Source organism: Bos grunniens, chromosome 29 (assembly GCF_055505025.1).
Source record: "Bos grunniens cultivar Pamir isolate PY7600 chromosome 29, Bosgru_T2T1.0, whole genome shotgun sequence".
NCBI lineage: Eukaryota > Metazoa > Chordata > Mammalia > Artiodactyla > Bovidae > Bos > Bos grunniens.
The window spans coordinates 32,799,367-33,054,293 of NC_141193.1; the positions used below are offsets into that span (position 1 = coordinate 32,799,367).

Genomic DNA, 254,927 nt, shown 5'->3' on the forward strand with positions numbered 1-254,927 from the left:
CAGAATGCAAAGTACTTTCAATCCTTTCATTTTACAGTAAATAAATTAAGGTTCAGAGGAAAAGAAATGGGTACAAGGTTACAAAAACCAGGGCAAAGTGGGATAAAACCCAAAACTTTGGGTTGTCTGTCACAAGGGTTTGCTTATCCCATTAGCCACTAATTGGTACAGAATATAAAGCACTAAAAAAATAGGAAACATGACCAAAACTTAGCACAAAGGATTGAGTTTGGGTTATACCACAGCAAAGTGTTTAAGGGTCCAAGCTGAAAACACACTTCCATCACACAGCAGTTAAGTCATTCTGAGTTAGTCACTTACTTTCCCAAAACCTATTTAATTCGTCTGAGTTTGCAAAATGGGGATAATACTCTTTTCCCTACCAATCTCTCAAGGCCATCATGAGAATAAATTAGATAATTTATGTACCAGTTCAGTTCAGTCGCTCAATCATGTCCAACTCCTTGTGACCCCATGAATCACAGCACACCAGGCCTCCCTGTCCATCACCAACCCCCGGAGTTCACTCAGACTCACGTCCATCGAGTCAGTGATGACATCCAGCCATCTCATCCTCTGTCGTCCCCTTCTCCTCTTGCCCCAAATCCCTCCCAGCATCAAGGTCTTTTCCAATGAGTCAACTATTCGCAGGAGGTGGCCAAAGTATTGGAGTTCAGCTTCAGCATCAGTCCTTCCAATGAACACCCAGGACTGATCTCCTTTAGGATGGACTGGTTGGATCTCCTTGCAGTCCAAGGGACTCTCAAGAGTCTTCTCCAACACTACAGTTCAAAAGCATCAATTCTTTGGCGCTCAGCTTCCTTCACAGTCCAACTCTCACATCCATACATAACCACTGGAAAAACCATAGCCTTGACTAAACGGACCTTTGGTGGCAAAGTAATATCTCTGCTTTTCAATATGCTATCTAGGTTGGTCATAACTTTCCTTCCAAGGAGTAAGTGTCTTTTAATCTCATGGCTGCAATCACCATCTGCAGTGATTTTGGAGCCCAGAAAAATAAAGTCTGACACTGTTTCCACTGTTTCCCCATCTATTTCCCATGAAGTGATGGGACCAGATGCCATGATCTTCGTTTTCTGAATGTTGAGCTTTAAGCCAACTTTTTCACTCTCATCTTTCACTTTCATCAAGAGGCTTTGTAGTTCCTCTTCACTTTCTGCCATAAGGGTGGTGTCATCTGCATATCTGAGGTTATTGATATTTCTCCTGGCAATCTGGATTCCAGCTTGTGCTTCTTCCAGCCCAGCATTTCTCATGATGTACTCTGCATGTAAGTTAAACAAGCAGGGTGACAATATAGAACCTTGACGTACTCCTTTTCCTATTTGGAACCAGTCTATTGTTCCATGTCCAGTTACAACTGTTGCTTCCTGACCTGTATATAGGTTTCTCAAGAGGCAGATCAGGTGGTCTGGTATCCCCATCTCTTTCAGAATTTTCCACAGTTTATTGTGATCCACACAGTCAAAGGCTTAGGCAGAGTCAATAAAGCAGAAATAGATGTTTTTCTGGAACTCTCTTGCTTTTTCCATGATCCAGCAGATGTTGGCAATTTGATCTCTGGTTCCTCTGCCTTTTCTAAAACCGGCTTGAACATCTGGAAGTTTGTGGTTCATGTATTGCTGAAGCCTGGCTTGGAGAATAAGCATATACAAATTGAAGTAGTTTTATCATAATTAGTAGTATGAGAAAAAGGGACAGTTAGCCCTAGTCTTAAATTTCTAGAAAATTAAAAATCCCTCACATGTATGTACACACACATATATACAAGTTTGCACAAATTTATACACAGAGAAATATCTGTATGGGTATGTATCTATACATACCTCCTCAGTGTTATTCATTCATGTATGCAGAGAGGAACATACACAAAATTACCTGCATCTGTATATCTATACCCATATTCAGTCATAAACACTGAATTGGACTTTAATTTCAAACATATGCAAACCCACAGTGCTATGCTTCCATATACATAAATGGCATTTGTACACGTCTACACACATACACATAAAAATAGATTCTTCCAAAGACTTTGCTGCTGAGATTTTCAAAGCCAGCTTCTAATCTGATGTCTCCACAACAAACTCTATATAACACAAGCCCTGATATCCTAACTAGAAAACTTGCCTACCCAGCATCTTTCAATCCCAGTGGCTCCTTGGAATGATCCAGGCCTCCGGTGAAAGATGTGAGACAGGCCCAGCAGGCCAGATGTCAGGAAGGAAATATGCTAAGGGAGACCCTCTCCAGGGCACAACCATGAAGCATGAGCAAAGTTGCAGTCTGTCATCCTCACCATCTGTGCCCTTTGCTGCAAGTCAGATACTTGCTGGGAAAAGAATCCTTCAAAATTAGCTTGTTCATCCTGGTTCTCACCTTCCCCAATAATACTGCCCTTTTAAAGAGATAGCATGAACACCAGAAAGCTCTCTGGACTCACAGTTAATACCAATGGTTAAGAGAGCACTAATTTCACCACATGAGAAAGGCATGTGGGGTTCTAATGTCTGCAAAACAAAGGAGAACTGGAAATGGTATATACTAAGGATACTTCTTCCCCTAAATTCTAAGCTGCCATATAAAAGGCAAGTTTCCAAAAATATAGGCCTTCTTATGAGTTGCCTAAGAAAAGAAAATATCTCTCTGCTATGGAAGGAGGTTCTCCAAATACAGTTACTAGAAGCAAGTGGTAAACTGTCAGGAGACCTGAATTCTAATCCCAATTTTGTGATGAAAAACATTCTGAAAAACACAGTCCTTCATATATATATATATATATATATATATATATATATATATATATATATATATAAACATAGTCCTATTTATATATATAAAGAGTACACATAAAGACCATTTATTATTACTGGCCCGTTTTTCATTTGAATGATAAAGTCAGTTCCTTGAGCAAAAAACTGGGCTTGCCTACCTAAAAGATACACAGTAAACACACTATCATATAACGCTGTGCTGTGTGCTTAGCCACTCGGTTGTGTCTGACTCTTTGTGACCCCATGGACTGTAGCCTGCCACCCTGCTCCATCCATAGGGATTCTCCAGGCAAGTGTACTGAAGATCCCTGGAGGGGATCTTCCCAACTCAGGGATCGAACCCAGGTCTCTTGCATTGCCAGCAGATTCTTTACCATCTGAGCTACCAGAGAAGCCCATGAACAATGAAGTGGGTAGCCTATCCCTTCTCCAGGGGATCTTCCCAACCTAGGAATCAAACCAGGGTCTCCTGCATTGTAGGCAGATTCTTTACAAGCTGGGCTACCATGGAAGCCTGTCACATAATAATTGTTATCAATTAAAAACAAATATGATAATGATGGTGTTATTTCCTATGGTGCTGTTTTATAAACTATAAAAAACTTCTACATCAGGGAGTTATCTACTTCTGTTAGAAATTTTGAGAGTTATAAAATTTCCATACATTCAGAACAGCCTGTGGGTTTTTCTTCTGCTCCAACTCAGTGATATTTGATGTCTGAAGTGAGTGGGCTCACTGCTCTGACATTCCCTATAAGACAGACATGCAAGGCTGTTAGCAAGGCACAGTCCCAGGGACACTGAAGCAAATTCAGAACTAACTGTGATAACTGACAGCAGCTAAAGATGACTTCAGTCATTTCTTCCTCTCTCTTCCATAAGAGCTCCTCACAAGCCTCTCTTATAACACATCTCACTATATCAATCATTTCTTGAGATGTTTGCTCCTCCTTTAGAGCATGAATCATGTCTGATTTGTCTCTGGATCATCAGTGCCCAGCACAGAGCCACTACCAAGAGAACAATTAACCCAGGTCTATTTAAGGAATGGCAATTCAAAGGATTCTCTAGTACAATTCTGGAGGGGAGGAAAGTATCCCTCTCAAGAATATAAGAAGAGGACTTCCTTGGTAGCAGAGTGGAAAAGAATCCATCTGCCAATGCAAGGAATATGGGTTCAATCCCTGGTCTGGGAAGATTCCACACATCCAGGAGCAACTCAGACCTTGTGCCACAACTATGGAGCCTGTGCTTTAGAGCCTGAGAGCGGCAACTACTGAGCCCATGTGCTGCAGCTACTGAAGACCAAGTGCTCAGAGCCTGTGCTCCGCAACAAGCGAAGTCACTGTGATGAGAATCCCGCTCACTGCAACAGAGTCGTTCCCACTCACCGCAACTAGAGAAAGCCTGAGGGCAGCAGCAAAGACCCAGGGAACCAAAAATAAGTTACTCAATTAACTTTAAACGTTTTTTTTTTTTTTTTTTTTAAGACTGTAAGAAGATAGTAATGAGGGTCTCAGGCAAAGAGAGAGACATCAGAAAGTCTGGAAAGAACTGAATCTAACAGTGTATAATATAACCAGAACTCTGAAAGACCAAAGGTCTTTCTGTGACCCAGGACTTACTCTAAACTCACCTGGGACAGCATCAAAACCAATCTGGATCATGTGCTCAAAATCTGAACGAAGAGAAACCTCTGAGTCGCTTGTATGGTTTTGATACTAAAATATTTTTGTTAATTTATTGCAGATGTAAAAGATTTTTATATACTGATTTTTTCCTAGAAACTTTTTAAGCTCATTTATTAATTTTAAGAAATAATAGGGTTTTTTTGTATTTTCTATATATACAATCATATAATTAGCAAATAATGATTTTTTTTTCACTTCAATTCTTATATCATTTACATTTTTCCTTATCTCAAGTAAGAGTGACTAAAGCAGGGGTTCTTCATGCCTTCTTTAACTAATTCACTAAAAATGAATGAATATTGAATTTTAATCAAATCTTTCTTCTGCATCTGTTGAGAAGATATGTGTTTTCTTTTTCAATCTATTAATATGATTGATTTCTTAGTGTTAAATGAAACTGATGTTCCTTGGATAAACTTAATCATGTGTTATTTTATTTACTGATGAACTTAGTTTTCTAATACATGCATTTAATTCTGTCACTTTCCCTCTAAGTACTACTTTAACTACATTCCACAAGTTTTAATACGAAATATTAACTTTTGTATTGTTTCTGATTTCAATTGTCATATAGTTTTACCCATGAATTATTTTAAATTGTGCCTCCAATTTTTCAAACATAGGGGAATTTTCCAGCTATCTTTTTATTTTTGCTTTCCAACTTGATTTCCCTGCAGTGGGAGAACATATTCTATATGATTTAAATCCTTCAAAATTTGAGATTTGCTTTATGTCTCATTACATGTTCAATTTTTATATGTTTCATGTGTACTTTAAAGAATATGTATTCTGTACTCGTTCAGTGCTTTTTTCATCTAAAGACAATAAACTTTTTTTCTAATTCTTTTCGTTCAAAAAAAAAAAAAAATCTGAATGAAGAAAAATCTCTGGCCGTTCCTTCTTTTGCCTTTTTTCTTCCTTGCAAGAGCAACAGGGAAAAGTACATAAATCAAGGACATTATTATACTAATAGGCTTATTTAGCTATCAATTGAGCTCTAAACTCCTATAAGGGCTTCCCTGGTGGCTTAGACAGTAAAGAATCTGCCTCCAATGTGGGATACTTGGGTCCAACCCCTGGGTCAGGAAGATTCCCTGAAGCAGAGAATGGTTACAGTCTCCAGTATTCCTGCTTGGAGAATTCCATGGACACAGGGGCCTGGCAGGCTCCTACAGAGGCCAAAGACTCTCCACTTCACAAGTGTATTTACAGAGCCCAGTGTGGGACATGGATGCTCAATCCATGATTACAGGCTTAATTTTTCATTGATTCCAAAACAGGCAGTCTGGCCCAGAGCCTAAGCTCTAAACCACTGTGCTATGCTGAATCCCTAGGCTAGGACCTTAAAGAATCATTAATTCCAGGGACTTCCCTGGTGGTCCAGTGGCTAAGACTCCACATTCCCAATGCAGGGGGCCTGGGTTTGATCCCTGATCAGGTAACTAGATCCCACATGCTACAACTAAAGATCCTGTATGCGGCAACTAAGAAATGTTGCCGTCAAATAAAATAACTATATATTAAAAAAAAAGAAAAATCATTAACTCCAAATAATTGTAGTCATCCCTCTCTCAGCAAGGGTCTTGTATAAAGCAGATATTCACTAAGGTCCTGACGACCTGGCAGGAAAAAATAAAATAACTATGTATTTTTTAAAAAATAAAATAAAATAAACTCAAAATGGATTAAAGATCTAAACGTAAGACTAGAAAGTATAAAACTTCTAGAGGAGAACATAGGCAAAACACTCTTCGACATAAATCACAGCAGGATCCTCTATGACCCACCTCCCAGAATATTGGAAATAAAAGCAAAAATAAACAAATGGGACCCAATTAAAATTAAAAGCTTCTGCACAACAAAGGAAACTATTAGCAAGGTGAAAAGACAGCCTTCAGAATGGGAGAAAATAATAGCAAATGAAGCAACTGACAAACAACTAATCTCAAAAATATACAAGCAACTTCTGCAGCTCAATTCCAGAAAAATAAATGACCCAATCAAAAAATGGGCCAAAGAACTAAATAGACATTTCTCCAAAGAAGACATACAGATGGTGAACAAACACATGAAAAGATGTTCAACATCACTCATTATCAGAGAAATGCAAATCAAAACCACAATGAGGTTTCATTTTACACCAGTCAGAATGGCTGCAATCCAAAGGTCTACAAGCAATAAGTGCTGGAGAGGGTGTGGAGAAAAGGGAACCCTCTTACACTGTTGGTGGGAATGCAAACTAGTACAGCCACTATGGAGAATAGTGTGGAGATTCCTTAAAAAACTGGAAATAGAACTGCCTTATGACCCAGCAATCCCACTGCTGGACATACACACTGAGGAAACCAGAATTGAAAGAGACACGTGTACCCCAATGTTCATTGCAGCACTGTTGACAATAGCCAGGACATGGAAGCAACCTAGATGTCCATCAGCAGATGAATGGATAAAAAAGCTGAGGTAGATATACACAATGGAGTATTAGGCAGCCATTAAAAAATAATGCATTTGAATCAGTTCTAATGAGGTGGATGAAACTGGAGCCTATTATACAGAGTGAAGTAAGCCAGAAAGAAAAACACCAACACAGTATACTAACGCATATATGTGGAATTTAGAAAGACGGTGATGATAACCCTGTATGTGAGGCAGCAAAAGAAACACAGATGTATAGAACAGTCTTTTGGACTCTGCGGGAGAGGGAGAGGGTGGGATGATTTGGGAGAATGGCATTGAAACTTGTATAATATCATATATGAAACAAATTGCCAGTCCAGGTTCGATGCATGATACAGGATGCTTGGGGCTGGTGCACTGAAACGACCCAGAGGGATGGTACAGAGAGGGAGGAGGGAGGGGGTTCAGGATGGGGAGCATGTGTACACCATGGCGGATTCATGTTGATGTATGGCAAAACCAATACAATATTGTAAAGTAATTAGCCTCCAATTAAAATAAATAAATTTATATTTTAAAAAAAAAAGAAAAATCATTAACTCCAAATACTTGTAGTCATCCCTCTCTCAACAAGGGTCTTGCATAAAGCAGATATTCACTAAGGTCCTGATGACCTGGCAGGAAAAATGTGCCTATTTTAAGGAGCTGTAACCTTTGTTAGGGGATGAGTTGTTTTTTCCCAGATTTCTATGTCCTAACTCCCAGTACCTCAGAATGTGATCTTATTTAGAAATAGGGCCTTTGCAGGTATAATTAGTGAAGTTTTGGCCCACACTAGAGTAGAATGGGCCCCTAGTCCAAAGAGTCTGGTCAGTTCAGTTGCTCAGTCGTGTCCGACTTCTTGTGACACCATGGACTGCACACACCAGGCTTCCCTTCACCAACTTCCGGAGCTTAATCAAACTCATGTCCATCAAATCGGCGATGCCATCCAACCATCTCATCCTCTGTCATCCCCTTCTCCTCCCACCTTCAATCTTTCCCAGCATCAGGGTCTTTTAAAATGAGTCAGTTCTTCACATCAGGTGTCCAAAGTATTGTAGTTTCAGCTTCATCATCAGTCCTTCCAATGAATATCAGGACTGATTTCCTTTAGGATGGACTGGTTGGATCTCCTTGCAGTCCATGGGACTCTCAAGAGTCTTCTCCACACCACAGTTCAAAAGCATCAATATTTTGGTGTTCAGCTTTCATTATGGCCCAACTCTCACACTCATAGATGATTACCGGAAAAACCATAGCCTTAACCTTTGTTGTCTGGTATACTTATTAGAGAAAAAAAAAATGGGACAGAGGCACACAATAGAACATCTTAAGATAAAGGCAGAGATCAGAGTGAAGTTTCTTCAAGCCAAGAATCACCAAAGATTGCCAGCAAGTTACCAGAAGTGAGAGGCATGGAACAGATTTTTCCTCACAGCTCTCAGAAGGAACCAACCCTATAAACACCTTCATCTTGGACTTCTAGCCTCCATAAATGAAACAATAAATTTCTGTTGTTTAAAACCCTTCAGATCAGATCAGTCGCTCAGTTGTGTCCGACTGTTTGCAACCCCATGAATTGCAGCACGCCAGGCCTCCCTGTCCATCACCAACTCCCGGAGTTCACTCAGACTCACGTCCATCGAGTCAGTGATGCCATCCAGCCATCTCATCCTCTGTCATCCCCTTCTCCTCTTGCCCCCAATCCCTCCCAGCATCAGTCTTTTCCAATGAGTGAACTCTTCACATGAGGTGGCCACAGTACTGGAGTTTCAGCTCTAGCATCATTCCTTCCAAAGAAATCCCAGGGCTGATCTCCTTCAGAATGGACTGGTTGGATCTCCTTGCAGTCCAAGGGACTCTCAAGAGTCTTCTCCAACACCACAGTTCAAAAGCATCAATTCTTCGGCACTCAGCCTTCTTCACAGTCCAACTCTCACATCCATACGTGACCACAGGAAAAACCGTAGCCTTGACTAGATGGACCTTTGTTGGCAAAGTAATGCCTCTGCTTTTGAGTATGCTATCTAGGTTGGTCATAACTTTCCTTCCAAGGAGTAAGCGTCTTTTCATTTCATGGCTACAGTCACCATCTGCAGTGATTTTGGAGCCCCCCAAAAATAAAGTCTGACACTGTTTCCACTGTTTCCCCATCTACTTCCCATCAAGTGATGGGACTGGATGCCATGATCTTCGTTTTCTGAACGTTGAGCTTTAAGCCAACTTTTTCACTCTCCACTTTCACTTTCATCAAGAGGCTTTTTAGTTCCTCTTTACTTTCTGCCATAAAGGTGGTGTCATCTACATATCTGAGGTTATTGATATTTCTCCTGGCAATCTGGATTCCAGCTTGTGTTTCTTCCAGTCCAGCGTTTCTCATACTGTACTCTGCATATAAGTTAAATAAACAGGGTGACAATATACAGTCTTGATGTACTCTTTTTCCTATTTGGAACCAGTCTGTTGTTCCATGTCCAGTTCTAACTGTTGCTTCCTGACCTGCATACAAATTTCTCAAGAGGCAGATCAGTATTCCCATCTCTTTCAGAATTTTCCACAGTTTATTGTGATCCACACAGTCAAAGGCTTTGGCATAGTCAATAAAGCAGAAATAGACGTTTTTCTGGAACTCTCTTGCTTTTTCCATGATCCAGCGGATGTTGGCAATTTGATCTCTGGTTCCTCTGCCTTTTCTAAAACCAGCTTGAACATCAGGAAGTTCATGGTTCACATATTGCTGAAGCCTGGCTTGGAGAATTTTGAGCATTACTTTACTAGCGTGTGAGATGAGTGCAATTGTGCGGTAGTTTGAGCATTCTTTGGCATTGCCCTTCTTTGGGATTGGAAGGAAAACTGACTTTTTCCAGTCCTGTGGCCACTGCTGAGTTTTCCCAATTTGCTGGCATATTGAGTGCAGCACTTTCACAGCATCATCTTTCAGGATTTGAAAGAGCTCAACCGGAATTCCATCACCTCCCTAGCTTTGTTCGTAGTGATGCTTTCTAAGGCCCACTTGACTTCACATTCCAGGATGTCTGGCTCTAGGTCAGTGATCACACCATCTTGATTATCTGGGCCATGAAGCTCTTTTTTGTACAGTTCTTCTGTGTATTCTTGCCCCTTAGTTTGTGATAATTTGTTGCAACAGCTCTAGCAAACTAATATAACCCTCTTCCAAATGAGTTTCAGGTTCTTCCAATTAGGTAGACCTCAGCAGGCACCTGCAAATACAACCCAGCTGAAACAGGCTTAAATATTTACCTTCCTAGGCTCAGCCTAATGATCTTTCTTCCTAGATGGGAACCTACAGAACCAAGATTTTAAACATCTGCAGAAACCCTCTGTTTCCTCCAGCCAGGGATCCTCCTCCTTCAATGTCCTAGGAAGGAAGTAGAGCACGGGGCTGTGTGGTCTAAACTCCCAGAGAACTCCCTACAGATCACCTGGCAGTACTGGTTTCAGGGGATAACTGCAAAAGCTACCATTAATGGTAGCCAGGCACGCACTAAGAATTTTGTATGCATTATTTCACCAAATACTCATGAAATGCTACAAAACAAATATTAATATCTCCATCTTATAGATAAGAAAACAATTATTTCTTTTTAATAATTTGCTTGACCTTGCCTGAGTATCAGTGACATGTATAACATACAACTATCAAACTTGACATCTAGGCAAAGCAGAAACACTTTGCAAGCCTGTGAAGCAAGGCCAAAACATCCTTTCTTTAAGGTTAGTGAGGAAAGGCCAGGAGCCCTGAGTCTCTGACTCTTCCCACTACCAATCTCCCAGGAAAACCACCAAAGTTTCTCCTTGGAGGAAAAGTTATTCTCCACACTATCACAATCATGGCACAAAATCCTTGGTTCCATGTCAAGCTAGACATTTTTCCACCTAGAAATACCCAGGATCAAACACCAGCAAGGCTCAGCACTAAAGAATGGAAGCCCCAAATTCACCTCTAAAAGAATTCACTGAGCAGTACCTTGGCTGGGCTTAGACAGGGCCTGAACGCCAGGCTTGCCTGGGCCTCTCCTTGGAGTTCATATTAAAAGTATAGGCTGCAGCCCATTAGCTAAAATAAGGCCCACACTTAAGAGCTGGGCTGCATTTACATGATCCACTTACTCTAAAACTTGTTCTATTGCCTTCCCAGGTTGACAGGTCTGAGCTGCACTACCAGACTGAATAGTCCCAGTGCCAAAGAAACTGTGTTACCAACAAAGCACATTTTAATAATTCCCAGGAAATAAACATAGAATCTGGTGATAAAATAGTCTAATCTTTTTTTTTCCTTTGTGCTGCTTAGCTTCACTTGCTCAAATGTAGCTGTGCTGAGGCCCCTTACCGGGGTCTTCAGACCAGAGTCCCTATTGAGAAATCAGATCAGATCAGATCAGTCGCTCAGTCGTGTCCGACTCTTTGCTACCCCATGAATCGCAGCACGCCAGGCCTCCCTGTCCATCACCAACTCCCGGAGTTCACTCAGACTCACGTCCATTGAGTCAGTGATGCCATCCAGCCATCTCATCCTCTGTCGTCCCATTCTCCTCTTGCCCCCAATCCCTCCCAGCATCAGAGTCTTTTCCAATGAGTCAACTCTTCACATGAGGTGGCCAAAGTATTGGGGTTTCAGCTTTAGCATCAATCCTTCCAAAGAAATCCCAGGGCTGATCTCCTTCAGAATGGACTGGTTGGATCTCCTTGCAGTCCAAGCGACTCTCAAGAGTCTTCTCCAACACCACAGTTCAAAAGCATCAATTCTTTGGCGTTCAGCCTTCTTCACAGTCCAACTCTCACATCCATACATGACCACAGGAAAAACCATAGCCTTGACTAGATGAACCTTTGTTGGCAAAGTAATGTCTCTGCTTTTGAATATGCTATCTAGGTTGGTCATAACTTTCCTTCCAAGGAGTAAGCGTCTTTTAATTTCATGGCTGCAGTCACCATCTACAGTGATTTTGGAGTCCAGAAAAATAAAGTCTGACACTGTTTCCACTGTTTCCCCATCTATTTCCCATGAAGTGATGGGACCGGATGCCATGATCTTAGCCTTCTGAACGTTGAGCTTTAAGCCAACTTTTTCACTCTCCACTTTCACTTTCATCAAGAGGCTTTTTAGTTCCTCTTTACTTTCTGCCATAAGGGTGGTGTCATCTGCGTATCTGAGGTTATTGATATTTCTCCCGGCAATCTTGATTCCAGCTTGTGTTTCTTCCAGTCCAGCGTTTCTCATGAGAAATGGATGATATCAAAACTGAAGCTCCACAGGCTGTGGGCAGAAGCTCAGGCAAGACCACATCTGAGATGGCGGCGGCAGGGGCCGTGTGCAGAGGCGCTGCACCTGGCACTGATCAGCAGCACAGAAAGCCTGCGAGAACTCCACCCCCTCCCCACTGAGAACTCAATAAAGCAGCCCCACCCACGGCCTTTTAGGGAGAACTGGAAGACTGTTCTTTCAGAGCACAGTTTCACACCTTTGAGTTCTTTTCCAAAGAATAAAACTTTCCTTGGCTTCTGAACCAGTCAATCTCACTCCATTGGCTCAAACAGACACCAGGCGGGAGGACCCCTGCTGGAGCCTGACTCATAAGAGTCAATAACAAGAATACCCATAGCACTTTATAATAGGTTAACGTTTCATAATAACTACAATAATCACCTCCATTTGCGTCATGCTCTAGCATTGACAAAGCACTTTCACATATGGTTGTTCATTACAGCAGGGGTCCTCAGCCCTTGGGCCTCTGACTAGTACTGGCTGGAAGCACAACAGGAGGTGCATGAAGGGCGAGCAGAGCTTCATCTGTTGCTCCGCATCACTTACATCACTGCCTGAACCATGCCCCTCCACCGCCACGCCTGTCTGTGGAAAAACCGTATTCCTCAAAACTGGTCCCCAGTGCCAAAAACCGGGGACCACTGCATTAGACCCTCAAGTCAACCGTGTGACAGCAGGACAAGGATTATGGTACTCATTTGACAGAAGAAACAGAGGTCTCAAGAAATTAAATAGCCTGCCCAAGGTTACAGAGCAAGCTAGCAGTGGATCTGGGGCCAGGATTGAGGTCTTCACTCTCCCAGCCCCAAGGCCTTTGTATTCTGTCACTCTGCCTCCTCTGGACAGCGCCACCCATGACGGTGTTCTCTCACCTCTCTCCCAATGCAGTCCCCACATTATTAATGATTTTATCTTCTATACAGTATCAAATTTATTCACTGTTATCCATCACTACCCTATTTCAGACATTCTTTTCTGTGGCCTGAATCATTCTAACAGTAACTTGTCACCTGCATTCTGCTCCCCTCCAATGCAAACAGTGGCCAGGGTGAGCCATGGCCTTGCTCTTCAGCATCAGCATCCAGAAAACTTCTAGAAATGTGGAATACCAAGCTCCACCCTGAACTACTGAATCAGAATCTAAATTTTAATAAGATCCCAAATGATTCATATAAATTTTACATATACACATAAGATTTGAGAATCAAGAGTATGAGAAGGGAAACCAGAGACAGGAAGAAAATATTTGCAAAAGATGTACAGTTGGCCTTCTGTATCCATGGGCTCTTGATTCATGGATTCAACCAATTGTAGATCAAACATATTTGGAAAAAATTTCAGTTTGGAAAATCCAAACTTGAAGTGCTTCACTGCAAACTGTTTACATAGTATTTACATTGTAGTTGCAGCAATTTACATAATATTTGTAATGTATCCGGTGTTACAAGTAATCTAGAAATCATTTAAAATATATGCAAAAATGCGTATAGGTTATACACAACTATGCCATTTTATATAATGACCTAATGTCTATGGACTGTGGTACCTGCAGGGGTCCTGAAACAAATTCCGCATGAATACTAAGGAAGGACTACATCTGATAAAGGATTATTATATAAACTGTACCAAGAACTCTTAAAGCAAGAAGAAAACAAAAAACTTGATTAATAAAATGGGCAAAAGATCTGAACAGACACTTCACCAAGAAGATACACAGTCAGAAAAGATGCTCAATATCATGTCGTTCAGATCAGATCAGATCAGTCGCTCAGTTGTGTCCGACTGTTTGCGACCCCATGAATTGCAGCACGCCAGGCCTCCCTGTCCATCACCAACTCCAGGAGTTCACTCAGACTCACGTCCATCGAGTCAGTGATGCCATCCAGCCATCTCATCCTCTGTCGTCCCCTTCTCCTCTTGCCCCCAATCCCTCCCAGCATCAGAGTCTTTTCCAATGAGTCAACTCTTCACATGAGGTGGCCAAAGTATTGGGGTTTCAGCTTTAGCATCAATCCTTCCAAAGAAATCCCAGGGCTGATCTCCTTCAGAATGGACTGGTTGGATCTCCTTGCAGTCCAAGGGACTCTCAAGAGTCTTCTCCAACACCACAGTTCAAAAGCATCAATTCTTTGGCGTTCAGCTTTCTTCACAGTCCAACTCTCACATCCATACATGACCACAGGAAAAACCATAGCCTTGACTAGACGAACCTTTGTTGGCAAAGTAATGTCTCTGCTTTTGAATATACTATCTAGGTTGGTCATAACTTTCCTTCCAAGGAGTAAGTGTCTTTTAATTTCATGTCGTTAAGGAACTACAAATTGTAACAATGGTGAAATATCACTTCACACCTATTAGAATCGCCAACATCCAAAACTGACAACACCAAATGCTCATGAGGATGTGGTGCAATAAGAAATTTCATTCATTGCTGATGGGAATGCAAAATGAAAGACAAGTTGGCAGTTTCTAAGAAAATTAAACATACATTTACTATACAATCCAGCAATCATGCTTCTTGGTATTTACCCAAGTGAGCTGAAAACTATGTTCATAGAAAGCTTGCAGATGGATGTTTATAGCAACTAAACTGTCAAAACTTGGAATCAGGATGTCCTTCAGTAGATTCATGAATAAGTACACTGTGGTACATCCAGAAAATGAAATATTACTCAGCACTAAAAAGACAGGAACTATCAGGCTATTAAAAAGATGAGAACCCTTAATTAAAAATTATTAGGTGAAAGAAACCAATTTGAAAAATCTACATACTCTAGGATTCCAACTAGATGACATTCTGGGAAAGCCGAAAACTGTGGAGACCGCATAAAGATCAGTGGTTTTCATGTGTTAGTGGGGAAAGAGGGATAAACTGGGGGAGCACAGAGAAATTTTAGGGCAGTTAAAACTATTCTGTATGATACTATAATGGTGGAGGGTTTTCAAAATACATTTGTCCAAACCCATAGAATGAACGACATCAAGCATTAACCCCAATGTAAAATATGGACCTAAATGAAAATGATGTGTTGGTGTAGGTTCGATTATAACAAATGTTCTACCCGAATACAGGATGTTGGTTGTGGGAAAGATTGTGCACATGTAGGGACAGGAGGCATTCCACTTAATTTTACTGTGAGCCTAAAACTGCTCTAAAAGAATACTCCATTTAAAAATAAATAAATTGGGGAAGTTCTGCTCTGCAGACTTGTATCCCCTCCTTCATCTCCCCCAACTTACGCTTCATGCACTCTACACTCAATACACTGAACCGGCGATGGTTCACCAAACAATAATGGGCTCTTCCACACCTCTTCGTCTCAAACTGCTCCTTTTGCCTGTGAATCCTGCCTTTCCCTTTCCATCCCACCTAACCACACAAACCCTTTTATTTATCCTTGTTAGATCTCAACTTAATGGTCATCCCTTCTGTGAAGCTCTCCCTGATCTCTAGTTTTGGCAGTTTTTCACCCTCACCTCTATCCCCAGAGCACTATTACAATAACTGTCTATTTTCTGGGTCAATCTTCCCAACCAGACTGAGTTCAAAGTGCCAGGGCCGTGTCTAATTTACCATGAATCCATGTGCTGAGCAAATGCTGGGCATAAAACATTTGTTCAGATAATGAGTGAAGACTAGACTAAATGACCAAGCCCCAAACTCAACCTGACAAGGAGTCTAAGGAATCTGCCTAAGATATGCAAATTCTCTCCAGGGCAAGGAATAAATGTTTTCATTTTTACCATCTCTGACCTGACCTACACAATCCTGTTTTAAAACCTGTTCTGTGGGAGCTCAGAACACTGGCCAAAAGATATTCTTAAGTCCTCATGTCTCCACAGACCTAGCACAGCCCTAACAAAAAGCAACAAAATGAGGAGAGAAACAAGATCTAGAATTCAAGCCGGTTTTGCCTCTAACACACCATGTAGTCCAGGTTCTTAATTCTCTCACCTGAACCGTGGAAAGAACGGACTAGATGGTTTTTATTATTATTATTATTGAAGTAAACTGACTTACAAACTATATTAGTTCCAGGCCTACAGCAAATTGATTCCATATTTTTACACATTACAAAATGAACACAATAATGAGTCTGGTTACCATCTGTCACCATTACAATATTATTGACTATATTTTCTAGTCTGTACATTACATCTCCAGGATTTACTTATTTTATATCTGGAAATCCATCTGGTCTATTGTGTCATTTAATGCCAGTGTTTATTGACTTTTATGACTAAATGATCTAACCACTGAGGTAAGTGGGATGTTAAAGTCCTTTACTATTACTGTGTTACTGTCAATTTGTCTGTTTATATTTGTTAATATTTGCAACAAAGAAGGCTGAGCACCGAAGAATTGATGCTTTCGAACTGTGGTGTTGGAGAAGACTCTTGAGAGTCCCTTGGACAGCAAGGAGATCACACCAGTCAATCCTAAAGAAAATCAACCCTGAAATTCATTAGAAGGACTAATGCTAAAGCTGAAGATCCAGTACTATGGCCACCTGATGTGAAGAGCCAACTCAATGGAAAAGACCCTGATGCTGGGAAAGACTGAGGTCAGGAGAAGAGAGCAACAGAGGATGAGATGGTTGGATGGCATCACTGACTCAGTGAACATGAGGTTGAGCTAACTCCGAGAGAAAGTGAAGGACAGTGAAGCCTGGCCTGCTGCAATCCATGGGGTTGCAAAAAGTCAGACACAACTTAGCAACTAAACAACAACAGTAACACCAACAACATCTGCTTTATGTATTTAGATGCTCCTATGTCAGGGCCATATATATTCAGAATTGTTATATCTTATTCGATTGATTATTTTATCATTATGTAATGTCCATCTTTGTCTCTACTTACAATCTTTGTTTTAAAGTCAATTTTGTATTATATGTATTGTTATCCCTGCATTTTTTGTTTATATTTGCACATAAAAACTTTTTTCCATTACTTCACTTTAGCCTGCATTTGTTTTTTTAATCCATTCAGCCATTCTGTCTTTTCACTGGAGCATTTGGTCCATTTACATTTGAAGTAATTATCGATAAGTATGTCTTTACTGACATTTCGGTGGGGGGGGGGGGGGGGGTTCACTACTTTTTTATTCCTCTCTTCTTTTGCTCACTTTCCCTGTGACTTGATGATGGTGTTTAGTGTTACGTGTGGATTCCTTTCTCTTTTTTTCTGTGTATCCATTATAGACTTTAGGATTGGGGTTACTTTGAGGTTCTTATATAACAACATATTTTGTGTGTGTGTGTGTGTGTGTGTGTGTGTGTGTGTGGTGACGATCTTAAGATGATGATCTCTTCAAGTTCGAATGCATTCTAACAAGCCTGCAAATTTACCCTGCCCACTTTAACTTTTCTTACATCATATTTTACTTTTACTTCTTTGGTTTTATGGATTCTTTAACCTCTCGTTATAGATATAGTTGAGTTCACAACTTTTGTCTTTTAATCTTCTTACTGGCTTTATGAGGGGTTGATCTATCACCTTTCCTGTATGTCTGTCTTTGCAAATGAGATTTTTTTCCTTTTTAATTTTCGTATTTTTAGTTGTGGTCTTTTTTCCACTTAGATAATTCCTTTTAATATTTGTTACAAAGCTGGTTTAGTGGTGCTTAACTCTTTTAGCTTTTCTAAAGAGTAAAACTCTTTGCCTCTCCTTCAAGTTGGAATGAAAGCCTTGCCAGGCAGAGTATTCTTGGTTGTAGGTTTTTTCATCATTTTGAATATATAGTGCCACTCCCTTCTGGCCTACAGTTTCTACTGAAATTCAGCTTGTAGTCTTTAGGAGTTCCCTTGTACATAGCTGGTAGATATTCTCCTGCTCTTTTTAAAAATATCTGTATTTATTTTGGCCATTTTAATTACAATATGTCTTGGTGTGACTCTCTCTGGATTCATCTCATCTGGGACTCTGTGTCTTCCTGGGCCTGGATGTCTGTCCCCTTCCCCAGGTTAGGGAAGTTTTCAGCCATTGTTTATTCATAAAAGTTCTTTGCCCCTTTTATCTCTTTTCTTTTCCTGAGACCCTTATAATTAACTGTTAGCAGGCTTGATTTTTTTCCCAGAGGCCTCAAGCTATTTATATTATTTCTTAAAACTCTTTTTTATATTTTCTATTTAGCTTGATTTCCACTCTCCTGTCTTCCAGTTCACTGATCCGTTCCTCTGTATCATCTATTCTACTGTTGCTTCCTTCTGGTATATTTTTTTATTTCAGTGATTGCGCTCTTCATCTCTTTTGGTTCTTCTTCAAATTTTCTAAGCTTTTGTTAAATTTTCACTATGTTCATACATTCTTTTCCCCAAATTTGTTATGCATCTTTATGATCTTTTCCTTGAACCCTTTATGCAACAGACTGTTTATCTCCACTTCACTTGGTTTTTTTCTAGGATTTATCTTGTTTCTTCATTTAGAATATATTCCTCTGTCTACTCATTTGGCTTACTTCTCTGTTATTTTCTATGTATTACATAGGTCCATCAGTTCAGTTCAGTCGCTCAGTCATGTCTGACTCTTTGCAACTCCATGAATCGCAGCACGCCAGGCCTCCCTGTCCATCACCAACTCCCGGAGTTCACTGAGACTCACGTCCATTGAGTCAGTGATGCCGTCCAGCCATCTCATCCTCTGTCGTCCCCTTCTCCTCCTGCCTCCAATCCCTCCCAGCATCAGAGTCTCTTCCAATGAGTCAACTCTTCGCATGAGGTGGCCGAAGTACTGGAGTTTCAGCTTTACCATCATTCCTTCCAAAGAAATCCCAGGGCTGATCTCCTTCAGAATGGACTGGTTGGATCTCCTCCATCATACTTCCTAATTTTGGAGAACTGATCTTATGGAGACATCCTCTGGAGCTCCCCTCTGGTCATCAGAGCTAAATGCTCTGCGAGTGCTCCACTGTTGGTTTTTCAGGTCCTACTTTCATGACAACACTAACTACTGTGGGCGCCCTTGTACCTGGGGCTGGTCTCTGGCCTGGTTTGCTGTAAGGACATGCTTTCTTCAGTGGCAATCAGTCCACAGGAGGCAGGGCCTTGTCCTAGCCTGGCTGGCTTGCAGACCAGGAGTTTCTGGGGCTTGTTCCAGCCTAAAGCTGGGCAAGGCCAGGTCCAATTGTGGCTGACTGCATGGCCATGTGGTCCCAGGGACCATGTCTGCCTGCTGGTTGGTGAAGCTGGGTCCTGGGGTGGATGGCTATGGGACTCTGGAGGTCCTGCAGTTGTCAGCCAGTGGTAGGCCAGGCTAGGTTTTGGTACAGCTAGCTGCCAGCCCAGGAGGGCCCTCAGGCTGGCGCCAGCACACAAATGAGTAAGGTCAGGTTACTACTCAGCTTTCTCTTTGGTCTTGGGGGGCCACGGGACTGGTGCTGGTATACTTGTTGTAGGCAAACTCCTGGCACTAACGGGCTAGAGAGAGGTTTCTCAAATGATGCTTGCCAGTACCAGTGTCCTTGTGGTATGATGAGCTCTCCCAAATGGCTGTCACCAGAGTCTATGTTCTCAAGAGGTGTCTCTGTTGCTTTCTGCTTCTCCAGGAGGCTCTCCAAGTATTAGCAAGTGGGTCTGAACCAGGCTCCTTTAAAATTACTGCCTCTGCACTGGACATGAACCTTGTGAGATTGTGTGTGTGCCCTTTAACAGCACAGTCTGTTACCTACAACGCTCCAGTCCTCCCATAGAAACGCTCTGTCGACTTTCAAAAGCTGGGATGCATTTTATTTATTTGTTTTATTTTTTGGCTGAGCTGGGTCTTTATTGTCACGTGGTCTCTCTCTAGTTGTGGCTAGTGGGGACTACTCTAGATACAGCGCATGGGCTTCTCATTGCAGTGGCTCCTCCTGCTGCAGAGCACGGGCTCCAGGTGCATGGGCTTCAGTAGTTGCAGCATGTTGGCTTTGGCAGTTGTGGCACAGGGGCTTAGTTGCCCCACAGCAAGTGGAATCTTCCCAGACCAGGGATCGAAACCATGTCCCCTGCATTGGCAGGGCGAGTCTTTACCACTGGACCACTGGAGAAGCTTTCCATTGGCTTTCGCATCCAGGTATTTTGGGGGCTCACCTTCCTGGTGCAGGATTCCTGGGCTAGGGGAGCCTGCTATGGGACTAAGACCCCTCACTCCTTGGGGAACACCTCTGCAACTATGATTACGCTCCTGTTTATGGGTGGCCTACCCAGCGGTATGTATCTGGCTACACTCATCTCTGTCTCTCTTACCTGTCTCACTGTATCCTTCTTTATCTTTTCAGTTCTGGGAAATCTTTTCTGTGAGTCTTAGACTGTTCTCATCTATGGCTGCTCTATAAATAGTTGTAATTTTGGTGTGCGCATGAAAGAAGGTGAGCTCAGGGTCTTTCTCCATCTGCTTGGCTCACCTAGATGGATGATCTTAAGTGTTCTTCCAGCTCCTATATTCCAAATGTCTCTGAAAACAGAAAGATAAGCACTCTCAAAGCTCTGTTACTATGTTTCTTCCTGACACGGCATCCGACCGTTTTTAAGAGGTACTTCACACACATAATCTCATATAATCACTACAATCCTGATGGTCAATTTTGACTAGGAGATTAGGAAACTGAAGTATAGAACAGCCTACGAGTAATTGAAATTCAAAGTATCTGGTATCAGAGCCAAGGCCCATTACCTTAGCTCTCTTAAAAAATTTTCATGTTGAGTCAAGAAAACATACTTTTTGGTATAATGAGGAGAAACAACATTAAATAAGAATTTACCATGTATAAGATACTATAACACAATTATTTTCCTTAATTCTTACAATCCTATGGGATATATTATTACTACTGTCATTTTAGAGATGAGAAAACAAAAAAACAGTAAATAATTTGCTCAAGCTCATACAGCTAGTAAGAGCTGGGATTTGAACTCAGGTCTCATTTCTATGGATTTTTCTTCAGTATCTTTTTTTTATTCTGTCTTAACCTGAAATAATTTTTCTGATATTTAAATTGCTTTCAGTAGGACATTTGCTTTAAACCATAAGGTATCTCCATCTGGGTTATCAGGGTACAAAATCCCTTCTCTCCCCCAATTCCCAACCAAAACAAACAAACAAACAAAACCCCAAACCCACAACACAGCTTCAAATAAGTTTTGAAGAAATGTGACTCTAAACACTTACATGCAGGTCAAGAAATAAATAGCAAACTATTTACAAAAATACACAAACTTACATGCATCATTAGATTTATGCCAGTTCACAAAAAATATCAGAACATAAAAAAACACTATATAAATTAGTTAAGAACTCAGACGTATGATTTAAGACTTTGAAGGATGCTTCTCTCATGCAGGTCATGGTTGAAAAGTCAGATTTTCCTACCTTGTAATCTAAACCATAAAACAACCATTTTTATTCTTTGAACACTAACAGCACTAATCAAAAAAGGAAAAAAGACCTTCCATGCACAGACATCATCTCACACACAGTTAAAATATACCATTCTTGACATTTCTGTAACACACAGTACTAAAAATCACATGCCTCAAACCATTTGGAAGTAACTTTTTGACATATTTTTGCTTTCATTATTACTCCTTACACACACTGCTCAGACAACACTTTGCTAACATATTGAATGGGTGACTAGGAAGATGTAGGGCTGGGAACAGATATATGGATTTTGCTCCTTTTTTCACTAACCAAGAATTTAATTCTGTTGGGATTTTCATAGCCATGTCTCCCAATTTTATCTTTTGGGGCAAAATTCTGATATCACAGCTTAGTTTGACTGGAAAAAATATTCCTTGGATGTCTGGCCAGAGACTTTGCTAACAACCCCAGAAACGCCATCTTCTTTCAGTAGATTTCATCTGAGCCTTACTGCTCACTGTATCCATTTTCCTGCTAAATATGCAAGTCCCTGGGATGGTTCCAAGGAGAGTGCCTGAACATTTTTATACTGGCAACGCATTTTTTAAAAGGGTCAGGTTGAACTATCCTAGGACTAATCCTGTAAAGAAGAGGGACCATTAGTGCTAGTAGGGAGTAGAAGAATAGGTTGTTACCACATTTGAAGCAGTTATAGATATAGCCAGTGTAATATCTCCCAATATCTTGATGAGAACTATTTGCTTAGATGCCAGCTGCTAGGGTTTAAGTTATTTACATATATAGCCATTTTCCCTCCAGAAACAGCTGAGTTGAGATGAGAAAGGGAAAGCTAAGAGTGTATCAGGGCCAAATTAAGCAGTCATTTATGACATAAATGCATCTATCTTACTCATAGTCAGAATGCATGAGACATGCTGCACGGCTTTGGAATTGCCTTCTCTTCCTAAATTTCCTCTCATCTAGTTACTTAAAAGATTTTAGGCAAAAAACAGTTACATTATGCTTGTGTCTTAATAGATTTTTGTTTTGTATTTATATGCCTTCTATTTTAATATTTTATTTATGTTATTAATATACTGTGTAATATATCATCATAGGCATGAAATGTCAAATACAAAAAAAGGACAAAGAACTTTGGTAATAAGATATGAAAAAGAGTGGCTCAGAGGATGAAGTAAGTGTACAGAAAAGAACCCCAGGGAAATGAAACCATTTAACTCACGAGGAAATATATAGGGCAATGTTGAAGTTGGCTCTGCTTCCACAGGTCACTTTTCACCCCCACAACCTTTGTGTATACCTCCCAGATTCCCACCTTCAAGTTTTTGCTTACTTTTTCTTCTCCTGGCTTAGAATGTTCTTCTTCTCATTCTCCCCATCAAACCCTCAACCATTATTTAAAGACTAGTCCTAGCCCCACTTCTCCCTGGAAGGATTTCCTGACCTCTCCTCTCTCTGAGAAGTCCCAAGACACTAAGTCTGCCAAGCCACCATGCATTTAGTCATTTCCCAATTTGTATGACTGATGTTTTTAAGACTTAACCTCCTTACCTAAAATGTAAGCTTCTTGAGGACTAAAATCATGGCTTTTTTTTTTCTTTTTAAAGTCTTTATTGGATTTGTTACAATATTGCTTCTGTTTTGTGTTTTGGTTTTTTTTGGCCAGGAGGTATGTAGGATCTTAGCTCTCCCAACCAGGGATCAAACCCAAACCCCTGCATTGGTGGGTGAAGTGCTAACCCTGGACTGTCAGGGAAGTCCCTTGTGGCTTCTAATCATGATCATTATATTTCCACATCCAAAGTAGGACCCAACACCAAGATTACTTAGATTATGAACACCCTAGAAAATATTAGGAAATGATCTTAGAGATTATGTTACTTTACTCCTTGAGGAAAGAGGGCTGCATCATGGCAGTAATACTCAGTTTACCTGATCAAGTCCTTCATCCTTTGTCATGTCTGCTGACCCCCACTGACTGACCTGACTGAAAGCAACTGCTGGCTGAAATAGTTTAATATAGACCAGGCCTTAGAAATCATAAGAGGAAGAGCTTAGCTTCTTCCTCTAAAGTGGGAAAGGAGGAGAATGTGGGAGGGAAACGAAACCTAGCTGACAGGACTTATCATGAGTGCTGCAATTTAGGCTAAGTAGTTACTGGCTAGGGGTCACAGCAAAAAAGAGTACCTGAGGAAGGAAAGCAGAAGAGAACTGGAGAAGCCATACAATTGCAGAGCTATCTGGCACTCGGTAAATATCTTCTAGGAAGTAACAATCACCGCCCTTTCATGCGTACAGCCCTTCCCAAAGTCCAGTAACAATCACTGTCTAACTGGTTCCTCACAAATATTCCAGAAACCAAACAGTATGTGGACTTCCCCCATTTTACAGCTAAGCTTACTGAGGTCAGTATATATTCTTTTATATATTAAAAGACATATACCTTGCCCAGATCTCTCATCTGTAACATTGCTATCACTCATTGTTTGTTTATAATCCTGAAAATCAAAGGAAACTGATGATAATACAAATGCTTCTTGTCCATAAAGAAAGAAAGAAATATATCCTTGAAAAGGAATCAAAGGAAGATAGAGCCAGTATATCCTTGCTGTTAATTCAATTTATAAATCTAGGAAAGTATCTTTATTTCCCTTAGTTCAAATTCTCAGTCTATAAAACCAGTCAACGATCCATGCTCAGGCTAGAGATAAAGGCCAGTAATAAACCATCTTTCTGGAGAAGATACTACCTCAAAGAACCCATAAAGGATAAATAAGAGTTGGTCAGGCAGAAATGGGGAAGGGCATTCCAGAAAGACACAGAATAAACAAAAACCCAGAGAAGTAGATGGTAATCTTTGTTGCAGCTTCCTGCCTGCCCAGCAAGCCAACAAAATTTTATAAACTGTTACAAAGGATATACTCTGAACTTGAGATGGAGGGAAAATTAAAAAAAAAAAAAAAGAAGAAGAAGAAAGAAAGAAAATAAGGCAAACTCGGGATCCTGTTAGTCCCATATCCCCAACCACAAGTATCAGGATCCCTGGGACTATTGCTACTTCAAGGTAATGTTTTCATTTAGTTTGATTTGTTTTATGGTAACTAAAAGTATATGTCTAGAAGCATCTGATGAAAGCTTGTGCCTACACAAAAACATGTAAATAAATATTCAGAGCAACATTATTCAAGAGTCAAAAAGCAGAAACCCAAATGTACCTCAACTGATGAATGGATAAATCAAAAGTGATACAGACATATACTGGAATGTTATTCAGTCCAGAAAAAGAAAGAAAGGAAGAAAGAAATCCAGATCCTTGTTATTAATATATCATGTGAAGTCACTCAGTCGTGTCCAACTCTTTGTGACTCCATGGACTGTAGCCTGACAGGTTCCTCTGTCCAAGGGATTTTCCAAGCAAGAATACTGAAGTGGGTTGCCATTTCCTTCTCCAGGGGATTTTCATGACCCAGGGATTGAACCTGGGTCTCCCACACTGAAGGTAGACTCTTTATTGTCTGAGCTAGCAGGGAAGCCCATCATGAAAGAACCTTAAAAACATTGTGTTAAGTGAAAGAAGCCAGTCACAAAAGGCCATATATTCTATTTAATTTATATAAAACACCCAGAAAAGGAAAATCCATAGACGGAAAGTAGATTAGTGGTTGGCAAGGGCTGGAGTAAGGGAGAAATGACATGTGGATACTAATGGTTATAGGGTTTCTTTTTAGGGTGATGAAAATGTACTATAATTAGATAATGTATTATAATTAGATAGTTGTGATGTTCATACAATCTTGTAATACACCAAAAACCACTGAATTTTATACTGTGAGATGGTGAACTATGTGGTATGTGAATTGCATCTCAATATTTTCTTTAAAAAATATAACTGGGGGGGGGAGGAGCTGAGATGGAGGAGGAGTAGGATGGGAAGAACACTTTCTCCCCCACAAATTCATCAAAAGAACATTTAAACGCCGAGTAAATTCCACAAAACAACTTCTGAATGCCAGCAGAGGACATCAGGCACCCAGAAAAGCAACCCAAGTCTTCGAAAGGAGGTAGGAAAAAATATAAAAGACAAAAAAAGAGACAAAAGAGGGAGGGACAGAGTTCCATCCCGGGAAGGGAGTCTTAAAAAGAGAGAAGTTTCCAAACACCAGGAAACCTCACTGCCAAATCTGTGCCGAGCCTTGGAAGCACAGAGGGCAACATAACAGGGAGGAAAAATAAATAAACAATTAAAACCTGCAGATCGCGAGCCCTACAGTAACTCCCCCAGCGGAGAAGCAGCGCAGATGCCTGCGCACACCACTAGCAAGCGGGGGCTGGGCAGGGAGGCGCAGCGCGGGTTGCATCGCTTAGAGTAAGGATCTGACCTGAATAACCCGAGCGCTATCTGAACGAACTAATTTGGGCTAGCAAACCAGACTGTGGGATATCTACCACGCGAAAAGCCAGCCTTAACCTAAGGTACCGCCAGGCCCGTGCACGGAACAAAGGACTGAACAGAGATAGCCGGCTGCAGACCATCCCCCTCCGGTGACAGGCAGCCAGAGCCAGAAGGGGGCAATCGCAGCCCCAGAGAGACATTATCTATAAAACCGTAAGCAGGCTTTTTTGCTAACTAAAACTTCTTGGGGGTCTGGACGGTCAACATCCGCCTGAGAAGGTATGCCAGTTGTACACCTAGATAACCGAGCGGCGGGGAGGCGATAAGTCGCAGCAATCACACTCGCCAAACACCTCATCACCTGAGCTGCTCGGACCTGGGAAGGGCACAAAACTCAGGCCCAACCGAGTCTGCACCTCTGAGGAATACCCGAGTGCCTGAACCTGAGCGGCTTGGACCTGGGAGGTGCAAGCAGCCCAGGGCTGGCCTCGGATGGTTCCCAGTGGAGCAACCTAGAGCCTGAGCAGTGTGGGCAGGGAGGCTACACGCGCTGTGAGCAGGGGCAGACCCAGTGTGGCTGAGGCACTGGGAGCACATGCCAGTGTTATTTGTTTGCAGCGTCCCTCCCTCCCCACAGTGCGACTGAACAAGTGAGCCTAAAAAAAAAAAAAAGTGTACACCACCGTCTCCTTTGTGTCAGGGCGGAAACCAGACACTGAAGAGACCAGCAAACAGAAGAAGCAATAACAGAGGGAACCGCCTTGGAAGCCACAGGCAATACATAAAACCCTGTGGTTAGTACCAACTACATAGGAAGGGACCTATAGATCTTGAGAAATATAAGTCGGAACAAAGAACTAGCCGAAAATGAACTGACCCCACAGTACTCACAACAAAACCAGAGAAAGTCCTAGATATATTTTTACTATTTTTACAATCATTCTTTCATTCTTTTTTAATTTTAAAAAAATTTTTAAGTCCTCTGTTATTCCTTTAATTTTCACTTTTATAACCTACTATTACTTTGCAAAAAAAAAAAGACCCTATTTTTTTTAAAGCAAACTACATATACATATTTTTTTTTTAATAATTTTTGTGACCTTGTTTTTTGTTTTTTTGGTTTTTTTTTCCTTCTTTTTCTTTTCTTTAACATTGTATTTTTGAAATTCCAATCTCTACTCTAGATTTTCAATTTTAGCTTTTTGGTATTTGTTATCAATTTTGTACCTATTTTTTTTTATAATTTTTGTGACTTTTTTTTTCTCTCTTTCTTTCTCTTCTTCTTTTATATAACTTTGTATATCTGAAATTCCAAACTCTACTCTAGATGTTTAATTTTTACTTTTTGGTATTTGTTATCAATTTTGTACCTATATTTTCTTTATAATTTTTGCGACTTTGTTTGTTTTTGTTTGTTTGTTTTTTCTCTCTTTCTTCTCCTTCTTCTTTTCTTTAACATTGTATTTTTGAAATTCCAAACTCTACTCTAGATTTTTAGTTTTTGCTTTTTTGTATTTGTTACCAATTTTGTACCTTTAAGAACCCAATCTTCAGGACCCATTTTTCACTAGGGAGTGAGATTACTGGCTTGACTGCTCTCTCTCCCTTTGGACTCTCCTTTTTCTCCACCGGGACGCCTGTGTCTCCTCCCTAACCCCTCTCTACTCTACCCAACTCTGTGAATTTCTGTGTGTTCCAGACGGTGGAGAACACTTAGGGAACTGATTACTGGCTGGATCTGTCTCCCTCCTTTTCATTCCCCCTTTTATCCTCCTGGCCACCTCTGTCTCCTTCCTCCTTCATCTATCTCTTCTCTGTATAACTCCATGAACATCTCTGAGCGGTCCAGTTGTGGAGTGCACATAAGGAAGTGACTACTGGCTACCTCACTCTCTCCTCTATTGATTCCACCTCATCTCATTCGGGTCACTTCTAACTCCCTCCTCCCTCTTCTCTTTTCCATGTAATGCTATGAACCTCTCTGGGTGACCCTCACGGTAGAGAAACTTTTCATCTTTAACGTAGATGTTTTATCAGTGGTGCTGTATAGAAGGAGAAGTTGTGAAACTACTGTAAAAATAAGACCGAAAACTGGAAGCAGGAGGCTTAAGTCCAAATCCTGACTCCAGGGAACTCCTGACTCCAGGGATCATTAATTGACAGGAGCTCATCAAACGCCTCCATACATACACTGAAACCAAGTGCCACACAAGAGGGAACAAGTTCCAGAGCAAGACATACCAAGCAAATTCTCCAGCAACACAGGAACACAGCCCTGAGCTCCAAGATACAGGCTGCCCAAAGTCACCCCAAAACCATAGACATCTCATAACTCATTACTGGACACTTCATTGCACTCCAGAGAGAAGAAATCCAGCTCCACCCACCAGAACACCGACACAAGCTTCCCTAACCAAGAATCCTTGACAAGCCACCTCTACAAACCCACACACAGCGAGGAAATGCCACAATAAAGAGAACTCTACAAACTGCCAGAATACAGAAAGGACACCCCAAACTCAGCAATTTAAACAAGATGAAGAGACAGAGGAATACCCAGCAGATAAAGGAACAGGGTAAATGCCCACCGAACGAAACAAAAGAGGAAGAGATAGGGAATCCACCTGATAAAGAATTCCGAATAATGATAGTGAAATTGATCCAAAATCTTGAAATCAAAATGGAATCACAGATTAATAGCCTGGAGACAAGGATTAAGAAGATGCAAGAAAGGTTTAACAAGGATCTAGAAGAAATAAAAAAGAGTCAATATATAATGAATAATGCAATAAATGAAATCAAAAACACTCTGGAGGCAACAAATAGTACAATAACAAAGGCAGAAGATAGGATTAGTGAATTAGAAGATAGAATAGTAGAAATAAATGAATCAGAGAGGATAAAAGAAAAACGAATTAAAAGAAATGAGGACAATCTCAGAGACCTCCAGGACAATATTAAACGCTACAACATTCGAATCATAGGGGTCCCAGAAGAAGACAAAAAGAAAGACCATGAGAAAATACTTGAGGAGATAATAGTTGAAAACTCCCCTAAAATGGGGAAGGAAATAACCACTCAAGTCCAAGAAACTCGGAGAGTCCCAAACAGGATAAACCCAAGGCGAAACACCCCAAGACACATATTAATCAAATTAACAAAGATCAAACACAAAGAACAAATATTAAAAGCAGCAAGGGAAAAACAACAAATAACACACAAGGAAATTCCCATAAGGATAACAGCTGATCTTTCAATAGAAACTCTTCAGGCCAGGAGGGAATGGCAAGACATACTTAAAGTGATGAAAGAAAATAACCTACAGCCCAGATTATTGTACCCAGCAAGGATCTCATGCAAATATGAAGGAGAAATCAAAAGCTTCTCAGACAAGCAAAAGCTGAGAGAATTCAGCACCACCAAACCAGCTCTCCAACAAATACTAAAGGATATTCTCTAGACAGGAAACACAAAAATGGTGTATAAATTCGAACCCAAAACAATAAAGTAAATGGCAACGGGATCATACGTATCAATAACTACCTTAAATGTAAATGGGTTGAATGCCCCAACCAAAAGACAAAGACTGGCTGAATGGATACAAAAACAAGACCCCTACATATGCTGTCTACAAGAGACCCACCTCAAAACAGGGGACACATACAGACTGAAAGTGAAGGGCTGGAAAAAGATTTTCCATGCAAATAGGGACCAAAAGAAAGCAGGAGTAGCAATACTCATATCAGATAAAATAGACTTTAAAACAAAGGCTGTGAAAAGAGACAAAGATGGTCATTACATAAGGATCAAAGGATCAATCCAAGAAGAAGATATAACAATTATAAATATATATGCACCCAACATGGGAGCACCACAATATGTAAGACAAATGCTAAGAAGTATGAAAGGAGAAATTAACGATAACACAATAATAGTGGGAGACTTTAATACCCCACTCACACCTATGGATAGATCAACTAAATAGAAAATTAACAAGGAAACACAAACTTTAAATGATACAATAGACCAGTTAGACCTAACTGATATCTATAGGACATTTCTCTCCAAAACAATGAATTTCGCCTTTTTCTCAAGCGCACATGGAACCTTCTCCAGGATAGATCACATCCTGGGCCATAAATCTAGCCTTGGTAAATTCAAAAAAATAGAAATCATTCCAAGCATCTTTTCTGACCACAATGCAGTAAGATTAGATCTCAATTACAGGAGAAAAACTATTAAAAATTCCAACATATGGAGGCTGAACAACACCCTGCTGAATAACCAACAGAAGAAATATAAAAAGAAATCAAAATTTGCATAGAAACTAATGAAAATGAAAACACAACAACCCAAAACTTATGGGACACGGTAAAAGCAGTCCTTAGGGGAAAGTTCATAGCAATACAGGCACACCTCAAGAAACAAGAAAAAAGTCAAATAAATAACCTAACTCTACTCCTGAAGCAAATAGAAAAGGAAGAAATGAAGAAGCCCAGGGTTAGTAGAAGAAAGAAATCTTAAAAATTAGGGCAGAAATAAATGCAAAAGAAACAAAAGAGACCATAGCAAAAATCAACAAAGCCAAAAGCTGGTTCTTTGAAAGGATAAATAAAATTGACAAACCATTAGCCAGACTCATCAAGAAACAGAGAGAGAAAAATCAAACCAATAAAATTAGAAATGAAAATGGAGAGATCACAACAGACAACACAGAAATACAAAGGATCATAAGAGACTACTATCAACAATTATATGCCAATAAAATGGACAACGTTGAAAAAATGGACAAATTCTTAGAAAAATACAACTTTCCAAAACTCGACCAGGAAGAAATAGAAAATCTTAACAGACCCATCACAAGCATGGAAATTGAAACTGTATCAAAAATCTTCCAGCAAACAAAAGCCCAGGTCCAGACGGCTTCACAGCTGAATTCTACCAAAAATTTAGAGAAGAGCTAACACCTATCCTACTCAAACTCTTCCAGAAAATTGCAGAGGAAGGTAAACTTCCAAACTCATTCTATGAGGCCACCATCACCCTAATACCAAAACCTGACAAAGATCCCACAAAAAAAGAAAACTAGAGGCCAATATCACTGATGAACATAGATGCAAAAATCCATAACAAAATTCAAGCAATCAGAATCCAACAACACATTAAAAAGATCATACACCATGACCAAGTGAGCTTTATCCCAGGGATGCAAGGATTCTTCAGTATCCACAAATCAATCAATGTAATACACCACATTAACAAATTGAAAGATAAAAACCATATGATTATCTCAATAGATGCAGAGAAACCCTTTGACAAAATTCAACATCCATTTATGATAAAAAACTCTCCAGAAAGCAGGAATAGAAGGAACATACCTCAACATAATAAAAGCTATATATGACAAACCCACAGCAAACATTATCCTCAATGGTGAAAAATTGAAAGCATTTCCTCTAAAGTCAGGAACAAGACAAGGGTGCCCACTTTCACCATTACTATTCAACACAGTTTTGGAAGTTCTGGCCACAGCAATCAGAGCAGAAAAAGAAATAAAAGGAATCCAAATTGGAAAAGAAGAAGTAAAACTCTCACTGTTTGCAAATGACATAATCCTCTACATAGAAAACCCTGAAGACTCCACCAGAAAATTACTAGAACTAATCAATGATATAGTTGCAGGATATAAAATCAAAACACAGAAATCCCTTGCATTCCTATACACTAATAATGAGAAAACAGAAAGAGAAATTAAGGAAACAATTCCATTCACCATTGCAACGGAAAGAATAAAATACTTAGGAATATATCTACCTAAAGAAACTAAAGACCTATATATAGAAAACTATAAAACACTGGTGAAAGAAATCAAAGAAGACACTAATAGATGGAGAAATATACCATGTTCATGGATTGGAAGAATGAATATAGTGAAAATGAGTATACTACCCAAAGCAATCTATAGATACAGTGCAATCCCTATCAAGCTACCAACAGTATTCTTCACAGAGCTAGAACAAACAATTTCACAATTTGTATGGAAATACATAAAACCTCGAATAGCCAAAGCTATCTTGAGAAAGAAGAATGGAACTGGAGGAATCAACCTACCTGACTTCAAGCTCTACTACAAAGCCACAGTCATCAAGACAGTATGGTACTGGCACAAAGACAGAAATATAGATCAATGGAACAAAATAGAAAGCCCAGAGATAAATCCACGCACATATGGACACCTTATCTTTGACAAAGGAGACAAGAATATACAATGGATTAAAGACAATCTCTTGAACAAGTGGTGCTGGGAAAACTGGTCAACCACTTGTAAAAGAATGAAACTAGAACACTTTCTAACACCATACACAAAAATAAACTCAAAATGGATTAAAGATCTAAACATAAGACCAGAAACTATAAAACTCCTAGAGGAGAACATAGGCAAAACACTCTCCGACATATATCACAGCAGGATCCTCTATGATCCTCCCAGAATATTGGAAATAAAAGCAAAAATAAACAAATGGGACCTAATTAAACTTAAAAGCTTCTGCACAACAGAAGAAACTATAAGCAAGGTGAAAAGACAGCCTTCAGAATGGGAGAAAATAATAGCAAATGAAGCAACTGACAAACAACTAGTCTCAAAAATATATAAGCAACATCTATAGCTCAATTCCAGAAAAATAAATGACCCAATCAAAAAATGGGCCAAAGAACTAAATAGACATTTCTCCAAAGAAGACATACAGATGGCTAACAAATACATGAAAAGATGCTCAACACCACTCATTATCAGAGAAATGCAAATCCAAACCACAATGAGGTACCATTTCATGCCAGTCAGAATGGCTGCGATCCAAAAGTCTACAAGCAATAAATGCTGGAGAGGGTGTGGAGAAAAGGGAACCCTCTTACACTGTTGGTGCGAATGCAAACTCGTACAGCCACTATGGAGAACAGTGTGGAGATTCCTTAAAAAACTGGAAATAGAGCTGCCTTATGATCCAGCAATCCCACTGCTGGGCATACATACTGAGGAAACCAGAGTTGAAAGAGACACGTGTACCCCAATGTTCATCGCAGCACTGTTTCTAATAGCCAGGACATGGAAGCAACCTTGATGCCCATCAACAGATAAATGGATAAGAAAGCTGTGGTACATATACACAACGGAGTATTACTCAGCCATTAAAAAGAATACATTTGAATCAGTTCTAATGAGGTGGATGAAACTGGAGCCGATTATACAGAATGAAGCAAGCCAGAAAGAAAAACACCAATACAGTATACTAACACATATATATGGAATTTAAAAAGATGGTAACAATAACCCTGTGTACGAGACAGCAAATGAGACACTGATATATAGAACAGTATTTTGGATTCTGTGGGAGAGGGAGAGGGTGGGATGATTTGGGAGAATGGCATTGAAATACATATAATATCATATATGGAATGAGTCGCCAGTCCAGGTTCGATGCACAATACTGGATGCTTGGGGCTGGTGCGCTGGGATGACCCAGAGGGATGGTATCGGGAGGGAGGAGGGAGTAGGGTTCAGGATGGGGAACACATGTATACCTGTGGCGGATTCATTTCGATATTTGGCAAAACCAATACAATATTGTAAAGTTTAAAAATAAAATAAAAATTAAAAAAATAAAAAATATAATTGACCATATTTACAAAATAAAGAAGAAAATGTATGTAAATCAATTAATGCCACAAAGGATTTACTAAAATTTGACATCCAACTGTGATTAAAACTTCTTAGTAAACTGAGATTACAGGGGAATTTACTTCATCTAATAAAAGCTAATTACTACAAACCCTAGGCCATACACCATACTAAATGGTGATATGTTCATAGTTTTCCCTCTGAGAATAGAAATAAGATAAGGATGTGCTACCACCACTTGTATTCATCATAATACTGAAGGTATTAGCCAGTACAATTAGGAAAGTAAAAGAAGAAGGATTAGAAAGGAAGAAACAGAACTATGACAGCTTATGGATAATACGATCAAGTATACAACCACATAAAATTCTAACAGAATAAAAATTTTCATACCTTAGAGTAGGTGAAGATTTCAAAAAGAGAATACAAAGCATTTTTAATAGAAAGGAAATAGTTAACAAATTTGACTATATTATAATTCTATCAAAGACACCATATCATGCATCTATCAAGTATACCATTAAGAGCATAAAAGAGTATCCTGAGCATAAATCCAGAAAAGATTAAAACTCTAATTTTAAACGATACATCCACCCCAATGCTCACAGTAGCACTATTAACAGTAGCAAAGACATGGAGGCAACCTAAATGTCCACTGACAGATGAACGGACAGAGATGTGGCACGTACACACAGTGGAATATTTTAAGCCATATAGAAGAATGAAACACTGTAAAACATTTGCAGCAACATGGCTGGACCCAGAGACTATCATACAACGTGAAGTAAGTCAGACAGAGAAAGATAAATATCATATGATATCACTTATATGTGGAATATATAAAAATGACACAAATGAACTTATTTAGAGCACAAAGATAGACTCACAAACACAGAAAACAAATTTATGGTTACCAATTGGGAAAGGAAGGGGGAGGGATAAATCAGGAGTTTAGGGTTAACAGATATATACTACGGTATACAAAAAAGATAAACAACAAGGACTTACAGTACAGGGAATTATATTCAATGCCTTATAGTAAGCTATAAAGGAAAAGAATCTGAAAAAGAATATATATATACATATATGAAAGTATACCTGAAACTAATATAACACTGTAAATCAACTATACATCAATAAAAATTTAATTAATTTTTATTTTTAAAAGAGTTTATCACTTAAATCAACTTTATATCCATCAATTATACAATGGATAATAATCCTATAAGAGAATATTATACAGCAATGAAAAAATTGACCAATATATAGAAAAAGAGAAAAAAAAAACAGAAGTATCTTACAATCTATGCTAAATTTAATGAAGGCAAAGAAAAGAATATACACCGTATGATCCTATGTATAAACAGTTCAAAAACTCATTCATGTTGTTTATCTTCCAAAGGAGAGAGATGCTAGTGTCTGAAAAGGAAAACACAGGGAGCTTAGGAGGGGCTGGTTATATCATATTTGTTGGTCAAGATAGTGGCCACACAGGGCACGGTCAATGTGACAGTTCACTGAACTGTACACCGCTGAAGGGTGCATTTTTCTGTATAAAGATTTAACAGTATAGTGAAAGAAACCCCAACAATCATGGTTCATGAGCTACATATGACCTTACAAATCATTTAATCCAACTTATTTATTTTACAGATGAGAAAGAAATTGAAGCCAAGAGAAGGTCATAAGGTTGTCAAACAACAAGTGGAAACATTGCAAAAGGAACAAACCCCAAACAGGATATTTTAAAGTGTTGTTACTTAGAGAATCTTGAACATATAGTTGGTTGATATGCCTAATATTAATCAAGGAGATAAATATTATTACCTATCCATACTACAGGTAAGATAACTGAGATAAAGAAAGGTAGAGAAACTTACCGAAGGTCACAAAGTCAGGGGTGGTCAATGGTAATAACCTTAAGTGTTTGAACTCCAACATAGCTTCTTCTACATGCACCGGGTCTTCTTCATATTGCAGACTAAGTGAATATGAATGGATGTCATTAAATTCAAATTTGTTTCAAAATAAGTTAAAAGAACTAACCAAATCAGTTCTACTGAAGGCATTAGTCTGAACATCTCTAGGATGGGAGCCTTCAAACAGTATATGGTGTCTGAGGACTCAGAAGAATTAAAGAGCTAGTCCAGAGGTCAAAACACAAAAGTCCAAGTGCAGATTCCATTCACTGCAACTATGTAACACGTGACATTGGGCAACTCCTTGACTCTCTGACCACAAGAGTATCAGGGTTGTACAGTGGAGAGGTCTCTGGAATAATAGAGAAGAGCTATAATCCCAGATCAGTCATATTAACTATAAGACCCTGGGCAAGTTACTCAAACTGAGTTAGCTCAGTTTGTTGTCTACAAAGTGAAATATTCATCTCCTTGAAAAACTGATATATTTCACAAACCTCAAAGATCCTAATGTAATATGTGGTAACTAACAGGCACTAAATAAATCATAGCACAGTTATTGCTATTTTATAGTTATTACTATTTTATGATTATTACTATTGTTAGTACTATTTGCATTATTTTTATTGCTATTGTTCTTATTATTTTAAGAATCAACTAAGATTTTTTAAAAAGTATGTGCTTTGTAGAAGTTAAAGAGCTTTACAAACATGAGTTATCATTAATGAAGGAAAGTGTCAGAGTAAGATTTCCCAACCCACTCATTACGACAAAGAAACCACGACTGAGGAAAAAGAAACAAATCATATGACTTCATGAAACCAGAGCTAACAGGCTGGAGGAAATAAAAATGGAAACAGAAGCCTGAAACCCTACCCATCCTTTCTTTGGTCAAGTCTATTAGCTTCTGGTAGTATGGGAAACGAGGCTGACACTACAAAATCCCCCCAGATCGTTGACCTTGTTCATCTTTTTTTTTAAGATTTATTTTCAAGAAGCCCCTCCCATAGGTTCCTCTTAGCTAACCTGAGCCCAAGGCAGTAAAAAAGCTCCAAACAAGAGGGATAAACACTAACTTAGTCCAGGTTTTAAATCAACTTTGTTAAACTCTTCCCAAGCTTAGAGAATTCCACCTTGGTTGTGAAAATGGAGCCAGAAAATAATTCTAAACTACATACTACAGAACTTCATAGAATAAACCAAAGGCTCCAGATCCTAACCATAAGACCCAGGCCTTCCCACATGGAATTCTGCAACTCAGCACCAACGATGAGAGGCCCTCAATTACAGCTTCTTGCAATCATTTACGCATCCCCCCCAGGCACACACCGAAGCCACATAAGAGGTCAGCATTAGATAATGGCCACAGACATTCTAACCATTGCCAGCTCAAATCTCAACCACTAACACAGCCCACAGAGTACTCTTCTTTCTCATCTTCCAAATCCCCTTACAGACCCAAAACTACCCCTCTGGAAATTCTGACTCCAAAAGTTTGGTTGGGAGCCAGGCATCTGTGTTTTAGAAAAGCATCGTGAATAAGTCAGATGTGTAAGCTGGTTTGGAAACAACAGAGTATATTATGATGTGGTACATATTTAAGGAAGACAGTTTCATACTCATCCCTGCCACTTTCCAGCTATGAGACCTTAATCAGTTTACTTTTCTCTAAGCCTCAGCCTCCTCAAGTGAAATATGAGTTGCTGTGGATATCAAAGAAAACAAAGATACAAGGTTTCTTTTAGAAATAGAATAGTTCAGGGTTAGAGGTGGCCAAGATAGTGGAGTCGGAAGACACTGAACTCACCTTCTTCCACAAACACAGCAAAATCAAAACAATTTACAGAGCTATTATCTATGAAAATGACCTGAAGACTGGCAGGAAAGACTAACCACACCTAAAGATACAGAGAAGGAACCACAACAAGATGGGTAGAAAGGGCAGAGATGCAGTAAAGTCAGGACCCACTCCCCTGGGCTAGTAACCCACAAACAGGAGAAATATCATAAATGCGTAAGTTCTCCCTAAGGAGCGAGGGGTTAAAGCTTCACATTGGGCTACCCATCCTGAGGGTCCTGAACCATAAAGATGAGCCTCCAGAAAGTCTGGCTTTGAAAACCATTGGATCTTCTACAGGAGAGCTGGAGGAAACAGTGACTTCACTCTAATTAGAGGGACACACTCAAAAGCTCACACACTCCAAGTTCCAGTGCAGAGGCAGCAGTTTGAAAAGAGGCTGAGTCAGACACATTTGCTGATGTTGAAGAGCCTCCCAGAGATGCAGGAGGCAATTGGGACTCTCCTAAGGGAAAGCACTGCAGGTGGAAGCCATTTGGGGAGCTTTTCTACTGAAATAACAATGGCACTGGCAAGATCCATTTTCAAGTCCTCCTTGTATGTCACCAATTAGCACCAGAGGCTTTCTAATACAACAATGGGCCAGCAACAGCTCATATCCCCCAGCCAGGCCATGTAGCCAACCATACAGGAAGCATCCTCCACTCTCTAGTGGGCAGGTAGCTACCAGGCCTGCTGGAAGGCAGGGTAGCCAACCAGGCTGAAGGCCAGTCCTATCTATCAACACACCCTCAACAGTCATCTGTGCCACAACAGTGGCCCACATAGGGGGCAGACTAGAGCATCTAACTATGGTAAAGACAGGGGAGCATGCAGCTGGATGCCAGAGTGTTGGCTACATAAGGTTACTTCTCCAAGATCAGAAGTGTAAGCAACACAATGAACATGCAGGAAGAAAACACAGAGAAGTGAGCAAAATGAGGATCAGGGAATATGGTCCAAACAAAGGAATAAGACAACACCTCAGAAAAAGAACTAATAAAGTGTAGATAAGAATCCACCCCATAAAGAGTTAAAAATAATCATCATAAAGATGTTAAATGAACTCAGGAGAATGAATGAACAGAGTGAGAAGTTGAACAAAGACTTGGAAAATATAAAGAAACAGATCAGAAGAATATGATAACTGAAGAAAAACATACACTAGAGGAAACAACAGTAGATGAGATGATACAGAGGCACGGATCACTGAACTGGAAGGCAAAACAAAGAAAATCACCTAACCTAAAAAGGAAAAAGAAAAAAAAAAAAGAATTTTAAAAAATGAGAGCAGTTTTAAGAGGTTTCTGGGACAACATCAAGTATACTAACATTCACATTATAGGGGTCCCAGAAGAAGAAGAGAGAGGGAAAGTGGCAGAGAATTTATTTGAAGAAATAGTAGCTAAAACCTTCCTTAACCTGGGGAAGGAAACTGACACCCCAGCTCAAGAAGGATAAAAAGTCCCAAACAAGATGAACCTAAAGAGATCCACACAAAGATACATTATACTTAAAATGGCCAGAATTGAAGATAAAAAGAGAACCTTAAGAGCAGCAAGAGAAAAGCAATGAGCTATATATAAGGGAACTCCCATAAGACAGTCATGACTTTTCAGCAGAAACTCTGCAGGCCAGGGGCAGTGGCACAATATATTCAAAGTGGTGAAATGAAAAAACCCACAACCAAGAATACTCTACCTAGCAAATTTATCATTCATATACGAATGAGAGATAAACAGTTTTACAGACAAGGAGTAGCAAAAAGAGTTCAGTAGCACTAAACCAACTTTATAAGAAACATTAAAGGGACTTCTCAAGAGGGAAAAAAAAAAGACTACAACTAGATACATGAAAATATGAAAGGAAAAATCTTACTGGAAAAGGCAAGCACCCAGTAAAATGAGTAGATCAACAACTTATATACCTAGTAGGAAAGTAAAAAGACAAAAGCAGTAAAATCATCTACATTCACAAGTAATTAAGGGGTATACCAACAAAAGAAAAACTGTAAAATATATCAAAAACATTAAAGTAGGGGAGTGGGAGTACATACACAGGGTGATTGAAATGTGTTCAAACTTAAGGGCTTATCAAGTTAAAATGATTATATTAATATGTATGTATGTATGTGTATATTACCTCACATTTACCAGAATGGCTATTACAAAAAAAAAAAACAAATAACAAGTGCTGGCAAAGATGTAGAGAAAATGCAACTCTCATGCCCTGCTGACAACAATATAAATTCATACAGCCATTACTACAAATGGTATGAAGTGAAGTGAAATGAAGTTGCTCAGTAGCGTCTGGCTCTTTGCGACCCCATGGACTGTAGCCTACCAGGCTCCTGGGTCCATGGGATTTTCCAGGCAAGAGTACTGGAGTGGGTTGCCATTTCCAAGTTTCCTCTAAAAATCAAACTACCACACGACCCAGCAAATTCACTCCTGATTATTTACCTGAAGAAAATTGAAACACTAATTGGAAGAGATACGTGCACCCCGATGCTCACTGCAGCCTTATTTACAATAACCAATTTTTGGAAGCAAGCTGAGTGTTCACCAACAGATGAATGGATAACAAAGATGTGGTATAAATACACAATGGGATATTTAAGAATGAAATCCTGCCATTTGCAACAACTGCTAAATGAAATGTCAGACAAAGACAAATACCATGTGATCTCATTTATTTGTAGAAACTGAAAAACAAAGCTAACAAAAAAATAAAACAAAAAGGACTCACAGACACAGAGAATAAACTGGCCGTTGCCAGAGTGGAGGTGGGTGGGACGGTGAAGGAAATAGGTAAAGGGGAATAAGAGGTCCATTTATAAAGTGTACAAGCCAGGGGGATAAAGAATATGGTCAATAATACTGTATGAGGACAGATGGTTACTAGACTTATCATGGTATAATTTCATAATGTATGAAAATGTCAAATAACTATGCAGTATGCCTAAAACTAACATAATATTCTATGTCAACTGTGTTTCAGCTTGAAAAAAAAAAAAGGAAGGCAGCTTTAAAACTGGTCTATCCTTATCATTCAGAGGGCAGACAGAATGAAAACCACAGTCACAGATAACTAACCAATCAGATCACATGGACCACAGCCTTGTCTAGCTCAATGAAACTATGAGCCATGCCATGTAGGGCCACCCAAGACAGGCGGGTCATGGCAGACAGTTCTGACAAAATGTGGTCCACTGGAGAAGGAATGGCAAACCATTTCATTATTCTTGCCTTGAGACCCCTATGAACAGTATGAAAAGGCAAAATGGCATGACACTGAAAAATGAACTCCCCAGGTCAGTAAGTGCCCCATATGCTACTGGAGAAGAGTGGAGAAATAACTCCAGAAAGAATGAAAAGATGGAGCCAAAGCAAAAACAACACCCAGTTGTGGATGTGATGGGTGATGGAAGTAAAGTCTGATGCTGTAATGAGTAATACTGCATAAGAACCTGGAATGTTAGGTACATGAATCAAGGCAAATTGGAAGTGGTCAAACAGGAGATGGCAAGAGTGAACATCGACATTTTAGGAATCGGTGAACTAAAATGGACTGGAATGGGTGAATTTAACTCAGATGACCATTATATCTACACTGTGGGCAAGAATTCCTTAGAAGAAATGGAATAGCCATCATAGTCAACAAGAGTCCAAAATGCAGTACTTGGATGCAATCTCATCAACAACCGAATGATCTCTGTTCATTTCCAAGGTAAACCATTCAATATCACAGTAATCCAAGTCTATGCCCTGACCAGTAATGCTGAAGAAGCTGAATGTTTCTATGAAGACCTACAAGGCTTTCTGGAACTAACACCCCAAAAAGATGTCCTTTTCATTATAGTGGACTGGCATGCAAAAGTAGGACGTCAAGAGCTACCTGGAGTAACAGGTAAATTTGGCCTTGGACTACAAAACAAAGCAAGTCAAAGGCTAACAGAGTTTTGCCAAGAGAACATGCTGGTCATAGTAAACACCCTCTTCCAACAACACAAGAGAAGATTCTACACATGGACATCACCAGATGGCCAACACTGAAATCAGACTGATTATATTCTTTGCAGCCAAAAATGAAGAAGCTCTATACAGTTCACAAAAACAAGACCGGGAGCTGACTGTGGCTCAGATCATGAACTCCTTATTGCCAAATTCAGACCTAAATTGAAGAAAGTAGGGAAAACGACAAGACTATGCAGGTAGGACCTAAATCAAATCCCTCACGATTACACAGTGGAAGTGACAAATAGAATCAAGGGATTAGATGTGATAGAGTGCCTGAAGAACTATGGAGAAGGTTTGTGGCATTGAACAGGAGGCAGTGATCAAGACCATCACCAAGAAAAAGAAATGCAAAAAGGCAAATGGTTATCTGGTGAGACCTTAAAAATAGCTGATAAAAGAAGAGAAGCTAAAGGCAAAGGAGAAAAGGAAATATACCCATTTGAATGCAGAGTTCCAAACAATAGCAAGGAGAGATAGAAAGCCTTCCTCAGTGATCAATGCAAAGAAACAGAGGAAAACAATAGAATGGGAAAGACTAGAGATCTCTTCAAGAAAATCAGAGATACCAAGGGAATATTTCATGCAAAGATGAGCACAATAAAGGACAAAAATTGTATGGACCTAGCAGAAGCAGAAGATATTAAGAAGAGGTGGCAAGAATACACAGAAGAACTATACAAAAAATATCTTCATGACCGAGATAACCACAAGAGTGTGATCACTCACCTAGAGCCAGACATCCTGGAATGAAAAGTCAAGTGGGCCTTAGGAATCATCACTATGAACAAAGCTAGTGGAGGTAATGGAATTCCAGTTGAGCTACTTCAAATCCTGAAAGATGATGCTGTGAAAGTGCTGCACTCAATATGCCAGCAAACCTGGAAAACTCAGCAGTGGCCACAGGACTGGAAAAGGTCAGTTTTCATTCCAATCTCTAAGAAAGGCAATGCCAAGAATGCTCAAACTACCGCACAATTGCACTCATCTCACATGATAGTAAAGTAATGCTCAAAATTCTCTAAGCCAGGCTTCAACAGCGGGTGAACGGTGAACTTTCAGATGTTCAAGCTGGATTTAGAAAAGGCAGAGGAACCAGAGATCAAATTGTCAACATCCACTGGATCATTGAAAAAGCAAGAGAGTTCCAGAAAAACATCTACTTTTGCTTTACTGACTTTGCCAAAGGCTTTGACTGTGTGGATCACCACAAACTGTGGAAAATTCTGAAAAGATTGGAATACCAGACCACCTAAACTGGCTTCTGAGAAATCTGTATGCAAGTCAGGAAGCAACAGATAGAATTGGACATGGAACAACAGACTGGTTCCAAATCAGGAAAAGAGCATGTCAAAGGCTGTGTATTGTCACTCTGCTTTTTAACTTATATGCAGAGTACATCATGAGCAATGCTGGACTTGATGAGGCACAAGTTGGAATCACGACTGCCAGGAGAAATATCAATAACCTCAGATACGCAGATGACACCACCCTTATGGCAGAAGGCAAAGAACTAAAGAGCCTCTTAATGAAAGGGAAAGAGGAGAGTAAAAAAGTTGGTTTACAACTCAACATTCAGAAAACTAAGATATTGGCATCCGGTCCCATTCACTTCATGGCAAATATTGAGGAATCAGTGGAAACAGTGAGAGACTTTATTTTGGGGGGCTCCAAAATCACTACAGATGGTGACTGCAGCCATGAATTTAAAAGACGCTTGCTCCTTGGAAGAAAAGCTATGACCAACCTAGACAGCACATTAAAAAGCAGAGGCATTACTTTACCAATAAAGGTCAGTTTACTCAAAGCTATGGTTTTCCCAGTAGTCATGCATGGGTGTGAGAGTTGGACCATAAAGAAAGCTGAGCACTGAAGAATTGATGCTTTTGAACTGTGGTGTTGGAGAAGACTCTTGAGAGTCCCTTGGACTGCAAGGAGATCCAACCAGTTCATCCTAAAGGAAATCAGTCCTGAATATTCATTGGAAGGACTGATGCTGAAGCTGAAACTCTGATACTTTGGCTACCTGATGCAAAGAACTGAATCATTGGAAAAGACCCTGATGCAGGGAAAGATTGAAGGCAGGAGGAGAAGGGGACGACAGAGGATTAGATATTTGAATGGCATCACTGACACACTGGACATGAGTTTGAGTAGGCTCTGGGAGTTGGTGATGGACAGGGAAACCTGGCATGCTTCAGTCCATGAGGTCACATGGACACGACTGAGCAACTGAACTGAACTGAGAGATTCAGAAATACCACTGTAAGATTACAATCACAAGGACAGAAAAACATCCTAAAATCCTTCCTGTGGAAGGTTACATGGAACACCCTCCTCACCTTCCAAACTCCACTCATCCCTCATCTAAATTCTCCCAGACTCTCCTCTTAAAACCATGGACAAGTCACTGTGTCCTTGTCCTTTTTTTTTTTAGTCTCCCACAGGCTTCCCCTGAGTCTCAAAAGGCTGGCTCAAGTGTTAATGATTAGGAAATGTCAGATACTAAAATAAAGAATAGCTGATGCAAGGCCCAAACAGATTGTGAAGGCTGAGGCTTCCAGGAGAGGGAACACCTGAGCTTTCCAGGGAGACCCTGGAGGGGGGGGGGGGGGGGAGGGCGGTGTTCCTGGCAGACAGCTTGGCCTGAGCAAAGACCCAGAAATGTGAGCTCAGGCCTGGGCAGGATGTACAAGTGGTTGAGTGTGGACGGGCATGAGGTGTGAAGCGAGCAGACTGGTGAGAGGCAGGTTGGTGAGCAGGTGAGACTGGTAGGTTTCTTCCTGCAGGCAAAGCCCAGCATTGGAGGATTCTGAACAGGGATGATGGGGCCTGAGCCCACTCTGACAGGATCTGAGGGGCAGGAGAATGGAGAAGAGACTGGCATAGGGGCTGGAGGTCAGGATGGAGAGGATGGGTGGCCTTGTTACACACCTAGGACAGGGGCCCTTTGAGAAGCCTGGCTGCGCATGAGAGAGAGGTAGGCAAGTACACCTGGAGGCAGGTATAGGGCTCAAGGAGGCCTTTTAAAGGTGAGAGACTTCTAAAGGACAGAAGGAATGAAATTGATTTCAGGTTTGTTGGGGACCCATGAAGGGGTCTGGCGTAGTTCTGAGGACCCAGCAGAGGCAGAAACCATGAGGTTGTGGCAGGAAAAGCAAACAAGCCCAGCTGGGGGCAGCTTCATTCCTGCCCCAAACGTACAGAACATTTGCTGCCCTGGGTTCCCCATCTAACGGTTCTGGATTTTTTTTTTTTTTCTTTTTTTACTAGCAAACTACAGACCCAAACTTCTGTGCATGGATGCTAAGTTGCTCAGTCGTGTCCAACTCTTTGCAATCCTATGGACCATAGCCCACCAGGCTCTGCCATCCATGGGATTCTCCAGACAAGAATACTAGAATGGGTTGCCATGATCTCCTCCAGGGGATCTTTCCAACCCAGGGGTCGAACCCGCATCTGTCTCCTGCATTGGCAGGCAGGTTCTTTATCACTAGCACCACCTGGGAAGATCCTCTTAATTGCCATCAACAAGTAGGCCATCAGCCTCATCAATCCCAGAACCATGGTGAGCAGTGACAGGGAAGAACAGGCCAGGGTAGGCTTTTCTGTCTATACTTCTAACAGGCCCCCAAACCCAGGCTCCACGAGACCCTGTCAGCCACCACCATCCTCATTTCATCCACCCTGCTGGCCACACGTCTTGAGAGGTTGTCAATGTTTGCTGTGTCTACTTCCTTACCTCTCATCTCTTCATCAAAACTGCTCTCTGAGTTACAAAGTCCTTACTTTAGTTACCAAGTCCTAAATCCATTCAACTCTTTAGTGCTTGGTCTTTCAGCATCATCAGATGCTACCACCCCCTTCCTCCCTCCAAAATGCTCTTTGTTCACTTTAGTCAGGGTGGCAGTCTGTGCTGGGGTAACTGATGCTCAGATGTGCGGGCCTGAGCAGTTCCTACCAAAGGGCCCAGGAGGCAGAGTCCTACCACTGACACAGGAGGGCACAACTGGGGCTGCTGGTAAAGAGGGCATGACCTCCAACTTCCCCTTCGCTCCATGGGCCCACTTACCTGGTTTTCCTCACATCTTCCTTGGTCTTCCTCTCAGGCACTTCCCTGGGCTGCTTCTCTACCCAGCCCAGACTCTGTTCCCCAAGACTATGTCTTCTTGTATCCCTCTTCCAATTCCACTGAATCATCTTATTTGGGACAACAGTTTCCATTTCCTGAGGCTCTTAAAATTCCAATTCCAGCCCCATACACCTGATGGCCTCCTGGGCTTCCTTGGCTATCCCACTAGCTGGTCCCAACCACAGCCTGCCTCACACAGCAGTTCCGTGGCACACCTGGACTCTACCCTCTGGCTCCTTTCCCCATCTGAGGGCCCAAGTCTTTCATGCGGGTAGTGTCTCTGGGCTGGAGCTGAGGACAGTGAGGCCAGACAGTCCAGATGTTCGGCTTCAGACTCCTACTGCTCCCACAGGACATCCTGACCACTCACCCCTTCACCAAGATCTCCAACTAGAACAGAGGCAACACCCTGCACATCAGCATATACATGGGAATATGAGGTCCAGAGAAGGAGGGGGAGTAGGTGATGGTCACACAGTGGGATGCAACTCACTGCTTCTAACACTGGGTTCTCAGTTCTAGTTTCCCTTGATGGTCAAAGGTCACTGGGTGGACATGGGATTGAGCGCATCATCCCCTTGGGGAATCAGCCAGCGACAAACTATAAGGAAGCAGCCCATGCGCACTGTACAACAGGATGTGTGAGTGGGGTGAGATCTTTGCCCTGCTCATGCCCATGCCACCTCTCCTTCTCTGACTCTGGACGGCATCACTCTGGCACTCCTCCCTTGTCTTTGTCAGCCTGAGTGACCACAGAGAGCCCCAAAGATTGTATCAATTACCTTCTGAGTTCCTGAGAGGCTGCCTTTATTTACATGCTGATGTTCACCACAGCCACTCCTTAGTGGGGAATACTATGAAGGGTTAGAATGAGACAAATCCTGTGATACCCGGAGAGAAACCAGCTCCAGCTCCAGGATAACAAGTATTTTCCATTTGCTCATCCCCTTGAAATGCATTCTTTATAGAAAGGCTAGACCAGAATGGTTTTTTGAGAATCTCCCTAGCTCTCCTGAACTCCTTTCTTGACCTTTCTCTACTATCAGGTCACCCTGAGGTACAGAGAGGAAGGAGAAAGTGACTGTGGCTAAATTTCCTCCAAGAACATCCTGTACGAGAATGATGACACACTAGTAGAGGAGGAATGTACTATATAAAAGGATTCCTCAGAGGAGGATTCAACAACAGGGGTCTCAGGGTTGAATTTCAGGGCTGGGGTGTCTTTGGTGGGTTCTGTGGATCTAGACTCTTTGTGGTAGGGGGGTCATTATGTTTCACTTGTGGGGGAGGTGTCTGTCTGATGATCACTTAGCTACAAACTTGGTTTGATGGTCTTCTTGGGGGATGCTGGTGCTATGACCTCCCCCTTGTGGGCCTCTGGCGATTAAACCTGCCCTCTGGAGAGGGCACTGCCTTGAGGGGCACTGGTGCTCTGACCTCTCTCTTAGGGGATGCTAGGGGTCTGGCTTCCATCTTGGGGGGTGCTGGTGGTTTAATCACCCCCTTGGGGTGCACTGGTGGTTTGACCTCCCCCTTGAGTGGTGCTGGTGGTTTGATGTCCCCCTTGGTGGACACTGGTGGCTTGATTTTCTCCTTGGGAGACACAGGTGGTTTGACATTCCCCTTGGGGGACACTTGTGATCTGATGTTCTTGGCAACCCCTGGTAGCATGTTTCTCTTAGGAGGATCCTGATGGTGTGACAGCTTCCTCCCCGGGGGCTGCTGTGATACAGAAGGAGCTTGGGTAGCTGAGGGTTCTTTTGATCTAGGCTGGCTGGAAGATGGCAAGAGTCCAAGGGTTTCCAATGACCCTTTTTCCATGTTAGAGGCTGTTTCCTGAATGTCTGTAGAAGACAGAAAAGACATAAGCACATATTCCTCAATGTCACAATACCACAATCTATGTTTTTTATGTGGTGAACTCATAGTTACCTATTAAATATTACAATCATTCCCATCTCCCCAGGCTCATTCTTCTGAGCTTCCTCCCCTAAGATTTTGGGCAAGCTTATATCAAGCCCTTCAATTCTGCCTGGCACAAAAAAGTCCATTATATGAGTGTGAGGCTTACCAAGGAAGCTCTCAGAAAGAAGGGACTAACATTAGCTTAAAGATTATATATATGTGTGTGTGTGTGTGTGTGTGTGGTATGTGTGTTTTATTATAATTGCTTCCAAATCAGCTCATATAGAAAAAATGAACACATTTTGCCACTAGACTGTTAGATTCTTGAGGGAAAGGACTTTGATTTCCTTGCCACTATACTTCCATTACCAGAAAAATATTTGTCACACACTAGGTGCTTGTTAATTTTTTTTAAACTAATTTACTGATAAAAAAAAAAAAAAAAAACTGGTAATAGAGAGCTAGAGAATTCAGACCTACTTCATACTCAAGACAATTTTTTAAATGGATAAACACAAAAAAACACATTTAAATTAAGAGTTCATAATAATAGTTTTTTTTTTCTTTAAATTTTATTTTATTTTTAAACTTTACAATATTGTATTAGTTTTATTAGTTTTGGCTAATATTGTATTAGCCAAATATCGAAATGAATCCGCCACAGGTAAACATGATAACCTAAAGAGGTAAGCCCACAATACTGTCTATAGGATACTGACTTTAGATATAAAAATACATATAGATTAAAAGTAAAAAGATAGAAAAAGATATACCATATTAACTCTACTGAAAAGAAAGATGAAGTTGCTGTTAATACTACACCAAGTAATTCAGAGCAAAGAATACTACCAGGAATAAAGGAAGTAATTTCATAATCAAATAGAGAGATTATCTTATCAAGAAGATATACAATTCTAAATATTTATGCAACTATGAGTTTCAAAACACTTAAAGCAGACAAAAATAGGACAGCAAAGAGAAATAAACAAAACTACAATTACACTTAAAGATTTAAATACTTCATTCTCAATAACTGAACCAAAATCAGTACGATATAGAAGACTTGAAAAACACCATTAACCAACTTTATCTAATTGACATTTATAGAACAGTCTACCCAATAATAAGAGAATACATATTCTTTTCATATGCACATGGAAAACTTACCAAGATAGAACATACCCTGGGCCTCAAATTGTGATAATGAATTTAAAAGGATTAAGTCATACAAAGTATGTTCTCTGACCATACAGAATTAAAGTAGAAGGTAATACAGACACCTGGAAAAATCCTCAATATTTGGAAACTAACATACTTCTAAATAATCCCCAGGACAAAGAAGGACAAACATTACCTGATTTTAAGACTTGCTATAAAGCTACAGTAATCTAAGTAATATGATATTGGCATAAATATAAACAGATGAATAAAACAGAAATCGAGAGTCTAGAAGCAGACCCACAAATAAATAAAGAAATCATTTTTCATAAACATACAAAGGTAATTCAGTGGAGAAATGATAGCTTTCTACTGAAGTACAGCTGATTTACAATGTTGCATTAGTCTCAGGCGTACAGCGTACTGATTCAGTGTTTTTGCAGATTATATTTCATTAAGTGTTATTATAAGATTTGGGGTATAATTCATCTGTGCTAAACAGTAAATCCTTGTTGCTGGCAAACAGGTAATGTTTGTCCTTCTTTGTCCTGTGGGTTATTTAGGAGTATGTTAGTTTCCAAATATTGAGGATTTTCCATATATCTTTATTAGTTTCTACTTTAATTCCATATGGTCAGAGAACATACTTTGTAGGACTTGTTTGTACCTGTTAATCCCACACCTCTAATTTGCCCCTCCCCGCTTCCTGTCCCTTCTGTAATCATAAGCTTGTTTTCTATGTCTGTGAGTCTGTTTCTGTTTTGTATACAGATTCATTTGTACTTTTTTTAGATTCCATGTATAAGTTATTCAATATTTATCTTCTCTGTCTGACATTTCACTAAGCATAATATCCTCTAGGTGTATCCACATTGCCAGAAATGGCAATAATTCATTCTCATTTATGGCTTAGTAATACACACATACATACACATACATCCCACATCTTCTTAACCATTTGTTGATGGGCACTGGGTTGCTTCCATGCTTTGGCTATTATAAATAGTGCTATTATGAACACTGGGGTTGCATATATCTTTTTTAACTAATTTTTTTTTCCAGATATACACCCAGGAGTGGACCTGCTGATCATATGGTATCTCTATCTCTCCAACATTTGTTATTTGTAGACTTTTTGATGACAGCCACTCTGACCAGTGTGAGGTGATTTCTCATTGTGGTTTTGATTTGCATTTTCTTAACAATTAGTGATGTTGAGCATCTTTTCATGTGCCTGTTGGCCTTCTGTATGTCCTTTTTGGAAAAATGTCTACTTAGATCTTCTGCCCATTTTTTAACTGGATTTTTTATACTGAGTTGTATGAGCTGTCTGTATTCTTTGGATATTAATCCCTTGTCAGTCGCATCATTTGCATGTATTTTCTCCCATTCTTTAGGTTGTATTTTTGTTACTGATGTTTTCCTTTGCTGTGCAAGAGCTTTTAAGTTTGACTAGGTCCCATTTCTTTGTTTTTATTTCTTTTGTCTGGGGAGACTGATCAAAGAAAATATCGCTATGATTTATGTCAGGTTCTCTTCTAGGAGCTTTATGGTGTCACATCCTACACTTAGGTCTTTAAAATATGTTGAGTTTATTTTTGTACATGGTGTGAGGGAATGTTCTAATTTCACTATTTACATGTGACTGCCCAGTTTTCCCAGCACCACATATTGAATGGACTATCTTCTCACCATTATGTACATTCTTGCCTCCTCTGTTGTAGATTAATTGACCATAAATGCATGAGCTCTTCTTGAAGAGACTATTAAAGGATGAACTACAGCCAAAAAGATGCAGCCAAAGATGGAGAAGCGCTATACAGTCAGCAAAAACAAGACCAGGAGCTGACTGTGGCTCAGATCATGAACTCCTTATTGCCAAATTCAGACTTAAATTGAAGAAAGTAGGGAAAACCACTAGACCATTCAGGTATGACCTAAATCAAATCCCTTATGATTATACAGTGGAAGTGAGAAATAGATTTAAGGGACTAGATCTGATAGAGTGCCTGTAGAACTATGGAATGAGGTTCGTGACATTGTACAAGAGACAGGGATCAAGACCATCCCCATGGAAAAGAAATGCAAAAAATCAAAATGGCTATCTGGGGAGGCCTTACAAATAGCTGTGAAAAGAAGAGAAGTGAAAAGCAAAGGAGAAAAGGAAAGATATAAGCATCTGAATGCAGAGTTCCAAAGAATAGCAAGAAGAGATAAGAAAGCCTTCTTCAGCGATCAATGCAAAGAAATAGAGGAAAACAACAGGATGGGAAAGACTAGAGATCTCTTCAAGAAAATTAGAGATACCAAGGGAACATTCCATGCAAAGATGAGCTCGATAAAGGACAGAAATGGTATGGACCTAACAGAAGCAGAACATATTAAGAAGAGATGGCAAGAATACAGAAGAACTGTACAAAAAGATCTTCACAACCCAGATAATCACAATGGTGTGATCACTGACCTAGAGCCAGACATCCTGGAATGTGAAGTCAAGTGGGCCTTAGAAAGCATCACTACGAACACAGCTAGTGGAGGTGATGGAATTCCAGTTGAGCTATTTCAAATCCTGAAAGATGATGCTGTGAAAGTGCTGCACTCAATTTGCCAGCAAATTGGGAAAACTCAGCAGTGGCCACAGGACTGGAAAACGTCAGTTTTCATTCCTATCCCAAAAAAAGGCAATGCCAAAGGATGTTTAAACTACTGCACAATTGCACTCATCTCACACACTAGTAAAGTAATGCTCAAAATTCTCCAAGCCAGGCTTCAGCAATATGTGAACCATGAACTTCCTGATGTTCAAGCTGGTTTTAGAAAAGGCAGAGGAACCAAAGATCAAATTGCCAACATTTGCTGAGTCATGGAAAAAGCAAGAGAGTTCCAGAAAAACATCTATTTCTGCTTTATTGACTATGCTATGCCAAAGCCTTTGACTGTGTGGATCACAATAAACTGTGGGAAATTCTAAAAGAGATGGGAATACCAGACCACCTGACTTGCCTCTTGAGAAAACTATATGCAGGTCAGGAAGCAACAGTTATAACTGGACATGGAACAACAGACTGGTTCCAAATAGGAAAAGGAGTACATCAAGACTGTATATTGTCACCCTGTTTATTTAACTTATATGCAGAGTACATCATGAGAAACGCTGGGCTGGAAGAAGCACCAGCTGGAATCAAGATTGCCAGGAAAAATATCAATAACCTCAGATATGCAGATGACACCACCCTTATGGCAGAACGTGAAGAGGAACTAAAAAGCCTCTTGATGAAAGTGAAAAAGGAGAGTGAAAAAGTTGGCTTAAAGCTCAACATTCAGAAAATGAAGATCATGGCATCCGGTTGCATCACTTCATGGGAAGATCATGGCATCTGGTCCCATCACTTCATGGCAAATAGTTGGGGAAACAGTGGAAACAGTGTCAGACTTTATTTTTTGGGGCTCCAAAATCACTGCCGATGGTGATTGCAGCCATGAAATTAAAAGACGCTTACTCCTTGGAAGGAAAGTTATGACCAATCTAGATAGCATATTGAAAAGCAGAGACATTACTTTGCCAACAAGTTCCATCTAGTCAAGGCTATAGTTTTTCCAGTGGTCATGTATGGATGCGAGAGTTGGACTGTGAAGAAAGCTGAGTGCCGAAGAATTGATGCTTTTGAACTGTGGTGTTGGAGAACACTCTTGAGAGTTCCTTGGACTGCAAGGAGGTCCAACCAGTCCATTCTAAAGGAGATCAGCCCTGGGTGTTCTTTGGAAGGAATGATGCTAAAGCGGAAACTCCAGTACTTTGGCCACCTCATGCAAAGAGTTGACTCATTGGAAAAGACTCTGATGCTGGGAGGGATTGGGGAAAGTAGGAAAAGGGGATGACAGAGGATGAGATGGCTGGATGGCATCACTGACTCGATGGACGTGAGTTTGAGTGAACTCCGGGAGATGGTGATTGACAGAGAGGCCTGGTGAGCTGTGATTCATGGGGTTGCAAAGAGTTGGACACGACTGAGACACTGAACAGAACTGAAAATCACTGCAGATGGTGACTGTAGCCAAGAAATGAAAAGACACTTGCTCCTTGGAAGAAAAGTTATGACCAACTTAGACAGCATATTAAAAAGCAGAGACATCACTTTGCCAACAAAGGTCCACCTAGTCAAAGCTATGGTTTTTCCTGTAGTCATGTATGGATGTGAGAGCTGGACTATAAAGAAATCTGAGTGCTGGAGAATTGATTCTTTTGAACTGTGGTGTTGGAGAAGACTCTTCAGAGTCCGTTGGACTGCCAGAAGATCCAACCAGTCCAACCTAAAGGATATCAGTCCTGATTATTCATTGGAAGGGCTGATGCTGAAGCTGAAACTCCAAAACTCTGGCCACCTGATGTGAAGAGCTGACTCACTGGAAAAGACCCTGATACTGGGAAAGATTGAAGCTGGGAGAAGGGGACAATAGAGGATGAGATGGTTGTATGACATCACCAACTCTGTGGACATGAGTTTGAGTAAACTCCGGGAGTTGGTGATGGACAGGGAGGCCAGGCATGCTGCAGACCATGGGGTTGCAAAGAGTCAGACACAACTGAATGACTGAACTGAACTGAGTCCTACAGCCACTGCTGAGTTTTCCCAACTTGCTGACATATTGACAGTTGCACTTTAATAACATCATCTTTGAGGATTTTAAATAGATCAACTAGAATTCTGGCACCTACACTAGCTTTGTTTGCAGTAATGCTTCCGAAGGCCTACTTGATTTCACACTGTAGGATGTGTTGCTCTAGATGAGTGACCACACTATCATGGATATCCGGAGTCATTAGGACTTTTCTTGTCGAGTTCTGTGTACTCCTGCCACTTCTTAATCTCTTCTTTCTGAATGTTGAGCTTTAAGCCAACTTTTTCACTCTCCTCTTTCACTTTCATCAAGAGGCTTTTGAATTCCTCTTCACTTTCTGCCATAAGGATGGTGTCATCTGCATATCTGAGGTTATTGATATTTCTCCCGGCAATCTGGATTCCAGCTTGTGCTTCTTCCAGTCCAGCGTTTCTCATGATGTACTCTGCATATAAGTTAAATAAGCAGGGTGACAATATACAGCCTTAACGTACTCCTTTTTTGAGCATTACTTTACTAGCGTGTGAGATGAGTGCAATTGTGCGGTAGTTTGAGCATTCTTTGGCATTGCCTTTCTTTGGGATTGGAATGAAAACTGACCTTTTCCAGTCCTGTGGCCACTGCTGAGTTTTCCAAATTTGCTGGCAAATTGAGTGCAGCACTTTCACAGCATCATCTTGAAACAGCTCAACTGGAATTCCATCACCTCCACTAGCTTTGTTCGTAGTGATGCTTTTTAAGGCCCACTTGACTTCACATTCCAGGATGTCTGGCTCTAGGTCAGTGATCACACCTAGATCACCCCTAGAGGGGCCTGTAATCCTCTCCAGATAACAGGGAGATCAGTGATTGCCATCATTACTCTTTCCCTCTACACTGCCCCACATCACAGGTTTCTCCAAGAAAAGAGCTTGTGCATACATAAAGTGCCCAGCCTTTCATGGCTGCCATCCAGAGGATATATCCCACAGCCTTGCTCTGGTGGCCAGTAGGGCTTGTGTTCATAGGTTCATTGGGATGGTAGCTAAGAAAGAAATAGTTCACAACAATCAGTCCCTCTAGGGCTCAGTGCAAAGGGAAAAGACAGAAACATGCATCTCCCAGTCTGCCCCTGAAAGTGGTATATTTGCATAGTTTTAAAAGTTGTTACCTGAGGGTCTGGCTTCTAATCAGCCTGTATCAAAGTGCTGACTAAGATCCTCCCCTTTGGAACACTGAGAGTACTTGGAACTCTCTCATCTTCTGGGGCCACTATGAACCAAGCAGACATCTCTGCCAACTACAAATGTGTAAGCTAGGGCCGGGTTGATAGATAAGGTTCAGTTCCTACACCATACCACTCCTTCAAGACTGGGAGAGGTAGCTGTTTTATCTAATGCGTAGAAACCAACACAGAGCCAAGGGAAAAGAATAAATGGAGGAATATCTTCCAAATGAAAGAATATGACCTTAATGAAAAGGAGATAAGTGATTTATCTGATAAAGAGTTCAAAATAATGGGCCTAAAGATGATCACCAGGAGAACAAGGCATAAATAAAATGAGAATTTTAACAAAGAAATACAAAATATAAGAAAGCACCAAACAAATCACAGAGTAGAGAAATACAGTAACTAAACTAAAAAATTCAATAGAGAGGTTCAACAACAGACTTGATGAGCCAGAAGAAATGATCAATGAACTTGAAGATGGAACAGTGGAATTTACCCAACCAGAGACACAAAAAGAATCAAAAATAGTGAAAATAGTTTAATGGATTTATTTGCCCATATCAAGAGGAACAATATGCACATTGTAGAGATTCCAGCGGAGAAGGCAATGGCAACCCACTCCAGTCCTCTTGCCTGGAAAATCCCATGGATGGAGGAGCCTGGTAGGTTGCAGTCCATGGGGTCGCTAAGAGTCGGACACGACTGGGCGACTTCACTTTCACTTTTCACTTTCATGCATTGGAGGAGGAAATGGCAACCTACTCCAGTGTTCTTGCCTGGAGAATCCCAGGGACGGGGGAGCCTGGTGGGCTTCTGTCTATGGGGTGGCACAGAGTTGGACACGACTGAAGCGACTTAGCAGCAGCAGCAGCAGAGATTCCAGAAGTAAAAGAGAGAGTGAAAGAAACAAAACTTCTTTGAAAAAAGGATAGCTGAAAACATCCCTAACCTGGAGAAGGAAACAGACATTTAGATCTAGGAAGTCCAGAGAGGTCCAAATAAGATAATGTAAAGAGACACCAAGCAAGATGTACTATAATTAATTATCAAGCATTAAAGACAAGAAGAGAATCTTACAATCAGAGAGAAAATAACTTGTTATGTAAAAGGGAATCCCCAAAAGGCAATCTGCAGATTTCTCACCAGAAACTTTGTAGGCTAAAAGGGAGTGGCACAATATATTCAAAGTGCTGGGGGAAAAAACTACTGACAAAGAAGACTCTGCCCATCAGAGGAATCCTTCATTATTGAAGGAGAGTTAAAGGGTTTTCAGACAAGCAAGAGCTGAAAGACGAAAGAATTCACCACCACCTGACTGGCCTTACAAGAGCTGTTAAGGGGACTTCCTTAGACTGAAGCAAAGGGGGCACGAACTAGTAACAGGAAAATATGTAAAATATTTAATTTAAAATATTTTACATTATTTTAAATGTTGAAAATATAGAAAATATAAAATGTAAATCTCACTAGTAAAGGTAAGTACATGGTTAAATCTGAAAATAATCTAATGTTGTAATGGTGATATGTTAATCACTTATATCTCTAGTATGAAAGATAAAAGACAAAAGTAGTAAAAAATAACTACAATATTTGTTAATGGATACACAATAGGTAAATTGTGACATCAAAAACATAGATCACTGTGGGTACAGTAAAAACAGAGCTTTAGCTTTAAAGTGTTCAATTTTAAATTACTATCAACTTAAAATAGACTGTTAAAAATACGTTTTATTTAACCTCATGGTAATCGTAAGGCAAAAACCTGTACTAGACACAAAAGATAAAGAGATAGGGATCTAAACATGCCACTACAGAAAATCGTCAAACCACAAAGACAGAGAAGAAAGGAAGAAAAGAAAGAATTACAAAACAGGCAGAAAACAACTAGCATAAATTATAAAAGCACATACCTATCAAAAATTGCTTTAAATGTAACTGAACTAAATTTTCTAAAAAGACACAGAGTGGCTGAATGAATAAAAAAAACAAGACCTAACTATATGCTGCCTATAAGAGATATTCACTTCAACTTTAAGGACATTCACAGCCTGAAAGTGAAGAGATGGAAAAAGATATTCTGTGCAAATGGAAACCAAAAGAAAGCTAAAATAAAAAGTTCCATGGTTTCCATTCCAACACAACAATGTGAACATACTTAATGCCACTGAGTCATATACTTAAAAATGGTAATTAATTTTGTTATGTAAATATATTTTATCACGTTTCTTAAAAGCCAACAAAAATATTGTTATTAAAATTTTATTTGACTAATGTCTAGTCTACTTAATGTGCACTCTCTGTTCCTCTCCTTTTCCAAATCATACCAATCTTCAAATTCCAGTTCTAATTCTTCCCAGGCTTTTTCCAATCCCAAAACATGTCACTTTTTTTTTTCTGGATTCCAAGAACTATTATTGTTGGAATGAGTTCATTTGACAATTAATTATTCCTGTCTGGTGATAGATCTTCCACTTTATCTTAAATAATTATTCAATTATTTATATATATATAAATAACTGGGCTTCCCTGGTGGCTCAGAGGTTAAGGCATCTGCCTGCAACGCACGAGACCTGGGTTCGATCCCTGGGTCAGGAAGATCCCCTGGAGAAGGAAATGGCAACCCACTCCAGTATTCTTGCCTGGAGAATCCCATGGACGGAGGAGCCTAGTGGGCTACAGTCCATGGGGTCACAAAGAGTCCAACACGACTGAGCAACTTCACTTTCACTTTCATATAAATAACTAGATTTATCCTGACTTGATAATAACATGATAATCTTGATGTAATAATCTTGACTAGATTATGTATACTAGATTAAATCTTATCTGAGAGAGTGGCAATATCCTACTCTTAGAGTCAGTCAAGAAGACAAGTTCTTGAGCTTATGCCTGTGTTTGATTAGTAATGTATTTTAAAATACTCCATTTTTTCTCACTGCACTACTTCTTTCACTTGGTATACCCCAGGCATTTCTGTTTTCAGATTCTTCAGGTTGATAAAGCTTTAGACAATTGCTGTGGCTCTGATGACTCAAGAACTAGAGTTACTGTGTTGGTATGGGATTATGCCCATCACCCCACTGGGGAATCAGTGAACAAGGTATTATAAAGCACCCCACTTCACGCCAGATGACAGAAGGCATGTGTGGGATGAGATCTTTGCCCCTGACTCACACGTATGCCACCTCTCATTCTCAGGATGGCATCACTTTGGCACTTATCCTCTAGTCTTTGTCAGCCTGAATGATCACAGTGGGGTCCAAAGAATACACCATTTACCTTCTGAGTTCCTGAGAGTTGCCTTTATTTACATGCTGATGTTCATTACAGATGAGATTAAAACCTAATACCCAGAGAACAACCAGCTCCAGCTCCAAGATTACAACTGTTTTCCCCTTGTTTGTCCCCTTGATATGCACTCTTTAGACAAAGGTTAGACCAGAATGGTTTTCCTGAGAGCCTCAGCAGCTCTTCTGCACTCACTACCTGACCCCTCTTCACTGTCACCATCCTCAGGCACAGAGAAGAAGAGGAAGAAGGGAGCAAGTTGTGGTTAATTCTTTGCAGACAGGCTTAGGAGGAGGAGGATGGGCTGGATGTGGTGAAAACAGGAAGGGATTCCTCGGAAGATTTAGTATTGGGGGGCCTTTCAGTTTGTTTCTGAGGATGAGAGACATCTATGGAGGAAAATGTTCCATTCGCCTTCATGGCTGATGAAGATTGGAAGGTGGCCTCTCTGGCAGACTCCCGGACGGGTGCTTGGATGGATTCAGAGGCCTTCAAAGTGGGGACCAGGTGTCTAATGTCATCCTCGCCAGGCACTGGTGTCTTGATGGTTTTGCTGACTGGCTCTGATTTGCTGGCTTTCTTCATGGGGACTACTGAAACACGGTTAGAGTTTGGGTATTTCCTCACATTCTTGGTTAAAGCTGGGGAGAGGGCTGCATGAGTCCAGGGAATTTCCGTAACTCGGGAGACAGGATCTATGGATATACATGAAGGTCCTTGATTCTTACTTTCTCTTGTTCGGAGGCTTGTACTCAGAGATTCTATGGGATAGAAAAGACAAAAACACAGATTCTGCAAATGTCACTTCTCCAATATTTGCCAGTCACGTGGTAAGATTCTAGTCATCTTTAAAATGTCAGCCCCTCAATTACCATCTCAGATTTTTTTCCACTACTTCTCTCCCTACCCAGACTTTCCTATGGTCTTCAATTCATCAAGGTGCTGGAGTTTGAGACATTGCTTAATTCACTTTTTAGTTCTAGTAGGTTTTTCAGTTGACTCCTTAAAATTTTTCATATAATAATAAATGCAAATTAAGGAGTTTTATTTCTTCCTTTATGCCTATTATTATTTTACTGAACTGGCTAGGATATCCAGTACAACGTCAAATAGAAGAAAGCGGTAAGAGCTGGTATTATTGACTTATTATTTTTTAAAATTGAGGTAAAGTGATTCACAATGTTGTATTAGTCTCTGATATACAGCAAAGTGATTCAGTTATGCATATATACATATATATTTATTCTTTTCAAATTATTTTCCATGACAGTTTATCAAAGGAAATAACAGTTCCCTGTGCTATACAGTAGGATCTTGTTGTAGTAGTTTGTATCTGCTAATCTAAAATTTCTAATTTATCTTTCCCCGACCCCTTCCTTTCCCTTTCGGTAACCATAATTTTGTTTTCTATGTCTCTGAGTCTGTTTCTGTTTCATATAGAAGTTCATTTGTTTCACATTTTAGATTCCATATATAAGTGGTATCTTATGGTCTTTTCCTTTGTCTTTTTCTTTCTGACTTAGTATGATCATCTCTAGGTCCATCCATTTTGTTGCAAATATCATTATTTCATTCTTTTTCATGGCTGAGTAGTAGTCCATTATAAACCACATTTTTATCCATTCACCTATCAATGGACATTTAAGTTGCTTCTACATCTTGGCTATTGTAAATAGTGCTGCCATAAATACTGGGGTGCATGTATCTTTTCAATTTAGAATGTTGTCCATATTCCCAGGGGTGGGATTACTAAATCACATGGCAACTCATATTTTTCTGAGGAACCTCCATACTGTTTTCCATACTGGGTGCATCAATTTACTTTCCTACCACCCATGTAGAAGGGTTTCCTTTTCTTGACACCCTCTCCAGCATCTGTTATTTTTACTTTTTAATAATGGCCATTCTGATGGGTTTGAAGTGATACCTCATTGTATCTTTGATTTCCATTTCTCCAATAATTAAGTGATACTGAGCATCTTTTCATGAGTCTGTTGGCCATCTGTATGTCTTCTTTGTAAAAAATGTCTATTTAGGTCTTCTGTCTCTTTTTCACTTGAGTTGTTTTTTTGTTATTGAGTTGTATGTGCTATTTGTATATTTTGAAAATTAAGCCCTTTTTGGTTGCATATTTTGCAGTCTGTAGGTTGTCTCTTCACTTTGTTTATGGTTTCCTTTGCTATAGAAAAGCTCATGAGTTTGATTAGGTCCCATTTGTTTATTTTTACTTTTATGTCTTTCCCTTGAAAGATGAACGTAAGAAAATATTGGTATGATTTATGTCAGAGAATGTTTTGCCTATATTCTCTTCTAAGATTTTATGGTGTTCTGTCTTAAAATGTTTAAATCTTTAAGCCATTTTGGGTTTATTTTTGTGTATGGTGAAAGGGTGTGTTCTAACCTTATTGATTTACATGTGGCTGTCCAGCTTTTCCAACACCACTTACTGGAAAGATAAATTAGAAATTTTAGATTAGCAGATACAAACTACTTACTGAAGAGACTGTCTTTCTCCATTGTATATTGTTGCCTCCTTTGTCAATGATTAACTGCCTATAGGTGTATGGGTTTATTTCTGAGCTCTCTATTCTGTGCCATTGATCCATATGTTTGTTTTTATACCATTACCATGATCTGATTACTACAGATGTGTAGTGCTGTACAACATCTGGGAGGGTTATGTCTTCCCAGGGACTGTTCTTTTTCCTCAGGATTGCTTTGGTGATTTTGAGTCTTTTATAGATCCATTCAAATTTTAGAATTATTTTAGTTCTGTAAAAAACTTCATGGGTAATTTGATAAAAATCACATTAAAATTGTAAACTGCTTTGGGGAGTATTGCTATTTGAACAATATTAACTTTTCCAATCCAAGAGCATAGGATATCTTGCCATTTTTTCAATCACTTTCAATTTCCTTTATCAACTTCTTATAGTTGTCAGCATATAAGCCTTTCACCTCCTCAGTCAGGTTTATTCCTAAGTATTTTTTATACAATTTTAAAAGAAATTATTTTTTTACTTTCCTTTTGTCATATTTCATTGGTAAGTTTAAATAAATGCAACAGATTACTGTATGTTAATCCTATATTCTGCCACCTTGTTGGATTCATTTATCAGTTCTAGTAGTTTTTGTATGGAGTCTTTAGGATTTTCTATATATAGTATCATATCATAGTAAAATGACTATTTTACCTCTTCCAATTTAGAAACTTATTTTTCTCTTTCTTATCTAATTGCTGTGGCTAGGACTTTCAACAGTATATTGAATAGAAGTGACAGTGGACATCCTTGTCTTGTTTTAGATTTTAGAAGGAAGGCTTTAAGCTTTCATCACTGAGTATTGTGTTGGCTACAGGTTTGTCATAAATGGCTTTTATTATCTTGAGATATATTTCCTCTATACCTACTTTGGTAAGAGTTTTTATCATGAGTGGATGTTGAATTTTGTCAGATGTTTTTTCTCCATCATATGTCATATTGGCAATCTCTCTCTCATCTTGCTACAAGTTCATAAATTTTATTAATCTTCTCAAGAACCAACTTTTTATTTTCTCTGTTTGTGTCTTTTCTATGTCTTTGATTCCTGCTGTCTTTATTATCTCCTTCTTTTACTTAGAAAATATTTACTTAATTTTTTCCTAGATTTTTAAGGTAGAAACAATGAATACTAAACCAATCTTTCTTCTAAGATTTAAACTTAGAACTCTCCCTGTAAGTCCTGCTTTAGCTATACCACAAAACTTTAGCTACTGTACATGCATTATCCTTTAAAATATTTTCCAACCTCCTTTTTTTTTTAATTTATTTTAATTGGAGGCTACTTACTTTACAATATTGAGGTGGTTTTGCCATACATTGACATGAATCCGCCACGGGTGTATGTGTGTTCCCCATCCTGAACCCCCCTCCCACTTCCCTCCCCATTCCATCCCTCTGGGTCATCCAAGTACACCAGCCTCGAGCACCCTGCCCCATGCAATGAACCTGGACTGGTGGTCTGTTTCACATATGATAATATACATGTTTCAATGTTATTCTCTCAAATCATCCCACCCTCATCTTCTCCCTCAGAGTCCAAAAGACTGGTCTATACATCTGTGTTTCTTTTGCTGTCTCCCATATAGGGTTATTGTTACCATCTTTCTAAATTCCATATATATGTATTAGTATACCATATTGGTGTTTTTCTTTCTGGCTTACTTCACTCTGTATAATAGGCTCCAGTTTCATCTAACTCATTAGAACTGATTCAAATGTATTCTTTTTAATGGCTGAGTAATATTCCATTGTGTATACGTACAACAGCTTTCTTATCCATTCGTCTGCTGATGGACATCTAGGTTCCATGTCCTGGCTATTATAAACAGTGCTGCGATGAACATTGGGGTACATGTGTCTCTTTCAAATCTGGTTTCCTCGGTGTGTATGCCCAGCAGTGGGATTGCTGGGTCCTAAGGCAGTTCTATTTCCAGTTTTTTAAGGAATCTTCACACTGTTCTCCATAGTGGCTGTACTAGTTTGCGTTCCCACCAACCATTCCCTTTTCTCCACACCCTTTCCGGCATTTATTGTTTGTAGACTTTTGGATAGCAGCCATTCTGACTGGCGTGAAATGGTACCTCATTGTGGTTTTGATTTGGATTTCTCTGATAATGAGTGATGTTGAGCACCTTTTCATATGTTTGTTAGCCATCTGTATGTCTTCCTTGGAGAAATGTCTGTTTAGTTCTTTGGCCCATTTTTTGATTGGGTCATTTATTTTCTGGAATTGAGCTGCAGGAATTGCTTGTATATTTTTGAGATTAATTCTTTGTCTGTTGCTTCATTTGCTATTATTTTCTCCCATTCTGAAGGCTATCTTTTCACCTTGCTATAGTTTCCTTTGTTGTGCAAAACCTTTTAAGTTTAATTAGGTCCCATTTGTTTATTTTTGCTTTTATTTCCATTAATCTGGGAGATGGGTCATAGAGGATCCTGCTGTGGCTTATGTCGGAGAATGTTTTGCCTGTTTTCCTCTAGGAATTTTATACTTTCTGGTCTTACATTTAGATCTTTAATCCATTTTGAGTTTATTTTTGTGTATGGTGTTAGAAAGTGTTCTAGTTTCATTCTTTTACAAGTGGTTGACCAGTTTTCCCAGCACCACTTGTTAAAGACATTGTCTTTTCTCCACTGTATATTCTTGCCTTCTTTGCCAAAGATAAACTGTCCATGCTGCTGCTACTGCTAAGTCACTTCAGTCGTGTCTGACTCTGTGCGACCCCATAGACGGCAGCCCACCAGGCTCCCCCATCCCTGGGATTCTCCAGGCAAGAACACAGGAGTGGGTTGCCATTTCCCTCTTCAATGCATGAAAGTGAAAAGTGAAAGTGAAATTGCTCAGTCGTGTCCGACTCCTAGCGAACCCATGGACTGAAGCCCACCAGGCTCCTCCATCCATGGGATTTTCCAGGCAAGAGTACTGGATGGGGTGCCATTGCCTCTCTGGGCTTTCTATTTTGTTCCATTGATCTATATTTCTGTCTTTGTGCCAGTACCATGACTGTATGACTGTAGCTTTGTAGTATAGCCTGAAGTCAGGCAGGTTGACTCTTCCAGCTCCATTCTTCTTCTCCAGATTGCTTTGGCTATTCGAGGTTTTTTGTATTTCCATACAAATTGTGAAATTATTTGTTCTATTTCTCTGAAAAATACCGTTGGTAGCTTTATAGGGATTGCATTGAATCTATAGATTGCTTGGGTAATATACTCATTTTCACTATGTTGATTCTTCCAGTGCATGAACATGGTATATTTCTCTATCCATTTGTGTCCTCTTTGATTTCCTTCATCAGTGTTTTATAGTTTTCTATATATAGGTCTTTTGTTTCTTTAGGTAGATATATTCCTAAATATTTTATTCTTTTCGTTGCAATGGTGAATGGAACTGTTTCCTTAATTTCTCTTCCTGTTTTCTCATTGTTAGTGTATAGGATGGAGAAGGCAATGGCACCCCACTCCAGTACTCTTGCCTGGAAAATCCCATGGATGGAGGAGCCTGGTAGGCTGCACTCCATGGGGTCGCTAAGAGTCGGGCAGGACTGAGCAACTTCACTTTCACTTTTCGCTTTCATGCATTGGTGAAGGAAATGGCAACCCACTTCAGTGTTATTGCCTGGAGAATCCCAGGGACGGGGGAGCCTAGTGGGCTTCCGTCTATGGGGTCACACAGAGTCGGACACGACTGAAGCGGCTCAGCAGCAGCAGTGTATAGGAATGCAAGGGGTTTGTGTGTGTTAAGTTTATATCCTGCAACTTTACTATATTCACTGATTGGCTCTAGTAATTTTCTGGTGGAGTCTTTAGGGTTTTCTATGTAGAGGATCATGTCATCTGCAAACAGAGTTTTACTTCTTCTTTTCCAATCAACCTCCTTTATGATTTATTTTTTTAACACTCAGTGTTAAGAAATACACTAATTTCTGGAATCTAGAGGTATTTATGGATATCATATTAATGTTTGTCTCTAATTTAATTTTTCTGTGGTCATGGAATATATTTTGTAAGATTTTAGTCTTCTGAAATTCATCTATTGATGACACTTTCTACATCTTTTTATTTTACGCATTTTTAATTACTGAAATTTTACATCATTTTTACTACTTTTGTCTTTTAATCTTAATGCTTGCTTTATAAGTGATTGAACCCCTGCCTTTATTATATATGTATATTTTCCAGTGAGATTTTAATTACTGCATGTTTTCTCTTTAACATTTAGTGTCATTTCTTTTCAGTTTAGAGAAGTCCCTTTAATATTTCATGCAGAACAAGTATACTTGTAATAAATTTCTTTAGCTTTTGTTTATCCTAAAAATTCTTAATCTCTCCTTAATTCTGAATGTTAAACTAGCTGTGCACAGTCTGCGATGTCAAGTTTTTTCCTTTCAGCACTTTGAATATATCATGACACTCCTTTATTACCCCGAGTTACTTTTCTCTTGCTGCTTTAAGGATTCTCTTTATTCTTAACTTCTACCATTTTAGTTGCAATGTGTCTTATCTGTGTGTCTCTTTGGGTTCATCTTATTTGGAGCTCTTTCTGCTTTCTGGACCCAAAGATCTGTTTGCTTCCCCAGATTAGGAAATTTTTTAGTCACTATTTCTTAAAATAATTTTTCTGGTCCTTTCTTTCTTCCCCTTCTGTGACCCATATAATGCAAATGTTATTCCACACAATGTTGTCCTAAAGGCAACATATGATATCTTCACTTTTTAAAATTCTTCATTTTGCTGCCCTGTCTGAGGGAGTCCCACCATTTTATCTTTTAGCTTGCTCATTCATTTTTCCACCTCATCACTCTGCTGTTGAGCACCTCTAGTGTATTTTTTAGTTTAGTCATAACTTCTCTTTGGTACTATATTTTCTATCTCACTGTTAAAGTTCTCACTATGTTTATCCTTTCCTGAGTTTGATGAGCATATTTATGATCATTATACTGAAGTCCATCAGGTGGACTGCTTATCTCAGTTTGATTTAGTTGTTTTTCTGAGTTTTCTGTCTTGTTCATTTGATTGGACTATATTCCTCTGTCTCCTCATTTTTCTTAATTTTCTGTTTCTTTCTATGATTTAGGTAAATCACTCTCTCTCCCAGGCTGTTGAAAGGATTGTTGTGTACTCTATTTGAAGAAACTTGCCAGATACACTTGAAAATACTGTATATTCTGTAGTTCTTGGGTAAAATGTTATATGCCAGTTAGGTCAAAGTGGCTGAAAGTGTTCAGACTTCTATATTCATTCTTGTTTTATTTTTTGTGTTTAATTGGTATTTTAAGTACTAAGTGACAAACATTAAAATCTCCAACTATGATCTCTCTTTCAGTTGTTGACTAACATGTTCTGAAACTCTTTTACTAATTAGAACAGTTATAACTACAATGTCTTCCCTGATATACTGACATTTTCATCATGAAATCTTTGTTTCCAGTAATTTCCCATGTTTCACAGTTTATTTTTTCAGAAAATATTTTTTATATTTATTGTTTGCATGGCGTATCACTGACCCATCCTTTCACTCTGTAATCTATTTGAACCTTTGTATTTCAAACATTTGTTTTGTAGACAGCATATGGCTGGGTCTTGCTTTTTTCCTATCTTGCATGAAGTCTCTACTTTTGAGTATTTGTTTTATTGATATTTAATGATTAACAAAGAAGTTGAATTAATGATGATCACGTTTCAACTCCTCTCGGCCGCAGCTCCTGAACTTGGACGTAGGTTAGCTCCTCTCGGTTGTCGACCCTGAACTCGGACGCAGGGTAGCTCCTCCTGGCCGCCGCCCCTGACCTCAGACATGGGATAGCTCCTCTCGGCCGCACTTTAGTGCACTAGTCGCAGCCGCCCGCGCTTTACCCTGCATCCTAAGTCAGGGGCAGCAGCCGAGAGGAGCTACACCGCATCGGAGGTCAGGGGCGGCAGCTGGGAGGAGCTACCCCAAGCCCCCACGCCACAGGCCAGGGGCGGTGGATAGGAGGAACTACCCCATGCTCCCACGCCCGAGGCCAAGGGCAGCGGCCAAAAGGAGCTACCCCACACCTGAAACTAGGGGCGGCGGCCAGGACGACCAATCTCACATCCAAGGAGCAGTGGCTGTGCGGGTGTGGGAGGGCCTAGAGGAGCTATCCCACGTTGAAGGTCAGGAAGGGCGGTGGTGAGGAGATACCCCTCGGCCAAGGTAAGGAGCAACGGCTGCGCTTTGCTGGAGCAGCCATGAAAAGATACCCCACGCCCAAGGTAAGAGAAACCCAAGTAAGACAGTAGGTGTTGCAAGAGAGCATCAGAGGGCAGACACACTGAAATCATACTCACAGAAAACTAGTCAATCTAATCACACTAGGACCACAGCCTTGTCTAACTCAATGAAACTAAGCCATGACCCTGGGGGAACCCAAGACGGGTGGGTCATGGTGGAGAGATCTGACAGAATGTGGTCCACTGGAGAAGGGAATGGCAAGCCACTTCAGTACTCTTGCCTTGGGAACCCCATGAACAGTATGAAAAGGCAAAATGATACGATACTGAAAGAGGAACTCCCCAGGTCAGTAGGTGCCGAATATGCTACTGGAGATCAGTGGAGAAATAACTCCAGAAAGAATGAAGGGATGGAGCCAAAGCAAAAACAATACCCAGCTGTGGATGTGACTGGTGATAGAAGCAAGGTCCGATGCTGTAAAGAGCAGTATTGCATAGGAACCTGGAATGTCAGGTCCATGAATCAAGGCAAATTGGAAGTGGTCAAACAAGAGATGGCAAGAGTGAATGTCAACATTCTAGGAATCAGCGAGCTAAAATGCACTGGAATGGGTGAATTTAACTCAGATGACCATTATATCTACTACTGTGGGCAGGAATCCCTCAGAAGAAATGGAGTAGCCATCATGGTCAACAAGAGAGTCCGAAATGCAGTACTTGGATGCAATCTCAAAAACGACAGAATGATCTCTGTTCATTCCCAAGGCAAACCATTCATATCACAGTAATCCTAGTCTATGCCCCAACCAGTAATGCTAAAGAAGCTGAAGCTGAATGGCTCTATGAAGACCTACAAGACCTTTTAAAACTAACACCCAAAAAAGATGTCCTTTTCATTATAGGGGACTGGAATGCAAAAGTAGGAAGTCAAGAAACTCCTGGAGTAACAGGCAAATTTGGCCTTGGAATACAGAATGAAGCAGGGCAAAGGCTAATAGAGTTTTGCCAATAAAATGCACTGGTCATAGCAAACACCTCTTCCAACAACACAAGAGAAAACTCTCTACATGGACATCATCAGATGGTCAACACCGAAATCAGATTGATGATATTCTTTGCAGCCAAAGATGGAGAAGCTCTATACAGTCAGCAAAAACAAGACTGGGAGCTGACTGTGGCTCAGATCATGAACTCCTTATTGCCAAATTCAGACTTATTGAAGAAAGTAGGGAAAACTACTAGACCATTCAGGTATGACCTAAATCAAGTCCCTTATGATTATACAGTGGAAGTGAGAAATAGATTTAAGGGCCTAGATCTGATAGACAGAGTGCCTGATGAACTATGGAATGAGGTTCGTGACATTGTACAGGAGACAGGGATCAAGACCATCACCAAGAAAAAGAAATGCAAACAAGCAAAATGGCTGTCTGAGGAGGCCTTACAAACAGCTCTGAAAAGAAGGAAAGAGAAAAGCAAAAGAGAAAAGGAAAGATATAAGCATCTGAATGCAGAGTTCCAAAGAATAGCAAGAAGAGATAAGAAAGGCCTCCTCAGCGATCAATGAAAAGAAATAGAGGAAAACAAAAGAATGGGAAAGACTAGAGATCTCTTCAAGAAGATTAGAGATACCAAGGGAACATTTCATGCAAAGATGGGCTTTATAAAGGACAGAAATGGTATGGACCTGACAGAAGCAGAAGAGATTAAGAAGAGGTGGCAAGAATACACAGAAGAACTGTACAAAAAAGAGCTTCACAACCCAGATAATCACGATGGTGTGATCACTGACCTAGAGCCAGACATCCTGGAATGTGAAGTCAAGTGGGCCTTAGAAAGCATCACTACGAACAAAGCTAGTGGAGGTGATGGAATTCCAGTTGAGCTATTTCAAATCCTGAAAGATGATGCTGTGAAAGTGCTGCTCTCAATATGCCAGCAACTGGAAAAGGTCAGTTTTCATTTCAATCCCAAAGAAAGGCAATGCCAAAGAATGGTCAAACTACCGCACATTGCACTCATCTCACATGCTAGTAGGTAATGCTCAAAATTCTCCAAGCCAGGCTTCAGCAATATGTGAACCGTGAACTTCCTGATGTTCAAGCTGGTTTTAGAAAAGGCAGAGGAACCGGAGATCAAATTGCCAACATCCGCTGGATCATCAAAAAAGCAAGAGAGTTCCAGAAAAACATCTATTTCTGCTTTATTGACTATGCCAAAGCCTTTGACTGTGTAGATCACAATAAACTATGGGAAATTCTGAAAGAGATGGAAATACCAGACCACCTGACCTGCCTCTTGAGAAATCTGTATGCAGGTCAGGAAGCAACAGTTAGAACTGGACATGGAACAACAGACTGGTTCCAAATAGGAAAAGGAGTATGTCAAGGCTGTATATTGTCACCCTGCTTATTTAACTTCTATGCAGAGTACATCATGAGAAACGCTGGACTGGAAGAAGCACAAGCTGGAATTAAGATTGCCAGGAGAATATCAATCACCTCAGATATGCAGATGACTCCACCCTTATGGCAGAAAGTAAAGAGTAACTAAAAAGCCTCTTGATCAAAGTGAAAGAGGAGAGTGAAAGGTTGGCTTAAAGCTCAACATTCAGAAAATGAAGATCATAGCATCCGGTCCCATCACTTTATGAGAAATAGATGGGGAAACAGTGGAAACAGTGTCAGACTTTATTTTTTGGGCTCCAAAATCACTGCAGATGGTGACTGCAGCCATGAAATTAAAAGACACTTACTCCTTGGAAGGAAAGTTATAATCAACCTAGATAGCATATTCAAAAGCAGAGACATTACTTTGCCAACAAAGGTCCATCTAGTCAAGGTATGGTTTTTCCTGTGGTCATGTATGGATGTGAGAGTTGGACTGTGAAGAAGGCTGAGCACCGAAGAATTGATGCTTTTGAACTGTGGTGTTGGAGAACACTCTTGAGAGTCCCTTGGACTGCAAGGAGATCCAACAGTCCATTCTGAAGGAGATCAGCCCTGGGATTTCTTTGGAAGGAATGATGCTGAAGCTGAAGCTCCAGTACTTTGGCCACCTCATGCGAAGAGTTGACTCATTGGAAAAGACTCTGATGCTGGGAGGGATTGGGGGCAGGAGTAGAAGGGGATGACAGAGGATGAGATGGCTGGATGGCATCACTGACTCGATGGACGTGAGTCTGAGTGAAGTCCGGGATTTGGTGATGGACAGGGAGGCCTGGCGTGCTGCAATTCATGGGGTCGCAAAGAGTCGGACATGACTGAGCGACTGAACTAACTGATGTTTCAACTTGTCTCCTATTTGTTTCATATGTTATTTTTCCTTCCTTTGTCCTTTTTTCTCTGAATTCACCTACTCTAAAGAGATATTCTCCTGCCTGCATTGAAGAAAAATCTGCCACATTTTGAGAGGACAAAATGATGAGGACTGGATACGTTTTCTAAACTCAAATCAAAACCCAGTCAACAGTAATTATGAAAACAGGAGCACTTTAGTCCCACAACTTTAAGGAACTAATATCAGTCAATAACCAGTGATCTTGGAAGCAGAATCTAAATCTCAAATAAGACTGCTGCCGAGGTGAACACCTCAATGTTAGCCTTGTGAGACTCTATGAAGAAGATCAGACAAACACATGCTTAGACTCCTGACCCACACAAACTCTGAGATGATAAATTTGTGTTGTACTGAGCTACCAAATTTGTGGTAATTTGTTCTGTATCAATAAAAACCTAATATATACAGAAATATAATCTATCCAAATGAAGCACGACATTAAACAGGCTAAAAATAAAAATGAACAGAGTTTCTAATTTATAGGAAACTAAGAAAGAAGGTAGAGGCAAAAAAATTCTGAAAATCAAAGACTGAAAAAAATTATATTCTGATCTAAGGATCTCAGAAAACTCTAAGCAGGATGAACACACACACACACACTCACTCATATACACACTTAAACACAACAAAATAAACTATAATAAAATTACTGAAAACCAATAATAAAAGAAGCAACCTTAAAAAGCAGCCAGTGAAAAAGGACATATTACCAGTAGATGAACAATCATTTTTTAAATGGAAGATGTTTTTATAAGACTTTTCATAAGAAACTATGAGACAGAAGACAAAGGATGAACTTCTTTAAAGGGCTGACAAGTGTATCCTAAAGCTAGGGAGGTGATGAAAGCCGACTGGAGGCAGCATTAGGTGCAGCAGTATATGCCCATCTCGGAGGTGGTCATGGTACAAGATGTGAATTATGCTTAGTGTTCAAAGCTCTGTTCTCCTCAACCTAAATGAATCTGGGCTGTGGTTTTGGCTTCTTTTCGGTCATCTTTGTACCTTTTCTGATTCTGAACTTGGCCCCACCCCTTCTAGGAGTTGGGCTGAGCCCCTAGAAGTGTCTCTTAGAGGTACTCAAACAGCTTTCAACACATTTACTTAGATCAAAAAAAAAAAAAAAAAATTGGTTTCTCTAAATGGGCAACTGGAAACACTATAAAAAACAGGAAAATTTTCAATTTATTTCTTATTCACCTTATTTCCATATCATCATTTTAACATGGTGTGAAGCTGAGGTCAAGTTAACTGTACTTTTCTAAGGCATTTTAGACATGTATTTCATCACAATTTAAACAGATCTTAGAGTTTTGCTTCAAAACTTCTCTCATTCATGCATTACTCAGCTATTCCATATTCTGTTCATTTCTTCACTGGATTATTGTTACAGGCTGAATTTTGTGCCCCACATTGATATGTTGAAGCCATAATCTCCAGTACCTGAAAATCTAACTATATATGGAAACTGGGTCTTTGAAGAGGTAGCTAAAACAAGGCCAATGGGGTTGGCCCTGATTCAATCTGACTAGAGTAGAAAAAATTTGAACACACACAGAGACACTGGGCAGTGGTGGGTAGAAGTGTGTGCACAGAAGAAAGGCTGTGTGAGGACACAGCAAGAAAGTGGCTATCTGCAACCAAAGAAAGAGGCTTCAGAAGAAACCAAACCTGCTGACACATTGATCTTTTACCTCTAGCCTCCAGAACTATGAGAAGAATCAACTTCTGTTATTTAAGCCCCCTAGTCTGTGGTATTTTGTTTCCATAGCCCTTGTGTACTAATATAACTACTAAAAATCATAAAGGAACTGGAACATGGCCTTCAGACTTCTTACCAGCTAGGAGAGTGATCTAAAGATCCACAGAACTCAGAGTTACTTGAGATCTCTCAGTCCCTTAAGGGATTTGAGTGAATTTGGCTTAAACCTTCAGTTTCATAGAATGAAATCCATTTCTTTTCATTTATTTCATTTAATTTCCTTTCATTTAATGAGTTGTTCTGCTGAATAATAAGTTATTCTGCTATTCTATCCTTTTACAGTGAAGTCTAAGCATATTGCTGCATTGTTTGGAACTCATTTGCCATCTCCTGATTGCTTATATGCAGAGCCTATGTTCTTTTCAGCATGCCCCCTCCACAATTTTCTCCCTCCACCATTCAACATACATATCACAACTAAAGTCGCCTACAGCACACAGCCCTGATGAGCGTGGCAGACTCACTGTCTTATACCTAGGCATTTGGCCCAAAGGTATGAATTGCTATGCCTTTGCCAACTTCTTCACCACTCTCTGTGGGTCAGTCCTCTCGTCTCTTGATCCACCCTTCATAGACAACTTTCAGTTTCTTCAGTCTCTCTCACAGTGTTTGGCACAAAGTAGATACTCAGTAACTATGTGATAAATAAATATATGAACCAGTGAACAAAAAATATCCATTTCAAAACCTTCCAAGGAATGTCAACACTTAGAAGATAAAAGTCCACAATAATCCTGATGCCAGGGGCCCCCAGAATCTGTGCCCAACCTATTTATCCCAACTTCTCGGTGGTCCCCGCTCCCCAATTTCAGACATCCTCAACTCTTGTCAGAAACATTAAGGCAGGCCCAGAATCCTGGAGGCAATAGGTAAGGATGATGAGAGTGGGCTAGGCCTCTAACTTTACCTGTGTGAATGCTGGTGCTCTTGAGTAATTTTTCTTTTTTGCTCTCTTTCCACCTGGAAGGAAGCAGAGTATCCATGAGCCTCACGGATATACTCCAAAATAGGCAACAATTCAAGGCAGTGGCCAGAAAAGAACATTATCCAGTTAAATTCTATGTTAAACAGAGGGTTTGTAATTTCCTCCTTTTTAAAGGATAACTCAAATGAGGAAAAAATGGGCATGATGAGATCTAAGGACCATGGTCTCTTCTAGCTAAAAATTCTTCTACCAGATGTTCCATCTCCCACCCTGAACTTTGGAATCTTGTAGCATTTTCCCTTCAAGAATTCTCGAATGTCATTTTCTCAGACAAATACAAAAACTATGGCCTGGAAAGGGGCAGTGATTTCCCCGGGATCACCCAGCAACTACAGGAAAAAACAGAACTAAAACCCAGGTTTCCTGGAGGGTGAGCTTGCTCTTTACACAGCAACCCCATCGTGTGGAAGGTGGGAAGGGGGAGGCACTTGTTCTGAACAGCCTTCAACTCCAGTCCTCTCCCAACTGATCCACAGGGGATCTGCAGTAACAGGCTTTGATTAAGCTTTAGCTATGTCAGTCACTCAGTGGTGTCTGACTCTTTGTGACACCATGAACTGTAGCCTCCCAGGCTTCTCTGTTCATGGAATTCTCCAAGCAAGAATAATGGAGGGGATTGTCATTCCCTTCAGAGGATCTTCCTGACACAGGGGTCAAATCAGGTCTACTGTATTATAGACAGATTGTTTACTATCTGAGCCACCAGGGAAGCCTGTGAGAGCCCTTATTCTTAGAATATGGTCTCAGGTAGACACAGGAGAAGGGGTGTGAAGGCAGCATGAGAAGAAATCAGAGGTTCCGATGAGAAAACCCTGTCTTCCTGAGGACTTGCCACATGGGATTATGGGACAAATGTAACTGTTTTCCTTCAAATTTCCATAAAATGATTTATTTATATTTTTATTTTGGGGAAAAATCATATAAAATTAAAAACATATGCTTACCAATGAAAATAAAATATGGCAACAATGAAAATTGCAGAAAGAATATCCATGAGAATCCACACAAACAAATAGTACTTTGGTGTCTGCAAAGCAGAGAACACAGTTAAGGACTGACAGCTGGAAGGGAATGTAGATCATGTGGGTCAAGTCCCTTGCTTGGCTGTCAGGGATGGAGCAGGGGCAGAGCAGGGAGAGGAACCTTAATCCTGAGGTTGGGTCGAACACAGAGAATACCTGCTGCTCACCTAACATGTAATCTCCCCTTACATGTGCCAAGGGCTCTACAAGGACTAAAATACTTCACATGTTTCATTTCCCCGGACCCTCAACACAAGTCTGAGGGAGTCACAGAGATGTCACAGAACAAGTCTTCTCTAGACCCAGGACTACAGCCCAAGTTCCTTGGCTTCCAGTGCTCTATGTGTTCATGGCACACCCTCCCAAACCTGGCCGTGCATTCAAATCTACCTGAGCAGCAGCCTTTCATAATACAGCTTCCTGGGCCTCACTACAGACTCAGAAATTAGAACGTTGGCATTTTTTACAAGCTTCGCAGGAACAAGCAAACAGTCTGTGAGCCAGCATTTAAGAATCCTTCTTCTAAATTGTCATGCTTCAAATCAGTTCAATTCAGTCGTTCAGTCATGTCCAACTCATTGCGACCCCATGAATCACACCACGCCAGGCCTCCCTGTCCATCACCAACACCTGGAGTCTACCCAAACCCATGTCCATTGAGTGATGCCATCCAGCCATCTCATCTGTCGTCCCCTCCTCCTCCTGCCCCCAATCCCACCAAGCATCAGGGTCTTTTCCAATGACTCAACTCTTCTCATGAGGTGGCAAAAGTATTGGATTTCAGCCTTAACATCAGTCCTTTCAATGAACATCCAGGACTGATCACCTTTAGGATGAACTGGCTGGATCTTCTTGCAGTCCAAGGGACTCTCAAGAGTCTCCTCCAACACCACAGTTCAAAAGCATCAATTCTTCAGCGCTCAGCTTTCTTCACAGTCCAACTCTCACATCCATATGTGACTACTGGAAAAACCATAGCCTTGACTAGATGGCCCTTTGCTGGCAAAGTAGTGTCTCTGCTTTTGAATATGCTATCTATGTTGGTCATAACTTTCCTTCCAAGGAATAAGTGTCTTTTAATTTCATGGCTGCAATCACCATCTGCGGTGATTTTGGAGCCCAGAAAAATACGGACTCTCACTGTTTCCACTGTTTCCCCATCTATTTCCCATGAAGTGATGGGACCAGATGCCATAATCTTACTTTTCTGAATGTTGAGCTTTAAGCCAACTTTTTCACTCTCCTCCTTCACTTTCATCAAGAGGCTTTTTAGTTCCTCTTCACTTTCTGCCATAAGGGTGGTGTCGTCTGCATATCTGAGGTCATTGATATTTCTCCTGGAAATCTTGATTCCATCTTCTGCTTCTTCTGGCCCAGGGTTTCTCTGATATACTCTGTATATAGGTTAAATAAGCAGGGTGACAATCTACAGCCTTGACATACTCCTTTTCCTATTTGGAACCAGTCTGCTGTCCCAAGTCCAGTTCTAACTGTTGCTTCCTGACCTGCATACAAATTTCTCAAGAGGTAGGTCAGATGGTCTGGGATTCCCATCTCTTCCAGAATTTTCCACAGTTTATTGTAATCCACACAGTCAAAGGCTTTGACATAGTCAATAAAGCAGAAATAGATGTTTTTCTGGAACTCTCTTGCTTTTTCCATGATCCAGGGGATGTTGGCCATTCTGGTTCCTCTGCCTTTTCTAAATACAGCTTGAACATCTGGAAGTTCACAGATCACATATTGCTGAAGCCTGGCTTGGAGAATTTTGAGCATTACTTTACTAGCGAGTGAGATGAGTACAATTGTGTGGTAGTTTGAGCATTCTTTGGCATTGCCTTTCTTTGGGATTGGAATGAAAACTGACCTTTTCCAGTCCTCTGGCCACTGCTGACGTTTCCAAATGTGCTGACATATTGAGTGCAGCACTTTCACAGCATCATCTTTCAGGATTTGAAATAGCTCAACTGGAATTCCATCACCTCCACTAGCTTTGTTCTTAGTGATGCTTTCTAAGGCCCACTTGACTTCACATTCCAGGTTGTCTGGCTCTAGATGAGTGATAACACCATCATGATTATCTGGGTCGTGAAGCTCTTTTTTGTATAGTTCTTCTGTGTATTCTTGCCACCTCTCCTTAATATCTTCTGCTTCTGTCAGGTCCATACCATTTCTGTCCTTTATCGAGCCCATCTTTGCATGAAATGCTCCCTTGGTATCTCTAATTTTCTTGAGGAGATCTCTAGTCTTTCCCATTCTGTTGTTTTCCTCTATTTCTTTGCATTGATCACTGAGGAAGGCTTTCTTATCTCTCCTTGCTATTCTTTGTAACTCTGCATTCAGATGCTTATATCTTTCCTTTTCTCCTTTGCTTTTCTCTTCTTTTCTTTTCACAGCTATTTGTAAGGCCTCCCAGACAGCCATTTTGCTTTTTTGCATTTCTTTTCCATGGGGACGGTCTGGATCCCTGTCTCCTGTACAATGTCACGAACCTCATTCCATAGTTCATCAGGCACTCTATCTATCACATCTAGTCCCTTAAATCTATTTCTCACTCCCACTGTATAACCACAAGGGATTTGATTTAGGTCATACCTGAATGGTCTCGTGGTTTTCCCTACTTTCTTCAATTTAAGTCTGAATTTGGCAATAAGGAGTTCATGATCTGAGTCACAGTCAGCTCCTGGTCTTGTTTTTGTTGACTGTATAGAGCGTCTCCATCTTTGGCTGCAAAGAATATAATCAATCTGATTTCAGTGTTGACCATCTGGTGATGTCCATGTAGAGAGTCTTCTCTTGTGTTGTTGGAAGAGGGTATTTGCTATGACCAATGCGTTTTCTTGGCAATACTCTATTAGCCTTTGCCCTGCTTCATTCCGTATTCCAAGGCCAAATTTGCCTGTTACTCCAGGTGTTTCCTGACTACCTACTTTTGCATTCCAGTCCCCTATAATGAAAAGGACATCTTTTTTGGGTGTTAGTTCTAAAGGTCTTGTAAGTCTTCATAGAACCATTCAACTTCAGCTTCTTCAGCATTACTGGTAGGGGCATACGCTTGAATTACCGTGATATTGAATGGTTTGCCTTGGAAATGAACAGAAATCATTCCATCATTTTTGTCATATTGCTTCAGATAAACATACTGAAATTACAATTCTTAATTAATACGTCCATTTCTCTGGGCTCCTTGCCTGAATCACTGATTTCACAGAGCTCCATTGTCTAGGTTATCTTGCATGAGTTTTCTATCTCTACAGCTTTCTGTTTTTTGTTTTTGGCTGCACTGGATCTTCGTTGCTGCGCTCAGACTTTCTCTAGTTGCAGTGAGTGTGGTACTCGGGCTTCTATGTGGAGCTTCTCTTGTTGTAGAGCACAGGCTCTAGGTGTAGGGGCTTCAGTAGCTGCAGCACATGGGCTCAGTAGTTGTGGCATACACACAGGCTTAGTGGTTCTGTGCAGCCTGTGGAATCTTCCCATTCCACAAATCAAACCTGTGTCCTCTGCATTGGCAGGCAGATTCTTACCCACTGCACCATCAGGGAAGCCCTTAACTCCCTAGTTTGATTATCCCTTTCCACCTTCATCGCCTCTCCTCTAGTATTACCTGATGGTACTGGGACTACCATTTTTATTCTTTCGTATGCCATTTCCACCTTATCCCAAGGTCTTTCCTTGGACTTAACAACAGTGATAATAATAACAGCAACATGAGCAATCATGATAATGATGAGAACAACTAACATTAATGAGAACTTAAAGGAGCTAAGGAAGTGTCTCAAGCACTTTAAGGGTATTTTCAAAGCTTATCCTCACAACAGCTCTACTAGACAGGTACATGAAAGTGAAAGTGAAAGTCACTCAGTCATGTCCGACTCTTTGCAACCCCTTGGAATTCTCCAGGCCAGAATAGTGGAGAGGGTAGCCTTTCCCTTCTCCAGGGGATCTTTCCAACCAAGGGATCGAACCCAGGTCTCCAGCACTGCAGGCGGATTCTTTACCAGCTGAGCCACAAGGGAAGCCCAGACAAATACACTAGAAGCTCTTAAACCACTTCCGCTAAACTGAGGTTCTTCATCCCCTCTGGGAACCTGACTGATACATGTTTTGGCCTGCTCCAGGATGCCCATAAGGTGAACTGTAGAGTCACCAAGAATCAGTTATCCTTACTACCCAAATGGCTTAGAACAGTTGTACCAGTTGTTAACAACTGTGCAGTATAATTCAGTGTTACTAAAATCATTTTCAAGGAAACACATAAATCAGTGTTTTGAAAATCTTGTTGAAGACAGAAAAGGTCATTAAAATAATGAGCTCCAATTGACTTAAGTGTGAGAGAAACACTATGAAATGGGGTGGAGGAGGATTCTAAAAATCTGTATGGCTTCCTCATTCCAGTCATTTCTCCAAATGACTTCAAGTTCTTGTGTTCTAAGGAAACAAAACTTAGAAATCATAGCTGGTTCATTAGGTAGTATACACAAGCAAGAGAATACAGAATTCAATCAACTGAAACATACTCAAAGCAAATACCTGAATCTATGTCAAAAGTTGAATGAATATTTTAAATTAAAATGTGTGAGGTATGTGTGTGGTAGATTATTTATAAAAATGATCACAATATTCCTCCCCAAATGCAGGTCTTATGCAGTGTGACTCTGCTGTTCCTCTCTAATAAGAGGTAAAGTTTGTTTCTGTCCTGCCCCGCCATGAATCTGGACTTGACCATGTGATTATCTTTGGCCAATGGAACATTAGCAAACATCACAATGGGAGATCCTTCAAAAAAACATGCACTGGGGCTTGCCTTTCTCGCTGCTGAGAACCCAATGCAACCAGGTGAACATGCGCAAAAAAGCTGGGATATATGTATACCTATGCCTGACGCATGTTGAGGTTTGACAGAAAACAGCAAAATTCTGTAAAGCAACTATGCTTCAATAAAAAATAAATAAAATTTTTTAAAAAATGCTGGCTTCCTTGATGATGAGTAACCAAATGAAGAAAGACTGCAGTCATCCCAGGTAAGATTCAAGAAATACGGATGAGGCCATCCTTGATCACCCAGTCCAAACAAACTGGCTGAGACCAGAGAAATCACTCAATCGTCATACAGAATATGACAAATATTTGTCAGTTTTAAGTCATTAAGTATTAGATAGGTTTTTTAAACATAGTAAAATACTAATAGACTGTATATCATTTATCTCACAATTTCCCAGTTAAAATATTTGAATTAACAGACTGATAAGCAAAGAGGATTATGTTGGATAAAATTGCTTCTTTGTGGTATTTTTATCCCCAATTTACAAATAAACAAACTAAAGCCCAGACAGGTTAACTAACATTTCCAAGTTCACACAACAATCTTGGTAGGTAGAGCCAAGATTTGAACCTACATATTCTAATCCAGAGTACGGGCTGCTTAGGAAGGTCCCTGGGATACTGGCCCCATCTCCCTAAACAAATTGACCTTGGGTTCTTTAAAAAATCGCAAGCCAGGTGTAGAAAGAAGTTTTTTACTTACAACTTTTACACTCTTTGAATTTTGAATCATATGAATTTATTATCAATTCAAGTATTAAAATGAAAAGTTTTACTTTGTAAAGTTTTATTTAATATATCCAAAAAGACAACTTCGAAAAACAACTGATTTAGGGAGACAAGATTATGGAGGGGTGTACTGCTTTCTAATTTATGTATTTTTATAATGATTAAATTTTATATAACAAACAAGTTTACTTTGCAATCAATTTTTAAAAACAAAAATGTTAGAGAAGTTTATAGTACATACATGAAGCAGGATAGTATAAAAGTGAAGTGAAGTCGCTCAGTCGTGTCTGACTCTTAGCGACCCCATGGACTGCAGCCCACCAGGCTCCTCTGTCCATGGGATTTTCCAGGCAAGAGTACTGGAGTGGGGTGCCACTGCCTTCTCCGGGGCAGGATAGTCAGGGGACAGACAAATGGAGAGGCTTCACCTATACCAAGGGACCTGCCTTTTCGGTAGGAGACCCTACCAAAAGCTGCCCAAGACACCAAGGAAGAAAGGGTAAGCAGTTTTACACTGACACAATACGGCCTCAATACAGTTCTGGCCCTATGAGACTGTGCCCTTGGCCCTGATCACCTCGCACCTGCTCCTGACCCTGACCAAGTCAGAAACAAGGGCTAGGGAGGCTGGAGGGATGGAGAAAGCAACCTAAAATATTTAGGTTTCTGTGCCTAAAGTTTTAACATTCAGTGTAGTTAAGAGTTTGAGTTATTTTTGACTAGACACTTTGATCCTGAATTGAGACTTTTTGGTCACAAACTGGTACTTTAAAAAACTTTTGCAGGGAAGACACAGAGTCTGTGTCTCTCCATGCCTAAGATACTCACCAGACACTGGTGGAGACTCCCCACAGTGAAGCAGACAGGAGAAGACCCAGGGGTGATCAGGTACTAGGTAGGGAAGAGTGGGGGAGGTCTAGGCCAGGGGACTGTCAAGGCTGATGGGCTGCTGGGGGACAACGAGACCTGGGTGGTGGGGGCACAGTTCAGGCACTGGAAGAGGAAGGCTTGCTTGGTGGGGAGGAGGAGGGATCCTTAGGGGTTCAGACACCATTAGCAGAAGTACCTGAGGTTCCCCTTATACTTGTCCCCAGGGAGATCCCTGGGACCCCAGGCCTGGTCCCTTGCCCTCAGGGGCTTCCTCCAACCTCTGGAGCCCTCTCCACCTTCTCAGACAAACCCTCTCCACTGTGGGGCATCATCCACCTCCAGGGAATCCTCCACACTTCAAGGCCCCCTCCACCCAGGGAGGTCCTTTAAGCATGAGACAGAGTGGGGAGAAGAAAAGGGCAGGCAGGCTGGAAGCAGCTCCCATGGGGTTTGAGGACCAGGAAACTGCCTGGTGTTCCCCTACCCACTCAGCCCCAGGAACCTCCTGAGGCACCATGCCCAGCCTTCTGCCCTCCAGGGCCTGGTTTCCTAGTCCCTCTGGGCAGTCCTGTGAGGTCCCCCTCATCCCTCCAGGGGCCCAATCAACCCTCTGGACCAGGCTTTCCACCCTCTAAGACCCCTACCCCTGCCCTCCAGGGCCCTCTCTTCCCTCTGGGCCCTTTCCTTCCTCCAGGTTAAGCCGTCCGCCCTCTGGAGCCCTCTGGGTATCCTCAGCCCACATAGGTCTGCCAGGCACAAGAAGGAGGGAAGAGGAGAGGGAGCAATTCCTGAAGGGGGAGTGTCCCTCAGGATGTGGAGGAGCAAGAACCTGTCTAGTGTTCCCCTACCTCCTCAGCCCAGGGAGTCTCCTGGGGACCCAGGCCTGATCCTCCACACCCCCAAACTGGAGGCACAGAATAGGCTCCCTTAGCTGGGTGGAGCGGGGGACACTCCCCATCCCTACCCAGCACCTTTTTTGGAGGCAAGGGTCCTGAATAAGGATGTTCACTCAGTTCAGTTCAGTTCAGTTCAGTCGCTCAGTCGTGTCCAACTCTTTGCAACCCCATGAATTGCAGCACGCCAGGCCTCCCTGTCCATCACCAACTCCTGGAGTTCACTCAAACTCATGTCCATTGAGTCGGTGATGCCATCCAGCCATCTCATCCTCTGTCGTTCCCTTCTCCTCCTGCCCCCAATCCCTCCCAGCGTCAGGGTCTTTTCCAATGACTCAACTCTTCTCATGAGGTGGCAAAAGTATTAGAGTTTCAGCTTTAGCATCAGTCCTTCCAATGAACACCAGGACTGATCACCTTTAGGATGAACTGGCTGGATCTTCTTGCAGTCCAAGGGACTCTCAAGAGTCTTCTCCAACACCACAGTTCAAAAGCATCAATTCTTCAGCGCTCAGCTTTCTTCACAGTCCAACTCTCACATCCACACATGACCACAGGAAAAACCATAGCCTTGACTAGATGGACTTTTGTTGGCAAAGTAATGTCTCTGCTTTTGAATATGCTATCTAGGTTGGTCATAACTTTCCTTCCAAGGAGTAAGTGTCTTTTAATTTCATGGCTGCAATTTCCATCTGCAGTGACTTGGGAGCCCAAAAAAATAAAGTCTGACACTGTTTCCAATGTTTCCCCATCTATTTGCCATGAAGTGATGGGACCAGATGCCATGATCTTCGTTTTCTGAATGTTGAGCTTATTTAAGCCAACTTTTTCACTCTCCTCTTTCACTTTCATCAAGAGGCTTTTTAGTTCTTCTTCACTTTCTGCCATAAGGGTGGTGTCATCTGCATATCTGACATAATTAATATTTCTCCTGGAAATCTTGATTCCAGCTTGTGCTTCAGCCCAGTGTTTCTCATGATGTACTCTGCATATAAGTTAAATAAGCAGGGTGACAATATACAGCCTTGACATACTCCTTTTCCTATTTGGGACCAGTCTGTTGTTCCATGTCCAGTTCTAACTGTTGCTTCCTGACCTGCTTATAGGTTTCTCAAGAGGCAGGTCAGGAGGTCTGGTATTCCCATCTCTTTCACAATCTTCCACAGCTTATTGTGATCCACACAGTCAAAGGCTTTTGGCATAGTCAATAAAGCAGAAATAGATGTTTTTCTGGAACTCTCTTGCTTTTTCCATGATCCAGCAGATGTTGGCAATTCGATCTCAGGTTCCTCTGCCTTTTCTAAAACCAGCTTGATCATCTGGAAACTAATGGTTCATGTATTGCTGAAGCCTGGCTTGGAGAATTTTGAGCATTACTTTACTAGCGTGTGAGATGAGTGCAATTGTGCAGTAGTTTGAGCATTCTTTGGCATTGCCTTTCTTTGGGATTGGAATGAAAACTGACCTTTTCCAGTCCTCTGGCCATTGCTGAGTTTTCCCAATTTACTGGCATATTGAGTGCACCACTTTAACAGCATCATCTTTCAGGATTTGAAAGAGCTCAACTGGAATTCCATCACCTCCACTAGCTTTGTTCATAGTGATATTTTCTAAGGCCCACTTGATTTCACATTCCAGGATGTCTGGTTCTAGGTCAGTGATCACACCATCGTGATTATCTGGGTCATGCAGCTCTTTTTTGTACAGTTTTCCTGTGTATTCCTGCCACCTCTTCTTAATATCTTCTGCTTCTGGTAGGTCCATACCATTTCTGGTAGGTCCTTTATTGTGCCCATCTTTGTATGAAATGTTCCCTTGGTATCTCTAATTTTCTTGAAGAGATCTCTAGTCTTTCCCATTCTGTTGTTTTCCTCTATTTCTTTGCATTGATCACTGAAGAAGGCTTTCGTATCTCTCCTTGCTATTCTTTGTAACTCTGCATTCAGATGCTTATATCTTTCCTTTCCTCCTTTGCTTTGTACTTCTCTTCTTTTCACAGCTATTTGTAAGGCCTCCTCCGACAGCCATTTTGCTTTTTTGCATTTATTTTCCACGGGGATAGTCTGGATCCCTGTCTCCTGTACAATGTCACGAACCTCATTCCATAGTTCATCAGGCACTCTGTCTATCAGATCTAGGCCCTTAAATATACTTCTCACTTCCACTGTATAATCATAAGGGATTTGATTTAGGTCATACCTGAATGGTCTAGTGGTTTTCCCCCACTTTCTTCAATCTACCTAAATCTCACTCCAGCTGTTGTGCCACTGCTTAAACCCTTCCCAACCTAAGCCCAGGATTTTTCTGCCTTTTTTTTTCCTATTGTTGTTATTTGGGGGTTTTTTGAAGAAAAACAAATAAAAGGCATCCAGATTGGAAAAGAGGAAGTAAAACTCTCTTTCTTTGCAGATGATATGATACTATACATAGAAAATCCTAAAGATGCCCCCAGAAAAGTACTAGAGCTAATCAATGGACACAGTAAAATGGCAGGATATAAAATTTATACATAGAAATTCCTTGCATTAATATACACTAAAAAAGAAAAATCAAAAAAAGAAATTAAGGAAATAAGCCCATTCACCATTGTAACAAAAATAATCAAATACCTAGGAATAAACCTAACTAAAGACACAAGAGATTTGTATGCAGAAAACTATGAGACACTGATGAAAGAACTTGAAGATGGCACAGATGAAAAGATATACCATGCTCCTGGATTAGAAGAATTAATATTGTGTAAATGACAAAAGCAATCTACAGAGTCAAACAATCCCTTTCAAACTACCAATGTATTCCTCACAGAACTAGAGCAAAAAAATTCATAATTTGTATGGAAACACAAAAGATCCCAAACAGTGAAAATAATCTTCAGAAAGAAAAATGGAGCTGGAAGAATCTATCTTTCTGACTTCAGACTATACTACAAACCTACAGTCATCCAGACAAAGATGGTACTGGCACAAAAACAGAAATACAGATGAATGGAACAAGATTAAAAGGCCAGAGATAAACTCATGCATCTGTGGTCACCTTATCTTTGACATAAAAGGCAAGAATATACAATGAAGAAAACACAATCTCTTCAGTAAGTGGTACTGGGAAAGCTGGACAGCTACATGTAAAAGAAAGAAACTGGAACACCACCTACCTAACCCTATACACAAAAAATAAACTCCAAATGGATTAAAGATTTAAATATAAGGCCAGAAACTGTAAAGCTCCTAGAGAATAACATACACAGCACACTCCTGGACATAAATCACAGCAAGATCCTCTGTGAACCACCTCCTAGAATAATGGAAATAAAAACAAAAATAAACAAATGGGGTCTAATTAAACTTAAAAGATTTTTTTAAAGCAAAGGAAACTAAATAAAAAGACAACCCTCAGAATGGGAGAAAATAATAGAAAATGAATCAACTGACATAAATCTCCAAAATATACAAGCAGCTTATACAGATCAATACCAGAGAAACAAACAACCCAACTAAAAAATAAGCAGAAGACATAAACAGACATTTCTCCAAAGAAGACATACAGATGGTTATTAAACACATAAAAAGATGTTCAACAATGCTCATTATTAGAGAAATGCAAATCAATACTACAATGGGGTATCACCTCAAACCAGTCAGAAAGGCTATCATCGAACTATAAATGTTGGAGAGGGTGTGAAGCAAAGAAAACCCTCTTGCACTGTTGGTAGGAATGCAAATTGGTACAGGCACTATGGAGAATAGCATGTAGATTCCTTAAAAAACTAGGAATAAAACTACCACATGACCCAATAATCTCACTACTGGGCATACAGCCTGAGAAAAACCACAATTGAAAAAGATACAGGTACCCCAATGTTCATCACAGCACTATTTACAATGATAGGACAGGGAACCAACCTAGATGTCCATCAATAGATGAATGGATAAAGAAGTTGTGGTACATACATACAATGGAATATTACTCAGCCATAAAAAGGAATGGATTTGAGTCAATTCTAATGAGGTGAATGAACCAAGGGTCTATTATACAGAGTGAAGTAAGTCAGAAGGAGAAAAACAAATACCATATATTAATGCATATATATATATGGAATCTAGAAAGATGGTACTGATAAACCTATTTGCAGAGCAGCAATGGAGACACAGACATACATAACAGATTTATGGACACAGTGGGGGAAGGGGAGGAAGGGACAAATTGAAAGAGTTGAAACATTACCATACGTAAAATAGACAGCCAGTGGAATTTGCTATATGACACAGGGAGCTCAAATCCGGTGCTCTGTGATAATCTAGAGGGCTGGGATGGGGTGAGAGGTGGGAAGGAGGTTCCAGAGGGAGGGGACATATGCATACCTATGGCTGATTCATGCTGATGTATGGCAGAAACTAACACAATATTGTAAAGCAATTATCATCCATTTAAAAATAAATTTAAGTAAAAAAATAAAATATATCAGTCAGGATAGTTTAAACTACATCTCAGTAATAAACCAAGACAAAAATTTCAATGAAAAAAGTCTACAACAAATTCTGGAGAGGATGTGGAGAAAAGGCAACCTTCTTGCACTGTTGGTGGGAATGTAAATTGACACAGCCACTGTGGAGAACAATACGGAGATTCCTTAAAAAACTAGGATAAGACTACCATATGATCCAGCAATTGCACTACAAGGCATAGACCAAATCCAAAACCTGACAAAATCATAATTCAAAAAGACACACGTACCCCAATGTTCACTGTAGCACCATTTGTAATAGCTGGGACATGGAAGCAATCTAGATGTCCATCAACAAATGAATGGATGAAGAAGTTGTGTTACATACAAAACAATGGAACATTACTCAGCCATAAAATGGAATACATTTGAGTCAGTTGTAGTGAGGCGGATGAACCTAGAGCCTATTATTATTATACAGAGTGAAGTAAGTCAGATAGAAAAAAACAAATATCGTATATTAATGCATACACATGGAATCTAGAAAAATGGTACTGATGAATCTATCTGCAGGGCAGGAATAGAGGTGCAGAAATAGAGAACACATTTGTGGACACAGTAGGGGAAGGGGAGGGTGGGATGAATAAGAAAGCAGCACTTAAACATATATATTACCATATGTAAAAACAGATAACTAATGATGGGAAGTTGCTGTAAAACAGAGTGTTCTCAATCCAGTGCTCTGTGACAACCTAGAGGGATGGGGTGGAGTGGGGTGGTAGGTGAGAGGGATGTTCAAGAGGGAGGGGACATATGCATATTTATGGCTTGATTCACACTGTTGTATAAAAGAAGCCACCACAACACTGCAAAGCAATTATCCTCCAATTAAAAAAAAATAACCTATCTAAGAGTGACTAAAAAAGCTATGGGATCTGAGTGAGATCTCATTCAGGGGAAGGGAAAGACCTAGCTCAGAGCAATTTAAACAGTCAGTGGAGAGAAACTGTTTTCTGATGCTGACTGTCCCACTCAGTCTACATAGTCTATACCAATTAGAAAAACAGGCTCTTCAGTCGTTAAGTGGTTAGGTAAGGTTCTCTCCATAAAAATAATAAGTGAAGGGATTTAGCTGGGATTACAACTCAAGACTTCAGGTCCTCAATTCTCTGGCCATAAGCAATAGCAGGACAGAAGAGAAAATCAAACTAGGTGGCTGGACACTTGCTCATCTTTTCTAAAGCATTTTGCTTAGGACACACAGTGCTTACTTTGGAGTCAAGTACACTGGGTTTGCTCCCCACACCTCATGCCACTGTCATTGTTGCTGTGCCTTCAGGAAAGTGAGGCTGCAGTAACACACCTCTGGAGTCAGACCTCATTCTGAATCTTGCATCATGTGACGCTTCATATTCTCCACACGGATACTCCCAGTGGCTAACTCAGAGGTTCAAAAACTACATAATGCATGAAAGGCACATTTTGAGGATTCAATAAACAGCAATTATTACACCAATAGTAATTTCCCCCTGAAAATCACAGAAGGATCTAGGTGAGAGAAGGGAGAATGGCACATCTCCAATCTCAGATGAGCCTCTGTCTTAAGTAGCTACCCTGGGGAGTGTATAATGGACAATGTCAGGGTTGGTGGGGGACAGAGACTTCTATTGTACCAGACTTGGAAGGACAATCTAGACAACCAGCTCACCATGAAGTAGGAAGGTTGAGTCATCTCATTCAGGACCTGAATGTTGTCTGTGGTCACGGAGGGAATCCTGGAGCACCAGGCCAGTGAGAAGAGCCAAGGTTCATTGACAAGGTATAAGTTGATACTTATGTTAGCTGCTCTATATTCTCTAGGAAAAATAAAAAGAACCCACAGGAGATTCAGAGTTAATCTCACTCTCATCACCTAAGAGGGAAACAGTCACTATAGTTGCCTACATCACCAGAAGTAGGTGAGAGTAGGACAACCTATGATATGACAGGCAGAATTAACTCATATTGCGATGAGATAAAGGACTGCATTTAATACCTTTGCTACTATGCCAGCAGTAGTATTTTAGTAAATTGGTTTCCTCAAGGAAAGAAAAATGAAGGAGGGAAGAAAGGAGGGGAGGGAGGGAGGAAGGAAAGTGGGGGGGAGGGAAAAAATGGAAAGCCCTAACAAATTCCTAATGGAACTTGTCAATTTCCATGGTATAAATACTCACAATTTGCTCCCATAAGCTGATATGCACCAGCTCCAGTACACTATTGGGCAGCAAACGTACTTACTTCCATCAGAGCACTTACCATCCTCTACTCTATGTGCCTTCCTATCAACCTTCTCAACTTAACTGTAAGCAAATTAAAAGCAAAGACCATGTCTTATTCAACTTTGAATATTCAGTGCATGCATGCTAAGTCACTTCAGTCCTGTCCGACTGTTTGTGACCCTTTGGACTATAGCCCATTAAGCTCCTTTGTCCATGGGATTCCCCAGACAAGAATATTGGAGTGGGTTGCCATGCCCTCCTCCAGGGTATGTTCTCGACCCAGGGATAGAAAACGCATCTCTTAAGTCCCCTGCATTGGCAGGTGAGTTCTTTACCACTAATGCCACCTGGGAACCCTCTGTATATCCAGTGGTGGTGGTGGTGGTGGTTTATGTACCATAATACCTGCCTGCAGAAATACTTAAATGAAGGAATGAATAAATGAATACTAATAAATTAATACAAAATAATTTGAATATTTAAATTTCAAATTTAAAAAAACTTTACAAGCATGAGTAGGGGAGATGGAACACAGTACTTCCCAATGGCAGAATGAAATGTCAGTAAATATTTGTGCACTATCTGTAGAAACAGAAGGACATCTAGTCAAGTTGTCATCAGAGATTAAATTTCTCAGAAAATGCATCATGTAAGCGCCTTCAAAAGACTTTTTAACCCTGAGATGTTATAACATATTGAAAACAGCTCTGCACAAGCCTGGGGTTGAATTCCAGCTCTGTCACATACTAGCTTGGCAATTTCTTAGGCTCAGTGTATAAACCGTAAATAAAAATAACCATACAGCCTTTACAGGAATGCTTGCAATTAGTTACCCAAAATGTTAGATTGTGTCTAAGACAATTCTACAGATCATTTAAAAATAAATTTAAAACCTAAAAATAAGTAAATGTTTTTTAAAGCTAAAAGTTTTTCTTAAACTTTTTTAAATTAACACACAAAAACCAATCACATGTCTGTATGTTAATAAGCATACAGAAATTGAAATGTAAAACAATACTATTTAAATCACACCAAAGAAAATTAAATAATTAGTCATAAACTTTAACAAAATAAATGAGGATCTGAAAATCTGTAAAATCTACAAGTCGCTCAATTGTGTCCAATACTTTGCAACCCAACGGACTACAGCTAGCCAGGCTTCTCTGTTCAAGGAATTCTCCAGGCAAGAAAACTGGAGTTGGTAGCCATTTCCTTCTCCAGGGGATCTTCCTGACTGAGAAATCGAACAAACATCTCTTACATTGCAGGTGGATTCTTTACCATCTGAGCCACCAGGGAAAAAAGAATATGTTTAAAACATGTGCCACAACTACTGAAGCTCAAACACCCTAGAGCCTGTGCTCCACAACAACAGAAGCCATAGTAATGAGAAGCCTGCACACAGCAACTAGAGAACAGCCCCCACTCACAGCAAGTAGAGACAAGCTAGTGCAACAACAAGACCCAGCACAGTCACAAATAAATAAATAAAATTATATAAAAAAATAAGAGAAATCTTTGAGATCTAAGAGCAAGACAAAGAACTTTTAGACTTGACATTAAAAGCATGATTCATAAAGGGTAAAACTGACAAATTAGACTCCATCTAAATTTTAAAATTCTGCTCTGTAGGAGACTCTGTTAAGAGGATGTTACAGTCTAGCCATACTGGGACAGAACATTTATAAATAACATATCCGACAAAGGACTAATACCTATATTATAGAGAGACCTCTCAAAACTCAATTAAAAAAAAAACAAACAAGCGATCCAGTTAGAAAGGACATGAAAAAACATTTCACTGAAGAGGATATACCATTGAGGAATAAGCACATAATTATATGTGCTACATCATTAGCCATCAGAGAATGAAAACTAAAACCACAATGAGATGTCATTACACACTTAAAATGGCTACCAAAAAGTAATGACAATGCCAAAAATTGCTAAGGATATAGAGACTCTGGGTCATTATATACTGCTGACAGGAACATAAAAGTTTCCCCCCAAAAGTCTGGCAGTTTCTCATAAAATTAGACAAGTAATTACCATAACCTAGCAACTATATTTGGAGAAGGCAATGGCACCCCATTCCAGCACTCTTGCCTGGAAAATCCCATGGACGGAGGAGCCTGGTAGGCTGCAGTTCATGGGGTCGCTGAGGGTCAGACACAACTGAGCGACTTCACTTTCACTTTTCACTGTCATGCATTGGAGAAGGAAATGGCAACCCACTCCAGTGTTCTTGCCTGGAGAATCCCATGCACGGGGGAGCCTGGTGGGCTGCTGTCTATGGGGTCACACAGAGTTGGACACGACTGAAGTGACTTAGCAGCAGCAGCAGCAGCAGCAACTATATTCTCAGGTCTTTATTTCATAAAAACAAAAACTTATGCTTACGAGAGAGAATTATTGGAAGACGATTGAAAAGGAAACATTAGGAATCTCTCTCCCCACCTAGACAACAACTTCACTCAAAGAACCTGCCTAATGTAACTCTTTTGGAACTATGGAATCTGTTGAAGGCTTTCAACTTCCAGGGGAGTTTTGGATGGTAAGTTATAGTTAACTTTGGTCGCTTTCATCACCTGGCACAGTAGCAGTTGCAGTACACGAGTCCCTAGTGCACGGCAGCCAGTTGGCCCCATAGTCCTGAGGCAGACTGGACAGTTTGTAGGAACCAAGGTGGGCCAAAAGTATCTTATCCTTCAGATAATAGGAATCTATGGTTTTATGGCTGACTGATGCTTCTACTCACACAGGTGTAGACAGAGTGGGGATGTCATGATTGTTGTACCTCTCCCTATTGTTACAAACCTCTCCCACTGAAGTGACTACCAGGGATTAAAAGGGTCAATACTCTTCCCTCTCCATCGTTCACTTTTTTCCCCTTTTGGAGATGAATGAGAATAAAAACACAATGTACTAAAACTTGGCATGCAGCAAAAGTGGTGATGGTGGGTAAATTCACAGTTTTACACACTTACATTTAAAAGATAATAAAGATCTCAACATCCAAATTTTGCAAATTAAGGAACTAGCAAAAGAAGAATAAATTGATCCAACATAGTGAAAAGAAGAAAATGATAAAGATTAGAGCAGAAATAAATGAATCGTAGAACAGAAAACCAACAGAGAAATTCAATGAATGAACCTGAAGATCAACAAAATTGATAAACCTTTACCTAGATGTACTACTAATAAAAAAAGAGACTTAAATTACTGAAATCAGAAATAAAAATGGGGACATTACTATTTTATAGAAATAAAAAGGATTATAAGAGAGTACTAAGAACAGCTGTATCCCAACAAATTGGATAACCTACATGGACAAATTCCTAGAAACACAAAACCTATTTTGTAATCATGAAGAATTAGATAATGCAAACAAACCTACAATGAATAAGGAGACTGAATCATTAACCAAAAATCTTCCAACAAAGAAAAGTCCTAGACCCATTGCTTTCACTGCTGAATTCCACCAAACATTTCAAGAACTAATACCAACTCATTAGGATGGCTATGTAAAGAAAAAGAAAAAACAAAACCAGAAATCAACAAGAATGTGGAGGATGTAAAGAAATTAAAACTCCTGTGTACTATTGGTTGTTGTGGAGAACAGTATGGCTGTTTCTCAAAAAGTTAAAAATAGAATTACCATAAGATCCAGCAAGTCTGCTTAATAGATATACTGCAAAAATAACTGAAAGAAGGGTCTTGAAAGTGAAAGTGAAGTTGCTCAGTCATGTCCGACTCTTTGTGACCCCGTGGACTTTAGCCCACCAGGCTCCTCCATCCATGGGATTCTCCAGGCAAGAATACTGGAGTGAGTTGCCATTTCCTTCTCCAGGGGATCTTTCCAACCCAAGGATCAAACCCAGGTCTCCTGCATTGCAGGCAGACGCTTTAACCTTTGAGCCACCAGGAAAGCATGACCATATATATTTGTAATATTCATATTCATAGCAGCATTATTCACTCTAACTAGGGCTTCCCTGGTGGCTCAGATGGTAAAGAATCTGCCTGTAATGAGGGAGACCTGGGTTTGATCCCTGGGTTGGGAAGATCCCCTGGAGAAGTGCATGGCAACCCACTCCAGTATTACGGCCTGGAGAACCCCCATGGAGAGAGATGCCTGGCAGGCTACAGTCCATGGGGTTGCAATGAATCAGACATGACTAAGTGACTAAGCTCAACTCAGCACTGCACATAATATGGAAGCAATTCAAGTGTTCATCAACTGATGAATAAATAAGCAAATTGTGGTATATACATGCAATGAAATATTATTTAGCCTTCAAATAGAAGGAAATTCTGCAAAGGACGGATTTAACATGGATGAACCTTGAGCACTTTATTCAAAGCAAAATAAGCCACTTATAAAAAGACAAATATCTGTATGATTCAACTTATATAAGTCAAAACAAGAGAGAGAGATAGCAGGTTTCCAGGATCTGGGGTGGAGGAGTTGGTAGGGATATTATTGTTTAATGAGTATAGAATTTTGAGTATACAAGATGAAAAGGTAGATTGATGGCAGGAATGGTTGTACAATGTAATCAATGTATATTAAAATGATTAATTAAGATAGCACATTTTACATTATGTGTATTTTTACCATGGTTAAAACATTTTTAAATGACTAAAATCTGTTACATTCACATGAAAACCTGTACACAAATATCAAAACAGATTTATTTATAGTAACTCATAAACAACCAGACAGCCTTATGTTGATGAATGATTAAACAAATTTCAGTACATCCATACAATGGAATACTACTCAGCAATGAAAAACAATAAACTATTGATACATGCAATAACCTGGATAACTCTCAAAGGGAACTACATTGAATGAAAAAAAGCCAATAACAACTGTTTACATATTTTATGATTCTATTTATATTATATTCTCAAAAGGACAAAATAATAAAAGTGGAGACTAAATTAGTGATTGCAAAGAGTTAGGGTTTGAGGTGAGGGGAAGCAGAAGGAAGTAAGAGGAGTGTGGTTATAAGAGAGAAACAATAGGAATACTTCTGGTGATGAAACCAGTGTGTCTTGGTTGTGGCATGTAACCCTACACGTGTAATAAAACCCTACACATGTAATAAAACTGCACAGCACTATATATACAAAACACATACAAAAGGATATAAGCAAAGCTGGGGAAATCTGAATAATACTGGTGGCTTGCATTGACTCCAATACCTTGGTTTTGGTATTGTACTAAAATTTTTACCATTGGAGTAAACAGGATAAAAGGTATACAGCATCATTTTGTATTATTTCTTATAAGTTAGCATGCAATTATCTCAAAAGTTTAATTTAAACTTTAAATCTAAACTTAATTTAATCTTAAATGTTTAATTTTAAAAATATTACTGATAATTTTAAAAATATAATAAAAATGTACTCTGGGGTTTATAACTAAAGTATTATTCATCACAACAACAGCACAAAGGACAGCAGATAGTCAATGGAATTAAGATTATAATGTTCTATACTCTATGTTGTAGAAAAATTATCCAAAGGTGAATTTTAATAAGGTAAGGATACTTCTTATAATTTCTAGAGCAACTAGTAAAAAAATAATTCAAAAATGTAAAAAGTCAATAGAGAAGATAGGAAATAATCAATGAACTTAAAAAATTCAAAGTCAGGAAAAGAATGACCAAATAACCAATCTAGAATAAAGAGGACAAATAGGGGAAATGGCAAGATGTAATATAAACCTAAGTATATTCATTTGTAAACTAAATATTAATGGGTCAGATATTCCCACTGAAAAGCAGAGATTGTCCCACTAAATATAAAAGCAAGAACCAATAATATTCTATTTATAATAGATATGGGCTTCCCTTGTGGCTCAGCTGGTAAAGAATCCACCTGCAATGTGGGAGACCTGGCTTTGATCCCTGGGTTGGGAAGATCCCCTAGAGAAGGGGAAGGCTACCCACCCCAGGATTCTGGCCTGGAGAATCCCATGGACTGTATAGTCCATGGGGTCGCAAAGAGTCGGACACAACTGAGGGACTTTCACTTTCACTTTATCAGAGATATACCTTATTTTTAAAAACCTTTTTATTTTGTATTCAGGTATGGCTGATTAACAATGTTGTGATAGTTTCAGGTAAACAGCAAAGGGACTCAGTCATACATACACATGCATCCATTCTCCCCCAAACTCCCATCCTGACTGGAAGGTTCAAGATGCCATATAACACTGAGCAGAGTTCTGTGTGCTCTACAGTAAGTCCTTGTTGCTTATGCATTTTAAATACAGCAGTATGTACATGTTCATCCTAAATTCCCTAACTACCCCTTCCCCCTATTTTTCCCCCGGCAACCATAAGTTTGTTCTCTAAGTCTTTGAGAAAGAGATGTACTTTAAATATAAAGACACAAAGCAGTTCAAAGACAAAGAACAAAAAAAATAAATGCCACAGAAACACTAATTATAAGAAAGCCAGTGTGGCAATATTAATAAAAGCAATCTTTAGGCAAGAATTATAACCAGCAAGAAGGGACATTTCATAATGAAAGGATGGTAATAAACCCATGAAAAAAATCTAACAATTCTAAATGCAAATACACATTAAAAAAAGAGTTTAAAATATGAGAAGCCAAACAACCACAATAATCACAATAACAACAAACACAGCCAAAGGGAGAAATACAGAAACCAACAGTCAGCTGGAAATATTACATCCCCTTTTCTATAACTTACAGATGAGGCACAGGAAGCCCTTAATTTCTCTCTGACTGAACAGGTTGCTCCCAGAAGGAAGAAGGCAGAAGTCATAGTCTAATCTCCTTGTCAACATGATATCTACATCTTCTCTAAATAGAACAATAATATTTGCTAGAAAGAGAGGTCTTTATATACAGAATATGTTCTTTAATGGATGTTCCTGGTTGATTACTTTTTATTATATATTTTGTAAATAAATACAGAATGTGGATTTATGAGGTATGGATCCCTGGACAAGGTGACAAAAGCTATGCAAGTCTCTGGGAGTATTAAATGCAAATGTTTTATAACTCAAATGTTCTCCTTCAAAGTGAAATAACCCCATAAAAACACATTTGGAGCCTGTATCTATTACTGTGAGCCATAGGGTATGTGTCCAATAAAGGAAGAAACCTACAAAGTTGAAATCAATGTCTCTGACCTCTCCTTTCTTTGTCTGAGCCTCCTGACTGCCTTCTGTACCTTTGAAATTAATAATAAAACTTAATAGTAAGTTCTCTGATGTGTATGAGTTTGATTTGCAATCTAATGCTTTGTGTTAACTCCACAGAAAAAGCAGGAGGAAAATACAGTATAAAATACTTAAAAAGACTATTAACCAATTTAAATTGTATATTTTGGAAATTAAGCCCACCCCTGTTGGAATCATTTGTGTTTATTTTTTCCCAGTCTGTAGGTTGTCATTTTGTTTTCTTTATGGTTTCCTTTGCTGTGCAAAAGCTTTTAAGTTTGATTAGACCACTTGATTTTCTAATAGGACTCAGGATATGACTGATCCCTCTTAAAGTCTGATGTCAGCTGATACTATTCCCATATAACTATGGCCAAGGAATAACTTATAAAAATTACTAGTAAAAGAATTAACACTGGGGAATCTGTCAAACCTATATTTAAACCTCAGTGTGGTCCCCCACTGACCAACTATATGGACTTTGGGGAAATATTAACCCTAACCTTCCTGACCTTTTCCTCCTTAGAGACAAGATTCCTCAGTTGAAACATGGCGGGTGATGCTAATTTATAGGGCACAGCATGTAACGATGTTGATGATAAAACAACAGGTAACATTTACTGTGTTCATATATTTGCCCATCACTTTGTTCTGTGCATATATGTAGTATGTCACTTAATCTTTTAACCATTCCATCAGGTTATTGTTATCCTTAATTTACAAATGAGAAAACTGATTATTAAAACTTTTCCAAAGTCAAAGTGTAGCTGATGGGTAAGCTACAGAATTTTAAAAAGAGCCTGTGGTTAACCAATGGAACTTGACACATAATAAAGGCTCAGTAAGTGAAAGTTATTATAATTATTTTTCAACTACTAGATTCATCTAAATTATGATTAGCAGAGAAAGAAATCACCTTGGAGTCATTTTTTCTTTGATAAAAAGTTGAAAGGAATAGACATACACTCAAAATAAGAGAAATAGTTGGGCAAAGAGAAATCTTCTAAATAGGAAAGAGAGGTAAAACATGTATAATTTTCTAATGCTGAAAGAAAAAGATATACATATTTTATGATCAACTCCCCCATAGCCAAAGAGGCTGGAAAAGCCAGAACATGAAAAGAGGTAAATCCAATAGCCTAGCTCATGACCTGAGATACAAAAATGAATCTAAAGGAATTTCTGTAGCTCAAAGAGATTTTGGAGATATGGAGATACATATGTATATCTGGACAAAACACATATATATGTTCAGTCTCTGAAGCATTTAGAATCATCTGAAAAGAACTTTCAGATATACAAGCTGGATTTAGAAAAGGCAGAGGAACCACAGATCAAATTGCCAACATCCACTGGATCACAGAAAAAGCAAGCGAATTCCAGAAAAACATCTACTTCTGCTTTATTGATTATGTTAAAGCCTTTGACTGTGTGGATCACAAAAAAAATGTGGAAAATTCTTCAAGACATGGGGAATACCAGACCATCTAACCTGCCTCCTGAGAAACTTGTATGTGGGTCAAGAAGCAACAGTTAGAACCAGACATGGAACAATGGACTGGTTCCAAATTGGGAAAGGAGTACGTCAAGACTGTATACTGTCACCCTGCTTATTTAACTTATATGCAGAGTACATCATGCAAAATGCCGGACTGGATGAAGCACAAGCAGGACCAAGATTGTCGAGAAAAATATCAACAACCTCAGATATTCAGATGACACGATTCCAATGGCAGAAAATAAAGAGGAACTAACAGCCTCTTGATGAGTGTCAAAGAGGAAAGTGAAAAAGCTACATTAAAACTCAACATTCAAAATACTAAGATTATGGTATCCCATCCCATCACTTAATGACAAATAGATGGGGAAAAAGTGGAAACAGGCTGATTTTATTTTATTGGGCTCCAAAAGCATCGCAGATGGTGACTGTGGTCATGAAATTAAAAGACACTTGCTCCTTGGAAGAGAAGATATGACAAACCTAGACAGTGCATTAAAAAGCAGAGACATCATTTTGCCAAGAAAGGTCTGTATAGTTAAAGCTATGGTTTTTCCAGTAGTCACATATGAATGTGAGAGTTGGACCATAAAGAAGGCTGAATGCCAAAGACCTGATGCTTTCAAACTGTGATGCTGGAGAAGGCTCTTGAGAGTCCCTTGAACAACAAGGAGATCAAACCAGTCAATCCTAAAGGAAAGTGAAAGTCACTCAGTCATGTCCGACTCTTTGTGACCCCATGACTACACAGTCCATGGAATTCTCCAGGCCAGATCCCTGGAGTGGGTAGCCTTTCCCTTCTCCAGGGGATCTTCTCAATCCAGGGATCAAACCCAGGTCTCCCACGTTGCAGGCGGATTCTTTACCAGCTGAGCCACAAGGGAAGCCCAAGAATACTGGAGTGGGTAGCCTATCCCTTCTCTAGTGCATCTTCCCTACTCAGAAACTGCACTGGGGTCTCCTGCATTGCAGGCGGATTCTTTACCAACTGAGCTATGAGGGAATCCCCTATCCTAAAGGAAATCAACCTGAATATTCACTGGAAGAATTGATGCTGAAGTTAAAGTTTCAATACTTTGACCACCTGATGCAAAGAGCCAACACAATGGAAAAGATGCTGATGCTAGGAAAGACTGAAGGCAGTAGAAGAGGGTAACAGAGGATGAGATGGCTGGATGGCATCACTGACTTAATGGACACAAGTCTGCGCAAACACCAGGAGACAGTGAAGGACAGGAAAGTCTGGCGTGCTGCAGTCTATGGGGTCACAGAGAGTAAGACATGACTTAGTGACTGAACAACAACGACACAGGGACTAATGTAAGCAGTGACTATCAATAATTAAATCTGAAAAAGTCACCATTTTATTCTCAGGTGCTTTTAATTCTGAAAACTCTGTCTCTGACTATGTAATTATAAATGTGGTGATGGAGAATTTCAGTTTCTTCTCATGCTTGGCTGTTTTAAGGGTTTTTCTAATAATGATTTAATTATGTTTCAAATTATATCTATGAGAAATCTGGCTATCTGGATTACAAAGTTATTTATTAGGTACTTCAATCCATCTGGTAATGGCAGAAGGAAATCAACCACTTTTTGAGTTCTTACTTTTCAGTGATCACTTTATATAACAACAAAAACACCAAGCACACAAAAGGGTGTGCTGAATGAGAGACTGAAGCATAAAGGAGAAGGGGCTGAAGAGCACGTTCCAGGAACAGAGTGTAACTTTGATAAATGTTTGTTGGCACAGAGTGAGGGAAGGATAAGAAGATGAAGACAGGGGATTCCAGAAAGATAACTACACACGGAAATCCTGAGATGGGAGGAGGAACCTACGTAGCTTGGCTGGGATGCAGATTTCCTGCAAGTAAGGCAATACGTGCTGAGGAAAGTGTGGTCAAACGCTTACCTCATCCCATTGTAGAACAAGTTCTTGTAGTCAACATTTATTCTAGTGATATTTTCTTTTGTGAGGCGTTCAACAGAGTGTAACCGGCTCACTTGCTGAAAACCAGGAGCTTTTTTCTTGACATACTCCCTTTCAAAACCTGGCAACCAAAAAATCTGTAAGGAGAAACAGGAAGTCTTTCAGAGGATAATCAGCTGTCTAGGTACAAACAGACCCTACGTAGAATGGAAGGAGCCCCATTCCAGCATAGGTAACAGTTTATAAGGAGCAGACAGATTCTAGACCTTAGTGAAAGAGTCAACCTCACTAATACTGTCTAATGAATTCTTATAAAGGGGCTTTCACCAGGGTTGCTCTGGAGCTGAGTTTTCCCAGTTAACATCATGGAACCAAGGGTCCTCCGTGTCACCACACTAGCTAAAGTAGGTATGGAAGAAAGGTTAGAATCATAAACTCCTCCTCTGACTGATACTAAAAATCATCTTTGTGAGAGGTCATTTCCTGCCAACAGGGAAGGCTATTATGACTCATCTGTGGAAATAGTTCTATTTGCAAAAAAAACCCACATATGTGATTCTTTCATAGCATTCTTCCATATTCTGAGAATTTGACATTTGGAATGACTGCCCAAATGCAGAGTAGCTTCTGAAAAACATGATGAACAAATCTCTGCTCAAATAAGAACCAGATGTCCTTTCTATATTATTAATGAAAGCCAAGTCCTCAAAGTCTTAAGTGTTCCATACCCAGGCCTTCTAATGTATGTTGGTGATGGTGCAGGTCACATCATACAGCCATTAAACACATATTCCCTTTTAACAGAAGGGTGACATTTCATTTGGCTTTGAATAACAAACAGACTCAATGTTTTCCCCTACTGATACAAATTTAACGGGGTCATTCTTTAGATTGCCAAATATAGCTGCATAAAATAGTCATCTTCATTTTTATAGGGAGCAAAATTATTTAAGGATCCCAAGGAAGCGCTACAAGGTAGGTTAGATTCAACTGCTATTGTCGTGGGACACGCGACCCACCCACCAACCTCTACCATAAATACTGAGATAAACATACCAGACGTTGCTCAATCTGAGAGTCAAGGATTGTGCTTACTACATGGTGGACATACAAAGCTCTGAGAGAATGATTTGGTGCAGGGCCATAAAGATCAAAGATCACAAACTTTTTTTCCTTCTGTGCAAGTTCCAATAATTCAGTTAGCTTTGGAATCTTCTGATTTCCTGCTCTTTCCCTGTCAGCCTCTGATAAGGGTTTCATACCAAAAAATGGTTTGATCTAAAAACACATAAGAGAAAACATTGGCTCCCATCAAAAGCATTTTCCAATTCTCCTGCTTTTAGCCCCACACCAATTACCATTTTAACCTACCCATCAGGCCCTTTGTAATATTGGTCCTGAGATAAGAGTTGCCAAGAAGAGAAATTAAATGTAATCTCCATAGGTAATCATGGTATTTGGAATGCTTTATTCTATATTGTAGAACCTATATTGTTGATTTATTCTATATTGTTGTATTTGCACTGAAGGTCTCCTCATGTTCTTGTCTTAAACTTCCTTTTCAATCTTTTTTCTGTAACTCTCCTCAAAGTATTACAATTCCTTTTTAGTCACATGCTTCCCACACATTCTCTCACTGTTCTGGTTTTGTGTAATGGAAAGAAAGCAGGCTTTGTCTTCAGACTGAACTGGACTCAATTCAGTCCATTTATCCACCTGTTAAAAACCCTACCCTCAAATTGCAAAACCCAGTTCAAATGCTACCAACTTCATGAAGTGCCCACTTAAATATTCCTAAACTAAAGAGACTTCAATGCTGTTAAACCACAGTGAACAATTTTTATGCCTTTGTAATTGCATGTCTCATCCTGTCTTCTACTCATTTGTATATATCCTAGATCAGATTCAAATCCCAGCTTCATGTACTTCTTGCTGTGCAACACTGGTAAAACTATTTAAAATTTCTAAGTTTTCATTATCCTGATATAAGATGGAGAAGGGGAGAGTAATATGTGTATTTCTAGGATTATTTTGAAGATCAACAATAATAAAATATTTACCAGGCCTAGCAGCATGTCCAGTACACAGAGAAGCACACAGTTCATAATAGTTTCTCACTCTCTACTGCTTCTACTGGAGGGCAACTCCCTAATGGTAGGCACTGTCATAATTTCTTCACCATACACAGCATTTTATTTTATTCCTCAGTCCATACATGTATTAGCTATATTAATATAGCTACTTTTATTGTCATTTGCCAACTTTAGATCATTTGTGTGTAAAGTCAGTGATTAAACACTGTCTCTCAGGAGAAAGACACAGTAGCTACACCCCACATATTCCCAAGACTAAAACAATATTTTTCTCTATACAACTTTATCTTCTCTCTCCTTCCCACCATATTTCTTTTACTTCCTTTACTTCCTAAGCAACCTGTCCTTTCTCACCTTTTTCTCAAGAAAGAATCAATCACACTGAACATTGTTCCCATGCTATACCTGAAAGCAGATTATAAGTGTAGAATTAAACCCTTCTACATCTGAGTTGAGGTCTATAATTAAAGGTTTTCTTAATCCTCAGGAAAAACAAAAATTTGCTTTGAAATACAACATTTTGTTAGATTCTATCAGATCTAGACCAACTGATTCACTTAATTGTTAGAACTTTGTGTGGGGAAAAAAAATTGTTAAAAGAACAGGATGGGAAAGATCAAGAAAGGATTTAAATAGCCCAGCTGTGCATAATTTGTTCAAAGTCCTGGAATGACTTAAAAAAAAAATAAGAAATGCACTATCAGTTCAGCCCAGTTCAGTCACTCAGTCGTGCCCGACTCTTTGCGACCCCGGCAATCTGGATTCCAGCTTGTGCTTCTTCCAGCCCAGCGTTTCTCATGATGTACTCTGCATATAAGTTAAATAAGCAGGGTGACAATATACAGCCTTGACGTACTCATTTTCCTATTTGGAACCAGTCTGTTGTTCCATGTCCAGTTTTAACTGTTGCTTCCTGACCTGCATATAGTTTTCTCAAGAGGCGGGTCAGGTGGTCTGGTATTCCCATCTCTTGAAGAATTTTTCACAGTTTATTGTGATCCACACAGTCAAAGGCTTTGACATAGTCAATAAAGCAGAAATAGATTTTTTTCTGGAACTCTCTTGCTTTTTCCATGATCCAGCAGATGTTGGCAATTTGATCTCTGGTTCCTCTGCCTTTTCTAAAGCACTTGAACATCTGGAAGTTCACAGTTCACATATTGCTGAAGCCTGGCTTGGAGAATTTTGAGCATTACTTTACTAGCGTGTGAGATGAGTGCAATTGTGCGGTAGTTTGAGCATTCTTTGGCATTGACTTTCTTTGGGATTGGAATGAAAACTGACCTTTTCCAGTCCTGTGGCCACTGTTGAGTTTTCCAAATTTGCTGGCATATTGAGTGCAGCACTTTCACAGCATCATCTTTCAGGATTTGAAACAGCTCAACTGGAATTCCATCACCTCCACTAGCTGTGTTCGTAGTGATGCTTTCTAAGGCCCATTTGAATTCACATTCCAGGATGTCTGGCTCTAGGTCAGTGATCATACCATCGTGACTATCTGGGTCATGAAGATCTTTTTTGTATAGTTCTTCTGTGTATTCTTGCCACCTCTTCTTAATATCTTCTGCTTCTGGTAGGCCCATACCATTTCTGTCCTTTATCGAGCCCATCTTTGCATGAAATGTTCCCTTGGTATCTCTAATTTTCTTGAACAGATCTCTAGTCTTTCCCATTCTGTTGTTTTCCTCTATTTCTTTGCATTGATTGCTAAGGAAGGCTTTCTTATCTCTTCTTGCTATTCTTTGGACCTCTGCATTCAGATGCTTCTATCTTTCCTTTTCTCCTTTGCTTTTCACTTCTCTTCTTTTCACAGCTATTTGTAAGGCCTCCCAGACAGCCATTTTGCTTTTTTGCATTTCTTTTCCATGGGAATGGTCTTGATCCCTGTCTCCTGTACAATGTCACGAACCTCATTCCGTAGTTCATCATGCACTCTATCTATCAGATCTAGTCCCTTAAATCTATTTCTCACTTCCACTGAATAATCATAAGGGACTTGATTTAGGTCATACCTGTATGGTCTAGTGGTTTTCCCTACTTTTTTCAATTTAAGTCTGAATTTGGCAATAAGAAGTTCATGATCTGAGCCACAGTCAGCTCCCAGTCTTGTTTTTGCTGACTGTATAGAGTGTCTCCATCTTTGGCTGCAAAGAATATAATCAATCTGATTTCAGTGTTAACCATCTGGTGATGTCCATGTGTAGAGTCTTCTTTTGTGTTGTTGGAAGAGGGTGTTTGCTATGACCAGTGCGTTCTCATGGCAAAACTCTATTAGCCTTTGCCCTGCTTCATTCCATATTCCAAGGCCAAATTTGCCTGTTACTCCTGGTGTTTCTTGACTTCCTACTTTTGCATTCCAGTCCCCTATAATGAAAAGGACATCTTTTTGGGGTGTTAGTTTTAAAAGGTCTTGTAGGTCATCTTAGAACCGTTCAGCTTCTTCAGCATTACTGGTTGGGGCATAGACTTGGATTACTGTATATTATTGAATGGTTTGCCTTGGAAACAAACAGAGATCATTCTGTCATTTTTGAGATTGCATCCAAGTACTGCATTTTGGACTCTTTTGTCGACCATGATGGCTACTCCATTTCTTCTGAGGGATTCCTGCCCACAGTAGTAGATATAATGGTCATCTGAGTTAAATTCACCCATTCCAGTCCATTTTAGTTCGCTGGTTCCTAGAATGTCGATGTTCACTCTTGCCATCTCCTGTTTGACCATTTCCAATTTGCCTTGATTCATGGACCTAACATTCCAGGTCCTGTGCAATATTGCTTTTTACAGCATCAGACCTTGCTTCTTTACAAGGACATTTATTTCTGAAGCCTTTAATGATAAAGTGGATGAAAAATACAAAATAGCAAAACTATAAAGATTAATCAATAGAAGAGTTTAAAACTATATTTCAGTAATCTCTAAACACCATTATGAGGTAGATCTAATATCTGAAGTAAATTGAGCCTCTTTTTTTATATTGGGTTGGCCAAAAAGTTCATTCCAGGTTTTCCATATCAAAGAAATATTTTGGCCAACCCAATATATAAAACAGGTGGACTTATTCAGAAAAATTAACTGGAATAGGAAAATACCAGTTTAGATTATCTCCAATATAAAGTTGAACATTTTCAAAATAATACTAAAAGACCCTTGGTTCTCTATGCCTATGCTTAGAAAAATTACAAGTAGAAGGGCCATCGAATGATCCAGTGTATTATACTGGTTTAGAAGTCTGAAAATTTATAAATTTGGCCCAATGGTGCCACTTAGAGGGAAACAATACAACTCAACAGACAATTATGAGAACTACATGTAAGTATGAAGGAACAATACAGTTTTCTTGTTGATATAGGTACCTTTATTATTAATCTCACTACCATAAAAAATCAGATTGCTCAGAGTACTAAAACCAAGAAGTGGTATTTTCTAACAATCCTAGGTCCTTTTCCATGTCCTTTTCTATAAATGACATAGGAACACTCCTTTTTTATCTATGGCATATTCTTATTGTTAGGAATCTACTTTGCAAAAAGAACCAGCAAAAGAAATGTACCACAGACAAATAACTATCAGGAGTCACAGAAAATTCTATATACATTATCAAATTATATCTGTGGACATTAGTATACTGATTTTAAAAAACAATCAGATAATTATCCATGGTACTTAGCAACTGAACCACAACAACCAGAATCCCTGAGGGGAAAAGAGGCAGAATAATTAGAGTCAAACTCCTTAGAGTTCATATTGACTCTATTGACACTGTTGCCTAAAATCCTGTTACTGCTGAAGTTGGAGCAGATTTAAGTCAACTTTGCTGTTGTTGTTCAGTTGCTAAGTCATGTCTGACTCTTTTGTGACTCCACAGACTGTAGCCCTCCAGGCTCCTCTGTCCATGGGTTTTCCCAGGCAAGAATACTGGAATGGGTTGCCATTTCCTTCTCCCAGGGAATCTTCCCAGCCCAGGGATCGAACCAGTGCCTCCAGCATTCCTATACTGGCAGGCAGACTGTTTACCACTGAGCCACCAAGGAAGCCAATATAACAAGGATTAAATATCTCTTGTATTAGTCCAAGCAATATGTCTAGTTTACATGTTTTTTAAAAACACCAAAACTGAGGTGGTGGTCCTCCAGCAATATCTGTCAGCTATTAACCAAAGAGTTATACCTCATTTTCTAGCACTGCTTAACCTGTATGTACTCTCTTTGGTTCTATCTTTACTTCTTTCCATGTTCCAGCTAATAAAGATAGCCACTATTTATTGCTTTCACCAGAGCAAAATCAACAATTTACCTGAAAAGTTATATTTCTATCATTTACAGAAGGCCCACTCTACTTTCTCAAGTCTTAAACAAAAGATCTTAAGGATATGCAGTAATCTCGTAACCTAAACTTGAAATTCTAAGACTGACTCTGTAGTTCCATTCTCACAGTTTCTAAGGAGAAATTTTAACTCCACAAAATAACAGTTCATCATACAGAATTCATCAAACTTACTCTGTGAAGGGCCATACACTAAAGATTTTTGGTTTTGTTAGTCTCTGTCACAACCATTCAACTCTATTATAAGACAAAAGCAGCCATAAACAATTCGTAAGTGAATAAGCATGGCTATGTTCCAATCAAACTTTATTTATGGAAATCAAAATTTCAGTTTTATATAATTTTAACATGTCAGGAAACATTATTCTTTTGATTCTCCTTCAACCGTTCAAAAATACAAGAACCATTCTGAGCTCACAAGCTGTACAAAAATAGTCAGTGGGCTGCATCTGAACAGCAGGCCATAGTTTGTAAAGCCCTGGATCCAGGTCATGACATATTAGCTAAGGACAGAAATAATTTAATGAGAGATTATAAATTAACCAAATTATCCATGGTCAAATACTAAAGACAATTAAGATGATTTCTGGGATTAACTGGATATTACAGAGTATAGGTAGCAAGCTTTTTTGAAATACACAGGTGTGTTGACTTACACAAACATCTTAGAACCATTCTCCCAAAACACAGGAAACAAAAAGACCTTTAGCAATCTCAAAATATTTCTTCCAGATCATCAAAATCTTTGTTTTTGAAAGTAAAATGGAAGGCCATAGTCCAAGGGTATTAATTTAACAACCTGACATATATCAAAAATTCTGCCTAATGAATCCAAGGCTTTTTATCTTTGGCTTAGAAAAACATGCAGTTTTAGCAAAACTAGTCTAATAATCTTTAGACCTCACACTAGGTTCATCTTTCTATTATATGGTACCATATTCAATGTAATCCCTCTTGCTAACTTAAAATATCCAGTATTTTTAAGTTAGTTGATTAATTACCAAATACTAATTTTCTCTTTTTCATATTACCATTCACTAATATCACACTCTTAATACAGCAACTGCATCATCCTAATCAACAAAGAAGAATCTCATCATTTCTATAATTTGAGAACTGTCCATACATGGAACATATCTTTTGGATGCCCCTAAATCAAATCTTGGTTTAATGTTATTTACTGTTGGTTAAACTTAAAAATGAAAAAAGGTAATAACAGGTCAATTATGCAATTTTTCTAGACTCTCTTATAGAATCCCAAGTCCATTACCAAACAACAAATTGGCTCAATTGGCCAAAATTACGGCTCTCTCTAGGACATGTGGGATTGATTATTAAAAATAACTGTTTTTTGCTTTTCAAGTGGCTCACAACTATAGAATGCTACAGGGAAAAAGATTCTTAATCTCTTCATGCTAAGTTGTTTCAGTTGAGTCTGACTCTTTGGATCCTATGGACTGTAACCAGCCAGGCTCCTCTGTCCCTGGGATTCTCCAGGCAAAAATACTGGAATGAGTTGCCATGCCCTCCTCCAGGGGATCTTCCTGACCCAGGGATCAAACCCACAGCCCTTGTGTCTCCTGCACTGGCAGGTAGGTTCTTTACCACTAGCGCCACCTGGGAAGCCCAACCTCTTCAGTCATATCAAAAATGAATAATAAACACACGTATTACTAGATGTTTTGCAGCTCCCCAAATAAACTGCTGTGCTAAAACTAGAGCTCCACTTAGAGGAAATGTTTTGGCAGATCATACGAAACAGAATGCTCTGACTAATGCCCTTAGACAAGGGCCTCTTATAGAGAAGACAGACCAATGTATTGAACTCAAGAATTCCATCATTAATGGAAACATGGTAATCTTAGAAAAATGTATTCTTTCACAGTTTGGAAGCCGGAAGTCTAAAATCAAGGTGTTGGCAGGCCCATGCTCACCCTGTTGGCTCTGGGGGGAAATCTGTTTTTTGTCTCTGCAAGCTTCAGGTGACTGCTAGCATTCCTTGGCCTTCTTTGGCTAATAGCCACATCACTCCAATTCTTACCTCCGTGATTACATCACTTCCCCTCTCTGTTTGGTCGCCCTTATGTGTACATCTATTCTCCCCTTGTCTCTTCATTACAACAATACGTGATTATATTTAGGGTCCACCCAGACAATCCAGGATAAGCTCCTACTTTCCAGATCCTTAACTTAATCACATTGTTTGCCTTTATGGTAACAGTCACAGGTTCTAGGGAGTATGGTGTGACTGTATCTTTTTTGGTGTCACCAATCAACCTACTATACCAATTTTATCAGTAATGACTATTTGTGTAAGTAATACCTAAATGAAGTGAAATAGCCTTGATCTAGCAGTAGAAGATTTTAAAAAATGCTTGGGGTGTAATAATGAATGTTTGTCATGACAATTCTTTAAAAAAAAAAAAAAGTACATAAAACTTCAGTAAATTTAGCTGTGCCTCTTGTATAACTCCTATAGTTTTCTAATATGTGGGAATCAGGCTTTTTGACATTAACCCAAAACAAGATTAAATGTTCTATAGGGCTGTTGCATCCTTTCCAATTGCAGGACTCCCCAAACTCTCAGAAAACAATATCTGCTTATAAAGAGACTGAAAAAAATAGCATATTTCCTAGGAAACAGCCTTCTAAGGATAGTGAGCCCATTATCAGGAACTGAATAATTCAAAGTAATTATCAAAAATTTGTCTTTTACTTTGGCTGACATAATAAATATATAATTTATTATGGTATAATAAATAACATAGCCCAAGTTATTGGAAGACAATAAAACAATTTAAATTCTTTAGCCTGAGAAGTAATGGAAAATTTAAAAAGCCCTATATTCACTTTTGACCAACTAGCAACACTGTTAACAGCACCATTTCTGCTGTAGCTCCATTGGGTGGATGGTGTCCATTGAAGCAATTACAATTACTTGCATTGGACTTGATTTTGCAGCAGTGGATGCTACTTGAAGTGCTTTGGTAAAATTACTAGTGCCATTAACTGTACATTTTCAACAACACTGAGAGAGAAAAAATAGGTATAACAAACGTATTTGCCTACTAAGCCCCATATACAAGACAATCATTCCTTCAGCAACTTACACCATGTGCTCATAAAACACAAATCATGCTCTCAAGACATTCACAGTTTAGTAAGGGAGATAAGACAGACAAATAAAACACGACATAAGTTCCCATCCGAAGCTCTCACTACCTACACATTTTCTTGTCTTTTTCACAAAATAAAGTTATTACACTTAAGAAAAAAAAATGATAAAAGTTCCACGACAGCAGTCACTGAAAAGTGACCTTCTTATAGTTGGACTACAGTAACAATAAGACAAAATTTGCAGAAAACTTCAAATGCATTATTTAATTTGACCTCAAAACTTTATATTAAACATGATAAGTGACATGCCTAATGATTCACCAAACAGGGAAATGATAAGTGACACCCAACTGTTCATGACAAATTCCAGGCAAAAATTCAGTCCTCATGCTAAGATTCCTTTCTTGGGTGTATTATTTCCCACTATAGGTATCATGCTAGAATGAGGGTATTCATTATCAGTAAAGAATGAGATGGCAAGATTGTTCTGGAATGTATGTTAACAAACTACCTTCTTCACCAAGAAATCTTTTTATGCAAAGAAAAAACTGAACTAAATAGTGTGTTTAGTGATACAGCTGATACAAAGTATTCGGTTGTTCTGAATAACAACAACTAAAGACAAATAGGTGGGTACAGTAAGTTATAGAAAATATGAGAGAAAGTGAACTATGTTTACTTTCAGTACAGTTCAGTCACTCACTCGTGTACAACTATTTGTGACCTCATGGACTGCAGCACACCAGGCTTCCCTGTCCTTCACCAACTCCCAGAGCTTGCTCAAACTGATGTTCATCAAGTAGGCAATGCCATCCAACCATCTCATCCTCTGTCATCCGCTTCTCCTCCTGCCTTCAATCTTTTCCAGCATCGGGGTCTTTTCAAATGAGTCAGTTCTTCGCATCATGTGCCAAAGTATTGGGAGTTTCAGCTTCAGCATCAGTCCTTCCAATGAATATTCAGGACTGATTTCCTTTAGGATGGACTGGTTGGATCTCCTTGCAGTCCAGGGGACTCTCAAGAGTCTTCTCCAACACCACAGTTCAAAAGCATCAATTCCTTGGCACTCAGCTTTCTTTCTACTCCAACTCTCACATCCATACTGGAAAATCCATAGCTTTGACTAGATGGACTGTTGTTGGCAAAGTAATGCCTCTGCTTTTTAATATGCTGCCTAGGCTGATCATAGTTTTCTTCCAAGGAGCAAGCGTCTTTTAATTTCATGGCTGCAGTCACCATCTGCAGTGATTTTGGAGCCCCCAAAAATAAAGTTTGTCTCTCTTTCCATTGTTTCCCCATCTATTTCCCATGAAGTGATGGGACTAGATGCCATGATCTTACTTTTCGTTGAGCTTTAAGCTAACTTTTTCACTCTCCTCTTTCATTTTCATCAAGAGGCTCTTTAGTTCTTCTTCGCTTTCTACAATAATGGTGTCATCTGCATATCTGAGGTTATTGATATTTTTCCTGGCAGTCTTGATTACAGCTTGTAATTCATCCAGCCCAGCATGTTGCATGATGTACTCGGTATATAAGTTAAATAAGGAGGGTGATGATATACAGCCTTGACATACTCCTTTCCCAATTTGGAACCAGTCTGTTGTTCCATGACCAGTTCTAACTGTTGCTTCTTGACCTGCATACAGATTTTTCAGGAGACAGGTCAGGTGGTCTGGTATTCCCATCTCTTTCAGAATTTTCCACAGTTTGTTGTGATCCACATGGTCAAAGGCTTTGGTGTAGTCAATAAAGCAGAAGTAGATGTTTTTTCTGGAACTCTCTTCCTTTTTCGATGATCCAGTGGAGGTTGGTCTGGTTCCTCTGGCTTTTTTCTAAATCTAGCTTGATCATCTGGAAATTCTTGGTTCACATACTGCTGAAGCCTCGCTTGGAGAATGTTGAGCATTACTTTGCTAGTATGTGAGATGAGTGCAACTGTGAGTTAATTTGAGCATTCTTTGGCATTGCCTTTCTTTGGGATTGGAATGAAAACTGACCTTTTCCAGTCCTCTGGCCACTGCTGACGTTTCCAAATGTGCTGACATATTGAGTGCAGCACTTTCACAGCATCATCTTTCAGGATTTGGAATAGCTCAACTGGAATTCCATCACCTCCACTAGCTTTGTTCTTAGTGATGCTTTCTAAGGCCCACTTGACTTCACATTCCAGGTTGTCTGGCTCTAGATGAGTGATAATACCATCATGATTATCTGGGTCGTGAAGCTCTTTTTTGTACAGTTCTTCTGTGTATTCTTGCCACCTCTCCTTAATATCTTCTGCTTCTGTCAGGTCCATACCATTTCTGTCCTTTATCGAGCCCATCTTTGCATGAAATGTTCCCTTGGTATCTCTAATTTTCTTGAGGAGATCTCTAGTCTTTCCCATTCTGTTGTTTTCCTCTATTTCTTTGCATTGATCACTGAGGAAGGCTTTCTTATCTCTCCTTGCTATTCTTTGTAACTCTGCATTCAGATGCTTATATCTTTCCTTTTCTCCTTTGCTTTTCTCTTCTTTTCTTTTCACAGCTATTTGTAAGGCCTCCCAGACAGCCATTTTGCTTTTTTGCATTTCTTTTCCATGGGGACGGTCTGGATCCCTGTCTCCTGTACAATGTCACGAACCTCATTCCATAGTTCATCAGGCACTCTATCTATCACATCTAGTCCCTTAAATCTATTTCTCACTTCCACTGTATAATCACAAAGGATTTGATTTAGGCCATACCTGAATGATCTACTGGTTTTCCCTACTTCCTTCAACTTAAGTCTGAATTCTGCAACAAGGACCTCATGATCTGAACCACAGTCAGCTCCCAGTCTTGTTTTTGCTGACTGTATTCAGCTTTTCCGTCTTTGGCTGCAAAGTTAATCAACAATCTCATTTCAGTTTGACCATCTGGTGATGGTTAATAGAGTCTTCTCTTGTGTTGTTGGAAGGTGTTTGCTATGACCAGCACATTCTCTTGGCAAAACTCTGTTAGCCTTTGCCCTGCTTCATTTTGTATTCCAAGGCTAAATTTGCCTGTTAAACTCCAGGTAGCTCTTGATTTTCTACTTTTGTATTCCAGCCTCCTATAATGAAGAGGACATCTTTTGGGGGTATTAGTTCTGGAAGGTCTTGTAGGTCTTCATGGAACTGGTCAACTTAGCTTCTTCAGCATTACTGGTCAGGGCATAGACTTGGATTACTGTGATATTGAATGGTTTACCTTGGAAACGAACAGAGAGCATTCTGTCGTTTTTGAGATTGCATCCAAGTACTGCATTTTGGACTCTTTTGTTGACTACGATGGCTACTCCACTTCTTCTGAGGGATTCTTGCCCGCAGCAGTAGATATAATGGGCATCTGAGTTAAATTCACCCATTCCAGGCCATTTTAGTTCACTGATTCCTAAAATGTCGATGTTCACTCTTGCCATCTCCTGTTTGACGACTTTCAATTTACCTTGATTCATGAACCTAACATTCCAGGTTCCTATGCAATATTGCTCTTTACAGCATCAGACTTTACTTCCATCTCCCATCACATCCACAGATGGGTGTTGTTTTCACTTTGGCTCTGTCTCTTCATTCTTTCTGAAATTATTTCTCCACTCTTCCCCAGTAGCATATTGGGCACCCACCAACCTGGAGAAGTCATTTTTCATGTACTAATTTTTTGCCTTTTCATGCTGTTCATGGGACTCTCAGGGCAAGAACACTGAGGTGGTTTGCCATTCACTTCTCCCGTGGACCACGTTTTGTCAGAACTCTCCACCATGACCCATCCATCTTGGGTGACACTATAAAGCATGGCTCATAGTTTCATTGAGCTAAACAAGGCTGTGGCCATGTGATCAGATTGGTTAGTTTTCTGTTACTGTGGTTTTCATTCTGTCTCCCCTCTAAGGGATAAGGATAAGAGGCTTATGGAAGCTTCCTGATTGGAGAGACTGTGGCAGAAACTAGGTCTTGTTCTGATGGGTGGGCCATGCTCAATTCAGTTCAGATGTTCAGTCGTGTCCAACTCTTTGCGACCCCCATGGACTGCAGCACGCCAGGCCTCCTTTTCCATCACCAACTCCCAGAGCTTACTCATACTCATGTCTACTGAGTCGGTGATGCCATCCAACCACCTCATCCTCTGTCATCCCCCTCCTCTCCTGCCTTCAATCTTTCCCAGCATCAGAGTCTTTTCAAATGAGTCAGTTCTTTGCATCATGTGGCCAAAGTATTGGAGTTTCAGCTTCAACATCATTTCTTCCAATGAATATTCAGGACTGATTTCTTTAGGGTGGACTGGTTAGACACCCTGTAGTCCAAGGGACTCTCATGAGTCTTCTCCAACATCACAGTTCAAAAGCATCAATTCTTTGATGCCCAGCTTTCTTCACAGTCCAACTCTCACATCCATACATGACCACTGGGAAAATCATAGCCTTGACTAGACAGATCTTTGTTGGCAAAGTAATGTCTCTGTTTTTTAATAAGCTGTCTAGGTTAATAGCTAGGTTAATAGCTTTTCTTCCAAGGAGTAAGCGTCTTTTAATTTCATGGCTACAGTCACCATGTGCAGTGATTTTGGATCCTGAAAAATAAAGTCTGCTACTGTTTCCACTGTTTCCCCATCTATTTTCCATGAAGTGATGGGACTAGATGCCATGATCTTAGTTTTCTAAATGTTGAGCTTTAAGCCAACTTTTTCACTATCATTTACTTTCATCAAGAAGCTCTTCAGTTCTTCTTAGTTTTCTACCATAAGTGTGGTATCATCTGCATATCTGAGGTTATTGATATTTCTCCCAGAAATCTTCATTCCAGCTTGTGTTTCATCCAGCCCAGCATTTCTCATGATGTACTCTGCATATAAGTTAAATAATGAGGGTGACAATATACAGCCTTGATGTACTCCTTTTCCTATTTGGAACCAGACTCCATGTCCAGTTCTAACTGTTGCTTCCTGACCTGCATACAGATTTCTCAAGAGGCAGGTTAGGTGGTCTGGTATTCCCACCTCTTTCAGAATTTTCCACAGTTTGTGGTGATCCATGTGGTCAAAGACTTTGGCATAGTCAATAAAGCCAAAGTAGATGTTTTTCTGGAACTCTTGTTTTTTCGATGATCCAGCATATGTTGAAACAGTACGAAAAGGGGCCATGCTAAGTAAATCTTTAATTCAATTTTCTGTTGATGGGCAAGGCTGTGTTCCCTCCCTATTATGTAATCTGAGACCAAGCTATGGTGGAAGTAATGAAGACTAAGGCAACCTCCTTCAAAAGTTCCTCTGCACACACTGCCACAGTGAGTGCCCCAGACCCTGCAGCAGGCCACCGCAGACCCACAACACCTCTGGTGACTTCTGGACACTCACAGGCAAGTCTGGGTCTGTCTCTTGTAGGATCACTGCTCCTTTCTCTTGGGTCCTGTTGTGCACAAGGTTTTGTTTGTGTCCTCCAAGAGTCTGTTTCCCCAGTCCTGTGTAAGTTCTGGTGGCTCTATGGTGGGGTTAATGGCAACCTCCTCCAACAGGCCTTATGCCACACCCAGGTCTGCTGCACCCAGAGCCCCTGACCCTGCAGCAGGCCACTTCAGACCCGTACCTCCACAGGAGACACTCAAACATTCAAAGGCAGTTCTATCTCAGTCTCTGTGGGGTCTCCTGGTGTGCACAAGGTTATATTTGAGCCCTCTGAGTGTCTCTGGCAGGTATGGGGTTTGATTCTAAATGCAATTTTGCCCCTCCTACAGTCTTTGCTTTAGTTTATGATAAGTAAAAATATGAACAAAGCTAGTGGAGGTGATGGAATTCCAGTTGAGCTATTTCAAATCCTGAAAGATGACACTTTGAAAGTGCTGCACTCAATATGCCAGCAAATTGGGAAAACTCAGCAGCGGCCACAGGACTGGAAAAGGTCAGTTTTCATTCCAATCCCAAAGAAAGGCAATGCCAAAGAATGCTCAAACTACCGCACAATTGCACTCATCTCACACGCTAGTAATGCTCAAACTTCTCCAAGCCAGGCTTCAGCAGTATGTGAACTGTGAACTTCCAGATGTACACGTTGGTTTTAGAAAAGGCAGAGGAACCAGAGATCAAATTGGCAACATCTGCTGGATCATCAAAAAAGCAAGAGAGTTCCAGAAAAACATCTATTTCTGCTTTATTGACTATGCCAAAGCCTTTGACTATGTGGATCACGATAAACTGTGGAAAATTCTGAAAGAGATGGGAATACCAGACCACCTGACCTGCCTCTTGAGAAACCTATATGCAGGTCAGGAAGCAACAGTTAATAACTGGACATGGAACAACAGACTTGTTCCAAATAGGAAAAGGAGTATGTCAAGACTATATATTGTCACCCTGCTTATTTTTTGTTGTTGTTGGATAATATTACTATTTATTTATTTATTCATTTAGCAGTTCAACTTGCTTTTTTTTTTTACAGAATAGAATTTTTATTTTTTTTTACTTTACAATATTGTATTGGTTTTGCCATACATCAATATGAATCCACCATGGGTGTACACACTTATATGCAGAGTACATCATGAAAAACGCTGAGCTGGAAGAAGCACAAGCTGGAATCAAGATTGCCAGGAGAAATATCAATAACTCCAGATATGCAGATGACACTACCCTTATGGCAGAAAGTGAGGAGGAACTAAAAAGCCTCTTGATGAAAGTGAAAGAGGAAAGTGAAAAGGTTGGCTTAAAGCTCAACATTCAGAAAACAAAGATCATGGCATCCGGTCTCATCACTTCATGGGAAATAGATGAGGAAACAGTGGAGACAGTGTCAGACTTTATTTTGGGGGGCTCCAAAGTCACTGCAGATGGTGACTGCAGCCATGAAATTAAAAGACGCTTACTCCTTGGAAGGTAAGTTATGACCAACCTAGATAGCATATTCAAAAGCAGAGATATTACTTCCAACAAAGACCCATAGTCTAGGCTATGGTTTTTCCAGTGGTCACGTACGGATGTGAGAGTTGGGCTGTGAAGAAAGCTGAGCATTGAAGAATTGATGCTTTTGAACTGTGGTGTTGGAGAAGACTCTTGAGAGTCCCTTGGACTGCAAGGAGGTCCAACCAGTCCATCCCAAAGGAGATCAGTCCTGGGTGTTCATTGGAAGGACTGGTGCTGAAGCTGAAACCCCAATACTTTGGCCACCTCATGCAAAGAGTTGATTCATTGTAAAAGACGCTGATGCTGGGAGCGATTGGGGGCAGGAGGAGAAGAGGACAACACAGGATGAGATGGATGGATGGTATCACCGACTCAATGGACATGAGTTTGTGTGAACTCTGGAAGTTGGTGATGCACAGGGAGGCCTGGCGTGCTGCAATTCGTGGGGTCGCAAAGAGTCGGACACGACTGAGTGACAGAACTGAACTGAACTGAGGTGAAAATAATGAATGTGGTATCACTTAAATGCATTAAAGTTTTGCCAAAGTTGGTTCAGAAATAAACTCATTTAAGATGTTTTAAAGTCTTCTGAATCCTTTACCAACAAATATTACTGCAAGATTATAATTCAATTTTCTCTTTGTTAAAATGACAAACTGATCATTCAGTATTCACTCTTCTCCTTAAAATATGGACTAAATCTTTATTTACATGTGGGTCATCTCTCCAAATTATAGAGGTCCTATATTTTTCCCAAAATAACTATGTGCTTTGGGTTGACTTTAGCATGCCTGGTATTGTTCTTAAATACAAACAAAAACTCCTCATTTCTGAAGTAATTCAAGTCCTTAAAATTATGTTACTTTCTGCTATTTTTGTCTTAGAAACATTGTATTTGGCTTAATAGAGAGTAAAACTACAAACATTTGTTGTTCTCAAATACTTAATATTCTTACATGACAAACACACTGCAATTAATATTTTTTTATATCAACTTCCAAACAGGACTCTAATTTCAGAAATATAGAACTCCTTGAACACAGGAGTTAGAGGTGCTGATCCCCACACAGTTAAAAATCTGACTATAACTTTATAGTCAGTCCTTTTCATCCAGTTCTGCATCTGCAGATTCAATGAACCACAGATGGTGTAGTACTTAGCATGCATTTTTTTTAATCTGCATAAAAGTAGACATATGCAGTTCAAGCCCATGTTGTTCAAATGTCAACTGTAAAACTACTAAATACTTCTGCAACCCAAATTATGTGTCATCTCTTGGATTCCAAAGTATCAAAGGTTGACTTCTTCATGCTATACAAATTATAGTACTTACAAGCAAGAAGGATGCCAGAAACAATTAGATATGTTTGCTGTGCTCCATATTACTTTTAATCTTGGCACTATTCCTTGTTTTAAAGTCTTTGTTAAGTGTATGTTTATCATTACAAACAACAGTCAAATGGTTTTCCAGAGTTGGCTGTCTGATTTTGCATTCCCACTAGCAATGCATGGGAGTCCAATTGATCCATATTCTCTAAGGTTTTTTAAAGTCATTCTATAGGTTTTACAGTAATATCTCATTGTGGCTTAAACTTACATTTCCTTAATGATTAATTGAGCATCTTTTCATGTGCTTATTTGTCATCCATGTGCCATCCATTCATCTTTGGTGAAGTAGTTAATCAAATATTTGGCCATTTTTAGGCTTAATTTCTTATTTTCAAATTTGAGTTTTTAATATATTCTAGACAGAAGTCCTTTGTCAGATATGTGATTTGAAAATACTTTCTGACATTTTGTGGCTGTGAGAAAACAATGTATTTCAGAGGCCAAAAGTTTTTCATTTCGATGAGGATCAACTTATCATTTTTTTTTCTTTTAAGGATCATGCTTTTGTTGTTCTAAGAACTCTACCTAATCCAGAGTCACTGCAATTGTCATCTACATTTTCTACCAGAAGTTTATGCTGAACAAGAAAAATAAAATATTTTACTTTTTAGTGTCATTTATTCATTCTCTGATGCCCTTTTTTTCATGTAGATCCAAGTTTCTGACCTACATCATTTTCCTTCTCTCTTTAGAACTTCTTTTGATGTTTCTTGCAAGGTAATTCTCTTGGTGATAAATTATGTTTTTGTTTGAGAAAGTCTTCAGTTCTTTAATTTTGAAGAATAATTTTTCTCGATATATAATTTTAGGTTAGTGGGTTTCTTTCTTTTAACTTTATAAATAGTATATTTTTTTCTTATTTGCATGGTTTCTGATGAGAAGTCTGGTATAATTCTTATCTTTGATCCTCTGTAGGTAGGGATTTTTATCCCTCTCTCTGGATCCTTTTGTCTTTGGTTTTCTGCAATTTAAATATAACATGGTTAGATACAGATCTTTTTGGTATTTATCTTGCTTGATGTTGTCCGAAGCTCCTGGATGTGTGGTTTTCAATTCACTTACTTTTTTTTGTTTGTTTGTTTTTTTAAGGGGAAGAGTGACAGCTTCCAAGCTCTTTGCATATCAAAGTTGAAACTGGAAGTCCCCTCTGTTAGATTAAGGAGGTTGGGGGGGGGGTGTTTCTTTAAATAATGACTTTGTATTCTGTGTTCACCCTAAACTCACCTATTAATTTTTGGGTATTTTTGTAGATTCCTCAGTATTTTATACATAAACAATTAGGTTCTCTGCAAATAGAAATAGTTCTATTTCTTCCTTTGCAATCAGTATGCTTTTTTCCTCACTTATTGCACAGACTAGGACTAACAACATGATGTTGAGTAGAGTGATAAGGCATGCTCCCTTTTTCCAGGTCTTATGGAAATGAGTTCAGTCTTTCACCATTTAGTATAATGGTAGCTGTTAAGAAAGTTTCTATTTTCAGTTTTCTGAGATAATTTATCAAGACTAGATGTTTAACTTTATCAAATGATTTTTCTGCATATATGAAGATGATTATATTATTTCCTTCTTTGTATATGTTAATATTGTAAAATTTACTGATGTTCAATTGTGAACCAGATTTGCATTCTCAGGATAAAACCCTTTTGGTCATGACATATTATTCTTCTTATATATTACTATATTCAGTTTGTTAATATTTTGTTGAGTACTTTTACATTTTATCCACAAGGGATACCATTCTCAAAATTTCTTCAAATGACTGGAACTTCCCTGGTGGTACAGTGGCTAGGACTTCATGCTCCCAATGCAGGGAACACAGGTTCAAGCCCTAGTCAGGGAACTAAGATCCAACATGTCCCATGGCACAGCCTAAAAAATATTTCTTCAAATGCCTTTTTAGAGATCTGTTATCACAGAAATGCTGATATCATAAAAATGTATTAGAGATTATTCTTTCCTCTTCTATTTTGTGGAAAATATCTGTAGAATAAGAAACAGTCTAATTTCTTGTGTATTTTGTAGAATTCGCCAGTGAATACATCACCAAATGGAATTTTCTATTGGAAGTATTTCCACTACAAATTCAGTTTATTTAATAGATTTAATACTATTTAGGTTATGTACTTCTTCTTGAGTGACTTTAGGTAGTTTGCATCTTTAAAGAATTGTTCCATTTCATTTAAATTATCACCTTTATTTGCACAGAGTTGTTCATAGAAAATTCTATGTTGTGCTTAGTCACTCACCTGTGTCCAACTCTTTGCAATCCCATGGACTGTAGCCCACCAGGCTCCTCTGTCCATAAGGATTCTCCAGGTAAGAATATTGGAGTGGGTTGCATGCCCTCCTCCAGGGGATCCTTCCAATCCAGGGATTGAACCCACGTCTCTGGTATTTCAGGCAAATTCTTTACCAGCTGAGCCACCATGGAGGCCAAAATCCCAGTTGACTATAGAGATTTATCAATCCTGTTGATCTCTTAAAAGAACACATTTTTGTTTCACTGATGCGTTGTGCTTCTCTGTTTCTATTTCATTGATTTCTGTTGTTTATTATGTCTTTTCTTCTGTTTATTTTTTGCTTGATTTGCTTTTCTTTTTCTAATTTCTTAAAGAGAAAGCTTAAATTATTTACTGGAGACTCTTAAAATAAGCAGATAATCCAAGACTTTTTCCTCTAAGCATTGTTTAGTTGTAGGCCACCAATTTTAATATGCTGTATTTTTATTTTCTTTCAGTGGAAAGTATTTTCTAACTTCCCTTGACAATTATCTTTTACCTATGGGTTATTTAGAGGGTTTCTTCTTTTTTAACATTTGAGAAGTTTCCAATTTTAAAAAAGAACCAAACACAAATTCTAGAGTCAAAGACCTCAACAAATGCAGTAGAATTCACTGAAAATAGAGTAGGTCAGATGGAAGAGAGAGTAAGTGAGCTAAGACAGGAATCAAAAAATAATTTCAGCAGAAGATGAGAAAGAACCAAGGATTTTGAAAGTAAAAAAAAAAAAAAAATCCCTGCAAGAGCTATCAGACTCCATTATGAGAGCCAACATAAGAATAATAAATACACCAGAAAGAGAAAAAGAAAGGGAGCAAAGGAAATAATAGCTGAGGAATTCCAATCCTGGGCAAAGACCAAGACTTACAAATCCATGAATTTAATTGAACATCTTATTATCTCAGTGCAAAACGACATTCTCCAAGACTCATTATAAGGAAGCTATCAAAAGTCAATGATACAGAAAAAAATCTTAAGGACTGCTATGAGGATGTGGAGGGGGAGTAACCTAAGAACCACAACAACAAAAACCACTAGACAATCATCTAATTTCTCAACAGAAACTCTACAGGCAAGGAGGGAGTAGAATGACACACAGAAAATATTGAAAGCTAAAAATGACAGAATACTCTATCAAGCAAAGTTATCCTTCAGATATGTAGAAGAAATCAAGGCTTTCCTAGATAAACAAAAGCTGAGGAAGTTCACCTCCATTAAACCTGCCCTACAAGAACTGTTGAAAGGAACTCTTCTATCTGAAAAGACAAAAGTTCACAAAACTCTGAGTAAAGTGATAAACAGGATTAGGAAAATGTAACTCTATTTTAGAAAAGGTTTAAACATTTAATTATAGCATAAAAGTTACAGGAAAAAAATCACTAATACAAACTAAAGCTACTGTATTTCAGTAATGAACTCACAGCATAAAAAGATAATTTTTGGCAGCAAAATTATAAAAGGGGAAGAACAAAAGGATAGGACCCGTATGAGTAAATGAAGATAAATTGCTATCAGTAAAAAAGGACTTTAATTTATTAGATATTTTATGCAACTTCACAATAACCACGGGGCCTCCCCAGTGGCTCAGTAGTAAAAAATCCTCCTGCAATGCAGGAGAAGCAGGAGACACAGATTCAGTCCCTGAGTGAGGAAGATCCCCTAGCGGAGGAAATAGCAACCCATTCCAATATTCTTGCCAGAAAAATCCCATAGACAGAGGAGACTGGAAGTTTACACTCCACAGGGTTGCAAAGAGTCAGACATGACTGAGCAACTGAGCACTCCCAAATGCATGGTAACCACAAAATAAAAACATTTAAAAAGGGGGAAATTGAGTACACTATCATGGAAAACCACCAATTTAAAAAGCTATAAAAAAAGAAAACTATACACAATGGTACTGAGGAACTTATTTGTAGGACAGGAATACAGACACAGATGTAGAGTATGGGCTTGGGTGGGAAGGAGTGAGTGGGACGAATTTAGAGAGTAACACTGAAGTATATATACACTGCTTTTGAACTGTGGTGTTGGAGAAGACTCTTGAGAGTCCCTTGGACTGCAAGGAGATCCAACCAGTCCATTCTGAAGGAGATCAGCCCTGGGATTTCTTTGGAAGGAATGATGCTAAAGCTGAAATTCCAGTACTTTAGCCACCTCATGCGAAGAGTTGACTCACTGGAAAAGATTCTGATGCTGGGAGGGATTCGGGGCAAGAGGAGAAGAGGACGACAGAGGATGAGATGGCTGGATGGCATCACTGACTCGATGGATGTGAGTCTGGGTGAACTCCGGGAGTTGGTGATGGACAGGGAGGCCTGGCGTGCTGCGATTCATGGGGTCACAAAGAGTCGGACACGACTGAGCAATTGATCTGATCTGATCTGATGTATAAAATAGATCGCTAGTGGGAAGCTGCTACATAACACAGGGAGCCCAACTCAGTGCTCTGTGAAGACCTATAGGGGTGGGATGGTTGGGGGGTAGCTCAAGTGGGAAGGGATATAAATAAATACTTATGGCTGATCTGTGTGTGGTACAGCACAAACCAACACAATGTTGTAAAGAAATTATCCTCCAACTTAAAATAAAATTTAAAAGTTGTTTTTTAATTTTTAGAAAAAGCTTTACAGAGAGATTGGCCAAGATAACAGAGTAGGAAGACCTTCAGTTCACTTCCTCTCCTGGGTTCACCAAAATTACAACTATTTACAGAGCAACTATTGATGAGAAAGAGCAGAATTGAGCAGGAAAAAAAAAAATCTACAAGTAATATATAAAGAAGAAATCATGAGACATATAGGAGGGGTGAGGTCAAAGTTCCCTGCTGGGCAATCCACAAATGAGAGGTTAACTGCAATTGTAGAAGTTTTTCCCAAGAAGCAATGGTTCTGAGTCCTACACTGGGCTCCCCAGCCAAGGGGTCCTGTACCAGTAAGAGTAACGCCCCAGAACATTTGTTGATGAAGGCCAGTAGGCTTACTTTTGGGAGATCCAGAGGGCGGTGGAAAATAGAGACTCCATTCTTAAAGGGCAAACACAAAATCTCCCACGATCCAAGGCAGAAGCAGAAATTTGAAAGAAGCTTGGTTCAGACCCATTGGCTGATGTTAAACAGTCTCCCAGAGAGGCAAGAGGTAACTAGAGCTTATATTGGAGACAAAGACACTGTAGCAGCCATCTTCAGGAGCTCATTCTACCACATGGACATTGGTGCTGTCAAGCACCATTTTTCAACCTTCCCTCCAGTTTATTAGCACTGGGACCCAGCCCAACCTACCAGTCTGTCAGCACCAGTATTGAAACACCTCATTTCAGTTCAGTTCAGTCGCTCAGTCATGTCTGACTCTTTGCGACCCCATGAATAGCAGCATGCCAGGCATTCCTGTCCATCACCAACTCCCGGATTTATCCAAACCCATGTCCATCAAGTCGGTGATACCATCCAGCCATCTCATCCTCTGTTGTCCCCTTCTCCTCCTGCCCCGAATCCCTCCCAGCATCAGAGTCTTTTCCAATGAGTCAACTCTTCGCAAGAGGTGGCCAAAATACTGGAGTTTCAGCTTTAGCATCATTCCTTCCAAAGAAATCCCAGGGCTGATCTCCTTCAGAATGGACTGGCTGGATCTCCTTGCAGTCCAAGGGACTCTCAAGAGTCTTCTCCAACACCACAGTTCAAAACCATCAATTCTTCGGTGCTCAGCTTTCTTCACAGTCCAACTTTCACATCCATACATGACCACTGGAAAAACCATAGTCTTGGCTAGATGGACCTTTGTTGGCAAAGTAATATCTCTGCTTTTGAATATGCTATCTAGGTTGGTCATAACTTTCCTTCCAAGGAGTAAGCGTCTTTTAATTTCATGGCTGCAGTCACCACCTGCAGTGATTTTGGGCCCCCCCAAAATACAGTATGACACTGTCCACTGTTTCCCCATCTACTTCCCATGAAGTGATGGGACCAGATGCCATGATCTTCGTTTTCTGAATGTGGAGCTTTAAGCCAACCTTTTCACTCTCCTCTTTCACTTTCATCAAGAGGCTCTTTTGCTCATCTTCACTTTCTGCCATAAGGGTGGTGTCATCTGCATATTTGAGGTTATTGATATTTCTCCTGGCAATCTTGATTCCAGCTCGTGGCCAAGCCAACTACCAAGGTGGGGACATAGCCCCACTCACCAGCAATCAGGCTGCCTTATGACACCCTGAGCCTATAGGTGACCATGACACAGCCCATACACTAGACAGGCACTAGCCCCAGGACTTCCAAGGTCCTGCAGCCAGAGATCCTAGAACCCAGCTCTGCCAGCAAGTGGACTGGCACTAGCTCTAAGACTCAGCTTCAACCACTGGTGGGTGGGAACCAGCAACAGGATCTCTTGGGCACAGAGCCTACTGACCAGCAGGTGAACACCAGCCCCAGTACCAGTGCAGCACCAGAACATGCCATCGCAGGGCCTAAACCACACATCAGCAGGGCCTAAAGCACACATCAGCAGGCTGTTACCACCGTAGGACTCCCTAGGTCACAGTCCTACCCACCAGAAAGCCAACACCAATTCTGAGACACACTGGGCCCCTCACCCAGCTGTCCCAGGATACAGCCCCACCCACTAGTGGGCTCACAAAAGCTTTTGGACACCTTGAACTTCACAGTCAGTTGTGTAAGAAACCAGCTCCACACAACAGCAGGCCACACCAGCTCTAGGACCCACAGGACCCTGCAGCCAGAGATCTCAACACCTGACTCTACCCACCAGTGAACTAGCACTAGCCCATGATGGCCCAGGCCTTGGCCACACTAGCAAGTCACATTAGCACCAAGATACCTTAGATTTCTCAGTCAGTCAATTTGGGATCAAGCCCTGCTGCTGCTGCTGCTGCTGCTAAGTCGCTTCAGTCGTGTCCGACTCTGTGCGACCCCATAGACAGCAGCCCACCAGGCTCCCCCGTCCCTGGGCTTCTCCAGGCAAAAGAACACTGGAGTGGAGTTGCTATTATAAATCTCACAGTAACCAGAAGCCACAAATCTACAACAGATACACACACAAAAAAAGAGAAAGGAATCCAAACATAATACTAAATGCAGTCATTAAATCACAAGGAAAAAGGACAACAGAAGATGAAAGGAACAAAAAAGAACTATAAAAATAATTAGTATATTGTTATTTAGTAGCTAAGTTATATCCAACTCTTTTGTGACCCCATGGACTGTAGTCCACCAGGCTTCTCTGTCCATGGGATTTCCCAGGCAAGAATACTGGAGTTGCCATTTCCTTCTCCAGGAGGTCTTCCTAACTCAGAGATCAAATCCATTATTTCCTGCATTGGCAGGCAGATTCTTTACTGCTGAGCCACAAAGGGAGCCTGGTAATTAGTATATACCCACCAGTAATTACTTTAAATATAAATGGACTAAATGCTCCAACCAAAAGACAAAGAGTGGCTGAATGAATAAAAAAAACAAGACCTGTATATATGGTACTTACAAGAGATTCACTCCGGATCTAAAGACACACATATAGAAAAAGAAGGAGGTGGAAAAAGACACTGCATGCAAATGGAAACAAAAAGCCAGGAAGAAATAGAAAATATCAACAGACAAATTATCAGTACTGAAACTGAATCAGTATTTAAAAAAAAATCCCAACAAAATCCAGGATCACAGGGTTTCAATGCTGAATTATATCAAACATTTAGAAAACAGTTAACATATATCCTCCCCAAAACATTCCCAAAAACTGCAGAGGAAGGAATGCTTCTAACTCATTCTATGAGGCCAGTATCACCCTAATACCAAAACCAAAGATAGGACACACACAGAAAAAATTACAGGTACAAAAATTCTCAACAAAATATTAAAAACTGAATTCAACAATACATTAAAAGATCCATACACTATGATCAAGTGGGATTCGTCCCAGGGACATAAGAATGCTTCAGTATCCACAAACCAAACAATATGATACACCACAATGACAAGCCGAAAAACAGAGATGATATGATCATCTCAACAGATGCAGAAAAGCTTGTGACAAAATTCAACATCTATAACAAAAAGACTCTCAACAAAGTGGGTATTAAAGGAACATATGCAAACATAAGAAAGACCATGTATAAGTCCATAGCTAACATCATACCCAAAGGTGAAAAGCTGAAAGCATTTCCTCCAATATCAAGATCAAAACAAGGATGCCCACTCTCACTGTTTTTATTCAACATGGTATTGGAAGTACCAGCCATAGCAATGAGAGAAGAAAAAGAATCTAAATTAGAAAGGAAGAACTAAAACTGTTTGAAAATGATAAGATACTATACAAACAAAATCCTAAAGCCACCAAAAAACTACTAGAATTCATAAATAAGTTTAAATAATTATAAATAAATAATTTATAAAATTTATAAATAAATAATTTTTAAATAAATTTATAAATAAATCTGGTAAAGCTGCAGGATACAAATGAACTATCAGAAAGAGAATTAAGAAAATTCTTAATTTCTTAAGAATAAAACAAAAAGAATAAAACACCTAGGAATAACTAAGGAAGTAAAGAAGTGAACTCAGAAAAGTACAAGATGTTGATGAAATAAATGAAGACAATACAAACAGATGGAAGGATACACAGTGTTCATGGACTGGAACATTAAAATATTGCTAAGATGACAATATTACATAGGCCATCTATAAATTCAATGCAATTCCTATCAAAATATCAATGGCATTTTTCATATATCTAGAACAAATAACTTAAAATTTTTCATGGAAACACAAAAGAGACTGAAGAGCCAAAACAATCTTGAGAAAGAAGAAAAGAGCAGGAGGAATAAAGTTTCCTGATTTCAGACTATACTACAAAGGAACAGTAATCAAAACAATATGGTACTTGGACAGAAACAAATATATAGATCAATGGATCAGAATAGAGAGCCAAGAAATAATCCCACACATATATATCCAAAGAAAAGGAAAACACTCTTTTGAAAAGATACATGCACCCCAATGTTCATAATGGCATTATTTATAATAGCCAAGATATGGAAGCAACCTAAGTATCCATCAACATATGAATGGATAAAGAAGATATGCTATACACACACACACACACACAAAATGGTATAACTCTTCTATGTAGTATATATATATATACATACAATGGTATACTCTTCAGCCACAAAAAAGAAGGAAATCTTGCCATTTGCAACAAAGAACTTGAAGGGTATTATGTACGTGACATAAGTCATATAGAGAAAGACAAATACTGTGTATTTTCACTTACATATGGACTCTACAAAGCAAAACAAACAAATTAACATAACACAACAGAAACAGACTAATCCTAAATGCAAACAAATTGAACTCATCAATAAAAAGTCACAGAGTGGCTGGATGAATTAAAAAAACAAGACCCAACAATGATGCTGACTCAAGACACTCATTTCAGCTATAAAGACATACACAGGATCCAAGTGAATGAGGTACAAGATGATACTCCAAGCACATGATAACCAAAAGAAAATGGGTGTAGCCATACTTAGGACAGACTGATCTCAATCCAAAAATGATAGCAAGAGATAAAAATAAACATATATGATGATATAATGATAAAGCTGTCACTGTATCAAGAAGATATAGCAATCATATATTTACAACACCAAGGATTTAGGGAAGAAACAGAGAATAGGGTACCCTAACAAAATTAGGGTACTTCAGTTCAGTTCAGTTGCTCAGTCATGTCTGACTCTCCACGACCCCATGAATTGCTGCATGCCAGGCATCCCTGTCTACAGCCAACTCCCGGAGTTTACCCAAACTCATGTCCATCGAGTTGGTGATACCATCCAGCCATCTCATCCTCTGGCGTCCCCTTCTCCTCTTGCCCCCAATCCCACCCAGCATCAGACTCTTTTCCAATGAGTCAACTCTTCGCATGAGGTGGCCAAAGTACTGGAGTTTCAGCTTTAGCATCATTCCCTCCAAAGAAATCCCAGGGCTGATCTCCTTCAGAATGGACTGGTTGGATCTCCTTGCAGTCCAAGGGACTCTCAAGAGTCTTCTCCAACACCACAGTTCAAAAGCATCAATTCTTCAGCACTCAGCCTTCTCCACAGTCCAACTCTCACATCCATACATGACCACAGGAAAAACCATAGCCTTGACTAGACAAACCTTTGTTGGCAAAGTAATGTCTCTGCTTTTGAATATGCTATCTAGGTTGGTCATAACTTTCCTTCCAAGGAGTAAGAGTCTTTTAATTTCATGGCTGCAGTCACCATCTGTAGTGACTTTGGAGCCCAAAAAAATAAAGTCTGACACTGTTTCCACTGTTTCCCCATCTATTTCCCATGAAGTGATGGGACCAGATGCCATGATCTTCGTTTTCTGAATGTGGAGCTTTAAGCCAACTTTTTCACTCTCCTCTTTCACTTTCATCAAGAGGCTTTTGAGTTCCTCTTCACTTTCTGCCATAAGGGTGGTGTCATCTGCATATCTGAGGTTATTGATATTTCTCCCAGCAATCTTGATTCCAGCTTGTGCTTCTTCCAGCCCAGCGTTTCTCATGATGTACTCTGCATAGAAGTTAAATAAGCAGGGTGACAATATACAGCCTTGACATACTCCTTTTCCTATTTGGAACCAGTCTGTTGTTCCATGTCCAGTAATATCATGGTAACACACTGTTTAACAAGCTCACGTAAGGGTCATCTGACTCTTAAGGAAATGTACCTTTCTTTGAATTACCATGTTCTACTGATTAGGGTGCAACTATGTAAAGTTAGATGGTGACTTGTAGACAACTAATAAAAGTGGAAATGATTTTCGTCCAATAGAGATGTACATGATTTTTTATAAAAAAGATAACTCCAAAAGGATATCTTCATTGCCATATAGTATATTAACACGGTAACATACTAGGTTTGTATCCAACTTAACAATGTGATTTCAGCATTTCTTTGTTGCTCTGACTATAAGCATGTTGAGTTCTTACTTCTTTTAAGTGTCGTTCTGCTTATTTCATTAATGTGCTAAATAAGATTATAATCTGCTCACTATATGCATAAGAATTTCATTTTCATACTTTTGAGATTTTTTAAGATTGAAGCTTTTGAACAGTGGTGCTGGAGAAGACTCCTGAAAGTCCCTTGGACTGCAAGGAGATCAAATCAGTCAATCTTAAAGGAAATCAACCCTTAATGTTCATTGGAAGGACTGATACTGAAGCTGAAGCTCCAATACTTTGGACACCTGATGCAAAGAGATGACTCACTGGAAAAGACCCTGGTGGTGGGAAAGACTGAGGGCAGGAGAAGGGGGCAACAGAGGATGAGATGGTTGGATGGCATCACCGACTCAATGGACATGAGTTTGAGCAACCTCTAGGAGGTGTTGAAGGACACAAAGCCTGGTGTGCTGCAGTCCATGGGGTCAAAAAAAGTTGGATGTGACTTAGTGACTGAACAACTTTTGAGATTTATACTTTCCAAAAGGATATAAAAATGCTCCACAGAAATTTTGGCTTTACTAGTAAAATAAGAACTCAGCTGATCTTCCAGGGACAATTTGCAGAACTTCGTATCTCTTTTTATTTCATTATTCAGTTTAGTTTAGTCACTCAGTCATGTCCGACTCTTTGTGACCCCATGGACTGCAGCACGCCAGGCTTCCCTGTCCATCACCAACTTCCACAGCTTGCTCAAACTCATGTCCATTGAGTCGGTGATGCCATCCAATCATTTCATCCTCTGTCACCCCTTTCTCCTCCTGCCTTCAATCTTTCCCAGCATCTGGGTCTTTTCCAATGAGTCAGTTCTTTGTACCAGATGGCCAAAGTATTGGAGTTTCAACTTCATCATCAGTCCTTGCAATGAATATTCATGACTACTGGAAAAACCACACATGACTACTAGAAAAACCATTATAGATCACACTAATTTTCACAAGCAATCTCAAGAATAATAACTATACCAACAAATTTAAGTTGTTCCCAACTCCTTGCCACCCCATGGACTGTAGCCTGCCAGGCTCCTCTGTCCATGGGATTTTCCAGGAGAAAATACTGGAGTGGGTTGCCATTTCCTTCTTGAGGGGATCTTCCTGACCCAGGGATTGAACTTGAGTCTCCTGCACTGCAGGCAGACTCTTTACCAGTGAATCACCAAGCAAGCCCCCAAATAGATCAGCTGATCTTCCAGGGACAATTCCCAGAACTTCTGTATCTATTTTTATTTCACTATACTATTTCACAAACTATTTAATTTTCATAAGTAATCTCAAGAATAATAACTTTACTGTCAAATAATAATCAACTCACCACCACCATCAATTCATAACTATACCCAACCAATAAAGAGCACCCAGAAAAACCTTTGCAAATTAAAGAATTTCTTTGCTCTGAAAAATTATCCAATTTACAAACGTTTTAAATAATGTGCCAACACCACTTTGACTACTTCTGACTGCATAGCATGCAAGCAAAGAAAGCTCTACAAACAAACCAAAAAATAAAGCCCCCTAGATAATCATATTTGAAGTCAAGGTTTCAGAATACTCTTCAGTAACCAGACTAAAGGTATAACTAAACACTGCAAACAGATAAAACAAAACTATTAATCCTAAAACATACAGATAACATTACTAAAATAATATATCCAATCCCATCACTTATGGTAAGTAAGACTTTTACAAACCATACATTACACAACAAATATTGTAATAGCCTTCTCATTTGGAATACATATTTGTCAAAACATTACCTATGGCTATCAGGGCTTCTATGAGCGGCACTAGTGGTAAAGAATCCATCTGCTGAAACAGGAGATTTAAGAGATGTGGGTTTGAACCCTGGGTCGGGAAGATCCCCTGAGGAGGAAATGGCAACCCACTCCAGTATTGCCTGTGGGACTTTCATGGAGGTCCAGGTGTTGAATCTGCCTTCCAATGCATAATATTCTTGACTGGAAAATCCCATTGTCAGAGGAGCCTGGAGGGCTACAGTCCAGAGGGTCACAAAGAGTTGGATACAAATGAAGCGACTTAGCATGTGGCTAATTAAACCAATATATATTGTACATACTAATGGAGCCTCTCTAGTCTGTATATTTCTATTTATTCATATATGATGAGACATATACAGAGCCTACATACACACAGAAACCTGGAATATCAGATGTATCCCTTTATTTCTCACATGGAAACAACATTTATAGGCTATGTACTCATATGAGAATAAGTATTCTGAGGTGATACAATCATTACAAATCAATGTTCAGCTATCCCTTACAGTAACACTTCTTAAAAGAAAGAATTTCAAGTGGATAAGTGTCTCTTTATGTAAGTCTTTACTTTTCACTTTTAACATGAAAAAGGATCAAATCAGTCTTCAGGATTAACATCAAATGTAAATAAATCCATTCCACCTAGTACATAATCAAAAGTCCCTGAAGATTTATTTTCCTAATTATACAACTACCTGATAGGACAGCCATTACCACAGCTGACATCTAACTACTGTAGCTCTGCTGCCATAGGTGCTAGCAATATGAGTGTCTGCTGTCTGTCCTGCTCAGATGTTTGTTGTCAAAATCAGACTGAAAATGAGTGTATCTGATTGGTGAAACCTAGGTCACATGGATTCCCTGTAGATATGATAACCTGGAAAATGTAAGTTGCTTTTTCTTTAACTATTTTCAGAAGGCAGGCTTGACTTTTATCACATGTAAATCTGACTTTCTATTCAGGATAATTCTAAATTCTCTAACTTGTTATTGAAACACTGCCAGGAATCAAACTCCAGTCTCCCACATTGCAGGCAGATTCTTTACCATCTGAGCCACCAGGGAAGCCCCAAGTTCAAGAAATTCTTGGATTAAAAGGAAGTAAATGACCAAGAATAAGTTTAAAGCTTGTTTTCAGAATTTCCAGCAGCAATTAGACTGACTACATTACTGGAATAACATTCCTGTGAATTCTAACTATAATCATGCTACCAAACTGGGATGAAATTGTGTGCACACTTGCCTATCCTCATCTAAAGGCTTTATCTCCAGGAGCAGCACATGACCTCATACAGAAGAGGGAGTTCAAGGCAGGTTTCTTGAAGTGGAGAACGTGTCTTACCGGAGCATGTGAAAACCATTTGCCTGCATTCAGAGTCGACAGGAAATCCCAATCAAATAAGGAAGGGTGTGTCAAAGAGGCATTTGGCAGGACCTCCTTGATATTGGTTGTTCTTCTCAGGTCAGAGTCATGCATGAGAAAAGGCACATGATCATAACTGCAGGCAGAGAGGGAGAAGAGCAGAAAAGGTAGATAGGCTGAATTCAGCCACCCTGGCAGACTGGGTTCTCAAAAAGCCTATCAAGTTCACAAGTCTTACTAGGTTCCTTACTCCCTCCCTTATCTTAGCAAAGGATTAAGTACAGGAATTTATACTTTTATATTAATATTTTTCTGCCCAAGGAAGCAATCTTTTGTAATGTACAATAAGCCTACTGTGCTGTGCTTAGTTGCTCAGTCATGTCTGACTCTTTGTGAACCCATGGACTGGATCCTGCCAGGCTCCTCTGTCTAGGGGGATTCTCCAAGCAAGAATATTGGAGTGACTTGCCATGCCCTCCTCCAGGGGATTTTCCTGACCCAGGGATTGAACCCGGGTTTCCTGCACTGCAGGCTGACTACCGTCTGAGCTACCAGGAAAGCTCCGTTAAGTCTATTAGCTATGGTGAAACAGTAGCCTTCCTATCAAGGGAATTTATGGATCTAGAAAACAATAGGTAGAGTAGTCATCTGAGAGTAAAGTAAGTGAGAAGTGAATGTGGCAAGGTCCTAAAGTCCCTAGAACCATACTAAACAGGCACCTACACAAACTTCCTATGTTTTTCTGACTCATTTCCCAACTGGCAACTGTCCTGAGTATTTCTGGTCCTAGATTCTCATATCAGGTGGCATCATTAGAAAAGTTTATTATCTGAAAACTTCTGTTATCAGCTATTTGCCTTGAGGAATCTGTCTTTATGAAAATCTCTCTTTCTTTATGATTAAAATATACATGATGAGAACTCTGTAATGATCACTAAGGAGTAACAGGATTGAGACCTAGTCCCTTGCCCATGAACAATTAGAAAACTGGACAAGAGAATTAACTTTTGTAGGAAGTGGACAATGGGGAGCACAGTATAATTATTTCTGAGAAAAGGCAAACAAATGAAATAGGCTTTACCATTACCCAAGCTTCCTTCTTGCAGGTGAATACTGGAATTTGGCATGGGACAAGATGGGCATGCATGATAAGTCGACTCAAGTTGGGTCTCACTCTCTGCAACCCTATGAACTATAGCCCAGCAGGCTCCTCTGTCCAGGGGATTCTCCAGACAAGAATACTAAAATGGGTCGCCATGCCCTCCTCCAGGGATCTTCCTGATTCAGGGATCAAACCTGAGCTCGTACATCTCCTGCATTGGCAGGCGGGTTCTTTACCACTAGTACCACCAGGGAAGCCCATGGAGCAAGGAGTGGAGCATCTAGAAAGTACCCAGCCACTTACTGAAATGAGAAGAAGAAGATGAGATTAAGGAGAGGTCAAGAAAGCTAGAATTTATTGGCTAGAGTCTCGTAGGTATGCATATGGAGGTATGCAAAAAGAAAGCATTCTGGAGAACTATGTACAAGGATCCCTTGAAGTATGCCTAAATATCAATTTGTAAATGTACAGAGTAAAACTCTTATGAAGTTTGTCAAGAATAACTTCCAAGAAAAGGAAAATAACCAGAAAGTTCCAAGACAATTTACAGAGCTCACAAAGGGATGTAACTCATTCAAGTTCTATTAGTGGCATGACCTCAATAATAACAAGGATATGTCTTTGAGATGGGAATAATTTAGAACTAGAATTACTTTAGAATCTCCATAAAAGACCTTAAAAACAATCCTCCAAAGGATCAAACTAATATTCAAGTAACTTAATTGCCTGCTAGAATAAGCACAAAATTCTTTAATGGAATACAAAAAAATATACCACCCAGAATGGTAAAGTCACAATGTCTGGCTTATAACCAAAATTTACCAGATGTGTAACGAAGTATAAAAATGTAACCATAACCTAGAGAAATTACTCAGTAAAGACAAACTTGGAAATGACAGAGGTGACAGAATTCGTAAACAAGAATATTAAATCATGATAAAAAATATAGATGATGTATGTAATAGATTCAAAGGAACACATGAACATATGAAGACAAAACTCTAAGAGCCAAAAAAAAAATAAATGGAAATTCTAGAGATAAAAAAATTTAACTGAAATGAAAAGTTCATTAAATGAATTTAACAGCATATTTGATATTACAGATGATATAAAGATCAGTGAATTTGAAGGTGCAGCAGTAGAATCTATCCAAATGAACTGTAAGACAATATCAAGCAGTAATTATATACATGCAGTTGCAGACCTAAAAAGAGGGGAGGAACAGAAAAAATATCTGAGGAAGTAAAAGTAAAAATTTCAAAAATTTATAAAAGTTAGGCATCAATAGATCCAACAACACTGATGAATACCAAGAAAAGTAAATACAGGAGTGCACATACACAGGCACATATCCCACACTATGTGCATGTGTATGGTGAAAAATTGATGAGGAAAAGAAAATTGTGAAAGTAGCCACAGGGAAAGAAAATACATATTTAGATAGAAATAAAGATAAGTTTATAGCACACTTTTCAACAAAAAATATGAGATACAGAAAATAATGAAACAACATATTTTAAATGGTGAAGGAAGAAAACAACTATCAACTTAAAATTCATCAAAAATGAAAGGAAGAAGAGATGGTGCTGGGAAGATGACAGAGTACAAAGCACCAGGAATCTGTCTCCCCACCTAGACAACAACTGCATCCGAAGACTGTCTGATGTAATTCTCTTGGAAGTTTGGAGTACATGAAAGGCGTTCAACTTCCATGGGAAAACTCAGATGTAAACTGGGGTTAATTTCAGTCAATTTCAACTCTTAGCACAACAGCAGCTACTCATTACCCACCACTATTCACATGGCAAACAACTGTGGACAGGTTCCTGGAGTAACTTGCACAGCAGCTGGTGAGTGCCAGGGTGGCAAAAAAACATCCTCTATTCCAAATATAGGGTTTCTCTGCTCTGGTCACTGGTTACTTCTTGTCACAAAACAGCAGAGAGATAAGACTGTTGTTGCACCTTCTTCAGCTGTTGCAAATCCCTAGCCCTCTAACAGAAGTGACTTTCACAAGATTTAAAGGGCAGCACCCTTTTCAACGCTCATTTATGTTTCTCCTTTTCTCCTATTGTAAATCTGCCATTAAACAGTAGCTTTATATTAAAGTGATCTATATTAAAAACTTAAAATATTAAAAATATCTGTACATACAAATGGAGAAGGCAATCGCACCCCACTCCAGTACTCTTGCCTGGAAAATCCCATGGACGGAGGAGCCTGCTAGGCTGCAGTCCATGGGGTCATGAAGAGTTGGACACGACTGAGTGACTTCACTTTCACTTTTCACTTTCATGCATTGGAGAAGGAAATGGCAACCCACTCCAGTGTTCTTGCCTGGAGAATCCCAGGGATGGCGGAGCCTGGTGGGCTGCCATCTATGGGGTCGCACAGAGTTGGACATGACTGAAGCGACTTATAGCAGGAGCAGCAGCAGTACATACAAAGAGAAATTAGAAAGTGACCATACATAGCCAAGGGAAGATCAGAAAAACCTGAAAAAAACTCAAGTTTACACCTAAGGCTGATCCATGGCACAGAGACATCTAATAAAAATTGAAACAACAACAACAAAACCCAGCAAACCCAAAAGGAAGAGGGAGAATCTAATTTCCAGTATTACCATACTACTCATCTCAAATGCTCAATTTTTAACCAAAAAAAAAAATCACAAGACTGACAAAAACAAAGTATGGCCCATTCAAAGGAAACAAATCAACAAGAACTGTCCCTGAAAAAAGCTAATGGTGGATATACTAGATAAAAACCTTAAAACAATCATATTAAAGACACTAAGAACTAAATAAAGATGTCGATAAACTCAACAAAATAATGTATGAACAAAATGGAAATATTAATAGATTTATTAAACCCAAAAAATAAACCAAAAAATTATAGAGCTAAAAAGTACAACAACTGAAATGAAAAACTGACTACAGGGATTCAAAGGCAGATTTAAACAGGCAAAAGGAAAACTCACTAAACTAAAAGATAAGACAATACAACTTATTGAATATGAGAATAAAAAAGATGGTGTAAGAGCTAACAGACTCTAAAGGATACCCCAACATCAAAGCCAGACAAACATACTACAAGAAAATAAAATTATAGAACAATATCCCTTATGAACACTGATGTAAAAAAAACCTCAATAAAATAGCAAATAGAACTCAGCACTGTATTAAAAAAGATTATATGTGAGATTTAGTCCCAAAATTCAAGAATGTTATTGAAATCCATCAATGTAATAAACCCACATTAAAAGAATGAAAGAGAAAAAAACACAATTATTTCAAGTGATACAGAAAAGGAATTTGACAACATTCAACACCCTTTAATGATAAACATTCTCATCAAGCTAAAAATAGAAACTACACCAAAGTAATAAAAGACACATATGGGAGGTGGGAGAGGGGTTCAGGATGGGGAACATGTGTACGCCCGTGATGGATTCATGTTGACGTGTGGCAGAACCAATACAATACTATAAAGTAATTAGCCTCCAATTAAAATAAATAAATTTAAATTAAAAAAAAAAGACATATGAAAAAGCCATGGCAAACACCACATTCAATGGTGAATGACAAAAAGCTTTTCCTCTAAAATTAGGATCTTAGAAGGTAAGGAAATGTGCTTTTGGCACTTGTACTCAAAGTGACGCTAGAAGTTCTAGCCAGAGCAATTGAGAAACACAGAGAAATAAAATGGATCCAGGCTGGAATGGAAGAAGCTAAAATTACTTCTGTTTTCATATGGTATTATCTTATATGCCACCTTCATGGATCATGGTCTTGTCATTGGTGAAGGGGCCTACATAACTTCAATGAAGCTATGAGCCATGCCATGCCATGCCACACAAGACAAATGAATCACTGTAGACAGTTCTGACAAAATGCAGTCCACTGAGAAGGGAATGGCAAACCACATCAGTATTCTTGCCTCAAGAACCCCATGAACATTAAGAGTATGAAAAGGCAAAATGATACGACACTGCAGATGAGCCCCCCAGGTCAGAAGGTGTTCAATATACTACAGGAGAAGAGCAGAGGGCAGTTAATAGCTCCAGAAAGAATGAAGCTGCTGGGTTAAAGCAAAAAGGATGCTCAGTTGTGGATATGTCTGGAGGTGAAAATAAAGTCTGATGCTGCAAAGAATAATACAGCATAGGAACCTGGAATATTAGGTCCATGAATCAAGGTAAATTGGACGTGGTCAAACAGGAGATGGCAAGAGTGAACACTGACAATTTTAGGAATCAGTGAACTAAAATGGACAGGAATGGGCAATTTAATTCAGACAACCATTATATTTACTACGCTGGGCAAGAATACCTTAGAAGAAATGGAGTAGCCCTCACAGTCAACAAAAGAGTCCAAAATGCAGTACTTGGGGGTAATCTCAAAAACGACAGAATGAACTCAGTTCATTTCCAAGGCAAACCATTCAATATCACAGTAATCCAAGTCTACGACCCAACCACTAATGCCAAAAGAGCTGAAGTTGACCAGTTCTATGAAGACCTACAAGACCTTCTAAAACTAACATCAAAAAAGATGTTCTTTTCATCACAGGGGATTGGAATGCAAAAATAGGAAGTCAAGAGATACCTGGAGTAACAGGCAAGTTTTGCCTTGGAATACAAATTGAAGTAGGACAACGGTTAACAGAGTTTTGCCAAGAGAACACGCTGGTCATAGTAAAACCCTCTTCCAACAACACAAAAGATGACTACACATAGACATCACCTACAGGTCAATACTAAAATCAGACTGCTTATATTCTTTGCACACAAAGATGGAGAAGCTCTATACACTCAGCACAAACAAGACCTGGAGCTGACTGTGGATCAGATTATCAGCTCCTTATTGAAAACTTCAGACTTAAATTGAAGAAAGAAGGGCAAACCTCTAGGCCATTCAGATATGACCTAAATCAAATCCCTTATTATTGACTATACAGTGGAGGTGACAAACAGATTCAAGGGATTAGATCTGGTAGACAGAGTGCCTGAAGAACTATGGACAGAGGTTTGTAACACTGTACAGGAGGCAGAGACTAAAACCATACCAAAGAAAAAGAAGTGCAAGAAGGCAAAGTGGTTGTCTGAGGAGGCTTTACAAACAGCTGAGAAAATAAGAGAAGTGAAAAGCAAGGTAGGAAGGGAAAGATAAACCCATCTGAATGCAGAGTTCAAGAAAATAGCAAAGAGATAAGAAGGTCTTCTTTATGAACAAGGAGAAGAACTGTAGAGAAATACAACAGAATGGGAAAGATTAGAGATCTCGTCAAGAAAAGTGGAGATACCAAGGGAACATTTCATGCAAGGATGGGCACAATAAAGGACAGAAATGTAACCTAACGGAAGCAGAAGAGAGTAAGAAGAGGTGGCGACAATACACAGAAGAACTATACAAAAAAAGATCTTTATGACCGGGATAACTATGATGGTTTGCCTAGAGCCAGACATTCTGTAGTGTGAAGTCAAGTGGGCCTTAGGAAGCATCACTACAAACAAAGCTAGTGGAGATGATGAAATTCCAGTTGAGCTATTTCAAATCCTAAAAGATGATGCTGTGAAAGTGCTGCACTCAATATGCCAGCAAATTTGGAAAACTCAACAGTGGCCACAGGACTAGAAAAGGTCAGTTTTCATTCCAATCTCAAAGAAGAGCAGTGTCAAAGAATGTTCAAACTACCCGAAATATTGCACTCATTTCGCATGCTAGTAAGGGCATGCTCAAAATCCTTCAAACTAAGCTTCAGTAGTACATGAACCAAGAACTTCCAGATGTATAAGGTGGGTTTATAAAAGGCAGAGGAACCAGAGATCAAATTGCCAACATTTATTGGATCATAAAGAAAGCAAGGCAATTCCAGAAAAACATCTGCTTCATTGACTACGCTAAAGCCTTTGACTGTGTGGATCACACCAAACTGTGGAAAATTCTTAAGAGATGGGAATACCAGACCATCTTACCTGTGGCCTGAGAAACTTGTATGTGGGTCAAGAAGCAACAGTTTGAAACTTACATAGAACAAATGACTGGTTCAAAATTGGGAAAAGAATAAGACAAGGCTATATACTGGCACCCTGTTTCACTTATATGCAGAGCATATCATGCAAAATGCAGAGCTGGATGAATCACAAGCTGGAATCAAGACTGCTGCAAAAAATATCAACAACCTCAGATGTGAAGATGATATCACCCTTATGGCAGAAAGCAAAGAGGAACTAAAGAGCCTCTTGATGAAGATGAAAGAGGAGAGTGAAAAAGCTGGCTTAAAACTCAACACTCAAAAACTAAGATCATGGCATCTGGGTCCATCACTTCATGGCAAATAGAAGGGGAAAAAGTGCAAACAGTAGCAGATTTTATTTTCTTGGCCTCCAAAATCACTGTGGACAGTGACTTCAGCCAAGAAATTAAAAAATGCTTGCCCCTGGAAGGAAATGTATAACAGACCTAGACAGTGTATTAAAAAGCAGAGACATTACTTTGCTGACAAAGGTCTGTATAGTCAAAGCTATGGTTTTCCCAGTAGTCACATACAGATGTGAGAGCTGAACCATAAAGAAGTTTGAGTGCCAAAGAATTGATGCTTTCAAACTACAGGGCTAGAGAAGACTCTTGAAAGTCCCTTTGATTGTAAGAAAATCAAACCAGTCAATCCTAAAAGAAATCAACCCTGAATATTGATTGGAAGGACTAATGCTGAAGCTGAAACTCCAATACTTTGGCGACTTGATACGAAGAGCCGACTCACTGGAAAAGACCCTGATGACGGGAAAGACTGAAGGCAAAAAGAGAAAAGGGCAGCAGAGATGAGACGATTAGATACCATCACCGACTCAATGCACATGAATTTGAGCAAACTTTGGGAGATAGTGAAGGATAGGGAAGCCTGGCGAGCTGCTGTCCACAGGGTCACAAAGAATCAGACATGACAATCACTGAACAACAAAAATTCTTACATGCAGAAAAGCCTAAAATTTCTATAACAAAAAACAGAATAAATAAATTTCACAAAACAGCAATACCAAGGAAATATCCAAAAATCAGCTGCATTTCTATACACAAGAATGAAGAACCTGTGTACAGGTTCATGAAGTAACTTGCAAAGCATGGTAAGACTCAGGGTGTCAGAAAGAGATCCTATACTCCAAATATAAGAAATCTCCACTCTGGTCACTAATTACAGAAATTACAAAAACAATTTCAATTAAAATGGCATCAAAAAGAATAAAGTACTTAAAAGAATGAACTTAAACAAAGGAGGTGAAAGATTTATGCAATGAAAACAAGAAAATATTTCTGAAAGAAGCGGAGGAAGACACAGATAAATGTAAACACATCCCATGTTTATGGATTGAAAAAATTAACATTGTTAATATATTACTATTAACCAGAGCAAAGAGAAGATTCATGCAATTCCTATCAAAATCTCAGTGATTCCCCCCTAGTTTTATTGAAATACACTTTACATACAGCACTGTACAAGATTAAGGCATACAACATAATTATTTGACTTACATCTATCACAGTATGATTATACTACGTTTAGTGAACATCCATCATCTCATTCAGGTACAATATTGATGATGTTGTTATTTAGTCACTAAATCATGTTCAACTCTTTTGCAACCTCATGTACTATAGCCCGCCAGGCTCCTCTCAGTCCATAGAATTTCCAAGGCAAGAATACTGGAGTGGGTGGTCATTTCCTTCTCCAGGGGATCTTCCCAACCCAAGGATCAAACCCATGTCTCCTGCATTGGCAGGTGGCTTCTTTATCACTGAGCCATCGAAGAAGGACTAGATACAACATTAAGAAAATTAAAAAATATTTTTCCTTAATTATCTTTAGTGTGTTACATATTACATCCCTTTATTTATTTGTCTTGTAACTGAAAGACTGCTTCATCTCATTTCACCAATTTCACCCACTCCTGTCTCTGAGTCACAAATCTAGTCACTGTCTCTAGTAACAAATCTGACCTCTTTTTCTATGAGTTTGTTTAGTTTTTGTTTGCTTGCTTGTTTTTGTTTGCTTGCTTGTTTTTGAAATATAATTAAAGAATAACTGAACTACAACTATATTAATTCTCGGTAGACTACACAGTAATTTGATATTTCTGTACATTTAACAATGATCACCATTAAGCCTAGTTGTCATCTGTCACCAAAGATATTACATGACTATATTCACCACACTTTGCATTTCATATCTGTGATTTACTTATTTTTTAACTTAAAGCTTGTACCTCTTAAGGTCCTTCACCTATTTCTCTCCTCTCCACAAATCTCGTCTCTTCTGGCAACTATCTGTTTGTTCTCTGCATCTATAACTAACTCTGTTTCTATTTGGTTATGTTTGTTCCATTTCACTTGGCATAATTATCTCTAGGTACAAACGTATGTCACCAATGGCTAGTTTCATTCTGTTTATGGCTGAGAAATACTGCATATTTATACACATCATTTCTTCTTTATCCAATCACCTATTGATGGGTACTTAGGTTGCTTCCTTATCTTGAATGTTGTACATAAAGCTACTACAGTGAACACAGTGGGGCATATATCTTTTCAAACTGGTGTTTTCATTTTCTTCATATATACAACTAGAAGTGGAATTGCTAGAATATATGGTATTTATGTTTAATTTCTTTAGGAACTTCCATATTGTTCTCCACAGTGCCTGCACTAGTTTACATTCTCATCAACAGTACACAAGAGCTCCTTTCTCTCCACATCCTTGCCAATATTTATAATTTGTTATCTTTTTGTTAATAGCCATTCTGACATGTGTGAGGGGATATCTCATTGTGGTTTTGATTTGCATTTCCCTGTTGATTAGTGATATAGAGCATCTTTTCATATGTCTGTTGGCCACATGAATGTCTCCTTTAAAAAAATGTCTATTCAGGTCCTTTGTCCATTTTTTAGTTGGTTGTTTCTTTCATGCTGACTTGTATGAGTTCTTTATATACTTTAAGATATTAACCACTTGTCAGATATGCCATTTGCAAATATCTTCTCCCATTCAGTACACAGCTTTTTCAATTGAGTTTCCTTCACTGAGAAAAAGCTTGTTTCATTTGATGTTGTCTCATTTATTTTTGCTTCTGTTTCCTTAGCCTAACGAAACAGACCTCCCTTCAAAATTCTAAGACTTAAGTCAAAGAGTACACTACCAATGTTTTCTTCTACAAGTTTATGTTTTATGATCTTACACGTAAGACTTTAATTCATTTTGAGTTTATTTTGTATATGGTGTGAGAAAGTGGTACAGTTTTCCCAACACCATTTTTTGAAGAGTCTTTCCTTTCCCCATTGCATATTTTAGTCTCCATGGATATATATTAACTATGGACTCATTTCTGGGATCTCTATTCTGTTCCACCGATTTATGTGTGTTTTTGTGCCTACATCATCCTGTTTTGATTACTGTAGCTCTACAGTATACTTTGGAGGGAGTCTTCTATCTTTAGACTGTTTTGGGTACTCAGAGGTTTTCTGTGTTCCCATAAAAATTTTGGAATTATTTGTTCTAGATCTGTGAAAAATTCCACTGACATTTTAATAGAGATTGCATTGAATCTGTAGATTTCATCGGGTTGGTATGGTCATTTTAACAATATTAATTCTTCCAGTCCATGAGCATGGTGTATCTTTCTATACTTCTCTGTCATCTGCAATTTCATTTATTATGTCTTGCAATTTTCAAAGTGCACATGTTTTAGCTCCTTAGTAAGATTTGTTTGCAGGTATTCTATTCTCTTTGATGTCATTGTGAATGGGATTATTTTAATTTCTTTGATAGTTCTTTTAGTATATAGAAATGCAATATATTTCTGTGCATTAATTCCATAGCCTGAGACTTTACCAAATTCATTAATGAGTCATTGATATGTCCATAGCAATCTCTTATGCTCCTTTCTATTTTTGTGCTGTTTGTTATTAAGTTTCCCTTATTCATTTTTGACTTTATTGATTTAGGTCTCTTTTTTTTTTTTTTCTTGAAGAGTTAGGCTAAAGATTTAACAATCTAGCATCTCTTTTCAAAGAACCAGTTCATACTTTCAATGATCATTTCTGTTGCTTTACTTTTTTCTGTCTCTTTTACTTATTTCTGCTCTCAGCTTTATGATTTTTCTTAACTTTTGAGTTGTGTTTGATCTTCTTTTTCTAATCATTTTAGGTGTAAGGTTATGTTATTTTTGTTTCCTAAGGTTGGCTTGTAGTACTACAAACTTCTGTCTTAAAACTGCTTTTGCTGTATTCCATAAATTTTGGATCACTGTTTTTTCATTTTGCTTCCAGATATTATTTTTTTCTTCTTTAATTTCTTCAGTGAATCATTGGTTGTTTAGTATCATTCTTTAGCCTCCACATGTTTGTATGTTTTCCAGGTTTTTTCCTTCTATTTGATTTATAAGCTTATAGCACTGTGGTTGAGAGAGAGGTCTGATATAATTCCAGTGTTCTTAAACTTACTGAGGCTTGTTTTATGGCCTAGCATGTAATCTGTCCTGAAGAATGTTTGATTTGCATTTGAAAAGAATAGGTATGCTGCTGTTTTTAATGAAATCTGATGGAATGTGATGCTGCTTATATATTTCATTTCAGTTCAGTTCAGTTCAGTTCAATCGCCAAGTCGTGCCCGACTCTTTGCGATTCCATGAATCACAGCACGCCAGGCCTCCCTGTCCATCACCAACTCCCGGAGTTCACTCAGACTTACGTCCATCGAGTTGGTGATGCCATCCAGCCATCTCATCCTCTGGCGTCCCCTTCTCCTCCTGCCCCCAATCCCTCCCAGCATCAGACTCTTTTCCAATGAGTCAACTCTTCGCATGAGGTGGCCAAAGTACTGGAGTTTCAGCTTTAGCATTATTCCTTCCAAAGAAATCCCAGGGCTGATCTCCTTCAGAATGGACTGGTTGGATCTCCTTGCAGTCCAAGGGACTCTCGAGAGTCTTCTCCAACACCACAGTTCAAAAGTATCAATTCTTCGGTGCTCAGCCTTCTTCACAGTCCAACTCTCACATCCAAACATGACCACAGGAAAAACCATAGCCTTGACTAGACGAACCTTTGTTGGCAAAGTAATGTCTCTGCTTTTGAATATGCTATCTAGGTTGGTCATAACTTTTCTTCCAAGGAGTAAGCGTCTTTTAATTTCATGGCTGCAGTCACCATCTGCGGTGATTTTGGAGCCCAAAAAAATAAAGTCTGACACTGTTTCCACTGTTTCTCCATCTATTTCCCATGAAGTGATGGGACCAGATGCCATGATCTTAGTTTTCTGAATGTTGAGCTTTAACTAACTTTTTCACTCTCCTCTTTCACTTTCATCAAGAGACTTTTTAGTTCCTCTTCACTTTCTGCCATAAGGGTAGTGTCATCTGTATATCTGAGGTTATTGATATTTCTCCCGGCCATCTTGATTCCAGCTTGTGCTTCTTCCAGCCCAGGGTTTCTCATGATGTACTCTGCACAGAAGTTAAATAAGCAGGGTGACACTATACAGTCTTGACATACTCCTTTTCCTATTTGGAACCAGTCTGTTGTTCCATGTCCAGTTCTAACTGTTGCTTCCTGATCTGCATACAGATTTCTCAAGAGGCAGGTCAGGTGGTCTGGTATTCCCATCTCTTTCAGAATTTTCCACAGTTTGTGGTGATCCATACAGTCAAAGGCTTTGGAATAGTCAATAAAGCAGAAATAGATGTTTTTCTGGAACTCTCTTGCTTTTTCCATGATCCAGTGGATGCTGGCAATTTGATCTCTGGTTCCTCTGCCTTTTCTAAAACCAGCTTGAACATTATATATATAGCTAAAGTGGGAGACTACTGTGATCTTAGGAGACAAATGCTACCATTACTTTTAATATTTGGATGATAAGTTCCTGTTGTAAATGCAATGGTAAGTGGTTTGAAGGGGCAGTCTGTAGGAAAATCAATTGTTAAAAAGAATATGCCACCTTCATACATGCTGTCATTAGGTGCCATAATTGCAGCTTGCCAATGAAATGTATCTGCACCAAATGGACCTGAAAAAACACTGCTGAAGGCTTATGGGCTAAATCATTAAGTTCCTTATTAATCTGTTTCAACACCACAGTCTGAGCTTTTCATCTGGCTTTTCAATATCTTGGTGTTTACTCAAAGGTGTGGCCAATCAGCTGATTATCCTAGCGACTGGGAAGGACTGCCTCACTGTTCCAAATCAGCTCTGCCAGACGTAAGTGCAGAAGGGCTAGGACCTTCCTCAAGCCACTGTTGGCCTTCTCCCCATGCAGTAATCAGTCCTCCCTGGCCCTACAGGGCTCACAAGCACAACACAGCCACAAGATGTCTGGTCTGACATCATATTTTACATCTTCTTATTTTGTGCATCCCTTAACTACTTATTGTGGATATTGATGACTTTCTTACTTTTACCTTGCGACCTTCCTACTAGCTTTATAAGTGAATGATCTTCTACCTTTACTGTGTATTTGCCTTTACCAATGAACTTTTTCCTTTCAAATTTTTCATATTTCTAGTTGTGGCCTTTTCCATTTAGAGCAGTCCCTTTAACATTTCTGGTAAAGCTAGTTTCATGGAGCTGAATTCTTTTAGCCTTCAGTTCAATTCAGTCACTCAGTTGTGTCCGACTCTTTGTGACCCCATGGACTGCAGCACGCCAGGCTTCCCTGTCCAACACCACCTCCAGGAGCTTACTCATACTCATCTCCACTGAGTTGGTGATGCCATCCAACCATCTCATCCTCTGTTGTCCCCTTCTCCTCCCGTCTTCAATCTTTCCCAGCATCAGGGTCTTTTCCAATGAGTCAGTTCTTCACATCAGGTGGCCAAAGAATTGGAGTTTCAGCTTTCAGTAAATATTCAGGACTGATTTCCTTTAGGACTGACTGGTTGGATAAAACTTTATTTCACCTTCAAATGTGAGTGAGAAGTTTGTAGAGCATTCCTGGTTATGTATTTTTCCTGCTTATTATTTTAGTTAATTGACCTTCATGGCCCGCATAGTTTCTGCCGAAAACTCAGCTCAGAATCTTATAGAAATTCCTTTGTACATAACTTTTTGCTTTTCCCTTGCTGCTTTTAAGATTTTCTCTTTAACTTTTGCCATTTCAATTACAATTTGTCTTGGTGTGAACTTCTTTGGGTTTGATCTGTTCAGTATTCTCTGTCCTTCTTTGACTTGGATGTCTGTTTCCTTTGCTATTATGTCTTCAAATATATTCTCTGCACACCTTCTCTCTCCTCTTTCTGCTGCTGCTACTTGCTGTTTAGTCACTAAACCATGTCTGACTCTTTGCTACCCTAGGAACTATAGCTTGTCAGTCTCCTCTATCCATGGGATTTTCCAGGCAAGAATACTGGAGTAGGTTGCCATTTCCTTCTTAAGGGCTTCTCATTATGAGACCCCCACCCCCGCTCCCAAATGTGAATGTTAGTATGCTTAAGGTTGTATCAGAAGTGTCTGATTGTTGTTGTTCAGTCACCAAGTCATGGCCAACTCGTCATGACTCCATGGACTGCAACATGCCAGGCTTCCCTGTACCTCATCATCTCCTGGAGTTTGCCCAAGTTCATGTAAATTGCATCAGTGATGCCATCCAACCCTCTCATCCTCTGTCACTCTCTTCTCCTCCTGCTTTCAATCTTCCCCAGCATCAGGGTCTTTTCCAGTGAGTCGGCTCTTTGCATCAGGTGGCCAAAGTACTGGAGCTTCCGCTTCAGCATCAATCCTTCCAATGAATATTCAGGGTTGATTTTCTTTAGGATTACTGGTTTTATCTCCTGGCCAGTCTAAGGAACTCTCAAGAGTCTTCTCTAGCACCACTGCTGCCAGTGTCTATGTTTCCATGATGAGTTTCAACTAACTCCTGTCTCTCCAAAAGGTTCTCAAAGATAATCAAGTGAGTCTGACAAAAGATTCTTTCAAATCACTGTTTCTGCCCTGAATCTCATGAGTGTGTGGGGGTTTGTGTTTTCTATTTAAGTATGGAGTCTCTATTTCCCACAGTCCTCTGGCTCTCCCAAAAGTAAACCCTACTCACCCAAAGTGAAATGCTCTTGGGGGCTCATCTTCTCAGTGCAAGACCTCTGAGGTGGGAATCCCAAAATAAGGCTCAAACTCCTCACTCCTTGGGAAGAACTTCTGTGATAATACTTATATTTGCATTTGTGGCTCACCTACCCTGGGGTATAAAGTCTTAACTATACCAAATCACTGCCCCTCCTACCTGTCTCACTGTGGTTCCTTCCTTATATCTTTATTTGCAGAAGCTCTTTTCTGCTAGTCTTCAGGTCATTCTCATGGATAGTTTCTCTGTAAGTAGTTGCAGTTCTGGTGTGCCCATGGAAGCAGACAAGGTCATGGTTATCCTACTCTCTTATTATCTTGTCCTCCAATGACATTTTTTGAAGAAAGAAAAAGTCACCCTAAAATTCATATGGAATCACGAGGGATCCCAAACAACCAAAACAATCTTAAAAAAGAAAAACAAAACTAGAGTATTAACACTTCTTGATTAAGAACTTACTACAAACCTACAGTAATCAAAACAGTAGGGTACTGGAATAAAGACAGACAAGGAACAGAACACAGTCCAGATATAAACCCTTGCATATATGGTCAAATGACTTTTGGCAAGGGTGGCAAGACCATTCAACAGAAAGAAAAATAACAATCTTTTCAACAAATGGTGCTGGATATTCACATGAAAAGAATAAAACTGGATCACTGCCTAACATCATATACAAAAACTCAAAACAGATCAAAGAACTAAATGTAAAAACTAAAACAATGTATCTCTTAGTAGAAAATATAGGGGAAAATATATTTGGCAATGATTTCTTAGATATGAAAATATACAGGCAACAACAATGTAAATAAACTAACTGGCCTTCATGAATATTTAACATTTTGTTCATCAAAAGACAATATCAATAGAGTAAAACAGCAACCTACAGAATGGGAAAATATTTGCAAGTTAAATATCTGATAAGTGATTAATATCCAATAGATAGAGAGAACTTCTAAAACTCAACAGCAAAAAAATACAACCCTAGAAAAGAATCTGAAAAAGGACAGAGAGAGAGAGAGAGATCTGAATCACTTTGCTGTACACCTGAAACTAACACAACAATATAAATCAACAGTATTTCAATTTTTAAAAAATAAAGTTCAGTAAACTAAAAAACAAACAAAATTCAAAAATGGGCAAAGGACTTGAATAGAAATTTCTCCAAAGAAGATTATAAATAGATAGTGAGTACAGGAAAATATGGTCAACTTCACTTATCACTAGGGAAATGCAAATCAAAATTATAATGAGATATCATACTTCATACCCATTAGATGGCTCCGACCAAAAGAACAGAAAACAACAACGTTGGCAAAGATGTGGAGAAATTAGAAGACTTCTACACTGTAAGTGGGAACATAAGATGATGCAACTACGGTGGAAAACTCTAGGACAGTTCTTCAAAAAATTAAAAAGAGAATTATCATTGTAACCCAGCAATTCCCTTTCTGGACATATACCCCGAAGAACTGAAAGCAGTCTCAAATAGATATTTATACACCCATGTTCAAAGCAGCATCATTAACTATAACTAAAATGTAAAACCAACCCAAGTGTCAAAACTGATGAAAGCAAAATGCAAGTGTATATATATACGGTGGAATATTATTCATCCTTCTAGGATGGCAATTTTGAAATAACATATGAATGAACTTGAAGACTACAAGACTAACTGACAGACATGCCAGTCACAAAAAAATCACATACTATATGAATTATACATTTATATGAGGTACCTAAAATATAGACAAAATCATGGAGACAGAAAAGTACAAAGGAGTTTCTAGGGGCTGGGGGGTGGGCGAGGAGAGAATGGAGCATCATTGTTTAATGGGTCTAAAGCTTTTACAAGATGAAAAGAAGTCACAGAGATAGTTGGCTCAAGTTTCCGCAACATTAAAAATATGTAAAATACCACTGATACATACGTCTTAGAATAGTAAGCATAGTAAATTTAATGTTTTGTATTTTACTTCAAAAAATTTTAATTGAAAAAATGAGGCCAACACAAAATATTTACTTGGCAAAGCAACCTCAATGACCTAATTGTCTTCTTGGTGAGTAAGTACATTTCAAAGTAGAGAAATGAAAAATTAAATATATGTATGTTCAAAAAAATCATACATATGTTATTAATATTTGTACTTGAATCTTCGGGTGTTTGGCATTTTAAGTAAATTTTAAGTAAAATTATCTTTAAGGTAATTTGGAAAGGTTACCTTTGTAAATCCAATTTAAAAAATGAAATTGAGTAACTGATCTAGATTTGTGATTATAAGTTCACATCTCATTTATAAAAGGATTTGAAATATATCAAACAATGTATATAGTTATACATTTAATGTGCTAGATTTGTAAGAATTACTCAAGTATTCTGAAAAGACTGAAACTGAAGTACCTAAAAAAGAAAACACATTAAATGCATAACTGCAGTTTAAAACATCTAAAGCATTTAACTAAAATGCCTAAGTATTATTCAAAGGCCCTGGAAAATGTTATTTAAAATGTTAATATCCATAAAAGGAATAAGGTTCTTTGTAAACACGCCATGTCTCCTTCACTGGCTGGGAACAGCTCTTGGGCAGAACTCTATCTCACTCATCTTCCTCTCCCTAGCACTCAGAAGAAGGATATAGTAGGTGCCGAGGGAATGTTAACTAATTAATTAAATAGATTGCTAAGGTAGGGCATGGGGACAAGTTGTAAGCATGTTGGCAGGGGACACAAATTTGAACTATTTGTGGAGACTACATAGTGTGTGTGATTTATGAGTCTGTGATTGAGCATGTAGGGGTGCAGATTTGTGGTTTGTAAAGGAGAAGTGATTCATGTATGTGCGTTATCTACAGATGTGCCAGGTGAGTAAGGGAGAAACTTCCCAGGGCTTGCCCTCTCTACAGCTTGGGCCAGGCTAGAGTCATCCACTGGTCTTTTCTCCTCCCACCCTGGTCCCTTCTTTCCTACCTTATATGTACATCACTCTCCAGTCCATAGGCCCCATGTTCAACAGCTTTCTCAAAGGACATTATGGTATTCTCAGGCCCCAGCTGTGGAAGAAAAGGACATCAGGCCTTTAATCTCACAGTCTTTTCTGCTGACATCCCTTTTAGGGTAGTGACGGGGCCCAGTAAGAAAGGACTTTAGAAAGCAAAACTTGATTCCCTTGGCTCTTTGTTCAAAGAACCTGCCTACATTCTTGTCTACCAAATCTGATTCAGGGACTCTGCTCATCTGAGGCAATGTCACTGGACACAATAAAGAGAAATGGACTGAGAATTAGGTGAGTTCAAATCCAACCTCTACAATTAATTACTTATTCTTGTCATCTCAAGTCAACCCCTTTACTTCTCCAGGGGGTTCCGAGGATCTGATGTGCCCTCTACACCCATGCACACCCATACTCGCCCACATTCTTCATGCTCAGACCTACCATGGGTGCACCTCTATGTCCAAAGAAGTACGGCTTGGGTGCCAATTTATTCTTCTCCTGAACACAGGCAGAAAAATTCCCCAATGGAAGCAAATAGAGACACAAAAGGATAAGAAAAAAGGGCAATCCAATAGCCACTTGTAGAGCTGAAAAAGTTGAAGGAGGAGGAAGGGGGGAAAAAAGGCAAATAGGAATGGAGAACCATCCCAAGCAACTAACTATCCCCAAGCAACAACAAATAAATACTTAGTCCATGGGTTCACTAACTCTGCAGACTCACTGACTTACTCTGTATTTCTTTCACATCCTTATGTTCTCTCAGTGATTTGAAAACACAGGAATATCCAAATATAAGCATTATTATTAAGTCACTACTGTTAACAAATGTAAATTTACAAAGGAATGAATTATACTAGAGGTGGGAAGCGAAGGAAAAAGAGGGACTGTTAAGGAATATCTTCTCAGAAAAAGGAGTTTAGTTGGTTCTGAGAAAGCCCAGAAGCCCTTTAAAAATAGGCTTTGTTAGTCACTGAGTCATGTCTGACTCTTTGTGACCCATGGACTGTAGCACACTGGGCTCCTCCATCCATGGGTTTCCCAGACGAGAAGACTGGAGTGGACTGCCATTTCCTTCTCCAGGGTCTCTTCCCAACCCAGGGATCAAACTCACATCTTCTGCATTGACGGGTGGATTCTTTACCACTGAGCCACCAGTGAAGGCCAAAGATAAGCTTTAAATGCCCCTATTTCAGGCAGTAAGGTAGAGTAGAAGGGATAGTGCTGATGTGTGTTTGGTTGCTCAGTTGTGTCCAACTCTTTGTGACCCTTTGGACTAGCCTGCCAGGCTTCTCTGTCCATGGGATTTTTTAGGAAAAATACTGGAGTGGGTTGCCATTTTCCTACTCCAAGGGAGCTTGCTGACCCAGGGATTGAACCTGAGTCTCCTGCATGGCAGGCAGATTCTTTACCTACTAAGCCACTGCAGAAGCCCAGAAGGGACAGTAGTTGACAGAAATGTGAGTTCAAAGCCAGATGCTACTACTTTCAAATTGTGTGACTCAGACACATTGCTTAACCCCTCTGGGTCTTCATTATCTTCATCTGAAAAATGGAGCTATCTTGCTACTAACATCTACTTCATAGAATTGATATGACAGTTGACACCACAGGTACTCAGTATTTTGTGCTTTCTCTCTCTCTCTCACACACACACACACACACACATACACACACACACACACACACACACACACACACACACAGAGCCTGACCATAATACCTATTTATCATTGGCTATCTCCCACTTACTATTTTAGACCTCTAAAAATTTTACCCATTTTTAAGTTTTAAAATTACCACCTATGTCACTTTTGAACATAGATCTTCAGCTCTAACCTCTCAACTTTGTAAGCACATTACACCTCTTGTTTCTTTTTCTCTCATTACATGTCATCTGGTATCTTCTGATTCTAGCTAAAATTTAGGAAAAGAAAAGAGTTAATTATTGTTTCTTCTAATATCTTGCCCCCAGAAACATTTCCTAAAACTCACCCTCCACCTACATATATACCCATATACAAACACACAAGGGCAACACTGCAATCCCAGTCTTTCTCTTGCCTGCGTCTCTATACAAGTAGGATGCAAGCACTCCTTGTTTAACCAGTAATCAAAAAGACACAGACAGAAGGTCCTCCTGGTTTCTCAGTAAGGGTGTTGAGAGATAACTCCATTCTCAAAACTGTTTCATGTACACCTCTGATTCTTATTTGTTTCCATGATATTAGGGCGAAGAATGGAGAGGAAACCAGTAGCAGAGGCACACACTTCTGCTTCTGGGGAAGTTCCCAGATGTGACAGGGACTCACATGCTTCTACTCTGAGTTACTAAGATGTACCCATGGATATCTGCACCTGGTTCATGAGTTGAAACTAGTAATATTTAAATACAAACTTAAAGAACTGGGATTTATACCATCGTTCTGTTCAAATAAAATTGCCTCTATTCTCTCCCTAACCCCAATCCATTTCAAGACAGTCAATATGTAACAAAAGAGAGAAAATTCTTATTTTTCTAGAAAGAGAATCCCTCTTTACAAGAAGATTGGTTTGATCAGGGAAATGCTATGATAGGTCATGTGGGGTTGTCTGACTATAAGGAGCATGACTGAGTAATAAGCTGAATGAATTTCAAAGAGGTACACTGGTGGCTATCTATCCAGCTTGTTTCACTGAGTAAGGTACAGAAGTTAAAGGCAGAACCGAAAGGATCAGGCAAGGTTCCACCCACAGAACATACCTTCTCCTTCCAAATGGATCAAGTAGAAAGCCAAAGGCCATGAAAGAATAACCATCATAGCTATGCTGCTCAGGTGTATGTAGGGAGCAAAGACCTGGGAGAAAGCCAAAAGTCAGGCTGAACACATCTGAACAGACAGGGCTACAACTAAGAATGGTGCTTACCTGCAGTGACAGCCCAACGGTGAGCCATCTGTCTTTCCAGTAAGTGAATAAAATCCAGAAAAAAAAGGAGCATATCACAATCACTAGCAGAATCAGGATCTGGGGAAACAAAAAGAATTTCCTGACTTCCAAGCACTAATCTTGGATGAGAACCATCCTTAGGAAATGTATGTGTCCCTGTAGTGTCTGGGTCCTCATTTCCTCATGCTTTTAACCTAACCAACCTGCAAATGCTCAACATTAGATGAATTCAATAATTTACCTTCTTTGCTTTCTGGAGAAAAAAATTACACAGCTATGTATATGGCCTGATACCTTTACTAATTTATCATCTCCACCTCAGCTGGGCCACCATGAGTACTGCCTGGCATGTCTCACTCAGCTTCAATAATGGCTATTATAAATATTCACTACTCTTTTACATGACTCAATATGGTAACAAGTAAAAAATATTTTGTAAGTAAGTACCTTTTCAGTGCATGTTTTCCCCAGCAGACTGTAAGTTTCAAGAGGTCAAGGACAATATTTGTTTATAATTATATCTTCACTGCCTTGCAGAATATGTCTGATTCATATAAAATACTCAATAAATATTTGTTGAACAGATGAAAAATATCTGCTGGCCAGAACACTATTTCGTTGAGAAAGAACACTAAGACCAAGAAGATACAACTTTAAATTTTTCTCCTTCAAATACAGTTTTTCTGCTTCTATGTTGCCTGTAAAGAATACTTGGTTCCCACTCTCTCATAATCTCTATAAAGAAGCAACTGAATTAAACCTTCTCACAAAATAATTCCAGATCATACTGCCTTCAATGGTTAATTTTCCAAACATTTAAGAAAAAATATTTCCACTTTAACAAGCTCTCCTAGAGAATAAAAAGGAGGGAATGCTCTCTAACTTGTCTTATGAAGCCAACAAAACATTGATACTCAAATTCAATAAGGACATTACAAGAGAGAAAAATTATAGTCCAATTTCTCCTATTAACAGATGCAGAAATCTTAACCTATTAGCAAATCAAATGCATTACAACACAAGGGTTTAATTGTCAAATAAGATTCACATGAATCTTCTGTGATTCTGTGAGCATACCCAACACCAAACTTCACTAATGATTGAAATGATATAGTCAATTAAAGATAAATTTTTTTCTTGTGGGAAAAGCTGATTCTATCAAATGCAGCTATTCATAAAAATGTCTTTCCTCTCCTGTATTAGGATACATGCTGATCCTGGACTTAAAATATGAGGTGTGTTTTTGTAGCAATATTTTTTGGAATCCATTTTCTTGAATAATGGAAATAAAAGCAAAAATAAACAAATGAGACCTAGTTAAACTTAAAAGTTTTTGCACAGCAAAACAAACCAAGAACAAAATGAAAAGACAATCCACAGAGGAAGACAAAATATTTGCAAGTGCTGCAACTATCAAAAAACCAAACAACCCAATCAAAAAAGGGCAGAAGACCTAAATAGACCTTTTGCCAAAGAAAACATATAGATAGCCAACAGGGAAATGAAAAGATGCTCAACATCACCAATTATTAGAGAAATGCAAATCAAAACTACAATGAGGTATCAACTCACACCAGTCAGAATGGCTGTCAAAAAAAGTCTACAAATAATCCTTGCTGGAGAGGCATAGATAAAAGGGAACCCTGCTAAACTGTTGGCAGGAATGCAAACTGGTGCAGCCAAGGGAAAATGGTTGGAGGTTCCTTAAAAAACTAAAAGCAGAGCTATCATATGACCCCGCAACACCACTCCTGGGCATGTATCTAAAGAAAAACATGGTCTGAAACAATACATGCACCCCAATGTTCATTGCAGTACTATTTACAATAGCCAAGACATGAAAGCAACATGAATGTCCATCAATGGATGAATGCACAAAGAAAATGTGGTACACAGATACTATGGAATAAAAAGAACGAAATATTGCCAATTGCAGTTATGTGGATGAATCTAGACCTTGTCAAACTAAGTATGTCAGACTGAAAGGCAAATATCATATGATTTCATTTATATGCAGAATCCAAAAAAAGATACAAATGAATTTATTTACAAAACAGAAATAGATTCACAGACATAGAAAACAAACTATGGTTGCCAAAGGGGAAAGGAGAATGGGGAGGGAAAAATGAGGAGTATGGGATTAACAGATACACACTACTATATATGAAATGGATTAAAAAACAAGGATCTACTGCATAGCACAGGGAACTATACTCAACATCTTATAGGGATTTATAATGGAAAAGAATCTTAAAAAGAATGTATATGCATATGTGTTTATAAATGATCACCTGGCTGTACCCCTGAAACAACATTGTAAATCAACTACGCTGTTGTTTAGTTCCTAAGTTGTGTCCAATTCTGGTGACACCATGCACTGCAGCACGCCAGGCTTCCCTGTCCTTCATTATCTCCCAGAGTTTGCTTGAACTCATGTTCACTGAGTCAGTGATGCTATCTAACCATCTCATCCTCTGCCATTCCCTTCTCCTTTTGCCTTCAATCTTTCCCAGAATCAGGGTCTTCTCCAATGAGTCAGCTCTTCACATCAGGTGGTCGAAAGTATTAGAGCTTCAGCTTCAGCATCAGGCCTTCCAATGGATATTCAGGGGTGATCTCCTTTAGGATTGACTGGTTTGATCTTCTTGCAGTCCAAGGGACTCTCAAGTCTTCTCCAGCACTACAGTTTGAAGCACCAATTTTTCAGCGCTCAGCCTTTTTTATGGTCCAACTGTCACAACTCTCACATGACTACTGGAAAAATCATAGCTTGCTTTAACAGGACCTGTGTCAGCAAAGTGATATCTCTGCTTTATACACTGCCTAGGTTTCTCGTAACTTTTCCTTACAAGGAGCAAGCATCTTTTAATTTCATGGCTGCAGTCACCATCTGCAGTGATTTTGGAGCCCAAGAAAATAAAATCTTTCACTCTTTCCACGTTTTCCCCTTCTACATGCATGAAGTAAATCAACTATACTTCAATAAAAAGAAATTTGTTAATCTGAGGTGTGTGTTTTGAGCAAAATGTATGGAAACTTTGATTCCCAGAAGGAGCCTTTTGAGTTACAGAGCATCCTTATCTTATATCCCATTAATTACGCAACTCGGGTCAGCCATGTCTCCCACAATCAAATTTATAAATTTCAAGATTATTTACAATAAGCAACCCAAATATACCAGGTTATATTCTGCTAAAAATTTTCATAGATAAAAATTCTTCACTATCTTTTGACTAATAACTATTTTTAGTATGTTTAAATACCTTTGATATATTTATAAAGAGTTTTGATTCATTCCTCTCTGAACATGCCTAAGTGGAAGGAAAAAGGTTACAGGCCTGGTACTAACCCTTTCCTTTGGGATTTATTCTTTGCACACTAAAACTGAAACTCCAAGCCCCACAGAATCCCTGTTGCCAACAGAAGCAATCTCTCCTCAAAAGTCCAATAAACCTAATCCTTCAACGGATGAAGCCCTGACTAAGGTGGTCACCTTTCAAGGGGATGCCCACTCTTTCTCATACCTCACCAGCATCACTTTCCATTGTCTCAGTTCAGTTCAGTTCAGTCGCTCAGTCATGTCCAACTCTTTGCAACCCCATGAACCACAGCATACCAGGCCTCCCTGTCCATCACAAACTCCTGGAGTTCATCCAAACCCATGTGCATTGGGGCGGTGATTCCATCCAACCATCTCATCCTCTGTCGTCCCCTTCTTCTCCTACCTCCAATCCCTCCCAGCATTAGGGTATTTTCAAATGAGTCAGCTCTCCGCATCCGGTGGCCAAAGTATTGGAGTTTCAGCTTCAGCCAGTCCCTTCAATGAACACCCAAAACTGATCTCCTTTAGAATGGACTGGTTGGATCTCCTTGCAGTCCAAGGGACTCTCAAGAGTCTTCTCCAACACCACAGTTCAAAAGCATCAATTCTTCAGCACTCGGCCCTCTTCACAGTCCAACTCTCACATCCATACATGACCACTAGAAAAACCATAGCTTTGACTAGACGGACCTTTGTTGACAAAGTAATGTCTCTGCTTTTGAATATGCTATCTAGGTTGGTCATAACTTTCCTTCTAAGGAGCAAGCGTCTTTTAATTTCATGGCTGCAATCACCATCTGCAGTGATTTTGGAGCCCATAAAAATAAAGTCTGTCACTGTTTCCACTGTTTCCCCATCTATTTGCCATGAAATGATGGGACCAGATGCCATAATCTTAGTTTTCTGAATGTTGAGCTTTAACCAACTTTTTCACTCTCCACTTTCACTTTCATCAACAGGCTTTTTAGTTCTTCTTCACTTTCTGTCACAAGGGTGGTGTCATCTGCATATCTGAGGTTATTGATATTCATCCCAGCAATCTTGATTCCAGCTTGTGCTTCCTCCAGCCCAGCATTTCTCATGATATACTCTGCATAGAAGTTAAATAAGCAGGGTGACAATATACAGCCTTGATGTACTCCTTTTCCTATTTGCCTACAGACTTATAATCAGAATTAGATCTAATAATACTTCAAGAGATGGCTTTATTAAATGTACTGACCAAACTCTACAGTATATGTAGGAAAAAATCCTAAGATGTTAAACAAGGAGAAAAGAATTCAGGACTGGGCTAAACTTATGTATGTACGGGCTTCTCTTGTGACTCAGCTGGTAAAGAATCCTGCAATGCGGGAGACTGGGTTCAATCCCTGGGTTGGGAAGATTCCCTGGAGAAGGGAAAGGCTACCCACTCCAGTATTCTGGCCCGGAGAATTCCATGGACTATATAGTCCATGGGGTCGCAAAGAGTCGGACATGACTGAGCAACTTTCACTATATGTGTGTGTGTGTGTGTGTGTGTGTAATTTATTTATTTATCCACCCTAAAGGAAGATATAAGCATCTGAATGCAGAGTTCCAAAGAATAGCAAGAAGAGCTAAGAAAGCCTTCTTCAGCAATCAATGCAAAGTAATAGAGGAAAACAACAGAATGGCAAAGACTAGAGATCTCTTCAAGAAAATTAGAGATACCAAGGGAACATTTCATGCAAAGATGAGCTCGATAAAGGACAGAAATGGTATGGACCTAACAGAAGCAGAACATATTAAGAAGAGATGGCAAGAATACACAGAAGAACTGTACAAAAAAGATCTTCACGACCCAGATAATCACGATGGTGTGATCACTGACCTAGAGCCAGACATCCTGGAATGTGAAGTCAAGTGGGCCTTAGAAAGCATCACTACGAACAAAGCTAGTGGAGGTGATGGAATTCCAGTTGAGCTATTTCAAATCCTGAAAGATGATGCTGTGAAAGTGCTGCACTCAATATGCCAGCAAATTGGGAAAACTCAGCAGTGGCCACAGGACTGGAAAAGGTCAGTGTTCATTCCAATCCCAAAGAAAGGCAGTGCCAAAGAATGCTCAAACTACTGCACAATTGCACTCATCTCACATGCTAGTAAAGTAATGCTCAAAATTCTCCAAGCCAGGCTTCAGCAATATGTGAACCGTGAACTTCCTGATGTTCAAGCTGGTTTTAGAAAAGGCAGAGGAACCAGAGATCAAATTGCCAACATTTGCTAGATCATGGAAAAAGCAAGAGAGTTCCAGAAAAACATCTATTTCTGCTTTATTGACTATGCCAAAGCCTTTGACTGTGTGGATCACAATAAACTGTGGAAAATTCTGAAAGAGATGGGAATACCAGACCACCTGATCTGCCTCTTGAGAAATCTGTATGCAGGTCAGGAAGCAACAGTTAGAACTGGACATGGAACAACAGACTGGTTCCAAATAGGAAAAGGAGTAGGTCAAGGCTATATACTGTCACCCTGCTTATTTAACTTATATGCAGAGTACATCGTGAGAAATGCTGGGCTGGAGGAAGCACAAGCTGGAATCAAGATGGCCGGGAGAAATATCAATAACCTCAGATATGCAGATGACACCACCCTTATGGCAGAAAGTGAAGAGGAACTAAAAAGCCTCTTGATGAAAGTGAAAGAGGAGAGTGACAAAGTTGGCTTAAAGCTCAACATTCAGAAAACTAAGATTATGGCATCTGGTCCCATCACTTCATGGGAAATAGATGGGGAAACAGTGAGAGTCCGTATTTTTCTGGGCTCCAAAATCACCACAGATGGTGATTGCAGCCATGAAATTAAAAGACACTTACTCCTTGGAAGGAAAGTTATGACCAACCTAGACAGCATATTCAAAAGCAGAGACATTACTTTGCCAACAAAGGTCCATCTAGTCAAGGCTATGATTTTTCCAGTAGTCATGTATGGATGTGAGAGTTGGACTATAAAGAAAGCTGAGTGCCGAAGAATTGATGCTTTTGAACTGTGGTGTTGGAGAAGACTCTTGAGAGTCCCTTGGACTGCAAGGAGATCCAACCAGTCCATCCTAAAGGAGATCAGTCCTGGGTATTCACTGGAAGGTCTGATGTTGAAGCTGAAACTCCAATACTTTGGCCACCTGTTGCGAAGAGCTAATTCATTTGAAAAGACCCTGATCCTGGGAAAGATTGAGGGCAGGAGGAGAAGGGAACAACAGAGGATGAGATTGTTGGATGGTATAACCAACTCCATGGACATGAGTTTGGGTGGCCTCGGGGAGTTGGTATTGGACTGGGAAGCCTGGTGTGCTGCAGTTCATTTGGTTGCAAAGAGTCAGACATGACTGAGCAACTGAACTGAACTGATACAGCAAAGGAAACAATTAACAAAATGAAAAGACTATCTTTTGAATGAGAGCAGGTATGTGGAAATCATAGGCTTGATAAGGGGTTAACATCCAAAATATATAAAGAGTTCATACAGCTCAACATTAAAAAAAGAAACAACCCAATTTAAAATTGGGCACAAGACCTGAATAGACATGTTTCCAAAGAAGACATAGAGATTGTGAAAAAGGCACATGAAAAGATGCTCAACATCACTAATCATCAGAAAAATGCAAAGCAAAACCACAATGAGTTATCACCTCACACCTGTCAGAATGGCTATTGTCAAAAACTCAACAAATAATATATGTTGGCAAGGATGTGGAAAAAAGGGAATCCTAGTACACATTGGTACAAATGTAAATTAATACAACCGCTATGAAACACCGTATGGAGGGTCCTCAAAAAAATTGAAAACAGAACTACCATATGTTCCACCAATTCCATTCCTGGAGTTATGCTAAAGAAAATGAAAACATCAATTCAAAAAGAAATATGCACCCTAATGCTCACAGCAGCTTTATTTACAATAGCCAAGATCTGGAAGCAATCTAGCTGTTCATCAACAACAGATGAATAGATAAAATGATGTGATGAGTGTGTGTGTGTGTGTGTGTGTGTGTGTGTGTGTACTTACACACAATGGAATACAACTAGGACATAAAAAAGAATGGAACTTTGCCATTTTCAAAAAATGGATGGGCCTGGAGGATACTATACTTAGTAAAGTACCTCAGACCGAGAATGAGAAATACTGTATGTTTTCATGCATATGCAGAATATACAAAATAAATGAATGAATATAATAGAACAGAAACAGACTCACAGATACAGAAAACAAACTAGTGGTTACTAGCAGAGAAAGGAGTAGGGGAGGAGCTAGATAGGGAAAGGGGATTAAGAGACACTAACTACTAGATATAAAACTTAGCAAGATACAAGGATGTTATGTACAGCACAGGGAATATAGCCAGCAGCTTATAATAATTTTAAATGGAATATAATATAAATATACTGATTACTATGTTACATACCTAACACTAATATAATACTGTAAACCAACTATACTTCAATTTAAAAAAAAAAATGGTAGCCGATGCATTATAAAATTGGGATGCCAGCAATTCCTTGGTGTAATATAGAAGAAAGAATTCAATGGTTTATTGAGAAAAGGTTTCTGGAATGCTATCACCTATAATAAGCTAACCCATACCATACTGGGCTCTATGGGCAGTCTCAGAGTCCACTGAAAAACACATAGTGAGAAAGTGTCAGCATCCTTGAAAAGCACCATAGTGGCCATGCTTTATGCCTAGATAAAGGTGAGGGGTGTTGCCACTCAAACTGGCTTCCTGAGTTCAAAGGCAATGATGAGATTCTACTGTGGCAGAGGCCAAATAGCAGCACTCACTTCCAGGGGCAAGGTAAGCATGGTTTCTGTAAAAGGCACAAGGCTAGAATGACAACCAGAATGGTACAACCGTAGGGTTATAACTTGGTAGTAACTAACTGATCATGCTGTCCCAATTCCAAAATAGATGGTGATCTCAACAGGCCTGTTTATATACTTTTCAGTCTACACTCTTTCCCTGTAAGAACTTACAACTTCAATTTCCATCTGTTCTAATCCTTAAATCTACATTTTCAGTTCATACTTTCCTTTTGAAAAAGAGGAAATTTAAGGAGACCACTCAGAGAATTTGACATGCTCCTGGATTTGAGGAAATACAAGGAAAACCATGCCTAAAAAAAGTCTATAAATACCAAGAAGCTATGCTGGAGATGCTCAAGCCCATGGCAGTATAAGACAAGGGAGGCAATGTTGGAAATGAGCTGCATGTCTTCAGATGCTGGATCAGTAATGACTGCGTCCTCATAACAGGTATGGATCCTTTGTAATTGCTAATATAACCTTAAAGGGCTTCAAACTAAGGGAGAGTCAAAAGGACCTTAGCAGAGAAGCATCAGGGAATACAGGAAGACAGGCATTCACTTTACCAAGAGAGTTGCAATCAAGGTTCTCAGCAGAAAGTGAAAGTGAAACTAAAGTTGCTCAGTCGTGTCCGGCTCTTTGCAACCCCATGTACTGTAGCCTACCAGGCTCCTCCGTCCATGGGATTTTCCAGGCAAGAATACTGGAGTGGATTGCCATTTCCTTCTCCAGGAGATCTTCCCAACCCAGGGATTGAACCCAGGTCTCCCGCATTGTAGGCAGACACTTTACTGTCTAAGCCACCAGGAAAGTCAGCAGAAGATACACATGGAAAAATCCATGCAGTTAAGAGCCAAAAACTGCATTTACTTGGTCCTGTTAGAATCAACCCCTCCCTGTGGGACTGTGTTCTTTCATCCTATCTCTCCTTTCCCTTAGCCATACTCTGGAAGAAAGGTAAAAGGACAATCATGCTCTTTCCACCACTGCAGGTCCCCAGCCCTGGGTCATGTGAAATAGGGGAAGGGAAATACTTCATGAAGTTGGAGTGAAGCAAAATTTTTAACGAATGAAACAAGATTGTTCTTGTGACTATAAAGGACTGGGGAAATAATGGAGGTTGCCTAAGATTTTATGGGAATGAAAAGAACAGAGTCACAGCGTCCATAGTAGGGAGAAAAAATAAAGTTTAGGTTCAGTTCCTTCAGTACATCAGTTACCTTTCTTACCAATTTAACGATTTCAACTAAAATGGTGTAAGTCGACTTTTTTTTATAAGGGGAACAACAAAACAAAGGAAAGCTCTGTATTTGACACAATGCTAAAGAGGCACATTCAGTCCTGGTCTCAGGACTCCTATGAAGATTCAGATGTCCTACCTTATGACACCAGTGCAGGTACAATTCAATCCCCTCCCAAAGCAACAAAAACCCAAGTACCTGAAAAAAGAAAAAAAAAAAAAAGATTATTTTGAAATCCCCAAGATGCTGCCAAAAACACTTTCCTGAATTCAAAATTCTTTCACAGTCTGGTATTACATTCACTTCTTGCTACATCAGCAGTTTTCATATGCTGGGAATTTGCCATTCTGTTCCTCTGCTAAAAAGCTCTCCCCTTTCCCATGCCACTGAAGCTTCAAAGAAAGTTCATGTGTCACCTCCTACTTGTACCTTTCACCAGCAACCCCTGGAAGAATTTATTATTATCTTCTCCAGGATTTTGCAAAGTTAGTATACTGATATCTTTCTTGAGTTCCTATGAATTTCTTGGTAGGTATTACCAAGAACACTTAGAGAACAGAGAGAACAGAGGTCACTTCTTAGAGAACAGAGGTCAGGGGCCAGCCTTTCCAAGGGTCATCTAAATAACCTTTCTTGAGGAGCCAGTGCCACTGTTATAACTACTAGCCACTATCATTAACATCAGTATTTAGGCAATAAATCTTAGATAGAATTTGAAGCTAAATCTAGCCAGTCACCAAGTCAGTGTGGAGACAGGAACGGAAAAACAGAGTCCTCAGATGCTCAGGATATGAATGAGAGAATGTATGAGACAGATTTTTATCAAAACAATTTCACGAATATAGTTCACTTGTTCTTTATTCAGCCTTATAAAATACCATTTTATTAAATATTATCTTGCCCATTTGGAAGAAAAGAAACTGAAGCCCAGAAGGCTGAGGCTCCACACCACAACTTCCAGGATGATTTTCCTAAATAGAAATCTGATTTATGCTTAATGCACTAGCTCACTTTTCAGGCCTTCCAAGGTCTGTCACAAGCCTATCCTTTTTCTTCAACATCCCCTGAATTCAGTTCAGTCACTCAGTCATATACAACTCTTTGTGACCCACGGACTGCAGCACATCAGGCCTCCCTGTCCATCATCAAATTGCAGAGTTTACTCAAACTCATGTCCATAGAGTTGGTGATGCCATCCAACCATCTCATCCTCTGTCATCCCTTTCTGTCCCCTTCTGTTCCAGCATCAGGGTCTTTTCCAATCAGTCAACTCTTCACATGAGGTGGCCAAAGTATTGGAGTTTAAGCTTCAGCATCAGTCCTTCCAAAAATCAGGACTGATTTTCTTTAGGATTGACTGGTTGCATCTCTTTGCAGTCCAAGAGACTCTCAAGAGTCTTCTCCAACACCACAGTTCGAAAGCATCAATTCTTCAGCATTCAGCTTTCTTTATAGTCCAACTCTCACATCCATACACAACTACTGGAAAAACCATAGTTTTGACTAGACAGACCTTTGTCAGCCAAGTAATTTCTCTGTTTTTTAATATGCTGTCTAGGTTGGTCATAGCTTTTCTTCCAAGGAACAAGTGTCTTTTAATTCCATGGCTGCAGTCACCATCTGCAGTGATTTTGGAGCCCAAGAAAAGAGTCTGTCACTGTTTCTGCTGTTTCCCCATCCATTTGCCATGGAGTGATGGGACCAGATGCCATGATCTTAGTTTTCTGAATGTTGCTTTAAACCAGCTTTTTCACTCTCCTCTTTCGCTTTCATCAAGAGACTCTTTAGTTCTTCTTCACTTTCTGCCATAAGGGTGGTATCATCTGCATATCTGAGGTTATTGATATTTCTCCCAGCAATCTTGATTCCAGTTTGTGCTTCATTCAGCCTGGCATTTCACATGATGGACTCTGCATATAAGTTAAATAAGCAATAACAATATTCAGCCATGGGAATGGACATACTCCATTCCCAATTTGGAACCAGTCTGTTGTTCCAGGTCCAGTTATAACTGTTGCTTCCTGACCTGCATACAGATTTCTCAGGAGGCAGGTAAGGTGGTCTGGCATTCCCATCTGTAAAAGAATTTTCCACAGTCTGTTGTGACCCACACAGTCAAGGGCTTTGGTGCAGTCAATAAAGCAGAAGTAGATATTTTTCTGGAACTGTCTTGCTTTTTTGATGATCCAACGGATGTTGGCAATTTGATCTCTGGTTCCTCTGCCTTTACTAAATCTGGAAGTTCCCAGGTCACATATTGAACCTGGCTTGGAGAATTTTGAGCATTACTTTGCTATCATATGAGATGAGTGCAATTGTGCAGTAGTTTGAACATTCTTTGGCATTGCCTTTCTTTGGGATTGGAATAAAAACTGACCTTTTCCAGTTCCATGGCCACTGTTGAGTTTTCCAAATTTGCTGGCATATTGAGTGCAGCACTTTAACAGCTTCATCTTTTAAGATTTAAGGACTATTATAACTTTATGTCTCATACCTGTCACTCTGAAGTGCCCCACATGAAAACAGAAACTGCATGTGTCTTGTTGATTTCTGTATCCTCAGTATTTATCACTCATATAATAATCAACACATTTTGTTGAATGAAAAATTAAGGCAAATATTAACTGATTTGGGGGTTGAGTTCTGTATCAGACAGGAAATCAGTGGAGACACGGAATCATGAAATCAGAGAAAGATATATATGCCCCATGTATAAAAGGGCACTGAAAAACTCCAATTAACTAAGAATCAGTCTCACAAGCTTTCCACTTCTTCAAATTTCCTGGCCTGAATTTCTCATACTACATGACCCTACTGTGTCAAGAAACATAGGCAGGGTCTCTACTGCCTAAAGATGTTTGCTAAAAGGTATTCTGCACCTGGACTAAGTGAAGTCGCTCAGTTAAGTCCAGCTCTTTGCGACCCCATGGACTGCAGCCTACCAGGTTCCTCAGTCTATGGAATTCTCCAGGCAAGAGGACCATAGTGGGTTGTCATTTCCTTCTCCAGGGGATCCTGACCCAGGGATTGAATCCAAGTCTTCCATATTACAGGCAGACACTTTACTGTCTGAGCCACCAGGTTAGTGCACCTGGACTAAGGGGCTAGCAACTGTGCATTAGAACAGGTTTGACATGCTAGCTAATTTATAAGACCCAGAAAGACTTACTCGTTAGGGGATAGGCTACAGAATGAGTAGTTCAATATGTAAAGGTACTGCCATGTGAAGGTGTGAGCATCTAAAATGATAATACTAAGTGAACCAGGAAGTAGGCTATGAAATAGAAGAGAAAAAGGATGTTCTACCACTCTTTCTAAGGGTCAAAGTGGTAAGACGCATCTTCTAACAGCACAAGCCTTTTTTCCTACATCTATCCCTCCTGCCTAATATTCAAGTGGTTAATGTAAATGCCAACTCTGCGAAGTGTGATCTGAGGTTCTGAGGGCTCCCAGCACCAACTGAGAACCATGCCACAGACAGAGTACCTAGTGAGGCTACTCATGAAAGGAGTGGGAGAAACAGAAAACATTACTCACCAACAGCAATGATGTGTAGGCAGCCAGGATCCCAAGGAAACTCAGTAAGACAATGGACCAGAAGAACCAGAGCCCTGTACCTATAAAAATGACCCTGCAAAAATAGTTTCAATCCTTAAAATACAGTAAAAAAAAAAATATATAGTAGCATCTACATCAAGGATAGGGGCGACAAGACCAACTAGATGAGGTATAAGAAAACAGAGGGAGATACGAGAAGCAATTTGGGAACAGATGTGTGAAGAGCTTTGGGGATATTTAGTGAAATTTTAACTTTGTCCTAATGGCAACTGGGTGCTTTAAATGGGGCTCTGTATAAGTGGTATCATTTTTAAAAAGTTATTCAGAATATATATTCAAAACACATATTCTCTTTTATCTTTATTTTTTCCTAATTTTATTTTATTTTTAAACTTTACATAATTGTATTAGTTTTGCCAAATATCAAAATGAATCCGCCACAGGTATACATGTGTTCCCCATCCCGAACCCTCCTCCTTCCTCCCTCCCCATACCATCCCCCTGGGCCGTCCCAGTGCACCAGCCCCAAGCATCCAGCATCGTGCATCGAACCTGGACTGGCAACTCGTTTCCCACACGATATTTTACATGTTTCATTGCCATTCTCCCAAATCTTCCCACCCTCTCCCTCTCCCACAGAGTCCATAAGACTGTTCTATACATCAGTGTCTCTTTTGCTGTCTCGTACACCGGGTTATTGTTACCATCTTTCTAAATTCCATATATATGCATTAGTATACTGTATTTATGTTTTTCCTTCTGGCTTACTTCACTCTGTATAATAGGCTCCAGTTTCATCCACCTCATTAGAACTAATTCAAATGTATTCTTTTTATTGGCTGAGTAATACTCCATTGTGTATATGTACCACCGCTCTCTTATCCATTCATCTGCTGATGGACATCTAGGTTGCTTCCATGTCTTGGCTATTATAAACAGTTCTGCGATGAACATTGGGGTACACGTGTCTCTTTCCCTTCTGGTTTCCTCAGTGTGTATGCCCAGCAGTGGGGTTGCTGGATCATAAGGCAGTTCTATTTCCAGTTTTTTAAGGAATCTCCACACTGTTCTCCATAGTGGCTGTACTAGTTTGCATTCCCACAAACAGTGTAAGAGGGTTCCCTTTTCTCCACACCCTCTCCAGCATTTATTATTTGTAGACTTTTGGATCGCAGCCATTCTGACTGGTGTGAAATGGTACCTCATAGTGGTTTTGATTTGCATTTCTCTGATAATGATTGATGTTGAGCATCTTTTCATGTGTTTGTTAGCCATCTGTATGTCTTCTTTGGAGAAATGTCTATTTAGTTCTTTGGCCCATTTTTTGATTGGGTCGTTTATTTTTCTGGAGTTGAGCTGTAGGAGTTGCTTGTATATTTTTGAGATTAGTTGTTTGTCGGTTGCTTCATTTGCTATTATTTTCTCCCATTCTGAAGGCTGTCTTTTCACCTTGCTAATAGTTTCCTTTGATGTGCAGAAGCTTTTAAGGTTAATTAGGTCCCATTTGTTTATTTTTGCTTTTATTTCCGATATTCTGGGAGGTGGGTCATAGAGGATCCTGCTGTGATGTATGTCGGAAAGTGTTTTGCCTATGTTCTCCTCTAGGAGTTTTATAGTTTCTGGTCTTACGTTTAGATCTTTAATCCATTTTGAGTTTATTTTTGTGTATGGTGTTAGAAAGTGGTCCAGTTTCATTCTTTTACAAGTGGTTGACCAGATTTCCCAGCACCACTTGTTAAAGAGATTGTCTTTAATCCATTGTATATTCTTGCCTCCTTTGTCAAAGATAAGATGTCCATATGTGCGTGGATTTATCTCTGGGCTTTCTATTTTATTCCATTGATCAATATTTCTGTCTTTGTGCCAGTACCATATTTTCTTGATAACTGTGTCTTTGTAGTAGAGCCTGAAGTCAGGTAGGTTGATTCCTCCAGTTCCATTCTTCTTTCTCAAGATCGCTTTAGCTATTCGAGGTTTTTTGTATTTCCATACAAATTGTGAAATTATTTGTTCTAGCTCTGTGAAGAATACTGTTGGTAGCTTGATAGGGATTGCATTGAATCTATAAATTGCTTTGGGTAGTATACTCATTTTCACTATATTGATTCTTCCAATCCATGAACATGGTATATTTCTCCATCTATTAGTGTCCTCTTTGATTTCTTTCACCAGTGTTTTATAGTTTTCTACATATAGGTCTTTAGTTTCTTTAGGTAGATATATTCCTAAGTATTTTATTCTTTCCGTTGCAATGGTGAATGGAATTGTTTCCTTAATTTCTCTTTCTGTTTTCTCATTATTAGTGTATAGGAATGCAAGGGATTTCTGTGTGTTGATTTTATACCCTGCAACTTTACTATAGTCATTGATTATTTCTAGTAATTTTCTGGTGGAATCTTTAGGGTTTTCTATGTAGAGGATCATGTCATCTGCAAATAGTGAGAGTTTTACTTCTTCTTTTCCAATTTGGATTCCTTTTATTTCTTTTTCTGCTCTGATTGCTGTGGCCAAAACTTCCAAAACTATGTTGAATAGTAATGGTGAAAGTGGGCACCCTTGTCTTGTTCCTGACTTTAGAGGAAATGCTTTCAATTTTTCACCATTGAGGATAATGTTTGCTGTGGGTTTGTCATATATAGCTTTTATTATGTTGAGGTATGTTCCTTCTATTCCTGCTTTCTGGAGAGTTTTTATCATAAATGGATGTTGAATTTTGTCAAAGGCTTTCTCTGCATCTATTGAGATAATCATATGGTTTTTATTTTTCAATTTGTTAATGTGGTGTATTACACTGATTGATTTGCGGATATTGAAGAATCCTTGCATCCCTGGGATAAAGCCCACTTGGTCATGGTGTATGATCTTTTTAATGTGTTGTTGGATTCTGATTGCTAGAATTTTGTTAAGGATTTTTGCATCTATGTTCATCAGTGATATTGGCCTGTAGTTTTCTTTTTTTGTGGCATCTTTGTCAGGTTTTGGTATTAGGGTGATGGTGGCCTCATAGAATGAGTTTGGAAGTTTACCTTCCTCTGCAATTTTCTGGAAGAGTTTGAGCAGGATAGGTGTCAGCTCTTCTCTAAATTTTGGGTAGAATTCAGCTGTGAAGCCGTCTGGACCGGGGCTTTTGTTTGCTGGAAGATTTTTGATTACAGTTTCAATTTCCATGCTTGTGATGGGTCTGTTAAGATTTTCTATTTCTTCCTGGTCCAGTTTTGGAAAGTTGTAATTTTCTAAGAATTTGTCCATTTCTTCCACGTTGTCCATTTTATTGGCATATAATTGTTGATAGTAGTCTCTTATGATCCTTTGTATTTCTGTGTTGTCTGTTGTGATCTCTCCATTTTCGTTTCTAATTTTGTTGATTTGATTTTTCTCCCTTTGTTTCTTGATGAGTCTGGCTAATGGTTTGTCAATTTTATTTATCCTTTCAAAGAACCAGCTTTTGGCTTTGTTGATTTTTGCTATGGTCTCTTTTGTTTCTTTTGCATTTATTTCTGCTCTAATTTTTAAGATTTCTTTCCTTCTACTAACCCTGGGGTTCTTCATTTCTTCCTTTTCTAGTTGCTTTAGGTGTAGAGTTAGGTTATTTATTTGACTTTTTTCTTGTTTCTTGAGGTGTGCCTGTATTGCTATGAACTTTCCCCTAAGGACTGCTTTTACCGTGTCCCACAGGTTTTGGGTTGTTGTGTTTTCATTTTCATTCGTTTCTATGCAAATTTTGATTTCTTTTTTGATTTCTTCTGTGATTTGTTGGTTATTCAGCAGCGTGTTGTTCAGCCTCCATATGTTGGAATTTTTAATAGTTTTTCTCCTGTAATTGAGATCTAATCTTACTGCATTGTGGTCAGAAAAGATGCTTGGAATGATTTCTATTTTTTTGAACTTACCAAGGCTAGCTTTATGGCCCAGGATGTGATCTATCCTGGAGAAGGTTCCATGTGCACTTGAGAAAAAGGTGAAATTCATTGTTTTGGGATGAAATGTCCTATAGATATCAATTAGGTCTAACTGGTCTATTGTATCATTTAAAGTTTGTGTTTCCTTGTTAATTTTCTGTTTAGTTGATCTATCCATAGGTGTAAGTGGGGTATTAAAGTCTCCCACTATTATTGTGTTATTGTTAATTTCTCCTTTCATACTTGTTAGCATTTGTCTTACGTACTGTGGTGCTCCCGTGTTGGGTGCATATATATTTACAATTGTTATATCTTCTTCTTGGATTGATCCTTTGATCATTATGTAGTGACCTTCTTTGTCTCTTTTCACAGCCTTTGTTTTAAAGTCTATTTTATCTGATATGAGTATTGCTACTCCTGCTTTCTTTTGGTCCCTATTTGCATGGAAAATCTTTTTCCAGGCCTTCACTTTCAGTCTGTATGTGTCCCCTGTTTTGAGGTGGGTCTCTTGTAGACAACATATTTAGGGGTCTTGTTTTTGTATCCATTTAGCCAGTCTTTGTCTTTTGGTTGGGGCATTCAACCCATTTACGTTTAAGGTAATTACTGATAAGTATGATCCTGTTGCCATTTACTTTATTGTTTTGGGTTCGAGTTTATACACCGTTTTTGTGTTTCCTGTCTAGAGAATATCCTTTAGTATTTGTTGGAGAGCTGGTTCGGTGGTGCAGAATTCTCTCAGCTTTTGCTTGTCTGAAAAGCTGTTGATTTCTCCTTCATACTTGAATGAGATCCTTGCTGGGTACAATAATCTGGGCTGTAGGTTATTTTCTTTCATCATTTTAAGTATGTCTTGCCATTCCCTCCTGGCTTGAAGAGTTTCTATTGAAAGATCAGCTGTTATCCTTATGGGAATTCCCTTGTGTGTTATTTGTTGTTTTTCCCTTGCTGCTTTTAATATTTGTTCTTTGTGTTTGATCTTTGTGAATTTGATTAATATGTGTCTTGGGGTGTTTCTCCTTGGGTTTATCCTGTTTGGGACTCTCTGGGTTTCTTGGACTTGGGTGATTATTTCCTTCCCCATTTTAGGGAACTTTTCAACTATTATCTCCTCAAGTATTTTCTCATGGTCTTTCTTTTTGTCTTCTTCTTCTGGAACCCCTATGATTCGAATGTTGTAGCGTTTAATATTGTCCTGGAGGTCTCTGAGATTGTCCTCATTTCTTTTACTTCGTTTTTCTTTTATCCTCTCTGATTCATTTATTTCTACCATTCTATCTTCTAATTCACTAATCCTGTCTTCTGCCTCTGTTATTCTACTATTTGTTGCCTCCAGAGTGTTTTTAATTTCACTTATTGCATTATTCATTATATATTGACTCTTTTTTATTTCTTCTAGGTCCTTGTTAAACCTTTCTTGCATCTTCTCAATCCTTGTCTCCAGGCTATTTATCTGTGATTCCATTTTAGTTTCAAGATTTTGGATCAATTTCACTATCATTATTCGGAATTCTTTATCAGGTAGATTCCCTATCTCTTCCTCTTTTGTTTGGTTTGGTGGGCATTTATCCTGTTCCTTTATCTGCTGAGTATTCCTCTGTCTCTTCATCTTGTTTAAATTGCTGAGTTTGGGGTGTCCTTTCTGTATTCTGGCAGTTTGTGGAATTCTCTTTATTGTGGCATTTCCTCACTGTGTGTGGGTTTGTACAGGTGGCTTGTCAAGGTTTCCTGCTTAGGGAAGCTTGTGTCGGTGTTCTGGTGGGTGGAGCTGTATTTCTTCTCTCTGGAGTGCAATGAAATGTCCAGTAATGAGTTATGAGATGTCTATAGTTTTGGGGTGACTTTGGGCAGCCTGTATCTTGAAGCTCAGGGCTGTGTTTCTTTGTTGCTGGAGAATTTGCTTGGTATGTCTTGCCCTGGAACTTATTGGCCCTTGTGTGGTGCTTGGTTTCAGTGTCGGTATGGAGGCATTTGATGAGCTCCTGTCAATTAATGTTCCTTGGAGTCAGGAGTTCCCTGGAGTCAGGGTTTGGACTTAAGTCTCCTGCTTCCGGTTATCGGTCTTATTTTTACAGTAGTTTCAAAACTTCTCCTTCTATACAGCACCATTGATAAAACATCTACATTAAAGATGAAAAGTTTCTCTACAGTGAGGGTCACTCAGAGAGGTTCACAGGGTTACATGGAGAAGAGAAGAGGGAGAAGGGAGTTAGAGGTGACCCAAATGAGATGAGGTGAATCAATAGTGGAGAGAGTGGGCTAGCCAGTAGTCACTTCCTTATGTGCACTCCACAACTGGACCACTCAGAGATGTTCACGGGGTTATACAGAGAAGAGAAGAAGGAGGAAGGTAACAGAGGTGGCCAGAAGGATAAAAGGGGGGAATGAAAAGGAGGGAGACAGATCCAGCCAGTAATCAGTTCCCTAAGTGTTCTCCACCGTCTGGAACACACAGAAATTCACAGAGTTGGGTAGAGTAGAGAGGGGTTAGGGAGGAGACACAGGCGACCTGGTGGAGAAAAAGGAGAGTCCAAAGGGAGAGAGAGCAGTCAAGCCAGTAATCTCACTCCCTAGTGAAAAATGGGTCCTGAAGATTGGGTCCTTAAAGGTACAAAATTGGTAACAAATACATAAAAGCAAAAATTAAAAATCTAGAGTAGAGTTTGGAATTTCAAAAATACGATGTTAAAGAAAAGAAGAAGGAAAAGAGAGAGAGGAAAAAATGAACAAACAAAAACAAACAAGGTCGCGAAAATTATAAAGAAAGTACAGGTACAAAATTGATAACTAATACCAGAGAGCAAAAATTAAAAATCTAGAGTAGAGTTTGGAATTTCAAAAATACGATGTTAAAGAAAAGAAGAAGGAAAAGAAAGAGAGAAAAAACGAACAAACATAAACAAACAAGGTCGCGAAAATTATAAAGAAAGTACAGGTACAAAATTGATAACTAATACCAGAAAGCAAAAATTAAAAATCTAGAGTAGAGTTTGGAATTTCAGAAATACAATGTTAAAAAAAAAAAAGAAGAAGAAGAAAAATAAAGAGAGAAAACAAACAAACAAATACGAACAATGTCACAAAAATTATAAAGAAAATACAGGTACAAAATTGATGTCAAATACCAAAAAGCATAAATTAAAAATCTAGAGTAAAGTTTGGAATTTCAGATATACAATGTTATATAAAAGAAGAAGAGAAAGAAACAGAGAAGAAGAAAAAAAAAAAAAAGTCACAGAAATTATATAAAAAAAAAACTATAGGTACAAAATTGATAACATATACCAAAAAGCGAAAATTAAAAATCTAGAGTAGAGTTTGGAATTTCAAAAATACAATGTTAAAGAAAAGAAGAAAAAAACAAAAACAAAAAAAAAAACAAGGTCAAAAAATTATAAAATATATATATATGAAGTTTGCCGAAGAAGAAAAAAATAGGGTCTTTTTTTTTTTTTGCAAAGTAATAGGTTATAAAAGTGAAAATTAAAGGAACAATAGAGGACTTAAAATTTTTTTTTAATTAAAAAAAAAGAAAGAAAGAATGATCGTAAAAATAATAAAAATATATCTAGGACTTTTTTTGTGTGTGTGGGTGTCAAAACACATATTCTCTTTTAAAAACAATATAATATAGAAGTTCTGGAATTCTAAAAGAGAAAAAGTCTACTGCCTTAATAAAACTTAACACTTTCCATTTTGGAAGGTTTCTGGCTTATGTGAATGTACGTTTTCTTATATAACTGCAAGCCACCATGTCAATTTCTCTATCCTGTGTAAGATATTTGACCTCTTTAAAAACTGCCTTGACATGTTCTATTCCTAAAGGAGATTGTGAGAGAAAACTGTTAATGATAAGCTAAGAGAAAGAGGATTAAATTTGTTCCATGTATTGTATATCAAAACTGTTTTAGACTGTTCATTTCAAGATAACAGAGATTACCTTCTCACCATATAAAACCTGGAGAAATTATATTTTAACAATACAGACCTATAACTTGTCTTACTGCACTTTGAAGACATTGCATTTTTTACAAACTGAAGGTTTGTGGCAACCATACATCAAGCAAGACTATTGGCATCATTTTTCCAATAGCATTTGCTTACTTCCTATCTCTGTATCACATTTTGGCAATTCTTGCAATATTTCAAGATTTTTCATTTCTATTATATTTGTTGTAGTGATTTGTGATCAAAGATCTTTAGTGTTACTACCACTACTTGCTGAAGGCAAGTTATTCATAAATAGCTATGATTAGCTATCTAGCAATAAAATAATTTTTAACTAAGGCATGAAAATTTTTTATAAATAATGCTATGATACTCTTACAGACTACAGTATAGTAATGGTACAGTATAAAAAGAACCTTTATGTGCACTGAGAAACCAAAAGACTGTGTGATTTGCTTTATTCCTATATTCACTGTATTGCTGTGGTCTGGAAATGAACCCTCAATATCTCCAAGGTATGTCTGTATAAAATATAGATGTGTGAAGAAAAACCACATTACAAATAAGTAAGGAAATTCTCCTTGGTGAGGAGTTATACATCAAGAAGAATGTAATAAGCAAGCAGCTATCCGAGCAAGACCTATCCCAGATCAAGACGCTAACAGTACTCTGTAAAAGATAAGCTCACAGACAGCAATCAAAACATGTAAGGAGTGTCAACAAATTCACGCAGTATGTCAATTAAAAGAATAATCTGAATAGTAAAAACGTAATTAATAGAATGATCAAAAAAGAACGATGAAGTAATCAAGATCTTCAGAAAAAGAAAGGTCTCACATTCATATAACTAAAATAGATGTTTTAAAACAAGCACATTATCAAAACAATAAAATGGAAATCTTAGAAAACTTGCAAGATAACCTATAATGAAAAAGGTCTGAAAAATATATATATATGTATGCACGTGTGTGTGTGTGTGTGTGTGTGTGTGTGTGTGTGTGTGTGTATAGCTGAATCACTTTGCTTACACTTGTAAATTAGTTATTTTGTTGCTGTTTTAGTTGCTAAGTTGTGTCCAACTCTCTGTGAGCCCCTGGACTGTAGCCCACCAGGTTCCTCTGTCCATGAGTTTCCCACACAAGAATACTGGAGTGGGTTGCCATTTCCTTCTCCAGAGGATCTCCCTGACCCAAGGATCAAATCCACACACCTTGCATTACCAGGTAGATTCTTTACCACTGAGCTACCAAGGAGGCAAATTAGCCATATTTCAATTTTTTTTAATGAAAGATGGACTTAATAGCTGTTGAGATACAGTCAAAGAATTCAGCAAACTGCTTAGCCAAGTAATGATACTGACTTCTTTTTCCAAGTGAGGAAGTTAAAGTTTACTATTTAATGGTGCCTCTATCTTCCCTAATCATTTCTCTGGCCACATCTATTTTCCTCCACTCCCTCTGAACCTAAAAGGTCTTCTTTTGTACATTCAATCACATGTTAAATATTGATATTGTTATAGTTTAGCTCAGCTCAAAATCCTCTCACCAAATTCAGGTAAAGTTACCACCCACTCACCATGAACTGCAGGAAGAATTTTACATGTTTTTTTGTTTTTTTTTTTTTTTTTCTTTTTCTCTTTCCGTCTTCTAGTTCTTGACCTATGGATTTGTACTCACTATAGGGAGTAGTAGTCAGGTAGCATGGAAATGAGAAGAATGAAAAGGTGTTTGTTTAGCTGAGCGGAATTGAAAAAAGTGGAGGGGGCGGTCCTAAGATGGTGGAGGAATAGGACGGGGAGACAACTTTCTCCCCCACAAATTCATCGAAAGAACGTTTGAACACTGAGCAAATTCCACAAAACAACTTCTGAATGCTGGCAGAGGACATCAGGCACCCAGAAAGGTAGCCCATTGTCTTTGAAAAGAGGTAAGAACAAATATAAAAGATAAAAAGAGAGACAAAAGAGGCAGGGACAGAGATCCGTCCTGGGAAAGGAGTCTTAAAAAAGAGAGAAGTTTCAGTGCACCAGCCCCAAGCATCCAGTATCCTGCATCGAACCTTGTAAAGTAATTAACCTCCAATTAAAATAAATAAATTTATATTTTAAAAAAATAAAATAAAATCTCCTTTCAAATGTAAAAAAAAAAAAAAAAAGTTTATTGCAAAAAAAAAAGAGAGAGAGAAGTTTCCAAACACCAGGAAACACCCTCACCAGCGAGTCTGTGGCAAGCCTTGGAACCTCAGAGGGCAACATAACCAGGAAGAAAAATAAATAAATAATTAAAACCCACAGATTACGTGCCTAACGGCAACTCCCAGCAGAGAAGCAGAGCAGACGCTCGCATCTGCCACTAGCAAGCAGGGACTGGACAGGGAGGCGTGGGCTGCTTTGCTTAGGGTAAGGACCAGGCATGAATGCCCCAAGGGCAATCTGAGGGAACTAACTAGAACTAACTTGAGATAGCAACCCAGACTGTGGGATAGCTATCCCATGAAAAGCCCTAACCTAAGACACCGCCAGGCCTGCTCACAGAACAAAGGACCATCCACCGCCGGAGACAGGCAGGCGAGGGCAGCCAGAGTCTGCACCTTTGTGGAGTACCTGAGAACCTGAACCTGAGCGACTTAGGCCTGGGAAGTACATACAACCCAGGGCCCACCCCAGACAATTCCTGGCAGAGCAATCTACAGCCTGAGCAGCGTAGACAGGGAAAGCACATACATCATGAGCAGGGGCAAACCCAGTGTGGCCAAGACACTGCGAGCACTCCCCACACACGCCAGTGATATTTATTTGCAGTGTTCCTCCCTCCCCACAGCACATCTGAACATGTGAACCTAAAAAAGTGACCACCACTGCCCCTCTAGTGTCAGGGTGGAAATCAGACACTGAAGAGATCAGCAAACAGAAGAAGCTAAAATAAACAGAGGGAACCACTTTGGAAGTGACAGGTGCAATAGATTAAAACCCTGCAGTTAGCACTGACTACATAGGAAGGGGCCTATAGATCTTGAGAAGTATAAGCTGGATCAAGGAACTATCTAAAGATGAACTGACCCCACACTGTCCAGAACACCACCAGAGAAAGTCCTAGATATGTTTTTACTATTATCATTTTTTAAATTTAAAAAATTTTTTTTATTTTTAAGTCCTCTATTACTCCCTTAATTTTCATTTTTATAACCTACTATTACTTTGCAAAAATAAAAGACCCAATTTTTAAAGCAAACTTCATATATATATATTTCATAATTTTTGTGACTTGCTTTTTTATTTAATATTGTATTTTTGAGAATCTAACCTCTACTCTAGATTTTTAATCTTTGCTTTTTGGTATTTGTTATCAATTTTGTACCTTTAAGAACCCTATCTTCAATACCCATTTTTACTTGGGAGCGAGATTACTGGCAGGATTGCTCTCTCCCACTTTGGACTTTCCTTTTCCTCCACTAGGTCGCCTCTATCTCCTCCCTCCCCTTTCTCTTCTCTACCCAATTCTGTGAATCTCTTTGTGTGTTCCAGGCTGTGGAGAACACTTAGGGAACTGATTACTGGCTAGATCTGTTGCTCTCCTTTTGATTCCCCCCTTTTATCCTCATGGCCACCTCTGTCTCCTTCCTCCTTTTTCTCTTCTCTGTGTAACTCCGTGAACATCTCTGATGGATCCAGACTGTGGAGAGCACACAGGGAAGTGAATACTGGCTAGCTTGCTCTCGCCCCTTTTGATTCCCCCTCTTCTCCTCCTGTTCACCTCTATCTCCCTCCTCCCTCTTCTCTTCTCCATGTAACTCTGTGTACCTCACCAGGTGTCCCCCACTGTGGAGAAACTTTTCATCATTAACCTAGATGTTGTATCATCGGTGCTATATAGATATAGAAGTCTTGAGGCTACTGTAAGAATAAGACTGAAAACCAGAGGCAACAGAGGTAAATCCACGCACCTATGGACATCTTATCTTTGACAAAGGAGGCAAGAATATACAATGGAGAAAAGACAATCTTTTTAACAAGTGGTGCTGGGAAAACTGGTCAATCACTTGTAAAAGAATGAAACTAGAACACTTTCTAACACCATACACAAAAATAAACTCAAAATGGATTAAAGATCTAAATGTAAGACCAGAAACGATAAAACTCCTAGAGGAAAACATAGGCAAAAAACTCTCCAACATAAATCACAGCAGGATTCTCTATGACCCACCTTCCAGAATATTGGGAATAAAAGCAAAAATAAACAAATGGGACCTAATTAAAATTAAAAGCTTCTGCACAACAAAGGAAACTATAAGCAAGGTGAAAAGACAGCCTTAAGACTGGGAGAAAATAATAGCAATTGAAGCAACTTTCAAAGAATTAATCTCAAAAATATACAAGCAACTCCTGCAGCTCCATTCCAGAAAAATAAACGACCCAATCAAAAAATGGGCCAAAGACCAAAACAGACATTTCTCCAAAGAAGACATACTGATAGCTAACAAACACATGAAAAGATGCTCAACATTGCTCATTATCAGAGAAATGCAAATCAAAACCACAATGAGGGACCATTTCAAGCCAGTCAGAATAGCTGCTATCCAAAAGTCTACAAGCAATAAATGCTGGAGAGGGTGTGGAAAAAAGGGAACCCTCTTACACTGTTGGTGGGAATGCAAACTAGTACAGCCATTATGGAGAACAGTGTGGAGATTCCTTAAAAAACTGGAAACAGAACTGCCATCAGATCAGATCAGATCAGATCAGTCGCTCAGTCATGTCCGACTCTTTCCTACCCCATGAATCGCAGCACACCAGGCCTCCCTGTCCATCACCAACTCCCGGAGTTCACTGAGACTCACATCCATAGAGTCAGTGATACCACCCAGCCATCTCATCCTCTGTCGTCCCCTTCTCCTCCTGCCCCCAATCCCTCCCAGCATCAGAGTCTTTTCCAATGAGTCAACTCTTCGCATGAGGTGGCCAAAGTACTGGAGCTTCAGCTTTAGCATCATTCCTTCCAAAGAAATCCCAGGGCTGATCTCCTTCAGAATGGACTGGTTGGATCTCCTTGCAATCCAAGAGACTCTCAAGAGTCTTCTCCAACACCACAGTTCAAAAGCATCAATTCTTCGGTGCTCAGCCTTCTTCACAGTCCAACTCTCACATCCATACATGACCACTGGAAAAACCATAGCCTTGACTAGACAAACCTTTGTTGGCAAAGTAATGTCTCTGCTTTTGAATATGCTATCTAGGTTGGTCATAACTTTCCTTCCAAGGAGTAAGCGTCTTTTAATTTCATGGCTGCAGTCACCATCTGCAGTGATTTTGGAGCCCAGAAAAATAAAGTCTGACACTGTTTCCACTGTTTCCCCATCTATTTCCCATGAAGTGATGGGACTGGATGCCATGATCTTCGTTTTCTGAATGTTGAGCTTTAAGCCAACTTTTTCACTCTCCTCTTTCACTTTCCTCAAGAGGCCGTTTAGTTCTTCTTCATTTCTGCCATAAGGGTTGTGTCATCTGCATATCTGAAGTTATTGATATTTCTCCTGGCAATCTTGATTCCAGCCTGTGCTTCATCCAGTCCAGCATTTCTCATGATGTACTCTGCATGTAAGTTAAATAAGCAGGGTGACAATATACAGCCTTGACATACTCCTTTTCCTATTTGGAACCAGTCTGTTGTTCCATGTCCAGTTCTAACTGTTGCTTCCTGACCTGCATACAGATTTCTCAAGAGGCAGGTCAGGTGGTCTGGTATTCCCATCTCTTTCAGAATTTCCCACAGTTTATTGTGATCCACACAGTAAAAGGCTTTGGCATAGGCAATAAAGCAGAAATAGATGTTTTTCTGGAATTCTCTTACTTTTTCCATGATCCAGCAGATGTTGGCAATTTGATCTCTGGTTCCTCTGCCTTTTCTAAAACCAGCTTGAACATCAGGAAGTTCATGGTTCACATATTGCTGAAGCCTGGCTTGGAGAATTTTGAGCATTACTTTACTAGCGTGTGAGATGAGTGCAATTGTGCAGTAGTTTGAGCATTCTTTGGCATTGCCTTTCTTTGGGATTGGAATGAACACTGACCTTTTCCAGTCCTGTGGCCACTGCTGAGTTACCCTTCGTCCAAGATAAGGAGCAATGGCTGCACTTTGCTGGAGCAGCCGTGAAGAGATACCCCACGCCCAAGGTAAGAGAAACCCAAGTAAGATGGTAGGTGTTGCAAGAGGGCATCAGAGGGCAAACACACTGAAACCATACTCACAGAAAACTAGTCAGTCTAATCACACTAGGACCACAGCCTTGTCTAACTCAATGAAACTAAGCCATGACCGTGGGGCAACCCAAGACAGGCGGGTCATGGTGGAGAGATTTGACAGAATGTGATCCACTGGAGAAGGGAGTGGCAAACCACTTCAGTATTCTTTCCTTGAGAACCCCATGAACAGTATGAAAAGGCAAAATGATAGGATACTGAAAGAGAAACTCCCCAGGTCAGTAGGTGCCCAATATGCTACTGGAAATCAGTGGAGAAATAACTCCAGAAAGAATGAAGGGATGGAGCCAAAGCAAAAACAATACCCAGCTGTGGACGTGACTGGTAATAGAAGCAAGGTCCGATGCTGTAAAGAGCAATATTGCATAGGAACCTGGAATGTCAAGTCCATGAATCAAGGCAAATTGGAAGTGGTCAAACAAGAGATGGCAAGAGTGAATGTCAACATTCTAGGAATCAGTGAACTGAAATGGACTGGAATGGGTGAATTTAACTCAGAACTGCCATATGGCCCAGCAATCCCACTGCTGGGTATTCACACTGAGGAAACCAGAATTCAAAGAGACACGTGTACCCCAATGTTCATCACAGCACTGTTTATGATAGTCAGGACATGGAAGCAACCTAGATGTCCATCAGCAGATGAATGGATAAGAAAGCTGTGGTTCATATATACAATGGAATATTACTCAGCCATTAAAAAGAATACATTTGAACCAGTTCTAATGAGGTGGATGAAACTGGAGCCTATTATACAGAGTGAAGTAAGCCAGAAAGAAAAACACCAATACAGTATACTAACGCATATATATGGAATTTAGAAAGATGGTAACAATGACCCTATATGCAAGACAGCAAAAGAGACACAGATGTATAGAACAGTCTTTTGGACTCTGTGGGAGGGGGCAAGGGTGGGATGATTTGGGAGAATGGCATTGAAACATGTATGATATCATATGTGAAATGAATTGTCAATCCAGGTTCAACACATGATACAGGATGCTAGGGGCTGGTGCACCAGGATGACCCAGGGGGATGGTATGGGGAGGGAGGTGGGAGGGGGTTCAGATGGGGAACCTTTTTCCCCGCAGGTGAATTCATGTTGATGTATGGCAAAACCAATACAATATTGTATAGTAAAAAAAAAAAAAAAAAAAAAAACTGAAAAAATAAATAAATAAATTCAGGAAAAGGAAGAAGAAAAGTCAGGCCTGCAGAAACTAGAAGGAGGAAAAACAAAGTTACTGGACACAGAAAGACTAGACTAGCAATTTTCCAGAACTTGAGAATGAATAAGCAAAATTAAACATGAAGTAACAGTATCAGAATTAACTGGTGATTCTAGACATCCCTAGGAGAGTTGATTTTTCCTCCAGGTTGCCAATTGCTTCCCAGCTAAAGTTGTAATTGTCTTTCCACAGTCTTTAAAATGTTTAATTATGCATGCGTAAAATTTCTGGAAAATGTCTAGACAAAGAAATTTAATTTTATTCTTCAAAGAAGTAAACAATAACATGCAGCCAAATTTAAAAGAAAACATATATCATGCCTAATTTTTAGTCTTGCAATTGATCAGTTACTTCACTTCAACACTATTTCTAATCAAATGTCCATGAATATATTGCTATCATAGCAGACTAAAAATACAGCATTCTCCTAAAAATTACATGCAGCTTAAAGACACGCCAATGGAACTAGGCAAAGAATTCTGAATAGTCAAAATGATCACCTCATCCTCCTGATACAGAAAACAATAAAAAGTAATTTAAACATATTAAATCCATTAGTCACTTACATATTTTTACACATAAACTCAGTAATGTGAATAAGATTCTTAACAATGTATAGTGACTCTAGAATCAGAAAGTGAACATTTTCTTCCTCAGTTCAGTTCAGTCACTCAGTCGTGTCCGACTCTTTGCGACCCCGTGAATCGCAGCACGCCAGGCCTCCCTGTCCATCACCAACTCCCGGAGTTCACTCAAACTCACATCCAGGAGAGTACAAAGAGTGCAGTATTCTTTGGAAAGTAAAATAACAGTCTTCTTTCCTCTCCACTCAGTCTTTCCCACACCAAAAGATTAAATATATAAATGCATGTGTTTTTTCCTTTGGGATAGCAGCAATATCCCACCAAGGAATGTCCCAATTATCTTAGTGAAAGTAATACAATTTCTGTATTTCAATGGTACCTTGTAAAAATATAGATTATCATAACAAAAGAGAATACTGTAATAAATAATAATATCATTTCTTAAAGTCTCTACCATGGATGTTTACAATTTATAATTCAGACATCTGTGTCTAAAATAATAAATAAAATATCAATTTAAACAAAAAAAAAAAAAAAGAAAACCAGAGGCAGGAGGCTTAAATCCAAATCCTGAGAATACCAGAGAACTCCTGACTCCAGGGAACATTAATCAATAGGAGCTCATCAAATGCCTCCACACCTACACTGAAACCAAGCACCACCCAAGGGCAAACAAGTTCCAGAGCAAAACACACCATGCAAATTCTCCAGCAACACAGGAATTGAGCTTCAATATACAAGCTGCCAAAGTCACACCAAACCCACTGACATCTCAAAACTCATTACTGGATACTTCATTGCACTCCAGAGAGAAGAAATCCAGCTCTGCCCAACAGAACACCAACACAAGCTTCCCTAACCAGGAAACCTTGACAAGCCACACGTCCAAAGCCACCCACAGCAAGGAACCTTCACAATAAAGAGGGACCACAAAGTGCCAGAATACGGAAAGGCCACCTCAAACACACCAATATAAACAAGATGAAAAGGCAGAGAAATACCCAGCAGGTAAAGGAACAGGATAAATGCCCACCAAACCAAACAAAAGAGGAAGAGATAGGGAATCTACCTGATAAAGAACTCCGAATAATGATAGTGAAAATGATCCAAAATCTTGAAAACAAAATGGAGTTACAGATAAATAGCCTGGAGACAAGGATCAAGAAGATGCAAGAAAGATTTAACAAGGACCTAGAAGAAATAAAAAAGTTAATATATAATGAATAATGCAATAAATGAGATCAAAAACACTCTGGAGGGAATCAACAGTAGAATAATGGAGGCAGAAGATAGGATAAGTGAGGTAGAAAACAGAATGGTAGAAATAAATGAAACAGAGAGGAAAAATGAAAAAAGAATTAAAAGAAATGAGGACAACCTCAGAGACCTCTGGGACAATGTTAAATGCCCCAACAGTCGAATCATAGGAGTCCCAGAAGAAGAAGACAAAAAGAAAGGGCATGAGAAAATACTTGAGGTGATAATAGTTGAAAACTTCCCTAAATGGGGAAGGAAATAATCAGCCAAGTCCAAGAAACCCAGAGAGTCCCAAACAGGATAAACCCAAGGCAAAACACCCCAAGACAAATATTAATCAAATTAACAAAGATCAAACACAAAGAACAAATACTAAAAGTAGCAAGGGAAAAACAATAAATAACACACAAGGGGATTCCCATAAGGATAACGGCTGATCTTTCAATAGAAACTCTTCAGGCCAGGAGGGAATGGCAGGACATACTTAAAGTGATGAAAGAAAAACATCTACAGCACAGATTACTGTACCCAGCAAGGATCTCATTCAAATATGAAAGAGAAGTCAAAAGCCTTACAGACAAGCAAAAGCTGAAAGAATTCAGCACCACTAAATCAGCTCTCCAGCAAATGCTAAAGGATCTTCTCTAGACAGGAAACACAGAAAGGGTGTATAAACTCAAACGCAAAACAACAAAGTAAATGACAATGGGATCATACTTATCAATAATTACCTTAAACATAAATGGGTTGATTGCCCCAAGCAAAAGACAAGGACTGGTTGAATGAATGCAAAAACAAGACCCCTATATCTGTTGTCTACAAGGGACCCACCTCAAAACAAGGGACACATATTGATGGAAGTGAAGGGCTGGAAAAAGATATTCCATGCAAATAGAGACCAAAATAAAGCAGGAGTAGCAATACTCATGTCAGATAAAATGACTTTAAAACAAAGGCTGTGAAAAGAGACAAAGAAGGATACTACATAATGATCAAAGGATCAATCCAAGAAGATATAACAATTATAAGTATAAATGCACCCAACATAGGAGCACCGCAATATGTACGACAAACACTATCAAGTATGAAAGGGGAAATTAACAATAACACAATAATAGTGGGAGACTTTAATACCCTACTCACACCTATGGATAGATCAACTAAACAGAAAATTAACAAGGAAAAACAAACTTTAAATGATACAATAAATCAGTTAGACCTAATTGATATCTATAGGATGTTTCACCCCAAAATAATGAATTTCACCTTTTTCTCAAGTACACATGGAATCTTCACCAGGATAGATGACATCCTGGGCCATAAATCTAGCCTTGGGTCAGAAGGAGGAGCCAAGATGGTGGAGGAGTAGGACGGGGAGAACACTTTCTCCCCCACAAATTCATCAAAAGAGCATTTAAACGTCGAGTAAATTCCACAAAACTACTTCTGAATGCCGGCAGAGGACATCAGGCACCCAGAAAAGCAACCCAACTCTTTGAAAGGAGGTAGGAAAAAATATAAAAGACAAAAAAAAAAAGAGACAAAAGAGGGAGGGATGGAGTTCTGTCCCGGGAAGGGAGTCTTAAAAAGAGAGAAGTTTCCAAACACCAGGAAACCTTCTCACTGCTGAATCTGTGCCGAGCTTTGGAAGCACAGAGGGCAACATAACAGGGAGAAAAAATAAACAATTAAAACTCGCAGACTGCGAGCCCTATGGTAACTCCCCCAGCGGATAAGCAGCGCAGACGCCTGCACACGCCATTAGCAAGCGGGGGCTGGGCAGGGAGGCGCGGCGTGGCTGCATCGCTCAGAGTAAGAATCTGGCCTGAATACCCTGAGCGCTATCTGAGCGAAATAATTTGGGCTAGCAAACCAGACTGTGGGATATCTACCACGCGAAAAGCCAGCCCCAACCTAAGACACCGCCAGGCCCGCGCACAGAACAAAGGACTGAACAGAGATAGTCGGCTGCAGACCTTCCCCCTCCAGTAACAGGCAGCCAGAGCTGGAAGGGGACAATCGCAGCCCCAGAGAGACATTATCTATAAAACTGTAAGCAGGCTTCTTTGCTAGCTAAAACTGCTTGGGGGTCTGGACGGTCAACATCTGCCTGAGAAGGTGCGCCGGTTTTACACCCAGATAACTGAGTGGCGGGGAGGCGATAATTCGCAGCATTGGCGTTCGCCAAACACCTCATCACCTGAGCTGCTCGGACCTGGGAAGAGCACAAAATGCAGGCCCAACAGAGTCTGCACCTCTGAGGATTACCCGAGTGCCTGAACCTGAGCGGCTTGGACCTGGGAGGTACATGCAGCCCAGGGCCGGCCTCGGATTGTTCTCGGCGGAACAACCTAGAGCCCGAGCAGTGTGGGCAAGAAGGCTACACGTGCCGTTAGTGGGGGCAGACCCAGTGTGGCTGAGGCACTGCGAGCGCATGCCAGTGTTATTTGTTTGCAGCATCCCTCCCTCCCTCCCCACAAGCGACTGAACAAGTGAGCCTAAAAAAAAAAAAAGTGTCCTCCACCGTGCCCTTTGTGTCAGGGCAGAAGCCAGACACTGAAGAGACCAGCAAACAGAAGAAGTTATAACAGAGGGAAACGCCTTGGAAGCTACAGGCAATAGATTAAAACCCCGTGGTTACTACGGACTACATAGGAAGGGGCCTATAGATCTTGAGAAATATAAGTTGGACCAAGGAACTAGCCAAAAATGAACTGAACCCACCATACAACAAAACCAGAGAAAGTCCTAGATATATTTTTACTATTTTTACGATCATTCTTTCTTTTTTTTTAATTAAAAAAAAATTTTTTAAGTCCTCTATTGTTCCTTTAATTTTCACTTTTATAACCTATTACTTTGCAAAAAAAAAAAAGACCCTATTTTTTTCTTCTTCAGCAAACTTCATATATATATATTTTATAACTTTTTCACCTTGTTTTTGTTTTTGTTTTTTTTTCTTCTTCTTTTCTTTAACATTGTATTTTTGAAATTCCAAACTCTACTCTAGTTTTTTAATTTTAGCTTTTTGGTATATGTTATCAATTTTGTACCTACAGTATTTTTTATAATTTCTGTGACTTTTTTTTTTTTTTCTGTTTCATTCTCTTCTTCTTTTATATAACATTGTATATCTGAAATTCCAAACTCTACTCTAGATTTTTAATTTATGCTTTTTGGTATTTGGTATCAAATTTGTACCTGTATTTTCTTTATAATTTTTGCGACATTGCTTTTGTTTGTTTGTTTTCTCTCTTTATGTTTCTTCTTCCTTTTTTTTAACATTGTATTTTTGAAATTCCAAACTCTACTCTAGATTTTTAATTTTTGCTTTTTGGTATTAGTTATCAATTTTGTACCTGTATTTTCTTTATAATTTTCGCGACCTTGTTTTTTTTTCTTTGTTCGTTTTTTCTCTCTTTCTTTTCCTCCTTCTTTTCTTTAACATCGTATTTTTGAAATTCCAAACTCTACTCTAGATTTTTAATTTTTGCTTTTATGTATTTGTTACCAATTTTGTACCTTTAAGAACCCAATGTTCAGGACCCATTTTTCACTACGGAGCGAGATTACTGGCTTGACTGCTCTCTCTCCCTTTGGACTCTCCTTTTTCTCCACCAGGTCGCCTGTGTCTCCTCCCTAACCCCTCTCTACTCTACCCAACTCTGTGAGTTTATGTGTGTTCCAGATGGTGGAGAACACTTAGGGAACTGATTACTGGCTGGATCTGTCTCCCTCCTTTTCATTCCCCCCTTTTATCCCTCTGGCCACCTCTGTCTCCTTCCTCCTTCTTCTCTTCTCTGTGTAACTCCATGAACATCTCTGAGTGGTCCAGTTGTGGAGTACACAAAAGGAAGTGACTACTGGCTACCCCACTCTCTCCACTATTGATTCCACCTCATCTCATCTGGGTCACCTCTAACTCCCTTCTCCCTCTTCTCTTCTCCATGTAACCCTGTGAACCTCTCTGAGTGACCCTCACAGTAGAGAAACTTTTCATCTTTAACGTAGATGTTTTATCAATGGTGCTGTATAGAAGGAGAAGTTTTGAAACTACTGTAAAAATAAGAACGATAACTGGAAGCAGGAGGCTTAAATCCAAACTCTGACTCCAGGGAACTCCTGACTCCAAGGAACATTAATTGACAGGAGCTCATCAAACGCCTCCAAACCGACACTGAAACCAAGCACCACACAAGGGCCAATAAGTTCCAGGGCAAGACATACCAAGCAAATTCCCCAGCAACAAAGAAGCACAGCCCTGAGCTTCAAGATACAAGCTGCCCAAAGTCACCCCAAAACCATAGACATCTCATAACTCATTACTGGACACCCACCAGAACACCAACACAAGCTTCCCTAACCAGGAAACTTTGACAAGCCACCTGTACAAACCCACACACAGCGAGGAAACGCCACAATAAAGAGAACTCCACAAAGTGCCAGAATACAGAAAGGATACCCCAAACTCAGCAATTTAAACAAGATGAAGAGACAGAGGAATACCCAGCAGATAAAGGAACAGGATAAAAGCCCACCAAACCAAACAAAAGAGGAAGAGATAGGGAATCTACCTGATAAAGAATTCCGAATAATGATAGTGAGATTGATCCAAAATCTTGAAATCAAAATGGAATCACAGATAAATAGCTTGGAGACTAAGACTGAGAAGATGCAAGAAAGGATTAACAAGGACCTAGAAGAAATAAAAGAGAGTCAATATAAAATGAATAATGCAATAAATGAAATTAAAAACACTCTGGAGGCAACAAATAGTAGAATAACAGAGACAGAAGATAGGATTAGTGAATTAGAAGATATAATGGTAGAAATAAATGAATCAGAAAGGATAAAAGAAAAACGAATTAAAAGAAATGAGGACAATCTCAGAGACCTCCAGGACAATATTAAACGCTACAACATTCGAATCATAGGGGTTCCAGAAGAAGAAGACAAAAAGAAAGACCATGAGAAAATACTTGAGGAGATAATAGTTGAAAAGTTCCCTAAAATGGGGAAGGAAATAATCACCCAAGTCCAAGAAACCCAGAGAGTCCCAAACAGGATAAACCCAAGGAGAAACACCCCAAGACACATATTAATCAAATTCACAAAGATCAAACACAAAGAACAAATATTAAAAGCAGCAAGGGAAAAACAACAAATAACACACAAGGGAATTCCCGTAAGGATAACAGCTGATCTTTCAATAGAAACTCTTCAAGCCAGGAGGGAATGGCAAGACATACTTAAAATGATGAAAGAAAATAACCTACAGCCCAGATTATTGTACCCAGCAAGGATCTCATTCAAGTATGAAGGAGAAATCAACAGCTTTTCAGACAAGCAAAAGCTGAGAGAATTCTGCACCACCAAACCAGCTCTCCAACAAATACTAAAGGATATTCTCTAGACAGGAAACACAAAAACGGTGTATAAGTTCGAACCCAAAAAAATAAAGTAAATGGCAACGGGATCATACTTATCAGTAATTACCTTAAACGTAAATGGGTTGAATGCCCCAACCAAAAGACAAAGACTGGCTGAATGGATACAAAAACAAGACCCCTAAATATGTTGTCTACAAGAGACCCACCTCAAAACAGGGGACACATACAGACTGAAAGTGAAGGCCTGGAAAAAGATTTTCCATGCAAATAGGGACCAAAAGAAAGCAGGAGTAGCAATACTCATATCAGATAAAATAGACTTTAAAACAAAGGCTGTGAAGAGAGACAAAGAAGGTCACTACATAATGATCAAAGGATCAATCCAAGAAGAATATATAACAATTATAAATATATATGCACCCAACATGGGAGCACCACAATATGTAAGACAAATGCTAATAAGTATGAAAGGAGAAATTAACAATAACACAATAATAGTGGGAGACTTTAATACCCCACTCACACCTATGGATAGATCAACTAAACAGAAAATTAACAATGAAACAAACTTTAAATGATACAATAGACCAGTTAGACCTAATTGATATCTATAGGACATTTCATCCCAAAACAATGAATTTCACCTTTTTCTCAAGCGCACATGGAACCTTCTCCAGGATAGATCACATCCTGGGCCATAAAGCTAGCCTTGGTAAGTTCAAAAAAATAGAAATCATTCCAAGCATCTTTTCTGACCACAATGCAGTAAGATTAGATCTCAATTACAGGAGAAAAACTATTAAAAATTCCAACATATGGAGGCTGAACAACACGCTGCTGAATAACCAACAAATCACAGAAGAAATCAAAAAAGAAATCAAAATTTGCATAGAAACGAATGAAAATGAAAACACAACAACCCAAAACCTGTGGGACACGGTAAAAGCAGTCCTTAGGGGAAAGTTCATAGCAATACAGGCACACCTCAAGAAACAAGAAAAAAGTCAAATAAATAACCTAACTCTACACCTAAAGCAACTAGAAAAGGAAGAAATGAAGAACCCCAGGGTTAGTAGAAGGAAAGAAATCTTAAAAATTAGAGCAGAAATAAATGCAAAAGAAACAAAAGAGACCATAGCAAAAATCAACAAAGCCAAAAGCTGGTCCTTTGAAAGGATAAATAAAATTGACAAACCATTAGCCAGACTCATCAAGAAACAGAGAGAGAAAAATCAAACCAATAAAATTAGAAACGAAAATGGAGAGATCACAACAGACAACACAGAAATACAAAGGATCATAAGAGACTACTATCAACAATTATATGCCAATAAAATGGACAACGTTGAAAAAATGGACAAATTCTTACAGAAGTACAACTTTCCAAAACTCGACCAGGAAGAAATAGAAAATCTTAACAGACCCATCACAAGCACAGAAATTGAAACTGTAATCAAAAATCTTCCAGCAAACAAAAGCCCCGGTCCAGACGGCTTCACAGGTGAATTCTACCCAAAATTTAGAGAAGAGCTAACACCTATGCTGCTCAAACTCTTCCAGAAAATTGCAGAGGAAGGTAAACTTCCAAACTCATTCTATGAGGCCACATCACCCTAATACCAAAACCTGATAAAGATGCCACAAAAAAAGAAAACTACAGGCCAATATCACTGATGAACATAGATGCAAAAATCCTTAACAAAATTCTAGCAATCAGAATCCAGCAACACATTAAAAAGATCATACACCATGACCAAGTGGGCTTTATCCCAGGGATGCAAGGATTCTTCAATATCCACAAATCAATCAATGTAATACACCACATTAACAAATTGAAAAATAAAAACCATATGATTATCTCAGTAGATGCAGAGAAAGCCTTTGACAAAATTCAACACCCATTTATGATAAAAAAAAAAAAAAAAAACTCTCCAGAAAGCAGGAATAGAAGGAACATACCTCAACATAATAAAAGCTATATATGATAAACCCACAGCAAACATTATCCTCAATGGTGAAAAATTGAAAGCATTTCCTCTAAAGTCAGGAACAAGACAAGGGTGCCCACTTTCACCATTACTATTCAACATAGTTTTGGAAGTTTTGGCCACAGCAATCAGAGCAGAAAAAGAAATAAAAGGAATCCAAATTGGAAAAGAAGAAGTAAAACTCTCACTATTTGCAGATGACATGATCCTCTACATAGAAAACCCTAAAGACTCCACCAGAAAATTACTAGATCTAATCAATGACTATAGTAAAGTTGCAGGATATAAAATCAACACACAGAAATCCCTTGCATTCCTATACACTAATAATGAGAAAACAGAAAGAGAAATTAAGGAAACAGTTCCATTCACCACTGCAACGGAAAGAATAAAATACTTAGGAATATATCTACCTAAAGAAACTAAAGACCTATATATAGAAAACTATAAAACACTGGTGAAAGAAATCAAAGAGGACACTAATAGATGGAGAAATATACCATGTTCATGGATTGGAAGAATCAATATAGTGAAAATGAGTATACTACCCAAAGCAATTTATAGATTCAATGCAATCCCTATCAAGCTACCAACAGTATTCTTCACAGAGCTAGAACAAATAATTTCACAATTTGTATGGAAATACAAAAAACCTCGAATAGCCAAAGCGATCTTGAGAAAGAAGAATGGAACTGGAGGAATCAACCTACCTGACTTCAGGCTCTACTACAAAGACACAGTTATCAAGACAGTATGGTACTGGCACAAAGAGAGAAATATAGATCAATGGAACAAAATAGAAAGCCCAGAGATAAATCCACGCACATATGGACACCTTATCTTTGACAAAGGAGGCAAGAATATACAATGGATTAAAGACAATCTCTTTAACAAGTGGTGCTGGGAAAACTGGTCAATCATTTGTAAAAGAATGAAACTAGAACACCATACACAAAAATAAACTCAAAATGGATTAAAGATCTAAACGTAAGACCAGAAACTATAAAACTCCTAGAGGAGAACATAGGCAAAACACTCTCTGACATACATCACAGCAGGATCCTCTATGACCCACCTCCCAGAATATCGGAAATAAAAGCAAAAATAAACAAATGGGACCTAATTAACCTTAAAAGCTTCTGCACATCAAAGGAAACTATCAGCAAGGTGAAAAGACAGCCTTCAGAATGGGAGAAAATAATAGCAAATGAAGCAACTGGCAAACAACTAATCTCAAAAATATATAAGCAACTCCTCCAGCTCAACTCCAGAAAAATAAATGACCCAATCAAAAAATGGGCCAAAGAACTAAATAGACATTTCTCCAAAGAAGACATACAGATGGCTAACAAACACATGAAAAGATGCTCAACATCACTCATTATCAGAGAAATGCAAATCAAGACCACTATGAGGTACCATTTCACACCAGTCAGAATGGCTGCGATCCAAAAGTCTACAAATAATAAATGTTGGAGAGGGTGTGGAGGAAAGGGAACCCTCTTACACTGTTGGTGGGAATGCAAACTAGTACAGACACTATGGAGAACAGTGTGGAGATTCCTTAAAAAACTGGAAATAGAACTGCCTTATGATCCAGCAATCCCACTGCTGGGCATACACACTGAGGAAACCAGAAGGGAAAGAGACACGTGTACCCCTATGTTCATCGCAGCACTGTTTATAATAGCCAGGACATGGAAACAACCTAGATGTCCATCAGTAGATGAATGGATAAGAAAGCTGTGGTACATATACACAATGGAGTATTACTCAGCCATTAAAAAGAATACATTTGAACCAGTTCTAATGAGGTGGATGAAACTGGAGCCTATTATACAGAGTGAAGTAAGCCAGAAGGAAAAACACCAATACAGTATACTAAAGCATATATATGGAATTTAGAAAGATGATAACAATAACCCTGTGTAGGAGACAGCAAAAGTGATGCTGATGTATGGAACAGTCTTATGAACTCTGTGGGAGAGGGAAAGGGTGGGAAGATTTGGGAGAATGGCATTGAAACATGTAAAATATCATGTATGAAACGAGATGCCAGTCCAGGTTCAATGCACGATACTGGATGCTTGGGGCTAGTGCACTGGGACGACCCAGAGGGATGGTATGGGGAGGGAGGAGGGAGGAGGGTTCAGGATGGGGAGCACATGTATACCTGTGATGGATTCATTTTGATATTTGGCAAAACTAATACAATTATGTAAAGTTTAAAAATAAAATAAAATTTTTAAAAAAAATCTAGCCTTGGTAAATTCAAAAAAATTGAAATCATTCCAAGCATTTTTTCTGACCACAATGCAGTAAGATTAGATCTCAATTACAGGAGAAAAAGTATTAAAAATCCCAACATATGGAGGCTGAACAACACACTGCTGAATAACCAACAAATCACAGAAGAAATCAAAATATGCATAGAAACGAATGAAAATGAAAACACAACAACCCAAAACCTATGCGACACTGTAAAAGCAGTGCTAAGGAGAAGGTTCACAGCAATACAGGCTTACCTCAAAACAAGAAAAAATTCAAATGACCTAACTCTACACCTAAAGCAACTAGAAAAGGAAGAAATGAAGAACCCCAGGATTAGTAGAAGGAAAGAAATCTTAAAAATTAGGGCAGAAATAAATGCAAAAGAAACAAAAGAGACAATAGCAAAAATCAACAAACCCAAAAGCTGGTTATTTGAGAAGATAAATAAAACTGACAAACCATTACTCAGACTCATCAAGAAACAAAGGGAGAAAAATCAAATCAATAAAGTTAGAAATGAAAATAGAGAGATCACAACAGATAACACAGAAATACAAATGATCACAAGAGACTACTATCAGCAACTATATGCCAATAAAATGGACAACTTGGAAGAAATGCACAAATTCTTAGCAAAGTACAACTTTCCAAAGCTGAACCAGGAAGAAATAGAAAATCATAACAGACCCATCACAAGCACAGAAATTGAAACTGTAATCAGAAATCTTCAAACAAACAAAAGTCCAGGACCAGACGGCTTCACAGCTGAATTCTACCAAAAATTTAGAGATGAGCTAACACCTATCCCACTCAAACTCTTCCAGAAAACTGCAGAGGAAGGTAAACTTCCAAACTCATTCTATGAGGCCACCATCACCCTAATACCAAAGCCTGACAAAGATGCCACAAAAAAAGAAAACTATAGGCCACTATCACTGATGAACACAGGTAAAAAATTCCTTAACAAAATTCTAGTAAACAGAATCCAACAACATATTAAAAAGATCATAAATCATGACCAAGTGGGCTTTATCCCAGGGATGCAAGGATTCTTCAATATCCACAAATCAATCAACATAAAATACCACATTAACAAATTGAAAAATAAAAACCATATGATTATCTAAATAGATGCAGAGAAAGCCTTTGACAAAATTCAACATCCATTTATGATAAAAAAAAAAAAGTCCAGAAAGCAGAAATAGAAGGAACATACCTCAACATCAGTTCAGTTCAGTGGCTCAGTCGTGTCCAACTCTTTGCGACCCCATGAATTGCAGCACGCCAGGCCTCCCTGTCCATCACCAACTCCCAGAGTCCACTCAAACTCACGTCCATCGAGTCGGTATTGCCATCCAGCCATCTCATCCTCTGTCGTCCCCTTTTCCTCCTGCCCTCAGTCCCTCCCAGCATCAGGGTCTTTTCCAATGAGTCAACTCTTCATATCAGGTGGCCAAAGTATTGGAGTTTCAGCTTCAGCGCTAGTTCTTCCAAAGAACACCCAGGACTGATCTCCTTTAGAATGGACTGGTTGGATCTCCTTGCAGTCCAAGGGACTCTAAGAGTCTTCTCCAACACCACAGTTCAAAAGCATCAATTCTTCAGCGCTCAGCCTTCTTCACAGTCCAACTCTCACATCCATAGATGACCACTGGAAAAACCATAGCCCTGACTAGATGGACCTTTGTTGGCAAAGTAATATCTCTGCTTTTGAATATGCTGTCTAGGTTGGTCATAACTTTCCTTCCAAGGAGTAAGCGTCTTTTAATTTCATGGCTGCAGTCACCATCTGTAGTGATTTTGGAGCTCAGAAAAATAAAGTCTGACACACTGTTTCCACTGTTTCCCCATTTATTTCCCATGAAGCGGTGGGACCGGATGCCATGATCTTCGTTTTCTGAATGCTGAGTTTTAAGCCAGCTTTTTCACTCTCCTCTTTCACCTTCATCAAGAGGCCTTTTAGTTCATCTTCGTTTTCCACCATTAGGGTGGCATCATCTGCCATCATCTGAGGTTAATCATATTTTTCCTGGTAATCTTGATTCCAGCTTGTGAGCCATCCAGCTCAGCATTTCACGTGATGTATTCTGCATATGTTAAATAAGCATGGTGAAAACATACAGCCTTGATGTACTCCTTTCCCAATTTTGAACCAGTCCATTGTTCCATGTCTGGATCTAATTGTTGCTTCTTGACCTGCATACAGGTTTCTCAGGAAGCCAATAAGGTGGTCTGGTATTTCCATCTCTTCAAGAATTTTCCACAGTTTGCTGTGATCCACACAGTCAAAGGTTTTAGTGTAGTCAATGAAGTAGAAGTAGACGTTTTTCTGGAATTCTCTTGCTTTTTCTGTGATCCAAAAGATGTTGGCAATTTGATCTCTGGTCCCTCTACCTTTTCTAAATCCAGCTTAAACATCTGGAAGTTCTCGGTTTATGTACTACTGAAGCCTAGCTTGAAGATTTTGAGAATAATCTTGCTAGCAGGTGAAATGAGTGCAATTGTATGGCAGTCTGAACATTATTTGGTATTGTCTTTCTTTGGGATTGGAATGCAAACTGACTTTTTCCAGTCCTGGGGCCACTAGTGAGTTTTTCAACTTTGTTGGCATATTGAGTGTAGCACTATAACAGCATCATCCTTTAGGATTTGAAAAAGCTCAGCTAGAATTCCATCACCTCCACTAGCTTTGTTCGTGGTAATGCTTCCTACAGCCCACTTGACTTCACACTCCGGGATGTCTGGCTCTAGGTTGAGTGACCACACCAATGTGGTTATCTGGGTCATTAAGAAATACACAGTTCTGTGTATTCTTGCTACCTCTTCTTAATATTTTAATACTCTTAATATCTATTCTTGTCATTTCAGTCATTTATTGTGCGCATCTTTGCATGAGATGTCTCCTTGGTATCTCACCTTGATGTCTCACTTTCCTTGAAGAGAGCTCTGGTCTTTCCCACTCTACTGTTTTCCCCTATTTCTTTTCATTGCTCACACAAGGCGGCTTTCTTATCTCTCCTTGCTATTCTTTGGAACTCTGCATTCAGTTGGGTATATCCTTCCCTTTTTCCTTTGCCTTTGGCATCTCTTCTTTCCTCAGCTCGTGTAAGGCCTCCTCATACAACCACTTTGCCTTCTTGCATTTTTTTTTCCTTGGGATGATTTTGGTCACCACCTCCTGTACAATGTTATGAACCTCTGTTCATAGTTTTTCAGGCACTCTGTCTACCAGATCTAATCCCTTGAATCTATTTGTAACCTCCACTGTGTGGAGGGATTTGATTTAGACCTCAATGGCCTAGTGATTTTCCCTACTTTCTCCAATTTTAGACTGAATTTTGCAGTAAGGAGCCGATGATTTGACCCATAGTCAGCTCCAGGTCTTGTTTTTGCTGACTGTATAGAGCTTCTCCATCTTTAGCTGCAAAGAATATAATCAATCTGATTTAGGTATTGATCATCTGATGATGTCCATGTGTAGAGCTGTCTTTTTTGTTGTTGGAAGCTAACTCTCATTAGCTAATGTTAACACCTTAGCTGATGGTATTTCTCCATATTAGCTTAGCATCAATGATACTGCCTGGCATCCAATTTGTTTGTCCAATGGGCCAGAGAGACCTCAAATTGACACTAGCACTCTTGGGTGCTAGTGATCTAGACAGGATCTAGACAGCAGCCCTTAGTCATAAGCAAATAAAAGTTCTTGATATGACTTTCACAACAGCCCTTGTGGTCAACAGTCTCCCATGTTTCCCAGCACCTGTGTGCTTTATGTGCCCCTTGGACAAGACTATCATAGGGCTTACAATAACTTTCCTCTTATAGTATGACTTAACCAATCTGGCCCTAGCCCAGAAATCACAAAGCACTCTGGCCATAGACCCTAATAAAGGCATGTGCCTAGGTCGTGCCTCACTTTCTGTCTACATTCTCCCTTGACCTCCCTGTGTGGCCCCAAAGTACCATGTACTTCCTCCAGTACCTACAAATAATACACTTCTTTATTTTAATTTCTCTTGCAGTCTGTTGCTGAACCATCTTGTTGCTTCAGCTCACTATCTAGCACCCTGTGCTTCACATAACAAATGTTGGTATGATCACTCACCTTGAGCCAGACATCCTGGAATGCAAAGTCAAGTGGGCCTTAAGAAGCAGCACTACAAACAAAGCTAGTGGAGGTGATGGAATTCCAGTTGAGCTATTTCCAATCCTAAAAGATGATGCTGTGAAAGTGCTGCACTCAACATGCCAGCAAATTGGGAAAACTCAGTAGTGACAACAGGACTGGAAAAGGTCAGTTTTCATTCCAATCCCAAAGAAAGGCAATGACAAAGAATGCTCAAACTAACACACAATTGCACTCATCTCACACGCTAGTAAAGTAATGCTCAAAATTCTCCAAGCAAAGCTTCAACAGTACATGAACCGTGAACTTCCAGATGTTCAAGATGGTTTTAGAAAAGGCAGAGGAACCAGAGATCACATTGTCAACATTCGTGGGATCACTGAAAAAGCAAGAGAGTTTCAGAAAAACATCTACTTCTGCTTTATTGACTATGCCAAAGCCTTTGACTGTGTGGGTCACAACAAACTGTAGAAAATTGTGAAGGAGATGGGAATCCAGACCACCTGATCTGCCTCTTGAGAAATCTGTATGCAGGTCAGGAAGCAACAGTTAGAACCAGACATGGAACAACAGACTGGTTCCAAATCAAGAAAGGAGTATGTCAAGACTGTATATTGTCACCCTGCCTATTTAACTTACATGGAGAGTACATCATGAGAAATGCTGGATGAAGCACAAGCTAGAATTAAGATTGCCAGGAGAAATATCAATAACCTCAGATATGCAGATGACACAACCCTTATGGCAGAAAGTGAAGAGGAACTAAACGGCCTCTTGAGGAAAGTGAAAGAGGAGAGTGAAAAAGTTGGCTTAAAGCTCAACACTCAGAAAACTAAGCTTATGACATCTGGTCCCATCACTTCATGGCAAATAGATAGGGAAACAGTGACAGACTTTATTTTGCGGGGCTCCAAAATCACTGCAGATGGTGACTGCAGCCATGAAATTAAAAGACGCTTGCTCCTTGGAAGAAAAGTTATGAGCAACCTGTTGCTGCTGCTGCTAAGTTGCTTCAGTCATGTCCGACTCTGTGCAACCCCATAAATGGCAGCCCACCAGGCTCCGCCATCCCTGGGATTCTCCAGGCAAGAATACTGGAGTGGGTTGCCATTTCCTTCTCCAATGCAAGAAAGTGAAAAGTGAAAGTGAAGTCGCTCAGTTGTGTCTGACCCTCAGCGACCCCATGGACTGCCGCCTACCAGGCTCCTCCGTCCATGGAATTTTCCAGGCAAGAGTACTGGAGTGGGGTGCCATTGCCTTCTCCTATGAGCAACCTAGACAGCATATTAAAAAGCAGAGACATTACTTTGTCAACAGAGGTCCATCTAGTCAAAGCTATGGTTTTTCCAGTAGCCACGTATGGGTATGAGAGTTGGACCATAAAGAAAGCTGAGTACCGAAGAATTGATGCTTTTGAACTATGGTGTTGGAGAAGACTCTTGAGAGTCCCTTGGACTACAAGGAGATCCAACCAGTCCATCCTAAAAGAAATCAGTCCTGAATATTCATTGGAAGGACTGATGCTGAAACTGAAACTTCAATACTTTGTTCATATGATGTGAAGAACTGACTCATTGGAAAAGACCCTGATGCTGGGAAAGATTGAAAGTGGGAGAAGAAGGGGATGACAGAGGATGAGATGGTTGGATGGCATCACTGACTCAATGGACATGAGTCTGAGTAAACTCTGGGAGTTGGTGATGGGCAGGGAGGCCTGGCGTGCTGCAGTCCATGGGGTCACAGAGAGTAGGACACGACTGAGCAACGGAACTGAATTCAGTAAAGTCATAACACACTTCCTCCAACCTTAGATAAAAAAGGTGACCCACAGAAACAGTTCATGCCTTTCATCATTTGGCTACATTTAACTAATCCATCCTAGGATATGAAGAAGCTGAAGCAGACCTGGCAGGAGCAATAAGAATGTGGGCCCAATTGCTTCCCCATGCCAACTAAGTGAATTACTAGATACATTGCATGGAGGCCATCATAATGCCTGGGTGTATCACTGATCTTCAGAGTATAAAGAAATATCTATGATTCACTTCCTGCTTCCAAACTAAATGAATTTCTTCTGTAACTAATCCTAACCCAATCTTATACTGGGAATGGAATTGTGAGAAATATATTACACTACCACCATCTACTCATGGTCAACTTGGTATTCATGTACACCTCTATCAACCATCCTTGCTTTCTATCTTACATGATGTGATTATCTCTCAAACAACCAAAACTATATCAATCCTCTCTCCAAAAGAGGATACAAAGTTCCTTTATCACCTCTATGGGATGTTTACACCTCTAATTTAAGTACTGATATATATGGTTAACTACTATGAATGCATCTTATTTTCAATGGTAGAATGAAAGAAGAGAAAAATATATAGACACACACACACAGAATTCCGCTCCCATGATCATTATCATTTAGTATAATATGAGTGATGATGTTTGTAAAAGGAACTTTGCAGATGTAATTAAGGTTAAAATCAGCTGACTTTAAAATAGTCAGTCAAAGTGGCTATCGTCACAAAATCCACAAACAATAAATGCTGGAGAGGATGTGAAGAGAAGGGAACCCTCCTACACTGTTCGTGGCAATGTAAACTGGTACAGCCACCACGGATAACAGTATGGAGGTTGCTATAAAAATTAAAAATAGAGCTACCATATGATCCTACAGTCCACTTCCGGACATATATTCAAAGAAAAACAGTCTGAAAGAATATATGCACCCCAGTGTTCACTGCAGCACTGTCCACAACAGACATGGAAGTTGTGTCTATCAATAGAAGAAACATCTATCGACAGAGGAACAGATAAAGAAGTTGGGGCACATATTAATATATACAATGGAATATTAATGAGCCAGTAAGAAGAATAAAATAACGCCACTTGAGCAACATGGATGGACCTACAGATTGTCATATTGAGTGAAGTAAGTCGTAGAAAGAGAAATATTGTATGATATCCCTTATATGCAGAATCTAAAAAAAAAAAAAAAAGATACAAATGACCTTACTTACAAAACAAAAACAGACTCACAGACTTAGATAATGAACTTATGATTATGGGAGGAGGGGCCGTTAGCAAGTTTTGGATCAACATGTATACACTGTTATATTTTAAATGGATAACCAACAAGGATCTACTGTATAGCACAGGGATCTCTGCTCAATGTTATGGAACAATAGGAAAAGAATTTGAAAAAGAATCAGATCAGATCAGATCAGATCAGTCGCTCAGTCGTGTCCGACTCTTTCCTACCCCATGAATCGCAGCACGCCAGGCCTCCCTGTCCATCACCAACTCCCGGAGTTCACCCAGACTCACGTCCATCGAGTCAGTGATGCCATCCAGCCATCTCATCCTCTGTCGTCCCCTTCTCCTCCTGCCCCCAATCCCTCCCAGCATCAGGGTCTTTTCCAATGAATCAACTCTTCGTATGAGGTGGCCAAAGTACTGGAGTTTCAGCTTTAGCGTCATTCCTTCCAAAGAAATCCCAGGGCTGATCTCCTTCAGAATGGACTGGCTGGATCTCCTTGCAGTCCAAGGGACTCTCAAGAGTCTTCTCCAACACCACAGTTCAAAAGCATCAATTCTTCGGTGCTCAGCCTTCTTCACAGTCCAACTCTCACGTCCATACATGACCACAGGAAAAACCATAGCCCTGACTAGATGAATCTTTGTTGGCAAAGTAATGTCTCTGCTTTTGAATATGCTATCTAGGTTGGTCATAACTTTCCTTCCAAGGAGTAAGCGTCTTTTAATTTCATGGCTGTAGTCACCATCTATAGTGATTTTGGAGCCCAGAAAAATAAAGTCTGACATGTATATGTATAATTGAGTCACTTTGCTATACACCAGAAACTTAATACCACATTGTGAATCAACTATACTCCAACATAAAAAGTTTAAAAAAAAAAAAAAGAATAAATGAGAAAATTAGGGAGATTACTCTGGATTATCAGACTGAATCCAATGTAATCATATAAGCTCTTAAAACAGAAGTGGAAGTCACAGAGATGATAAAGGAGAAGTCAGAGAAATTTGAGAGTGAAAAGGACTAGAAACACCACTGCTAACTTGGAAGATAGAGAATGTCACAAGCTAGAAGTTGAGAACTACTCCCATCTGACAATCATTCATGAAAGAGTACTTCATTCCTACAACCAGAAGGAACAGGATTCTGCCAACAACTTGAATGAACCTAGAAGTGAATTCTCAGAGACCCAGGTAAAAGTTTAGCTTAGTGGACACCTTGATTTCATTATGAGATCCTAAGCAGAGTATCCAACCAACCATGCCTGACATCTGACCCAAAGAACTATGAGGAAATAAATGGGTATTGCTTTAGGCCACTGAATTTGTGGTAATTTGCTATGGGAGCAATGAAATATTGCCCAATAACTTTATCTGTAGCTTTAGAAACAATGGGGCCTCACTCTTGTGTTTTAATAACTTTTATCTGAAAATGGAGTATTGCTGTGAGCATTCTGTGTGCTTCAGAGTATTTTATTCCAACTATGCATTCCAAACCTAGAGAAATAACCGCAGGGTGGGTTTGGGTATTCCAATGATTACTTACTTCCATTGATTACTCTGAGTGGTGAATTATAGTGCTGCTTTATATCTCTAGAAATCTGTATCAATTCAGAGTCAGTACCCAGTAACTGTCCCAAAAGTACTCTTGGCCTGGTGCACAACCACCCAGGTAAATAGCCAGATCTTCCTTCGGGGGGGCGAACTATACAGTTCTGTATGGGCCGATCACTTTATGCAACAAGGTTCTTCCTCAAGGATTTCTCTTCATTCAAGAGCTAATTTACTTGGTAAATGAAATACAGAGTAGGGACAAAGAATAGGAAAACAACAGAAAAAAACTAACAAAACTAAGACTTCATTCTTTGAAAAAATACACATAATTGACAAAGCTTCAATAAGACTAACCAAGGAAAAAAGAGGATCCAAATAAATAAAAATTTAAATTCAAAAAGAGTCTCTACAACTGAAATCACAGAAAGGAACATAATAGATGACTATTAACAACTTTGATGCTTTCAAACTGTGGTGCTGGAGAAGACTCTTCAGAGCCCCTTGGATAGAAAGGAGATCAAACCAGTCAATCCTAAATGAAATCAACTCTGAATATTCATTGGAAGGACTAATGCTGAAGCTGAAGTTCCAAGACTTTGGCCACCTGATGTGAAAAGCTAACTTATTAAAAAAGACCCTGATGCTAGGGAAGATTGAAGGCAGGAGGAGAAGGAGGCAACAGAGGATGATATGTTTGGATGGCATCACCAATTCAATGGACATGAGTCTGAGCAAATGCCAGGAGATACTGAAGGACAGGAAAGCCTGGCATGCTGCAGTCCATGGGTCAAAAAGAATTGGATACAACTGAACAACTGAACAACAAAATGAATGATTATATGCCAACAAACTGCACAATCTAGAAAAAAGGATAAATTTCTAGAAACATACAATCTACCAAGACTGAATCATGAAGAACTAGAAAATCTGATCAGAGTAAGATTTGAAGTAATGAGAAAGGACAGTGAATCAGTAATCAAAAACCTCCCCAAAAAAGGAAAGCACATGACCAATTATTTCACTGGTAGAATTTAAACATTTAAAGATGAATTAACATCAATTTTTCTCAAACTCTTAACAAAAGCTGAAGAGGAGAGAACACTCTCAAATTCATTTTAAAAACTTCTTTTTAAATGTTTAAAAAAGAAAAAACAAACATTTTTTACCAGCATTTCCATGATATAAAAGCCAGATAAGGAAAGAAAAGAAAACAAGGAAAGACAAGAAAAGAAACTACAAGGCCAAAATCTCTGATGAATATAGATGCAAGAATTGACAACAAATACTACAAGTCAAATATAACAGCACATTAAAAGAATCACACACTATGATCAAGTGGGATTTGTCCCTGTAATACAAGAATAGTTCTCTACACACAAATCAATATATGTCATCATCACATTAACATATAGAATGAAAGATTAAAATCATATTATCATTTCCACAGATGAAAAAATAGCATCTGACAAATTCAATCCCCATTCACGATTAAAAAAAAAAAAAAACTCTCAGCAAACTGGGTATAGAAATCAATAAAATAAATGAAATAAAGTCACATATCACAAGCCCACACCTTACTCAATGATGAAAGTTAAGAGCTTTTCCTGTAAGATCAGGAGTAAGACAAGACCGTACACTTTCACCACTCCTATTCAACATAGTACTAGAAGTCCTAGTTAGAGCAATCAGGCAAAATAAGAGAAAGAAATAAAAGGCATCAGGATTGGAAAGAAGTAAAACCTTCTCTATGCGAAGATGAAATTTTATATAGAGCAAATATTAGAGACTCCATCAAAATACTGGAAAGATCCAATTAATTAAAGCTGAAGTTGCAGGATACACATATACAAAAATCTGTTGCATTTCTACACACTGATAACAAATACATAAAAAATTAAGATCAACAACCTTATTTACATAATCATTAACAAAAATAAAATACTTAAGAATAAATTTAATCAAGGACCTTAAAGAGCTATCCACTGAAAATTATAAGACATGAAATGAAAAGATACCTCATGTTCAACAACTGAAAGAATTAATATTGCTAAAATTTCCATACAACTGAAAGCAATCTATAGACTGGATGCAATCCCTATCAAAATTCCAATAGCACTTTTTATAGAAATAGAATAAACAATCCTAAAATTTGTATGGAACTACAAAAGATCCCAAATAGCCAAAGTAATACTGAGAAAAGAGAACTAAACTGGAGACATTACATTTTCTAATTTCAAACAATACTACAAAACTATAATAATTAAAAAAGTAGAGTATTGGCACAAAAACAAACACCAGATCAATGGGATGCCACAAAAAGCTGAGAAATAAACCCATGATTATACATGGTCTATTATTTTATGACAAAGGAGACAAGAACCAGGATATTCAATGAGGAAAGGACAGTCTCCCCAATAAACAGTGTTGAACAAACATGCAAAACAGTGAAACCAATATCTTACACCACATATGGAAATCAACTCAATATGCATTGAATTCTTGAACGTAAAACATCAAACCAAAGAACTCCTACAAGAAAATATAACCAGTAAGTTCCTCAATATCACCCTAGGTGATTTTTTTTTTTAATTTGACATCAAAAGCAAAAGGAATGAAAGCAAAAACAAATAAGGGTAAATACATCAAACTACTTCTCTGCAAACTACTCTGCATAGCAAAGCAAATGGGAGAAAATATTTACAAATCATATATCCGATTAACAGATTAATATCCAAAAACATATAAAGAGTTCATATAACTGAATATCAATTAAAATAATCCAATTTAAAAATAGAGAGGATTGGAATAGACATTTTTCCCAAGAAGACATGCAGGCCACAGGTATATAAAAAGGTATTCAACAACAACTAATCATCAGGAAAATGCAAATCAAAACAACAATTAGATATAACCTCATCTTTCTTAAAACAGTTACTACAAAAAAGACAAAACATAACAAGTGTTTGGAAGGATACGGACAAAAGGCAACCCCTGTGCACCACTGGCTGGAATGTAAATTGGTGCAGGCGCTTTGGAAACCAGTATGTAGGTTCCCCCCAAAAAATTAAAACAGAGCTATTATATAATTCAGGAATTCAGCTTCTCGGTATTTATGAAAAAACATTAACTTTAAAAGATGTATGCACCTCTATATTCACTGCAGCATCATTTACAATAGATTAAAAGAATTAGATCTGAAAGACAGAGTGCCTGAAGAACTATGGACTGAGGTTCGTACCACTCTACAGGAGGCGGTGACCAAAATCATCCCCAAGAAAAAGAAATGCAAGAAGGCAAAACGGTTGCCTGAGGAAGCCTTACAAATAGAAGAGAAAAGGACAGAAGTGAAAAACAAGGAGAAATGGAAAGATATACTGATCTGAAGGCAGAGTTCCAAAAAATAGCAGGAGAGACAAGAAAGTCTTCTTGTGTGAACAATGAAAAGAAATAGAGGAAAGAAATAGAATGGGAAAGACTAGAGACCTCTTCAAGAAAAGTGGAGATACCAAGGGAACATTTCATGGGCACAAAAGATGGCCACAATAAAGGACAGAAATACAAGGACCAAACAGAAGCAGAAGATATTAAGGATAGGTGGCAAGAATACACAGAGGAACTGTACAGACAAAGTCTTAAAGATCCAGATAACCATGATGGTGTGATCACTCACTTAGAGCCAGAAATCCTGGAGTGTGAGTTAAAGTGGGCCTTAGGAAGCATTACCACGAACAAAGCTAGGGGAGGTGACGGAATTCTAGGTGAGCTATTTCAAATCCTAAACAATGATGTTGTTAAAGTGCTGCAGTCAGTATATCAGCAAAGTTGGAAAACTCAGAAGTAGCTGCAGGACTAGAAAAGGTCATTTTTCATTTCAATCCTGAAGAAAGGCAATGCTAAAGAATGTTCAAATGACTGTACAATTGCATTCATTTCACATGCTAGCAAGGTAATGCTCAAAATCCTTCAAGCAAGGCTTCAACAGTATGTGAACCGAGAACAACACCTGGAACAACTTCCAGATGTTCAAGCTGGATTTAGAAAAAGCAGAGGAACCAGAGATCAAATTGCTAACATGCGATGGATCAGAGACAAAGCAAGAGAACTCCAGAAAAACATCTACTTCTGCTTTATTGACTACACTAAAACCTTTGACGATGTGGATCACAACAAACTATGGAAAATGCTTAAAGAGATGGGAATACCAGACCACCTTACCTGCCTCCTAAGAAACCTGCATGCAGGTCAAGAAGCAACAGTTAGAACTGGACATGGAACAATGGACTGGTTCAAAACTGGGAAAGGAGTACATCAAGGATATATGTTTTCACCTGCTTATTTAACTTATATGCAGAGTATATTCTGAAAAATGCTGGCCTGGATAAAGCACAAGCTGGTATCACAATTGCCGGGAGAAACACCAACAACCTCAGACATGCAGACGACACCACCCTAACGGCAGAAACAGAAGATGAACTAAAAGGCCTCTTGATGAAAGTGAAAGAGGAAAGTGAAAAAGCTGGCTTAAAACTCAACATTCAAATAACTAGTATCATAGCATCTGGTCCCATCATTTCAGAGCAAACAGATGGGGGAAAAAGTGGAAACGGCGGCAGATTTTATTTTCTTGGGCTCCAAAATCACTGTGGACAATGACTGAAGCCATGAAATTAAAAGACGCTTGCTCCTTAGAAGGAAAGTTATGACAAACCTAGACAGCATATTAAAAAGCAAAGACATCACCTTTGACGACAAAGGTCTGTCTAGTCAAAGCTATAGTTTTTCCAGTAGTCATCTATGGATGTGAGAGTTGGACCATAAACAAGGCTGAGTGCAAAAGAATTGATGCTTTTGGACTGTAGTGCTGGAGAAGACTGTTGAGAGTCCTCTGGACAGCCAGGAGATCAAACCACTCAATCCTAAAGAAATCAACCTTGAATATTCATTGGAAAGACTGATGCTGAAACTGAAGCTCCCATACTTTGGCCACTTGATACAAGAGTCAACTCACTGGAAAATACCGATGCTGGGAAAGACTGAGAGCAGAAGGAGAAGGGGATGACAGAAGATGACATGGCTGGATGGCATCACTGACTTGATGGACATGAGTTTGAGCCAGCTCTGGGAGTTGATGATGGACAGGGAAGCTGGGCATGCTGCAGTCCATGGGGTCACAGAGAGTCAGACACGACTGAGTGACTGAACAATAATGATATAGATACAACCTAAGTATCCACTGAAAGATAAATGGACAAAGAATATGTTTCGTGTATATATAATAGAATATTCAGCCCTAAAAGAAAAGGAAATCTTGTTATTTGTGACAACCTGATGAACGCTTGAGTTTACTGTGATTAGTGAAATACGTCAAATAGAAAGATAAATACATTATGATCTCCTTTATATGTCAAATCTAAAAAACAAAAAAATAAGCTCATAGATAGAGCAGACTGGTGGCTGCCAGAGGTAAGGGTGGATGAAATGAGTGAAGGGAGTCAAACGGTACAAACTTCCAGTTATTAAATAAGTAAGTCATTACAATGAAACATATAGCATGGTAACTAGACTTGATAATATTGCATTGTATATTTGAAAATTGCTAAGAGAGTAGACATTAAAACTTCTCATCACAAAAAAAGAATTGTAATTATGTGTGGTGATGGATGTTAAAAAGATTTATTGTTGTGATCATTTTACAACATATACAAATATCAAATTATTATGTTGTATCCACATAAAACTAGCAAAATATTACATCTCAATAAAACATTTTTTTAAATTATGGGAAGTTTTACTTTAAAAGAAAAAATTTTGTATCTCAAGTCCTGTGGAATAATTTAGAATGGATCCATAAGTGAAGACTGCCCGCAATCCCTCGCAGCATCAGGGTCTTTTCTAGTGAGTCAACTTTTCACACGAGGTAGCCAAAGTATTAGAGTTTCAGCTTCAGCATCAGTCCTTCCAATGAACACCCAGGACTGCTCTCCTTAAGAATGGACTGGTTGGATGTCCTTGCAGTCCAAGGGACTCTCAAAAGTCTTCTCCAACACCACAGTTCAAAAGCATCAATTCTTCACTGCTCAGCTTTCTTCACAATCCAACTCTCACATCCATACATGACCACTGGAAAAACCATAGCCTTGACTAGACAAACCTTTGTTGGCAAAGTAATGTCTCTGCTTTTGAATATGCTATCTAGGTTGGTCATAACTTTCCTTCCCAGGAGTAAGCGTCTTTTAATTTCATGGCTGCAGTCAGCATCTACAGTGATTTGGAGCCCAAAAAATAAAGTCTGACACTGTTTCCACTGTTTCTCCATCTATTTGCCATGAAGTGATGGGACCAGATGCCATGATCTTCGTCTTCTGAATGTGGAGCTTTAAGCCAACTTTTTCACTCTCCTCTTTCACTTTCATCAAGAAGCTTTTTAGTTCCTCTTCACTTTCTGCCATAAGGGTGGTATCATCAGCATATCTGAGGTTATTGATATTTCTCCCGGCCATCTTGATTCCAGCCTGTGCTTCCTCCAGCCCAGAGTTTCTCATGATATACTCTGCATATAAGTTAAGTAAGTAGGGTAACAATATATAGCCTTGACGTACTCCTTTTCCTATTTGGAACCAGTCTGTTGTTCCATGCCCAATTCGAACTGTTGCTTCCTGACCTGCATATAGGTTTCTCAAGAGGCAGATTAGGTGATCTGGTATTCCCACCTCTTCCAGAATTTTCCACAGTTTATTGTGATCCACACAGTCAAAGGCTTTGGCATAGTTGATAAAGCAGAAACAGATGTTTTTCATGCATAGACTGGCTCAATAAAAAGAAACAGTGTGGACCTAACAGAAGCAAAAGATATTAAGAAGAGGTGGCAAGAATACACAGAAGAACTGTACAAAAAAGATCTTCATGACCCAGTTAAACAAGATGGTGTGATCACTCACCTAGAGTCAGACATCCTGGAATGTGAAGTCAAGTGGGCCTTAGGAAACATCACTATGAACAAAGCTAGTGGAGGTGATGGAATTCCAGTGGAGCTATTTCAAATCCTAAAAGATGATGCTGTGAAAGTGCTGCACTCAATATGCCAGCAAATTTGGAAAGTCAGCAGTGGCAACAGGACTGGAAAAAGTCAGTTTTCATTCCAATCCCAAAGAAAGTAAATGCCAAAGAATGTTCAAACTACTGCACAACTGCAGTCATCTCACACGCTAGTAAAGTAATGCTCAAAATTCTCCAAGCCAGGCTTCAACAATACGTGAACTGTGAACTTTCAGATGTTCAAGCTGGTTGTAGAAAAGGCAGAGGAACCAGAGATCAAATTGCTAACACCCACTGGATCATCGAAAAAGCAAGAGAATTCCAGAAAAACATCTATTTCTGCTTTATTGACTATGCCAAAGCCTTTGACTGTGTGGGTCACAACAAACTGGAAAATTCTGAAAGAGATGGGAATACCAGACCACCTGAGCTGCCTCTTGATAAATGTGTATGCAGGTCAGGAAGCAACAGTTCGAACTGGGCATGGAACAACAGACTGGTTCCAAATAGGAAAAGGAGTATGTCAAGGCTATATATTGTCACCCTGCTTATTTAACTTATATGCAGAGTATATCATGAGAAACGCTGGACTGGGAGATGCATAAGTGGAATCAAGACTACGGGAGAAACATCAATAACCTCAGATATGCAGATGACACCACCCTTATGGCAGAAAGTGAAGAAGAACTAAAAAGATTCTTGATGAAAGTGAAAGAGGAGAGTGAAAAAATTGGCTTAAAGCTCAACATTCAGAAAACTAAGATTATGGCATCCAGTTCCATCACTTCATGGAAAATAGATGGGGAAACAGTGGAAACAGTGACAGACTTTATTTTGGGGGGCTCCAAAATCACTGCAGATGGTACTGGAGCCAAGAAATTGAAAGACATTTGCTCCTTGGAAGAAAAGTTATGACCAACCTAGACAGCATATTCAAAAGCAGAGACATTACTTTGCCAACAAAGGTCCATCTAGTCAAGGCTATGGTTTTTCCAGTAGTCATGGATGGATGTGAGAGTTGGTCTATAAAAAAACCTGAGGCCACCATCACCCTAATACCAAAACCTGATAAAGATCCCACAAAAAAAGAAAACTACAGGCCAATAGCACTGATGAACACAGATGCAAAAATCCTTAACAAAATTCTAGCAATCAGAATCCAACAACACATTAAAAAGGTTATACACCATGACCAAGTGGGCTTTATCCCAGGGATGCAAGGATTCTTCAATATCCACAAATCAATCAATGTAATACACATTAACAAATTGAAAAATAAAAACCATATGATTATCTCAATAGATGCAGAGAAAGCCTTTGACAAAATTCAACATCCATTTATGATAAAAACTCTCCAGAAAGCAGGAATAGAAGGAACATACCTCAACATAATAAAAGCTATATATGACAAACCCACAGCAAACATTATCCTCAATGGTGAAAAATTGAAAGCATTTCCTCTAAAGTCAGGAACAAGACAAGGGTGCCCACTTTCACCATTACTATTCAACATAGTTTTGGAAGTTTTGGCCACAGCAATCAGAGCAGAAAAAGAAATAAAAGGAATCCACATTGGAAAAGAAGAAGTAAAACTCTCACTGTTTGCAGATGACATGATCCTCTACATAGAAAACCCTAAAGACTCCACCATAAAATTACTAGAACTAATCAATGACTATAGTAAAGTTTCAGGATATAAAATCAACACACAGAAATCCCTTGCATTCCTATACACTAATAATGAGAAAACAGAAAGAGAAATTAAGGAAACAATTCCATTCACCATTGCAACGGAAAGAATAAAATACTTAGGAAGACATCTACCTGAAGAAACTAAAGACCTATATATAGACAACTATAGAACACTGGTGAAAGAAATCAAAGAGGACACTAATAGATGGAGAAATATACCATGTTCATGGATTGGAAGAATCAATATAGTGAAAATGAGTATACTACCCAAAGCAATTTATAGATTCAATGCAATCCCTATCAAGCTACCAACAGTATTCTTCACAGAGCTAGAACAAATAATTTCACAATTTGTATGGAAATACAAAAAACCTCGAATAGCCAAAGCAATCTTGAGAAAGAAGAACGGAACTGGAGGAATCAACCTACCTGACTTCAGGCTCTACTACAAAGCCACAGTTATCAAGACAGTATGGTACTGGCACAAGGACAGAAATATAGATCAATGGAACAAAATAGAAAGCCCAGAGATAAATCCACGCACATATGGACACCTTATCTTTGACAAAGGAGGCAAGAATATACAATGGATTAAAGACAATCTCTTTAACAAGTGGTGCTGGGAAATCTGGTCAACCACTTGTAAAAGAATGAAACTAGAACACTTTCTAACACCATACACAAAAATAAACTCAAAATGGATTAAAGATCTAAACATAAGACCAGAAACTATAAAACTCCTAGAGGAGAACATAGGCAAAACACTCTCCGACATACATCACAGCAGGATCCTCTATGACCCACCTCCCAGAATATCGGAAATAAAAGCAAAAATAAACAAATGGGACCTAATTAACCTTAAAAGCTTCTGCACATCAAAGGAAACTATTAACAAGGTGAAAAGACAGCCTTCAGAATGGGAGAAAATAATAGCAAATGAAGCAACTGACAAACAACTAATCTCAAAAATATACAAGCAACTCCTCCAGCTCAACTCCAGAAAAATAAATGACCCAATCAAAAAATGGGCCAAAGAACTAAATAGACATTTCTCCAAAGAAGACATACAGATGGCTAACAAACACATGAAAAGATGCTCAACATCACTCATTATCAGAGAAATGCAAATCAAAACCACTATGAGGTACCATTTCATACCAGTCAGAATGGCTGCAATCCAAAAGTCTACAAATAATAAATGCTGGAGAGGTTGTGGAGAAAAGGGAACCCTCTTACACTGTTGGTGGGAATGCAAACTAGTACAGACACTATGGAGAACAGTGTGGAGATTCCTTAAAAAACTGGAAATAGAACTGCCTTATGATCCAGCAATCCTACTGCTGGGCATACACACTGAGGAAACCAGAAGGGAAAGAGACACGTGTACCCCAATGTTCATCGCAGCACTGTTTATAATAGCCAGGACATGGAAGCAACCTAGATGTCCATCAGCAGATGAATGGATAAGAAAGCTGTGGTACATATACACAATGGAGTATTACTCAGCCATTAAAAAGAATACATTTGAACCAGTTCTAATGAGGTGGATGAAACTGGTGCCTATTATACAGAGTGAAGCAAGCCAGAAAGAAAAACACCAGTACAGTATATTAACGCATATATATGGAATTTAGAAAGATGGTAACAATAACCCTGTGTACGAGACAGCAAAAGAGACACTGATGTATAGAACAGTCTTATGGACTCTGTGGGAGAGGGAGAGGGTGGGAAGATTTGGGAGAATGGCATTGAAACACGTAAAATATCATGTATGAAACGAGTTGCCAGTCCAGGTTCGATGCCCGATACTGGATGCTTGGGGCTAGTGCACTGGGACGACCCAGAGGGATGGTATGGGGAGGGAGGTGGGAGGAGGGTTCAGGATGGGGAACACAGATATACCTGTGGTGGATTCATTTTGATATTTGGCAAAACTAATACAATTATGTAAAGTTTAAAAATAAAATAAAATTTTAAAAAAAATAAAAATAAATAAAAATAAAATTAAAAAAAAAAAAAAAACCTGAGCACTAAAGAATTGATGCTTTTAAACTGTGGTGTTGGAGAAGACTTTTGAGGGTCTCTTGGACTGCAAGGAGATCCAACCAGTCCATCCTAAAGGATACCAGTCCTGAGTGTTCATTGGAAGGACTGATGCTGAAGCTGAGACTCCAATACTTTGGCCACCTGATGCGAAGAACTGACTCATTTGAAAAGACCCTGATGCTGGGAAATATTGAAGGCAGGAGCTGAAGGGGACGACAGAGGATGAGATGGTTGGATGGCATCACCGACTCAATGAACATGAGTTTGAGTAAACTCTGGGTGTTGGTGATGGACAGGGAGGCCTGAGTGCTGCAGTCCATGGGATCACAAAGATATGACTGAGCAATTGAACTGCACTGAACAATAAAAAGTGGTTTAAGTAAGTGTATTAGAGTACTTTCATGTCAGGACATATTTTTAGACCATTTTGAATGATAGTCATTAAGAGTTTTAACAATCTGTCAAAATGTGTGTAACTATTTTAAGCAAAAAGGAAAAGCAAAATTGTATATCTGGCATGAGTATAATAATGTAAAAGTAAGCATAGAAAAAAAAAACTGGAAGTATATCAAGTGACTGTTACTGCAAAGTAAAACTAAGTTGAATTTTATATTTTCTACTTTGTATTTTTACATTTAAAATAAAAACCATGTACTACTTCTATAAAAAGGTATTCCATTTTTAAAAAGTCGCATACTCAAACACATCCCTTTTTCCCCCAAATATCAAATAATGGGTAAGATTTTCAACAATCAGTTCAGAAAAACTGAAAGAGCTAGGAGTAGTTCAGAGTAGGAATTGGGCTACAAAAGGTGCTGTCTCTGTCTCCAGAGTCTTCAGAAGCACAGTAGGGACAGAAGGAAGAAGCAGAGGCTGGAGGTGAGGCAGACACATCAGGGTTCATGGACAAAGATCATGAAGATGGACTGGTGTAGGCATCAGTAACCCAGACAAAAGGCTGAGAAGCAAGGTATCAGGGAGTCATCTGAATAGGACTGGGGGCACTGGAAGCACAGAGAAAGCTTCCCACTGAGCCAGATTTGGTCAAAGAGTGAGAATGAGCAGGGAAGGGAGGTACAGTAGCTGAGGGTGCTGAGCATCCTTACTCCTCCCCAGAGTTAGGCCTCCAATCCACCAGCTGCAAAAAATCCCTCCCTCTTATGTCACCAGATCTTTTCAGCCTGAAGTAAGATCCATGTGGCTATTAGACCAAAGAGCCCTTACACAAAAAGAAAAAAAAAAAAAAAAAGTGAAACTCACCAGTCAAAGCCATTGTATTCATTTGATGATTCTACCCACACGAACACCAAAAGCACAGACATGCAAAATGAAATGACCAGACATGGGTAAAATAATCGTTCTCTCTAGAAACAGAAAGAAGAGAGTATAATTAAGTTCCATTTACTCATGGTATCTCAGAAACATCTGCATACACTCATCAGAGGTCTGCATAGCTGTAGTGCATTACCCTCCCCAGGCTAGAGAGACCTCTGTATTCTCTTATCCCTATGGAAGCTTGTATAAGCCTATTTATGACATTTATTACACTGAAATGCAATCATTTTTTTTCTGATGCAAATTTCTTCTTTGAGGAAAAGGAACTTTTGTTACAAATCTCTGTATTGCCAGTGTCTAGCACAGTTCCTTAAATGCAGCTGGCTCTTTGTAACCATCTGTTGAATTCATCCACCTCCTGTCTACCAAATGTTTGTTCAGTGATTCATTCACTGAGTAATTCATTCATTCATTATTCATCAGGTCATTTAGCCATTTATCTTCCCAGATTTGAGGAAGAGGAGACATAGGTGAGGGAATAAACTTTTTTTTTAGTAGTTTATCTTGCACAAATACAATGCCAGGGATTTCAAAAGCTACTTTCATTTTCTTCATTTCTCAATAGTTATATAAGGTATTGGTAACCTCATGTTGCAGAAGAGAGAACTAAGTCTCAGAGAAGTAAAAGTAATTCACTCAAGCCAATTCACACAGCCAAGAAGTATCAGATCCATTGCCCAGATCTGTGAGCCCAAAGCCAAGATGGAGGATATCTTTATGGAGAAGGTAACTCCCTGCACTGAAAATTATATCACAAGTCAACCAAATCAGAGGTTGTCAAACCCTTCCTGGGAACATTAGGTTTAATTTGTTACCTGAGTTATAATCCTGACATTTCTATATCACATGGATGAAAAATTCTGTTTCTTTGTGTCTTTCACACTGCCTGTATTCTGCAAAACATGGATTTAATAATCCCTGCCTTGTGCAAAATATGGGGTTACCGTGAAGTAAGAATTAAGAAATAAAATAGAAAACGTAGAGTATTGACAGACCCATTCTGATGAGAGACATTATAGGTATCAAGGCACTAAAACAACTTCTGCAGTGTAGGAAGCTGAAGAGAACAGCTTTTGACTCAGGTTATACTCACTCTCTACATAAAACATGTGTGGACTTTGATAAACATGTATCAGATAAAGTTACTCCCCTGCTTACAAGACTCCCAGATCTTACCACTATGCGAAAATATAATCCCAACTCCTTGCCATGACCCAAAGGTGCACACAATCAAGTCTTGTCCATCCCTGACCTCATCCCATTCTACACATCAACTCCATTTCTGAACTCCAGCCACGCTGGCTTTCTGTTTCTAGAATATGACCAGATCTGTTCCCACCTCAAGAGTTTCACAGTTCCTGGTCCCTCTTCCTGGAGTATTTTTGCCCCCAGATGTATATATGGCTGGCTCCACCTTTATATTTAAGAGATTGCTCAAGTGACATTGCTTCAAAGCAGTCTTCTCTAATCAGGTTCCCATCCACCTGACCCATTTTCCTATGTATTATCTTCAAAGCTCTTATCACTGTCTGAAACCATCTTTCTTCATTACTGTTTATTACCTAACTCATCCCACTAGAATGTCAGGTATAGGAAGGCCAGAGGCCTTAGTGGTCTTACTCACTTACACACATTCAATAAACTTGTTCTTGTTGAATAAACACATCTCCTTATTTTGATTCTCACTGTTGTCACTCTTGCTCAAAAATTAATAGGCTCCCCTCTGTTTACAGGACAAAGTTCAAATATTTTAGGCTGACATAAAGATGCTACATAATTAGATTAAAATATTCCTTTCCAATCTGATCACTTACCATTTATCATCTTACCTGCTCATAAATTCAATACTGTAAATTTGTTTTTCCCTAAACACATCGCTGTGCTTCTCTATCTCTGGACTTCTGACTACTGCATTTCCTCTACCCAGAATCCCCTATACCATCATTCCTGTAAGTGGAAGATGACTTCACAAGTCAGTGACTCCAAGAACAGTAAAATAACAGCTAACATTTATTTAGTGCTAACCATATGCCAAGCCCTGTTCTAAGTATTTACATATTTTATCTCTTCTTTCCTCCCAACAAACTCCATTGGTGGGCACTGCTGCTACCATCTCCATCATTCAAATGAGGAATCAATCACTAGAATGTTAGGTAACTGGCCAAGGTCCCACAGTGGTTAAGCACTAGTTTGGAGAAAATCAATGATGAAGTCATAAATTGAATCCAGCCAGCCCTTCCCAGAACACAAGGAATTTGTTCTTTTGCTATATGCTAGACTTCTTCCCCTGAGCATAAACAGGGCCTTGAGAATTGCCCAAGGACTTCGAAAATTGTATAGTTTAACTCCCTCTATAGAGAGGCTCAGAGATAGCATATAACCAGCCCTAAAGCAGAGCTGGAACAAGCACCAAAATGTACTCCCAGGCACTGGTCCAGGGACTTTTTCATTATACCACACTGCCTCCAATGCCACCTTTCCTAGGAAGCCTACCTTTTTCTTTCATTCAATGTCCTTTATAGTTCTGTTGTAACTTACTTCATCATTCCTAATAAATATTTGTTTCATCAATTCGCTGTTCTCCATTTTTACCATCACTTCACTAATCGAGGACACCAACATCTCTAACCTTGATTACTACCATTGCTTTTCTCTTTGAGGCAAAGACACCTTTCTGCATTACTCTCGTACTGTCTAATGCATCTTCCACATGATCCAATAATCGTTCCAAAACGTAGCTCAGAAAACAGTAATAGCTTAAAATCTTTAGGAACTCTCAATTCCCTACATGGAAGAAGTCAAATTCTTAAAACCACACTACATCTACCAACTCCCTCTCTACGTTCACTTCCCATCACTTATCCATTCATATCTTCTGCTCCACCTAAAATAAACCTCAGACCAAGCCTTTTGACTCCTCTCCAATACCATTTCTTTTGCCACCCTCTATTCTTTATCTCGGAGAAGGCAATGGCACCCCACTCCAGTACTTTTGCCTAGAAAATCCCATGGACAGAGGAGCCTGGTAGGCTGCAGTCCATGGGGTCGCTAGAGTTGGACACGACTGAGCGATTTCACCTTCACTTTTCACTTTCATGCATTGGAGAAGGAAATGGCAACCCACTCCAGTGTTCTTGCCTGGAGAATCCCAGGGACAGGGGAGCCTGGTGGACTGCCGTCTATGGGGTCGCACAGAGTCGGACACGACTGAAGCAACTTAGCAGCAGCAGCAGCATTCTTTATCTATCCAATTCTTAATCACATGTCACATTCTAAACAAAGTTATTTTTGGCTCCCTCCCTTGTAACATGGACACAGACGTGCATGCTTGGCTCCCTCCCTTGTAACAGGGACACAGATGTGCATGCATATGAATACACACACACACACACACAATTATACCATTTCTCTCAGTATACTGAAATTAAATGTTTACTTGTCTTTTCCTCCAGTAGACTGTGAATTCCTTGAGGAATTCACAATGCCAGAGGACTCGTGTTGTCCTCAGTCACTGGTACAGAAACTAAATAACTGGGGGGGAAAGATATATGGACTGAAGGACACTCATGCCTAATGGGAAGCCTCCCATTCCCACCACTTTCCTTAAGCTCCGCATGTCAGACAACAGAAATCAGTAATCCAACTGGACAGAATCCTGGACCCAGCTAGACCAAGTATATAATTAAGTGAACATACATAATACGGCTGTCCTTTTCTCACTTCAGTGTGCTCATCATTTCACCTTTTACATCACAGTGCCCACCACAGAGCCCCAAAATACGGTTTAAAGAAAGAAAGAGGTGCTCAATGAGGATATACCACATGCTACCACTCAGCCTTACCAGCGATCCTTCATTAGAGAAAATCAAATACTTGCCTGACCAGTAATAAAGGAGCACCTTATTTCCTGCTGGTTTTTGTTTTTCATAAGCACAGTTCCTTTGGGAAACTCACACTGAAGAGAGATTTAAAAATTCAACTATTCCTATACTCCACAGCCAAGAACATCTGACTGACCTAGATCTTACTTCTTCTTCCAGGTTCACTTAATAAAAGAAAAGATGAATAAGTGAATAACAGAATGACAAGAAATTAATAATAAAAGTGAAAGAAAACAAGCACATGTTTCAGGAAAATTAACTGTGGCCCCAGAATTGTGGCAGACCTTTAACAGAAGAGCTAGAGCCCCTGCCTAGTCCTGAAGACTTTAGTGAACCTGTATGAGGGTAGGAACCAGCCCATGTTCCCCAAATTAAAAAAATGTAGTTCAGCTTCTTCCCATCTCTCTGTACCAAAGAGCAGCACTGTCCATGTTTAAATTTCTTCTCCTGTTTGATTTTCCAGTGGCAGCTGTAGCAACCAATAATGGTAGTAACGAAGCATATGTGGTTGAAGATGTGTAAAATCCATGGAGTATCCTTTTTTTGTTTTCTTGTCTGGCTCTGAGGTTCAGTCTTGTTGGCCTTCATAGGCATGGTTCACCTTTTTGCTGTAATAACAAATAAAACAATCAGGATCTAGTAGTTTCTTTAAATGTTTCCTACCCTACCATTCTATAGAAAGTTCCATCAAAATAGATGGATTTAAAAAATTTTTTTATAATCTAGGATAATGCACTGGATTTGGTATAGAAGATGAAAGCTTCATCCTATCTCTCCCACTATCTAGTTGAGTGTTTGCTGCAGTCATTGCACCATTCAAAGTTTAGTTTTCCCAGCTCTAAAACAGGACCATGTTCTCTGCCCTAGCCAACTAACAGACACTGAAGGCATCAAATTCAATAATATGGAAAGTAGAAAAAAAAATTTTAACTTTATTATGCTCTTGAAATAACCTGAAAACTTAGGCAACATGAAGGAGTTACACCAAAAACACAGTCTTTGACTAATAAGTGACTCAGACACACAGCTGCCTGCCCTTCATAATCCAGATGCTTTAAAAGACTGATAAAGAGAAAAACCTCAAAACTAGCTAGCAAAGAAGACATATTACATGTAGAGGAAAAAAGGTAAGAATGTCTTCTTAACATTCTTACAACAACAATGATTTCTCATTGAAAACAACACAAGCCAGAAGACATAGGAGCAACATCTGTAAAGAACTTAAAAAATGAAACAAGTTAACCTGGAATTCAGAACTCAGCAAAAACATAAAAAATGAATGTAAAATAAAAACCTTTTCAGATATTTGAAACAATAAGAATTAATCAATAAGTGATTTATACTATGAGAAATTTTAAAGAAAGGCATTGAGTATGAAGGGGAAAAGTACCTGGTGGGAATCCACATCTACATAAAGGAATAAAGTACACTGAAAATATTAAATATATCAATGGATATAAAATACTGTTTTTCTTATTTTAAAAATTACTTCAGAATTTAATAAACTATTTGAAGCAGAAGCAAAAAAAAAAAAAACAATGACTATTGTAGCTTATAACAACTATAAAAGTAAAATGTATGACAATGGTTCCAAGGCCAGGAGCAGAAAATGAAACTACATTGCTGTATAGTTCTCATACTATATATAAAGTGGTGCAGTATTACTTGAAAATAGATTCTAATATGTGAAAAAAAAGTATGCTATAAACTTTAAAGTGATCTCTGGAAAAAGGTGTACATACATAATAAGTCAAATAGGAGATGAGATGAAATCATAAATCATCAATCCAAGAGAAAAAAAAAAGATAAATAGAACAAGAGAACAAACAGGGAGCAAATAGTAAATGCCAGATTTAAGCCTAAATACATCAGTGTGTGTTAGTCACGCAGTCGTATCTGACTCTTTGCAACCCCATGAACTGTATACTCTTCTGTCCATGGAACCCCACCAGGCTCTTCTGTCCATGGAATTCTCCAGGCAAGAATACTAGAGTGGCTTGCCATTTCCTTCTCCAAAATACAGCAGTAACTCCTTTCAATGCAAATGAACTAAATGCTCCATTTTAAAAAACAACAAAATTGACTAACTGGATTAAGAGAACAAACAACAACAAGCTCCTTACAAGAGTTTGGTTTGTTAAGATAGATTTAGAAAAAAAATGGAGAAAGACAGTCCAGTACTTAGGACTCTATGCTCTCACTGCCAAGGGCCTGGGTTCAAACTCTGGTCAGGGAACTAAGATCCCACAAGCTGCACTGTGCAGCACAAAAACAGGAAAAAAGAAAAAGGTACACCTTGTACATATATCAGTGTTCAACTACCAGGATAATGCCATCGACTAAGCATGGACAAAACTTCAATCACATATAACAAAAAGCTTCTACTACTCACACATCTGAGCTGATCTGCTATCCATTCTGCTGATCTAGACTGGCCTCAGCCATTATGACCAGACAACTCTGCTCCATGTGTCACTCAACCAGGCTGACCTGAGTATGTTTTCATGGTGATGGAAGTCATCCAAGAGAGCAAGTCTCAGTATGCAAGCCCATTTCAAGCTTCTGTGTCAAGGGATGTCTTGAAGTCAAACTCAGCTCATGGTAGAGGGCACAGTAAAGTTGCATGGCAAAGGGTGTGAACACAAGGGTATAACTAAAGGAAGGATGAAAACTGAAGTCAAAGGATATAATCTACCTCACTATATTATCATTAAATCAAAAAACTTTGAGGCAAAAGCATTAGCAGAGACAAAGAGGGACATGTATAACGATGAAGAAATATTTTTAAACGTTTGTGGGCACCTAATTACATAGCCTCTGAAGGAGAAATAGACAAATCCACAACCACGGTAGGAAATTTAGCACACTTCTCTCAATAAATGATATAATAAGCAGATAAAAAAATTGTAAGGATACAGAAGATGTTAACAACTTAATAAACTAGTTTTAACTAACATTTATAAAACACTGTACTCAATGACTGCAGAGTTTTATGTTCAAGCAAAAATGGAACATTTATCAAAAAACACAATTAAGCCAGAAATCAGTAAGAAAGAGACCTAGAAAATCCCACACTTGGGAATTAAACACCATATTTGTAAAAACCCATGGGCCAAAGGAAAATGACCGCAACTGAACTGAGAAAACAGTCTGAACTGGTTGATGAACTTATATGAACTTGGTGTGACTACCGTGTCCTAGAAAGATGTCAACAAAAGTTCTGTGTCTGGGAGGAAGGTAAGCTGCTTGAATACTAAATAAAAGGCAACATTTAAAGCAGAATAATTACCATAACCATTTTCCATATGTACAGATCTCTAACTTTGTGTATATCAGCCAGAGTAGCCAAGTTCATATGAAAATCAATAATATTTAAGGAAAGATCAATAAATATTGTTTCCCTTGCAGCTCCTTCTAAGATTTCCAAACCCATGTATTCAACAGCCTACTGAAATCTCCACTTAAATTTCTTACAAGCATTTCAAAACTAACATGTCCAACACTGAATCCTTGACTTTCCCTCCCAAACCTATTCCTCCTGAAGTCTGTCCCCTTTCAGTAAATGACGCCACTCTTCACCTCCTTGCCTGAGCCAAAAAGGATTGAGATACCAGAAAAACTCACCCTCACCCCATAAAAACTAGAAAACTGGAAACATATATATATAACTACTATAAGAGGTCGAAAAGGCAGCGATGACAATGATCCTCGAGAAGAGAAACCAACGAACATGGCCCTTCACACCTGCAGTGACTTCTCACAAGCTGGGGCACCTGGCATGTAGCGGAGCTTGGTGGGCCCCCCCACCCATCCCCTCTACTCACCCTCCCTCACTCCCCCACTCCTCACCTCCCCAACCCCCGTCTCAGATGGGGATTGGGGACTGTCTCAGGTCCTCAGCATCCTCTGTAGAGCAGAGGGGATAATGGCAGCTCCAGCTTTGTTGGAGGACGTGGTGAGGATGAGCTGACAGGATAGAGTGCCTCAGGATGAGCTGACAGGATAGAGTGCCTCAGGTGTGCCTGCCAACTTGAGAGTATTAATGTAGCTTTCTCTTTCTGGAGATGCTTAAGGGGGAAGTATTTATGGTGACTTCACCATGGAAAACCTAAATCTGGAATTCAAGCTGGAGGGGCCGACATCGCTCAAGCTGAAGGGGCCGACATCTCTCAAGATGGAGGCCAGGCAAAATGAAACGCCCAAAGCTGGAGCGTGGTGGGCGTGGCCAGGGGCGTGGCCTCGGGTGCCTAGTGAGACGCTAAGACTGAATTTAAAGCCAACCGCAAACCTTAGCTCAGACCAACATGCTTTAAATGTTTTTTAAGGTATGCCGTGTTTGTTTTATTTTTGGTTCTTCTAAAAATATTATTTTCGTTCTTCTAAAAATAACATAAACTTAGTTCTGGTTAATCACTTAGTTCAGGCACTTATATTCTAGCCCAGTTATTCATAGTTTCATTTTTTAGCTATTTTTTTCTTGCCCTTTTTCCCCCAAGCTGCTTCAAAAATAGACCTGTGTAGTTTTGTTTCTTTGTTTAATCTTTGATCCACGCAGCTATTTCTCTAGCTCTGATTTTATTTCTGAGCTCTAAATTCTTGTACCCATCTTATGTCCTGGGGTAGACACGTCAAATTCAGTAAACTCTCACCTGAATTATCTTTCCCTTCTAATCTGCTCCATCACCTGCAAGTGCTTCCAGATTGCCAAATAACAAGATCTGAAACCTATGCCTCATTCTTAACTCCTCTTCTCCTCTGCAACACCCCCTCCCTCCTAATAAGGACCAAGTTCTGCTTGTTATATTTCCTATTCATTTTTATCCATGTCTCCTAGTCATTCCGTGTTGATTTCAATGCCTACTAGGCCTGTAATCACCTCCCTGGGTACCAACTGCTTAGTATTGCTATAGTAAGCCTTTAAGGAAGTTATAGTTACTACAGTTGACGCCCAAAGAATCTCACTACTTCCAGTTTACCTTCCCAAAAATTTACCTTTCAAAGATCAGGCAGTAAGTGATCTACAGGAATTAGACACTGCCTTAATGTGATTTAGTGTATGGTGTTCTAATTGGCATGCTGTGTGAAGCATTACCCAGATTGTACAAAGAGGAGGCCTTATGCAGACTACATTTAGCAACTGTGTCCGTTGGCTGGTCAGTTAATTTGACATCTGGCAACCTCCAGTGAGAACCAAAAGCTGTTAGCCAACATAAATTTCCTTGCCAATCGCTGACACTATAGAAACTACAGAAAAAGAAAAGAACCTCAGCAAGAATAGAATATTTTTTCTTTTTTTCAGATCACAGCAGAAATTCAAGCTTGAGGGGATGAAAATATTAAATATATATCTTTAGAAAAATAATCTCAAATTTTTTAGAAGTTTCTTGCAGTCAATTACTAAAGAAAATTAAAATTATACAAATAAAAGGAAAAGTGTGAAAAGCTTAATGACAACATAAGTATCAAAGAAAAAAAGAAAAGAAAATGACTTTTCTATATACTACAAATAAAACTGGACAGTTATCTGACATTTGTTTTCAACAATTATTTTTACAAAATATAGGCTCAAAGTTTAGAATGATACAATTTTACTATATTTTTCAGTTCAATTCAGTCGCTCAGTCGTGTCCGACTCTTTGCGATCCCATGAATTGCAGCACGCCAGGCCTCCCTGTCCATCACCAACTCCCCGAGTTCACTCAAAATCACGTCCATTGAGTCAGTGATTCCATCCAGCCATCTCATCCTCTGTTGTCCCCTTTTCCTCCTGCCCCCAATCCCTCCCAGCATCACGGTCTTTTCCAATAAGGCAACTCTTCACATGAGGTGGCCAAAGTACTGGAGTTTCAGTTTTAGCATCGCTCCTTCCAAAGAACACCCAGGACTGATCTCCTTTAGGATGGACTGGTTGGATCTCCTTGCCATCCAAGGGACTCTCAAGAGTCTTCTCCAACACCACAGTTTAAAAGCATCAATTCTTCGGCACTGAGCTTTCTTCACAGTTCAACTCTTACATCCATACATGACTACTGGAAAAACCATAGCTTTGACTAGACAGACCTTTGTTCGCAAAGTAATGTCTCTGTTTTTGAATATGCTATCTAGGTTGGTCATAACTTTCTTTCCAAGGAGTAAGTGTCTTTTAATTTCATGGCTACAATCACCATCTGCAGTGATTTTGGAGCCCCCAGAAATAAAGTCTGACACTGTTTCCACTGTTTCCCCATCTATTTCCCATGAAGTGATGGGACCAGATGCCATGATCTTCGTTTTCTGAATGTTGAGCTTTAAGCCAACTTTTTCACTCTCCTCTTTCACTTTCTTCAAGAGGCTTTTTAGTTCCTCTTCACTTTCTGCCATAAGGGTGATGTCTTCTGCATATCTGAGGTTATTGATATTTCTCCCAGCAATCTTGATTCCAGCTTGTGCTTCTTCCAGCCCAGTGTTTCTCATGATGTATTCTGCATATAAGTTAAATAAGCAGGGTGACAATATATAGCCTTGACATATTCCTTTTCCTATTGGAACCAGTCTGTTGTTCCATGTCCAGTTCTAACTGTTGCTTCCTGACCTGCATATAGGTTTCTCAAGAGGCAGGTCAGGTGGTCTGGTATTCCTATCTCTTTCAGAATTGTCCACAGTTTATCATGATCCACACAGTCAAAGGCTTTGGCACAGTCAATAAAGCAAGAATAGATGTTTTTCTGGAACTCTCTTGCTTTTTTGATGATCAAGCAGATGTTGGCAATTTGATCTCTGGTTCTTCTGCCTTTTCTAAAACCAGCTTGAACATCTGGAAGTTCACAGTTCATGTATTGCTGAAGCCTGGCTTGGAGCATTTTGAGCATTACTTTACTAGCATGGGAGATAAGTCCAATTGTGCGGTAGTTTGAGCTTTCTTTGGCATTGCCTTTCTTTGGGATTGGAACGAAAACTAACCTTTTCCAGTCCTGTGGCCACTGCTGAGTTTTCCCAATTTGCTGGCATTTTGAGTGCAGCACTTTCACAGCATCATCTTTCAGGATTTGAAATAGCTCAACTGGAATTCCATTACCTCCACTAGCTTTGTTCATAATGATGCTTTCTAAGGCCCACTTGACTTCACATTCCAGATGTCTGGCTTTAGGTCAGTGATCACACCATCATGATTATCTGGGTCGTGAAGATCTTTTTTGTACAGTTCTTCTGTGTATTCTTGCCACCTCTTCTTAATATCTTCTGCTTCTGTTAGGTCCATACCATTTCTGTTCTTTATCAAGCCCATCTTTGCATGAAATATTCCCTTGGTATCTCTAATTTTCTTGAAGAGATCTCTAGTCTTTCCCATTCTGTTGTTTTCCTCTATTTCTTTGCACTGATTGCTGAGGAAGGCTTTCTTATCTCTCCTTGCTATTCTTTGGAACTCTGCATTCAGATGCTTATATCTTTCCTTTTCTCCTTTGCTTTTCGCTTCTCTTCTTTTCACAGCTATTTGTAAGGCCTCCCCAGACAGCCATTTTGCTTTTTTGCATTTCTTTTCCATGGGGATGGTCTTGATCCCTGAGTCCTGTACAATGTCACAAACCTCCGTCCTTATTTTTAATTAACCCTATAAAGCATAGTATTAGTCCCTGAAATTAAGATATTAAATAATTAAGTATATTTCAATGCCAAATGTAAATGTATAAATAAATACATAATGAATGAGAATATCATGGCCTTAACTCTCAAAGCATGTAGCACAGAACTTGATATTCTGATCAATTTAGTTGTAACATCTATAACTTTTATAATGAGACCTAGTTGATTAAGATCAATATATATTAACAGGATAACATAGGCATAGAAGGATGAATGACATGGTCACACTCTGAATGAGTGGATGTCTCATCTAGTAGAGTGGATGTCAGAAATAATGATCAAATGTGATAAATAACCTTGTATGATGAACAAATGAAAGCTTATAGATGTTCCATTAAAAGTGATCACTTTGCTTTTGCACAGAAAAGGAAACTATAAATAAGGTGAAAAGACAACCTTCAGAATGGGAGAAAATAATAACAAATAAAACAATTGACAAAGGATTAATTTCCAAAACATACAAGCAGCTCACACAACTCAATACCATAAAAACGACCAATCCCATCTAAAAGCAGGCAAAAGAACTAAATAGGCATTTCTCCAAAGAAGACATACAGATGGCTAACAAACACATGAAGAAATGCTCAACATCACTTATTATTAGAAAAATGCAAATCAAAACTACAATGAGATATAACCTCCCACCAGTCAGAATGACCAGCATCTAAAAATCCACAGATAACAAGTGCTGGAGAGGATGTGAAGAAAAGGCAGCCCTCTTGCACTGCTGGTGGGGATGTAAATTGATATAGTCACTATAGAAGACAGTATGGAGATTCCTTACAAAATTAGGAATAAACCACCATAAGACCCAGCAATACCACTTCTAGGCATTTAGCCCAAGGAAACCAAAACTGAAAAAGACACATGTACCCCAATGTTCATTGCAGCACTGTTTACAGTATCTTGGATGTGGAAGCAACCTAGATATCCATCGACAGATGAATGGATAAAGAAGCTGTGGTACATATATGCAGTAGAATACTACTCAACCATAAAAAGGAACACATTTGAGTCAGTCCTAATAAGGTGGATGACCTAAAGCCTAATATAAAAAGTGAAGTAAGTCAAAAAGAGAAAAACAAATATCATGTACTAATGCATATATATGGGATCTAGAAAGATGATACTGATGAACCTATTCACAGGGTAGCAATGAAGATGCAGACATAGAGAACAGACTTATGGACAAGGGCAGGGGATAGGAAGGAGAGGATGAGAAGAACGGAGAGAGTGGCATGGAAGCATATACACAAACATATGTTAAATAGATAGCCAATGGAAATTTTCTGTATGATTCAGTGCACTCAAACTGGGGCTCTGTAATAACCTAGAGGAATGAGAAAGGGTGGGAGGTGAAAGGGAGTTTCAAGAGGGAGCAGACAAATGTACACCTATGATTAATTCTTGTTGATATATGATTAATTCTTGTTGATGTATAATAGAAATCAAACCGATAATGTAAATCAATCAAAGATAAATAAATATAATTATTAAAGAAAAAAATAAATAAAATGCAAACCTGAACATGGTTAAAATTCATTCCTAAGCTCCTTAAATTGGATCCTACCTTTCTCTCCAGCTTCATCTTCCCCCTTACTCTCCTTCATTCCCACTCATATTGAAACCCCAGCAAAAGCAAATCCCTTGTACTGCTCCCCTAGATCACTATGTACGTTTATTCATGATGTCCCTACTTCCAGGCTGACCCACTTCCCATCCTCAACTTTCACCTGGCTAACACCTCTTGTTAGCGTAACACTCAGTTTAAGAAGCCTTCTTTGATCATCACCACCTATTCCTCACCAGCAAACTTGGTTAAATATTTGCTCCTCTTGTCTTGTATGTCCCTTGAAATGCTTGCACCCACTGAGATTAGGTAGCAAGCAAGGGATTAAGCAATCTTTTGTGATATGAAGATTGTCTGGAACTTCATTCTGATTTTTTCTTTAGACATCTTTTCCTCTTTTCTTATCAACAGAGAATGAGGCATAGGTCCCGTTAGGGCAAATACAGACCTGATCTTGTCATTCTTGGTTTTAAAGCAGAGGCAAGTAAAACAAAACTAATGCAAGCAAAACGGAATGTAGAAAAGGACACCAAAGAGCTTATCAAATAAGTCTAATTATCACATTCTTATTTCAAAGAACCTTAGTATTCAGTTAATCTCTGTGGGAGGCTTTAACTTTTAAACTTCCCTGTTAAAAATCAGTAATGAAAGTTGACTTCGGGACATGATGTGTTTTACATAAGAAACCACAGATTCCCACTGATACCTGGGAAAGGTTTTTTCCTAGCTTTATTGTCCCAACAGAACTAACTCAATTTTGTAAATTCTTTATAATCTAATTAAATTGTTCTTTTGTAATGAATATTATTTTAAGTTTGATGGACCCTTTCCGATCCAGATGAAAGTATGATGAACTCAAAAAGATTGTTTTGGAAGAATTAGTACATTTTAAGACTCCTTCATAACTACAAACTGAAAGTTTGCTAGTCATTTCTTCAAAACTCTCCTTTCCTTCTGCAGAATATAAGCTTTTAGTCCAAAAGTTTCCATAAGGAGCAAGCTGACCTGTGGTTTTTTTTTTTTTTTTTTTTTCCCTAGTGATCATTGTTACACTACCATCTGAGGGGAAAATCTACTAAAAACAACATAAGAGAATTTGTAGTTTGCTATAGACTGTAAACCCTAATTCAAATACTTTTAAAATATATATTTTCTTCCCCTCTCTCTCTCTCTCACACACACACACACACACACATACACATATGCACAAAGTCATTTGCTATTTAAACACCTAGACTGATGCATGGTCACCTAGGCTGTGTGTACAGAAATTTCACAGTAAAATATAAGAGGCTTATATGTTAAATAACATATCCTTATATATATATATATATATATTTATATAATAAGAAGTATTATAAAAGTGTAGCAAATTCCTAACTTTGCTTGCTTTTGGAAGTCTAGGCAATAGCTATCTCAACTTTTTTTTTTCTTCTAATTACTATAAGAGCAATTTTATTGCTCACTGCTTGGACTGAAGGATGAGTCAGGAGTTACAAGTCAGGAGTTTCTTTAAGTAAAGGTTATCTAAATCTTAAAAATGATAAAATTGACACAAAGAAAGGGATAAACTTGAGACCTATGGATACATGTCACCTCACCAGCTGAATGATTTCCCTTTCTTGGCAGCATCCTGGGGCTTGATATATATTCTAGCCATATGTGAAGCAGTATATCAAGCCCAAAGTTTGGGCAATATCACTACTAAATATATACGATATTCCTGTTTTAAGAAATATCCTTATTTTAAAAAATGAATCTCCTTTTAAATGAAAGATCACTGAAATTAATGCTTTGCTTTTAATATATCATGATAAAGAAATATTGAACTGCAAGTCTGAAGGAGATACTAAATACTAATATTAGGGCTTACTCTCTTAGCAAGAAAGAAAAAGAGGTCCAGCCAGGATTTTGTACAGAGTAGCCTCAAGCAGCCTCAAGTAGATACAGGTTTTTATAAGTGTTGATTGACCTTTGATTCTGTGGCCAGAAACCAGTTATTGGCAAAGATGCACCTGGTTGTTGGTTCTTCTATAAAACCTTCAGTTTAGTACCAATAAGAGAGTATGAGGTATAAAGCCTCCTGACAAACCAGGTTGCTGTTATTCCGTTGCTTATTCATGTCTGACTCTTTCTGACCCCACAGACTACAGTGCACCAGGCTTCCCTGTCCTTCACCATCTCCCCGTGTTTGTTCAAATTCACGTCCATTGAGTTGGTGATGCCATTCAACCATCTCATCCTCTGTCACCTGCTTCTCCTCCTGCCCTCAATATTTCCCAGCATTGGGGTCTTTTCCAATGAGTTGGCTCTTTGCATCAGGTAGCCAAAGTATTGAAGGTTCAGCTTGAGCATCAGTCCTTCAATGAATATTCAGGTCTGATTTTCTTTGGGATTGACTCTTGCTTTTCTTTTTTAATTAATTTATTTATTTTCATTGGAGGCTAACTACATTACAATATTGTGGTGGTTTTTGCCATAGATTGACACAAATCAGCCACGGGTATATGTGTGTCCCCCCATCCCAAAACCCCTCCCACCTCACTCCCCATGCCATCACTCTGGGTTGTCCCAGTGCACTGGCTTTAAGTGCCCTGTTTCATGCATCAAACTTGGACTGTTCATCTATTTCACATATGGTAATATACATGTTTTAATGCTATTCTCTCATATCATCCGACCCTCTTCTTCTCCCAGAGTCTGTTCTTTGTGTATTTTTTGCTGTCTTGCATATAGTGTCGTTGTTACCATCTTTCTATATGCTATACATATGCATTAATATACTGTATTGGTGTTTTTCTTTCTACTTACTTCACTCATAATAGGCTCCAGTTTCATCCACCTCATTAGAACTGACTCAAATGTGTTATTTTTGCTGCTACTGCTGCTAAGTGGCTTCAGTCGTGTCTGACTGTGCGACCCCATAGATGGCAGCCCATCAGGCTCCACCATCCCTGGGATTCTCCAGGCAAGAATACTGGAGTGGGTTGCCATTTCCTTCTCCAATGCATGAAAGTGAAAAGTGAAAGTGAAGTCGTTCAGTCGTGACCGACTCTTAGCGACCTCATGGACTGCAGCCTACCAGGCTCCTCCGTCCACGGGATTTTCCAGGCAAGAATACTGGAGTGGGGTGCCATGTTCTTTTTAATAGCTGGATAAAATCCATTGTGTATATGTACCACACCTTTCTTATCCATTCATCTGCCCATGGACAATTAGCTTTCTTCCATGTCCTGGCTATTATAAACAGTGCTGCAATGAACATTGGGGTACACGCGTCTCTTTCAATTCTGGTTTCCTCGGTATTCATGCCCAGAAGTGGGATTGATGGGTTGTATGGTAGTTCTATTTCCAGTTTTTAAAGGAATCTCCACACTGTTCTCCATAGTGGCTGTACTAGTTTGCATTCCCACAAACAGTGTAAGACGGTTCCCTTTTCTCCACACCCTCTCCAGCATTTATTGCTTGTAGACTTTTGGATAGCAGCCATTCTGACTGGCGTGAAATGGTCCCTCATTTTGGTTTTGATTTGCATTTCTCTGATAATGAGTGATGTTGAGCATCTTTTCATGTGTTTGTTAGCCATCTGTATGTCTTCTTTGGAGAAATGTCTGTTTAGTTCTTTGGCCCATTTTTTGATTGGGTCATTTATTTTTCTGGTACTGAGCTGCATGAGCTGCTTACATATTTTTAGATTCTTTGAAAGTTGCTTCATTTGCTAAAATTTTCTCCCATTCTAAAGGCTGTCTTTTCACCTTGCTTATAGTTTCCTTCGTTGTGCAAAAGTTTTTAATTAGGTCCCATTTGTTTATTTTTGCTTTTATTTCCATTACACTGGGAGGTAGGTAATAGAGGTTCTTGCTGTGGTTTATGTCAGAAAGTGTTCTGCCTATGTTTTCCTTTAGGAGTTTTATTGTTTCTGGTCCTACATTTAGGTCTTTAATACATTTGAGTTTATTTTTGTGTATGGTATTAGAAAGCATTCTAGTTTCATTTTTTTACAGGTGGTTGACCAGTTTTCTTAGCACCACTTGTTAAAGAGATTGTCTTTTCTCCATTGTATATTCTTGCCTCCTTTGTCAAAGATAACGTGTCCATAGGTGCATGGGTTTATCTCTGGGCTTTCTATTTTGCTCCATTGATCTATATTTCTGTCCTTGTGCCAGTACCATACTGTCTTGATGACTGTTGCTTTGTAGTATAGCCTGAAGTCAGGAAGTTGATTCCACCAGTTCCATTCTTCTCTCTCAAGATTACTTTGGCTATTCGAGGTTTTTTTCTGTTTCCATACAAATTATGAAATTATTTGTTCTAGTTCTGTGAAAAATGCCATTGGTAGCTTGATAGAGATTGCATTGAATCTATAGATTGCTTTGGGTAGTATACTCATTTTCACTATATTGATTCTTCCGATCCATGAACATGGTATATTTCTCCATCTATTTGTGTCATATTTGATTTCTTTCATCAGTGCTTTATAGTTTTCTATATATAGGTCTTTTGTTTCTTTATGTAAATTTATTCCTAAGTATTTTATTCTTTTCATTGCAATCATGAATGGGATTGTTTCCTTAATTTTTCTTTGTTTTCTCATTCTTAGTGTATATGAATGCAAGGGATTTTTGTATATTAATCTTATATCCTGCAACTTTACTATATTCATTGATTAGCTCTAGTAATTTTCCAGTGGTATCGTTAGTGTTTTCTATGTAAAGGATCACGTCATCTGCAAACAGTTAGCTTTACTTCTTTTCCAATCTGGACTCCTTTTATTTATTTTTCTTCTCAGTGCTTTGGCTAAAACTTCCAATATTATGTTGAATGGTAGTAGTGAGAGTGGGCACCCTTGTCTTGTTCCTGACTTTAGAGGAAATGCTTTCAATTTTTCACCATTGAGGATAATGTTTGCTATGGGTTTATCATTTATGGCTTTTATTATGTTGGGGCATGTTCCTTCTATGCCTGCTTTTAGGAGAGTTTTTATAATAAATGTTGAATTTTGTCAAAGGCTTTCTCTGAATTTACTGAGATAATCATATGGTTTTTATCTTTCAATTTGTTAATGTGGTGTATCACATTGGGAGAAGGAAATGGAAACCCACTCCAGTACTCTTGACTGGAGAATCCCAGGGCTGGAGGAGCCTGTCAGGCTGCAATCTATGGGATCACACAGAGTCGGACACAACTGAAGTGACTTAGCAGCAGCAGTAGCACATTGACTGATTTGCAAATATTGAAGAATCCTTAAATCCCTGGGATAAAACTCACTTGGTCATAATGTATGATCTTTTTAATATGTTGTTGGATTCTGTTTGCTAGAATTTTGTTGAGAATTTTTGCATCTATGTTCATCAGTGATATTGGCCTATTGTTTTCTTTTTTTGTGACATCTTTGTCTGGTTTTGGTATTAGGGTGATTTTGGCCTCATAGAATGAGTTTGGCAGTTTACCTTCTTCTGCAATTTTCTGGAAGAGTTTGAATACTATAGGTGTTAGCCTTTCTCTAAATCTTTGACAGAATTCACCTGTGAAGCCATCTGGTCCTGGGCTTTTGTTTGTTGGAAGATTTCTGATTACATTTTCAATTTCTGTGCTTGTGATGGATCTGTTAAGATTTTCTATTTCTTCCTGGTCCCGTTTTGAAAAGTTATACTTTTCTAAGAATTCATCCGTTTCTTCCAAGTTGTCCATTTTACTGGCATATAGTTGCTGATAGTAGTCTCTTATGATCCTTTATAGTCCTGTGTTGTCTGTTGTGATTTTTCCATTTTCATTTCTAATTTTGTTGATTTGATTCTTCTCCCTTTTTTTCCTGATGAGTCTGACTGATGGTTTGTCTATTTTATTTACCTTCTCAAAGAACCAGCTTTTCATTTTGTTGATTTTTCTACAGTCTTCTTTTTTCTTTTTCACTTATTTCTTTTCTAATTTTTATGATTTCTTTCCTTTTACTAACCCTGGGGTTCTTCATCTCTTCTTTTTCTAGTTGCTTTAGGTGTAAACTTAGGTTATTTATTTGATTTTTCTCTTGTTTCCTGAGGTAAGCTTGTATTGCTATGAACCTTCCTCTGAGCGCTACTTTTACTGAATCCCATAGGTTTTGGGTTGTCCTGTTTTCATTTTTATTTGTTTCTATGCATATTTTGATTGTCTTTTTTATTTTTTTGGTGATCTGTTGTTCATTCAGAAGCATGTTGTTCAGCCTCCATATGTTTGTATTCTTAATAACTTTTTTCTTGTAGTTGACTCTAATCTTACTGCATGGTGATCAGAAAAGATGCTCGAAATGATTTCAATTTTTTTGAATTTACCAGGGCTAGATGTATATGGCCCAGGATGTGATCTATCATGAAGAATGTTCTGTGCACACTTGAGAAAAAGGTGAAATTCATTGTTTTGGGTGAAATGTCCTATAGATATATCAATTAGGTCTAACTGGTCAATTGTATTATTTAAAGTTTGTGTTTCCTTCCTAATTTTCTGTTTGTTGATCTATCCATAGGTGTGAGTGGGGTATTAAAGTCTCCCACTATTATTGTGTTACTGTTAATTTCCCCTTTCATACTTGTTAGCATTTGCCTTATGTATTGAGGTGTGCCTATGTTGGGTACATATACATTATACATATACATATACATTATAACTGTTATATCTTCTTCATAGATTGATCCTTTGATCATTATGTAGTGCCCCTCCTTGTCTCTTTTCATGGTCTTTATTTCAAAGTCTATTTCATCTGATATGAGTATTGCTACTCCTGCTTTCTTTTGGTTTCCATTTGCATGAAATATCTTTTTCCAGCCCTTCACTTCAGTCTGTATGTGTCCCTTGGTTTGAGGTGGGTCTCTTGTAGACAGCATATATACGGGTCTTGTTTTTGTATCCATCCAGCCAGTCTTCGTCTTTTGGTTGGAACATTCAACCCATTTACATTTAAGGTAATTATTGTTAAGTATGATCCTGTTGATATTTACTTTGTTATTTGGGGTTCGAATTTATAAACTTTTTCTGTGTTTCCTGTCTAGAGGAGATCCTTCAGCATCTATTGAAGAACTGGTTTGGTGGTGCTTAATTCTCTCAGCTTTTGCTTGTCTATAAAGCTTTGATTTCTCCTTCATATCTGAATGAAATCCTTACTGGGTATAGCAATCTTGGTTGGTTTTTCTCTTCCGTCACTTTAGGCATGTCCTGCCATCCCCTTCTGGCCTGAAGAGTTTCTATTGAAAGATCAGCTATTATCCTTATGGGGATTCCCTTGTCTGTTATATGTTGCCTTTCCCTTGCTGCTTTTAATATTTGCTCTTTGTGTTTGATCTTCATTAGTTTTATTAACCTGTGTCTTGGGGTGTTTCTTTGTATTGATCACTGAGGAAGGCTTTCTTATCTCTCCTTGCTATTCTTTGGAACCCTGCATTCAAATGGGTGTATCTTTCCTCTTCTCCTTTGCCTTTCACTTCTTTTCTTTTCACAGCTATTTGCAAGGCCTCCTCAGACAATCATTTTGCCTTTTTGCATTACTTTTTCCTGGGGATGGTCTTGATCACTGCCTCCTGTACAATATCACGAACCTCCTTCCATAGTTCTTCAGGCACTCTGTCTATCAGATTTAATCCTTTAAATCTATTTGAAACTTCCACTGAATAATCATAAGGGATTTGATTTAGATCATACCTGAATGACCTAATGGCTTTCCCTATTTTCTTCAATTTAAGTCTGAATTTGGCAATAAGGAGTTCATGATTTAGCTACAGTCAGCTCCTGGTCTTGTTTTTGCTGACTGTATACAGCTTCTCCATCTTTGGCTGCAAAGAATATAGTCAATCTGATTTCAGTACTGGCCATCTGGTGATGTCCATGTGTAGAGTCATCCCTTGTGTTGTTGGAAGAGGGTGTTTGCTATGATCAGTGCGTTCTCTTGGCAAAACTCTATTAGCCTTTGCCCTGCTTCATTCCATATTCCAAGGCCAAATTTGCCTGTTACTTGAGGTATCTCTTGACTTCCTACTTTGCATTCCAATCCCCTATGATAAAAAAAGACTTCTTTTTGGGTGTTAGTTCTAGAAGGTCTTGTAGGGCTTCACAGAACCATTTAACTTCAGCTTTTCAACATTACTGGTCAGGGTATAGACTTGGATTACTGTGATACTGATACTGTTATAGTCACCCATTCCTGTCCATTTTAATTCGCTGATTGCTAAAATGCTGATTTTCACTCTTGCCATCTCCTGTTTGACCACTTCCAACTTGTCTTCATCTGTGGACCTAACATTCCAGGTTCCTATGTAATATTGCTCTTTACAGCATCAGACTTTACTTCCATCACCAGTCACATCCACAACTGGGTGTTGTTTTGCTTTCACTCCACCTCTTCATTCTTTCTGGAGTTATTTCTCCTGTCTTCTCAGTAGCATATTGGGCACCTACTGACCTGGGGACTTCATCTTTCCATGTCATTTGTTTTTGCCTTTTCAGACTGTTCTTGGGGTTCTCAAGGCAAGAATACTGAAGTGGTTTGCTATTCCTTTCTACAGTGGACCATGTTTTGTCAGAACTCTCCACCATGTCCAGTCCATCTTGGGTGGCCCTAGATGGCATGGCTCATAGTTTCACTGAGTTACACAAGACGTGGTCCATGTGATCAGATTGGTTAGTATTCTGTGATTATGGTTTTCAGTCTGTCTGCCCTCTGATGGAGAAAGATAAGAGACCTATGAAAGCTTCCTCCTGGGAGAGACTGACAGGGGGAAACTGGGTCTTGTTCTGATGGGCGGGGCCATGCTCAGTAAATCTTTAATCCGATTTTCTGTTGATGGGCAAGGCTGTGTTCAGTTCAGTTCAGTTCAGTCGCTCAGTCGTGTCTGACTCTTTGCAACCCCATGAATTGCAGCACTCCAGCCCTCCCTGTCCATCACCAACTCCCAGAATTCATTCAAACTCACGTCCATTGAGTCGGTGATGCCATCCAGCCATCTCATCCTCTGTCGTCCCCTTCTGTTAGCTCCCTATTATTTGACCTGAGGCCAAATTACGGTGGAAGTAATGAAGATAATGGCCACCTCCTTCAAAAGGTCCCATGCACACTGCTACACTCAGTGCCCCCAACCCTGCAGCAGGCCACCGCTGACCCATGCCTCTGCCAGAGACTCCTGGACACTCACATACAATTCTCAGTAATCAATGCAAAGAAACAGAGGAAAACAATAGATGGGAAAGACGAGAGATCTCTTCAAAAAAATTAGAGATATCAAGGGAACATTTCATGAAAAGACGGGCACAATTAAGGACACAAATGGTATGGACCTAACAGAAGCAGAAGATATTAAGAAGAGATGGCAACAATATACAGAAGAACTATACAAAAAAGATCTTTACGACCCAGGCAGTCATGATGATGGGATCACTTACCTAGAGCCAGACATCCTGGAATGTGAAGTCAAGTGGGCCTTAGGAAGCATCACTATGAACAAAGCTAGTGGAGGTGATGGAATTCCACTTGAGCTATTTCAAATCCTAAAAGATTGGGCCTTAGGAAGCATCACTATAAACAACGCTACTGGAGGTGATGGAATTCCAGTTGAGCCATTTCAAATCCTAAAGATGATGCTGTGAAAGTGCTGAAGTCAATATTGCAAATTGGGAAAACTCAGCAGTGGCAACAGGACTGGAAAAGGTCAGTTTTCATTCAATCCCAAAGAAAGGCAATGTCAAAGAATGCTCAAACTACCACACAACTGCACTCATCTCACACACTAGCAAAGTAATGCTCAAAATTCTCCAAGCCAGGTGTCAACAGTACGTAAACAGTGAATTTCCAGATGTTCAAGCTGGATTTAGAAAAGGCAGAGGAACCATACAAATTGCCAACATCCACTGGATCATTGAAAAAGCAAGGGAGTTCCAGAAAAACATCTACTTCTGCTTTATTGACTGCCAAAGTTGTGTATCACAACAAACTGTGGAACATTCTTCAAGAGATGGGAATACCAGACCACCTTACCTGCCTCCTGGGAAATATGTATGCAGGTCAGGAAGCAACAGTTAGAACTGAACATAGAACAATAGACTGGTTCCAAATCGGGGAAGGAGCACGTCAAGGATATATATTGTCATCCTGCTTATGTAACTTATATGCAGAGTTCATCATGAGAAATGCTGGACTGGAGGAATCACAAGCTGAAATCAAGATTGCCAAGAGAAATATCAATAACGTCAGATATGCAGATGACACCACTCTTATGGCAGAAAGCGAAGAACTAAAGAGCCTCTTGATTAAAGTAAAAGACGAGAGTGAAAAAGTTGATTAAAACTCAGCATTCAGAAAGCTAAGATCATAGCATCTTGTCCCATCACTTCATGGCAAATAGACCGGGAAACAGTGGAAACCGTGACAGACTTTACTTCGGGGGGCTCCAAAATCACTGCAGATGGTAACTGCAGCTTTGCAATTAAAAGATGCTTGCTCCTGGGAAGAAAAGCTATGACCAACATAGACAGCATATAAAAAGCAAAGATATTACTTTGCCAACAAAGGTCCATCTAGTCAGGGCTATGGTTTTTCCAGTAGTCATGTATGGATGTGAGAGCTGGACTATAAAGAAAGCTGAGCACTGAAGAATTGACGCTTTTGAACTTTGGTGTTAGAGAAGACTCTTGAGAGTCCCTTGGACAGAAAGGAGATCCAACCAGTCTGTCCTAACGGAAGTCAGTCCTGAATATTCATTGGAAGAACTGATGCTGAAGCTGAAACTCTAATATTTTGGCCACCTGATGCGAAGAACTGACTCATTGGAAAAGATCCTGATGCAGGGAAAGACTGAAGGCGGGAGGAGAAGGGGACAACAGAGGATGAGATGGTTTGATGGCATCACTGACTCGATGGACATGAGTTTAAGTAAGTTCCAAGAGTTGGTGATGGGCAGGGCAGCCTGGTGTGCTCCAGTGCATGAGGTCACAGAGTCGGACATGACTTAGCAACTAAACTGAACTGAACTGTGGTGTTTTGCCTTGGGTTTATCCTGTTTAGGACTCTCTGGGTTTCTTGGGCTTGGGTGGCTATTTCCTTCCCCATTTTATGGAAGTTTTCAACTATTATCTCCTCAAGTATTTTCTCATGCCCTTTCTTTTTGTCTTTTTCTTCTGGGACACCTATGATTTGAATGTTGGGGTGTTTAACATTGTCCTAGAGGTCTCTGAGGTTGTCATTTCTTGTTTTTCTTTTTTCCTCTCTGGCTCATTTATTTCCACCATTCTATTTTCCACCTCACTTATCCTCTCTTCTGCCTCAGTTCTTCTACTGTTGGTTCCCTCCAGAGTGCTTCTGATCTCAGTTATTGCATTTCTCATTATTGATTGACTCTTCTTTATTTCTTCTAGGTCCTTGTTAAACATTTCTTGCATCTTCTCAATCCTTGTCTCTAGGCTATTTATCTGTAACTCCATTTTGTTTTCAAGATTTTGGATCATCTTTACTATCACTATTCTGAATTCTTGTTCAGGTAGACTCCCTACTCCTCCTCTTTTGTTCAGTTTGGTGGGTATTTATCATGTTCCTTTACCTGCTGAATGTTTCTCTGCCTTTTCATTTTCTTTAGATTCCTGTGTTTGGAGTACCCTTTCTGTAGGCTGGAAGTTCGTGGTTCCTCTTTATTGTGGAGTTTGCCCCCTGTGGGTGGGGTTGGACTAGTGGCTTATCAAGGTTTCCTGGTTGGGGCAGCTTGCATCTGTGTTCTGGTGATGGAGCTGGATCTTTTCTCTCTGGATTGCAATGAAGTGTCCAGTAGTGAGTTTTGGGGTGTCTATGGGTCTGGCATGGCTTTGGGCAGCCTGTCTTTTAATGCTCAGGGTTGTGTTCCTGCTTCACTGGAGAACTAGCATGGTTTGTTTTGCACTAGAATTTGTTGGCTCTTGGGTGGAGATTGGTTTCAGTGTAGGTATGGAGACTTTTGGGTGACCTCTTGTCTATTAATGTTTCCTGGAATCAGGAGTTCTGTGATGTTCTCAAGATTTGGAGTTAAGCCTCCTGCCTCTGGCTTTCAGTCCTTCTCTTACAGTAGCCTCAAAACTTCTCCATCCATATAGCACTGACAATAAAACATCTAGGTTAATGGTGAAACAATTCTCCACAGCGAGGGACACCCAGAGAGATTCACAGAGTTACACAGAGAAGAGAAGAGGGAGGAGGGAGATAGAGGTGACCAGGAGGAGAAGAGGGGGAGTCAAAAGGGGAGACAGCAATCTAGCCAGTAATCAGCTCCCTAAGTGTTCTCCACAGCCTGGAACACCCAGAGAGATTCAGAGTTAAGTAGAGAATAGAAGGGGGAGGAAAGAAATAGAGGTGACCTGGAGAAGAAAAGGGACAGTCAAAAGTGGAGAGAGCAATCAAGCCAGTAATCACATCCCTAAGTGAAAATGGATACTGAAGATTAGATTCTTAAAGGTACAAAATTGATAACAAATATCAAAAAGCAAAGATTAAAAATCTAGAATAGAGGTTAGGCTCTCAAAAATACAATATAAAAAATAAAAAACAAAATCAATCACAAAAATTAAATATATATATATGAAATTTGCTTTAAAAATAGGGTCTTTTTTTCCAAAGTAATAGTAGGTTATAAACTTGAAAATTAAAGTAGTAAAGAATTTAAATTTTTTAAAAATATTTAAAAGTGATAATAGTAAAAATATATCTAGGAATTTCTCTGGAGCTGTTGTGGGCAGTGTGGGGCCAATTCCGTTTCAGATAGCTCTTTGTTCCAGCTTGTACTTGTTCTCAAGGTCCATAGGTCCCCTCCAATGCATAGTGTTAACTACAGGGTTTTAATCTGTTGCACCTGTCACTTCCAGAGCAGTTCCCTCTTCTTTCTTTCTTTCTTTTGGCTTCCTCTGTTTGCAAGTCTCTTCAGTGTCTCACTTCCGCCCTGACACAAGGGGGCGAAGGTGGTCACTTATTTAGGCTCACTTGTTCAGTTGTGTTGTGGGGAGGGAGGGACACTGCAAACAAGTATCACTGACATGTGTGGGGAGTGCTCACAGTGTATGGACCACACTGGGTTTGCCACAGCGCAAGGCGGCATGTGCTCCCCAGGTCTACACTGCTCAAGCTCCAGGGTACCCTGCAAGAGCACTGACCCAAGTGGGCCCTGTGTTTCATGCACTTCCCAGGTCTAAGCCTCTCAGGTTCTCGGGTATTCCGCAAGGACACAGACCCGGTTGGGTGTGCGTTTTGTGCCCTTCCCAGGTCCAAGCAGCTCAGGCAACCAGGTGTCTGGCAAGTGCACTGTCCCAGGTGGGCCGTGCATCTTAATCACCTCCCTGTTTCCAGCCACTCGTTCGGTTTCCCAGGTGCACTGCAAGAGCACCATCTCAGGTGTGCCGTGTGTCTCCCCCGGGGAGCTGATCTCAGGCTGCGACCCTCCTGGAAGATGTCAACCATCCAGGATCCCAGGAAGACTTAGTCAGCAACTGGGAGCGTCCTCACAGTTTGGTGGAAGATGCTGTCTTGGGGCCCAAGATTGTGGCAGCCCCTTGCCTTCTGGCTCTGGCTGTGGCATGCCTGCCTCTCTGCCTCTGGCGGAGGAGGGGCCTGTAAGTAGCCAGCTAGCTCTCCTTCGATATTTGCTCAATTCTTTGTTCAGCTGCAGGCCAGGCTGCACGTTAGACCCTTTTGCAGAAAAGTTCTTTTTTCTCTCTGGCAATCCCACAGTTTGGGTTTCTAGCTCACATTAGCTCCCTCAGATTGTCCTCAGGGCATTCAGGCCCCGGACTGATGATGCAGCCCATGCCTCCCTGCCCAGCCCCCACTTGCTAGTGGCCATCGCAAACATCTGGGTTCCTTCTCCACTGGCAGTTGCAGTTAGGCGCTTATTCTGTGGGGTTTTTTTTTTTTTTCTTCTTCTTCTCCCGGTTATGTTGCCCTCTGAGATTCCAAAACTCCCCACAGACCTGCCTGTGAGAGGGTTTCCTACTGTGTGGAAACTTCTCCTGCTTCACAACTCCCTCCCCAGGATGGGTCTCCATCCCTAGATCTTTTGCCTCTCTTTTTGTCTTTTATATTTTGTCCTACCTCCTTTCGAAGAGAATGGGCTGCCTTTCTAGACGGCTGGTGTCCTCTGCCAGTGTTCAGAAGTTGTTTTGTGGTATTTGCTCAACATTCAAATGACCTTTTGATGAATTTGTGGGGGAGAAAGTGGTCTCCCCATTCCTATTCCTCCGCCATCTTGGGACGGCCCTCTAGGATTGACTGGTTTGATCTCCTTGCAGTCCAAGGGACTCTCAAGAGTCTTCTCCAGCAACACAGTTTGAAAGTATCAATTCTTCGGCACTCAGCCTTCTTTATAGTCCAACTGACATATCTGTACGTGACTACTGGAAAAACCATAGCTTTGACTATACAGACCTTTGTTGGCAAAGTGATGTCTCCCCTTTTTAATATTTTGTCTAGGTTTGTCATAGCTTTTCTTCCAAGCCTCCTGACAAACCACATAATTCCAAGCATTATAAAATAGGACTGCATTTGCTATGTGTCAGGGATTGTGTTAAAAGCTTTGCATACATCATCTTATTTCCTTGGAGACTTAAATACTGCCATTGTACTCATTTCACAGATCTAGAAACTGAGGCTCAGAAAGGTTAAGTAGCTTCTCCACAGACACACATACCTCCGACAGAGCCAAAAATTAACCCAGCATATTTGACTCTGATTACACTATGCTACATTGTTTCCTTAGACATATGCTGTTCAGTTAAGTAGGTACTAGCCATACCTACTTATGTACTACCTACTTAGGTACTATGGATATTTAAGCTTTAATTAATATGTTAAATAAAATGTAAAATTCAGTTCCTTAGTTACTAACCACATTTCAAGTGTTTATGTAACATTTGTGTGTAGCTGTGTCTACCATACTAGACAATGCAGTTACAGAATTCACTGTTGAAGAAAGTTTACTGGACAGTTCTGATCTAGAGTCACAGGTAACTGATGTCCTTTCTCTTTTCTGATAATGAGAATTACATAAATTACCTTGTTATTTGACTTCCAGGAACTTTGATTCCAAAGTTGAAGCTCAAGTATAGCAATACATTAGCCCTTGTGATCAGCATATTTATGTTCATCTTTTCCTTGGTCCTGATTTTCTGCCTATATTTATTTATTATTGTTTGACTGAACATGTTCTTTCTACAGGTTTTGTTAAAGTATTGTGGAAAAGGCAGGATATAAATATAAATAAATAAAAATCAGGAAACATGACCTGATTTTTGTATGATGTCCCTTGTATAAGGTGAAGAATAGGATTTATGAGCCAACTATATGCTGTCTTCAAGATACTCACTTCATATATAACAATACAGGCTGGATTAAAGTAAATGAATGGAAAAAGTTTTATCATGTAACTTCTATCATGTATCAAAGGAAATCAGAAGAGGCTACATTCATATCAGATAAATTATATTTCAGAACAAAGATTATTACTAGAAATAGAAGGATATTATATAGTGATAAAAGGGTCAATAATCCACAAAGAAGATATAGCAATTCTAAATGTGTATTTGCAGCAGACAATAGAATTGAAAAACATATTAATGAAAAATTGATAGAACTGAAAGGAGAAATGGACAGACCCACAATAACAGTTCAAGTCTTTAACACCCAAATCACAATGGATAGGGCAATTAGACTGAGAATCAGCAAATATTTAGAATTCAACAACAGTATAAACAAACAAGATCTAATTGATATTTATAAAATATTCCACTCAACAGTATCAGCATATGCATTCTTTTCAAGTGTGTATGCTATGCTATGCTAAGTCGCTTCAGTCGTTTCCAACTCTGTGTGACCCCACAGAAAGCAGCCCACCAGGCTCCGCCGTCCCTGGGATTCTCCAGGCAAGAATACTGGAGTGGATTGCCACTTCCTTCTCCAATGCATGAAAGAGAAAAGTGAAAGTGAAGTCACTCGGTCGTGTCCGACTCTTAGTGACCCCATGGACTGCAGCCCACCAGGCTCCTCTGTCCATGGATTTTCCAGGCAAGAGTACTGGAGTGGGGTGCCATTGCCTTCTCCGTTCAAATATGTATAGCACATATAAAACATAGGCCATAGTCTGTGCTTTAAAACAAACCTCAAGATATTTAAAAGGTCTTAAGTCATACACAGCATATTGTCTCATACACTGGACTCAAACTGGAAATCATAACAGAAAGATAACATAAAAATCTACAAATATTTGGAAACTAAACCACACACTTCTAAATAATCAATGGGTCATAGAGTAAGCCTCAAGATAAATTTTTAAAACACACTGAACTGAATGAAAGTGAAAATACAACACAAAAAAATTGTGGAACATACCTAAGGCTGTGCTGAGAGGGATATTTATTGCACTAAATGCATAAATTAGAAAACAGGAAGTTGCGAATCAATACCCTAAGCTCTCATCACAAGAAATCAGAAAAAGAAGAGCAAAATAAATCCAAAGCTAGCAGAAAGAAGGAAATTATAATAAAGAAGTATGAGGCAGGAGTGAAGTAGATGTGGCTATAAATAATATGTGGTAGTAGAAATGTTTGCATTTTTATTATATCAATGTCAATATTCTGATAGTTATACTGTTCGATAGTTTTGCAAGGTATTACCAGGGAGGGCATTGGGTAAAGAGTATGTGGAATACCTCTGTATTGTTTCTTACATTTCATGTGACTCTATAATTATCTCAAAATAAAGTTAAATTTTAAAGACAAGAAACAAAGTATTTTATAACACAAATATAAAAACAATAATTACCCAGAATATGCAAAGAATTTCAACAAATAAAATATTTTTAAATGACAAAGTAGAGAAAAATGAGGAAAAGATTTGAAAAGGCACTTCACAAAAGAGTAAAAGCATTATGAAATACTACAACAGACACACCAGATTGGTTACAATGAAATAGTCTGACAGTATCAAATGTGAGTACAAGGTTGAGCAATTTGTATGGAGTCCCACACTGGTGGGAGACTAAACTGGTACAACTTCCTTGGAAAACTCTTAGGCATTATCTTAAAATGTTGAAGAGGTATGTGCCCTGTGATCTAATAATTCCACACCTAGAGTATCTTCTAGGTAAATGTGTGCTTATGGGCAGGATAAACATACAAGGATGTTCACAGCAACATTCACAGTAATGTTCACTAACATTACTCAACATTACGTGTCATAGCCCCAATTAGCAAATAACTCAAATGCTCAACAGAAGAATGAATAAATAATGTCCACAAATTCATACAACTGAATAACATAGAGCAAACAAACCCAGATGATCACATACTATATACACCAGGCCTCTAGAATAGGATTTACAGGAAGAAACCAACAACAGGTTTAGAAGCCCCTGTTGCTCACTGCATTTGGAGTCAGCACACAGGGATAAAAGTGATCCTGGTACTGGCATGAATATGGCTGTACAGTGTCTCTTAATCAACTCCCTCCTTACTCACTGCCAATAAGGAAGGTTGTTTCTTCACAAAGAAAGAGATTTAAAAACCACAGAGTGGCTGCCTGACAAGGCTGTGATTCAATAGATGGCAACACCATGGCTCCTGTTCACCACTTTATCATATATTAGGCAGGAGTACACAGGCTCTTTCCTGACAAAGTAAGGAGTAAAGGCTATGTCTTGAAATGGTAGACAAGCATTCTAGTACAACTGATTTCCTTAAGCATTCAAATGTAGCTAGTTTCCATGGAGCTCAAAGCTAACTCCTTGTCTGGGAGGCCAGCCTGCAAAGTGAAAGTCACTCAGTCGTGTCCGACTCTTTGCAACCGCATAGACTATACAGTCCATGGAATTCTCCAGGCCAGAATACTGGAGTGGTTAGCCTTTCCCTTCTCCAGGGGATCTTCCCAACCCAGTGATCAAACCCAGGTCTCCCACGATGCAGGTAGATTCTTTACCAGCTGAGCCACCAGGGAAGGCTGCAAAGAATCTTAGGCAGGTTAGCCCTTATTTCTCAACCCCTGTAGTTCTCCACCTCCAATCTTGGTGTGGCCTGTATGCATCATACCCCATTCCATTAGTAATATATACCATTTCAAGCTATAGGCAACACTGGAGAATGGTTAGTATAGTTTCTAGGGCAGTGTTATCAAAGTTGAACTGTTGGAGCCACCTTGAGGGCTCATCTGCAGACTGCAGATCCACAGAGGTCAATGAGAATTTGCATTTCAGAAGAGTTCTCTGGCGATGTTAATATTGCTGGTGCAGGAACCACACTTTGAAAACCTTTGGAATAAGGAAAGCCATGAATAGTCCTTTCCTGAACCAGGGCCTTAGGGAGCTTAGACTCAGACAAGAAATGAGGTACTAGAGTTCTGAATGGGGTACAACAGATAACTATACTGCCTTCCCCCACATGCAGAATATGGATTATTCTACTTGCCACTAATCATGATTCATAAAAATAGGGTGTATTGATTAGGACACAGACAGTCCTTTGGCTATAAGATTGTGAAGATCAGTTCTGTGACTTAAATGCACTCTGGTTAAAATAACAATAACAACAATAATAAATAAAAATAAAATCATCCTGGCTAAGGAATTCAAGCTAATCCACTCCGTAGCTAGAGCAGTCTCATAAGCTATTGGTGTGTTCAGTCTCTCAGTCATGTCCAACTCTTTGCGACCCCATGGACTTTAGCCTGTCAGGCTCCTCTGTCCATGGAATTTTCCAGGCAAGAATACTGGAATTGGTTGCCATTTCCTTCTCAAGGGTATCTTCCCAAGCCAGGGACCGAACCCATGTCTCTTATGCCTCCTGCATTGGCAGGCGGGTTCTTTACCAATAGCATTACCTGGGAAGCTAGTCATAAGCTATTTAGCCAAGAATAACTGGCAGATTTCCTATCGTCTTCAGCCTCAATTACCCCCACCCAGAGGTAAGCCTATGTAGTGTCCTCCCCAACCCCAAAGCCAACTGGGAAGTTTTCCCTTTACATCTGAGTCAGGTGGTAGCTATGGGCCAAAAATCACAGAAAACATGAAACAGTTCTGTTATCACCTCAAGTTCCAGGTTATGGTCCATGAAGGGAAACAGGCGACAGCCATTTGATCACACCAGAAAACAGTCTGGGGCAGGGTGTGGCCGGGTGTGGGGTGTGGGTGTGTGATTCATACTTACAGGGCTTGAACAAAGACTAACCAAGACTTGTAGAATTACTCCCAAGTCTCCAATCACCAGCAATCCTGTTATCCCAGGAGGTGGTTCACTTCAGTTCAGTTTAGTCACTGAGTCATGTCCGACTCTCTGCCACCCCATGGACTGCAGCACACCAGGCTTCCCTGTCCATCACCAACTCCTGGAGCTTGCTCAAACTCATGTCTATCGATTGGTGATGCCATCCAACCATTTCATCCTCTGTCATCTCTCATCTCTGTCCTCCTGCCTTCAGTCTTTCCCAGCATCAGGGTCTTTTCAAATGAGTCAGCTCTTCCCACCAGGTGGACAAAGTACTGGAGCTTCAGCTTCAGTGTCAGTCCTTTCAATGAATACTCAGGACTGATTTCCTTTAAGATGAACTGGTTGGATCTCCTTGCAGTCCAAGGGACTCTCAAGAGTCTTCTCCAACACCACAGTTTGAAAGTATCATTTCTTTGGTGCTCAGCCTTCTTTATGCTTCAACTCTTATATCTATACATGACTACTAGAAAAACCATAGCTCTGACTAGATGGACCATTATCAGCAATATAATGTCTCTGCTTTTTAATATGCTGTCTAAGTTGGTCATAGCTTTTCTTCCAAGGAGCAAGCATCTTTTAATTTCATGGCTGCAGTCACCATCTGCAGTGCTTTTGGAGCCCAAAGAAAGAAAGTCTGTCACTTTTTCCATTGTTCCCCCCTCTATTTGCCATACAGTGATGGGACCAAATGCCACGATCTTAGTTTTTTGAATGTTAAGTTTTAAGCCAGCTTTTTCACTCTCCTCTTTCACTTTCATCAAGAGGCTCTTTAGTTCTTCTTTGCTTTCTGCCATAAGGCTAGTGTCTGTCATCTGCATATCTGAGGTTATTGATATTTCTCCTGGCAATACTAACTCCAGCTTGTTCTTCATCCAGTCCTGCACTTCACATCATGTCATCTGCATATCAGTTAAATAAGCAGGGTGACAATACACAGCCTTGACGTACTCCTTTTTCAATTTGGAATCAGTCCATTGTTCCATGTCCAGTTCTAACTGTTGCTTCTTGACCCACATACAGATTTCTCAGGAGGAAGGTAAGATGGTCTGATAGTCCCATCTCTTTATGAATTTTCTGCAGTTTGTTGTGATCCACACAAAGACCTTGGCATAGTCAATAAAGCAGAAGTAAATCTGGAACTCTTTTGCTTTTTTGATGATCCAATGGATGTTGGCAATTTGATCTCTGGTTCCTCTACCTTTTCTAAATCTGGCTGGAACATGTGGAAGTTCTCAGTTCATGTACTGTTGAAGCCTCGCTTGGAGAATGTTGAGCATTACTTTGCTAGCATGTGAGATGTGTGCAATTGTGCAGTAGTTCGAGCATTTTTGGCATTGCCTTTCTTTGGGATTAGAATGAAAACTGACTTTTTCCAGTCCTGTGGCCACTGCTAAGTTTTCCAAATTTGCTGGCATATTGAGTGCAGCACTTTCACAGCATCATCTTTTAGGATTGGAAATAGCTCAACTGGAATTCCATCACCTCCACTAGCTTTGTTTGTAGTGATGCTTCCTAAGGCCCACTTGACTTCACATTCCAGGATGTCTGGCTCTAGGTGAGTGATAACACCACTGTGGTTATCTGGGTCATGAAGATCTTTTTTTGTATCTTTTTGTATCTTCTGTGTATTCTTGCCACCTCTTCTTAATATATTCTGCTTCTGTTAGGTCTATACCATTTCTGTCCTTTTTTGTGCCCATATTTGCATGAAATATTCCCTTAGTATCTCCAATTTTCTTGAAGAGATCTCTAGTCTTCCCCCTTGTATTATTTTTTTCCATTCCATTGTTCTAGTCTTTCCTACTCTATTGTTCAAGAATCCTGTCATCCCAGGAGGTGGGGAAACAAGTAAGCATGGGACATAACAGTCCATTGTTCACAGTGAATTTCCTAGGCAGGTAGTGGGTAGTAATCCAATGGAGTAGGATAGGAAACTGGGAGTCCATAAGTGTTAGTAAACACTGGAATGCTTCAAGCTCTCCTTACTGCATCTAGTAACTGATCCAGCATTGTGGCAGATTAGCAAAGAGGCCACTATAAATAAGAGATGCATGGAAGGAAACAATGGAAAGATTGTGCAAGCATCTTTTAATTTCATGGCTCCAGTCACTGTCCACAGTGATTTTGGAACCCAAGAAAATAAAGGACCTGATCATACTGACACCATGATCTTCAAGGTCCCAGCCTCCAGGACAGTGAGAAATAAATTTCTGTTGTTTATAAGCTACCCAATCCATGGTATTTTGTTAAGCAGCCTGAACAAACTGACCTCCCAAGATTCCCTGCCTTTGGCATACATGTACTTTTTCTCAGTTGTTCAGTCATCCAGAAATCTAGGTACTGTGTTGTTGCTGTTCTGTTGCTAAGCTGAATCCAACACTTTGCAACCCCATGGACTGCAGCAGGACAGGCTTCCCTGTCCTCCTTTTATATCCTGGAGTTCAATGAAATTCATGTCCAATGAGTCAGTGATACTATCTAACCATCTCATCCTCTACCACCTTCTCTTTTTGCCTGCAACCTTTCCCAGAATCAGTGTCTTTTTCAATGAGTTGACTCTTCGCATCAGGTGGCCAATATTTGGAGCTTCAGCTTCAGAATCAGTCCTTCCAGTGAATATTCAGGATTGATTTCCTTTAGGATTGAATGGTTTGATCTCCTTTCTGTCCAAAGGACTCTCAATAATCTTCTCCAATACCACAAGTCAAAAGCATCAATTCTTTGGCACTCAACCTTCTTTATGGTCCAGATCTCACATCCACACATGACTACTGGAAAAACTTTGACTATACTATAGTTTTGACTATACACACCTATTTCGGCAAAGTGATGTCTCTGCTTTTTAATATGTTGTCTAGATTTGTCATAGCATCTCTTCCAAGGAGCAAGCAGTTTTTAATTTCATTGCTGCGGTCACCATCCACAGTGATTTTGGAGCCCAAGAAAGTAAACTGTGTCACTGCTTCCCCTTTTTCCCCTTCTATTTGCCATGAAATGATGAGACCAGATGCCATGATCTTACTTTTTTGAATGCTAAGTTTTAAACCAGTTTTTCACTCTCCTCTTTCACCTTCATCAAGAGGCTCTTTAATTCCTCTTTACTTTCTGCCATTAGGGTGGTATCATCTGCATATCTGAGGTGGTATCATCTGCATATCTGAGGATATTTCTCCCAGCAATCTTGATAACAGCTTGTGATTCATCAGCCCAACATTTCGCTTGATGTTGATAGCTTATGGTGAATGATGTTGGATTGGTGATCTCCGAAGAAGATTTAGCTTTGGGATCAGAGACCAGGCTTGATCACTAAGAGCTTTTGTGTGGCAGAAGTTTTATTATGGTGAAAAGGGACAGAAAAAGCTTCTGACATAGACATCAGAAGGGGAAAGGAGAGTGGCCCCCTTGCTAGTCTGATCAAGGCCTTACATACTTTTACCAGACCCAGTCATATGTCTTAAGATAACAAGATTAATCAGAGGTTCAAGATTAGTCACAGGTTAAGAAGAAACATGTCCTTGAGCAAGATACATTGTTGTCATATAATCATTAGTACAGAACTTCAGGAAAAACATACCCTTGAGCAAGATGAGTTGTTTTGTTGTGTAATCATTAGCTCTGGATTTGAAAAAAGTTAGTGTTAAAGATTGTTGTAACAACTCAGACCTTAAGACAAATCTTATGTGACTAAGACAAAGCAATATAGAAAAAAAGTTTGTCCCTTTCTCCTCAAGAGCCCCATACCCCTTTCTCCTCCTCAGGGACCCCAGACTTCTTATCAACCTATCTAAGAATTAGAAACAATGACAGACTTAATTTTCTTGGGCTCGAAAATCACTGTAGATACCATGAAATTAAAAGATGCTTGCTCCTTGGAAGAAAAGCTATGACAAACCTAGACAGCATATTAAAAAGCAGAGACATTACTTTGCCAACAAAGGTCTAGTCAAAGCTATTGCTTTTCCAGTAGTCATGTATAGATGTGAGAGTTGGACTATAAAGAAAGTTGAGTGCCTAAGAATTGATGTTTTTGAACTGTGGTACTGGAGGAGACTCTTGAGAGTCCTTTGGATGGCAAGGAGATCCAACCAATCAATCCTAAAAAAAATTGGTCCTGAATATTCATTGGAAGGACTGATGCTGAAGCTGAAACTCCAATACTTTGGCCACCTCATGTAAAGAATTGCTGCTGCTGCTACTGCTGCTAAGTCACTTCAGTCATGTCCGACTCTGACTCATCTGAAAAGACCCTGATGCTGGGAAAGATTGAAGGCAGGAGAAGGGGACGACAGAGGGTAAGATGGTTGGATGGCATCACTGACTCGGTGGACATGAGTTTGAGCTCCAGGAGTTGGTGATGGACAGAGAAGCCTGGCGTGCTGCAGTCCATTGGGTCACAAAGAGTCAGATATGACTGAGCAACTGAACTGAAGAATTACCTCTCTCAATGTACTCTGCAAAGGAGTTAAATAAACAGGGCAATGATATACAGCCTTGTCATATTCCTTTCCCAATTTTGAACCAGTCATTGTTTCATGTTCAGTTTTAACTATTGCTTCTTGACTCACATCAGGTTTCTCAGGAAATAGTAAGGTGGTCTGGTATTCCCATCTCTTTAAGAATTTTCCACAATTTGTTGTGATCCACACAGTCAAAGGCTTTGGCATAGTCAATAAAGCATAAGTAGATTTTTTTGGAATTCTCTTGCTTTCTCTGTGATCCAACAAATGTTGACAATTTGACCTCTGATTTCTATGCCTTTTCTAAATCCAGCTTGTACATCTGGAGTTTCTCGGTTCACGTACTGCTGTAGCGTAGCTTCAAGGAATTTGAGCATAACCTTACTAGCATGCGAAATGAGCACAACTGACTGGCAGTTTGAACACCTTCCTTTGGCACTGCTCTTCTTTGGGACTGGAATGAAAATTGACCTTTCTTGTGGCCACTGCTGAGTTTTCCAAACTTCCTGACATATTGAGTGCAGCACTTTAACAGCATCATCTTTTAGGATTTTAAATAGCTCAGCTGGTATCCCATCACCTCCACTAGCTTTGTTCATAGTGATGCTTCCTAAGGCCCACTTGACTTCATACTCCAGGATGTCTGGCTCTACATGAGTGGTTATTCCAGTCATTAAGACCTTTTTTGTATAAGTCTTTGGTGTATTCTTGCCACCTCTTCTTAATCTCTTCTGCCTCTGTTAGGTCCTAACCATTTCTGCCCTTTATCATGTCCATCCTAGGATGAAATATTATATTGGTATCTCCAGTTTTCTTGATAAGATACCTGGTCTTTTCCATTCTATTGTTTTCCTCTACTTCTTTGTACTGTTCTTTGAAGAAGACCTTCTTATCTCTCCTTGCTTTTACCTGGAACTCTGTATTCGGTTGGATATATCTAAGGTCCTGGAGTGAAGGGGTCTTACAGATCTAATTAAGTTCCCGAATCACTTGACTTTAACACAGTGTGACTATCTAAGTGAAATTGGCCTATTCATATAAGCCCTTTAAAAGCCGTTTTCTCTGGCATTGCAAGAGAAAAATGGAAATCAAAGAGCTATGTTCTGGCTGGTCTAGAAGAAACCAAACATTTCTTTTGTGAATTGCCTGTGGGAGCCATGTGGCAAGAAGCTTCAGGCAGCCTCTAGGAGCTAGATCCTCTGCTGACAGCTAGTAAGAGAAAAAAGACCCCAGTCCTACAAGTAAATGAATTCAACCAACAACCAGAGACTAGAAGATGACTCCAATCCCCACATGAACTACAACCTTGACTAACACCTGGATTTTCAGCCTGATGGGAGCTTGAGCAAAAATCCAGCCGGAACCAAGCAGAACCCTGTGCCACCTGCCCCACCCCAGTACAAAGGCCCCCTCCATATCTCCTGCCTCTTCTTTATAGAAAAGCTGAAGGCTTCCAGGCCTTCCTGAGTCACAAACCAGAAGGCTCAAGCAGCTAATGATTAGGACAACAGAATCACAGATTCATGTCTGATACACATTCCTGAGTTGTTCTATAGATACTATAATTGACATCAGAGGGGGAAAACAACTGCAGGATGACTGGATTGCAACCATGCTATGAACTGCTCCATATTGAGTAATACTGAATTTATGGCTAGCACAATTCCAAGAGCTGGCCTTAAGAGAATGGGATTAACACTATAGTTCATAATAATCTATATATTTGTGGACATCAAAATAATTGTAGCTTGTTCTGCCTTTATATGTAAATGGGCAACTATAATAGTCAGCAGAGATGGTACAGACCCATGTCAATATTTTCCACTCAAGAACATGGTGCCCTATGTTAGTGTGATAGAGTTATAGAAGACCAACCTTTGCCCATAATCCCATAGAAATGGGAAGATGTTCTAACAAGTGGGGATTTGTAAGCAGCTTTTGGCAGGAAGGAGCTCACTGCAGGGTGCACTCTTTTGTCACCAACCTTAACCAGGCACCCCCATGCTCTATTTATCTCTGGCCCTGGCATACCTTTCAAATCTTTTGATCACACAATATCTTGCCTAATCTGTTGGCTCTTTCTGTAGATCAAAGAAGTAGAAATAAATTAACCAATGATCAGATCTCTTCCTCTTCAGTAATTTTGTGAATAAACTGTGTGAACAAAATAGCATCTAAAAAAAAAATCACAAGAAGTTGACAAGCCTGCACATGAGCCTGTATAGTGGGGGATGGTGACAACTCTAACTCCCATCATTTCAATGATTAACTGAGATTACTTCCCTTTTTCCCTTTAAAGACTTTCAGGGAGGACCAGAATCATTGGAGATGGTTTTCAGGAGACAACGAATCCACCATCTTCCCAGATTGTTGACATTCTGTTTAAAAGCAACTTCTTTCTAATATTTGTCTCTCTCTCTCTCTCTCTCGATTATTGATTTTTGAGCAAAGAGCAGTTGGACTTGATTTGGTAACACAACCACATCATGCTCCACCATCATGACCTATAGAAAATGTGCGGAGAAGGCAATGGCACCCCACTCCAGTACTCTTGCCTGGAAAATCCCATGGATGGAGGAGCCTGGAAGGCTGTAGTCCATGGGGTCGCTGAGGGTCGGACACGACTGAGCGACTTCACTTTTCACTTTTTTTTTTCACTTTTCACTTTCATGCATTGGAGAAGGAAATGGCAACCCACTCCAGTGTTCTTGCCTGGAGAATCCCAGGGACGGGGAAGCCTGGTGGGCTGCCATCTATGGGGTCGCACAGAGTCGGACATGACTGAAGTGACTTAGCATAGCATAGCATAGAAAATGTGAGACAGTTTTTGTTGTTTTAAGCCATGATGTTTGTGATAATTTGTCATGCAGCAATAGAAAACTAACATATAGGGGACAGATGTGTTCAGTACTCATAAAGAATTAGACAAGTAGTGATTATCTGAGTAGACAGTTTCAGAGTTCTGGTTCCACACTCTGAAAGCAATGAAATGTAAGGAAACTTGCTGTTAAGTTGCATGGACATGAAGAATATTCATTATGTGAGTGGATGTCTAGATATCCCCATAGTAAATGATACTGAACAAAAGTTTGCATGGCTCAGTGGTAAAGAATCCACCTGCCAATGCAGGAGATATAATTGGACCCCTGGGTCAGGGGATCTCCTGGAGGGGGAAACAGCAACCCACTCCAGTACTCTTGCTAGGAAAATCCCATGGACAGATGAGCCGACCAGGCTACAGTCCATAGGATCTCAAAGAGTCAGGCATGACTGAGCAACTGACCACGCAGGCACAGATGCACAGTAAGGCCAAACAAACCCAAACATCAGAATTTGGAGTAGAGAAAAGTTTACTGCAGGGCAAAGCAAGGAGAACAGGTGGCTCATGTTCAAAAACCCCAACTCTTCAATGCTTCTTAGGGAAAAGTTTTTACAGGCCAAAATTTGGGATGAGGGTTGCAGGGTGTATGACTCCTCCTGACTGATGGGTCAGTGGTGAAGTAACAGGTCAGTATTCCAGGAATCTTGTGCTCAGCCTAAAGTTGCCATCCTCCACCTGTGTGGGGGCTTTAGTTCCTACAGAAGTATTCAGACACTTAATGTATATCCCTTGAGAAGGAACCAGGATCCTGTTTTTAACGGCTGCACTACAGCTTCTTGATTGTTCTTCGTTTCTGCATTTCCTTACTTTGCTGACTAGAAACTGTTTGAATCTGCTCTTTGGAACTCAGGAATTTCTAGAAGGCCAAAGCCTTGATCCTGCAAATAAGAAACCAGAAATACAGAATCACTCTTGTGTCTGGCAGGGCCCAATGGGGTCGTGCTTGATTACATAGTCATCACTCTAATGCTTAAATTGTTGGAAAGTTCACAGCAGAGCTAATGCTTGTGAAACACTGCACCTGAGATGGTGGTTGAACCCACATGCTGGGACTCAAACCCAGCCAAAAGCCAGATTGGGACTTAAACCCATGGTCTTTTAACTGAGATCACACAACTCATCACAGGACTCAATGAAGCTCAGGCTCTTTATGACTCATCACAGAAAGAAATCAGAGAGAGACAAAGCCATAGATAAGAAATGGATTTACTTAGAGAGATACACATTCCACAGACAAAATGTGGTTCATCTCAAAAAGCAAGAACAGCCTTGGAGGAAATACACTCCACAGACAAGAGTGTGGGCCATCTCAGAATATGAGAGGCCCTGAAATATGCTGTAGTTAGTTACAGATTGGGTAATTTCATAGGCTAATGAGTGGGAAGAAGCACAAGCTACAATCAAGATTGCAATAACCTCAGATATGCAGATGACACCACTCTTATGGCAGAAAGTGAAGAGGAACCAAAGAGCCTCTTGATGAAAGTGAAAGAGGAGAATGAAAAAGTTGACCTAAAGCTCAACATTTAAAAAACTAAGATCATGGCATTTGGTCCCATCACTTCATGGCAAATAGATGGGGAAACAGTGGAAACAGTGGCAGATTTTACTTTGGGGGCTCCAAAATCACTGCAGATGGTGATTGTAGCCATGAAATTAAAAGATGCTTACTCCTTGGAAGGAAAGTTATGACCAACCTAGACAGCATATTGAAAAGCAGAGACATTACTTGGCCAACAAAGGTTCATCTAGTCAAGGCCATGGTTTTTCCAGTGGTCATGTATGGATGTGAGAGTTGGATTGTGAAGAAAGCTGAGCATTGAAGAATTGATGTTTTTGAACTGTGGTGTTGGAGAAGACTCTCGAGAGTCCCTTGGACTGCAAAGAGATCCAACCAGTCCATTCTAAAGGAGATCAGTCCTGGGTGTTCATTGGAGGGACTGATGCTAAAGCTGAAACTCCAATACTTCGGTCACCTCATGAGAAGAGTTGATTCATTGGAAAAGACTCTGATGCTGGGAGGGATTGGGGGCAGGAGGAGAAGGGGACAACAGAGGATGAGATGGCTGGATGGCATCACCGACTCGATGGACATGAGTTTAAGTAAACTCCGGGAGTTGGTGATAGACAGGGAGACCTGGCGTGCTGCAATTCATGGGGTCACAAAGAGTTGGACACGACTGAGCACCTGAACTGAACTGAACTTAATGAGTGGGAAGATTATTCCAACTATTTCAGGGAAAGGGTAGAGAGTTGCAGGACTGGGCCATCACCCACTTTTGGCCTTTTATAGTTGGTCTCAAAACCATCGTGGCGCTGGTGGATGTGTGATTTAGAATATGCTAATGCATTATAATGAACATATAATGAGGCTGAAGGTCTACTGGAAGTCAAATCTTCTGCCATCTTGATTCTAACCAGTTTTTGTCATATTCTATGGTTATGTCAAATTCCCTGAGGTTCTAAATTCCTTTGCCAGATCCCCAGTTGGGAAATCTACTGTGGGCCCCAGAACTTTTGCAACAGTACAGGAACTTCTTTGGTCTAAGTGTTCTCCAGTTTGGGGTTGTCTGCTCAGAGGCTCTATGGTGGGGCTAATGGCAACCTCCTCCAAGAGGACTTCTGCCACACACTGCAGAAAATTCTTAAATAGATGCCAATACCAGACCACCTTACCTGCCTCCTGATTATGCAGGTTAAGAAGCAAGAGTTAGAACCAGACAGGGGACAATGGACTGATTCCAAATTGGGAAAGGAGTACATCAAGGCTATATATTGTCACTCTGCTTACTTAACTTAAATACAGAGTATATCATGAAAAATAGCAGGCTGGATGAAGCATAAGCTGGAATCAAGATTGTTGGAAGAAATATCGATAACCACAGATATGCAGATGATACCACCCTTATGGCAAAAAGCAAAGAGAAATTAAAGAGCCTCTTGATGAAGGTGAAAGAGAAGAATGAAAAGCTGGCTTAAAGCTCAGCATTCAGAAAACTAAGATCATGGCATCTGGTCCCATCACTTCAAGGCAAACAGAGGAGGAAACTATGGAAACAGTGACAGACTTGATTTTCTTGGGCTCCAAAAACACTGCAGATGGAGACTTCAGTCACGAAATTAAAAGACGCC

General features: G+C 39.4%; 1 protein-coding gene and 1 long non-coding RNA gene across 19 annotated transcripts; both read right to left on the bottom strand.

Annotated features, from left to right (window-relative positions):
- Positions 1 to 19,952: 19,952 nt before the first annotated feature.
- On the bottom strand, positions 19,953 to 45,642 carry LOC147342475 (uncharacterized). Its single transcript, XR_015158155.1, has 3 exons — positions 45,491 to 45,642; positions 35,527 to 35,627; positions 19,953 to 20,648 (listed from the first exon to the last, which is right to left on the bottom strand). It is a non-coding gene; the product is annotated as an uncharacterized LOC147342475 (long non-coding RNA).
- Positions 45,643 to 46,336: 694 nt separating this feature from the next.
- LOC147342476 (glycerophosphodiester phosphodiesterase 6-like) lies at positions 46,337 to 220,277 on the bottom strand. 18 transcript variants are annotated; one of them, XM_086385728.1, is made up of 18 exons: positions 219,871 to 220,253; positions 218,439 to 218,699; positions 216,458 to 216,654; positions 212,091 to 212,194; positions 164,490 to 164,583; positions 161,091 to 161,150; positions 151,545 to 151,643; positions 151,381 to 151,474; positions 150,477 to 150,554; positions 149,082 to 149,227; positions 148,616 to 148,698; positions 130,426 to 130,582; positions 99,270 to 99,491; positions 98,196 to 98,350; positions 87,031 to 87,178; positions 73,491 to 73,573; positions 72,469 to 72,521; positions 46,337 to 47,394 (listed from the first exon to the last, which is right to left on the bottom strand). In XM_086385728.1, exons 3-18 carry the CDS (start codon positions 216,638 to 216,640, stop codon positions 46,904 to 46,906), a joined length of 2,250 nt encoding a protein of 749 aa, XP_086241854.1. In that variant the 5' UTR covers positions 216,641 to 216,654; positions 218,439 to 218,699; positions 219,871 to 220,253; the 3' UTR covers positions 46,337 to 46,903. The 18 variants fall into 18 exon arrangements, with proteins under 18 accessions (XP_086241854.1, XP_086241851.1, XP_086241852.1 ...); XM_086385731.1 differs by lacking the exon at positions 46,337 to 47,394 and adding an exon at positions 57,727 to 58,492; XM_086385725.1 differs by lacking the exon at positions 218,439 to 218,699 and having other exon boundaries at positions 219,896 to 220,277.
- Positions 220,278 to 254,927: the final 34,650 nt, after the last annotated feature.

Coding starts and splice junctions, on each gene's coding strand:
- LOC147342476 (XM_086385725.1), bottom strand. CDS start 216,640: ATGCCTATGAAGGCCAACAAGACTGAACCTCAGAGCCAGACAAGAAAA. Junction 98,351..99,269: donor CTCAGATTGAGCAACGTCTG/GTATGTTTATCT, acceptor TTCTCCTTACAG/ATTTTTTGGTTGCCAGGTTT. Junction 72,522..73,490: donor GCCATATTTTATTTTCATTG/GTAAGCATATGT, acceptor GCTTCCTTCCAG/GTGGAAAGAGAGCAAAAAAG.